General features: G+C 35.2%; 16 protein-coding genes and 2 long non-coding RNA genes across 32 annotated transcripts in view; 10 read left to right on the top strand and 8 right to left on the bottom strand.

The window, feature by feature from the left end:
- Positions 1-4,243: 4,243 nt before the first annotated feature.
- On the top strand, positions 4,244-12,699 carry LOC132286969 (protein EMSY-LIKE 3-like). Of its 2 annotated transcripts, none has more exons than XM_059789418.1 (11): positions 4,244-4,566; positions 4,651-4,751; positions 6,765-6,970; positions 7,065-7,174; positions 7,281-7,518; positions 7,644-7,829; positions 7,907-7,975; positions 11,185-11,427; positions 11,508-11,576; positions 11,656-11,719; positions 12,284-12,699. In XM_059789418.1, exons 2-11 carry the CDS (start codon positions 4,724-4,726, stop codon positions 12,463-12,465), a joined length of 1,395 nt encoding a protein of 464 aa, XP_059645401.1. In that variant the 5' UTR covers positions 4,244-4,566; positions 4,651-4,723; the 3' UTR covers positions 12,466-12,699. The 2 variants fall into 2 exon arrangements, with proteins under 2 accessions (XP_059645401.1, XP_059645402.1); XM_059789419.1 differs by having other exon boundaries at positions 4,245-4,566; positions 12,287-12,699.
- Positions 12,373-19,079, bottom strand: LOC132286970 (uncharacterized). 2 transcript variants are annotated; one of them, XR_009472906.1, is made up of 3 exons: positions 18,582-19,079; positions 15,698-15,888; positions 12,373-13,156 (listed from the first exon to the last, which is right to left on the bottom strand). It is a non-coding gene; the product is annotated as an uncharacterized LOC132286970 (long non-coding RNA). The 2 variants fall into 2 exon arrangements; XR_009472905.1 differs by lacking the exon at positions 15,698-15,888.
- A 5,549-nt stretch (positions 19,080-24,628) lies between these two features.
- LOC132285453 (uncharacterized) lies at positions 24,629-31,077 on the bottom strand. Its single transcript, XM_059787647.1, has 4 exons — positions 30,592-31,077; positions 28,013-28,209; positions 27,328-27,582; positions 24,629-25,818 (listed from the first exon to the last, which is right to left on the bottom strand). The coding sequence occupies exons 1-4, from the start codon at positions 30,771-30,773 to the stop codon at positions 24,866-24,868; spliced, it is 1,587 nt and encodes a 528-aa protein (XP_059643630.1). The 5' UTR covers positions 30,774-31,077; the 3' UTR covers positions 24,629-24,865.
- Positions 31,078-32,375: 1,298 nt separating this feature from the next.
- On the top strand, positions 32,376-45,614 carry LOC132284968 (L10-interacting MYB domain-containing protein-like). 2 transcript variants are annotated; one of them, XM_059787112.1, is made up of 7 exons: positions 32,376-32,657; positions 33,868-34,221; positions 34,418-34,572; positions 43,149-43,503; positions 43,584-43,796; positions 44,140-44,493; positions 44,973-45,614. In XM_059787112.1, the coding sequence occupies exons 2-7, from the start codon at positions 33,889-33,891 to the stop codon at positions 45,513-45,515; spliced, it is 1,953 nt and encodes a 650-aa protein (XP_059643095.1). In that variant the 5' UTR covers positions 32,376-32,657; positions 33,868-33,888; the 3' UTR covers positions 45,516-45,614. The 2 variants fall into 2 exon arrangements, with proteins under 2 accessions (XP_059643095.1, XP_059643096.1); XM_059787113.1 differs by lacking the exon at positions 32,376-32,657 and having other exon boundaries at positions 34,089-34,221; positions 34,418-34,567.
- Positions 45,615-54,099: 8,485 nt separating this feature from the next.
- LOC132285851 (DNA (cytosine-5)-methyltransferase CMT2-like) lies at positions 54,100-86,380 on the top strand. 6 transcript variants are annotated; one of them, XM_059788081.1, is made up of 21 exons: positions 54,104-56,134; positions 56,936-56,979; positions 57,114-57,216; positions 65,804-65,908; positions 66,001-66,120; positions 67,093-67,186; positions 70,207-70,412; positions 70,514-70,579; positions 70,678-70,926; positions 73,917-73,975; positions 74,074-74,140; positions 74,253-74,582; positions 75,034-75,102; positions 75,188-75,274; positions 75,355-75,442; positions 82,127-82,248; positions 82,324-82,428; positions 84,447-84,490; positions 84,565-84,634; positions 84,722-84,825; positions 85,846-86,380. In XM_059788081.1, exons 1-21 carry the CDS (start codon positions 54,521-54,523, stop codon positions 85,991-85,993), a joined length of 3,894 nt encoding a protein of 1,297 aa, XP_059644064.1. In that variant the 5' UTR covers positions 54,104-54,520; the 3' UTR covers positions 85,994-86,380. The 6 variants fall into 6 exon arrangements, 4 of the variants coding, with proteins under 4 accessions (XP_059644065.1, XP_059644066.1, XP_059644067.1 ...); XM_059788082.1 differs by lacking the exons at positions 82,324-82,428; positions 84,447-84,490; positions 84,565-84,634; positions 84,722-84,825; positions 85,846-86,380 and adding exons at positions 81,183-81,225; positions 81,331-81,381 and having other exon boundaries at positions 54,100-56,134; positions 82,127-82,234; XR_009472621.1 differs by lacking the exons at positions 84,447-84,490; positions 84,565-84,634; positions 84,722-84,825; positions 85,846-86,380 and adding an exon at positions 81,183-81,225 and having other exon boundaries at positions 54,101-56,134.
- A 1,492-nt stretch (positions 86,381-87,872) lies between these two features.
- Positions 87,873-100,935, top strand: LOC132285852 (myb family transcription factor PHL11-like). 3 transcript variants are annotated; one of them, XR_009472623.1, is made up of 8 exons: positions 87,875-88,531; positions 93,694-93,770; positions 93,850-93,913; positions 94,540-94,615; positions 95,450-95,519; positions 95,645-96,041; positions 97,324-97,393; positions 100,484-100,935. XR_009472623.1 is itself a non-coding variant. In XM_059788086.1 (7 exons), exons 1-6 carry the CDS (start codon positions 88,375-88,377, stop codon positions 96,023-96,025), a joined length of 819 nt encoding a protein of 272 aa, XP_059644069.1. In that variant the 5' UTR covers positions 87,873-88,374; the 3' UTR covers positions 96,026-96,041; positions 100,484-100,935. The 3 variants fall into 3 exon arrangements, 2 of the variants coding, with proteins under 2 accessions (XP_059644069.1, XP_059644068.1); XM_059788086.1 differs by lacking the exon at positions 97,324-97,393 and having other exon boundaries at positions 87,873-88,531; positions 95,651-96,041; XM_059788085.1 differs by lacking the exon at positions 97,324-97,393 and having other exon boundaries at positions 87,879-88,531.
- Positions 99,415-101,014, bottom strand: LOC132281439 (isoflavone reductase homolog). The gene is made up of 3 exons (XM_059783140.1): positions 100,798-101,014; positions 99,675-99,878; positions 99,415-99,578 (listed from the first exon to the last, which is right to left on the bottom strand). Exons 1-3 carry the CDS (start codon positions 101,012-101,014, stop codon positions 99,415-99,417), a joined length of 585 nt encoding a protein of 194 aa, XP_059639123.1.
- Positions 101,015-111,060: 10,046 nt separating this feature from the next.
- On the bottom strand, positions 111,061-111,414 carry LOC132281438 (isoflavone reductase homolog). Its single transcript, XM_059783139.1, has one exon. The coding sequence runs from the start codon at positions 111,400-111,402 to the stop codon at positions 111,061-111,063; it is 342 nt and encodes a 113-aa protein (XP_059639122.1). The 5' UTR covers positions 111,403-111,414.
- Positions 111,415-117,850: 6,436 nt separating this feature from the next.
- LOC132284310 (isoflavone reductase homolog) lies at positions 117,851-122,644 on the bottom strand. The gene is made up of 4 exons (XM_059786401.1): positions 122,075-122,644; positions 118,798-119,038; positions 118,368-118,571; positions 117,851-118,256 (listed from the first exon to the last, which is right to left on the bottom strand). The coding sequence occupies exons 1-4, from the start codon at positions 122,402-122,404 to the stop codon at positions 118,093-118,095; spliced, it is 939 nt and encodes a 312-aa protein (XP_059642384.1). The 5' UTR covers positions 122,405-122,644; the 3' UTR covers positions 117,851-118,092.
- Positions 122,645-132,413: 9,769 nt separating this feature from the next.
- Positions 132,414-136,212, top strand: LOC132284061 (bifunctional pinoresinol-lariciresinol reductase 2-like). The gene is made up of 4 exons (XM_059786121.1): positions 132,414-132,771; positions 134,758-134,998; positions 135,130-135,333; positions 135,871-136,212. Exons 1-4 carry the CDS (start codon positions 132,442-132,444, stop codon positions 136,032-136,034), a joined length of 939 nt encoding a protein of 312 aa, XP_059642104.1. The 5' UTR covers positions 132,414-132,441; the 3' UTR covers positions 136,035-136,212.
- A 6,655-nt stretch (positions 136,213-142,867) lies between these two features.
- LOC132281437 (uncharacterized) lies at positions 142,868-146,410 on the top strand. The gene is made up of 3 exons (XM_059783137.1): positions 142,868-143,126; positions 143,244-144,817; positions 144,962-146,410. Exons 1-3 carry the CDS (start codon positions 142,868-142,870, stop codon positions 146,408-146,410), a joined length of 3,282 nt encoding a protein of 1,093 aa, XP_059639120.1.
- Positions 146,411-148,466: 2,056 nt separating this feature from the next.
- LOC132281436 (uncharacterized) lies at positions 148,467-149,969 on the bottom strand. The gene has a single exon (XM_059783136.1). It carries the CDS (start codon positions 149,967-149,969, stop codon positions 148,467-148,469), a length of 1,503 nt encoding a protein of 500 aa, XP_059639119.1.
- A 35,400-nt stretch (positions 149,970-185,369) lies between these two features.
- LOC132285352 (uncharacterized) lies at positions 185,370-188,494 on the top strand. Its single transcript, XR_009472511.1, has 2 exons — positions 185,370-185,582; positions 187,959-188,494. It is a non-coding gene; the product is annotated as an uncharacterized LOC132285352 (long non-coding RNA).
- Positions 188,495-188,633: 139 nt separating this feature from the next.
- LOC132285351 (probable F-box protein At3g61730) lies at positions 188,634-193,535 on the bottom strand. The gene is made up of 8 exons (XM_059787535.1): positions 193,385-193,535; positions 192,211-192,410; positions 192,048-192,092; positions 191,043-191,207; positions 190,877-190,924; positions 190,289-190,459; positions 189,314-189,421; positions 188,634-189,021 (listed from the first exon to the last, which is right to left on the bottom strand). Exons 1-8 carry the CDS (start codon positions 193,471-193,473, stop codon positions 188,939-188,941), a joined length of 909 nt encoding a protein of 302 aa, XP_059643518.1. The 5' UTR covers positions 193,474-193,535; the 3' UTR covers positions 188,634-188,938.
- A 569-nt stretch (positions 193,536-194,104) lies between these two features.
- Positions 194,105-198,843, top strand: LOC132283307 (protein LPA3). 3 transcript variants are annotated; one of them, XM_059785247.1, is made up of 10 exons: positions 194,110-194,249; positions 194,610-194,789; positions 195,431-195,478; positions 195,579-195,618; positions 195,777-195,877; positions 196,917-197,109; positions 197,185-197,283; positions 197,740-197,857; positions 198,123-198,265; positions 198,642-198,843. In XM_059785247.1, the coding sequence occupies exons 1-9, from the start codon at positions 194,181-194,183 to the stop codon at positions 198,241-198,243; spliced, it is 969 nt and encodes a 322-aa protein (XP_059641230.1). In that variant the 5' UTR covers positions 194,110-194,180; the 3' UTR covers positions 198,244-198,265; positions 198,642-198,843. The 3 variants fall into 3 exon arrangements, with proteins under 3 accessions (XP_059641231.1, XP_059641230.1, XP_059641229.1); XM_059785246.1 differs by lacking the exon at positions 198,642-198,843 and having other exon boundaries at positions 198,123-198,453; XM_059785248.1 differs by lacking the exons at positions 194,610-194,789; positions 198,642-198,843 and having other exon boundaries at positions 194,105-194,249; positions 198,123-198,453.
- Positions 198,844-199,589: 746 nt separating this feature from the next.
- Positions 199,590-201,517, top strand: LOC132283305 (abscisate beta-glucosyltransferase-like). Its single transcript, XM_059785245.1, has one exon. It carries the CDS (start codon positions 199,636-199,638, stop codon positions 201,313-201,315), a length of 1,680 nt encoding a protein of 559 aa, XP_059641228.1. The 5' UTR covers positions 199,590-199,635; the 3' UTR covers positions 201,316-201,517.
- Positions 201,518-202,093: 576 nt separating this feature from the next.
- Positions 202,094-224,912, bottom strand: LOC132283304 (protein ENHANCED DISEASE RESISTANCE 2). Of its 2 annotated transcripts, none has more exons than XM_059785243.1 (23): positions 224,296-224,912; positions 224,047-224,196; positions 223,596-223,670; positions 221,242-221,295; positions 219,314-219,379; positions 218,896-218,996; positions 213,784-213,851; positions 213,586-213,702; positions 213,402-213,442; positions 213,211-213,311; positions 210,323-210,418; positions 207,395-207,459; positions 207,211-207,282; positions 206,934-207,089; positions 206,301-206,527; positions 206,192-206,231; positions 205,935-206,095; positions 205,729-205,830; positions 204,837-204,881; positions 204,613-204,753; positions 203,452-203,547; positions 203,249-203,350; positions 202,094-202,400 (listed from the first exon to the last, which is right to left on the bottom strand). In XM_059785243.1, the coding sequence occupies exons 2-23, from the start codon at positions 224,182-224,184 to the stop codon at positions 202,266-202,268; spliced, it is 2,199 nt and encodes a 732-aa protein (XP_059641226.1). In that variant the 5' UTR covers positions 224,185-224,196; positions 224,296-224,912; the 3' UTR covers positions 202,094-202,265. The 2 variants fall into 2 exon arrangements, with proteins under 2 accessions (XP_059641226.1, XP_059641227.1); XM_059785244.1 differs by having other exon boundaries at positions 224,047-224,193.
- A 7,328-nt stretch (positions 224,913-232,240) lies between these two features.
- LOC132284121 (uncharacterized) overlaps positions 232,241-235,884 on the top strand; it is a 4,391-nt gene continuing 747 nt past the window's right edge. The window contains exons 1-3 of one of the 2 annotated variants that reach the window (XM_059786191.1): positions 232,241-232,430; positions 232,797-233,454; positions 235,538-235,884. The exon at positions 235,538-235,884 is cut by the window's right edge and continues 747 nt beyond it. In XM_059786191.1, coding sequence (XP_059642174.1) covers positions 233,108-233,454; positions 235,538-235,884 — 694 coding nt within the window. In that variant the 5' untranslated portion in view covers positions 232,241-232,430; positions 232,797-233,107. Of the gene's footprint in view, positions 232,435-232,796; positions 233,455-235,537 lie in introns of both variants that reach the window. The other variant, XM_059786192.1, reaches the window with a different exon arrangement.

The following is a 235,884-nucleotide window of genomic DNA, read 5'->3' as shown; positions in this document are numbered from 1 at the left end:
TATTTTACGTATCAATACTTTACAGAGCAGTATAAAAATAGGTAATTTAAAATCAAAATATAAAATGCCTTTCAAAATAAAAACTCTCCAAAAATAAATTAATAAAAATAACTCTCTTTACTTGCTAAAAAAAGAAAAAAAAAAAAAACAAAACAAAAATCAAAGAAAGTAACAATTGAAAATTTAACAAAACAGTAACTATGATTTGAATAAAAAAATAAAAATAAAAAAAATAAAAAAAAACACAAATAAATTAATAAAATAAAAATTCAGATTCTTCAATCATGATATTCAAAACTAATTTCTTATAGAATTCATTCCAATACATTTCAGAGATGCAAACCCAGTTTGTGAAAATGAAAAAATTTATATGGAAAGAGTTTGTTTATGTATTATACTAATTACATTTAAAAAAAAAAATTAAAAAAGTGATGTAAAGAATTATGTAGGATAATAAGGTTATGGAAATAATTGTGTTTGAGTTTGAATGATTTTTAGGAAAGTCAAATTATGGAAAGAACTGTGCTTGGGTAATTAAATTATTTTTCTTTTAGAAATACACACACATATATATATATACACACACATATATATATCGAGAGAGTAATGTTATGGTATGAAAATTATTTCCTTTCCCATTTTTACTTACATTGCATCATGGTGAAAAACAAAGAAATTTTGATTGGAAAGGAAAGAGAATTTTAGTAAGACATTAGTTTGATTGCTCGTAAGTTGGAATGCAAGAATTTCAAAACGTAATTGGATTTGGGTTTTCTTAATTTTGTTTTGAAAATGCCAATAAATGAGGTTTTATTTGAATTTCTTTTTTCTTTTCTTTTTTTGAACGTAATTTTATTTGAAAAATGCATAAGATGAAAGACTGAAGTCGGAAAATAAATTTAGAAGAAGAAGAAAACTAAGCAAGTGAAAAAAGATTTGGGGCTTGTTATTATTGTACATATGATTTTTATTAAATATATGTATATATAAATGTGCTAAACAACTTATTGTTGGAAAATACATTTAAGACATATCTAACCTTATACTAATATGTCATGAGATAATTAATAATATATTAAAAAATAATTAATTAAATATCCAACTCGATATTTAATTAAACATACAAATTAAAGTAATAAAATAATAATAAATAAATGAATAGCTTGGACCCAGGCTAAAATAGGATACGATGTCCTTAAAACAATTTACACCCCGCATAATGCTGATGGACTTTGTGGCGCTTGTCTCCTTAAGATACAACGGTCTATATCCACTAGTATCAGCACTACAAACTCGTAAATACGGCAAACTTTTTTTTTGTGTAATACTCTCTCGGACTTAAAAATGCATCTATACTATATAAATGCTTAATTGGGTGTAATCCCAACCAAATGGTTCAAATCAATTTTAACATGACTTGGTAAAATTAGATTATGGTCTAAGTAGCTCGGACCACCTGACCTATGGCTTAAACCCACTTGGGTTGGGTTCAAGTCTAGAGAGGGAGAGAGAAGAAAATGAATTAAATGAATTGCAAATGGCAGCCCAAGGGGGTATTTATAGAAATAGAATTGTCTTTTCTAATTGGGTATGTCTCTTTAATCATTGGACACAACCATTTATATGTGTTTATTTATCACTGGACACAACCATTTATATGTGTTTCTTCGTTACTGAACACAACCACTCTAATTGATTATAATGGTTCACATGGTGTCTGTTCATCACTAGACACATCCACGCTAAAAGGTTGCAATGGTTCACATGGTAAATGTTCGCTACTAGACACATCCACTCCAATAAGTTATGTCTGTTCTTTTGTATTTTTTCAACCAACACACCCATCACGCATGTGTCGTAATCCAATGCATCCTTACAATTTATTAACTATTTCTAACCAATTCTTAATCATATTAAACATTAAGAATACAGTAAAGAATCAACAGAGGTTATGTTAAATAACGTGAATTTTGGACTTTGTATGCAATCTTTATATTAAGATATTCACATTGTAATCTAATGTGATACATATAAACACCTAATTATTAATTAGTTGCAGACAAATTTTGTTCACACTTAAAACACTAGTTTTCATAACTAGTTTCCGACACTTATTTGATGTCCAATGTTTTTCAATCCCTTTCCTTCCCCAAAAAGTCAAACTCAGCGTCGTTTTCTTCTCTCTTGTCCCCATTTTCTCACTCAACTTTCTCGATATCTTTCATCCCGCTCTTACTGAACCACAACAATAGATTATATCTTGAGTATGTTTTGCATGTCACGTCATTAGTACATTCATCTAAAGAAGATAATATATTATATTTAATTGGGTAAATATATAATGATATGAGACTCGTCCAATATTTACTCCCATTGATGATCCAAGCCACTAACTCCATCAATCTCTAAATTTTTATTTATTTATTTTTATTCTAACCAAATACATGACCGAAAATTAATGGACGGCCAATTTTTAACTTTGCTAAATCTGGTGCCAAATGTGGCACAACAAATAGTTACTGCTATTTAAAAAATAAAAAAGAACGGCTGTACACACGTGTGTGTGTGTATATATATATATAAGATCATAAAAAAATTTACCAAATAGGATTTAGTTTGCAGAACAAGAATTATAGACCTTGATTAGTTGATTTAGAAAAAAAATTAAAACAAAACTCGTGTAAAAATCAATAACAAAACCGTTATAACAATTCACTATAAGAAGTACGTGTAAAAATCATTTTCTTTTTATTTTTCCTTCTAATAAAACGGATGTTTAATCTTGTTTCTTAACATTTCAATAAGTTGTTTTCCTTCTAATAAATTGTAATATGAAAGAAAAACAATTTACATACACATCTATAAAATGTCAAAATGAAATGTAAAAGATTCCAAAATGAAAGGTCATCTATTTATTGTTTCTGAGAACGTTTTTTATTCAGCTTAGTTTTTCAATTTTAATTGAAGAACATTAATTTTCATATGTATTGTTAGTTTTCTTCAATGTATAAAGATGATTATATTTTTCATATATATTATAATATAATAGATATATGGGAAGCAATATTCATACTCCACTTTTTTCGAATTACACTACACTTATTTTTTTCTTTTAAAGAAAGTGACAAGAAGGTACTTCAATTCATTAATATACTATGCCTTATTTTATAATGTCATAACTACCCTTTTTACAACTTAATTTTTTTTTACTTTCCTTGGTTCCTTTACCATTTTTTTTTCCATGTGCTATACTTTGTTTTTGGAGATTCTCTCAAAGAAAATAATTTATATTATACTTATAATTTTATTTTTTGCAGTCAAAAGAGATAATATATTCGTGACTTTTTTTTGGTGCAATCAAAACAAATAATTTATTTAACAAAGTTGACCTTTTTTTTTCAATCCTATCAAAAGAGGTAACTTTTTTTTGTGATTTTTCACGGTCCCATCAAAAGAAATAATTTATTCAATAGAAATATATATATATTGAATAAATTATCTTTTTTATATATAAAATAATATATATATTTTTTAATCCTCTTTTTCCAGTACTTTTGTTTTTGATATTGATAAAAGAAATAATTTCTTCAATAAATATTTTTTTTTTTGGTTTTTTTATTTGGTCGGGTCAAAAGAAACAATTTAAATTTTATTGTCCTGGAAACAAAATATTATTCAATTTTTTTTTTTTTTATCTTACCAAAAGAAACTTAAAATATTAAAAATTAGAGATAAAGAGAGAAAATCTAAAAGGATAGTTGTGTCATTTAAAAAGTAATAATCATCTATTTGTAAAGTTAAAGTTATAATTCACGTAGAAAAGTAAAGTACGGATAGTGCCTCCCTAGATATATTATAGTATCAAATATTCTTTTACCATCCAGATATGGTAAAAGAATTCCTTTTCTTCATACTTCAATAGAAAAATGCCTTTTCTATTCTAAGTCATATATATATATTTCTTTTTCTTAATGGATTAGGAAGGAAAGAGAATTTTAGTAAAAATTAATTTTGATTGTGTAAGTTGGAATGCAGTAATTTCAAAACGTAATTGAATTAGTTTCCCTTAATTTTATTTTGAAATCACTAATAAATGATTTGGGTTTATTTGAATTTCATTCAGCTTATATTATTTTTATTAAAAGAAACATATTGCTGTAAAAATATTTATATTCTATAAGAACTATGTGCCAAACAGCTTATTTGATGTCAACTTCTTTCAATTCCTTTCCTTCTTGTAATTCCTTCCCCTTTCGAATTTGATTCCAAACAGTACTCAAAACACCGGCGTCGTTTCTTTCTCTCTCTTCCTCACACACTCTCTCTCCTCTTTTCCATTCTCCCTCCCTCATCCCTGTGCCTCTCTGCCGAACCACCACCGAACCACCGTGTCTTAGCTCCGTCAACGGCCCCAACCACCAGGAGCCACAAAATTCTATCGAACTAGTCTCGTTCTGTAATTTTCTTCGATACCCTAGGGCACCGAACCACTCTCTCTTTATCTGCGATCACTGATCTACCTCCTCTTCTTTTTCGTATCCCATCTTCAGGATATCGAAAATCCAGGTATGATAAAATCTTTAGCTTTCTCGTTGCTTAAATTTATGGAACCCTAATTTTAATTTTATTTTTTTGTTGATAAAATTGCAGATTTTGGTGTCTTTTTGTTCTGTTGGAAAATTAATTATGAATTTGACTCAGCATCTGGTTTGAATAGACCACCATGGCCTATGAGCTTTCTGATAGTAGTGGTGAGTATATCAAAGTTGGTATCCTTAACTGTATATGTATACAAATATCTGTTCTTTTTTAGGGTTTATAAGAGCTTTTTATGTGAATTATGTTATAATCGCCATGAGTTTGTCATTTATTTGATGAGCTTCTTTGTCAGACATTTTGCAACAGTGAAACTAGGGTTTAGGGCTTGATTTGATGATAATTGGTTTTATGGTTTACTTAGACCTTATTTTCATTTATAGTCGAACTCAAGATGAATTTAAACATATGTTTGCTCTTTCAGAAAATGATTTTTGTGGTCTCAAAAGTTAAGTTGCTTTGAAAATTGCTTGGAACTCATAATACAGTTGTGGATTATTAAAAAGGTTCCTTAGATGTATTAAAATTGCATTGCCTCCCAACATTTGCCTGTCTCCACTGTATCAATTGTCTCCGTTGTCAATCACGGTTTAGTATATGTCTCGATTTGATATCATAGCTCAATTCCCAGAGGTTGTATAATCCAATTAATGGTCGTGGATCTCTTTAGATTTGGAAACCAGGGGATTTGAAGGTTCTCATTTTGTTTATTTATTTATTATTATTTTTCTTCCCTTAGGATTATGCTTGACAATATTTAAGTTTATGGGCTGAAGCCAATTCCTCACACTCTCTCCGATTTGGAAGTTTTGCTGAATTCTGGATTCCAATGCAGACCCAGGCTTGGCATGGATAAGAAATTTATCATATGTTAGAAATAGACAGTTATGAACAATTGTATGTGTTTTGAAATGCACCAAGTTTTGCACCATCTATCATTAGGCTATTTTGCTTTGAAGCTATGGTTAAGTATATTGCTTCTTGTTGTTCCTTCAGGATGCGCTCCCCTCTTGAGCGCTTTTTTATACAATTCTTACTTATCAAAAAAAAAAAGAAGCTATGGTTAAGTATATTCATTTTAATCTCACCATGATACCTGCAATGAATGCCTACTTTAGTTTTGCATATTACTGCATAAAGCGTGTCTGTTTTTCCTTCTCGTCTTTTTATACACTTGGCGATATTTTTTAGACAATGCAAAGGACCAAAAGTTAACAGTACTCTTAATAGTCTTCTGAAATATATAATTTTTCAAGAGACAAATTTTATTGTCTACTTATTGTGAGGTATATAAACAATGAGCGACATGCTGAATAAACTTTCCAGTGAAGAAGTTGTTCTTGTTGATGCTACTTTTTTTTTTTTTTGTTTTCACTCTCTCTCCCTCTCTCTCCAGGGGCAGCTCAACTATAAGGCAATTAAGGCGGTCGCCTAAGGCCCCCAATAGGAGAAGAGGCCCCATATATCATTATATTAGTTTTATATTTCTTTTAATGAATTATTTATGCTTCATGTATTGTATTAATTACAAAATAAATACAACTGCTCTTTTTTTGGTCGATACAAGCTTCTTTTAGTTTTATCTTGTCATTACTTCATTTTTTATCTCAACAATTTCACACCTTTTGGACTTCTAATTTTTAAATTCTCTTGCCTATTAATACTTGTTCAAAATTATATTTCTTTTGTACTTAGTAATTTATGGACTCTCTTACACGTAATTTCCAGCACAATTAAATGACTATCTATTAAGTTAAAAATTGTAAATAGTGTTTTTATATTTCATTAAGTTATTGCAAGTTAAGTAGAGAGAATAAATTTAAAAATTATTAGTATTGTATTAGTATAATTAATGTTAGAAGCCCTGGTTTAGCGATTTCGCATTAGGCCTCAAACTGCATCAAGTCGGCCCTCTCTCTCTCTCTCTTTCACACACACACACACACACACACAATTGCAGATAGCAACTCTACTATTGCTGACCTACAAAAAAGGAAAATTATACTTGCTGCTTATATAAGTCATGTCCTTGCAATTGTTAATTGATGAACCATGTATGTCATTTCTATGCTATTGCAGATAAATCTTTTTCCCCTCCGCACATATCTCAAATTTCCCACCATATTCAAGGAATTTATTTGTTAAGGTTTTCCTTGATTTAATTGCAGGCACAGATGATGACCTTCCTCCTCCACATCGAAATAGATTTGCAAGTGGGGGCCATGCTGCTGGAAATGGAAGATCTGCAGTTGTAGGAACTGCTCCTTTCCCTCGGATGCATAGTGATATGGAGAGCCAGATCCACCACATAGAGCAAGAAGCATATAGCTCCGTCCTCCGGGCCTTTAAAGCTCAATCTGATGCCATTACTTGGGTATATGGTTACTCTTTTGCATGGTTTATCAAAATAAATTTTTATAAATTATTTTAATTTCGTTTCAAATCCTTTTGTGCCGTGTTTTCTTTAGGAGAAGGAAAGTTTAATAACTGAATTGAGAAAAGAGCTGAGGGTATCAGACGAGGAACACAGAGAACTTTTATCCAGGGTTAATGCCGATGACATCATTAGGAGGATAAGGTCTGATAATATCATGACATCCTTTTGCTGAGAATGATTTATAATGTATCTCAGTATATTTTTTGGGTGCTCATTTTGATGGGAGTTTTTTAAATATTGTCATTAGGGAGTGGAGGAAAGCAAGAGGCCTCCAACCCGGCATGCTCAGTAGTAGCCAACCTGTTCATGATCCCGTGCCTAGTCCTACTGTTTCTGCATCACTCAAGAAGCAGAAGACATCTCAATCAATAGCTTCCTTAACCCTAAGTGCACCATCTCCTGCGTTGCATCCATCTGTGCAGCCATCTTCATCGGCATTGAAACGAGGCCCTGCCTCAGGAGCAAGGGGCAAGAAGCCAAAATCAGTAAGTTGATTTTTTTTTCCCCTGCAAAGATGATAAATTGGTGTCCATTTAGCTTTCATCATCATCTCTCATTAGTTTAATTGAGTCAAACATTGCCTATTGCATCCTCAATTGGGTCCATGCAGTTCCCTTCTGCAGGTTTCACTGGAAGGGCCCAAGTTCCATACCATGGTTCTTCAGGTGCCTTTGCGGTAAACGAACCTGCTGAAGCAGCAAACTTTGATCCACTAATCGGAAGGAAAGTTTGGACAAGGTGGCCCGAAGACAATAACTTCTATGAGGCTGTTATAACTGACTATAATCCTGTTGAGGTATGTCTCACTGTTGACTACACAACATTCCAGTATATATTGGCGCTTGGCTTAACCTTTTTTGCAAACATTGCTAGGGCCGGCATGCTCTGGTTTATGATATTAATACGGCAGATGAAACATGGGAATGGGTCAATCTCAAAGAGGTAAAAATGGATCTATATTCTAGTAGGTCCTGTAATTATATATGGTCTACTTCCTTCTTGTTCTATCATGAACATATTTTAGTTCATCAAAAAACTTTTGATAGTATAGAAATGTTCGAAAGTCATAGAATATCGAAAATGGGTGTATCTTCAGCTTTTAGTTTGTGTTGACTTATTGTGGTCTCTTGTTTCGATAGCTTTTTTGGATGCTAGTTTACTGTTTGTTTGTTTTTTTTATTGTTTTTCTAGAATTGCTATTTTGTGCCTTATTAGTTGCTTTTATGTACTTTACCTAAATCATACATTATTTAGTTTAGGATGCAATGATGCATTGTCTGGTTGATAAAATCTACAAGATAATAAGGCTATTATTTAGCTTTTCATATGCAAGATAGCCATCTCTTCCTGTTGATTATGTTTCTTACAATTTTTTTTGTTAACGAAGGAATGCCACTAACTGTTTTATTGGTTTTAATTTGAGTTTTAAGTTATAATTTTCAACTGTGTTCTCATCAGATTTCCATGTCAAGTTGTCATTCTTACCATCTCGGTATTCACATATATTCATCATCATACAATTGGCATAGTTTTTGTCAATTCATCTTCATTGGCCTCACTATACCATTACATTACCATATTGTACTACACCATTTCATCCTAGTTGGTATGATTGTTACATCTTAACTATTATCTTAATAACCGTAGCCCTCATATTCCTTTAGTAGTCATCATGACAACTGTCTTGTTAGTATCATTACCTCATATAAAAAACTATTATTATTATTACCAATTTTTTTTTTTTTTCATTGTCTAGTTACGTCTTCAGTTTTCTTCCTTTAATTTATTTATTTTTTTAAATTTTATTTTGTGGAATGAATAGGTTGCTAATCTTTATATTGCATCATTCTTGAGTACTAAATAGTGGTTTCCAAGTTGCTTCAGATTTAGTTGCTATGAATGATTCCATTTGATAAACGAATATCAAATAACTTAAAAGAAAACTTTAGATGACTGTAGGTTAGTTATCTTATACGGAGTAGGATGTTGAGTGTTAAAAAACAAATGGGAGCAATGTGTAATTGTAATTGAAATGAGAGTGTTAAGATGGATGATAGGATTGACTAGAAGAGATAGGGTAAATGATCAACGATTTTTTGGTTCTACCCAGTTTACTCCTTTCAGCACCTAGTGCTTGTGGGACCAACACTAAATAATGGCTTTCTGGGGACATAGTTCAAAGTCATGTTCTTGATTGTTAACTTGGAAACCCCCGAGATGACTCAATGCTACAGGGCGTTACATAACTTTACACTAGATATGTGATCAGAAACCCCCTTGATGATATTATTGCTGGAGAAGAAAGGGTTATTTGTGACTTAGTATTTTTCCATACTAGATGAGTTATAGTTGTTGGGTTGGGGGTGTCATTTAATTTCTTACACCTCTTTTATTCATGTACCTGGAAAAAGACAGATTTTGAGCTATTTTTACCTTCATCGTCATCATCATCCTTGCCTTTAGCTGTACGAAGGGGTTCAGCCACATAAATTCTCTTTTTCCAATCTTTTCTATCATAAACCATGTGTCCTATTAGCTATTTTTGCCTTTTTCTAGTCTATAATTGTTGTTCAAATGTTAATGATGTTTTACATTTTTTACTCTTAGAAATTAAGCCAAACTCCTGACCTATGAGCTTTAAATGGTATTTGAATTCATACACAATTACAGAGAGCATTTGAGTTGTAGTATTATTCCACTATGTATTAAGCTGTGATGATACCTGTGATTTATCATTAATACCCTTTTTTCTCTTTTTTTGCATGTTTATTATCAAGTGATATTTGTTAGTATTAGTTTTTAGTGAAAAGTATAGATTTGCGCCTTTCATGAAGTGGCTGCCCTTTCAAACATTCATATCCACTGAATAATGACTAAAACCTATTGCAAGATTTTGGCATCCATACTTGAGCATTTACACTTTTCATCAAGCATATGCATTTGTTTTACAATTGTGCAAATTGTCATGAAAAAGTAAGTACGTCATAGTAGTTATTTACTTCAATATGTACATTTGATGTTTGGGATTTTTTTTACATGCTTACGTGCTATTCCTAGTTTAGTACTTAGTTTGTAATAATGACTAACTCTTATCACTGTTTTTTTCTGGAATAAGTAATGTGTGCCTCCCTTATATGATATATCGCTCCACCTTCAGTGGATTTCCTTAATGGAATAAATTCAGTATCTTACTTTCCAGAGGCACCCAAATAGCTAGCTGTCATTGATTACAAATATAATAGCATATTAACATGTGGTCAAATATTACAATTTTCTATGATGTACTCCCTGTCAACTTTGCTAAAGTGTAGGGTGCAGGAATGCTCTTTATAGCTAGTCTTTCTTGATTGCTTGTAGTGGCAAAACGTAAAAGCAATAGTTGTCTGATGGTGTGAATGATTTTTAAGATAAAACATTTGTTTTTTTTACTATTGTTGTTAGTGGTTACTCACATGATGAGACATTTTGTTTCCTTTCTTTTCTCGACGCTATAATTTTCAAACACAGTAAGAGGATTAGTGGGGGGCTTTCCTTTCCTCCTTTGCTTACCTAGTGATCCAAACCGGACACGGTAAAACTGTCCTTTCCTTACCTTTAAACAAACTCATTGCAAGACTTATCTCAGTTCAAGCTAGTTATGGCAGATTTCGGAGAGTTAATTCATCTCGTTTTTTCTTTTTCGTTTTTTTTCTTTACTCCCAAGTAGTTTGAGAAGGATTGTCAGTCGATGATCAAGACTGTACTCTGAACCTGGAATGTTATCCTGGGTTTGGCTGTGGTTGATGGTTCATTCTTCAGATGGATAATTTCCTCTCTCTAGAACTAGAGAGACACATGCAATGACATGTTACTCAGCTTCTTACAATTATCTTCAAAGGCCTTGCTTCCGAACAAATTCGATTGTGGCACACTGTTTTTATGTTGATTAAAAGGAAATAGATAAAAGCACAAAATTTAACAGAACCTCACAGCACTCCATAATTAGGCAAAACAATAATCTCTTTATCAAATAGTCTTACAAAAACCTCAAAACTCAACCAAGCAAGATCCAGTTGATTTTTTCCGTTCCTGTGGCTTTACAACTTATTTTCAAAGTGCATTTGAGTATCTAGAGTTTGCTTGTTACTGATTATCGTTTCTATATATGTTAGATATCTTCTGAAGATATTCGGTGGGAAAGTGGGGATCCTGGAGTTTCTCGTAGAAGTGGCCGTGGTGGACTAGGCCGTGGAGTTAAGAAGTCCATGGCCCGTGGTGGCGCTGTTGGTGTTGGAAGAGGTAGAGGGATATCTAAGGGCCCTTCCAAGAAGGATTTCCCAACATCAGAAAATGGCATTGGGAAGAAGGCTTTGGGTGATATTGAAATATTTCACACTGATACTCTAATCAAGGAGGTATGTTCCCAAGTCGACCTCCATGCAGCTTACAGCAAAAGTAGTAATATTTTTTAATCTACTATGATGAATTTAAATAGGTGGAGAAAGTTTTTAGTGCAAGCCAGCCGGATCCCTTGGAGATTGAGAAAGCAAAGAAATTGCTAAGAGTAAGAACACAAGTATCTTGTAATATATTTTCATCATATATTTTGTTATAGCAATTGTGATGTGTCTTTGCAAATGCAGGAGCATGAACGGTCCTTAGTTGATGCGATTGCGAGGCTTGAAGATGCATCTGATGGTGAAAGTGGTAATAACTGACTACATATAACCATATTATATGACAGTATAGTTAATCACACTGTCAAGTCTTGTATCTTGCATTTTTTTTGGGTCCCTTTGGATTTTTTAGATGTGACAGATAACAGCTCTGTAAAAACTGTAAATTCAATTATTTTAAGTTCTACACTGAAAGAGTGAGCTCAAAATGGTTCCCATCATCTTACTTTTTTATTTGGATGACCAGTAAGAATTGGACCTCATTGTCTCATCATGATAGGAGGATGTCATTGGCATTTGGAGTTTTCTATAATTTTAAAGAGTGGTCCCATTTATTGGTCAGTCAGTGGAATCATGCACGTATGTCACTTCACTTATATTCATGACAACTTGGTATGCCCAAGTCATACCCCAGTTAAATAACTTTGCCCTTTCTTTTTCAAAAGTTGTTAGAACACGTTATATTCATCTTTTAAGTTTTGATAGATGAATGTGTCATCCAATAATAGTTATATGGAAATCCTTCAAAAGGTTATCTGGTTTTATTGGTCACGAGTACCTATTCTCTTCCCTTTTTCCTTTATCCAATTTGAAGCAGATGGTGGAGAGCATCAACTCTCACAGGGGCAGTCACTGGACCGAGAACGAGGTGAGAGAAAACGGCAATATGATGAAATGGGTGGAGAAGGTACAGCTGAAGGTTCCGATGGCAATAAAATGGTTAGAGAAGGAAGAGCTGGATCTGATGCCCAGCAAGATGAGGGCGATGGCATGTGATTATTGTAGGTGTATAGGAGTGGGCAAACCCAAATTGTATCATGCCCTTTTCTAATTTTATTATGAGAAGCTAGATGGATATTTATTTTTGGTTGTAGTTGGGGGGAGATTTGCGTAAAATTTTACTTTACTGTAACATAGATGGGGACTAGAAATATGCTTTATGTAAAATTATGCAGTGATGAATAAACCGTGACCCTGTAAAGATTGTTTTATGATGCTTGCCTTCGATTAGCACCTCTCTCTCTCTCTCTCTCCACTGTTTATTTAGTGATTGCATTATATGGTTGACTACAACCAATTTCAATGTCACTAATTTCTAAGCATCCCCTTGACAGAATTTTATTCCTAAAATCATATTCACAATATGAAAATCATAACCAGACCCTCCCCTATTGGCAGTGGCTTACACTCCCAGAATGGTGTGTTTCAACACAAGCTACTGCAGAACTCGGATCGTTCTTCAGCTTTCCGCGCCCCCACCCTGGCAAGCTGTGTTTGGTGTGTCATTTAAAGAAAATTGAGGCAAGTATGCCAAAAAGTTGGCAAGAACTCACATAGCCTACTGTTTTTGACATGATCATCTGCAAAGCAATTGAGGCAAGTATTCCATAGAATCACCAAAAACTCACAAGCAAACCATTTTGACATGAACATCTGCAGAGTCTGGATTAGGTGCAAACCAAGCAATCTGTAACAAAGAAGTTCTGAACATAGTAAGATATCTCGAATTGAATGAGAAAATATTAGTATTTAAATAAATTTTATTGCTCCATCCTTGAAACGAAAAAATAATACTGGAACTGCTATACCAACGGCGCAATGCTACACAATTGATGGCGTGCAATTGTGTACTGTAGCTAAAAATTCCAAAGGGGGGCAAAATAGCAACATAAAAAAGTAATCAGTTTCTTCGTTTAGGAATGACAGAAGTTATCATCCAGGAAAAAGGAAAATAAAATGATTCTGTAGAAGTTATCCGCAGGAAGGAACAATTTATTTGAGATCCAACCAAGAACTAATGGCAGTTGCCTGAAAAAAACTGCACGACAATAATCTCATATGGAGATAAAAGAAAAGTGATTAAAAAAAGATGCAATCTACAACAGAAGGAATTGGTAAACATGAAATCAACTTAATGCACACTTAATTTTAATTACAAAAACATCAAAACACTCCTTCCATTTGTGTATCTACTAGTTCTTAAGTGAAGAATAACATAAAAAAATAAATAAATAAATAAAGGTTCTTCAGTGAGCAATTACCAAAAGAGTAATAATAAATAATAAAAAGGATATTTTTAGTGATAACATAAAAGGTCCTGAAAAATTATACATAAAGCAGTAAAGCACCACCTAACTAAACAAAATTAATAGGTTTGCCTTCTCCAATACCATGTGTAAAGAAGTCAACAAAACAAACTTACCTAAGAATGGTGGCAACCAAGAAAGCAGTAGGTTTGATGTGGAATTAAGAGGCAAGTATAACTACATAATCCAGATAAAATATTTATGTAAAACAACCCAGTTTTATATACTAAATTCTGGTATTTTTTTTATTGTTACCAATTTCTTCTTCTCCTTTGACCAAATCTTTCTGAATAATTCCAGAACTTAAAATTATCTCAAGTTCCAAAAGATAATAAAATTCCAATTTGTCTTCATGTCATGAGTTAAACGTCTACTGTTGAAAGCCAGTAGCCTGCTGTTGAGAAGCCTGGAATCTGGCCCTGGCGACTTTCCAGGCTTCTCATTCTGTAGTGAGAAATATTTTTATTATTGTTTCTCAATCTTTCAGTGGCAGTAAAACTATCTTTACATGCATCCAGAGTCCCTGGAGAGTGGTAGTCTGCCGGAGCTCCATTGAGCCATGATTACTTGCAGAAACGATTTAACTCCATATTTCATAGTACATTCTCAGCTTGTTTTCTGCCAAGTCCATGTAGAAACTAATCACGTCCCAATTTCTTGTGACTTTCTTATATCTATATCTATATCTATATATATATATATATTTTTTTTTTTTTTTGGGTGGGGGGTAAGTAACTTGTATCTAATATTTCAGGATATTGATGATAGAAACATTTATAGTGAGACCCCTGAAGTAAATATCTGACTACTTGACTAGTATGAATAATTTCTGTCAACACAGATATAAAACAATCAATGTCACCCATCTTCTGCATTCTACAAAACCTATCAGCAGAAGAGTATTGTAACCATTTTTTTTTGTGTTTGCTCGTCTGGTATAATGCCATATGCAATATGGTGGACAATAACATTGGATCCACACTCGAAGACTAAAATTTCATAAACCATCAAATTCTCCACATATCAAGTAAAACCTATGTAAAAAGAACAAAATTTCATAGTCTTTCAATTTTCTGCAGATTTCATAAAAGCTCAGCTCAAGACATTAAACCTACTACCATTTTTCCCAAAAATCATTGGTATTTCAATTAACTGAGAAATCTGGTATAAACCTGATAGATGACTCTTCAAACATAAGTGAAGTACAAAAGAGAACCAAGAATATGTATAAACATCAAAAGTGAGTGAAGAAATCAAATTTGCTTCAGCTCTGACAAATCATCCTAACGTCATGTATCAGATCATTTGACATGAAGCAAATTGGGTAGCTTTAGTACATCAAGAGAAGTAAATTCTGGAAGTAAATTACATGTTACTATGAAACACATGCACGTATAAAACATTAATGCTGGCATATGGCTGGAGAAGTAAATTCTGGACATAAATTACATGTTACTATGAAACACATGCACATATAAAACATTAATGCTGGCATATGGCTGGAAAAAAAGGAACCCGTGTGAAACAAAGGAACTAATATGAAGGGGTACATGATCCTCTCGGAATGTTAATTAAAATAATCCAAGCAATTTAATATGGGAGAAGTTCAGTGTCCAGAACATAAACTGATTTCTCAACCCAACCAACACAACATCTACAGAAAAATAAGCAATTCCATAAGTAGAATATATCAAGGAATTTTCAATAGAAATATGAAGATCAGTCTCCTTGACATCACTAGTGCAATTGAGACTAACATCAGATTCCCTTCATTAAGGTTAATTCGGTCCTATGAAATTGAGGCAATAATCAACATTCTAAAAGTCACTGCACACCCCTAGCCCAATATGATCATCCCAACTTCAATTTCTATCAAGCGTATTCATGTTATGTTTTTACAGTTTTAAAGTTTTTTTAAGTACCTTTCCCAGAAAAAGACAGTTGTAGGTTCTATTGATGTTTAGAGGAGTTCGAGAATGCAGATTCCTTGATTCCTTGCCAATCCATCCTGATTTCACAATTTGCTATGAAGTCCACTGTTGTTCCAAAAAGAACAAGAAACCCAAAATTTCTTTTCAAGTGTATCTTTATTTTTCCTTTATGCAAGCCATACCTAATAAAAAGGGGCAACTGTACTACATTAATACGCCAACAAAGATAGGAAATCAGTATTGTTTTATGCCCTTAAATTATAAATTCATATTAATTGTTTTTCTAAAAGAGCATAAATATTTTGCATCAGATAATTATTTAAATTACACCATGTAAAGTTCTCTTTCACTTTCAGTGTAAAGGAAAGTAAAATTACTAATGTCCGTGTTTAATCAATGGATAATCCAGTTGCAATAGCACTAATATAAATAAATTATCAAAAATGTTGGAACACATGATCCACTCCATATCATACTGGATTATTTATATGATACCATAATGATTAACCAATCCACCTGTGACGAATTTAATGAATTAGCAACATCAATTCCAACTAGCAATTTTTTTCTAGCCAAGCAACAATGCGATAAACTTTAGCAGTAGCTACCACTGCCTTTTGCTGAGTAATCTCAAGCTTTGACTCCTTTGAGTTTACAGCTAATGGTTTCATAAGTCATAAATGACCCCAAAACAATTTTCCTCAAGTCCACTAGCATTTTCACATTTATCATCAATTCCTAAAACAAATTATAAATTTGAAACATCTGAATAGAGGTCTGCTGGAGGTTTTCAGACACCGGGAAGAAAAGAAAAAAAGGAAAGGAACTAGGACAACTGCGCATTTATTTCAAGTTTAGAGCTTTGCTAGAAGAACATTGGCACCAGAAATTTACCCAAACTTGAAAGATCGAATCATTAGATCAAAACCTCAAACTTGGAATTCTTTTTCTTTCTTAAAACATTAGATTAAAAATAAGATGTTCATGCTATCCATTTTAATATCTTATGTATCAGATTCACATATGTATTAGGTAGTAACAGATAAAGATCTAGCTAACCAAACTGGTATTAATATTATGGGTAGTACACCAAAGACCTGGGATTCCGCCTTCATCCACATTGGATGGTTTATGTGTGGGACAAGGACTACCCATATTGTGTAGCCCAATTCCTAAGCTGAAACAAAAAAGAAAAAGGGAAAAATATATATATAGTAACATGTCATAAAGGTCATTACTGCATTGTACCCAAATATGGCTACGAATTAATCACACCCATACCAAGTAGTACATTCAAGAGATTACAAGGTAGAGCTGCAAAAGGTTAGCAGTTGACTTCTAAACCATGGTCACAGTTGGAACATTCAAGAGATTCTAATAGGTGCAGACTCCTGGCCTCTCCACAAGGCTCTTTAATATTCTAGAATCTTTTTTATTATTATTATTTCATATTCTAGATTCTGAGTCCCCTAACCGCTCTCGCGTCCCTGTGAGAGTGAAACCTCCCTCAAATTTGGCGGTGCGTGACACTTAGTCTCTTCCCATACAACTCATACACATTATTTACACTTCACTGTAAGTGTTAAATGTAGTTCCTATACATTACAAGTTTTTAGTTTGTTAGTCTTCAGAGGGCAAGAATATATTTGTACAGAGACATGACCCTATCAGTTAGTTATGTTGTCAATGCGGGAAATCAAGGATAATCTGGCTGCAATGACCATAGTACCGTACATGAAAATATATTATCATATTTGTAAGAGCACATGGTCCACACAAAGTTGTAATGTTTTTGAATTGTAGTTGACCTTAAAGAAAAGACAATCATATTCCAGAGAATTTAATATCCTCAGGAATATCAACCAAATCTTCCAACTCTGAACATGCATTTTCAATAGAGTTATGCTATTTAGGCCCAGAATTTCAGCCGAAATGCTGGGCCTAACACGTCCCATCCGTGGGATGCAAAATTTTCAAAAGTACCAAAACCCCCCTATTATGATGTCAATTTGAGAACCAATATGACTACTATTACCAGAATCCCCTTCTTCCCTTCAAAATCTCTAGGCTTAGGGTTTACAGTTTAGGACTTCATAGTACATCAAAGCCTCCAAGACAATTTACCCGAGAGTCAAGAACTGTAATATTCCCATATTTTCATCTAAGTCCTAAAGCAATTGCTAAACCACTCTCTGGAAACATCTTTATACGGATATCTTCTCAACTAGGATAATGGTATGTTAATTGCTACCTTAGAACTAGAGTTATGCGGTACACTAACACCACATACTTTAACAAACATCTAGTGATCATTTGATCAAGAAATTAAACTCAGCTCGGCATCTTAACTTTAATATAAGAGGTTCTTGTTCTCAATTTCACTATCATCAAATATGATAAAGCAGGCAGAACACGAGTCTATAATAAGAAAAAGGGAAACTTTGACCTGGTCAATGAAAACCAAAAGCTTCCCGAGCTTCATAATTTTTTTATTCATATCACCAAACCCCCCCCCAAAAAAAAAAAAAAAAAAAAAAAAAAAAAAAAAAAGCCATTTTGACAAACTCAAATCATAAAATAAGAGAGAACCATTATTGCAATTCGTGATAAAATTTCTCTAACAAATAAATACCACCTCCCAAAAATACAAACAAACAAAAAAGGAAAGGAAACACATTGACACACTCAATCAAACTTTATAACGTGATGCAAAACAACATTGCCTATTAGAAACCCCATAATCCTTCATTCAAATTCAATCAAACAATAAATTTAATTATTAACAGTTAACAGTTAGTTGATCATATCATCATGCTCTCACCAAATAACTCTGATCCATAAAAAAATATAGACAGAATATGCTAGAAAATGATACCTGAAGAAGAACCCAAAATCAAAAATCTTATCAATAGCAAGATTCAAAGAGACCCATTTGCAAAGAGCTATCACATCTTTGATTTATTGAACCCAGTAAGAGAAACCCTTTCTGTTGATCATCCAACCACTCTCATGTCAAAGGGTTAGTCATCTGACCCTTATTTGCCAAACCCAATTGCAATCCCATTCAACAGCCCTTTACAACCCACCTACAACAACAGATGCACTAACACAGCAATCAAATTGTCTTTATACTTTTCTTTAGGCTTAAAAATTGTCATGTGAAGTTGGACTCGGTCACTGGTTTCAACTGTGAACGACACAGAAAGAGGAGGAGGAGGAGGAGGAGGAGGAGGAAAATTAATGTTGGTTGGACAAAACAGATTAAAGTGATAAAGGAAGATGTGGGTCATGAAATTGAGAAATAGGGGAGAAGTAGTGTTTCCTTATTGGCCCTAAAACATAGACCATTTTGGAGGTTTCAATGATATTCACCATCATTATCGCCCACAAATATGTTTATAAAATTTATATGGAATAAAGTGGTAAGAGAGAACAAAAGGAATAAAAAGTTAAGGAATTAAAACCATTTAGTTATTTACCATAATATGAGTAATGATCATGGTAGATAAAAGAAGGATGGAGAAGAAAATTTATAATTTTAAAACGGAAATGGATTTGCCTTTCACCAAATAAATTGAGTCACAATTGTTTTACACAAAAAATAAATAAATAAATAAATAAAATTTGAATTAAGTAAAGTTTTTTTTTTTACAATTTTCTATTATCATTGTTCTGAGAGAGTAGATTAACGTAGCTTTTTTTTTTTAAAAAAAAAAAATATATGTTTTCCATAAAATTGAGTCAAGCAAACCCTTCATTTCTTTAAGCTCGAAAACAGAATTTCATTTAATTGAACCCAAGTACAAGGCTGAAAAAAATACATGTAATGTGCTAAAAATGGATTGTGTATTTGTGTGTGTGCTCAAGAGAGAAAAAGCTGAAAAAAATACATGTAATGTGCTAAAAATGAATTGTGTATTTGTGTGTGTGTTCAAGAGAGAAAAAGCCTTCCATCTTCCATTTATATTAATTTGGATTGGCAGTTGTTTTCTGCCCTAACCCTAGGTAATTATTTTCTGCCATAACCGATTGATAATCTTCTTCCATAACTTTAGGACTAACCCGGTAATTGTTAAAAAGATAGGTCATTCGTCACATGTTACTTATTCATTGGCCAACATTTTGATCAAAAAGACAATTTGAACGTGACCTAATATAGAAGAAAATGATATTCGCGTTCCAAGAAAAACGACACTAAACCTCTACTTTTTTACTTGAAATGACAAATATAACCCTAAAATTTTCATTTAACATAAAACTATGTCATTTTGAATAATTAAAATAGTTTTATGAATAATAAACTACTAAATATAATATTACAAGCCCTTTAATTTTCTATTAGCCTTTGTATCTCCCCGTGTTCTAATTGAGATGATGCTGATATTTTTTTGGTTTAATTCAATGTCAATTTTTGATGGGAGATAAAGGTGATCCAATGGAAGAGTGTATGAAAGTGGGTAGAAAGAAAGGAGCAGAAAAGGGAGGAGAGACAGTGTAGTTGAAGGCTATTTTTGTCATTTCATTTATTAATAAATATGAGCGAAGAGCTGGAGGTGCTTTTTGTAACGCAAATAATACCTTACATGGGAAGAATTTTGCTCAGTCTCTTATATGCAAACAATTCCTTGAGAGTGTGTGATGTATATAATAACTCTACGACTCACCAAATGGACCATTTGTTGTGACCCTATCATACATATACTAGGATAGACTGGACAGTGAATTGTTGGGAGGAAAAAAATGGAGTATCGTACATATATATATATATATATTTAATCCAAAGCTTTACCACTGCAACAATTAATAGCTCTCAAATTAGAAAAAAATAATATTAGCTATTTTATTTTCCAAACCTCAAGTGACCTCAATCTAAATTTATCAAATTTGTGTAGATAGAAAATAAATATATAAAAAGAGGAAATAAAGTGGTCAAGATGGGGGAACAAACTCCCAAAACAAAGCAACAGCCCTGCAAGGCCTAGAGGGCAAACAGGCCCAAAGGCCAAGCAACAAATACTAAGAACAAAAAGGCCCAAATAAGCCTTGCCACCAACCCAAAAAACAAATGAATTGAAAATTAAAAAAACTAGCCGTTAAGTCTAGGAAGAGCAAATCTATGAGAGTACAAACAAATGCAAGCTAAAGAACCCCAACAGCTAGACCAACTCTAGAATCAATCTACCAATTGGATCAGCAGAAGTGATCATAACATCCCAAGGTCTATGTCAAAAATCAATCTTTGGATCTCAGAAGTGAGCATCATCAAAGGTTCTTTTTTTCTTTTTTCTTTTTTCTTTTTTCTTTTTCTTTAATATCACGTTGTTAATTTTAGTATTTTTCATGGCTCTGGCTTGACATTGCTGCTGCATAATTCGTAGATTTCCATAGGGAATTAGGTGACATCAAATCTATATATCACCTAACTGAAAACTTGATTAAAGTAACAAAATAGATTGAAAAAAAATATATATTATCATTCAATATATATATGCATTTGAGTTTGCACGTCAAAATTCATTCCAAATACAGAGTACATAAAACATATACATAACAAGTAGAATGCATCCTAATCTCGAAGATGATAAGCCATGTCGGTCTTTATACTTTAATTCATTGCACCATCATGCTCAGTTGGGACCTTAACAAGCGCAAAGCAAAGTTCCGATTCCGGTGATCGGAATGACCAAACCTGCACAACTTCATCTTCAACAAAGTTATTCACTTTGACAATTACTTTCCAAGGCTTAACCAACGCAAACGTTGGTCTAGACATATCCCACCTCTTCAACCTTGTTCTATATAAATTCAATTCTGGATCAACCAATAAAGCATCTACTCCCAACCATTTCTTTCCTTGTTTCATCTCCAACCGTGCCTTCTCATCCTCAGTCAGAAATTCGCACCTCACATTGCTTACGGGTATCGACAAACGATTGTGAAGCTCGCTGAGATCAGTTGCAAACAAGCGTTTTTGTATCACCAGCTTGATATCAGAACCACCCATCTCACCGATCCTATTTCTCATCCATATAGGTATGTTTGGTTCCTGTGGTGGGTTCGGACCATTACCCATCAATTTCATGCCCTTCTTCTTCTGACCATTCTTCTTTCTCTTGGAGACGGGGACCAAGTTTTGACCACCGGCAAACCTTTCATTATTGGGTATATCAAGAAACTGATTAATGGGTTTTGATCTTTGTTTCTTCATCGGCCTCTGTTCTTGTGGTCGGAGCAGAGAAAGCCGGCGTTTCTTGATGGGTTTTTCTCGATCACTGATCAACCTTTGATTCTGGGTTATTTCAAGAAACGGATTAATGGGGTTCTTGTTGAGAGAAGACCTTGGTTTCTTCATCGGAGTATTGGGTATGTGAAGAAACAGATTAACGGGATTCGTGTTGAGAGACGGTCTCTGTTTCCTCATTGGAGTTTGCTGGGGTCGAAGGAGCAGAGAACGACGCTTCTTGAGGGGTTTTTGATTGTCGAGAAACTGATGATGATTCTTGATCCGCCATTGTTGTGGACGTCGAAGAGAGATGCGTTTCTTGAGGGGTCTTTCTGCGTCATATTTGTCGACCGCAACCCTCACTACTTCAGTCAAGTAGTCCATAGGAGTCAATCTCTTCTTCTTCGCCTTGCTATCGACCACATCTTCAAGGCATATGTCTCTCAACATGATTCGTTGTGTGCGGTGCAAAGGGAATTGATTAAACTAGTGAAGAACGATATATGAGTAATAATGGATAAAAGGGAACTAAACCAGTGAAGAACGAACAATCAGTAACAACAAATGGATCAGAGAAGAGAATTAAACTAGGGTTTTAGATGGTGTAAGTGGACTTATGTGTAATGTGTCTATATATATAGAGTCTTAGTTATCTTGATTGAGAAAGCAATTAAACAGGGGAAAGGGTGGGTCGGTTCCTAATTTACTTGTAAACCAAGTTTTCAGAAGAAGGAGGGGGTTAGTGTATGTTTGGATAAAGGGTCATGGTTTTGGTGGAAAAGCAAAAAAATAAAAAAATTCTCCAATATAAACTTGTTGAATTGGATAAAAAGTGATAACCTTGGCTAGATACAAAACAATAATACCCAATCACCTAATAGAAAATTATAACTTTAATAGAGGGACAATACAATGTAATATCCTTCAACTGAAATTTTTTCTCTCTTTCTGTAAACTGCAATTTGTTTGTGATGCTTTTGTTCTTATACTTTAATTCATTCATTCTCGTTAATGGTCTGTATTTATTATATCAATTAGGAATAAATAAATAAATAAATCCCTATAAAAAGAAAAAATTTCACCTTGAAAATGTAATTAGTTTTACCACTTCAAGCTTTTACCATAATATCAAAAAGTGGCTACCATGTAGAATGTCATTGCTTGATACTTAATTTGTAGAGAGACTTTTGACAAGATATAGGGATGTATAATTATGATCAGTGATTATTAGTATTTTCAAATGAGGGTTTAGATTTGGATAAAAAGTGTCTTGTGGCAGCTCTTTGCACTCTTTACATAATTGGAGCCGCAGGAAGTAAAACTGTAACTAGAAGTATCACAGAAGGTGGTATTAGTATTTCCAGGAGACTGCAAGCACATTCAGAGGGAGAGCAGTCAGACTTGAGTTGCATCTTAATATTGTTGCGGCAACTTGGAAATGCAATGAACAATGGGCCATTAGTCCAACGGTACAACCTCCCTGCGAATCCCGAAGTAGGCAATGTGTGTGTGAGTACTTGATAAAAATAAATAAATAATTTTTTTAAAAAAACTTGGAAATGCAATGCTAACGGCTGTTCAACAATTGATCAATGAAAGGAAACTCTGGAACTTAGTTTATCATGTCATACACGTATGCTAAATGCAGGAGCATTGAGATGACTGCACACTCCATATGGAATGCCAATTATGCCAGAGAGAGAACTGGTGTCTCTGGATGCAGTGTTCTTTGTTGGATATGCTTCTCGTGAGCATGCTGAGAAGGCCATCATTCCTTTTCGAGCAAAAAAAAAAAAAGAAGAAAAAAGAAAAAAGAAATTCAAGCCAATGATATCACATTTGTAACTGTGCTATCAGCTTGCAGTCATGGTGGATTAGTCATCTGAGGCGTGAAACATTTCAGAAACATGAAAAGTGCTTACGGGATGGAGCCAGAAGTGGAGGATTATGCCCGCATCATTTGTGAGAAGATAATCAACATTGCATATAGAACCAAAATGAGGCTGCTTGGATGCCCTCCTTAATAATGCTTGTAGGATGCATGAGAACGTTGAGCAGGGTAAGCTTGTCAGTGAAAAACTTCTGTACTTGGATCTAAAGGTAGTGGCAAACTTAATGTGCTCCTTGCAAGTATCTAGGTTAAAAAGAGATGGGTTGATCCAAAAACTTGTACTGAAGTGTTGAATTAAAATAATCTTGCTGTTAAAGTTGGATGACTATGCACCGGACCCTCCCAGTTGATTACAAATGAACACTTGGACTGAAGAAAAGGAGCACCTGATGCTTGGGGTTGAATCAGCCTTTCATCATATAAGATCAAAACCTCCAAAAAAAACTGAGATGGAAAACAAATCACACAACAACATCCATGCTAGCAGCGAACTGAGAAAGAATATATCTAGTTAAATAATGGACACACCATAAGACTCTTTTTTATAAATACCAAACAAATACTCTAAAAAGAGCCATCACATGAAATTCCTCCACTCCAAGATCCCTGTTTAATGGCAAATAAATGCTATCAGAAGATTTATTTAAGTGTCTATCCCCTACTACCTGCCTAATCTGCTGAAAGCAATTAGCAAAAAGCCATCAGCTTCATTTTCCATAATTGCAGATTGCAATTGACAATAAAACACATTAGATTTATATAGATTGACATGACTTGCATGAATATAACTTGCGTGACAATTCCCAAGCAGATGTTCCACTGAGAATGCACAATGGAAGGACTCACTTTAACAAAGCCCCAATAGTTGGGACTAGATTGCATTAGAATTCAAAGCCAGAACCCAGCATTGAAGCTGTTTTGTAGTTCACCAAGTTGGATTGTGGCAAAGTTACAAAAGTGATTTAATTACATGTAATGATTACATTGAAAACTATGTTGGGTATCTTTCTATATTTCAATGAGCTACAACTCCAGGATTTGTTGCTCAAGATTGTTGCCCAGCAATTGCCCCTAGTAACTTGCTGAGTATTAGTTTCACAGGGACTTCTGTTACAGTAGAAAGACTGTCTTTTGGTTTCAGTGGCCTGTCTGTCATGCAGATCTGCCTAGCAGATTGAGGACCGCCCCCTTTTCCACCAGGTATCTCTTCAGTGGCAAATGAAGCGCGTGTTTTCATTTTCTGGTTAGACATGCCAATCATCTTCATCGGCTTCCTTGGGAACTCCTGTGCTCGGGATAAACTTTTTTCCATTACTTTAGAACTTGAATGGCCGGAATCCAGACAAGCTTTTGCAAATTTATCATCCTCAAAAGTGGAAGGATGAGGATGTGGGGCATAACAGACAGGAGTCCTTTTAGAAGTTTTCCATACTTGTGGAAGCATTGTAGTCCTGTCATTGTCAAACTTGTGGCCAATATCATCATCTTTAGGTAGTAGAATCTCTGAAGCACCGTCTTCTGATGCTTCTATATTGATTGGGTGCCCTATTATTGCATTTCCATTTAATCTACTAACTAGAGAAACCAGAGGGGCATTCTCTCCTCCATAGCTTGGTTGGACTGTCAAATCCACATCTATCAATGTTGTATCCAAACTGTTATGATGACCAATATAGACTGGATCAGAGCATTTATTGCCATGGTCTTCCAAGTAACCAACTCTGGGAGCTGACTGAGACAGTGAATTGGCTGACCCAATCATGCTTTTCTCTGATTTGGTGTCAAATGCAGTTCCATTTCTGAACTCGACATAACTCTTTCCATCAACCACATCTCCAAGCCTTTTGGGTAGACTGCAGCTGTTTAATGTGTGTTTGAGCTTCCAATTCTGAATGCCAACATCAGCTATGTCCTGGTCGTTATGAGAAAAGTCAAACAAGTATTTGACTTCATAATGCTTGTTGCAGTTCATGTTTTTAGGTTGCCCATCATAATCATCTGAAATTTTCAGTTTAGTTGCTCTTAGTATAGCAGGATCAATATGATCAAACAGCATGTACAATTATAACTCCTGTGAAGGTCAAAACTATTCAAAAACTCCACATGATTATAAGAAAATTTGACAGCCAAAGAACGCAAAGAATTCATTGTCTAATTCTGTGATGTGTACTAATTGATGATAAAAGAATTGTTACATATCCAACAGAACAGAAAAGTTGGTGATATAAATTGTATAGAGACAATATGCGGCAATTACTATGGTTCAGTTTAGCATTGTGGCAGTACCAGTTAGGACTTCCCAACAGCAATTGCCAGATGTGCTTATGCACAGCTCCAAGTTTATTTTTTTCCTCTTTAATCTTTTTAGTCCAGTTCTGTAGCTGCCTTCCTGGATAAACAGCAGTCTGCCTGTGAAACAAGCAACTTGACTCTGAAGCTTCCACAGCAAGTTATTTTGGACTACAATCCTAGAAGAATATGTAATTGAAGTGCCCTTACCAATGCCAAAGCCCTTATTTGTGTCACAGACATGATATTACTCAAGGATATGATGTGAATTAACTGAGGTTATGGCTCTGCATAGAGCTGAAGGGTGAAATAAGATCTATGTAGCCTACCTCAAATAGTTGGAAAAAGGCTTTGTTTAGATGAATTGAGTAGAGGGATGATATTACTCAAAATTATACTTGAAAATGCAGACTTTGAACTGCAAAATGCAAACCATGTGCAAATATTCTAAATAGAGTTGAACTTGAGATCATCAGCACAACAGAACATAAGAATCTAAGATGTAACATGCAAAAATCAGCTGAAGTACACATGGTACTGAGTATTATTTTTTTGCAGTTGTATTCAAATATATATTAGGGACAACTACATAATTTCTATATAACAACTCCCTCTATCTAGAGCTATGGCTGTCTCCTGAAATAGAACAGAAGTTATTGACATTGTGGAACTTAAAAACTTCCATCCTTTTTCTACAAAATGTTCATAAAGAATCACAAAAAACAATGAGCAAAGAAGATAAGACGAGAAAACAACAAAAGGAAAAGGTGACCTTGCTTATTAGGCCATGCGCATCTGCACTCTATGAAAGTGGCATGTTTTTGCCCCAGGTACCTATTACTAATGCAGTATCTTCGCCAAGAAACAAGCGAAAGGCAAGTTACCTGCCCAGTGTTACTGTAAAATAGGCCATCAGTAATACATATAATTGTTCTTTTCTTTCCTGAAAATTAGGCCATCAATGATATGGCAACAGTTCGAGTTAAATCTTTTTTATGGATATAGAACTCATAAAACAAGTATACGACTAAATTGATTGCAATACTGTATAGAATTTTGGATGCACAACCTCATCTAGAATGATAGTAATGCCCCAACATGCAGCAGAAACCTAATTTTGAAATTCTACTATCAGCTAAGGTGCACAAACCTGGCTTCCTCAAGAAAATGGAAGTACTAGATTAATGTGATGTTAATACATAATACGAGATTGTTAACCTGAAAGTCGTGTCACCCCTTTGTTTCCCTCTGCATCTTGATAATCACTCCCAGAAGAATCAGACTCTGCTGAACTGGAAGAAGTGTTTTCTTCAGCTTGATCAGAATGAAGAGAAAAGCTGCCCATTTCATACTGGGAGGATGAAACCTGTAGAGGTTCAGGAACTATCTGCTTTACGTAATTTTTTGATTCAGCTGGCAAGTAAACACATCTGCTTCTCTTCGCTCGGAAAATAGTTTCAGCCCACTCCTCTCCTGATGTAAATATAGAAACATCAGTACCAAGAGACTTAAGAAACTGGTAAATGTTTGCTACTCCATAATACTTGAAAAGGAAAATGGCATTTTCAGATAGTAAGATCTCCAGAAACACTCAGAAGCAACAACAGATAACTTTGGTTCTTAAATAGCAATCCTGGGCCCATAATCTTGCAAACCCCCAATCTGAGGCTTGACTTTAGAATTATCATCCTTCTGGCTCAGTTGCTTTCCCTGTTTTGCTTTTGCCATATGTGAAGGGCAGCCTGCCCTTATCCTCGATGGAGAAATATAATGTTTGACAAAATATATAAATAATGCTTTGTCAAGCAAAAAATTTCCACTACCATTTCACAAACAAAGATATGGTCCATCTATTTTCTCAAACAACAAAGAAACTCATTGGCAGAACACTTAGAAGAAATACCTGGTTCTTTACGCTTCTTCCATGGTTCTTGCTTCTCAAGCTCAAGAGCATGAAGAATAGCATCTTCTAGAAGTGCATATTGCATAATTTTCTTTGAAGAGTTGGCCTGGGAGGATTCAGCCTTTTCAATACAAGCATCAAACTCACCACAACGAAATGCTTTTACACGCTTAGATTGCTCTAGATTGTACCAATCCCTAAAATGTTGATGATAACCATATTATTATTTTAAATTTTGAAAGAGAGAATTTATATAAAAAGGAAACAGAAAATGTGGGGTTTTATGGCAGGAAAGATTTGCTCAAGTGTAACAAGCCTAAAGGAAACAGAACCCCTTGATAATATTCTGAAGCAACTATATTACAAGAATATCAAGCACCTTTTAAATGGTATTTATCTCTGTAAACACATCTCATTAACAGAGAATTCTTAATGTGCCTCCTGATCCCGAAGCAAATTAATTACTTCCACAACATGAGGTCATGCATTGAGGTTTCCAATAACATTTCTAAAACCCAGTCCCTTTTTCAATCCCTACCTCAAATCAAGCTTGGGAAGAATAAAATTAAAGAGTTCCACAATAGCAGCAAGATTTGATACTGATTCAGCACATGGATTCACATTTGTGGCAACAGATGTATGTCTTTTCTTTTGCTTATGATTCTTATTGGGAGGCTGGCAGCAAGAGTGATCGGTGCATCATTTCAAATAACAAAAATGTCCACCTCTTGGTATCGGATACAAAGCATTCAATTCAATGATGATTTCATCTACATATCTTTCCAAATTCCTATGCTATGAGGATCCTTGGCCAATGACACAATGATATGTGCACATGAAATCACATACCCATCTTTCTTGTACGAAGAAAAAAGTCAAACATCCATTAGCCATGTGAGTTTCTATCAGGAAGGTGCCTAATCAAATCACGCAAGGAACAATTGTCAAACAATGAGGCTTTCATATTCCCTATCATTTTGTTGGGGAGGAAGTAGTTGCAACCTCTAAGGTGGGATTTCTAAAATTCCTGCCAGGTTCAGCTAAGTCTTTTTACCAATAAGATTAAAGAAGATTTATAATTCCTAATTGCACTGGAAAATGATTAAATGAATGGGAAATAAAAGACTGTAGAGGACTAAAGGAGCAAGGTCCAAACCTGTGACCATCTGATAAAATCATCCAAATAATTAACTGACAAACTCAAGGATTTTCACTTTATCTTCTCTGAACATGTTATAAGACACATGTGCACTCACTGGATAGCAGCACCAAGAATTGCTCCACTGATTCTAACATCAGAGTTGAAGGTTTTTGAGTTAAACAAACGGTTTGTCATTTTCTCGTTCACTTTCTCTTGCATGGGGAGTTCCTTATAACATTTTCAAGAACCATTATGATTCCGACAATAATTTATTAATTGAGATTTCAAAAGGAACTCCCAACCAAAACAAAAACTCAAAATTCATCGTTTTGGGCTCTCAATGGTGTTTCGATGTACCAACAGAGGTTTCAAAGAAAGGCAACTTTCAATGAGAGTGTGCTAGGTGAAACATGGGCTGAAAAGTTGCACAAAGATGGTGTTAAAGAAGTTGTTACCATGGACAATGACTCGTTTGTCTTACACTTTTAAGAATGACTTTTAGTTAGAGAATATTATCGATGATGGGTCATCTTATGTATCAAAAAAATGTTACCTAGGTGTCAAATTAATGATCACCATGAAACCTGCTAAACTATTATTTACATCACTTGAGATTGTCTGTTACATTATTAATTATTCCCAATGCCTAATAAGATGACAATTCTGTTTTCAGCTTTTGATATTGCCCTATTTGCCAACAACAACAAAAACAGTTTAAAAACTAAAGGAAATGTTAGTATACAAATTGACAAAAACCAAAAGAAACATTCACAGATCAGTAGACCAAAAACAAGGCATAATTTCATATGATATTACCACCGCTAAAACAATAACAAAATAATAATAATAAACGAGCATCTAATAAAATCATAAAAGCATGTGAATATATCAAGATAGATGCACATGCAAGCCAGCTAACTTCACAGCTCAATACAACAACACTATAAAAAATGACAGAAAAAAGGATAAAAAAACTAATAATATAAATACACAAAAGCCAGAAACTGTAATTCTCTGTTTGGTTGTGAAGAAAATATCACAAAACAATGAAAAAATCAATTTCAATCCCCCCGCCCCCCGAAGAAAAAAAAAAAAAAAAAAATCCCATTTTCTAAAGCCCAAAAACAATCCAGAACAAGATAAGGCTTATATCTCCATAACATACCCTTTCCAAAACATCAAACAAGATAAGGCTTATATCTCCATAACATACCCTTTCCAAAACATCAACCAGACAGAGATTTAACCAATACACGCATATAGACACATACCTCATACATATATATATATATATATATAATCCTACACACACATATATGTATACCATACATCTTTAGTTTATGCCTTTTCCACTGTTTTTTCAGCAACCAAATAGATATTTAACAAATACAAGCACATATACACATATCTTATATAAAGTAAATAGACAACAACTTACAAATTGGCATAGCCTCTCCCGAGAAGTCTGATTGGAGTTCCGACTCTGGAGTGAACAAAATGAAAAGATGAAAGCTCATTGGGACCCACAACTCTCCCTGGCCACCAGGACCCGTTCTTCCTCTGAACCCACACAATCGTCCCTACACTACAATCGACCTCCGATATCCCCATGAACCCCATATATATCTCACTCTCTCTCTAAAATGCAAATTGAAGGTGGCTGTTATGAGGAATCACTGGGAAAACTCAGCTTCAGACGAAACAGGGAGAGAAACCGCCATTAGGGTTTCGATTGCTAGGGTTTTAGCTGTTGGGGGGTTCGTGGTGTGCTCTGTGCTCTTTTTTTGATTTTTTTTTCCTTGTGTGCTCTGTACTGGGGTATATGCAGACAGAGCCATCCTGGCGCTTCATTATCTGATTTTTGAATGGTACGACCGTTTGCTTTTTGTTTTCTTCTGTGATATATATTGGGTCGTGTCAGATTCGAAATGTAAACCCAATCTTTATCGGCCTGCAAAGTGTTACATCGGCAACACTCTACTCAACACTTATATTAGGCCGCGTTACAGCAACTAGTTTGGGCTGATATGGGCTCCAATTCAGGCCCAATACCACCCAGCAACTTTTGAGCTCGAGCTAGACCCGTCTGGTATGAGCCTAAATCCCTATAACCCTATCAAGGGCCCAAGCTTTTTGGGGCATCCTTGGAATTTGATGATTGGTGGATTGGAGCACTCAATTTGACTGTAAATTCATTTCGACATATCCTATCTTCCTCAAATTTATTTATTTTTTTTTTTAAAAAAATTTCTTTGTTTTTTTTCCACTCACATTATCCGGCTAGCTCCTCAAAAGGGCCTCAAAGGGATTGTATTCACATCCGAATCCCCTCTCCCTAATTTGCTATTCCCTCTTTTTTTTTTCAAACCTTCCCAGATTTACATTTTACTATTAAAAATGCGTCTCAATATAACATGAGAAGCCGTTATTTATAGGGCTTCGGGGGAGCCTTGGATTCCTTTAGGATAAGGAAAGAGCAAGTTGCTGCTGAAAACCATGTGCAATGACTGAATTGAAGTGATTGAAAGATGGCTGTTGACATCCATATATTCTGAGAGTAGAACTGCAATTTGCCATGCGTATTTAAAGATATATATATATTAATTTAAAGTTTGCAAACAAAACACATAGCCTAACTAGCATTGAATTAATTTTTAAGATTTATTCCACAAAACTTTCCGAAATGATAAAAAATATGTATTACCCTCAAATAAGGGTGTACAGGTATTTGGTTCAAATCGTGATTCAATTCATCTATACAAATTCGTTCAGTTTTAAAGTCAAATCGATTAGAATTAATTTTGAATGAACCGGTTCAATTACTATTAGAAAAAACCCAAAAAAAAAAAAATCAACCAGAAACCGATTCTGCATAGTGCATGCATATATTTACTAGCCTTTGTATGATTGGTACGCTGCTGTATACTTACTATACTATATCTACTCTTCTTCTTTGAAAAAAATAAAAATAAAATCTTTAGTCTAATAAGTGAAGCCATTCTTCTCTTTATTTCCCTGATCTTAACAAGAAATAACCTAATTTAGATTCCAACCTTATTGTTTTGGATTTGTTATTTTACTGCACGGTTAGTTGGTAAAAAAAAGTTAACATACGGCTCGTATTTATGGTCGTATTTACTGATTCGTAGGAAAAAAATTTAATTACGACTCGTAATTAAATAGCTAAAACTATGTATGTTAAGCCAAAGCCAATATACTGTGTGTACGTGTGAAATTTATCGATTCCATTTCAACTGCAACCGATCCTCGTAATAAACCCTTTTACATTCCGTTTCCCCCTGGCAAGTCTTTCTCTCCCCTCGTTGTCTCCAAACGCTTTCTATGCATGTAATTTGTTTCTATTGCAACACTCTATTTTCTACGAAATCCCTCTGTTTTTTCTCAGCATAAAATTTCAGAGAATTCCTTTTCCTCCATCAACGGAAATTTAATTTCCACTTTGATTACTCCGGAAAACTAACAGATCAAACTTTCGTACACAAGGTAAGCAATCACATCTTCTCTGGATTGCGAATGATCTTTTTCCAGAAGAAAATCCGATTCTAGGTTGGAAAAATGTAGATACTTTGTTATTGTTCTTATTTTATTTCCGATTATATGACACAGGATCAAATTGGTTCATTCCGCTCTAGTCATGCAAATGTATACATATACATAAATATATGTATGTGTGATATGTTACAAATATTATAAAAACTGCTACATTTAATGGTTTTTTTGTATTCATTTCATACTTTTTTTTCTTTCTTTCTTTTTTTTCAGCTAGAAAATATATTATATAGCTATGCTTTAGCTGTTGATTCATGCTTGTGATTGCCCAATTAGAATTGGGTTTATGCTAATTTGCCTCGCCAATAGCATTGGTGGGTTTAAGTCTGTCTTTAGCATTTGAAAATGTATAAAATGCATCCAGTATATTTTTGATAAATGGTTGTAGAGTACTTATTCGGTAGGGAAATAGTAAGTCTGTACACATCATATCATGATTCATGGTAGCCCAGAAAATTTATGTTTATTTGCTCAGATTTTCCCTACCAATTTTACTAATTTTATAAAACTTTTGGTCTAAATTTATAACCAAATAACTAAAAAAATAGTAGGACATCCATCTCTTTGGAATTTTTTCCTGAAAGGGATAAAAAGCGTCGTAGAGTGGCTGATATTTTAGCCATTATGTATCATGGGTTTGATTATTGTCAATTGTGGATTAAATTGTTTGCTAGAACCATTGGTGGAATTGTTTTAAAGGTTCAATTAGCCAAAAAAAAGTTATAAAGGATATAACTTAGAAGAGGTGTATCTCTTATTGCACTTCAAGCTATTTTCAACGGAGTTTATTTCCTTTGCCCACAAAAAGTGAGAATATGTGATGATAAAAAGCTATAAAAACGGAAACTTGATGAACTATTTTGATTTGAGCATATTTGCACCACAAACTACACACACCCCCAAATAAGTTACTTAATTTTTCTCAGAACTCTTGAATCATCTAAATATTTTATGTGCTGTGATTGTTATTTACATAAAAATGAGAAGTAATTATTATCAGCTACTTTACCTTCCTTGCTTGAGCAAACACATGAATTTGTGTTACATATGTAGATTGATTCGATTGCTGCAGTTGATTAATAGCTGCGCATTTTCAACTTTCCCCGTGTTATATTCTTATAATTAATTTACAATTAAATGACAGGACTTTTCAACTGTTGAAGGCATGGATAACCAAGGCTATTCTAGTGGTGATCGTCCGAGGACTACTTGGACGGTAGCAATGGACAGTTACTTTGTTGACATTATGCTTGAACAAGTACATAAGGGGTTTAAACATCGCAGCTCATTTACCAGGAATGCTTGGGATGATATGGTCTCCTTGATAAATAAGAAATTTGGGTTACAACTTGAGAAGGAGATTTTGCAGAATCGATCAAAAAAATTTAAGCAGCAGTACAATACTAGTAAGGTTCTTCTTCAGCATGATGGGTTTAATTGGGATGAAACAAGACAAATGATAGTTGCTGATGATAATATATGGGATGATTATCTTAAGGTGAACTTAGGGGTTCCATTTCCCAGTACTATATTGTTTTCACTTAGTTTTATCTGTTATGTATTATATAAGCTTCATATGTACATTTTCTGAGTGTGATGTTAAAAGATGTGGACCTTAATCAATGGGTTTATTCTGGTTTTAAACATATTATATCAATCGATAAATGCCAACAGCTTACATATCTAATGTGTAGGCACACCCTGAAGCGAAATCAATCAGGACTAGAAGTATTCCACATTACAATAATTTCTGTGTGATATATGGAGAAGAACCTGTTGGTCAAGTTGTACAGTTTTCCAATGACACAACAGTCCTATCTCTTGATGACAAGGATCCATGTGGGGTAAGGTATAGCAAACTGAAATCCTTGTAAATTTCATAATGTAAGTAGATCATTTATAGAAGATGTCATTTTTCATGTTTCCTAGCATTTGAAATGAATCTATTTGTATTTCTGAGAAGGAAGAAAATTTCATGTGACTGCTTTATTTGAAAGCAGCTTTTAATGAGCTATCCCAAAGTTCAACAATTAAAGGTAGACGCCTCATTCAGTGCATTCTTTTTCCTTGAAGTGTAAACTCTCCATTCAATTTCAGATAAAGATTACGGTGCACACACTCCCATTTTGTTGAACATTTGGACTGCACACTGATCTCTTCTTCTCTTTACCACCATATTATAGATAACTTTACCATTATATCTAAGTAAGGTCCAACTATCTTGTCCTTTCCTGAAGCCATTTCTTCTTATTATAATTTTGTTGCTCCTGATGTTTTTGAGAGTTAGGATGGTTTTTATTGATGGAAAGAATCTGGAAATAGACAGAGATTAAATTTTATTCTCACTTAGGGGTTCTTGGATTCTTTTTTTAATTTATTTTTTGTTACTGATACTGTCACTCTAACTTACTTTCTTATTTTTTAATCCAAACTTTTAGCTATAAAATCTTTTTAATGTATTTCATCATCATCATCCTTGCCTTTATCCCACATGGATGGGATCGGCCACAAGAATTCTCTTTTTCCATTCTTTTTTGTTATACATCATGTCTTCTGTTTGATTTAATTTTTTAAAATTGTTTTCAATTACTTCATTCCACGTAAGCTTTGGTTGGCCTCTTTGTCCCTTACCATCTGTTAACAACCATCTACTCTAAATGCTTAAGTTTTTAGAGAGGGTGTAACTTTAATATTTAAATCCTTCAACACGCCCCCTCACATGTGTTGTCTTTTGGTTCAACACATGTTTTAATTTTAATTAACAAGGTGATGGTGAGGTTTAAACACTGGACATTTCCTGCTCTAATACCACGTTAATCACCATCTACTCTTAAAGCTTAAGCTGTAAGAGTGGATGTAACTTTAATATTTAAATCGTTAAACACCATTTAGGCAAACAACTCTTCCTCTTTTAATTGGCGTATCATCGGATTGAATATGGCCATACCACCTAATTTTACTTTATCTAAATTTTATCATTTATAGGCTCCATACCTAATGTTCCCCACGTTCATTATTTATCTTATCTCTTCTATTTACTCCCATCATCCAACATAGCTACCTCATTTTTATTACATGAGTGCATTATACTTGTGTCTTTTTCAACATGCAACACTTTGCGCCACACAATATTGTTGGCCTAATAACCATTCTAAAGAATTTTTCTTTTAATTTATTGTTATTTGTTTGTCACAAAGGATACCATTGGCTTGCCTCCATTTTGTCCACCCTGCTCCAATCCTACTTACTACATCACCATCTATTTCCCCATCTTTTTGTAACATTGATCCTAGGTAATGAAAATAGTTATTTGAGTAACTCTTTGGTCTTGACTTGTAACATTTTCATCATCATCGTTTGCTACTTTATCAAATTTATATTCAATATATTAGGTTTTAGCTTTACTAATTTTTAGGCTTCTTGTTTCTAATACCTTCCTCCATATTTCTAATTTCGATGCTAAGGCTTCCTTAGAAGTATCTATTAATGCTATGTCAACCTCAAATAACATACACTATGGAAAGAAATTGTTCATCCTTTTAGACATTCGGTAAGGGCCATAATCTCCCATGTCCTATTTCAGTGGTTCATCCTTTAGTGTACTCTACTATTAGGGATATTAACTCCCTCCAACCCACTCAATGGTTGGCTATTGTTGAGAGTTAAATCCCTCTGTCATCACACACAGTGGAAGCGTTATCACATCACATCACATCAACACGAACATATATAGAGATGACAATTATACACATCCACATACAACACAATATTTTACATAGTTCACCCAACTCTAAGGCTATGTCCATGGAGAGAAAGATTTCACTATTTTGTCTCAAGGAAGAAAATATACTACCAGATGTCAAAACCCCACTCACTAACTCATCATCTCTTTTGAGGCTCGAGAATTACATATACTCTCCCCTCTTCTCACAACACTAACCCTTAAACCCTTTACATCTTTACTCTCTTCTGTCTCTCAATCTCTACCTCTCAACCCATCTCTGTCTTCCAACCCGATTCCTTGTTGAACAAGAATTCCCCAACTTGCCTACAAGGAGTTACCATATCAATCTTCAACTCTAAAATAGCAGCCTAATATGCTGCAACTTTCTTCCCAAATCTTCAGCCTTGCTCCTCAACTCTTCGTGCTTCTAAAACGAAAAAGGAAACGGTCTCCCACACATGGCAAGTGCAACCGGATCCACTTCTTTGAATCATTGTTTTGACCATTCTGCCCAAGTGCAACCGGTTCCATTAAATGGTTCACCCAACTCTAGAGCTACTCCATAGAGAGAGAGATTTCACATTATGTATCAAGGAAGAGAATACACAGCCAAATGTCCCACTCACTTACTCATTGTTTCTTTTGAGGCTACATTTATGCACTCGGGAATTACATATGTTCTTCCCTCTCTTCACAACACTAACCCTTAAACCCTTTACATCTTTACTCTCTTCTCTCTCTCAATTTCTACCTCTCAACCCATCTCTATTTATAAAGTCTTCAAACCCAATTCCTTGTTGGACTCAATTTCCATAACTTGCCTATTAGGAGTCACCGTATAAATATTCAACTCTAAAATAGCATCCTAATATTCTGCAACTTCCTTCCCAAATCTTCAGCTTTGCTCCTCAAGTCTTCGGTCTTCTAAAACGGAAAAGGAAACGGTCTCGCACACATATCTGTGGAAAAATACGAGTTAGTATCCTTGATTAGTGGTAGGTTAGCACTAGAATTGTATAAATATTTGTTTCCTAGAGTTTAGGGATTTGTGTAAATATTTGTTTCCTAAAGTTTAGAGATTTGATTGATAGAGAATCAGGGATTCCTGATTATAGGGTTTTCAAAATTTAGTTAGTTACTGATTTTTCTCTCTGTAATTTCTTATATATAGCCCAACAGAGGCTCTTGTAAAAATTATCAGATTCAATATAATTGAATTCATTTCACGACATGGTATTAGAGCCGTAAGGCTTGGATTTCCTGGGAAAAAAAAAAATTCAGCGGTTCTTTTTTTTTTTTTTTTTGTTCAAGCCTTCATAGCCAATTTTCTCTGTGACTCGCCTTCATCGCAGCCATTTTCTGGCAATTTCTTTTGCCAATTTTCGCATAACTCTTTTGTCCGGCCTTCATAGCCGATTGTTGAAGAATGTCAGAAACTATGGTTCAACCTTCCCAATCACCCGAGGAAGAGCAGGTTCAGCGCTCCACAAGTGAACTGCAGAATATTCAACTGGCGTACCGACTTAATGGAAGAAACTACTTGAAATGGTCTCAATTGTTTCGAACTTTTCTGAAAGGAAAAGGGAAATTAAGTCACTTGCTGGGAATGGACCAAAGAAAGGTGATGCAGGTTTTGAAGCGTGGGACGAGGAGTACTCAATGGTTATGTCCTAGTTGTGGAATTCCATGACACCCGAAATCAGCGATAAATGCATGTTCCTACCAACTGCGAAGGCCATCTAGGACGCTCTCAACCAGACTTACTCCAAGGTTTGTGATGTGGCACAAGTATACGAGATCAAGACAAAGACAGCGTCTACAAAACAGGGGAACAAGTCCGTGACTGAGTATGCCAATTTTCTGCAAAACCAGTGGCAAGAACTAGATTACTACCGGGTGATTGATTTGAAGTGCAGCGAATGCGCTGTAATTATCAAAAATTTCATTGAAAAAGATGAGTTTATGATTTTCTCGCTGGCCTAAACTCTGAATTTGATCAAGTTAGAATTCAAATTTTGGGCAAGGAGGAAGTACCATCTCTTAATGAGGTGATTTCATTGATTCGGGCTGAAGAGAGTCGAAGAGGAATCATGCTTGAACCTCAGTTGATTGATAGCTCAGCACTCGTAGTCTCTGGTGACAACAAGCGGGGTTTCACTCTAGAACAACCGCAAAATGCTGAACATGGAAAGGTGGAATTATCAAAGGGGGCAAACCGAGATAATCTCTGGTATACATACTGTAAAAAGTCGCGACATACCAGGGATCGTTGCTGGAAATTACACGGGAGACCACCCACATCCAACCGAGAATGGGAAAACAAAGGAGGACAGCAGCAACGACAACAAGGAGAAGCCCATATGACCTCACAGGTGGGTCAAGACCAAGCAAAAGAATATGGAGGATTCGACGGTGAAGAAATAGAGAAGTTAAGAAACCTGCTGGGAACCCTTGAGAAACCATCTTCTGGTGCTTGTTCTTTAGCCCTCTCAGGTGAGTCTTTATTCTCCCTTGGATTAAATGTTTCTTATAAATTGTTTGTGGATTCGTGGATCATAGACTCGGGAGCCACAGACCACATGACACATGCCTCAAACCAGTTCAACACTTATACCCCATGTCCTAGCAATAGAGAAATCACTGTTGCTGATGGAAACACAACCACGGTTGCTGGTGTTAGAGATATCCATATCACCCCTAGTCTTGTTCTTAAAAAATGTTCTACATGTTCCTAAATTGTCCGCTAACCTTGTTTCCATTCAAAAGCTTACTAGAGACTTACATTGTCATGTTACGTTTTATCCCTCTTACTGTGAATTTCAGGACCAGGATTCGGGGAGGAGGATTGGACGTGCTAAGGAAAAGGAAGGACTCTACTACCTTGAGACACCGAGCCTTCCAAGTATGATCAGGACAAATTTATCCTCTTCGTTTCTCGCTTCTTCCAATAAAGATGTCATATGGTTGCATCATTTTCGTCTCGGACATCTTTCTTTTGCAATTCTAAAAATCATGTTTCCTTCTTTGTTTAAGGGATTAAATATTGGGACATTTCATTGTGATATTTGTGAGTATGCAAAACACACTCGTGCAGCTTTTCCCATTAGCAATAAAAGAAGTTCCTCCCCTTTCTATTTAATTCACAGTGATATATGGGGACCCTCCACAGTCCCAAATGTTTCTGGTTCACGGTGGTTTGTGTCCTTTATCGATGATTGCACTAGAGTCTTTTGGATATTTTTACTCAAAAACAAATCAGATGTGAGTAATATCTTTCTCAATTTCCATACAATGATCCGCAATCAGTTTGGTACCAAAATAAAGAGGTTTAGGTCTGATAATGCGAGGGATTACTTCAATCAAGTCTTGTCACCCTTCTTTCAAAAGGAAGGAATTATTCATGAGTCATCTTGCATTAATACTCCACAACAAAACGGAGTAGCCGAAAGGAAAAAACGGTCATCTTCTAAACACTACTAGAGCACTCTTATTTCATCAAAATGTACCAAAACACTATTGGGGGGAAGCAGTGCTTACATCTGCCTACATCATAAACAGACTTCCTTCACGGGTTTTAGGGTCAAGAAGTCCAATGGAAGCCCTTTCTAAATTCTACCCCGACCTTAGTGCCACAAACAACCTTACCCCTAGGATATTTGGGTGCACTTCGTTTGTTCATGTCCATAGCAACAACCGGGGCAAATTAGATCCTAGAGCCATTAAGTGTGTGTTTGTAGGATATTCGTCCACACAAAAAGGTTACAAATGTTTTCATCCTCCTACCAGGAAACTTTATATCTCAGCTGATGTCACATTTGCAGAAGGGAAACCGTATTTTATTGAACCTTATCTTCAGGGGGAGTCATCTATCATGGAAGATAAGGATTTTTTCCAGCTCGCTTTACCGTCTTTGCCTCGTTTACCATCTCTCTTACCTGTATCAAACACTCTAATCCAACTCAGTACCTGAGCCCGAATCTCCTGTTTTGTCACCTATGTCTCCTGTGAAGGATAATATGACTCTTGATCACGTATGGTATGGGAAAGGGAGGGTGTACTCGAGGAAGCAAGGTCCAACTCCTGATCTGGTGCAGGCCCAAACCTCCAACCTGACTCCTAAGAATGAGGTAACGGTATTTGAACCTACTCCACTTATAGAACACCAGCTTTCTGGACCTCAAATAACTGACCAAGATTTGCCCATAGCCGTGAGGAAAGGAACTCGAGAGTGTACCAAACAACCATTATGCCCTCTATCTCATTATGTATCCTTAAAGAAATTCTCACCAGCCTATAGGAGTTTTCTCACGAGTCTAAATGAAATCTCTATTCCAAACACTTTATCTTCTTTTTTTTTTATAAGTACTATTCCAAACACTTTATCTGAAGCATTATCCAATGAAGAATGGAGGAAAGCAATGAGAGTTGAGATGGACGCATTGGAAAAAAATGGGACGTGGAAGGTGGTTGATCTACCAAAAGAAAAGAAGGCAGTAGGGTGTAAGTGGGTTTTTACCTTGCAATATAAGGCTGATGGATCATTAGAGTGCTACAAAGCAAGGCTAGTTGCTAAGGGGTACACTCAGACATATGGAGTTGATTACCAAGAGACCTTTGCTCCAGTTGCAAAAATGAACACTGCGAGGATCTTGTTGTCATTAGCAGCCAATTTTAATTGGGAATTATAGCAATACAATGTGAAGAACGCCTTTCTACATGGTGACCTGGAAGACGAAATCTATATGAGCATCCCGCCAAGATTTGGAGGAGTTGAAGAGAACAAGGTATGCAAGTTAAGGAAGGCCTTATACGGTTTAAAACAATCGCCCCGTGCCTGGTTTGGGAGATTTACTTAGGTGATGTTAGCTACAGGATACAAGCAGAGTCAGGGAGATCACACTCTTTTCATCAAACACTCAGTTTCAAGGAAAGTCACGGCCTTAATAGTCTATGTGGACGACATAATTATGACTGGAATGATGAGAAGGAGAAGCAAGCCTTGAAACAATGTTTGATCAAAGAATTCGAGATAAAAGATTTGGGGAGATTGAAGTATTTTCTAGGGATAGAAGTGGCTCATTCTAGACAAGGTATCTTCATCTCGTAGCAAAAGTATGTCACCGATCTTCTTAAGGAAACAGGAATGCTCGCAAGCAAACCAGCTGCAACACCTATAGAGCCGAACCATAGAATTGGAGAAGCTATTGGAGATCAAGCAGTAGATAGAGAGATATACCAGAGATTAGTTGGAAAACTCATTTATCTTGCCCACACCCGGCCGGACATAGCATATTCTGTTAGCGTCATCAGCCAATTCATGCATGACCCCAAGGAGATTCATCTTCAAGCTGCCTACTGTATGCTTCATTATTTGAAAGCTAATCCTGGGAAGGGGATAATGTTCAAGAGAAACTCTACGCTTATCCTTGAAGCCTACACAGATGCAGATTACGCAGGGTCCCCTATGGATCGGAGGTCTACTTCAGGTTATTGTACATTCCTTGGAGGCAATTTGGTAACATGGCGAAGCAAGAAGCAAAATGTTGTAGCCCGGTCAAGTGCAAAATCCGAGTTTAGAGCAATGGCACAAGGTGTCTGTGAGTTGTTATGGCTGAAGATTATACTGGAAGTCTTGAAGATTAAATGGAGTGGGCCAATGAGACTCTACTGTGACAATAAATCAGCAATCAACATTGCGCATAATCCAGTGCAACACGACCGAACTAAGCACATCGAGATAGACAGGCATTTTATCAAGGAAAAACTAGAAAGCGGATTAATTTGCACACTATACGTTCCCACGGGAGGTCAAATGGCAGATGTTCTTACAAAGGGGCTCAACCATGTTATCTTCCAAGAAATTATTTCCAAGCTAGGAATGGTTGACACCTATTCACCAGCTTAAGGGGGAGTGTGGAAAAATACGAGTTAGTCTCCTTGATTAGTGGTAGGTTAGCACTAGAATTGTGTAAATATTTGTTTCCTAGAGTTTAGGGATTTGATTGATAGAGAATCAGGGATTCCTGATTATAGGGTTTTCAAAATTTAGTTAGTTGATGATTTTTCTCTCTGTAATTTCTTATATATAGCCCAACAGAGGCTCTTGTAAAAATTAACAGATTCAATATAATTGAATTCATTTCACCACAATATCATATAAGTGCAACCGGTTCCACTTCTTTGAATCATTGTTCCGACCATTCTGCCCAAGCGCAACCGGTTCCATTTAAGCGGAACCAGCTCCACTTTTCCAGAATGGGATTCTTCACCAGAATTTGAGCCACAACTCTAACATCTACCACGGAAAGCAAAATAGTGCGTAGAGTAAATAGCATTTCTCCAGCCTTAAACCTAAGCAGCTGTCAAAAAGGTGGCAGCTACATGTAATTCCATATGTTTCTCATAAAATGAGGCAGCATCGTAATTTTCCCTATTTAAATTAATGATACTTTACGGTATTGGTATATAACCTCTGTCCTGTCTTTGTTCTTATAATTTTTTCTAACATAAATCAGTTTTAACTATTTGTCTGGTTACTTATTTTACAGAATAAGCTTGTTCTTTCAAGTGCACTGAAAATAGAAATTAAAATATCCTTTTTTCTGAACATCAGGAAAAATCAATTATTTTCCATTTGTCTTCAGATTCCTCAGAAATACACATCAGGAACAAGTGCATAAATTATTTATTTGTTCCCACAGGCCGTCACAAGTTGTAGAATGGATGGAGAAACAAGGCCCAAATAGCAGTGATCGCTTGCGCACTACTTGGACACCAACAATGGATCGATATTTCATTGAGATTATGATAGAACAGGTCCAGAAAGGTCACAAGAATAATACTATATTTCGGAAAAAAGCATGGAAGAATATGGTTACTTTGTTCAATATGGAATTTGAATTAGGTGTGGAGAAGGATGTTCTGAAGAACCGCCTGAAGAAACTAAGGACGAGGTATTTTACTCTGAAGTCTCTTCTTGAACATGGTGAATTTTGCTGGGATGAGACCAGGCAAATGGTGACGGCAGATGATCAAGTCTGGGATGATTATATCAAGGTGAATTTACTCTAAAAAAATACTAATTATTAGTCTGTTGATTTTACACGTTGCCATTAGCTAACATCTATTATGTTAAGGCCCATCCTGAAGCACGAGCTTACAGAACCACAACTGTCCCTGATTTTGCAAATCTTTCCATTATATTTGGAAATGAAAATTCGAAAGGAAGAAATAATGGCTTAGATCACACTGTTGAATTTACTAATGGAATGCATGAAGGAAAGATTGGTGGAGAGTCTGGAGGTTCACAATCTGCAACCATATCTGCTGCTCATGGAGATCAATGTGGGGTAAGGTGATAAAACCCAATATTTTGTGTCATTATCAAAAAAAAATAAAAAAATAAAAAAAATCAGTGATTCCATTATAATGGCATTCAAAGTGCATTGCTTTCCGCACACTGAAATTCGTTCTCAGCTTCTCTGAATGATGTCCTTGATTCTTGAATTTTTTTAGTTCATTGTGAAGTTTGGCATCCTATCTTTTTACATGATATTATCTTAATTGAACCTTGGATTTTGAAATATTTATCACACCAAATTATTCTTGAAGCAATAAAGTGTTCATTATGAAGCCTATTAAGAGCAGTAAGATTTTTTGTGCTATTTAGTTACTGATTATATCCATTGGCAGTCTTCTCAACTTGTGGAGGGAGTGGATAACAGAGAAACCCCTACTACTGAACGTTCAAAGACTAACTGGAAACCTCCTATGGATCGCTATTTCATTGAGATCATGTTAGAGGAAATTCATCGAGGTAATACTAGTGGAACTTCATTTCGGAAAGAAGCATGGACACATATGCTTGACTTGTTAAATTCAAAATTCGGGTTACAATTGGACAAGGAAACTTTGAGAGTTCGGTTCAGAAAATTGAGGATGCAGTACAATGCTGTGAAGATTCTATTAGACCATGGTGGATTTCACTGGGATGAAACACGACAAATGGTGGTGGCAAGTGACATTGTATGGGATAACTATCTCAAGGTACTCTTTATAATCGTTTCATTTGTACTTCATACAGAAAATTATTTCGCCACCAAATGCCCCTCTAAGTGAAAGACAGTGTTGTCCCAGCTGAACCCTGTTATTTTTACTCAAGTTAAAGAGGTTTTTTCATCTTCTTTTTGGTGGGGGTTTCGGGGTTGGGGGATTTTGATTACTACAAGAGTATTATTTTTAGAACAATACTTAAGTCCTCACTAGTGAGGATCTACACCATCCTCACTAGTGATGTGGACTAATAATAAATCACCATCTATGTGATGTGGTAAGTGGGTATTTACCCATCATATTAAATTTAGAAATTAAAGATGATATGTATATTTATTATTGGTTCACATCATTAGTGAGGATGGTGTAGATCCTCACTAGTGAGGACCTAAGCATTGCTCTTATTTTTATCCAGAAAAGGTTCCCGAATTGTTAACCATTACTTTCCTGATCCTTTACAAACTTACTTGCAGGCACATCCTGAAGCACAGGCTTATAGAACTAAAACATTGCCATGCTATAATGATATGAGTGTGATATTTAGGAACTCTAGTGCTGATGGAGGACATAGCTTTTCAGGTCATAATTTGGACTTCAATGACACATCAGGAAAGAAAATTGTTGCATTTGGTGATCCTGTTGATATCCAAGAATCATCATCCCATTCAGGTGGAGGTGTAGATACTTCTAATCAACTTGGAAAACGGCCTTTTGTCGATCCATCAAATTCCCATGATTCTAGGAAAGCACGAAGGAGCACTGACGAGCGTATGGTGGATGCTCTTCGCCAGATGGCTTTTGCAGTCACGTCATTGGCAAATAATAAGAAAGAGAATCAGAGCTCTATTTCTTTTGAACAAGTCGTCAATGCGCTCAAAGCTGTACCAGATATAGATGAAGATCTATTTCTGGATGCTTGTGATCTTTTGGAGGATGAACAGAAGGCAAAGATGTTTTTGGCTTTGGATGTTACCATCCGAAAGAAATGGTTAATGAGAAAGCTTCGTCCACAATAGGATCAATGTGTAATCCCTCTCTATTAATGGTGGATCGGTATTCTCTTAGCCACCACAATCTGATACTTGAATATCTATACTAATGGAAGTTATTTGATCCTCAAGCTTTCTATATCATGCATGTTGCTACTTACTGAACTTTGTGTGATGCATTCTGGCGCGTTTTACCATCTATTTTATTTATTTATTTGTGGCACAAATTTTTACTGATCCAGAAAAGAACTCAGATTTATTGAAGCTGGAACTCAGATTTTTACTGATCTATTTTTTTACAATTTTAGAGGTTGAGATCCTTAACAAGAGAATACTCCTTATCAGCTTCTTACTCTCAACCAAGTTTGTGCTTGGAAATACACCCTTTTTTTTATTTTTTATCAAAACCCCAGATATAAACATTCCTGGTTCATATGGTTTTCAAAGAACCGTTTCTTTCAGGAAATTCCTGCATGGTTCCTTGATTGGTGGGCACAATTTGATCCTGAACCAGCAATTTTACCTTACCCTCTCAGAAGAGCTCACAAAGCTTACGAGCATCTTCTCGATAATAGCTGTTCTCAATATGATGATTCTTTTATGAAATTTATGGCAAAATTTGCTATTCTATGGATAATAGCTTGGCAATATGTGGTTGACGATTCAAATAATTATGCTCCAATTTTGTGTAGGCAAATGGCCTCAAAATGGTGGTCAAGATTTGACTTCTCCAATATATCTGTAGAAGAAATTCAGAAAATGGTTGATTTTCACATTCCTGCCAAGTCTGAATCAGAATCTGGATAAATTATCCTCTTTAAAGAAAAATATTTCAAAAGAACTGAAAAGGCAAATTGCTATTGAATTAATTGCTGTTCTTTCTTACTTAGAATCTGAGGATAATACCGAATCTGATAAAGTTAAGTCTATGAGTTATGGGATCTCACTATAACTTTTCTCAGCACATGAGTCCTAACCGACTTCATCCTTATCTTGGATACGATGACCCACATTGGAGACTTTCTATGCTAATAGCATGTGATGTTTGCTTTAATAAAGTGACTTGGATCAAAGTTGTAATATTGATTTCTTGCTATTTGTAAAGGAGATTCTTTCTTATCTATTTTATCTTTTATGCGTAATTTCAAGATCGGGCTCGAGACTCTTGATCTATATAAGGAACTAGTCTCTTTAGAATTAGGCATTGGGTGTTTTTTTTTCAAAAGTTTGTTTCTATATTGTAAGTTCGAGAGTGAAGTCTGCAGTGTGATAGTTTGGTGTTTAGAGAGCTTTCTATCAAGCTTTCTTTTGTAAGTTTTCTGTTCTGTCAAGCTTTCTTTTTAATTCTGTTTGTACGAGTATGTGTATAAGTTTGTTTAAATGATATGAAATGAGTTTGTTTAAAATGCAATAAATAAGTTTGTTTAAATGTATAAGTTTCTTTAAAATGATAAACCGAGTTTGTGAGTGTTCAATCAATTCACTCACTTTAAAGAACCAACGTACCTTGGATTGCTAATTTGGAACTTCCATATGGTATACGGACATGCCTGGTAGGGGGTGACGTACCATTATCAGACACTTATTTGATATGGACACATGTGTTTCGGCCTCGAACACGTGTCCAACACCCTTTTATCCGTGTCTTATTTTTTTATTTATTTTTTTAAGTCGGACACGCCATAAAATACGGCAGGGACACACCGGAGGACACTGCAGTTCAGATTCTTAATTAAAAGAAAGAGAGGATGAAGGGATATGTGTGTTTTTTTGTGTGGACCGAACGAATACAATAAACCAAAAGCAACTCTAAATAAAAAAATTGAGGGGATGACGGAGAAATTGGAAGAGAGAGGGGAAATCAACAAAGAAATGATGTGTGGATCAATCGAAGACAGAATGAAAGAAGAAAACGTGATAAGACCGAGGAGAAAGAAGATAGAAAGTTAAGACGACCTCTCTCTAGAGGAGAGAAAATATGATCAGTAAAATGTGGAAAAGCCGAGAAGATGAGATTGTTCAGTGTGTTTGATTACAGAGTTAAAATTATTCTAGTATTGATACAAATTCTAGTAATGGATATAAAGATATACTACATATTAATAGAATTTGGATTGGACTTTATTTAAATGGATCATGTCTATTAATGTAAATTAAAAATTAAGAGAAATTAAAATTTTATATATAATAAAAATATATATTATTATTTTATTGCCGTGCCCGTATTCTATTTTTTTGAAATTTACCGTATCGCCTTGTCCGTATCACATCGTACCCGTATCCTGTGTTGGTGTATGTATATATCTTTTGATAATGATGACATGAATTCACGTAATTTGTCTATTCTTGTCACCAGCACGTGAAATCACAAGTTATTGTAAAATACAAATCCAAATTAACTTGTGCGTATAAATTTTAAAAAATATATAAAAAGATTTATATGAATGTATTTTATTAGTATGTTTAATTAATGCGTGATATCAAATTATCATTACAATCAGGATAGCTAAAAAAATTTCTCTATCAAGTGTATTGTTATATTTGACACTAATAAATTCTCCCGACAACTCATAAAATGTGATCTTTATAATATATCGAGGTTTATACATGCTCATGTAAGTGGTTAGCGTCTTGCTCCTATGGGCTTCACAATACAGCGAGGTTTACTCGCGTTTATTTTTTCTATTAATCTCAATCAAGTAGCAGTGAATTGTTAAATAAAATATTTTTAATTGATTATTCAATAAAAGTCCAATAAAAACAGTGCCAGCCGTTTGATTTCGTGCCATACGCATGTCCCAAAACAGTGCATGGAATTGTCGGCCTGTTTTGGGTGCGAGTTGGAAGCTGGTTGTTTCACTTTTTAAAGCATTTTCCTTATATTATGGAGAAAAAAACAGTTAGAAACATAATTATGACGGGACTGTTTTCAAAACAGATTGTTCAAATTTGTGTGTTACTCACACAAGCCGAAAGAGTAAACAAACTCAACTTGAGATTTAAATTTCTTTAATAACAGTGATAGAGAAACCGGAGCTTTCTATTGAAAAAACACCAAACTTATCACGTCAAACTCATTAGAGGTGAAATAATTCCTTATCATTTATTTTACGTTTTTCTCCCCATGTTCCCTTTCTCTCTCTATCTCTTTGTTTCTCTCTCCTCTCTCTATCTGGATCATCTGATTGTTAGTCTGTTTCATTAATTCTTCTCACAATTCATCTCTCTCAAAATCTAGTGGTCATGCACAAGAGTTTTCATTACAAGAGATATTTATTCTCTTACAGAATGAAAATATACTTGGAAAGAAAACCAATTTGTTTTATATTTTTAAAAAAAACTACCCAAAATAAGAGAAACGGATGAATTTTCTTAAAATTTTCCTTTGATTTGTTTGGATACAAAATCCAAAAGAAAGAAACAACAGTTGCAGCCAAAAAAATTTTCCCTTTTGTTCTATTTTTTTCTTCTTCTTTTCTTTTCTCTTCTTTTCTTTCTGTCTTCTTCCTTTTTTTTTCTTCTTTTTTTTTTTGCAGGTTGTTTTGGAAGAAATTTTGATGGTTTTATTTTTTTACCTTCAATTTTGAGAAATTTCTCTTCTGAAGCAGTCTCTTCTTCGCCAGGAAGCAATTGAATAAGGAGGAGAGATCCCCCTGGCCTACGCCATTATAATGCTCGTCGTTGGTCCTTCCCTTTGATGCTTCTTCTTGCGGACGTGTTATTGACGAATATGAAACCAAACCACAAATTGTGTATGTATAGGGCTTATTTGGAATCAATTCTAACATTTTCCTTATCTGCGGTTAGACTAGCTCTTCAAGGTGAACCAGAAGAGAGGGAAGAGCCAAGAAGGGGAACAAGAAAAGAGGAGAGAGAAAGGAAGAGTAATAGAGGAGATAGAAACAAAGAGGTATCATCTCACGTGCGGTACAATATTAGAAAATATAACCTGACGTGGATAAGCCTCATTAGATTCGGTCTATAATTCGGGTGTGTGGTTCGGTTCTTTTATCATTTTCCTTTCTTTAATCCCGAGCTCCAATATGACAATTTGTGTGGACAATTGTACCTTGAACTTATCATTCTAACCTAGGGATGGCAATAAGGTGGGGTGAGGCGAGGATTCCATTTCTCATTCCCATTCTCGATGCATTTTTCATTCCACCTTCCCGTCCCCATCCCCGCTTAAAATTTTGCCAGAATCCCCATATCCACCCCCGCCCTCGACACCTTATTCCCGCCCCTACCCCCGACCTCATAATTTTTTTTATTAAAAAAAAAAAACACATTTTTTTTCTTATTGTCATATATATAATAAATCTAATTTAGTAATAAATTATTATATGTAAAGGTATATTAGTAACTCCATGCTTAATCGGGACGGGGCGAGGCAGGGCGAGTTTACCTCATCTCCGCCCCTGCCCTCGGCCCCAGTCCCAGCGGGGATTCATAATTTGTCTCCATCCCCATCCCCGTTTAGCTAAAAGGATCACCATCCTTGATATAAATGGGGCGGGGTCCCGGCGGGAATGGGGAATTTGTCATCCCTATTCTGACCACAGTTTACACTTGTGTAAGATCAAGGTTGGTCAAGTTCGGTTTGAATTAATCAAGTTTATGATTATGAGACGATGACCATTATAAAATACAGTACTAAGCTTGACCATTTTTTGACCCAAAAAAAAAACCTCTTTTATTGAAAATGTTATGCATAAATTGAGTAATTATTAACTCCTACTATTGCCCTGAATTTGAGTAAAATGAGTAATAAGCAACCTATGTACAGAAATTAACAATAACAATCCAAATTAATCTAAAAATATTTCAAGCAAATGAAAAAAAAAAAAAAAAATTAGAAAAGAAAAAAAGTGTCTTGTTTCTTTTTTATCAACACAAATAAACAAACAGGGACAATCATAATGTGTTTGGATGGGATGATTTGAAGAGACAAGGAGAGGAAAAAAAAAACGAAAAAAAATGATAGAGGTCAAATATATTTGGGTGAGTTAAATGGAGAGAAAAGAGAAAAGAGGGAGAGAAAGTAGTATGGTTTAGTGGTATTTTGATAATATCAAAATTATCTTTCATATATTCATAAAATGATCAGACAGTAATTTGGTTATTATCATTTCTTTTTTCTTCTCTTTTCTATTTTATTCAAATAAGAATGATTTGTTTTCTTTTCTCTTTTTTATCTTATCTAAATAAAAATGACTATTATTTATTTAATTTTATTTTCTCCCATATTTATTCAAACATAAATAAAAATTATTACTATTTTTTCTCTTTCTTTTTTTTTTCTTAACTAATACTATTATTTTTTTTTTCTTTTCTACCTGTGTCTAAACCACACTTAGATATTTTACCCAAAATTTAAAAAAGAATAAAAAAAAATAAAAAATTTGAAGGCGTTTGATCTCACGGTCAGGGTGGAAGTGGGGTATCGATAAACGTAACTCCGCTGGAAAAAGCTGTTTTTGAAGTGTGACCACACCCTGCTTCTTTGTTTCTTATATAAAGAACCACAACAAGACAAAACATGACCATCAATACCTTTCAAATAATGTACTGTAGTAAATCTATAATTGTACTGCATTGCTACTCCTACATACATCACGAAAATAGACACACGTGTGCCAGCAAGGATGTGATTGGGAAATATATATATATAAAAAAAAATTTCAAAAGTGAAATGCAAAATTGAAGAGTAACCCATGTCATTTTATTTTTTAAAATAAAAATATACAAATCAAATTGTGAATGTCATTTTACATAAATTTTAAAACATTCCGTGTAGTATTTGTCTTTTGCAACTTATGTTTTAACTAAATTTCATTATAAATTACTCTTTATGTATTTATTTACTCGTATTAAATTTTTTTTTTTTGACACCTTTATGTATTTATAAGTTAGAATGAATTCTCATATTTTCTTCACAACTTTAAGAAAACATTATTTACGGTTGCATTTAAGAGTGATATTTTAAAAGAGCCTGGACGGATAACATGTGAACTTCTTGCTTTGAACTGCTTCTCCACTTTTACGGGTATTCCAAGACTTGTTCTCTTTCTCATGTGATTAACTAATAAGGTGATATTTATTTGTACGTTTTGACAATTATAATCGTTCGGGAAAGGATGCTCTCCAAAGAAAATTTTCTCCAACTATTTCTAAGTATTTAATCTTAAAGTTGTTATATCATATCACTAACTTATCATTTCATCATTAATTTATTAAATTTAATTAATTAACTAATAAATATACTATCTTTTGAACTAAAATTTCCAAAGATAATAATTAAGGCGATTTTCCATCGTGCTAAAACTTTCATTTTATTTTTTGACAAATTCAATTTTAAAAGGAAAAGAAATTTTTATTTTTTTATTTTTTTGTCATAGTTGTCTGATGCAGCGAAATCTATATTCTTATTCACAAATTCTAAAATAAAAAAAAATTATACCCAAATTTTTCAAATTTTTACTCACACCCTTAATTAAATTATTTTCAACTGTAAATTTCGGAACTAATCCAATTGTAGCAAGTAACTAATTGAATGAGTAAGAACAATGACATTTTTAGTCCAAACAATACCATATTTATTAATCAAGAAAAAATTGAGAAATCTTTGTTGCACTATAAAACTCTGAAAGGTAGAAGAAATCCAGATGAGCTTTGAGTTATCTGATGTACCAAGATCTTAAAATACTTTATTAACCCAGAAAAAACTGTTAAATCTTCCAAACCCTAAATTGTAACGAATAAAGATTGATGATAGTAGAGGGAAATCGAAAGAAGGAAGTTTAATTGTAATTGTTATCTTGGAAATTTTAAAAACAAAAAGTAAACTGAAAGTTTTAGCGAAATTGTAATTGTTATATTGGAAATTTTAGTCCAAAATATACTATATTTATAAGTTAATTAATTAAGTTTGGTAAATTAATGATAGAATGGTAAGTTGATGATGTGGCGCTATAACATCCGTAAGATTAAATACTTGAAAATGATAGGAAATAAATTTTCTTAAAGAGAATCCGTTCCCCTAATCCTTCGTATCACAATTCTTTAAATTTTTACCATCCCACTAATCACAAATTAAAAATATGTAAGTATTATAACTCTATTAGGGTAGTTTAAATGATACAAACTCTCATCATTTGTGAAGAAATTAAGTATTGAAATTTGGTAAGGATAAAAAATATACAATGAGTGTCTATTTCCTTCAACTTTCAAAGTAAAAAAAAAAAAAATGGTTAAGTGCAAAAAAAACCACTGATATATATAGAGTTTGTGCAAAACTAGTCTCAGTTTTTTAAAAATGTGCATGTTAGTCTATAAAATTAAAAAAAGAGGCAAATAAGCCCATCTAACTATTTTTTTTTGACAAAAACTAAATATGAGAACCCTATTTTACCCTTTTGATTCCTATTTTGCCCCTCACCCATATGTGCATATAACCCCTTATATGGCTCGGCTTGTTGGTACTGGTTGAATGGCTCGGCTCGGCTCGTTGGTACTGGTTGAATGGCTCGGCTCGCCAGAGATGTGATCGGATTATCGCCAGAAAATTCGTTGGAATCGGATTTTTGTCTGAGAAGACGCGTGGGGCGCGTGACAGTGCGCGAGATCTACGCGCAGAACTTCAGGTGGCACGTGTAGGCGCGTGTAACATCTGTCTGTGGCTTTTATTTGCAGCGTTGTGTTCATTGACCAGAACCGAATATTTTGTTGTGGATTCGATCTCTCCGACTTCTTCGACCATGAATCTTCATTATTTCAAGGTACAGACTCTTATATTCTCTCTCTACAAACAATCAATCAATGGAAAATCGGTTGGGTCTTCTTCGAATTTGTTTAGAAAAAGCCTAGAAATTGCACCCGTAGGACGAAAGCTGAGATGGGTTAAGTTATGGAGCGACGCTGCCGTGGAGCGACGACAGAGAAACTCAAACTCCTCGTTTTCTTCATGTTCGTGGCCGGAACGGTTCTTTGACATACCCAGGTTTGAAATGCCAAATTGGGTTGAAGAATAAATGCAACATATAGGGTCAGTTCTCAGAGATGGCGAACGGGAAGAATCGGACATTGTTGAGATCGTACACGTATCAGCATCCGGGTTCTTCGAAGACGAGATGGTTTTGTTAGATAATGATGAAAGAGATGGTTATGGGTAGTCGGCGGCAGCTATAGTGGGGAGGAGGGGGCGGCCATGATGGGGAGGAGGTGGCATGGGCAGTGGGAAGAGGCAACGAGCATGGTTAAGAGGAAGTGGGGGAAAACGGCACATGGGGAGGAATAGTACTACAGTGTGTGTGTTTGGTTTATGTTTTTATTATATCTTATTTTAGGTTTCTTTGGTTTAATTTATCCCAATTTTATATAAATTGAGATTTATCTTATTCTTATCCCAAACAAACACAATTTTATATAAATTTAGACAAAATCATCATTTTACATAGCTAGTATTTATAATAATTAATTTATTTAACTGAAGTGCGGGTATTATTATCATTTTACACAACACAGAAATTTATTTACACCAAATTAATAGTATAAAAAAATTATTTATGACGTAGGAATCGATATAAACTATGTCGATAGTAGGTGATGAAATTTTTACGCTTAACCCAAAAAAAAAAACAAAAATCACCAAATACATTTTTATTTTATTTTATGTACTTTGTAGTCAACTTATTTTCCTGTTGATAAAAAATACTGCTCTAAGTATTAATTTGTACTGAATAGTCCATGCATCACACACATAAACCGTCAGTAAATATTCAATCACACTCGTCACTCGTGACCTCGTCTCCTTCACCATGTGTCAGTAACAGTCGATCTCTCTCCTTGTCATCCACACCCATCACCTAGTGCTCTGAGATCCACTACACTAATTTCTTCCACAGTCCTCTAACTTCAAGAAAATTACATGTTTAACTCCACTAACAACTCTAAACCCTACTCCAATTCACAGTCAAAGATTCAGGGGTTCATTGTCCATCCTCTATTCCTCTGAAGCTCTAGCTTCAACCACAATGGCAGGAAAAACTCAAAAGTTCTCCGCCAAAACCCACTCAACAACCAAGTCTCCGACCGAGAAGAATGTGAGAAGATCTCCAAGACGGTCATCAAGTCCGTCCAAGATAGAAGACTCTGCCGTCAAACCTTGTGGGAAGAATCGGAAGTCGAAATCGGAAGAACTAGCTCTGTCGTTGTACGTGATAGAAGACGAAGATGGCGAGGTGTTTGTGCCGTTGAAAATCTTCGATCCGAATCTCTCCGGAGAGAAATTCCGGCGAAGATCGCCTAGATTTACAGGAAATGAGTGTACGAGTGTTGGTAAGCAAAATGCTGATTCAATTGACTTAATTCCAGCTTTATATGAGCAGAAATGCCTACGAAGATCGCCGAGATTTACAGGAAATGAGTGTACGAGTGTTAAGCAAATTGCTGACTCGGCTTCAGCCGAGCACAAGTGCATGCGAAGATCGCCGAGATTTACAGGAAATGAGTGTACGAGTGTTAAGCAAATTGCTGATTCGGCTTCAGCCGAGCACAAGTGCAAGCGAAGATCGCCGAGATTTACAAAAAATGAGTCAATTGACGTACATTCATCTTCAGCTAAGCACGAGTGCTTGCCCAGATTTACTAAAAATGAGTGTAGAAGCGTTAGTAAGCAAATTGTTGATTCAGTTGACCTAAAATCGCCTCTCACAGCTGAGCACAATTGCGTGCGAAGATCGCCGAGACTATCGTCGGCTTTGGTAGTGAGCCAAAGTGATGCTAGAGATGTCAAATTGGTCAAATCTGAGTTGGCTTTGATAGAGTGGTCGGATTTGTCAGATAAAAGGCAGAGCTCGAAAAAGAAGAGTCCGAGCTCTATGGGGGAAACTGGTGCGACGGTGGTCGGCGAGAAGCGTTTGAGATCACGGATGATACCGGGGAGTGTTATTGGGGCTGCATGGTGTGATTCGGAGGATGAGCGGTCTTCGAAGAAGGTGAAGACGACACCGGGTAAGTCTGATGTAGAAAGGAAGCATGAGAAGTGTTTGAGGAAGTCGCCAAGACATTCATCGTCTTCAGTTGGGGCTAAAAATGCAACTATGAAGTCCGATTTGTTGGCATTGTCTGAGCCAAAATCGGAGAAAATCAATAGGAATACATTTGGTGAAAGAAGCTTGAGATCTCGGAAAGTACCTTTTTGTTTAGTTGGGACGAAAAATGAGGAAGTGAAGTCTGCTTTGAAAGAATTGCCTGAAGCTTTAGTGGATAATGGGGCACCAGAAATTATTAAAAATGATTCGGAAAGCTGTGATTTTGATGTGTTGGGTGAGAAGTGCTTAAAATTTCAAACACCACCGTCGCCCTCTGAGACCAAAAAAGAAGTTGTTTCAATGGATGATGAGGCGCCTGAGAAGATTAATACCACATTTGGAAGCCGTGATTTGGATACGTCTGGTGAAAAGTGCTTGAGATCTCGAAAAATACCATTTCGCCTGGTTGGGACTGAAAATGTAGAAGGAAAGTTGGAATTGATTGCATCGCCTGAGGAAAAACAGAAAGAACAGAAAAATAAAGCTTCCTTCATTGGAGAGCCGGTGCCTAAGGAGGAAGCTCGAGAAAGGTGGCGTTGGCGTTATGAATTGAAGGTGCATGTCTAACTCTTGCATTTTATTTACTTGAACTGCATTTTGCATATTCATAGATTTCTTTTTTCTTTTTTCTTTTTTTATTCTTGATGAACGCAATTATGGTTTGCTTTTTTGGTTTTTGCTCAATTGATGGGCTCTATCTATTTATGTTATGGGAATGACACTCAACTTATGGAATTATATTTGAGTGTAATTCAATTCGCCATTCCATTAGTTGTCAAAACATAACAATTTTTGGACCAGTGGTAAGCTCTCAGCCTTTCAGGCATATGAGTTTGCTTCCGTGTTCTTTGTTCTGTTATTGATCAAATCAGATGTGCATGACAAAGTTCAATAAGTGTAGAAAATTTATTAAGAGAGATTTTGTAGCTGTATGTCAATTATTAGTATTATTATTTTTTAATTATTTTCCCAAGCCAAGAAGGCAGGTTAAATGGCCAATGGAGTAGTAGATGGTCTTCTACCTGCATAAGCTATGCACAAAAACTGGGAGAGACTGGATATTCAGCTTCCTATGAGTCTTATCAAAAGGGAGAGAGCTCTTTTCATTTCATGTAGGAAATTGAAATGATCCTCTAACCAGTCATTGCATGCCTTCGTGGTCACCTAATTACTTGCCAGAGAGACTTGGCTAATTGACTTGTATTTTACTGTACAGTTCTTCTTCTTCTTTTCTTTTGCCACTACATTGCTCATTTGCTATTATATTTGTTACATACTTACATGTTATTACATCTTCAGTTTTGTTCACTACTTATTTGCAATTCAATATCTCAATTCTGAGCACGAACTTGTTAGGGTTTGCAAAGCCAACAATCTAAGGGTCAAAGCTGGAAATTGAAGTGAGTGATAGTCTACGAACTTGTCTCTTTGGTAGTTACCCTTGTGGCCTCTTTCCAATTCCTAGTTTAGAAGTGTGTTACATTTTTTTAATCTCTCTTTTACCCTTTAATGTTGTGAATTCTTGTTGTTTTAGTGCTGATGAAGAGGATGAAATAATTTTGAATGTGGAATGCCATTTTACTCAAGCTAAAGTTGATGGCTGCATTTACAATCTTGGAGATTGTGCATATATAAAGGTAATCCCACCTTTTCGTTGATTATTTATTGAAATTGTTGCCTTGCTTCCTCTCTCTCTCTCTCTCTCTCTCTATATATATATATATATATATATATACCTAGCTATCTACCTTTTGTTGTTAAATTTTGACTTTATATCTTCCAAAGTCTTGTCTTTTGAAAAACATTTAGGTAGTTCTGGGTGATGCTATCCCACAGTTAAGATGCTTGCATGATTGATCCATTTATTCTATTTTAAATATTTTGATCAACTGTGGAATCCTATAATTTCTCATTAGATTTTTATTTATTTATTTATTTATTATTATTATTTTTTGGGGGTGGGGAGGTTCTATTTCTCCTAACACTGGCTTTCATGTTTATGTAACTGTCACATTGAAGCTTCATCTTTATCAAAACATATTTTGAGGAGAAAATGAAGGATACGGGATAAATTGTTAGCATTTCTTTGGTTATCAAAATACCGGAATGATCAAGACGAATGGGACTAAGCTCATCAGCCATTCATTTTATTCACACACACACACACACACACACACATATTTGGTAGGCAGTTAAGCATTTGTCAAATTCAGTTTTGCTTAAATTTAGTAGATCGCATGCTTTTCATGAGTGGAGATGTACAGTAACCATTTGTACTTTTTTAGCCCAGAGATTTAAAACCAAATTGCCATAGTCTGGTTGAGTAAAGGTGGTATATTTCATGCTCTGGGACCTGAAGTGCGTGGGATTTGAGTTTGATACTTTTGTGCCATTACCAATGAGTTAATACTTGAAAATATGTCTACCAGGATAAGGCAATTGTGACTTGTTATACATTGCTCCACCAATTCCAATATTATAGAATCAAACCTATTGAGGTGGGAATTTCATCAAGAAAAATCTCAATTTGGATAGATTTTCACTCTTTTTAGTGAAGAATGGAGAGAAGGCCAACATCCTTACCAAGGGATCCATTTCTTCTCATGTTGGGTGAGTTGAGCATCCGTGACATGCATGCTCTACTGCCATGAGTTTATTTTACCTTTGTGGATAATCATCTTATTTTCTTATAATTCCACAAATCACAACCTCCCCCAAGTGACGTGTCAAGACAACTATTGTGAGAGTGTCTGTATGGCTCGCATGTGGCTTAAGGTGGGGCCGTATGCCTACATTATCAGACTTTTGCTGTTGTTTCAGCTCTTGGCATTGAAAATAATGTCAAGATTGTTGTCTATGATGGAAAGGGAATTTCCACTGCAGCTTGTTTTGGGTGGTGAGTTGTGGGCATGATGTTTACATATGATGTGCTTTGGATATGTTGCATGTATTGGTTAACTAATTCATTTGTTGAATGAGCAGGATGCTATTAGTTTTTGGGTGTGATAAAGTTGGGGTGCCGATTGAGAAGGACATGGTCATATTGTAAATTATGTTCTTTTGTTTGGAAAAAAATTTATGGCACAAATGTTGGGCAACTAGTTGAAGGAAAGTTCTATTGAACTGCAATTAGACCAGCCATGCTTAATGGTACAAAATGTTGGGCAACTAGGAAACAACATATGCACAAAGTGAATGTGGCGGAAATGTGAATGTGAGATGGATATGTGGTAAGACTAGAAAGGATAGAATTGGAATTGTTTAGATTCATGAGAGATAGGGAGAGAAAGAGAGAGAGAGAGAGAGAGAGAGAGATAGAGAGAAAAATGTATCCTTGTGTATCTTGTCTATCTGCAGGCCTCTAAATAAGGCTTATATAAGAACAAGGGTTAGACACCCTAATTACATAATTACACAATAACCCTAACTACTATGGGTAATTACATAATGACCCAACATTATAAAGAATATACATTCTAACACTCCCCCTCAAGCTGGAGAATATATATCAAATAATCCCAGCTTGGAATAGATAGTCCTTAACCGATTATGACCCAGTGCTTTGGTAAACATATCAGCTAGTTGATCTTCAGACTTCACAAATGGAGTAGAGATACTACCACTTAATATTTTTTCCCGAGTAAAATGACAATCAACCTCAATATGTTTGGTTCTCTCGTGAAACACAGGATTCGATGCAATGTGAACTACTGCTTGGTTATCACAGAACAATGGAGTAGGAGTTTCAACTGTCAACTCAAGTTCTTTTAGAAGATTTTGTATCCATGTCAACTCACTAGTGGTATGTGCCATTGTCCTGTACTCAGCTTCAGCACTAGATCGAGCTACCACCGTTTGCTTTTTACTTTTCCACGTAACAAGATTTCCTCCTACAAATGTACAGTAGCCTGTAGTAGATCTCCTATTTGAATAAGAACCAGCCCAGTCAGCATCTGTAAAACCTTCCACCCTGAGATGACCATTTGAATGGTATAGTAACCCAAAACCTGGAGCTTGCTTGAGATATCGGATAATCCGAAGAACAGCAATCCAATGTGGCATTCTAGGAGCTCCCATAAACTGACTTACAACGCTAACTGCATATGAAATATCAGGTCGAGTGATAGTGAGGTAAATTAATTTCCCAACAAGGCGACGAAATCTGCCTGGGTCATTAAATAGATCACCCTTATCAGACACAAGTTTTGTATTTGAATCCATAGGAGCATCAACTGGACGACCACCTAACATACCCGTTTCTTCTAGCAAATCCAACACATATTTTCGTTGAAATAAACTTATACCTTCCTTGGATCTAGCAACTTCAATACCCAAGAAGTATCTAAGTTTACCCAAGTCTTTAGTGTGGAACCGATTTTGCAGAAACAACTTCAACTTAGCAATGCCTGCAGAATCATCACCTGTGATCACAATATCATCTACATACACCACAAGAAAGATGAAGCCAGCTTTAGTGCGCAGGTGAAATACCGAATGATCGGTCTGGCATCTGTTAAGACCAAATTCTAATGCCGCCTCAGAGAATTTCCCAAACCAAGCCCGTGGAGATTGTTTCAATCCATACAAGGCCTTTTTAAGGCGACAAATAGTGTGACGATACTCTCCCTGAGCAACAAACCCAGGTAGTTGCTCCATATAAACTTCTTCAACCAAGTCACCATGTAAGAAGGCATTTTTGACATCCAATTGGAACAACGGCCAGTTACAATTGGCAGCAACGGAAATAAGAATCTGAATAGAAGAAATCTTAGCAACAAGAGAAAAAGTCTCATCATAGTCAACACCATAAGTCTGAGTGTACCCCTTTGCCACTAGACGAGCCTTCAACCGCTCAATAGATCCATCTTGAAGGTATTTAACTGTGTAGACCCACTTACAACCAACCGGTTTGGAGCCCGGAGGTAAGGGAACAAGATCCCATGTTCCATTACGATGAAGGGCATCCATTTCATCTACCATGGCTTGCCGCCAACCCAAATCAGAGAGAGCATCCTGCAATGTCTTTGGAACAAAAGTAGCAGATACTTTGGATAACAAACAAGATAAAGAGGATGAAATATGACGATAGGAGACAAAGTTAGAAATGGGATGTGCAGTAACACACGACCGAATACCTTTATGAAGGGCAATAGGCAAATCATCAGGTAAAGGCGTCGGATCCGAAGACTCTGAAAGAGATGGAGGGAGCGAAGTAGGCGGTCGAGGTCGTCGAGTATAAACCTACAATGGAACAGCAGACTGAGGAGGTGCAGAAACAGGAAACTGAGAAGGAACCGATGGCAGAGGTGGCTCAGAAGTAATATCGAGAGGACTAGTAGAATCAGAAAAATATGGGATAGACTCAGAAAATGTTACATCAGCACTAGTGAAATAGCGTTGGAAATGAGGACTGTAACAACGATAGCCCTTCTGAGTGCGTGAATACCCAAGAAAAACACATTTAGTTGCACGAGGGTCGAGTTTATCAAGACCAGGTCCAAGGTTATGGACAAAACACACACAGCCAAAGACCCGAGGAGTTAGATTAAACGATACGGAGTCGGGAAATAGAACAGAGTGAGGAGATTTACCATGTAGCACTGACGAGGGCATCCTATTAATAAGATGACATGCCGTAAGAACAGCATCACTCCAAAAACGTTTGGGAACATGCATATAAAATAAAAGGGCATGACAGACTTCTAGAAGATGACGATTTTTACGCTCAGCTACTCCGTTTTGTTGCGAAGTATAAGTACAAGAGGATTGATGAATGATACCTTTAGCATGAAAATAAGTCTCAAAAGGGTCCGAGAAATATTCTTTGGCATTGTCAGAACGTAAAACTTTAATGGAACACCCAAATTGAGTTTTGATTTATTTGTGAAATATTTGAAAAATAGAAAACAACTCAAAACTATTTTTCATTAAAAACAACCAAGTCATCCGAGAATGATCATCCACAAACGTCACAAAATAACGAAATCCATTAATAGAAATATGTTTTATTGGTCCCCATACATCTGAATGAACTAATTGGAAAGGACTAGCCACACAATTATTAGCTCTTGGCTTAAAAGATACACAACAGTGCTTACTAAGTTGACATGTTTCACAAGACAGAGACTTAACATGACTAAAACCGGGAACTTGACGCTGCAGAACTGATAGTGAGGGATGGCCGAGACGACAGTGCCACTGGAAAGAAGACAAAGATGATTGAAGAGCCGTGGGAGATGGTGCAAGATCGAAGTAATACAAGCCACCTACTTCATGTCCCATACCAACCCTCTTCTTCGTCTTGAGATCCTGAAAAAGACAACATGTGGGATAAAATGTTACAGAACAGTTAAGAGATTTAGTAATTTTGCTAATGGACAACAAATTGAAAGGGAATTGAGGAACATATAATACAAAGGAAAGGGACATAGAAGGGGTAAGATGAACAGTTCCCAAACCCAAGACTTTAGTTGACGATCCATTAGCAAGAGTAACACTTTGAGAGGAAGGAACAGACTGAAAATCAGATAGGAGATGAGAACTACCAGTCATGTGATCGGATGCGCCAGAGTCAAGAATCCAGGGACTCTGACTAGAGGACAAAAGACATGCAGGGGCATTACCTGATTGAGCCAAGGACCCCATGGAAGATGAGGTGGAAGTCCGTTGTTGAGACAAAAATTGAGCATACTCATCACGGGGAATCGTGACCATAGCAGTCTCAACAGCCACATGTGGAGCAGTGGATGTGGCAAAGAGAAGAATCCCCATCACTCGCAGTCACTTGATGTGCATAGAAAGAAGATGGCGGTTTCCCGTGAAGATCCCAACAGTAATTGACCGTGTGATTAGTAAGACTGTAGTGAGTGCAAATTTTTGAGTCTCTGCCTTTGCATCGACCACGGCCACGGCCACGGCCGAAACGACCACCACCACCACCTCCACGAGAAGACTGAAAGCCACCCTGGTTCACAACTAAGGCAGAACGTTCACTGTTAGAAGGAGCAGTGACACCACTGGAAGTACTGCCTGAAGAGCCATTAGATAAAGTGGCACGCTAGAGTCTGGATAACATATCAGGTAGAGAGGGAAGTGTAGGGCTACCCAAAATCTGTGCATGAACAAGTTCATACTCTTGTGACAATCCTGTGAGAACCCGAACAACATTAAAATCCTCACGTTGCTGCTGCATGCTTTTCACATCAGAGGTGATGGGTTGATACATATTCATTTCTTCACACAGTCCCATTGCCCGTGAGAGGTATTCTTCTAAACTGTGAGTCCCTTGCTGGAGATCAAAAAATTGTCTACACACCTCATAAACTCTGGTTATATTACCAGCACCAGAATATAACTGTTGGAGTCGGGTCCATATCTCCTTGGTAGTGTCCAGATATAACAGGTTGGAGCTAATATGAGGTTCAATACAATTCAGCATTAAGGAGATGATATGAGCATCCCTTTGTTCCCATGAACAATTAGCATCACTGCTTTTGGGTTTATCTTGAACCAAATGATCGCCAAAGCCTTTGGCTTTCAGGAAAATGGCCACTGACTTGGCCCATAAAATGTAATTTTTTCCATTAAGCTTGACTGAAGTCATGGGAGGATTAAGGGATGCAGGAGATAGGAGATCTGAACTGGAAGCCATGGAGAAGATTTAAAAAAAATGAACCTGGGGAAAATGCAGAATTGGAACCGGGTCGGATCTGGAACCGGGCCGGATCTGGTTCGGATCCGGAGCGGGGTCGGATCTAGAACCGGATCGGATCTGGGTAACTGGATTGGATCAAAACAAGTCTTTGTTATCCCGGTTTTAGTAAACCAGGATTGGAATAGTGTAGCTGCGCAACCAAACAGGGCTATTCTTCTTCACAACCCCACCAACAGACTCCGGCGAGCACACAGCGGTGACACCACACAACCTCCGCAACTTCCGACTAAGAAAAAAAAGGGCGAATCGATGAAGCTTCACCTTTGCCAACAACGACGATGGGTGTCGGCGAGCCTGCTGACGATCGATGCGGCAACAACACAAGCGGCCAAGGGGCTTCAGATCTGACGGCAACGAAGGAGGCTGCAGATCTGACGACGACGACTACGGGCTTCAGATCTGACGGCGACTAAGGACGATGGCGATTATAGGTGATGTTCTCAACCTACCGGCGACACGAACTTCCGACAAAGACATTGACGACATACTCACGATTCCAGTCACTCTCATACAAGGGCAACACACTTGTTGTTTCCCACACCCATGAATTTATACCGCTCTGATACCATGTTCAGATTCATGAGAGAGAGAGAGAGAGAGAGAGAGAGAGATAGAGAGAAAAATGTATCCTCGTGTATCTTGTCTATCTGCAGCCCTCTAAATAAGGCTTATATAAGAACAAGGGTTAGACACCCTAATTACATAATTACACAATAACCCTAACTATTATGGGTAATTACATAATGACCCAACACTATAAAGAATATACATTCTAATAGAAATGACCACATTCGGGAGATGGTTGGAGTAGCACAAATTAGAGATAAAATGTGACATCCCACATCACCTGGGGGAGAGGTTTGATGAAACTTATATGCGTGGACATCCTTTAACCGTGTAGATGCATTTTGAGGAAAATCGTGAGCATGGAGAATGTGGAAAGCAAACATTATGTACACAGTGCGAGGCAAGTAGTGACAAATGGTATTAGAGCCATTACAAGCTGAAAATGGGGGAGCGTGCACTCAGGCGAGCGAGGATGCTGGTTCCAAGGGGGTGATTGTGATTTTCTGACTTCCACTTCCATATCACCCCGGGGGGTGGGGGGGAGTTTTGATGACACTTATATGTGTGGATATCCCTTAACTGTGTAGACGTGTTTTGAGGAGCACGAAGAGTTTGAAAAGCACACAATATCTAAACGGTGTGGGGCGGGTTGCGATGTAAAATGAGAGAAAAAGGGTTAAGGTTGTTTGGGCATGTGCAAACAAGACCTTTAAATGCGTCGGTTAGGAAGAGTGACATAGTCCACAGTGAGGGTAATACCAGGGAAAGAGGAATACCAAAGTTAATGTGGGTGGAGTTAGTAAAGTAGGATATGATAGCATGTGATTTGACTGAGGCTATGGCCTTAGATAGAGCGGAATGGAAACATAGTATTCATGTAGCCGACCCCAAGTAGTTGGGAAAAAGGCTTGTTGTTGTTGTTGTTGTTTGGAAAAGATTTGGTCGAACTACGTTATGCATGGACTCTTTTAGATACATATAACTACCCATGTTAGTCATAGGACACTAGCATACAGGTGGGATGTGTGTCACTCATGTTTGGTTGGAATTAAATTAAGGTATAACTGAAAAGTCAAATGTATTATTGAACATGAATACTCTCGTGTCGTGTTCCCTTTGTTGCATTATTGTTTCAAAACAAGTTGAAGTGCGGATTTTGAACACTACATAAAACACCATTTTACCCTAGAAAAATAAAATAAGCGTATTAAGAATATGAATATATAGCTGTGTTATTGCATCTGATGTTTAAACTTATATCCGCATCCAATGTACCTAAGCCTGCATAACACAGGTTGTTGTCAATATACAGTTGAATCTGTAGTCTATACTTCCCTTTTTTAATGGGTTTCTATTCTTACCATTTTAAGGTGGTTAAATAAATAATTATATGATGTCTGGGATTCAGTTATTCCTTATCAGCTGTTGTTTAAGGGGTTCTCTATTTATTGTAAGGTTGGTTGGCCTCCAGGGGGTTAAAACGCCCCTCCACCTTCCAATCAACATATTCTCCTATTAATACAGAATTTTCTTCTTATGTAAAGAATATAAAATCTGAAAGTTTATATATTAAATGCTAATTTGGATGAATCCAGTCAATTTGACTGAGATTTCAGATGATGTCCAAAACATATAACTTGCAACCATTCCTCCCTATTATTTTATAAGTTCTTTAATTCTGGCATTTTCAAATTGTAATTATTTTTTTTTTTGTTTTACATGCTGTATAATATTGTAAAAGGATGCTAGTTGTATTTGCAGATGAAAAATGGAATAGATTTTAAATTATTTGAATCAACTCTTAACTCTTTAATAGGGCTTCTCTTATTTAGACTGGTGCATTGTATTCGAATTTCTATATCAGCTATTTCAATTGTAAGAATCAATCATCTGACTATGTCCTTATGACAAGGTAAAATTTACAATTTAAGCAATTCCTTCAGGGTGATGGACGACAAAAATATGTGGGCAGGATCATAGAGTTTTTCAAAACAGTAGAAGGAGATGATTATTTTAGGGTCCAGTGGTTTTATAGAGCTCAGGATACGGTATGTAGATTCTCAAATCTTCTAATATTCTTTAATGACATATTATTTTACCAAGTATTTGGTGCTTCCTTTTTTTTTCTCCTTCCTTTCAGGTTATGAAAGAAGCAGCTGCTTTCCATGACAAGAGGCGTTTATTTTATTCCACTGTAATGAATGATAATTTATTAGATTGCATTATTTCAAAAGTTGGCGTCAAACAAATTAGACCCACGGTATGCTTCAGTCTTAAATTCTAACTCTTAAATAAATTATTATTATTATCATCATTATAATTATTTTGCTTTTTTCCATTTTATCATACCCCAAATTCCATTTGGCGCAACTTATAAGTGCACATACTGATTGCAAAGCACACTCTCATTGTCCATATGAGCTTTATAGCAATTTATGGTACAATAGATGTCTTCCGAATAAAATTCCATATCATTGGAACACCAACAAACAACTATACATAAACGAAGTGTGTGAAAACTTCCCTGAAACCCATGTAACAACTACTATCTCACTGTAAAATAAGTTGGAGATCTCATGGATACATAAAAATGTTGTGCATTAAATAGTACAAATTCCCACAATACAAATCCAGAAATTTCGATGCTATTTCAATTCTTTCTTCCCTCAGCTTGAAATGTTAGAAATAGAATGGAATGAGCTCAACAACTTAGTAAGCAGATATACTTACCCTTAACCTAGGATGTTATTCAGCTAATTCATCCCAATATGATAATCAATTGAAAGTTTATTTAGTTTACTCTTAACCTAGAATAGAAATATTGTTTCACAAAATTAAATCCTAGGGTAAAAGGAAGTATATCTACTCACCTTGTTGTTCCCAAAAATCAGTGGCCTTCTCTGACCTCCTCTATTCTTTGATTCTCTCTTTTACCCTCCCTTTTATTTTATTTATTTTATCTACCATTAGGCTTGTCTTAAACCTAAAAGGGAATATGTGTACTATGATTTTTATGATTTTATGTGTTGGGTTGCACTTTTTGGTGTATTCACCAATGAAAAATAAGTATATAAATTAAGCATATTAAATTTTGGGTTATTACATTTCTCTTTGCTGGTTTCCTGTTTTCAAATTCTGTAGAAGGCTTGCAGAGCATTCACTTTATCTTTTTCCTGTTTTGTTAATGTTGCATCTGATATTGTTGAGTTGATTGTTTTCGTAATTGTTGCAGCTAGGTTTAAACTTAAACTCTATTCCACCATCTGACTTTTATTATGATATGGAGTATTGCGTGGAATATTCTACATTCCGCACCTTGCTAAACGGTAAGAATGTTGATATTGGTCATGGTTTTAGGTTGTTAGTTCCTAGTAGCACTGAAAAAAGAAAAAAGAAAAAAAGAAAAAGGAACATGACCTTAGTGCCATCAAAAATATTGGGATAACTCCTGGCATTATTTATTTATTTTTTAGTGTTATGCATTTAGTAGAGCCGCTCACAAGATAATTAATCCTATTTATGCCATTTATCCAAATTTGCATGTCAAATAATCACAACAACTTATAGTCAGTTAAAACATTACAGAAATTTAAATACCAACAACACATATATGCATAAATAAGAAGTACTTGGACTACTTATACAACATGCTATTTATGCGATGCATGTGTTTTTATAACACATCAACCTACGCCAATAAATTTGTGATATGATTACTATATGGTTGCACTCAGTATTTAATAATACACACTTCTATAAAGCTATGGCATGGGATTTTTAGATTTCCTATTATACGTTAAAGTTTCTGTATAAAATTAAAATTCATAATTTGGATCATACCGGTGGTTCATTTTATTGAGTATTTTGCATGCCTTAGTCGGCTGGCCCTCCTTTTGAATATAGGCTACATTATATGATGCAACTTGGTATGTATTACACTTGAAAGTTCATTACCAAACAGCAATTGATAGTGGTCAAACAAGATAGTGGAGGCAGTGCTTTTGCAGTCAACATAAATAGGATGACAGACTGTAGACATGCTGAGACAGAGAAAAAGAATTAGGAGGCAGCTGCATATGAACTTTCTCATGAATTCTTCGGGAGAATTTGCATTTTTTGTATCAAGCCGATATGGCAACTATGAATGTACACTACAAGTTCAAGGTCAGGCAATCAATATTATACAACTGGGGACACCATGGCTGCAATTGACCTTTATAATTCTTCAGAACCATTTGTTCGAGACTTCAAAATAATAAGAATTCCATATTCGGAACAAAATTCTGGGCATGAGTGCTAATTAAGACATACTAAATTCCATATGATTATTGTTTAACTCTTAGGGCTAAATGGCTGCAAGGAAACACCAATATAATAAAACTAGTATTACACATAGTACTTTTGAGTAACATGACAACATAATTTTGAATCCCAGTACCGGTTTATATTTGTGGGAGTAGTGGTTGAACTCTAATCCAGATTGGTTATCAATGCCATGTTTTTTTTTAAAAATCACTACCATTCCACTAACGAGTCAATTATATGTTTATTTATTTATTTATTATTATTATTATTTTAAAATTTAACTTCTTGGATTTGTGTGTTGTTCCTTGTCAATTATATGACACTTAAGATGAAGTGTTTCTTGTTACATTGGACTTAATATTTGTTTGAAGTAAAACTAAAAACGAATTATCATCTATTGTGAAGAACATTGCACTGGCTAACAGGTTATATCTGCAGCTACAAATCATATACTTTTTTTTTGCGGGGAAAAAAATGCAAAATATTTTATACCTCATTAATTCATGACTCAGCCACCAAAAAGAATTAAGGTTTTTAATAATCTTTATTATTGCCGCATCGTTATCATTATATGAAGCCTTATGTGGTCCTTGTTCGAAATCATTGGAAGATCTTGTCTCCACAGTATTACCACTGCTCACTTTTGCTTCTACTAAATTCTTCTTGTTCTTGCTCATGATAACCACAAGGCACAAACATTTGAACATTACCATATCCATAGATCTTCGGAGGAAGTGAAAGTTCGCTGTCACTACCCATAATGTGGTCAAAAGAATGAGGTTGAGAGAGTGCTACATGAGGTGGTAGATAGTGGAATTATTGTGGTTGGTTATCGTACAAGAGCTACGTGGGTTGTGAGTAATTAGGAGGACCCCCATGGTGCCCTTGTCCCAACCCGGCTCTCCAATATAGTGCACTGTATAATATTCATCGCTACTATTGTTTGATGAGTGACATTTAAATTTTCTTGACCCACCCATATTATGGAGCTGTGGTGCTATGGTGGAATTTCTTCAATTTCATCATCATTATAAAAACCATGAAGTCCATGCTCCACTAGGCAAGGTGAAGCATTAGGATCAACTTGTCCAGATATCCAGCTTTGTACTATCCGATTTGGCCTTGCTCCTCGGCCATGCCTGCCCCTGCCCTGCCAGAATGTCCTCCAGTGGCAGAATCTTCAATAGTGTTTGGGATTTTATCACTCCCACTCCTACCCACAACCACTAGGTAGATTTATTCCTTACTAACTCTACTCATGTTAAATTTGTCCTTCCTCTTCCCTTAACCAATTTTCTTTCATTTTATCTCCAATTAATGTTACTCCAACCATCTCACGAATGTGATCATTTCTAATTCTATCCTTTCTACTCTTATTGCACATTCATCTCGACATTCACATTTCCACCATGCTCACTTTATGCATTTGTTAGTGAACTTATTTCCTAGTTGCTCAACATTCTGTCCCATAAAATACGGCTGGTGTAATTACTGTTCTATAGAACTTCTCTTTCAATCTTAACAGGATACACCGATCACTTATACTAGGAGCACTTCTTCATTTATGCCATTTTGCCTTGGTTTTATGATTAACATCATCTCCAATTACTCCTTCATTATGAATAATTGAGCCTATTTGAGATACTGGACTAATTGTATTGTTTTGACAATCATCAAGTAATATATGGAGATTATTCATTATAAATTTCCCTTGGTTGGTAAAGAATTTTTTAAACTCAAATCCTTTTGTTTTCCTCATGAATCATTTGTACTTATTATATTTTCTGTGTTTTTACTAGGGTCTATCTATTCATCCAGTTATGTATATATATATATACACTTTTTTTTTGTTAGTATCAAGAGAATAATTATTTCCAATAAATAATAAACTTGATTTGTCTTCTTTTTCCTTAATATTTTCATTATTTCCTATGCTTTGAATTTCCACAAAATATGAATACTTCTTCAAATGACTGAAGTTCATATAAATACCTATTTTAAATCCTTGACTTGACTTTATAAGATTTCTACATTGCTTCAGATAATTCTGTAGAGAGCCATGATTCAGCCTCACCAAATTATGTTGAAACTTCCCATACAACGATCAATACGACCTCTTTGGAGGATACACCCAGTTGTGAACTTTATAAAGCGGAGCTGGGGTTATTAGATCTTTATTCTGGTTGTGGTGGAATGTCAACTGGATTGTGTCTCGGTGCCAAACTTTCCCATGTTAATCTTGTAACGGTAATTTTTCAATTCACTAAATTTCATTTTTGTGAAGATGATTTATCTTTAAGTTGTTTGATTTGTCCTTATATTGTTCAATTTTATTCCCTTTACTTTAGCGATGGGCAGTTGACTATGATAGCTTTGCATGTGACAGTTTGAAACTGAATCATCCAGAAACACAGGTGAGTGCTCCTTGTCTTCTATAATTCTACACCCAATCTCATGGTGTCCACAAATCTTTGGAGGTGATATGAAATGCTTTTATGCTTCATTTCTTTAGGTTAGGAATGAAAGCGCCGAGGATTTTCTAGAACTGTTGAAGGGATGGAAAAAGCTGTGCAACCAGTATGTGTTCAATGATTTAGAAAGAGCACTCCAGTCTGGGGCAACTGACACGAGAGAGGCCAAAGATGAGACAAATCGTCCATCAGATCTTAAGATTCCTGCAGGAGAATATGAAGTTTCATGCGTAGTTGATATTTGTTATGGTGATCCCAGCAATTCAGGAAAGCGTGGGTTAAAATTTAAGGTACTCAATAAATATACTCGTGTTTACCTGTGTTAGTTTATTTTTGAAGAGCTTATTGAATTATATCATTCTTTTAGTGAATGAACTTATTGAATAGCTAAGATGCATGATATGGGATGGGATACAGATGTGATACAAGGATATGTTCATGCAATAAATTTCTAAAATGCTGGAAATGGGCATGTAAATAAAATATATATATTAAAAAAATTATATTATGTACGGTAAATAAACATTTTGTGGCAGTACCATGAAATATGTAATCTATAATTTATACATTTGTAATATTCTGTCTCATAGAGAAAGACATAACGACAATAAATTGGGGTAGGTCGCTAGTAAAAGTTCACTATCAACAAGTCACGACATGTGTGTGTGCACATGCATTTCTGTATATATATATATATATATATATATAGATATGTATATAGATGCACATAATTATTTGATGACTTCTCCTACTACTACGTGTCTATGTCCACTACTTCAATCTTTATATTAACTTTGTCAAAACCTTCAATTTTGTTTCTCTTACAATTATAGTTTGTTTTCATGTTAAAAAGAAAATCTTATTTGATGTTCAAGCTTCATTTATCACATATTACCCTATATTTATTAATTGTCAGATAAGTGACTGAAATTAAGAGTTCTACTCTAGATTATGGACGTGTACAAGATGTGTTGATCACTGGATCATGTGTACGAGTGTCCGGGAAGTGTTGGTACTCGACACGGATATGGTTCCTTCTGCTTCTTAGTTGAACAGTGACATAGTCATATATAAACTGATTGGTTTTGTAATTTGAAGTCTTTTTGTTATTAGCATCTGCAGATTGAGCTTAAATTAAGTAGATAGTAGATGCAAGGCAAAATATGGATTCTTCTTCAATAAGGCAGACGAATGATCTTTAATATCATACATGAAATTTTAAGGGTAAAGTACACTCACATCCCTTGAGGTTTTGTCAAATTACACGTGGGTGGAGTGTTTGTAGTTTATTGTTTGACCTCCCCTGAGACTGTTAATTGGCTGAAGGATGTTAAATGTTTGGTTGAAAAGTCAATTATATTTGTAATATTATTATAATGTAAAATATTCATTTTCCTCTCTCCTCTCTCTTCTTCCCCTTTCCACCTCCAGTCCTCATCCCACCACAGCCACCTTGTCCAACACTGTTAAACCACCTCTCTATCAACAACAAATCATATATACACACACACATAATATATATGGTTCTTGATATAAGTTATATATTCAAAATACACATAATCTCTCACTTTAGAAAAACCCATTTTGGGTTTGTTCAAAAGCATCTACTGTGGAGGTGTCAACCACCACATCCTGCTGCCTCCACCAATGGTGGGGCTTGGGCTTACCAGTAGTGGGTTTCAACCATTGATTGGCTCTCTCTCTAAATATATATATATATTCTCTCTCTATATATGCACACAAATTACATAAATATATATATATATGGGTCTCTCATGGATCGACCACACTCACCATAAAGCATTAGGTAATAGAGCGGGGAATGGGTCGCCCGACCGGAAACGATAGCAATGGTTTTGGATCTGGGTCTATGCAGAGTGCCAAACATATGTGTGTGTGTGTGTGTGTATATATATATATATATATAATGATGTATTTTGATCCAATTGCTGCCAGAAAACAGCGGTTATTACGTGATTCTCTCAAACATTCTCTCGAACATATATTCTCGTGCTAATCAGTGGGAAAATGCAACAATAATGAGGCAAATGATGAAAGAAAAAGGAGTTAAGAAACCGCCTAGTTACAACCTGATTGAGATAAATGGAAAAATCCATAATTTTATGGCTGGTGGACTTGAATCGACTCTCAATAGTCCGGTTCGAATAGTTTAATCTTTTTCTTGAATATATAAGCATATGCGTAATATACATATATATATACACGTGTATGTATATAAAATGATGCAATATGGTCTAATGAGGAACTGAAGATATGACTTGGAAGAATTAATTGATTTGTTCTGGTTTAGTAATTGATAGAAAACCGAGAAGATTTGGCAACAATTGAGAATGTTCGAGAGAAGCACATGGCTTAGGCCTTCATTTTCGGTCATACGGGCAAAGTAATAGGACTATTTCTGTCTTTTCAGACAAAACAAGGGTAATTTAGTCATTTTTGAATTTTTGCTAATGTTTGTGACAGACGGATAATGGGAGGGAGGTCGTTGAGCACTTGCGTCAAACCTCAGGGGAGGTCAAAATATTAAACCCTCAACACTCTATCGATCTGTAATTTGACAAAACCTTAAGGATGTACTTTACCCAAATTTTAACTACATTTAAGGGATGGATATGAAATTAATATCATAAATTGCAGGTCAAAATTAAAGAAGAGCTTATAATTTAAAGGTTTACCTATTGTAATGATAAACTTTTTTGGTGTCTGATAATCCTTGCTAAGTATTACCATATGATTTCTTATGATTTATGTGAATTACTTCTTGTGGCAATACTATGTCCCACATGCTATCATTGTATCAGTCCTTCAAGATCTCATGCTTTCTATCTGCCATTAGTGCAGCATATTATATTCTTAAAAGCAAATGAGTACAAGGCTGTCAACTAGCTATTTTTATTTTATTGTATGCTGATCCCATTAACTTCCCAAGTACCATCAACTGTTCGGTATCATAACCTTTGTGGATTATTTGCCTATAATTGAAGTAATTAGGCTACTATTACATGTACAGTAAGTCTGCTCTGTCAGAAATGAGCATCCAGGTTGAACTAACTTCAAAGATATGTAATTATTCTTTGCCAAATGTGGCATTTAGCAAAGTCTTGCCAGACACAGTAAAGTATTGTGATTCATCCTCCTTAAGTAAATTTTAGTGTCCTATTTAATTTTTCATGTAGTATGTTGATTTCTATTCATGTTCATCAAATCCCGTTTGCAAATTCTCTGTGAACATATCCGTTACTTATTACTATTTTATTAGGTACGTTGGAAGGGATATAGTTCGAGTGAAGATACGTGGGAACCAGTTCAATCATTGAGGTTGTAATTTCTGTCTATTATAAAATAATTACGCCTTCTATATTTATATATTTTTTGGGATTTTGTGCATATTACTTGTCCTTGTGTATTTTCCTCAGCAATTGTGAAGAACGAGTACGAGATTTTGTAAGAAGTGGATTCCAATCTAAACTCTTACCACTTCCAGTAAGTTGCTTTTACTAATTTGTACGATCTATATGCTTCGTACAATTGAAGTATTTACTTTACTGTTATTCTTTTATTTAATTTCCCAAACTCTACAATTTTTATATTACAGGGTGGTGTTGATGTTATATGTGGTGGTCCTCCATGTCAAGGGATTAGTGGATATAATCGCTTTAGAAATGTTGATGCCCCATTGGATGATGAAAGAAATCGTCAAATAATTGTCTTCATGGACATAGTAAAATTCTTAAAGCCCAAGTATGTATTGATGGAAAATGTGTCCGACATCTTAAGGTTCAATAAAGCCTCTCTTGGAAGATATGCATTAAGTCGTTTAGTGCATATGAAATACCAAGCAAGGCTTGGAACTATTGCTGCTGGCTGTTATGGTCTTCCACAATTTCGGTTGCGCGTTTTCCTCTGGGGTGCTCTTCCCAGTGAGGTGAATGTCTTCTTATTGTGTTGATCAGAAATTATTTTTCAAGATAAATTTTAAAATAAATAATAATTTCAAGATATACTTAATGGTCACATAAAGTTAGTGAAGGTGGAGGTTATTGTGCTTAAAATAAAATTTTAACTTATCAAAAAAAAAAAATAAATAAATGAAGTATTTGTTGGGGCTGTTTGAGATTGTCATCACTAGAACTGTTGATGATTAAAATATGTTTTCCTCATTGGATGAGTGATAGTTATAACAAACTTGTTTTAATTGGGATGAAAAATAACAGCGTTTTAAATGCTTGAAGTGTAGCATTGGATGATTGCAATTCCAAACGGTGTCCATTCAAAAGGCTACAAAAAAATTAGACTTAACTTAAAATTCTGTATAAGGCAGATTGTTTCCATGTGGTGTCCAAGCAATCATGCTATGAATGTTCTTTTGCTTGCAGAAACTACCCCAATTTCCACTTCCAACACATGATGTTGTTGTTAGATATTGGCCTCCACCTGAGTTTGAGGTACTACTTCAATTGTCTGTGAGTTCAATTGGTAAGTGAAATTCCCTAGTCACTGTATTTCTTATTATCTTCCTTAATGTTGTAGCGAAATACTGTTGCTTATGATGAAGACCAACCTCGACAACTTGAAGAAGCCGTCATTCTTCGTGATGCTATATCTGATCTTCCAGCTGTATTCTTATCATATTTATTTTGGTTGGTTTGCTGCTTTAATACAATTTGTCTGTATTCTCATAGAAATTATTACTATAGGTGACGAGCCATGAAACCCGTGAGGAGATGACATACCAAATGCCTCCGGAAACCGAATTTCAAAAATATATAAGGTTAACTAAATATGGTAATGATATTATCTTTGGTAGCATAACGTGGAAGTAATGTCTATATCATACCTATTATTTATCTATCTTGCTTCTGCTGCAGATATTCTTGAATCTGGACATTTACTTTTCCCTTGCTAGTTACTTTGTTTCCTAACTAATAACAATATCAATTATGTAACCCGTCTCATTAGATAATTAGTTGGTCTCATTGAGTTTTTGCATTGCAATAGTTCTGCTTTCCATTGATGTTATGTACTGTGTAATTCAATTATGAGGCTCTCTATGCACTTCTTTGTTTGAATTGATTGTTGCAGGTTTGAGTTGTTACAAGTTTTCAGGTATAGATTGGAGCCTTTGTTTTCTTGATTCTGTTTTGCTTTTGAACCATCTTATGCAGAACAGTTTTTTGTATGTAATGACTGCATGCACGATACAGTTGGGCTTAAAAGCTATGTAAATTATTACCGGTTTAACTGAAAAATTACAAGTATCAATTGAAAGAAACCATTATTGGTTATATATCAGAGTAAGATAACAGGAAAGTAGTGCAACTAGTCCCAAACTATGTAGTCACATTGGCGCAATGTTCTGAAAAATGCCAGCAAGGAGCAACTGCTGTCTTAGTGCCGTCTCTACCTAAACTGGGTCATGGAAGCAGTCCTAGTGGCCTACAGCTGTCTCTATCTAAACTGGGTCATGGAAGCTTACTCGTGTAATGATCAAATAATGGCAATAATTGAGAATAAATAATCAAGCACTCTTCAAACAATATTTAACTTAGTTCAGAAAACCTATACCTTCTTCCATGGTTGAGAAGACTCTTCTATTTTTTTTGGCAAGTAAGAGAGTATTTTTTTCTTTTTTTTCTTTTTTTTTTTTTTTTGGTATATATCAACAAACCGGAGGCATGTACAAAGGGGCATACCCCAGGGTTGTACAAGGGCTGATAAAAAAATCCCCAGTTCCACCAATCAACTGACTAGTTGTCCGAGAAGTAATACAGAAAAAGGCAGCCCAAAGCATTTACATGATATCGTTTTTAGTGCATCCTCGGTCCATAGAGACAAAATGTCGGACTGGTGCCAATTCATCATGGAAGGAAGGACTCTCTAAGCCGGGATCACTAACTAATACTAATCTAACACTAATATAATAAATGATGCAACTCTATACATGAATTTATGGACAGCAGTTAATTATTTAGTCAGTCATAAAAATAGAGTGTTGAAGCACGAAGAAAATTGAGGGTGGTTCAGCTCCAAATCTTGCAACCACTGACCTTTGTTCTGGAGTGAAGAAACAGACTAGAGGAGAAGAACTGCCAACGCAGGGCTGTGGGGTGCTCATTTGGATACCTGAAGATAAAATCAGAGTAGGAAGGGAGTAGACATCATTCAAAGGTGGAATCAGGCAAATTCCATTTTCTCGATATTAGAATCTGGGAATATCTGACAATATAGCTTCAATCCGATGCCTTCTAGATGTTCTTGGGGTTGTGACTCTCATCATGGTAGCTGTGTTCATGGACTCTAGCATTCGTTGCTCTCCAGAGGCCATAAACTGTAGCAGCCACGGCAATTCTGTTGTTTGTTTAGCAAAGCTCTTGCCTGAAATATGAGTACAAGCCCATTGTAGTGTTTGGTCTCAACTCCCAGTAGACCGGGCTATAGCCTGGTTTTGATGCTGTCCCAGATTTGCATGCTGAAGCTACATTCGAAAAATAGATGGCTGTGGGTTTCAACTGCTCTTTTGCAAAACAGGCAAGTGTCATGCTGCAATTCTCCACACCTTGAACTTTTCCAATGTTCAAAGTTTTTCCTTAACATCATTGGCCATAGGATGAATGAGGGTTTGGGCACAACAGAAAGCCACACAATTCCAGGCCAGGTCAAAGAGCATCTCTGGGGTCATTAGCTCAATCCGAACTTGTTTGATGAGAAGTTGATTCAAGGACTTCTATAGAACTTGGTCAGGTTTGTGAGGCCTTCATAGTTGATTCATTAGGGTCGCCAACTTCTACCCAACTAGTGGAAGTATCCGCAATTTTCACTGAGGATGGGCAGAAATAGAAATTTCTCTTCTAACTTTAGCTGCCCAATTGATTTGGAGGACTCTCTCAAAGCCCAGGACCATTCACCATAAGCTATAATATCAGAAACTCTTGCCGTATTACCAAGTCCTGAGATTAGAAGATTCTACTTCCTGTAGAGAGAATGATGTGGCCCTTGGGGAGACAATTGTCATGCCACAGTGACGTGTCTCTGCCATCCCAATCCTTTGGACAAAGAACCTCCTAACATTACCCCCTACCTTCAAGATGTTCCTCCAACTCCAACTCCAACTAGAGTCTACAAGGGTTGAAATACTCCACAATTTTCTGTGCTTGGTGAGAAAGTCTTTGACCAATTGAACCACATAGAATGTGGAGTAGAATATATATATATATATATATATATATATATATATATATATATATATATATATATATATCTGACAATAGTAGCTCTGCTCCAAACTGGATGCTTTGATTCCCAGACTACATTCTATAGTAGGGAAAAAGACTACTCCATTGGACTTTAGCTGCACCTTTATTATGAGAGGTTCATTTCCAAAGAAACAGATGCTATTTTACTATTATCATGGCCAAATTACCGAGGTGGAGAAGAGGCATACACGATACTCAGAAGTTACCCGCTGGTGTTGAGGCCACGCTCACTCTTGTGTTCCCTCGCTCTTAACATACACCTCTTGACAAAATTATGTGAGGAGAATCCTCACTGACATTTCTCCTGTACATGCCAACCAATAACCTAAGCATACATTTATAGGAGGAATACAAATTCCTTTTGGCCTGTAAAACCCAAATAGATCTTTCTGACCTAGAATAATTTTATGGAAAGAAATCTAGTTAGGGAGTTTAAAAACACTTCCTGGCAAACTCCACAGGCAAAATCTTGTGATAAAGAAATGTGAAAGTATTTCGGAGAAAATAATTCTTAAGCGCTGCTCCTGGCTTCAGTGTTTTACCCTCTAATTGCTAAAGACAACTTGTAAAACCATTTTTCAGCACATGAATGTGTCTGTCCAATTCACGCAGTTCTTAATTTCAGGCCGTAAAACCATTTTTCAGCACATGAATGGTATCTGTCAAATTCACGCAGTTCTTGATTTCAGGCCACTTTATCTGAATCTTTCAATTGTTCGGCTAAATATTTCCAGAGTGTAGGACATTGACCATTTTGTGACTTTTGCAATGCAATCAAACACAAGCTGGCTGATTGACTCTATCTGCAACCAAATTTTAATTTAACTCTTGAAGCTTTACTTGCATATGGATCTTAAGAATGTTTCCTGATAAACGAGCCACTACCGATATTCCATAAACTCCTTTCATCATCATCGTTGCCTTAATCCTATGCGAAATTATGAATGGGGTCAACCACATGAATTCTCTCTCCAGTCTTTTCTATAACATGCCATTTCACCTACATTGTTTAACTTTTAAAAGTCATTTTTAATAACCTCATCCCATGTTATTTTTGGTTGACCTCTTTGTCTTTTACCTCCCATTACAACTAGTCTTCCTCATTTGACTGACTCATCACTAGATCTCCAATGGAAGTGTCCAAACCATCTAGGTCTACTTTCTCTAATTTTCTCACTAATTGGTGCCACCCCTAATTTCTCTCTCACACTTTCATTAGTGATCCCATCTCTTCTAGTAACTCTACTCATCCACCTTAACATTCTCATTCCCGCTATATGAAGGTGTTGTTCTTGTTTCCATTTTAGGGCCCAACACTCCTCTCCATACAATATATAGTTGGTCTAATAACGGTCCTATGAACTCCTCAACATTCCATGAACTCCTTTGGCTTTTACAATTGCACAAGCAACCAAGGACGAAATCTAAACTTCGCCAAATGTCACAAAATGATGAACAACCTTGTGATACAAAACAAAATCATGAACAACTGGAGGACCTAATCCTCGGTTTTGATAATCAATAAGGTTAGTACCTGTCCTATAAGAACAATCATTTGAGTACCTGTAACTGCCTTCTAGTGCCAACAAGTTTGTTCATCTTCTTATGTAAATATTATAGATTTTGAAATTCATATGTATGAATGGAGACTCTGCTATTTTCAAGGGAATCTTTTGAAGATCACCCTCTCACGTTGCTTACCGAATGTGATTTATAGGAGAGCAAACTGCAAAGAAGATGAATGTTGGCATTCCAGCATGTGGGAATTTTCATGTTCTCAAGAATAGAACACTTGTTTTTTCTTGTTCGAAGCATTGTGAAAGGATGATAACTGCTAGCAAAGATTAGATGCCATTTGAATTATGTTACATGGACTCTTCAAAAGGAGTGAAGTACCCATGTCGGACACATTCTGCTCGGACATGCGTATGGGATATGTGTCCGAATCTTTTGGGTGGACTTGTAGTTAAAAACCATATTCAATCATTCAATTATACTATATTATTAATATAAAATGAGTTAAATGCCTATATTGAACACTATATTAGATTAAAACATTGCTTTACTGTAGAAAGCGAAATAAAATGAATATTTAGCAGTGTCCATGTGTCCTTCTGTTTAGAGATACATACCCGTGCCCGACACACATACCCGAGTCCAGGTAACATAGACTTTAAAGTGCCTGTTTGGGAAGGGCACTTGTATCAAGTAGAAATCATAAGCACGGATTTAGACTTGCTAATGCAACCTCACTATGTTTCTAGACAAAATACATTAAAATTTTCTGAGAATTAATTTTGTTCTATTACTCATAAAAACAGAAATATATGGATATATATGTACATATCTAGATACTACTGAATTGTGAGTAATATAACAGTCTTTTAACAATTGATGAAGAATTGGTTGCACTAAGGAGACAAAGTTAAGTTGAAAGACATCGAGTATAACAAAAAGTACAAGTGATGATAACAGCAAAGGTTTTGTTGACTGCAAGACATATACATAATTTGTACATTTGAGGATGATGCTGTCGCAAATTATGACTTGTTCGTCGATGAAGGCTGTTAGAGAAATTAAGATAAAATGAATATAACAGAGTCCTCATTTGATTTATAAACATTTGGAGTTTTTTGGTATCTCAGATCAAATACATATTATTCTGTGAGAAGCTTAGAATTATGCTTGTAACTACAAATGAGATTTACCTACCAAAAAAAAAAAAAAAATTGCACATAAGATCTCGTTGGTTACAAAATTGTATATTGGCTAAGAAGATTTTTATTTAGGGAAGTTGAAGAGAATTTTTTTAATGTTAATAACGGCATTAATAAAAAAAATTTAATCATTGGTGCATATGAAATCTTGTTGATTACACATGGAGATTTTATTTAGGGAAGTTGAAGAGAATTTTTTTAATGTTAATAATGACATTAATCAATATATATATATATATATATATATATATATATATATTTAATTCATGCATGTCAACTGTACCAAAAATATGTATTCAACCATTTGCATTACAGAATTGACTCTTAGCCATCCAAACAGTTTTTATATGCTTGAACAAATTCCCTAATGCACAGTAGGGTTCTCCATTATACTTGTGAACGACTATTTTTAAACTAACTAGTCGTTAAATATGGTGTGATGGAGGCATGCCCTTGTTGTTGTAATAAAAGACTAAACGAAGAAAAGTAGTGTTTATCTGAAGAACTATTATGCTCTCTTCAGTTACTTATCATTCTTCTTATGTGTTGTTTCAGCAACGTTTACAAAAGTAGATAAAGATATTGCTACAAGGATGAGGTCAGTGATTCCATCTGTTGGGTTAATATGGAAATTAGAGATTGGCCGCATTTGTGCTAATTTATAATTACTCTATCTTAACATCCAACTGCTGGTTCTATGAAGGTGGAATTCATGAACTTAATAATTGGCTTATTCTCAAAATTGTAAGAAGTGGTAACATCTCTAATACCTAATTTGCTACTTAACCAATTGAATATGTTTTGCAACTTCAATCATAATGCTCCTCCAGTATTTGTGATACAATATTTTTCCATTTGACCGAATGCATAGTATTTCTTTAATTAAACCTCATTTGATTTGTTTTATATCTGACTTGACAACCTTATACAAATTATCATAACTGCAACACTCAGATCTGCATACCACTTGACCGATGCATCTCTGTCTTTAGGTGTTGTAGGATACAATTCAAATTTCCATTTGACTGAACGCATAGTATTTCTTCAATTAAACCTCATTTGATTTGTTTTATATCTGACTTGACAACTTTATACATTTAATCATAACTACAACACTCTGATCTACATATCACTTGACCCATGCAACTGAGTCTTTAGCATTGTAGGATAGAATTCAAACTAATAGCTGGTGGACCTTGTGTTAAAGCCTTCTACATGTTAGGAACGTTGATATGTGAAATTTGTTTGTATTATTTGTACATTAGTTTTTAACCTATGTCAATTCTACCTCCATTTGGTGATTGCTTGTTGGAAGCTTTAACTACAATAGTAACATCTTTTTCTATAGTTCCAGATGACTGGTCTTCTGTGACGTGTATGACTGTATAGTGACTTTTAGCTTGTACCCTGAAATGTGTATCTATAAGAAAAGAGTTCATGGTTGTAGGTCTTGATTGACAATCTATTTTCTTGTTTTTGTTTTTTCTTCATTTTGCTAGAGATGATGGGTTTAGCACCGAGTGGAGTTGCACAAATGAAAATGCCTATATTATATGACCACAGGCCATATCAATTGTCTGAGGATGATTATTTACGAGTTTGTCAAATTCCACGCAAAAAGGTTTGATAGATATGAGATTTACGTTGATATTTGAGCTTCTAATATTGTTGTGGTTCTAATTTATTAGCTTCACAGGGAGCAAATTTCAGGGACCTCCCTGGCATAGTTGTGGGAACTGACAACGTGGTTCATCGGGATCCAACAAAGGAGCAGATGAAGTTGCCATCTGGAAAGTCTATGGTAAACAGTTTGTGGCCTTGTGTTCTGAAGGAAGCTTTTCATTATTTTATTTTTAGTTTCTCTTCCTGGAAAAATACATGTGAATTCTGCTCTCTATCCCCTCCTCTCTCTCCTAGTGTAGTTATTTCCTTATTTTATTTCTAAGCTACAATTTCTTTTAGATGAGCACTGAAAAAATATGTTGCCTAGATAATTTCAATAGAGTTTAGAGTTGATTGAAAATTAATTTGAAATGCTTAGATGTTAAGTGGAAATTTAGCTACTAATCATCATTGATTTCATTGAATTTCATAAACAAATGCTGACAGAAGTAGGAAACATTAAACGGAAATGAGCCAAATAACTATTTTTGGTTCATTCAGCTAGGTGAAGAAATTAATATGCACGAAGTGACTGTTTTCATTATTCTAACTTACTTTGGCACGTTTGAGAGCTTTAGCATTTTACAGGTGCATCAAGTAATGGACCGTAAAATCTTAGTATTTAACTAGAGATACAAAATCTTACAAGTTTTATAGACTCTTCAAATTTTGTTAAGTTATTTTTGAAATTTATTTATAAAATATTAAGTTGATTAATAGTAGTAACAAATGAATGCATTAAAATAGTAGTAGTGACTGAATGCATTAATTGATTTGATGAAAAGAGTGAGAGTGGCAATATGTAACAGCTTGCCTCTTAGTGTGGCTCATAGCTGGGTTTAAACGGAGAGGAAGAGAGAGAAATGGAGTATAGGGGTTCAAATGTGCTAGAAATATAAGACGAGAGAGACGTAAAAATGGGGAGAGGATGGGAGAGGGTCTCAAATAGTGGAACCCGGAGAGTAACATAGGTGAGTACTTTAAAGAAGCTGTTGATGCAGAGAAAGGAGGTCATTAGAATGAATTCTTACATCATTGATTATAAAAGTATTTCAGCTAAAGCAATTCCAATCGTATGTAGAAAGGGGAATGTTAATACTCGTTTCTAAGGCATTGCACGATGGATATCTTATGTATGTTGAAACAAAACAAAAAAAATGATGTTGAATATTTCTCTTTGAATCAAACATAATGAAAAGTAAAGTAAAGAAACTTAACCAATAAAAAAATGAAATTCTTCTAATTCAAATCCAACTATAACAGCTAAATGAGAGAAATTGGAGATGTTAGATAAAAGGTTGAAATGAAATTCTTCTAATTCAAATCCAACTATGCGTTTTAAGTGGAAGGACTTTTTACAATTTGATGAAGGGCAACACCATTTTATTTGGGAGTTACAAACTAAAGTCATGCTCATATAGCTATTATTTTGTTATTTAGTATATTAAGATTACATATTGGGAGTTAGATATTAGAGTTTGTTATGACAAACGTAACGAACCCAAGTTGAACCAAGAATCACGAAAGAAAAGTAAACACGTCGCACAAAGAACACAAAGATTTATATGTGGTTCGGCAACAGTCTACGTCCACGGTTGGGATCCGGCGAAAGTTTTCATTATGTGTAAAATCGGAGATTACAAGTTTTCGGCCCGTCACTCTGTTTATGTACGAATATCAGAGTCTCTCTTATCCACCACTCCAAACCCTAAGCGCCCTTATATATCGGGCTACAAGAGACTAATTAGGGTCCACGATCCATGAGCAAAAACTGGTAAAAAATTGTCATCGGGTCATAACCCGGCACCAAATTCGGGCCACAATATCACAGAGTTATATACGTATAATATAACAAATATTAGATTTGATTACGTGTGTGTGTGTAGATATGTATCTGTGTGTGTGTATAGATAAATAATTTGAGAACGCGAGAAATTAATTACTGCTTTACATGGCATTTTAGAATAATAAGGAAACTGGAAAAAACCATATGAACGCTATGTAGGAGAGAGTAATAAGTTTGATCTGTATATTAGATTTTACAAAACCAGAGCATCCATGTCCTGGTTTCCCATGGAAGACAAAATTTGACCAGAATAGGCCGGGTGTTGTGATTCGGACCAGCAGTAATCAAAATTTTGTTTTGTTTGCTTATAGGTACCAGATTATGTCTTCACTTTTGAACAGGGAAAGTCTAAAAGGTGTGATGCTTTACCTTTTACTTTTTGTTTTCCTTTTAAATGCCAATTTACTGAAGTTCCTGTTATATGGACAGACCATTTGCAAGGTTATGGTGGGATGAGACGGTGGCAACTGTAGTGACTTTTCCAAATCTTCACAGTCAGGTATGTCCTTTCTCTAATAATATTATTCTAAAAAATTGAGTTAGACACCTATTTTTTATTTTATTGTAAGCCTCAAAACTTTTGTAGGCAGCATTACATCCAGAGCAAGATAGAGTGCTTACACTACGTGAGTATGCAAGGTTGCAAGGATTTCCTGATTTTTATAGATTCTGTGGGACAGTTAAAAAAAGGTATGAATATTATTTTCGAGAACAGATACTTAACGTGCTTATTGAAATTCAAGGTTGACCGAAGAGTATCACTTCTTTTAGTGATTACAAGTTTACAACATTGTATGCACATAGTGAACGTAGTGGTCAGAAAATAAGGAACACATTTTGAAGTGTTGTTTTTGACATTACCGTTTTGTAATATATTCCACAAGCCCTGACATATGCTTTGTATGAAGGGAAAAAATTCACATAATGAAAGATTGGAAGAGGGTCCAATTATGTAATTGATTGTTTGAGACCGAAGTGTGTTGAGGTTTGGCTCTTTCTAATGGATAACTAATGCTTCGTTTGGTAAGAAGGATGAAAAAATGGGTACAAGGGAAGGTGGAAGAATGGATGAGACAATATGTCCCATCTTTTTGTTTGGTCGAGTGAAATGGAGTAGGAGGTGACACCTTCTATTGTTTGGTAAGAGGGAAGGGAATAAAGTATGTTGTATTTTTTTTTTTTTTTTACCACTATACCCTTGTTGTATAGTTTTACAACACTTGATGAAGGGTAATAACATCACTTTACATAATATGCCATACTTATCCTTCTCTCCCCTCCTCTCTTCTATTCACTTGGAGGGATAAAAAATAGTGGTCCCGGAGGGTGCCTCATTCATCCATTTTTCCCTTCCCTCCTACTTTCCCTTGTACAAAACGATGAAAACTTCCTCGCATTTCCCTCCTACCGAATGTAGCATAAAGGAATGAAAATGAAAGAAAATCAAACTTGGTAGTCAGCCTCTCCCATATATAATTCGAGCAGTGTCGCTGAACTTTGGATTCCAAATATATGCCTAGTTTTCACGACTATATAATTTAGGTTCAGTTGCATGTACAGTAGAAAGGACATTTGCCTTCCACAAAAGACACTAAGAAATCAATTCTCAAAGTGTAATTTGTTATTGTTGTTATTTCTTTGCATTCCCTTTTACATAAATGATGTTGTAATATCTTCTTGAACATTGAAGTACCGTGTGTTTTGGTGCAGGTACCGTCAGGTTGGAAATGCAGTGGCAATCCCAGTCGCACGAGCCTTAGGATATACCCTTGGGATGGCCGTCCAGAAGCTGGGTGGGAATGAACCGCTCATGACCTTACCACCCAAATTCTCAGTCCAGCGACCTTCAATCGACTAAATCAGTCTCATGAAAACAGTTCAGTATTTCTTTTCGTGTTCTTTCATTGCTCTTAAGCAACATTGATAGCACCAACCGGTTGGTGCCGAGCTTACTTTTCATTTGTAAACCTTTTCATGGACATTATTAAATGCTCCAGTGTGTTGTAAACTCTTCAGTCATCTTCAGTAGCCGAAACTGAAAGATGTCAGAATGCCACCATGCTGAGACATTGTTGATTTTATAAGTATCATTTTTTCCCCATGAAAGCAAGTGAGTTTACATTTGCGAGCATTGCTAAATGTGGAGGTGCCAAAATCAGGATGGTTGAAGGCCATCACAGCTTATCATGTATGACAATCTCTATTAGTAATTATGTGGATATTATGAATCACATATGATTCCTTCTATTGTGGAAGGTGATTTGAATAACATAATTTGTAATGCCAGCACTGAATCAGTGGATTTGGAATTGGAGGAAACTTAACTAAAGTCCTTTTAATTCCAAATCCAAATCACGGATTCGGTGCTCCCAAACTTAACACGAGTGCAGGATGAAGTTTTTGTCGAGTAATTTTACAATCTGTATTACCAAGTGGTGCTTGAATGAGGTGACTCAAGAAGTGGCAACTATTTTGTACTGTGGGATTTCATATCACTACAAGATACATTATTCCAATGTTTGTGGAGGGCAGAAAATCATTTGCACATTATTTTAAAGGAAACATCAAGATCATATGGCTAAATTAAATTAATTAACTCGATTTTTTCTATTTATAATATGAACATTTAGTATCTGAACCCATAATTGGTGGCTTATTAGGTTTATAGGGTTCAGAACAGCAACCACCTGATATAGTAGAACAGAAGTTTAATGGAATGCAACTACATTGATACACACACAAATATACATCTAGTAGCTGTGGGTCCCTACCCATCCAGTTGGGTAGGATATTGAGTTCTAAAAACCCTTATAATTATCAAAGGGTTTTGGGTGAGTTTTTTCTTGTAATGCATTAATATTTTCCTGTTAGTCGGACGAACACACTAGAGCGTCCATTTAATCTGATGAATGTGTTTGAGTTCTTCTAGCGGTTTAATTGGTCAAGACTTGAATGAATGTGTCCGTTAATGACCGTGTCCGAGTTCGAGTCCTGGTTTGGCAACTGAAAAGACACTAAGCTGCATTTGTTTGGGTGTATAATAATTTTTAAAAAATATTAATTTATTTTCTTAATTTTTAAAAAATATTAATTTATTTTCTGGTCTGGTGGTCGTAAAATATTTATAAAAAAAAAAAAATATTAAAATCTAACAAAAATGATTTACTCATTAATTTTTAACAAATTATTTTACAGGTCCGACTCGATAACTCGACTTCAATTTAGAACTAGAATTTTGTCATCGAAAAGTAAAGTTAAAAAAAAAAATACCTGAAAAAGAAAAATATGTCGAAACTAAATTACAATTTGTGAGAAAGAGAAAAAAAAAATAAAAAAGAAAAATCTATAAAAAAAAATAGTCAAAGGTTATTTACCCCAAAAGAAAAAAGTTAGAAGGTGACAAACGAAAGGAAGTGAGGAAAAGACCCAACACCTTCCTTCGGTCCCAACGCTGTGGTGTGAGAATATTCTGCCAGTCACCTCGGTACCCCACGCCCCCAACGAAGACGTCGAAACGTGTCCCACCCCATCACTCCACTCTCTCTCTCTCTCTCTATATATATACACACATCTCTCTCTTTCTCTCTCTATCTTTTCGATATGAAGACCCCTCCGGATGCGAATCCGTCCCCATTTGAGGACGTGACATGTGAGGGCAAGAATATTCCCATCCCCTTAATTGCCGGCGAATATTCCACGCTGTCATCCCCCTGGCACTCCTTCCCTATCCTCCAACTCTCTCTCAATACCTCCATCCCACCGTCGAAATTCCATCTCTATCCATCGCACTCAATCCAACGGTATCCAACGGTAGAGGAAGGTGGAGTTCGCACTCTACAAGAATGCACTGTAATTGCTCCCTTTCTTAATCAATTTTTCGGCCAACATGTTTCTTCAGATTCCTCGCCGATCTTTTCTCTCCGTGTTTCTTCTACTAACTCCATTTATATATTTATATTATATATTATACATATAGTCATATATATACTATCTCTCATGAAAAGAAGAGTTGAAATGTAAGACGGAATTGTTCTAGGAATTTGAAATCACTCTAATTTCTCTCTCTAAGATTGAGTTTGATTCAAATTATTAAACTGTTTGAATTCGGATTTGTGTCTGTTGCAAGTCTGACTCCTACAAATTTCAATTCTAGTTTCCTCACATATATATCCAAGCTTCATACCAGAGCTGAAACAGAGTAGCTCTTGTACACAGTAGTTTTCTACTCGCAGAGAGAGAATGTACGACGGAGGTGGCGATAGTGGCCGAGGAGGAGGTTTTTATGGGTATAAGAGTGGGGTGGTGATGACACGTGACCAGAAACCAAGGCTGAGATGGACGGCTGATCTTCATGACAGATTTGTTGATGCAGTCACCAAGCTTGGTGGCCCAGAAAGTGAGTAGTCTTCTTTACTCTGGCAATATGCATGTACATATATATATATTGGAATTTAATGTTTAATTTTCAATTGTTTGTCAAGCATGACTTTGGTGCCAATTACCCAATTGATGTCCAACTATGGATGTTCGTTTTGCCTTATAATTGTTTGATAACTTTGATTGCTAGATGGAATTTGGTACAACATTTAATATAATCTTACTTAACAAAAAAAAATAATAATAAATAAATAAAAAGCATTTACTATAAGCTCTAAACTATGTGCTAAAAAGCTAAACCAAGATCATTAGAATGTTTAGAAAAGACTACAATGAAGTTTAAAGAAGAGGGCTCGATGAGTGTGTGATTTTTATGACTAACAATAGGACAGCCAGTAAGAAGGCCGATGCTGGCTGTTGATTGTGGTTTTTGTTCAGTTCATCAAAATAGTTTTCGGATGCATCAATTTGATAATAACGATCCCTTCACAACTAGTTGAAAAGATAGAGAGTAAAAGGAAATAATTGGCTTTTGTAGGGGCTACAAGTTTCCAATAGGCAATAGTTAGGGCAAATTGTGTAGTTATTAAATGCCACAATTTGAATTGTAAAATTTTCATCTGATTTTTTTAATGGGAAAATTTTGTCCTTTTTAACTGATCAATGATTTTTTAAATTTTTTTGATATTTTAGTGTGTTTTCTATGAAACTTTACTTAAAAAAAAAAAAAAAAAAAAAAGAAAAAAAAAGTGCAAAATTTTTGCCCATTATTTTAACTAGCAAAAAATTCCTTGATCAGACACTCCACTCATATTCCAACTGGTTATATTGATGTCAAATTTACTATCCGTTGAATGCAGGATGAAAAGTAGGGGGTTATACTTATAGACTCATACAATCATAAAACAAAAATAGAAGAATTAAATTGAAAATGACTTTGTGTTCTTGTAAATTACCTATCATTCTCCTATGTAAGTGTTTTTGTAAATTATCTGCAATGCCCCTATGTAATGAAACTAATTCTGCTTGTGTCGTAATAGAATTGTCAACCCAAACTAAACGTTAAAAAATTTCTGTTGGGGGTAGAGGAGAAGAGTTCAAGTTTCATCTTGTTTGTTGGGAGCAGGTTTGTAAGCCGATTCGAAATGGAGGTTTAGGTCTTCGTAGACTGGTGCCTTTCAATAAGGTCTTCCTTAGAAAATGGTTGTGGAGGTTTGGTGTGGAGAGACACTGGCTTTGGAGGCGGGTTGTGGCGAGCCGGTTTGGGGAGTTGAGAGGTGGCTGGAGCTCTCTGGGAGTGAGGGGGTCTCGGGGGGTGGGGGTTTGGAATTTTATTTGGAAGGGGTGGGATCTCTTTTCCAAACATGTTCGGTTTCGACTCAGGGATGGGAGAAGGATTAGTTTTTGGGAGAATGTTTAGTGTGGGGATGTTCCTCTTGCTCTTGCTTTTCCTCAACTTTTCAGAATTGCTTCGGATAGGCAAGCCTTGGTGGTCAACTGTTATCATCTTGATAGTGGAAGACTGGTTTGGGATGTTCGATTCAGGCGATTGTTTCAGGAATGGGAGATTGAAGAGGCCATTCGTTTCTTGGAGTTACTGTATCACCAGAGGATTATGGTTGAGGAGTCTGATAGTTGGGCTTGGGCTACCAACTCTCAGGGGCGGTTTGAGGTGAGATCTTTCTTTAGGTGTCTCTCGGATGATCCTAGAGTTTGCTTTTCTTGGAAGTCTGTTTGGCGCTCTAAGGCTCCTCTTAAGGTGGCTTTCTTTGCGTGGACCTCTGTTCTGGGAAGGATCTTAACTTAGGATAACTTGAGAAGGAGAAACCAGGTGGTGGTCAATCATTGCTATATGTGCCTTTGAGATGAGGAAACAGTGGATCACCTTCTTATTCATTGTACCATGGCTCGTGATTGCTGGGACTTGATGATTGGTTTGTTTGGGATTCTCTGGGTTATTATTGATGTAACGACCCGAACCTGTGGGTCCGAACCGTTAACCGGGTCCTTACCCGAATCCGAGGTCACTTAAGGACACCATTGTCAATCTACATGTCAAGACACCTTCAGTGTACCACCACAACTCATTACATGGGCTAAGGAACTACAAAATAAATAAGGGAATAACTCCAAAGATGGTGGAACAAGAGCAATGAAGGCCTGGCATTTCTGTTGGCCAAAATGGCATTTCGGTTGTTCGAAATGCCTATTCCGGTTGGCCAAAATAGACCAACCGGTTAACCAGTTGTGGCCAAAAATGAGATGAGGTTACTGGAATTTGGATGAAATGTGACCGGTCGGCCGAAGCAGTCATTTCGGTCGGCCGAAATGACCCTGCGAGCTGGGGTTTTGCTTCTGGATTACTACAAGTGAGAAAATGAGTAATGGCCTATGTAGGAGATTTGAAAACTGATCTAAACCTATCCCAACAAGCTGTAAAATGATAAACCACATCCTATGGTTATAAACATCAACGATTACTCAAAATATAATGTTATATCCCCATTCAACATACAATATTAACATAGTCTCAATTTACATCAAACTACTATGGAGAAGTCATAGTTACAGTTCACGGTTAAGCTCTACAAAACGAATACATTTTTTCTAAAGATTGAAACTTTACAAAAGAATGGGTCCAATATATAAAAGTTAATAAAATGAACTTCTAATCCCCTTTAAGCTTGTGATGGGTCGTCATTCGCCACTGCTTTCCTGTACCTGAAAAATGTTAAAATGATGGGGTGAGCACAATGGCTCAGTAGGAGGTGCTTAAGACACACCTCTTATGACCCCGTGAATCCATACAATGAATAGAAACTAAAGGAAACAGGATCATGCCATACTGGGCAGAATACAACCACAACATCAACATCAATAAATCCAAGTCGTGAATGAACTATGCCGTGCAATGGGATGCGATGTCATGCAATGTCGCTCCTTATTTCCAAAACCATTTCCGTCATCATTTCCAAACCGTTAGTGAAACTCGTCCCATGGCAACTCCATGGCGGCACGAGAGGAGGATTGGCTAACTGTCCCTGACCCATGGCAACTCAATGGCGTCATTTGGGGCCTAGGTAACTCAACCACGCTAGGGCAGTCTCCCTAGTCCCCTCTAGGTCGCACTAACGCTGCGGTCCCTACGCAACTCCTGGGCGACCGGTTTTCGCAAAACCTTTCATCAAAACTTTTCCCAAAATTATTTTCCTTTCTTTCCAAAAATAACTTACCCATTTTCTTACCTAATGCCGTGCATGAATGTCTCATATATTTAAATGTCGTGCAATTAGGGGAATTCATGCCTTTCAAGTCAACATTCCACGCTACACATGCTTTACAAAATTTTCTAAAGTATAACTCATGATTTCAACTACAAAATTCAGCACTAAGGCACAATAAGCATAGCTTTACCATCAAATAGGCATGCTTCAATATCATATACCATATAACACATAATCACACACTTAGCACAACGCATAAATAATCTTGCATTAAATATTCACAAATTGAGCATGGTAAATCACAATTTAGAGGAACTGACTCACAAAATCCCATGAGATTGTGAATTAGAGACCCTTACCTCAAAGAATGCAAAAAGCCCTAATTTATACCGAAAAATTCGAAAATCCAAGAGTTGGCTAAATGGTGCTTGGCTCCAATCAAAACGACGGCCTCGACGAGCTCTCCAACTTTGCCTAAGGCAGTACTATCAAATTCCCAAAGGACTAGGCTTGATCAAGCCTTGAATTTGTGGCAAAAGAAAAAGAAAAATGCAAGAAATGAGAGAGAGAGAGAGATTCTGCCGAGAGAGAGAGAGGAAGTGGTGATGGCGTGATGGCCTTATAGCCATTAAAAGCAATAACGGGGGGTCCCACTAAAAAAAATCTTTCAACTTTAATTCTCCACCATAAAATTCATATACATGCACTAATTATATTATAACCACAATTTAGCATTTAAACAAATAACTTATGCACAAAATAATTATGCATGAAATACAACGGGCCCAAGACGCAACCCCCGTACACAACAATTCCGATAGCAGGTCCCACGTGAGACCTCCTGGCCCGAAGAACAGAAAAATGCCAAAATAGAAACCAGTGCATTTCCAAGAGTTCTGAACTCAAGGAATGCCCCAACTAACTCTCGGACATATCCGGCACATCCCACGGTGTCCGGCACGCGAAACGAGAAAAGACAAAAATACTCTCAAAAATCGAAAAAATCCCAGAAAATGGTAAAAAAGGGAAAAATCTCAAACTTTACAATTGAGGCTTTGAGAGGTAGCCATGTGGGGGCCCATATTTAGAATGCTTGGAGGGCTACGCCTTTGTGTGTGTGGTGGTCCTTGTGGCTTGAGAGGAATAGGAGATATTTTGAGGGGAAGGAGATGTCGATTTCTATGCTTAAGTTCTCCATTCTTTCTACTTTTTTTTTTGTTGGGTTTTAGGGAGAGATCATAGATCTTTAGAGGAGATTGTCGATTTTCTAGCCTCTCTAAAGGCTTAGTGGCCCTTTGTGGGTTTTTGTTTTTCTTTTGGGTTCCGCTCCCCTTCTGAGCGCTTTTATAAAATTTTACTTATCAAATAATAAAAAAAAAAGCTAAATGTTAAAAAGAACTAATTGACACAAAAGAGAAATACAATAGTTTTGTCGAATCCATGACAAATTAAGGTTGGAAGTTGCTGTTTTTGTTGCTTCCAGGCTCTTCCTTGGAATTAACTCATCAGGTACTTTGAATGGCTAAGTCACTGCATAATAAATTTATGACTGTACATTATTATGTCTTACATAGATTAAGTAGGATTACTTTTCATTGAATTATGTGGTAGCTTCTTGCTTTCATCCATCTCCAAAGAACCTTAATTTGTTTCCTGTCTAATCCTGCCCATACATTGTCAGGAGAGAAATGTGAGATCTTACTTTTTGTAACATGCATTATGTGTACACGATATGTTTGACACATTTTTTTTTTTTTTTTTATATTTATTATTTTGGAATCTATCACATAAACAAATGAGAGTGTATAGTGTCAGAATTGAAATATCAGTCCTGTATTCAAGTAGATCACACAATATGATTGCTAACCCGGTGGGTACAGAAGTATTCTGATTTTGCAAATACATAATAATTACGAGTTCACAAAAAGCTCAATTTGGAGAGGGTTCTCATTTTCAGAAGCAACTCCAAAGTCGGTGTTGAGGGTTATGGGCTTGAAGGGCTTGACATTGTACCATCTAAAGAGCCACTTACAGGTAAATTTTTTTTGTCACACTTCTGCCTTCAGAGATTTTGATTTGAACCACTAATATAATTGAACCTTTCAATGTGCAGAAGTATAGACTTGGACAGCAAGCCAAAAACCAAAACACTGGAGAACAAAACAAAGAGGATAATGGTGAGCCAATTATTATTATTATTTTGAATTGATTTTGAATTTTCATGCAAAATATACAAGCATGGAATAATCCTGGAACGTTATGCCTCATCGATAGGTCAAACTTTTAATGTCTCGATCTTCCTTCAGCTTAACCTTATTTATATGAGTTCATCCTTAATTCTGTTCCTGATAAATAACACAGTATGATTCTAGGCAATATTTTTGTTATTATTCCCATCTGAATAAAATAAAAAGTAGTTAAAATCATGTTTTAAGCTTCTTACAAGACTTATTAACAATTCAGGTTTAGGAAGAAGTAATCTCATGAAATTTTTTTAGTGGCCAAAATTTCATGTGTTGCCTTGGGAGTAATGTCTGTTTTTATTTTTTGTTTTATATAAACCATTATTTTTTATTTCTTTCTCACAATAAATATTAGTTTTTAATCGTTTTTTGTGCTTTGGTACAAGTTCCTATTATATATTAAGGTTTGATAAGAAATAATCTCATGCAATTCTCTTGATGCCAAAGTTTTTGTATGTGCCCCTTTTAAAGTAATGTCTCTTTTCCCTTTTATTATCCAATTTTATTTTATTTTTTTTTTTTTTTGCTAAAATTATGCATTGTGTATTTATGTGTTCCAGGAGATCCCTATGGACACTACCATATGCAATCCTCGAGCACAATTACAAATTCATCGAGAGGGAATAGTGAACGAGGGTATGTGCCACCAAAAACCAAGTGTCTATAGTTATTTTGTTTCAATAAACATAAAGAATGAGGGTATGCTAAATTCCAGTAAAAATGATACAGTTGTCCTATTGGTGCCGCCCTGTTGGTTTTGAGGTGTCTATATTACTAAAAGTTGATGATAGCCCCAAATATGGTTTGACATTGGTCCTCATTTGTGTTTGATTAAGGGGAATTTCTCTCATTAGTTAAACATTCTTATCATGTTAGAAGCTTTCCCATTACCTTGAAATGTCTAGGCAATGTTCTTAATGGTTGCTATGGCAACTGTACACATCATATGTACTATATCTTGCATCAACTGTGCCAGCTATAAAGACAGTTACATGTTCCTATAGCCTTTATAGCCATCTAGTGTCAAGTAGCTGCCCCCTCTTTGGTGAGAATTTGACCTCTTCTATCTTAACGTTAAATGAGGTCTAGGCACAACCTATATAGCCTCATAGAACAAATCCGCCATAGTGTGATTTTGAAAGCATCATTCGGATTGTGTAATATTGAGTGAATCGTAATATTTAATGTTTTTTAGCCTTTCATTCAGGGTAAAAAAATGGTTCTTAGCCTTTTGATTAGATTATGATGTCCCTGTAATAAAAATATGGATTTCCATATTAGAAGGCAGCTTTAAATGTTTACGATATTATTTTGTGGTATTTACATAAATTTTATTTTAAATTTGAAAAAGTAAGAAAAGTTTCGTTATTGTGGATCTCAAAGCTTCCTTGATGCTAGTTTCATTTAGGTTTTTTGATACTTCTTGGTGGCCTTTTTATTTTGTTGCTAATGATATTGTAATTTTAACAGAGAAGTCCCAATTGCAGAGGCACTAAGGTGTCAGATTGAAGTGCAGAAAAGACTACAGGAGCAGCTTGAGGTTTATAATATATAAACAGCTATCAATTTTATTTTTCGTAGCCTTCTTCTAGTAGTATCTCACAGATTATTGCTTGTTCACACATTGCTTCTGGTTCATTAGTGGACTAAATTCTGTTATTGTAGGTACAGAAGAAATTACAGATGAGAATTGAGGCCCAAGGGAAGTACTTGCAAGAAATATTAGAGAAAGCTCAAAAGAGTCTATCACTTGATATGAACTGTCCTGTTGGTCTAGAAGCAACAAGATCACAACTAACCAACTTCAATTTGACTTTATCTAATCTTGTGGAGAATATGAATAGAGAAGAGAGGAATGAGCATGTTACAGAAAAGAGCATATTTAATCATACAAATGGGAAGGCAAATGAATCAGTTTACTTGGGAGAGGAACAAGAACAGAAAGATGTCAAGCTTAAGGTTAAAGGAGGTTCTATAAATTTTGATTTGAATACCAGAGGCAGTTATGACTTGTTAGCGCAAATGGAGCCAAAATGGAACCCATGACACCTGCATAGAGGAGGTAAGAGTTTGAAATACAGTATTTATCTTTTTACTCCAATAATTTTCATGCCATACTTGTTAGCATCTTATATTTGTTTATATTGCATTTCATCCGTAGTTTAATTTAGTGACTTAACCTTCAATGTTACTATTGTGGATATCAGCAATCAGCATAATATCTCAGCAGCAGGGCATTCCTGTCGTTGCTTTTGATAATCTTTACTAGGTATTTGGAGATCAATAACCTGAAGACATGTCATGAGAAATGTTTCTTTTGGGATTTCATGAATGTTGCATGTATTATTCACTTTAACCTCTAGAGCGTGATGGAATTCTGGCTAGCATCGGTTAGATCTGAAGAGTTGCCATGTGTTAATTGATCAAAGCTTTAAGTTTAAGAATTAGTGGGTATTATCACTACAACAAACTTCTCAAATTATTTGCATAGATCATTGATGTTTCTTGACCTTTTTATCGAGTGAACAGAACCTGAAAATCTATCATTCTTGAATGTTGCAAGTTGTAAGAAATTTTAACAGATTCCCAAATTTTTCTGCCTGCTGCTTGATTTGATGTTGTCGTTAAGAAATTGGGCAATTCCATTATGGGTGGTTAAGCAAAATATACTAGCCATAGATACAACTTGAGTTTTAGACATTTTGGTATTATTCACTTTTGACAGTTTGAATTAGAAATTTTTGGCCTCGTTTAATGAATCCCATGCATCATGCTGTCAACTCTGTCAATTACTGACTGACTTACACACACACACACAAAAAAAAAAATAAAAAATAAAATAAAATAAAATAACTCTGAATTAGTCATCGTAATATTATTTAATTTCACAATATTTTTTCTTGCAACTTTTTCCTTTTCTTTTCCTTTATTCAAAACATGAATTGCGTGTAAACTAATAAATTCCTTATCTGAATTAGTCTATATTATTTTTAATACTGTTCCAACTAACATTGAGCTACATAGCTTAGTAACTAACCAGGTCTGAAAGCATGAAGCTCAAAATAATATGATTAAAAACAAAGTCTTTATGAAACATTTCCAAATTAGGCAAGTGGAAATGTATCATATGTTCAACACAAAATGATCAGTCTCTGACAGTTAATGAAATTCATGAACTTATGGTTGATGGCTTGCATTAAAAGTGTCTAATGCTTGATTCTGGATTCTGAAAATTTATGATTATATAACATATACTACTTAGAACCTGTATGATCATAGTTTTTTATTTTTGTTTATTTGTAATGGTATTTTATTTTAGTTAATGTGTATGCCACAATGAACAGTTATATGGGACTTGAACCGAGGACCTCTCACTTTGGGAGGTGAGGAGATACCACTAGGCTACAGCCCTTGGTAACCTCCTTGTTGATATGCCAAAAAAACTGATCACATATTTTGATTAAATATGCTTTGTATTCTATATTTTGTATATTTTGATTAAACCTCCTTGTTGATATGCCAAACCTGCATATTTTGAATTGTTTCAATTCTGCATTGATTTAACTGAATTCATATGCACATTGATTTAGCCAATATAGTGAATTCATATTCTGGAAAGTCCTTTATTTTGATAGTAATTAGTTTGTTTTGTATATTTTAATTTTTTTCCTATCATAACTATACTTAATATGCATTTATATCACAAGCATGCCTTAATAATGTTTGTACCTTACATTCTGCCTTGTGCTTAGTCTAAATGAGATCATGGCGACTTAGCGTTCCTTGAGCCTTTAATAACTATTTTAATTATGAAAGTTGACATATCCTTTACTGTAATCCGATAAAAATTAGACTTGTAAGAGTTCATATGTCCATTTCAATAGTCAAAACATTCCCAGTGATAACTTTGAACAGTCAAACAGTCCTAGGATTATTTATTAAGGTTTAAATTACCCTCAACAGCTAGCCAAAGGTTCACATATACCATACAAATAAGTCAGTGAGGTCCAAACATATCCCATGCGCATTTCATGTGAACCAAACATATTGCGTGGCCACAATTCTGATGAATAATGCAATATGGATTTCAAAAAGTAGGATATGCCTTTGAGAATAAACAAATGAGTTTCTTTTCCTTTTATAAAATGTCTTTCCTTTTAAGAGTCATGTGGTCCAGGTGGACCAATTTCAGAACAAGAATCAGATCAGACAAACACGCTAAGAATAATAAACTTTATTCATTCAAACTCATATAACTTTTTTTTTTTCTTGGTTAAGTAAGCAACACACGCACACACCATACTGCTCATGCGGGGTTCAAACAACTCACCTTTCTTTTGGGGAGGAGAGCTCATACCTCCTAGGCTAATGGCCCGACAATAGAATCATATAAAATAGAACTAAATTGAGTAGAAATTGAGTTTGGGGAATATAGATATGCGTAGGAGGCTTTGGAATACGTTTGAACAATAATGGGTATATAATTTGAATGATTTTAACGTAATATATCTGAAGTCAAATCATTCATGTATATAATTTAAATGGTTTTAACATAATAGATCTTAAGTCAAGTCATTCACACACTTAAGCCTCTATTCCCACCCTCACATCTAATTTTGTTACACGAGTAGAGACTTTGAATCATATGGGGTCTAACAATTTAAATCACGCATAATGGGCTGCAATATCTTTAGGTGGCTGACTCAATAATTCTCAATAGAGAGAATATCTACCAATTGTTACTACCATATCATTGAGCAGTTTGCCATTTAGTTTGAGAGTTCAGTATCATCTGATATTGTATTAGCACTATGAGATATTCTAGGTGCAGTCTTGGACTTCATTGATGGAGAGATTGTAGAACAGAGTAAGGTTTCGGAACAATAAGAAAACATGGCTGACTATTTTATTAATTCATATTCTGTGTTTCGTGACTTCTACTTTAAAGCTTTAAACTGAGAGACATGAAAGCTAATTAATGTAAAATCTTGTGAATTATTTGGTTTTTCTTCATGCCTATACATTTCAACAGTTTATCACATATGTTGTGTTTGAAAGTATAGTATACAAAACTCGTGTGTACAGATAGAGAGTACGGTATACCAAATCTCAGGCATCCAATTTTCACCCACATATGTGGATTAATTTGATAAACTCCTATCTTCGAGAAGTTGTATAGAGAGGTTAAAAAAATATAAGGAGGGAAGTACAAGAATTTAGATATGTGATTGAATTTTATTCACGTTTGACAGAAACAGACACGTTATAGTTACTGAGTGTTACTAGATTGAGAGAAATCCTTTTACATAGTATGTCTTTCCATTGAAAGCTTACATAAAACCATGAAGGATTTACTCACCGACAAGTAAAATGAAAATAAAATTAGAATACCCATTGAAGTTCAGATATATACTGCAAACTCTAGGAGCAATATTTTATAGATAGCATTCCAAGTATGTATCCATGCGAGTGTATTGAACCTCAGGATAGAGCTCTGAAGCTTCTTCTCCATCTTCCCCTATTTCAAAGTTCATTAAACAGCCTTCATAGAAAATGTGATAGAAATGCGCCACTCCTACTTGGCCAGCAAAGTCCATATCTGCCTTATACAAAGACATCAAGTGAAGTAAGATTAGTAAAAAAGATGGTGGAACTTATAATATGGCTAAAAATTTGTAGGATGTTTTTCATTTACCTTTCATGGATGTTAGGAAGTCTTCTGCAAAGATGCTGAACTTCTCTAGTTCTTTGTTTGTAAGTTTTTCCCACTTCTCGACTAACTGCCTTTGAGTAAGGATGTTTTCTGGTGGTCGAAGGTACAATGTTTTGTTCAATGTACGAGGATCATCTATTGTTCTAATTGTGTATGTTGCTACATCATCTTCGTCTAAAAAAGCCACTGCAAAGTGTAGCACAGATTATTCAACAAATAGTGCATAAATGACCTTATATCTTACTTATCTAAAATAAGCATATCAGACATGTTAACACTAAAATAGGATAAATTAAACGAACACCCCCAAACTATTATCTACTTTAGACTCACTACACTGATCTATTTTACAATGAGTAAACCCTTTCTGGTATAGCTTTTTGGCACTTTAAACCTTCCATGTTACAAGACATGTAATACTTTAGGTCTTTTCTTCCGATGATCTTTGTCAACTAGGTTAAAATTTGTTCAAACACTGGGATGACCTCCATGCAAGATACAGGGTTCCTTATTGTACCGATTTTTCCCTCGTGGCAAACTTCACAAGTGTGACCGAATTTGGATAACAGCGTACACATTTATATGTATTGCTAATCTTACAGTCAGAATTGATCAGAGTTGTGTATGCTGGATCGAAGTCCAAATGCATATACAGGAAATGCGAGATTCATCTTTAATACCCACATATCTGCATACATGTATACATATCTTATTTAGAAATTAGTGAATAATTCAGATTTTATGGGGTTTATATTGTTTCTAATTATGTGACCTGTCCTGTGTATATTCAGTCATTGTGCGGCTATGTGGAATCAGTGGAATGGAAGAATAGAAGGGTCACACTTCTGGATCTGAAAATAGGAGGTGCAGTATGTGTATTATGTGTAAATTGGCTTTGGGTTAATTGGACTGATCTACAGATTGGCTTTGGAGCAACAAACACAGAACAAGAGTTCAAGGAAGAAGGAAAGTGATGAAGGAGAGAAAATGGAAGCAAAATGCCAAAGAATCCAAATAAGAATTATTTAACATCATGTTCATTATGTAGAAATGGATTTTATAATTGTAGAAAATGTACCATCATTTCAGTTTATCAAATTTGTACCTTTCACATTGCCATCTCCATATAGGCACACTTTGTGTTTAGGAGGAATGAGTGTGCCAAGTTGACAGAGGCTACCCACAAAGTAACCACCAAAGCAGTTGGCAGACACATAAGTGAAGGGGATTTTAGTTTCTTCAATTGCCTTCCTCACTCTCATCTTCTCTATCAATGAAACATTTCCTGGTTCAAGTGCATCTCTCATTCTTGATGGGTCCATTCCGAACTCCGAAGGCAAGAAACGGTTGAAAAAAAAAAGGAAAGAAAAAAAAAGATTAATTTAGATGCAAGTTTACATTTTAAAAACTATATATTATACTCAGGCAGATTCTTTTTCGTCGGTCACTAACAGATTCTGTTGATGTCTGAAATGATAATATAATTCACGAGCAAAACGGTTAAATAACACATTACCGTTATCAAGTTGGATGACCATTATTAACAATTAATAAGGGAATGTAGAGAGGGTCTATGTGCGATATTGACAAATCATAGAGGAGGTAAGTGAAATTTTTTCTAAATTAAATATCAAAATGTTACCCTTAGAATTTGTCTTAATTAGCTTGTCCTTACAAAACACATACCACTTCTCCAGCAGTATTGTGGTGGTGGTATCAGGCACATACAAGTACGGTTAGAAGTGTTTGGATATTTGAATATTTTATTTTTTATATACGGTTAGAAGTGTTTGGAAATCGGTTAGAAGTGTTCGAAAATTTGAATATTTTATTTTCTATATACGGTTAGAAGTATTTGAAAATTTGAAAATTTTATTTTCTATTTAGACAAAGGTGAGACATGCATGACATGGACAAGTTTTGGACATTTTCAAGACATGATCGGGTGATTTTGTAATTATTTTTTAAAAGAATGAGATTTAACGTAATTTAAAATATAGAGTTAATTTTACTGACATCCCCTTAGGTTTGGCCAAATATCACCCTAAAATATCTTTCAAAATTAACTATCACTCATATCCCAATTTCATTTTCTACTTTTTCGGCTAAAAATGTGCAAAATGATATTTTTATTCCTATTTTTTTAATCTATGTTAATCCAAAATATCACAATCATAAAATGACCAAATTGCCCTCATTTATTACTCTGTCACCCCCAAAACTCTTTATCTCACTCTTTTGCTGCCAATTTGTAGTATCTCTATACACACACACACACACACACACACACATATATAATGTAGACACTAAAATTTTAGTGGACTTTGGTTTTGACAAATTAACCCATTAAATATGGATCAATGTTTAATTAAGTTATTTAATTAGCCCAAGTTTGGTCCACTTAAATTATTTAATTAGCCCAGCCCAGATGGTTAAATAAAAAGATAATTATTCCTAATAAAATATATTTGGAATAATTGTTTTTAAGGAAAATTATCATAATATACTCGGCCCGGCCCAGTTATGATTTTATCCTTATTAGGCAATGACACGTGTCATCATCTTATGGATCCAAGAAGCCTATAAATAGGGCCTAGAGGAAGAAGGAAGGGATACACAAATTCAGAGTTCAGAAATCCAGAGACTCAAAAATCCAGAGGGCCAGAAATCCCAAGGGCAAACCTGAAGGTGAAGAACACCAAACACATCCAAAGTCGTGCTATTCTTCACCAAATTCAACAAATTCTTTCCTCTCTGAAGACGAAGAACAACAAGCACATCTAAAGACGTGCCATTCTTTCTTAAATTCAACAAATGACACAAATTCAGAATTCAGAAGTCTAGAAATTTAGACACAAATTCAGAATTCAGAAGTTAGAAATTTGTACACAAATTCAGAGTCCAGAATTCCAGAGACTCAGAAATCCAAAGGGCCAGAAATCCCGAGGGCAAACCTGAAGGTGAAGAACACCAAGCACATCCAAAGTCGTGCCATTCTTCACTAAATTCAACAAATTCTCTCATCTCTGAAGACGAAGAACAACAAGCACATCCAAAGACGTGCCGTTCTTCCTTAAATTCAACAAATGACTCAAATTTAGAATTCAGAGTCCAGAAATTTAGACACAAATTCAGAATCCAGAAGTCTAGAAATTCGGACACAAATTCAGAGTCCAGAAATCTAGAGACTCAGAAATCCAGAAGGTCCAAAAATTGAGGGAATCAGAAATCCAGAGGGCCAGAAATCCAGAGGGCAAACCTGAAGGCGAAGAACACCAAGCACATCCAAAGTCGTGCCGTTCTTAACCAAATTCAACAAATCCTCTCTGAAGACGAAGAACAACAAGCACATCAAATCATGCCATTTTTTACCCAAATTCCACAGTACAAGCACATCAAATCGTGTCGTTCTTCATCCAAATTCCAAGGTGATTAACAATAAGCGCATCAAATCGTGCCGCTCTTTATCCACATTCCACGGTGATTCAAGATCAAGCTCGTGCAGCCCTTAAATCCAACCAACCAAAAAGGAGATCGAATCATATGACCTTATTCTTTGGAATATTATTACAAAGGATTGTTGTGATACCCCTCGACTCCGAGACATGGGTTGATTAGGCCCAAGCCCAAACCTAAGGGAATATCAAACAATTAATATATAAACAAACAGGAATACAAAAAGATTTAAGAAATAAATAACAAAGCTGAAGGAATTACTAATATAAAATCCTCAAAATGATAATGAATAATAATAATCCAACTCTCTAAAACCTCCAAGAGTATAACTCGGGAATCCATCTAGTGGACCCCTACATAAAATCCCAACTGAAACTGAACAACTGAAAATAAAATCCCAAATTAAAACATAGAGAGAAGTCCGACGTAAACAGATGAATGAGTGACTGTCTTCGATAAGCACGATCAAGCTCTAAGGCTGAAACCGTCTGGTACCTAAAAAATAAGAGTGGGTCAGGCCCACAAACAAGTTCTATTCTAACTACAATCCAAACGGAGACCCGATAAGCAGATACATCCTAAATATCTCAACAATAGCTATCTAGTCCATACATATATATCCACACTAAGGGACATTCACTGGACTATATAGGAGGTTTCAACTTGAATAGAAGGCAACGTCCAAAACGCACCTGAGTGGGCATGAGTACCTAAGCCTAACAGGGTATACCATCAACCTATCATAACCAGCTACGCATCCACTGCATATACGCGTCCTAACCATCGACTCTGAGACTCAAGCTCATATCGTGGTACTATAATCATATATTTAAAGTCCGTCCAAACCAGAGTATGTCATCTAAATTGTTTATTAATCTGACATAAGAATTCTAATCCTGTTAGTCACTTAACTTATTCAGTTGATCTGACTTAACCACAAACAATAATTAATCCACGTGGTCACTCAGCTTACTCAGTTGATCTGACCTAAATATAAGTAGAATTCAATTTTTACAATCCATTCCCTTATTCCAATAGGGTAGGTCTCAGCGTTCTGAGATAAACCATCCCTAATATGTCACCGTCCCATCCATGTAAATTACAGAACCTAAATAATAGTTCAACAATTAAAGTCCAAAACCATGTAAATTACATAACATAAATAACAGTTTATCAATTAAAGTTTAAAACCATAATCCAAGTAATTGCAGAATAATGTATAATATTTCAGCAATTAAAATCCAAACCTTAATCCATGTAATTGTAAAAAAAGTTTAATATTTCAGCAATTAAAATCCAGGGTATGTATATATCAAATCTGATAAATAAACGACCCTAGTATGCATCCAAAACAAGATTTATAATCATGCTATAATCCGTTAAATTGCCAAATTAAAATTAAGCAATTAATTTCCTTCCAACCGTTAATAGTATGTAAAGTTGTCTACTTTCATACTGTTCATCCTATTAGTAATACAGAATACATTATGCAATTAGAGGGTTTAATATCCCTTGAAATTATGTTTAGAACCCTTAGTACAATCCTTAAAACAATCCAGAATACCAAACACGTCCAAAACAGTGCCCAAAACCATTCTAGAAGGCGTCAAAACAAGGAAGCCTGCTCTCAAAACTTGAGAGCAGGCTCTGTCCATGCATGGAGCCGGCTCTAAACCCCCCAGAGCTGGCTCTGCACTTGAAGGAGTCGGCTCCCTCTTCCATGGAGCCGGCTTTCTCCCTCTTTGAGAGCCCTGATCTGTTTATGATCCGTTTCTGACCGTCTGCTTCGTCTCCGGCCACTTTCAACCCTTATGTTCTTCCTTAATACTGAACCTAAGAGTCTAATCTATACCCAGTAGCATCCTACACATTTGTTTACAACAGTAGGAACTAATAACAACCATTAGAAAAACCACCGATTCATTATACTATAAAATAGACAACGAACTCCAACTTGCAAGAACAGTTACAGATTAAATTAAAACACATACAGTTGATTAATTTAACATAAACTAAGCATGCAAGATTGAGTTAACGTTTAATTAAAACCCTAGAGATCATCTAGGTATGCACAGAACACAAGCCCAGGGGAGAGAGACAAAATAGAACTTGCCTGTGTGGTTTTGGAATCAAAACCTTGTCGCCGTCTTCCTAAGTTTTCCGACAACGTCCGTTTACTGTCAACTCAACCTCCTACTGCGCAGCCTTCCCTCTTCCTAGGTCCGACGTTTAAGCCACAGTCGAAACCCTCACCGAGCTTGCTCTGTTTTCTCACAAGTCTCTGTTATGTTGCTCTGCCTTCATTGTGCCGTGAATAGGGTTCTAAAACCCTAGGCAAACGTATGACATATATATTTATAGGCAATTACAAAACCTAAGTCCAATTAAAACCCTAAACTGAACCCCAGTCCGCCCATACGTGATTTCTAAAAGAATAAAACCTAATTTTAACATTATAACTTATAACCCTAATTGAATCCAATTAACTAAATTAATAAACCATTTAACCAATTAAAACAATTAATTCCAATAAAGAAAATAAAAATACAATTCATTCAATTAAACAACCACCAAATAATGTAATTAAATACACAATTAAATAATTTAATTAAATAAATAATAAAATAATTAAACAAATAAGTAATTAAACAATTAATCAAACAAATTAAACAATTAATCAAGCAAAATGCAATAAAACCATAATTAAAATGTCGAGACTATCCTTTTAAAATTAGGGGTATTACAATTATACTCCATCTTTCTAAATTAATAAAATATTATGTTTTGCTCCCTATTTTGTTTTTATTTGCAGACAACAAAATTTGTGTGTACATATAACAAACACAATAATCGTCTGAGATCGCGAATTTTGATCTCGGACGATGCAAGCTCTATCATAAATCCCTTTATTTTTTTCTAATTATCATCTTTCCAGAACCCCCAATTGACCAAACTTAAACATGAAAGGTTAACTATCCACCCAACCCTACAAGTATCGTTCACTATACTATTAGCGAACAAGATCACTCTCGCGTGATCCTTGATTTCCAAGATTCAATACACTCTTTCTTGGGTATGTTGAAATTTCCTCCATTAGAATCCTCTTTGGACTCCTATTTCTCGGTTGTCTCCTTTATGAGAATAACTGAAATCGTGTTGGTTCCTTTATACAGTGACCTAAAACACACTCCTAAATTCTTCCTTGGCTTATACTTTTAAAAATAGCGCCAACCGAAACTAAACTTTCGATCCCAAGTTCTGCTTTTGATAGAGAACTCGATAATATACTCCTCTACTCATTCGGGTCTGATCCACTGTCGCCTTGGACCCCATCCTCCTTCTAGTGTCAACCATTCCATAATTATGGAATATAATTGACATCAGCTGCTCCTCTTAACGAACCGTAAAAGAGTACAACGAATCCTAATATGGCTTTAAGTATTTAAGAGACGCAACGCGGAAGACTTCTAACGAAAGACACTCTTAAGGACACTGGAACCTAGAGTGCTCTGATACCAACTGAGATACTCCTCGATTCTAGAGCCACGGGTGATCAAGTCCGAGCACAGATCCGAGGACACCAGACAATCAATATGTAAACAAGTAGGAATAAAAACTGAATTAAAAATAAATTAACAATACGCTGAAAGAAAACTAAAATAAAAATCCTCACACTTTAAATAATAAATTTTAATATCATTTAAATCTTTTAAATTCGTACAATTCGGGAATCCATCTAGTAGACCCTTAATAATTACAACCGGTAAAACGTTTACAAACTTAAAATCCAAACTAAAATAAGAAAGAAAATCCTATGTAGTCAGAAGAGTGAGTGTCTGTATTTGCATCAACATGAACAAGCTCTAAGCCTGGTATCAACGAACACCTGAAAAAAATAAGAATGAGTCACGCCCACATGTAAGTTCCATTCTACCATAATCCGTACATAAACCCGATACGCAGATACATCCTAGATAGTTAGGCAATATCTAAAATAATCCATATATATATATATACACACTATAGGATGCTCCCTAGCCTATAACTTAGTTTAGCCTGGGTAGAAGGTGACATAAAACACTTTTTCCAGCGGCCAAGTACCTAGACCTATAAGGGAACATCAGCTATATCTAGCTACCCAACCTTTGCGATATACGCACCCTAACCGTGATCAGGAGACTCAAGCTTGTATCACGGTACCATAAGTATATATATAAATTCCTTCCTAGTGCAGAATGATAAAACAAATATCCATTATGTCGTTCAACTGTTTTAGTTGATAGAACATGCATCCATGTAGGACTTAACTGTTTTAGTTAATCCATTCCTTATGTATGAAGGGGTAGGACTTAGCTTGTTGATCTAATCCATCCCTGATATGTCACCGTCCCATATCGGTACATATAATGCAAATGATCATTTCCTTCTAATTGGGTCTCAGTTGGATCAGAACGTAACTTTGGTTTCGGTTGGACATCTATGTACCTAGCAAGGAGTTTTGGTTTTGTCTGTCTCACCGATTTGGGTTTGTTGAAGTTTACAGATTTTGGTTTATTGAAGCTCACTGATTTGGATCTATTGAAGTCACCGATTTGGGTATGTTGAAGCTCACCGATTTTCAGTCTATTAAAGCTCGCCAATTTTCGGTCTAACTAAGGCTCTTTTCTTGTCGGCGTAATGCTCCCTCCTCGCTTTCACCACCGCCACAACAGAGGTCTCATCAGCGGTGGCGACTACCTCCTCACTGACCTTGGTCGCTGCTAGTTATTGCAGCTTCTTTGTTGACATTAATGAAGAAGAAGAAGATAAAATAAATAAAATGCAAAAGGAAAAAGAAAAAAGCAGTACGTGACCGGCAGTTGCAGCTTCTTTGCCGGCAATAATGAAGAAGAAGAAAATAAAATAAAATAAAATAAAAAGAAAAGAAAAGGAAAAAGAAAAAGAAAAGAAAAAGATACACACACACACACACATATAAAGATGAAAAGGAGGAGTGGTTGGTATACATGATAAAATATATATATATAATAATTAAAAATTTATAATTATAAATTGGTTGGTGTAAATAATGAGAAATATAGACCTTCATTATATATATATATATATATATATATATAGAATAATTTTAAATTTATATTAGGCAAAAGTGCAAACAACCCCCCCGAACTATCACAAATCGACATTTTACCCCCTTGGACTACAAAAATGAATAAGTTAGTACCACAACTATTCAAATTGTACAAATTAACTCCTGAAACGCAATTCCAGCCACTTTCTGACCGACTTAATAGTATATTTACAAAACTACCCATTGTAATTAAGAAAAAAAATACTAAAATAAATAATCAACGTGAAATACCCTCCATGCCCCCAAACGTTGCCTAAGTGTTGTAACCTTCTCTATTTGTCGGCAAATCTGGTCGGCTTCAGAGGATGGTTTCCATTGTATCGGAGGCTGCGAAACAGAGCTTGTTGATTGTTGAGAATTCGGTGAAGAACGATGATGGCGACGGCGAGATTGAATCGGCAGCAAGGACTAAATCGAGATGTGCAATTTCAGGCAAGGATTCCTGGTTCGGCCGGCTGGTACAACGAGACAAATTAATTAATATTGACATATATATAGATATGGGGAGATAATTTAGACCAGATGATTGAGATAGTTGAAATGGACGAGATCGTGAGTGGATCAAAGTTATGTCTGATGATGAATATCTCAAGACCCAGATTGAGCAGAAGAGGCCAAAAGAATCAGAAGAAGCTCAATCAATTATTTAGTCGAAGCCGAATGTGAATGTGAAGGAAGAACCTGATATGATTATTGAGAAGGTGCCTGAAAACGGAGAAGTAGTGGGTTCAGATAGTCTTCAATCAACTAAGACTAAAGTTGTCTCCAATGATGAATGTGCAAAGATCCAGATTGAACAGGACAGGCCAAACGAATCAGAAAAAGCTTAATCCAATCATGGGTCGAAGTAAACATAGTTCATAGTGGGTGAGTGCAAAGGCTGCTACTGCAACATCGAGGATTGTTCGCTATTCAACCAAACGATCCGGCGAGGTAATCTCTATTTTTAATTTTCTTTTATTTTGCCCTTTGTTGTAGTATGCTAATGTTTTCTAAAATGTTCATTTTGTATGTGTGTGTGTGGTAGTATTAAAAATGCGAGATAGGTACTAATTTGTTAATTCACACTATCTGTGCATTTCATAATTCAGATTGGTTGTCTTCCTATGGAGTGGGCAAAATGCCTCATCCCACTGGTAAATTCTTCCAAGGTTAAATTCTTCCAGATTCATGTGCTTTCATTGAATTTGCTGGAGGCGGCGAGTTTACTGAATCACTCGATCGCCGAAGCCGACCATCGTAATCACGACCAGACTACGCCGCTTCACGTGGCGGCGACTCTTCTGGCATTGCTTCCCCCGACAAACTTGTATTCAATCCCATCCCAATTCTTCGCCCAAACCACTACCTCCGCCGTGGAACCCCCAATGTCCAATGCTTTAATGGCGGCGCTGAAGCGACGAGGTTGCCTGAGCTTGTTATATATATATATATATATATATATATATATATATATATATATATTATATTTACATATAGGCAAAGGGCTACAATGGTAATATTCCAGGGCAGTTTCGGAATTAAAAGAAAAAGACAGTCACGTGCCCACCTTGTAGGCCGGAAAATGGCCGGAATTGCGTTTCAGGGGTTAATTTGCACGATTTGGATAGTTGTAGTACTGATTTGTTTATTTTTGTAGTCCAGGGGGGTAAATTGCCGATTTGTGATAGTTCAGGGAGGTTGTTTGCACTTTTGCCTTTATATAATGAAAAGGCTATTCAAGTCATTTCAACTCTTTTTAAAGTCGACATATAGTTAGAAGGGTAGCAATACCATTTTACATACAAAAAGATATATGACACATTTGAAAAGTAACTTTTGGAGTGTAAGTGAAAAACGGGCCAAATATTTATAATGTGAGTGACCAAATCTAAGGATGGTGTCAGTGAAATTAATCCCAGAATATATTATGTGTTACATAGACAAAATAATAAAATATTTTATAAAACAAAAATAAAAAATATTTGACTCTAAGCTAGTAAGCTCCAAATTAGTGTTCTCCGTGGTTCATGATTAAATGGATAAAATGATAAAAAATGATTAATTATATATATAATAATATATTATATTATTATTTTTTGATATATCAATGCTCTAATTTTTAGAGATTTGTCATAGGATCGTGTCCTGTCCCGTATCCATGCTTTCTAGTCCTGCCCTGATTACCCAAAGAGATCAAACAAGGTAGGTTCTCTTTAATTTCCTCAAGCATGCAGTATATATATATAATGAAAGAAAAAATTCCACTCCAGCAGCTAAAGAAAAACAAAAAGATCGAGGCGTGGGTGGACCGTGCTTGTGTTTCATCCATATATATGAGTTCTGTTCAACTGTGCTAATATATATGTGCGCGCGCGCGCATGAATGAAACAAGATAGCAAGCAGATACGCAAACCGTTTGACATTTGAATTTATGTCAGCTTAGAGATCTGTACTTTGATATTCGAAAGGCTTCCCAATTTTTCTATTACAGTGGTAGATTAATTTCCTATAGGCTATTCCAATACTTTAATGCATGGTAATTGTAATTTGCTTTATGAATAAGAGCTATATATGACAATGAAACAAAAAGTGAATAGATTTATATTATTGAATTGCTAGAGATAGATTTATCTTTTGTGTAAACATCAACAATTACTAGGAAAACAGTTTTAAGATAATTATAAAAACTGTTATATGAAATTAATTATTATTAATATTATTTTAACTCGGTTTTCATAAAATAATTTTTAGATACCTTCTTGAGAATAGAAAATGATTTTCAAAAACCGTAGAAAAACAAACCTACTGATGTACCTTGACATTTTCAGCTTCTTTGATGGCATCAACAAGCTTGAGCTGCATCAAAAGGTTGTGACTCCGAAAATGCACCCCGGAGATGGCGCAAATGACCACATCAACTTGTTTCACGGCGTTCACAAGGCTCCGGTGATCGGAAAATGAGCCCTCAATAAGGTGAGTTCCTTGCTTCTTGAAGGACAATAAAATCTGTAACTTGTCCATGTCGAGGCCGATCTCGGGCCGTTGGAGGACATAGGTTTCATGTCCCTGTGCTAAGCTTGCCTTAACAATCCTGCGCCCAATGTACCCTGTGCCTCCCACAACCAGAACCTTGCTCTTTGCCATACTACTACTAGCTTTTCTAATGTGTGGCTTCAGAGGTCAGAGAAAAAATAACTTATATATATATATATATACAATTTTGGTCATGGGTTGAGCTTGAATTATGTGTGTGTATATATATCTGTCCAACTTTACGTAATAAAAATAATTACTTGAATAAACTTTTAAATCCCGGTAAAAATGAGGTACAATATTCTTTGAATTTTTTTGAAAGACTTGAACCCTTTGTTTTCTGTTGAATAAATTATTCCTTTAAAATGAATGTATTAGAGAAAGTAAAAAAAAAAAAAAAAAAGAGTTATAGTATAAAGAGTAATTATGATATTATAAAATAAGGATTGATGAGCTTATATATCTATCTATCATTTAGTTGAAAAGAATTAAAAAAGTAGAATTTAATTGTAGAAAAGGAAAGTTTTTAAAGAGATGAAGATAATTAAAGGAAAGAAAATTGGAGCCACAAGGTATGTCAATGAATTGGTACGATGTTTCTATCCTATTGGATAAATTAATTTCCTAAAAAGAAAAGGAGAACTACTCTCTTGCTTCTAAATATACAATGTACTTTTAATATTTCATCATGCTTGAATGTATTGTCAAGTTATGACCCTGATAGACATAACAGCGTTGGTGGAGATTCAGGAAGTAAGTTATTGAGATATCATTTTTGAACTACACTCTTAACTTAAATGGTGCATGTATTGTGGGACCGATACACATGCTTTAAGGAAGAAAAAAAAAAAAAACTTATTGTCAAGTTTATTAAATTGAAACTCAAATCAATAATTATTATTATTTTTTATTGATAAAAAACACACATCATTCATATACCTATTTTGTTCCTTTGAGAACTCAAACTTTCCCATTCACTTTAAAATAATAGGAGATATATCACTTGCCACAAACTCATGGTAATAAGTAAAAAATTAAGAGGCATTATTTTAGATTCAAATTTGATATAAATGCAATTGGAAGGATTTGACGCAATTATTACAAGAGGATGACGTCGAATATATATCGAGAACAACTTATCGAAAAATAAAAAATCATATATATATATATATATATATAGAACACATGTATATCACATGTATGTGGAGGATCCAATATGCGTTCAGAGGCATAATAGCGATGGTAGAGATCCAAGAAGTAAATTTTTAAGGTCTCGCTTTAAACCGTATTTTTAACTTAAATAATTTGTGTATTGAAGGGCCTATACATGTTTGTCAAAATAATAATAATAATAATAATAATAATAAATATGGTGGATGATGCAACGCATTTTATAAAATACGGAGTAAATGATACGGTGATGATGAGCATCAACTTTATGACTTTAATTGATGTTGAATGGTTAATTGCATATATGTAATACTACGAATTAGGCAATGATGGTGATAATCACGATTAAAATATATATATATATATATATATATATATATTGTTTATATTTTACATAAAATAATTTTTGATAAACCGCTGAAAATGTTCTAAAGATGGTGCTAAATTTTTAAAAAATGATAAAAAAACGCCTACTCATTTTTAAAGCCTACCGAAGAGAAATATTCTATTTTATTGATGCTTACGTAAGAATTTTTGTTGAACACTCTTTATTAGAATCACATCAAAAAAATCCCCAACTTATTCATGGTTAGAAAAATGGAGAGGGTGAGGTATGATAGTCAATTGGGTTTTTGACTTATCTCACATAATGTCTATTTAATTTCCTAAATTTGCTTTAAACCGTTGAATATCATCAAATAATTAATCCATTCAAATTGCTTGCAATGTACGGTTTACAACATCATCATTAAATCAGATTCTCACATACTCCATTTGAACTTCAAATTTCATGATAAATTTCATTAGTATTTATGAATCTTTCTAATGATGATGGTTTGTGATGCAAGTTCATCATAATCATCTCAAATGCTACAATTTAATTAATTTAACACCTTTTTGAACTCTCCTTTTTATCTTTTTGATACGCAGATATTAAAAATATTTAGGCGAATTGCATGAAAAAAAAAACTCCTATTTTACTTATTTATTTATTTTGGCAAAAAAAAATTCCCTAAAAAAAAAATGTCAAGGAATTTTATGCAATTTGATAAAAAAAATTCTCCTTGGTCAAATTGCATAAAACCCCTCGACTAGGTGGGGGTATTTTAATAAAACTAACACCCCCTCTCCCTCCGCCCGTTTTATTTGGAGAGGGTTTTTGAAAAAAAAAAAAAACTTAAAATGAGGATTATTGCGAAAGACTATAAGTCAGGGGGATTTTATGTAATTCACCAAAAAATATTATATAAGCTTTTATTATTGAAAAACAGAACGTTTACACACAATTGAGACCTTCAATGATAAAAACTAAGACAAAAAAATAACAAGATAATTAATAATCTTCCATAATTTGCAACCTCTAACACCTTTTTGTTTGTTTTGGATAGAAATTCATCTTTTTGGATAAATAAGATTTTCATAACTTTGTCTGAATTAATTTAAGAGATTTCATGTAAAGCGTCTCCTCTATACAGGTCGGGTAAAGTTTAGACTTTTATTATCGAATATGGCCTCAAAAAATTATTTACATTCAAAAAGGTCAAAACTTAAATCTAAAAACCTAGTAATAATTTATGAGACACTAGCCGTAACTGAATAAAAATCTTAGTCTTAATTACTCCATAAATTTGCAATTTTTATTTAACATCATTACATTTCCAATGTTATCATCAAGTCATTGTTCTAGTACTTTATGTATGCAAGTAGTCAAAAGAAGGCAGGTAAGGGTACTGACCTAACACCAAGACCAACTAGGCAAGGTAATAGTGGTTAGTGTGACAAGTAATTTGTGATTCACGAAATGTGCTTATTGTTTTGGTAATTTAAGTTTATGAAAACATGAAGGTTCTTGATTAATTGTTGACATATTGAATACTAATGATGACAAAGAAGGTAAGTCTTTAGAAAAAAGGTTGTATGCATGGAAGATTGAAGAATGAAAAGATGGGTTATTGATTGGGAGGGAGGGAGGGAGAGAGAGAGAGCTAATAATGCCAAGAATTATTGAGAGAGAGAGAAGATGGTGGAAAATTATTGAGAGAAAAAAAGTGGTTTTCATTTTGATGTGAAGAAAAGGAATGCTTATAGATAAGATAGAGAGAGAGAGAGAGAGAGAGACATGAGAGATAGAGATAGCCTGACGAAGGAAAATTATTGAGAGAGAAAAAGTTATTTTTTGATGTGCGGGAAAGGAGTGGTTAGAGGTAACTTTAATAATAGTTTTTAGAAAATTAAAAATATAAAATTGTAAAAAAAAGGTTTGTTTGGTTTAATTTTTTAAAAATTATTTTTTAAAAATTCAGTTATAAAAGAATATATTTTTAGATAATTATTTTTTATTGTTTTCTGTTCTCTGAATTCTTGAAAATCGTTTTTCGAGTTAGAAACCAAGTAAGCCTTTTTTTCTTTAATTACATTAACTCGTTTGTTTTTTTAATAATTAATTTTTGAATACTCTTAAGTCCACTTATTTTTAAATTTTATTGATATTATTTTTATTTGATTTTATAGTAGATCATATCATTACTATATAACTTATTAAATAGTGTTATACAGTAATGATATGACCTATTATAAAATAAAATATGTTTTCTTACAAGACTAGATATTATTAATTAATGACACGAATAATATATTATCATTTAGTAAAAAAAATAAAATTCATGGGCTTGAGTTCATTTTTATTTTTAAATTATTAAAAATAAAAATAAAAGTTTGACTTGCAAAACATGATTAGTATCACATATCAATGTAACATAACAAAACTGATCGTCGCAATCGTGAATTTTATTTTTTAAATATAAGGCGTAAACAATGAAACTCATGGAAATGGTGTGCATGGAACACAAGTAAATAACCCAGTTCAAAAAAGCAAGAGAAAGAAAAATTGGTTGAAGGTTTAAATATATGGGCGATGCCCAACATAATTTTATATTTTAATTTAGACATTTGTTGAAATTGTGAGGCCACGTCATTGAGGGGATGAAGTTCATCCTCCCTGAACAGACTCGAGCATTGTCCTTGCAACATATATTTAGATGTTTTAGATATTCATGACTTCTCTCTCTTAGATATTAATACGGTCGTTGTTAGGTGTCCTTGTTGTCCACTTGCGTACCTGTGCGTCGACCTTTGTAGGGTTCAGTCTACACGACTATTACATCAAGGCTTTGTGCTAATTGGTTTCGGCCTACGTGCCTTGATCCTTGTAAGGGCTAGTGGTACGGTGCTAGCAATACAGGGCTAGCAAAAGTTTGTTAGATCGCTAATCACATCAACAATTGTGTTGATGTGATTAGCAACAATATATTGCTATTTTTTAGTCACGGTATGAGATAATTGATATCTATTATTTTATTATTTTTTATTGGTACTTTTTTAATACATTTAATATTTTGACTAAAAAAAATTAAAAGCATATTTATTTTTTTTGTTTGTTTGTATTTTTTAAAACGATTACTTTCTCACAATTACATAAATAAAATAAAAAAAGACATTACATATTTTTTCATAATTAAATAAATAAAATAAAAAGACATTGCATATTTTCTCACAAATATAAATAAAATATTGTATTTCTTCATATTGTATGTTTGTCATGAATAAAATATTACTTTACAATTTTTTTTTCTTATATATTTGTTGACAAATTTTTTAAAAAAAAAAATTCAAAATCATAAAATAAAAAAAATTTACAATAAAATTAAATTACATATAAAAGGAAATAGTAAAGAAAAAAAAAAAAAAAAAAAAAAAAAAAGCCATTTCTAACAATATGATTTTTTGTTTTAAAAAATTCATATATATTTGTTGACAAATTTTGAAATCACAAATATTTATTTCAAAATAAAAAATAAAATAAAATAATCAAAATCATAAATTTATTTTTACAATAAAAATAAATTACATATAAAAAGAAATAGTAAAGAAAAAAACCAAAAAAAAAAAAACAAAAAAAGGGAAAACAGCCAAGCAGTTGTGGGCGAAAGAAAAAAAAAAAAACAAAACAAAACAAAAAAAAAAAAAGAAAGAAAAAAGGGAAAAGAGCCGTTGCTGAGGTGGGGCCTTGTTTGGCTCGCAATGTTATTATTAGCAGTTGTGATGTACTTTGCTAGTCAGCATCTTGATCCCATAAATTGTTAGTCTCATACCAATTCAAACACTACCAATTAATACACCCGAGCTAGCAATAAAGCTCTTGTACCGGTTGCTCTAAGAAAAACACTCCAATTCTCGATCAATTTGATTAATTTGTGCAGGTGATGGCCACGTACCATCATGTATGACTTGTACGTCCTTTTCTTATAACCATTTAAATCAAGTGCTTTCAATTATCAATAAGTATAAGTGTCGTCCTTGCACTCAGCGTACCTGTAACACTAGGCTTACAGAGTAGGGACTCTTAAAAGTTTAAGATCTTTAATATTTAAAATTGATAGTTCTCCACCGATCCTCATTAATTAGTCCAGTAAGATTATCTTAATGTAGTAAATTAAGAATAATTAGGTATTAAGTCTATGCAAGTCGTACGTTTTGTGGCAAATAGGTGTTGCATTTCCATGGCGGCCACCGGTGCCAATCATGATTTGACTGCACTTCAGCGGCAATATTTTATTGTTGTCGGTGACATGTAGAATGGAACTAGAACACAAATTACAGTAAATTCTCACAAAATATTAATTTTTGAGAGACCAGCCCCCTTAACTATTATTTTACCGATAATCACCCTCATATATCATGATAATTACTGTCATTTGTAACAGATTCATCAGTACAAATGACAAAGTGGATGGCTCCGCTGCAACTCAAGCGGGATCAACCCAAAATATCTGGAGTTCAGTTCGAAATTTTGTAAGCTTGGATAATGTTTTTCTAATTTTGATTTGGGCCTGGACTATATATGTTGAGCCCGAATTCAATTCAACCTGGGCTTGGGTTGCTATGGATGAAACCCGAAGCCCGATTAGAGTCCGAAAATATTATATATATTTATAATTATACTTAAGTTACAAAAGTGTATTAGCCAAGTTGATAGTGTGCATGGAATTTATATTTAAAGTCTTAAGTGTAGCATTAAATGATTTATTTTTAACACAAATTCTTTTGAGGTATTAAATGATTTATTTTTAACACAAATTCTTTTGAGGTGGGCTTAGTGCAGGCTTGGGCTGGACAAATTATGTATAGGCTTAAGGCGGGCTTGGGCTGAAGATTTTTTATATGGGCTTAACCCGAGATGAGTGCCAAGTCCGGCCGAATTGCATCCCTAGCTCCATGAGGGCTAGAACACCGGACTTTCCCTTTGGAGAGGAGATGTATATATTTGTTATTTAATCAAATTTGGTTTTTGGCATCAAAAAAAAAAAAAAAAATGAGGGAAGTACAAGAATTTAGATATGTGATTGAATTTTATTCACTGACAGAAGCAGACACAACGTATATAGTACGTTACTGATTGAGAGAAATCCTTTTACATCAATTGAGTATGTCTTTCTCTTGAAAGTTTATAAAAAACCATTAAGGTTTTACCCACCAAAAAAAATATAAAAAAAGTAAAATAAAATTAAAATCAGAACACGAATTGAAGTTCAGATGATGTGAAGTATAATAAACTCTAGGAGCAATAGTAATTTATTGATAGAGTTTCAAGTATGTGTCCATGCGAGTGTATTGAACCTCAGGATAGAGCTCTGAAGCTTCTTCTCCATCTTTCCCTATTTCGAAGTTTGTTAGACAGCCATCGTAGAAGACGTGATAGAAATGCCCCACTCCTACTTGGCCAGCAAAGTCCATACCTGCATTATACAACAAAGACACAAAGTGAAGTTAGATTAATACGTACAATCCATATATATATATATATATATATATATATATATATATATTTGTTTATTTTCATGTACTACCTTTCATGGATGCTAGGAAGTCTTGTGCAGAGATGGTGAACTTCTGTAGTTCTTTGTTTGTAAGTTTTTCCCACTTCTCGACTATCTGCCTTTGAGTAAGGATGTTCTCCGGTGGTCGAAGGTACAGTGTTTTGTTCAACATACGAGGATCGTCTATTGTTTTGATTGTGTATGTTGCTATATCATCTTCATCTAAAAAAGCCACTGCAAAGTGTAACACATATTAATATTCAACAAGAGTAGTGCAATTATGACCTTATATTTTGCTTATCCAAAATACGAATTATTAGACACATTAACACTAAGGTAGGATAAATTAACCAAACAGCCCTTAACTTATGTTATGAAAGGTAAAATTATATGTTCATTATACAGAAATGGAATTTGAAAATTTAAAAACTGTACCATCATTTGAGTTTTCTATTTGTACCTTTCACATTGCCATCTCCATACAGGTACACTTTGTCTTTGGGAGGAATGAGTGTGCCAAGTTGAGAGAGGTTACCCACAAAGTAACCAGCAAAGCAGTTAGCAGACACATAAGTGAAGGGTATTTTGGCTTCTTCAATTGCCTTCCTCACTCTCATCTTCTCCACAAATGTCACATTTCCTGGTTCTAGTGCATCTCTCATTCTTGATGGATCGATACCGAACTCCGAAGGCAAGAAACGCTTTTGAAAAAAAGAAAAAAAAACGAAAAAAAGAAAAAAAAAGCGAGAGATTAATTTAGATGAAAGTTTACAGTGAAAATATACATATACATATATATATATATATATATATATATATATATAATCTTGGAAACAAAGACATGATTCTTTACAAGCTTATGCAAATATTCACAAAACAAAAGTAAGCAATTAGTGTGTGCACTTTCTTATTTTAGGTTTGGTCGTGTGCTCTATGCTGCTTCATCATGCTACATTTTCTTCTCTGTTTGGAGAAGAATTACGTTAGTCCTCTGATCTAACTGGTGATAGTATATAGCTACATTAGTGGACAATGAGAGTTCAGATGTATCTAAAATGAAGGGTTTGCTTAGTTTGCAATTCTGAAAATAACTTTAAAAAATTTAAAACAGTTTTCAGAGAACAATAAAAGACAGTTTATCTGAAAATAGACTTTTTTATAGCTGAGTCTTCAGAAAACTGAACCAAATAGATTTTTTTTGTACAGTTTTCACTTTTCTGAAAACTAAAAATTGTTTTTAAAATTACAAACCAAGCAGACCCTAAGTTTCCAAAAACACGAGAGAGTTCGAAATCCCTTTGGGAGAATTTTTTTTTGTAATTATCAAGTGTATGTGAGACAGGAAGACTACATGTGTCTGGAATATTATAGGGTAATCTAAGAGAGCGGACATCACCATCATCGACCAAAACTATATATATACTGATATAAATGTTGACTATATATACATTTTTTTTTTGTTTTACCTTTTTTTGGGGTTGTCTTCTAGCTAGTTCTAGGAATGGGTTTGGTGTTCTTTCGTTCTGTTTGTTGATCCCTTGGACTTGCCAAGCATTATGAATACTATAAGCAATATATATAGTTGCACCAGCTTGAAAAGGCAAATTGGTTGTTGTTGTTTCTTTGTGGGGCCCTCTGTACAGTTTTTCCTTTGTTTTAATAAAATCTAGCTTACCAGAAAAGAAAAAAAAATATTTGTGGGTGTACCGAGTTTGTTGGCAATATATTATAGATTTATATATATAATAATAATAATAATAATAATAATAATAAGAGTGATGCTTTTAAAATCAAAAATTTAATTGGATATGAGAGACAAAACGGTCCCCAAATATGTAAAAGCAACGTTGCTGAATTAACTGTTTCGATTTTGAAAGCAACATTCATTTAATTATTATTTATTTACATTAAAGTGTCTTTTCTTTTTTTCTTGGGATGATCATGAAAGTGTCTTTCCACTTAAAGATTTGGTACAAAAGTAGAGGATGGGGATGTTATAATAATCCAGTAAAAATACGAATTACTCACACGGTCGGCTAGGGTTAGACGACAAAGAGGTCGCCTAGGGTCCTCAATTAAAATAAATAAAGGTTAGCCTCACCCGAATTCTTATTTATTATTTTAATATATATTCCCTCTTTCAAGACCCTCTTTTAAAATAAATAAGTTTAACATTAAGTAAGCTTCGTAATGTCATATTTTCTTCTTTACTACCACCCCATATATATATATATATATTTTATTATTTTATTTTATTTAGCTCGACAAAAAAATATAAACTAAGTTATTTGTGAAATTAAATAAAAAATACAAGAAAGAGATCAAACGCGCGCGCACAAATTTTATTTGATTCACCAAAACCAAGGCTACAATCAAAGATTGTAAGAATTTTCACTACGATGATAAAAAATAACAACGGATACAGAAAATTTAAAATAAATAAATACCCTCACACTAGGGACAACCTAACATATGCGAAAATTATCAAAATATCAAGTGTTACTACAAGTCATTTCACCGTATTCCACATTTTTTTAATTTGTCTACTAAAAAAATGTGGATTTGGAAGTAGAGAGATTAAATAGATTAGATATATTAATTTATTAAAAAAATAGTAAAAATACCAATACAAAATTATAATTAACATTTTTACATCTCAAAATTAAGAAGAATTATTATTAAATAAAAATTATTAATATAATTTTATGTTAATAAATTAAACATCATAAGGTCCTGGTCACTCCCAGAGATAAAACCTGGTGGGTTCTCTTTCTAATCAAGCGTGCACCATATGAAAAGAATGATAAAACTCCACTCCACCATATATATATATATATATATATTAGACATTTGAATTTGTGTTCGCTTAGAGATGTGTGCTTTGATATTCTCAAGGCTTCCTCAATTCTCTATGGCATTGGCAGAACCCGTCTCACACAGTCTTGGAGAAAGGTTGTCAGTATTTATACAATGCAGATATTTTTTAATTGTGTATATGTACTTAAAAAATTGAGCGTGCAAACTACAGTAATATTTACATTACTTGTGACAATTACTAATGAAAAGAATGTGTAAAATAGATAATATCTACATAATAGAGGTAAATCATAACAAATAGTATCGAATTCAATTTTTAACCGAAAATGAAAGAATATACACGTAAAGTACGAAATTTAGGCCACTGAAAATACTGGATCCCAAAAGATGGTGATTGTAATATCTCACCGTTTGTCGCTTTATTAAAAAGTTGTTATCATTTATATGTTAATGTCTATTATGTATGTTGGGAGGTAACTATTGAGAATATACTTTCATTATAATTGTATGTACTAATTCTTTACTAACTTCTGTTCCAAAAAAAGTGTCGTTTTTAGAGAATCGTGACAGTTCAATTTATGAGAGTCATGGTTCTCCAAAAGTGACACTTTTTATAGAACGGAGGGAATAATAAATAATGCACGGTAAATTGGCTTTATTTATAAAAGTTATATATATATATATATATATGACAATGAAACAAAAAGTGTTACATATATAAATGACAATGAAACAAAAAGTGAAGAGATTATTGAATTGCTAGAGAAGAAAAACACAAACTGTTATGTCACATTATTATTATTATTATTATTTTCAACTCAGTTTTTATAAAAACAATTTTAACATAAACAAATTTTCAAAAACTGAAGTAAACGTACATGCCTATAGATGCTTTACCACTAAAACTCATTGATAAGTACCTTGACATTTCCAGCTTCTTTAATGGCATCAACAAGCTTGAGCTGCAACAAAATGTTGTGACTCCGGAAATGCACCCCAGACATGGTGCAAATGACCACGTCGACCTTTTTCACCGCGTCCACAAGGCTCCGGTGATCGGAAAACGAGCCCTCGATAAGGTGAGCCCCGTGCTTCTTGAAGGACAATAAGATCTGTAACTTGTCCATGTCGAGGCCGATCTCGGGCCGTTGGAGGACATAGGTTTCATGTCCCTGTGCTAAGCTAGCCTTAACAATCCTACTGCCAATGTACCCGGTGCCTCCCACAACCAGAACCTTGCTCTTTGCCATAGTAATGTTATTTTTTCTAATGTGGCTGCTTCAAAGGTCAGAGAAACAGTAACTTATATAGAATTTTCGTATGCATATTTGTCCAATTTTTATTTTATTTTTTTCCATATTTGTCCAATTTTTATTTTATTTTTTTCAATATTTGTCCAACTTTATGTAGTATAAGTTACTCTGTGGTTGGTGTTTCTTGATTCTGAACAATAATATAATGAAATTTATTGAGTTGAATATATAAGGGAGTGGTTGATGTGTCATATATACATACATACATATATATATATATATATATATATATATATATATATATATATATATATCTCCACTATATGCAGTGCAAGTTACTCTATATATAGTTGGTGCTCTCTTTACAACAATAATGTCTAAAATCTAGGTTGGCCGGCCATGCTTAAATCTTCCTTCAAAAGTGTCGAGCCCTAATAGCCGCCGGGTCCTTTTTGAAAAACTCCAACCTCCTATCATTCACTTTAAAAACCAAAGAAAATACGGAGTACCTTGTTTTTTTTTCAAAGTGGATTAATTAATTAATTGGTATTAAATTGATTAGATTTACCTTATTTGATAAATTATTTTCTTAAATTGTTTCAAGACTAATAATATATTTTCTTCAATTTATAGATTTTGCAAATACAAGTCCGAATTATTTAATGAAATTCATAGTACCCTTCAATAGACTAGCCACAATTCTTATGAAATTTTGTAAAATTGACAATATTTTTGTCCGAAATTTGTTTTGCACTTTAGCATATTTTATGTTGAGATAGAACTCTCATACCTATTAGAAAAAGTTCTTTTTCCCATGTATATATATCTATAAAAGGAAAGTTGTAAAAGAAAGGAAAGAAATTTTGACCCAGACGTTGAAAAATCGCCAACATCACAAAACATCCAAAATAAAATTTAATTTGTGACATTTAACATTTTACCTACCTGTCCATAGAGGACTAGCTCCAAAAAAATGCAAATGACTGAGACATTTCTCATCTCAATATGTTTCTATATACTTCATATTTACCATATATAGATACGTATGCAAGTAAACAACCTTCTCAAAAACTATGCATAAGGTCAAAAATAGGGTAGGTGATAGAACTTTAGAAAAAACTTAGCAACTGGTCTTAAAAGTACTGATATCTGGTTCTATATATATATATATATATATATATATCACGGATGATGATTGTTAAATATGATTTAAGTGTAAAAAATATAATTGCTAAGAAGAACATAACAATCATATCTAATTGTCATTATTCTTCAAGTGCTACCAGTGAGTTAGAAAATTTCTCTACACCACGCATGATGATGATTAAATATAATTTAAGTGTAAAAAAGATAATTACAAAAAAATTATAATAATCAAATTTAACAGTCATCATATTTCATGTGAATAAATAGATTTCTTACTCTTGCTCAACAGTGTGCAAGAGATCGATCATTGCTGTTAGTGCTAAAGTTAAATTAGAGCTTGATTACGTTAACATAAATAAGGTAATACTAACCTTGAGATGTTTAGATTCTAAAAATGACATTCTAATCTGTAAGAACTTTGACACGCTAGATTGAACAACACTAAGCTCAGCTCAATTGAGCTCATCAATGACTTGATGGGGTGTACGATTGTTGGGACAAAATAGTTTCGGAATGGATTAACTAAAACAGTTAACTCCTACATGGATGCATGTCCTGTCAACTAAAACAGTTGAACAACATGACGGATGGTTGCTTTACTTTTCTGTATTATGAAGGATTTAAATATATACTTATGATGTCGTGATACGAGCTTGAGTATCCTGATCACGGTTAGGGTGCGTACATCGCCTAGGATTGATAACCAGGCCTGATGAAGTTTCCCTGGTTGTTCTACTCGGGTTGAGACGGATTATGTGGGCTGGTGAACGTTCTATAGTGTGTACTTATATCTATATGAACTACTTTAGCTATTGTTGAGCTATCTAGGATATATCTGCGTATCGAGTTTATGTATGGATTACACAAAAGGGCTGTTAATCTTAGCGTACATGATTAAAAAAAAAAAATTCATAATTTTGTTAGGTTAATATATATATTTATTTTTGATTAAAAAAAAACTCAATTTCATTGATTGACAAATTTGGAACAAATTACAAATTTTGATTCTAAAATCTTTTTTTTTTGGTGTAAATTTTTCCAAAATTTATGTTCTAGATATAATTCATAGGTACATACCAAAAAAATATCATTACTTAGCGAATATATAAATATTACGGTTAGGATAAAAAATTTCGAATTTCATGTTCTAGATATAATTCATATGTACATACCAAAAAAATATCATTACTTAGCGAATATAAAAATATTACGGTTAGGAAAATTTTTTGTGCTTTTACCCAATAAAAGAACTTTTGTCTTATAAGTAAAATATACAAGTGGGATATGTAGTACCACTGAGAAATTAAAGACACAATGCAAAAATATTTTGAATAACCTACTTGGAATAATGGTTTTTGTCAATTTAATTTCTTTCATCTTGTGTTTACTTTGAATTTAGAATTGGAGAAAGTATTAGTTTAATAAGAGTATTATTTTGTTTTCAAATAATAAAAAATCAGAAGACAGTTGAAATATATTCGTTGATATAAAAATATAATAAAATAAAAATAAAAAAGAAAGAGAGAGAGAGACGCACACATTTTAGGAAACCAAATTTTCAACATTCCTCTAAAAATGGTTTCTCTTTGTTGAAATTATCTTTATGAGAATAAGAGACACTATTGCTAATTAGGTAAGTTCTTCTTCACTCCTTACGTCTGTTTTTGCTCTTTTGTTTTGATTTTGTATATGCATATTGATTAAAATAGTCCAGCCAATTTTTCTGACTTATGTTAGAAAATAAATGCAAAGCTAGAAAATGAATTCTGACCTTAAAAAGTCAATTTTTAAGACTTCAGCAATCCAATCAGTTGAATCTGGGTAAGATCAGAAAATATTACAGTAGGTAGTATTTCCCAAGTACCCATAATCTAGCGTTAAAATTTTTGGGTCGGCTTCGGGTTGATCTGCCCAAATTATAACCCTATTCCTGATAGCTATTCAATAAAATAAATGAATATGAATGTAATTTGTGGACACTTATGAAGCACGGATACTCCTCCCAGAGGCCCCATATCAGTGTCGGATACTTTTCGGACACGACATCCGTGTCCGAGGCTCAGACACGTGTCCGATACTTTTGTAAAGTGTCCAAATATTATTTTTTATTGGACACACGTGTCCGAGGCTCGGACACACGGTCCGACACTTCCGTGAGACAAAATTTATTTTCTCTCACTTCTCTCTCAGTCTCTCCTCTTCTTCACTTATCTATCTTCATGAACAAGATATATATATATATATATATATATATATTTAAGTACATGAACAAAACTTTGTGAAAGACTGAAAGTATATATGTTTATTCATATACATATTTAGTTCATTATAGTTATGTCTCTTCTGCACATCTTTGTTTGGAATTTGGATCAACTTTATTTTTCATTTATTTTCTGTTTTGTCTTGTCTATATTTTTCTTATAATAGAGATGAAATTATTGAAATTGATTCTATTATTTGTTATTGTTTTATTTATCTATACAAGATTCTAATAATTATATTTTGAATATACAATTATATATATATATATATATATATATATATATATATATATAAATAATTTTATAGGCGTATCCCCGCCGTGTCCGTGTCCTATTTTTTTGAAATTTGTCGTGTCGCCGTATCCGTGTCGTGTCGTACCCGTATCCCGTATCCGTGTCCATGCTTCATAGATGGGCACGTATCGAGTCTCTAGTATATTATAAATTACATAATTCTTTTAAATGAAAATCACTCTCATGCTTTACTTTACGTATATTATTGCTTTTACGCTTTGCATATGTTTTTGCTCTCAATCTCATTATGTGTAACTTAGATTTTGTCATGTTCATATTTCAACTTTTGCATTCAGTCCCGCTCTCACACTCACTCTAAGTGGCAGACACAGAGGGGGGTTTGGGTGGGCTTGAGCCCCCCCCAAAAAAAAAAAATAGTATATTATGTTCAGCCCAAATTTTTTTTTTTTTTTTTTTAAAATTTAATAGTAGTTTTAATCCCTCCTTTTAACCCATTCAAAAAAAAAATTGCTTATGAAATTGTGTAATTAAATTTATGTTCAATACTAGTCCCTCCATTTGACAATGCCTGAATTCGCCCTTGCTCACTCTACATGACTGAATTCTATACTATATTAGTTATACTGTCCAAGAAAGTAACCAATTTTATTTTATTTTTTTATTTTCTATTTTTTTTTCCTTATTTTGGAGTGTTACTTTCTACATCTTCTAATTTAACTTTTAACCCTTCTTGCCTTATAAAAAAAATACAAAGTATTAACCATCGACTAAATATTCAATATTTTTTATATACTTCTCGGAATACTCAATATATATATTTAATATTTTTTATGTACTTCTCGTAATACTCAATATATATATAATGTCATCAAATCATTTGATTTTGTTATCAAGTTTAGCCAAATTAAAGACTCCAATACCGTGTTTGGTGGAAAGTAAGGGTTGAGAATGAATGAAAAAGAACAGATAGAACTTAGAAGAAACTTCACAAATAAAAGAGAGAGAGGATATTTTTTGTTTTTGAAAAGTTATTTATCACTTCAAAATCGAGCCGAGGAAAAGAAGGTAAAGTTGTCATGCAAATATGTAATACTAATTTTAATATTTAATTACTTACAAAATCAATTATTAAGTCTTAAAAAAATTCTCTCAACTCAACCGTGTAAAAACATAATATAATTAACATAAAAAAATGAGAAAAATACATTGTCTTTCTTATAAATGTTTCATTCATTATTTCTTGGCCTCTTCTGTTTATCAATTTTTCTTTTCGATAATCGAGGTATTCAGAACTTTTGACATGACTAATCCACATAATCCATGAAAAACACTTCCTTAAGAGATCGGGTAATGCTAGAACTATATTTACAATCATAACTTTTAAGAAATTATTTACACCTAAAAAAAATATATTTTAAAACTTGATGTTTTATGGCATAGGATTACTAACACCAAGTCTTCCCCAACTATCCCTCTACCCAAACAAAAAATCGAAATAAATGCTAACTGAAGGATTTGACGCAATTATTACAAGACCATGATGTCCAGTACATGTATAGGTAAGGTGTTGACTTGATTCCTAATTAGAATTGTTTATAGAATTTAATAAAACGAGATATACACCATTGCAGATTTAGCATGATCCTCCACCACATTCAATAAATAACAGTATATGGTGATGATGAGTCGATGACCGTCAACATTTTGACTATAAGGTTGATAAGGTTGATTTTCCTTATATTATTTGACGTTTCCAACAAAAGTTGAAATATATATGATAGGGTAAAGTGTAAAAAAATTTCTTCAATTATGTTTAAATTTATAAATAATCCTTTGAATTATATTTTATACATAAAATTTCCTAAATTATCACATTTAGTTACAAAATGCTCCATTATCTTACCTATTTTTCATTAAATGACCATAATACCCTTTCTTATTGAATTACACTTAATATATTTTTCTTGTTAAAATAAATTATGAAAAAAATTCTTACTAATTTAATGAAATTTTCTCAATTAAATTTGTATAAATTTGTCTTTAATTTTTTAAATTAATAATTTAAATAAAAAACTTAAATAGAAAATTTTGAAACAATTTAAGTAATTTCTTAATTTTCATGAATATATTGCATTAAAAAAAAGGTATTTTTTATTTACTTAATTTATTAATTTTTCATGAATATTGATTGAAAAAGAAGATATTTTTTTATACTAATTTTTTTAAAAGTGAGTATAATAAATTTTATTATAATAAGTTAATCATTTTAGAAAATGATAGCTACAAATTTATTTATTTATTTTTTATTTTTATAATCAATTGATACTAATTATAAAATCAAGATAAATGACTAAATGGTATAATTAATATTTAAATAAAAGAAAATATAATAAAAAATAATTTAATAAGAAATGACAAATTTAATAACAAAGGGTACACAAAATAGTCTTTTGTAATGGATTTATCCTTAATTGCAACAAACTAATAATTTAGGGGGGCAATCTTTAGTTCAGGGGAATTAGTTGCAAAAAAGTCAATAATTTAGGAGGGTTTTTTGTACTTTACCCTATATGATATGATATGATATGATATGATAGTCAAGTCATATTAGATTTTTTTTTTTTTTTTTTTTTTTTTTTTTTTTTTTTTTTTTTTTTGTGTGACCAATCTCACCTAATCTCCATCTAATTTCCTTTGACCATAGCTAGCTTTTTTCATCGAGTCATAATCGAATAATTAATTCCATTGAAATTGCTTACCAAACAAAAATGTGTTACAACATTGTGATGTCAAATTTTGACAAACCTCAAATTTTGGTAAGCAATTTGAATTGAATTAATTATTGATTACTTATTTGATTATGAATCTTCTAATTATGAAATGCAAGTTTGTCATTATGATCATTTCAAATGCTACAAATTAACTTTTTTTTTTGAACCAAATAAAAAGTGAAAGTAAAATAAAGTAGTAAATAAAAAATAAAAAAACAAATTTTTTTCATTGTGTAACTGATTAGCACGAAAATTTGTCATGAAAAATTGTCATTTTATGTTTAAATAGCTTGAAACTTAATATAGAAGAAATGACGTACGCTATTATAAGTTCATAAAACTTTCTCAATGAATCAAAATTTTGGTGTGTTTTTTGTAGTAAAATTTTATAGATAAATTAGGAGGTTATGAAAAATAATTTTTCCTAAAAATTTTCTTTTCATTCTAACTAGAATTTTTAAGTGCTCAAGAAATTTTCATTTTCTTTCATTTCCTGCTATTTTCATCTAATCAAACAAAACATTTATATTTTTGTCTAATCGAACAAAACATTTATATTTTTGATAGGCACATGTAAAAAACTATAATGTAAATTTTATTACTGAAAAACAGAGTGTGCGTATACATTATACAACAAGCCTTAATACACACAATTAAGACTATCAATGATTAAAAAAAAAAAAGGCAACAATTAATCAATAATCTTCCATAATTTGCAACCTCCAGTTAACCCTTTTTTGTTTTCTTGGGATCGAAATTCTTAGTCTTACTTTCTTTGGGCTTGTATTCTCACGGGCTAGTCTTGTTTGTTGGTTAGCCTGGCCGGGCTAGCTTGTTATGTACATTGTTCTATAAAAAAATAATAAATAATTTTGTTTAAATTTAAATTTTCAATCATTTCCAACATTAACTGTTTTGTTTCTTAGCTGATAAGTGTCATCTTTTGGCTTCTCTCAAAAATAAGAGAAAATTGAAGGAAAGAAAATAAAAGACTAACATTTTTAACGATAAAATTTATCCTTGTTTTATAAAAAATAAAACCTATAGAAAATAGTATGTTAATAAATTCATTAAAATAATTTATTTTTCTTATTTTTCTTTCTCCAACCATGATTAATAGTCTCTTTTTTTTCATTAATCAACCATATCTGGTACAGTGGTACTCCTTTCTTTTATTAACCAACATACATACATACATATATATATATAGCCACTCATCTTTTGATTAAAAAAAAAAAAAACACACACACACACACACATGTATATAGCCTAATTAATAGTCTTTTTCACAAGTCATTTCTAGGTGGTTGTAATTATTCAAATAACCTTCTTCAGTTGGAGACACGTGTCTCAATATGTCTCTTTCAAATAAAAGCAATCATATATTTTCAACAAAAAAATGTCTTGACAGTTTTATTTCTTTTCAAGAATTTATCTTCCACCCACCTGTCTTCTACCAATACTTCTCTTTCGTCCAGCTGCAATAATCTGCATGCTATTTCTTCAAGATTGGGCCACATCTCCTCCATCCATCTATTCATTTTATTTTAAAGCTTCATCATTCGTAATCTTATGTTTATATGTATATATTGTGTGTGTAACGTCAACAAGTTCATGCAACAAGTTATCTTTCAAAAAAAAAAAAGTTCATGCAACAAGTCAGATATTTAATTATTAATAATTCTCAGCTGACGAGTAAATATTAATCTATGGTGTAAACAATTGAACTCGCGCGTGGTAACGGTGTTCATGTAACTATAAAAAATTTTGTGCAATTTAAACAAGTTCATGACACGTTTCAGATATTTATTGATAATATTCAGATGACAAGTAATGTTAATTTATGGTTGAAACAAATCCTGGCAAAGGTGCTAATTAGTTAAACAATTAAAAACAATATACAAAAAGCACGCCCTTTTCCAGAATGAAATTATATTGTTAATATAGTGCGAAATTTTATGTCTGTGCAATGAAATGACACTGTTCAAATGATTATTATAGAAAAAAAAAAAATTAAAAAAAAAATGAAAATGAATTTATGATAATTGTAAATGATATATATCACGGTTTCTTAATTTTTTGTAATATTATTAATCTTATATATATATATATATATATATATATCCCGATAAGTAATTCATATGACTATTTTTGTTTGTACGACCTGAATTTTCAATTATTTATCCTAGAAGATTGATAAGATATTACTAGACCATAGTCTTTGATGATGAATTTACTTATTTATTAATTGTCTCTCAAAACATTGCTTTCTATAGTATATATTTAAAGATATATAATAATTACTCTCTATATTGACAAATGTGATTAATTTTTATATAAAATATTACTAATTAATTCAAGTTCATAAATTGTTAAACCATAAATGGATCGCCTCACCAAGTACAGCCAGCACAACATATATATATATATTATGGTCTTTGTTAGGTGTGTTTGTTCACTTAATTACACTTTGTAAAGAAAATTCCAGAAACATAAAATATGGATGTAAAGTTTATTAAATTACATAAATTTTAAGATCCAGAAGAAAAATAATAAATAAATAAAATTAGTCTACCTTGATATGCGCGTGGGACAAACCACACCACATATATAGACATTTCATTTCTTTTTGTAAATTCCTGTTTGTTAAGTTTGAATATATGGTTATTTTACCAATATTGCACGGATTTGTCAACTCACATACCAGCATTGGACAATATCGGTACAAAGATATTGTCGCTGGGCGAAGGACAATTACCCTATTGGTTGGTCCATGGTAAGATTGATTTTTTTTTTTTAGAGCAAGAATGTTAAGAATTAATAGTTAGAGAAGAAGAAGAGAGTGTAAGGTTCGAACCCGAATTCCCGAATACACAGAAAGCAACACAACCACTAGAGTAATAGGACACTTGCTCTTGGTATGATTGATGCACCACCACTTACTGATTGTCTTAATTTTAATGTATAATTAAATAGATCTCTTCGTAGCAGGCCATTGTTGACAGAAAAATTTACAATTAATGACATTGCAACATCGGCTAAGATATAGAGGTGTGAGGGGGTGGACTCCACACACTGACCTCACACATCCCTCTTATCTCTTAGTCCTGGATTGTGACAATATTGCTAATTGTACCATTAATGCTCCGTTGTGGACTTACCATGTATTAATTTGTTTAGCCTTGTCCCAGCCTGGCTGTTGTTTGGCTTTTGACTTTTGCTTGTAAATTTTCTTATGCATCAATATACTCCTCAATGCACAATTCCATTTTGATTGCAGTCACTTACTTACCGGAAAAATAATAAAAATATATAGAAAAATTGTCCAACTATATATAATGAATATATAGACTGCCTTAATTTTGAAGATAAGCAATCAATGTATTCATATCTTTACCAACAGCTAATTTATAGAAAAAGGTTGGCTGATAAGCAACTTCACACTGGTTAAAAGTAAACCAATGTGTAAAATTAAGAAAACAAGAGCATTTAAGTGTAAACACACGCGCACACAATCTCTATATATAAAGGGGTGGGAGATACATCTTTCTCCCATTCAAGAGACAAATCTTGAGAGAGAGAGAGAGAGAGAGAGAGAGAGATGGAAAAGAGCAAAGTACTGATTGTTGGGGGGACTGGGTACTTGGGGAAGAGGTTGGTGAATGCAAGTTTAGGGCAAGGACATGAAACATATGTTCTTCATCGAGCAGAGATTGGTGTGGACATTGAGAAGGTTCAAATGCTGTTGTCATTCAAGGCAAGAGGAGCGCGGCTCGTGGCCGGTTCCTTCAGTGACCATGGCAGCCTAGTTGATGCAGTGAAAAAGGTTGATGTTGTTATATGTGCAATTTCTGGCGTCCATATTCGCAGCCACCATATCCTACTGCAGCTTAAGCTCGTTGATGCAATCAAGGAGGCTGGAAATATTAAGGTAAATATATACATACACAAGGTAGCTATATATATATATATATACACACACACACACACACACACACATATATATACATGTGAGGGCCTGACATGCTTTTCAAATGCACTTCCTATATTTGTACTTCAACTTTGGGGGATTGCTTTGAACATCAAAAGAGCGCATTTTTATGAATTTTTTTTATTTTATTTATTTATTTTTTTTTTCAATATATAGCAATATGTTTACAATAAAGAATAGTAGTGACAGTGACACTGAAACTCAACTCCAACAAATTGAGTGTCAATTGCAGTGGAGTTTATTCGTGGTGGTCATGGCGCACATTGATTTTTTCAGTTGCATCAATCTGGCTCATCCAAATTGCATCCCTAAATTAATAAATAAGTAGTACTCAAATTGATATATATATAAATTAAGTATTTTAAATCGCAGAGGATAGTCTATTGGTACAGTCCTCATCTTAGGTTGGGAGTTTGAATCCCCTTATAACCATCTCAAAAAATATATATATATATATATATATATATGTGTGTGTATGTGATTGGTGGTGGATTATGGGGTGCTTCAAGAGACCCAATATAAGGATTTTTGACAAAAATAAAATATAACAATATAATATTTCTACCCCTAGGAAAAAAATCTATCAACAAAATTAACTAGGAGCAACTTCCAAAGATGCCTAGCTAGTTTGAATTGCTCCAGCCTCTTTGCAAAACTCTTGTTTTATGAATTCAAGAGAACCCTACTAGAAATCGGTGTACTAGTTAAATTCATTCTCTGAAAAACCAAAAATAAAAATAATCACTTTCCCCTTATCATCCTTTTGAAAAAAAAATAGAAAAAATAAAAAATAAATAAAACACAAAAATTAAAGAACATAATAATTCCTTATACACAGTTGTCAATGGATTTATTCTCATCTGGGGACATAAATAGCAGAATCTTTATCTGTATTTACTTATTTTTCTTTTTTAATGTTTATTTAGCATTTTTTTGGCTGACAACTAATCTCTCAGTTAATATGCATTTGGATCTTTAATATCTATAATTTCTATCCCTTATCACCCCTTTAATATATATATATATATATATATATAGAAAAAGAAAAAGCAAATGAAACACAAAAATGAAACAAAAAAATAATTCCGTCTACGCATGGTTGTCAATGGATTTATTCTCATCTGGGAATAAATAGCAGAATCTGTATTTATTTATTTTTCCTTTTTTTATATATTTATTTAGCATTTTTTTGGTTGACAACTAATCTCTCAGTTAATGCATGTGGATCCTTAATACGGAGTAACTATTGTTGATGGGTCTCCACTGATACTCATTAGTCCAATAAGATTATTTGAATGTAATTAAGTATAATTTGGTATTAATTAAGTCAATACATATAATAGGTTTTGTCGGCCGATGAGAGTTGCACAATTTTCATGGTGTCCGCTGTGCCAAGCATGATTTGATTGCACTGCAGAGGCAATGAATTTGTAAATATTACTCGTAATTTTTAAGAGATTACTGAATCAGAATCCCTTTATTTATTTTTGTTCAATAATTTTACATCGTTGAAAATAATTTTATATTGCACTGCAGAGACAATGAATTTGTAAATATTACTCGTAATTTTAAAGAGAATACTGAATCAGAATCCCTCTTATTTATTTTTGTTCAATAATTTTACTTCGTTGAAAATAATTTTATATCGTTAATACAACAATTACATAAATATATTAAATTTTTAATTTAAAATAAAATTATAATATTAGAACACGATGTACCAATATGTTACATGAAAATTATATCTTTGATAAAAATGTATGTGTTCCTGTTATACTGTATTTTGTGATGTAGTTAATTATATATGATGTAATCTGTCACACAAAATCCCTTACCGGAGCATGTGGAATATCTTTAATATCTAAAGTTGATATATATATATATATACACACACACACACACATAATATCTGTTGCATGCATGCAGAGGTTTTTGCCTTCTGAATTTGGCACTGATCCTGCACAAATGGAGGATGCGATGGAACCTGGAAGAGTGACATTCGACGACAAAATGGTGGTGAGGAAAGCGATTGAGGAAGCCGGCATCCCTTTCACCTATGTGTCGGCCAACTGCTTCGCCGGATACTTCCTCGGCGGCCTCTGTCAACCTGGTCACATCCTTCCTTCAAGAGACTCTGTGCTCTTGCTCGGAGATGGCAATCAAAAAGGTGCATGCCCACTTTCATATTTTTATTACGGATGGACTCCAACCCCTCACCTCCCTTTTGTTACTGAATGTTGAAGTTTCATGATTTCTGCTTCTAATTAATAAGTAATGTGTATTTTGTGAATATGACAGCAATTTATGTTGATGAAGACGACATAGCCAACTACACTATCAAAACCATAAATGATCCACGGACTCTGAACAAGACATTGTATCTTAGGCCACCTGCAAACATCCTTTCACAAAGAGAGGTAGTTCAGATTTGGGAGAAACTAATTGGGAAAGAATTGAACAAGTCATCAATCTCCAAGGAAGACTTTTTAGCTACCATGAAAGGTGTGATGATCAGCTTGCACTTTTCAATCACTACTACCATCACCACCAACAAATTTCACTTTCAGTTGAAGCTAGTTAATTTTTTAATTTAAACCAATATAATGGATTTTATTTTATTACTAAATTTCATTCAAGTTGAACTACAGTAAATGCACTAATTGATCCAAAACTACCATATATCTTTCCTTTTAAATGGGTTGATGAAATGGTAAAATGTTTTGACGTACTCGTAATCATGATTTGATAGCAACTTTAAAATAATGTCAAAGATTAAGTGACTGTTTTGGTTTGTCACTCAAAAACAATTATGGAGATCGAATCCAAAAAATAAAAACTATTTTCAGAGAATTATAGTAGATAATTATCTGAAAATAAATATTTTTTTAATTGAGTTTTTAAAAAACCGTTTTAAAAAGGTATCAACCAAATAATTTTTGTACAATTTTCTGATTTAAGAAAAAACTAAATAAACCATTATTTTGAATGTCTGCCCAAATGCTAATTCATTTATTTTATTTTTTTGGTGTTTTTAAATAGGATTGGATTATGCAGAGCAAGTTGGACTGACACATTACTATCATGTGTGCTACCAAGGGTGTCTAACAAATTTTAAAATCGGAGATGATGGAGAGGAAGCTTCTGTTCTCTATCCAGAAATCAAGTATACCACAGTGCATGAATATCTTAAACGATATGTCTAACTTTAAAGTTACTTTATTTATTGTGGGGGAATTAATGAATGTTATTTGGCTTGTATTGATTGTTATTGCTCATTGCTTCTAATTATCAAATATTGGGATTTTCTTTTATTATGTTTGGTGTAAGTTGAAACTAAAATGTTTATTTTGGTGAATTGTTTTTCAAATATGAGAAATATATATAGTAAGAACTATACAAATTGTGACTCAATAATTTTTGAAGTTTGCATATGTATCATTTGCACATTAGATAATGGCAGTTTACATTACCCTATATATTCACATACATACAGATGTTGTTTACATTACCATAACATAGCTCGTTGAAAATTAATGAGTAAGCTATTTTGTTAGGTTTTAATATTTTTTTTTCGTAAATATATTACGACAACTAAACATTAAAAAATATAAAAAAATATTTTTTAAAAAATATTTTATGATCAAACAAATGAAGCCTTAATTGTAGACTAACAATTTGGCTAACCTAACTCAATTTTTGTATCATTTCTCATTTACTATAACTTTCACATTCATGACATTTTGAGTGACACAATTATTTCATTAAGCATAAAAGGCTCTTATTTTTAATTCATTACGAACTCTCAAAATGGTCCTCCTTTTTTACATTACGAGGAGGGTAACATCGTCATTCTATTGCAAGTATCCACAAAAAACAAAGGTCCGAAGATCGAAATCCAACTCGCATTCCTGGCCGCTTTCCAAGAAAAAGGGTAGAGTTTGGGCCTAGGTCCTGGGGCCCTGTAAGGCTCGCTTTCAAAAGAGCAGTGTATAAATATTTTTTTGATACAAATTTACGGTGTGAGTTTCTTTCAAGGGCAATTATGTTATTTTATTTGGGAAAAAAAAACGTTGAGAAAAGGTTGTTACATCTTTTGCATGTACAATATACAAATGTGCATAGAATTTTTTTTCCTCTAGATTTTTTTTTAAAAAATCTATAATTCTACTTATTGATGATAAAAATATAAAAAGAATTATCCATTCTAAAGCTCTATCACTCTATGTGTCTTTAATAAGAAAATGACCAGAAAAAGAAAAAGAAAGAAAGAAAGTGATTTTTTTTTTTCCAAAAAGAAAGAAAAATTTGAGCAGGCTACATTTGATTAGATGAAAATATAAAAAATTTTGAAATGTGATTGACTATTTTAGTTGTATGATATAATTATTTGGTTTATGTTTTATATTATTTTAAAATTATAATATTCTAAATTCATTCAAATGATCATCAAATTAGTATTTGTTTGAAAAGTTGATTTAATTTCCAATCAAATAATTTACAAGGAAAAAGAATAAAGGACAATTCTTGCCTTGGCAGGAAGTTCTCCCCCCAATTTGACCTGAATTTTATTTTTGGAAATGAACAATATATATATATATTTCGGAAATTAACATAATTATATAAGATGACTTATTTATGCTGGGAAACGTGCAAGTTTTAAAAACTTTTCGAGGGATTTTGATTCATAGATCTTGATTCATCACATAGAGACAAGTTTTACGCAAAAATAAAAATATGATGTATCATTCAATTAACAGATTGAATACTTACATCAAAGGTCTGAGTAAACCTTTAAAACTTTCCTCTAAAGTGAATGTTCTCACTTATTGTAGATCCCTTAGTAAGATGCCTTCTCCTTGGATCTCCATTTTCTTGGTAATTGTTTTGCCTTTAGGAATCACTCATAAGCCTCCATGAATGACCTTGGAAAATTAGGCTTGTGGGAGCCTCCATTAGGTGATAACATAAACCCTAATTTTCTAGAGAGAGAAAATTTATTCCTTTTTCCTTCTCATAAAAATCACCCCCTAAAATATACATAGACCATGTATATTTATAGGCAACATAAAAATAAAGAAAAGGAAACAACAAATCCTTCTCCATCTCTAATTCATATGTCTCTGTTGGCACCAAAACTTGACAGCCACTTCAGCAGCGACGTGGACCAATGGGAAGCCGATAAGGGTTGAGCATGTCCAAGAATGGTCGGCCAATGGAGAAATAGTAGGAGAAGATTTAGGAGGATATCTATATATTCAGCCACCTCACCAAAAGGGTTGCTACTAAACAACCGAGATTTGTGTTAATTTCAAAAGGAAATTTCATCAGAAATAGAACATTGGGAGAGGTTGGCTGAGGTGACATAATTAAGTTCCTAAAAAATAGGGATTTAATTATGAGACAGGAAATTGAATCCTTATGGAAATGAAATTCAAAAAGGAAGGGGCAGCCACGTGAGTGTATGGGTCAAGGCTATAAATGGTTTTCCAGCCATTTAAGGGAATATTTCAGTCAAAGCTTGAAGAAAGAAGTTGCTAAAAATCAGCAACTTACTAGCAATCTTCCAGCAGCTTTCTACCGACTTTTTAGCAATCAATATTTTCTTCAACAAAGGTATTTTATTTGAAGCAAGACGAAACAAGAGGAGAAGAGACGTGAAAGACTACTGGAATACGACCTATTTTCAGCAACAAAGTGAAGTAAATCAAGGAAAAGAGAGATTTCAGTAAAGACTTTCCCATTGAAACTGGAGCATCGATATTGAAGGCGAGGAATGTTGGGCCGTAGCTCAGTTTGAATTTCAAAAGAAAATGATTGAAACAAAAGAGATTTTCTAGCAATTAATTAGGAGAATAAGTTGAGATAGAACTTCTATAAATAGAAGTATTGTATTCCATTTCCAATTCGTCCAGCACCACCACAAAACATGCATTTCAACTAAAATGTTTTCAATTGACTCTACGTCATTTTCCTATCAATTTCTTTATTGCAATTTAATGGCAATTGATTAGATCATTGTCAACTATTTCGATTCAGCCATTTACTTTCTTTCAATTTCAATTATGCCAATTTTAATTACACAATTTTAGTTAGGCTTTCTATTCAATGGCAATTGATTAAATTTTTGCCATTGAATCGTAGTGACAATTGATTAAATTCTTGTCATTACTTGGCTGATGGCAATTGATTAAATTCTTGCCATTGTGTTTGGCTGATGGCGATTGATTAAGTTCTCGCCATCACGTTCGGCCGGCGATCGATTAAGTTCTTGCCGTCTGTCTTCACTCGGCCATTCCATCCATTCAAGCATTCATCAGCCGTTGCATTTCTTTAGACACTCTAAAAAGTCCTTGCTACAAACAAGGCATAAAAGAACCTTGCTGGGAGTTCTTACTAGTCTCTCCCCCACACAATCGCCTGAGAGTCAGCCATCGAAAAAAGGGATAGGCTGGTGTTCAATTACATATTTTGGGTATTTTGTACAAATACTCTGGCACGCCCGCGAAGAGTCCATCGACCGGCGTAGGGAACAAAAACCACGCGAACACGTTTTGGCACGCCCGGTGGGACCACTACTAGAGTGTTATAAAAGAGGCAAATATGCCGCGGCCCACAAAAAATTCTAAGGCCGTGGCTACTGATGAAGATTTGGAGGAAGGCGATCAGCTAGCACAGGCTGAGAACTCTGCAGCAGGTCCTACTGATGAGTTAGCCGTACTTCAGGCACAGGTTAGCTCCTTGGTAGATGCAATGGGAAGGATGGGAGCACGCTACAACGACTTGCATGAAAATATGTCCCAACTCTCAGCCTTTATTTTGAACAAGCCGACTCAAGCTAGCAGCTCCAACAATCAGGAATCGGCTTCTCAGCCGAATCTATCACAAGCTGCTCGGCCAGAGAGGGCCATTGAAACATCACAGCCATGGCCGCCAGTAGTGACACTCCAACCAGGTGCAACATCAAGTCAGCCGGTTCATACGTTACTCACCTGGGCAGAAAGCTATCCTCAGCCTACGTTGGCAGGTTCTAATCAGCCACCAGTAGTAGGTTCGCAGCCACAGGTAATTCTACCAAACCCTCCTCGGATGCCTTTGAACTCGGGGGGCAATCAGATCAGGTGGAGGCCACCGAACCCACTGTATACTCATGTGCCGCCACAGGTAGGGCTCGGGGGGCAGAATATGGCTAATCAGCCACATGATTGGCTGAATTGTTATCAACCAGCGGCTAATCAGCCGCCAGTTTTTAATCAGGTACTACCAATATTAAATCAGCCACCTCAAGTCATGTTAGATAGAAGACAATTAGTTGATTTACTCACAGAAGAATATGGCCTGGAACTTAGAGGTGCCGGCCGACCAATTTATAGAACTCCTTATCCAGAAGTGGTAGACCAAGTTGAGTTCCCTAGAGGATATAAAGTCCCTGACTTTGTAACCTTTAGTGGAAAGGGGAATCAATCGACCGTGGAACACATTGGCCGATTCTCGGTTCAATGTGGAGAGGCCAGTGTTAGCCCGTGGTTGAAATTGAGACTTTTTCCTAACTCTTTGACAGGGGCAGCTTTTTCATGGTATATTCGTCTACCTCCTAACTCTGTTTTTAATTGGCCACAGATGGAGGAATTATTCCACAATCTTAATTGGCCACAGATGGAGGAATTATTCCACAATCAGTTCTACCGTACGGAGACAGAACCTACTCTGGCCGATTTATCCAGGTTAAGTCAATTGCCCAGTGAATCGGTCGAGACATTCATTGCAAGATTTAGGAGAGCAAGATTAAGATGTCGTGTACCTCTTCCAGAACAGGAGTACATTCGTTTGGCTTTGAACGGCCTTGATTTTGAACTTCGGAAGAGGTTTGAAGGAGTTCCATTTTGTGACATGTATGACCTGGCCGAGAAAGCTACCAGGTATGAGTTGGTTCTCAAAGAGGAGAAAGAACGAAAAAATTCCTCTAAAGGTACGTACTATAGGGACCCCAACTATGAAGTTTATTTAATTGATGTGGTTGAAGAGGAAGATTTTGAAGCTAATTTAGCCGAAGTCATTCTAAAGAAGCCTTATGTATGTGACGCTTTAACAAAACCAAATGTATCCACCAGTGGTACTCAGCCATCGACTTCATCGGCCAGGAAGGGTACGGTTGATACTGGTAAGGTTTATACGTTTGATCTGGCCAAAACAGAACAAATTTTTGATCATTTGTTGGCCGACAAACAAATCGTTTTGCTAAAAGGACACAATATACCATCGACCAATGATTTAAAAGGAAGAGAGTCCTGCAAATTTCATAATTCATGGAATCATACTACTAACAATTGTTATGTATTTAGAAATGTATTGCAGAAATCTATCGATGAAGGTGTATTAAAATTCCCTGAAAAGAAGCCAGATGTAATGGGGGTCGATGGCGATCCATTTCCTAATATTGTCAGTACCAATGTAATCAGCCTGGCAACTGAAAAAGCCGTTGATAATGGTAGACAGGAAAGATTACCAAAAGTTCTTGGTAGTTCATTGGCCAGTAATGATGAGCAGAAAGTTAAGGACTTGGAAATTCAGTTAAGAGAAGCTCAAATTGCCCTCATCAACCATGGTTGTTGTCCAAATTGCAAAGGCCGAAGGAATGACTCAGACAAGAGAGGCTATTTCTAATCAACCAGAAAGCGCAGTGTCCATGAAAGGTTAGGCCATCAGCCTAGACAGAATCACGAAGAAATCAATCGATCAATATTTAGAGAAAATGGGCCGAGGGCAGTGAGAATCATTCGGTCATCGGTGACCGATAGAGTCTTGCCAGAACAACATTTTTATCCTAGTTTTAAAAGGAAACCAACAATTCAGTCAGAAATATGGGTTCAAAAAGGAGAAGAATCTAGCCGTGTAAGAACGGTTAGACCTCCTTTGGTTGACCATGGCAGATGGACTCGAGTAAGTCACCCAAAGTTTCCTAAGCAGCCTCCTACACGTACCCAAAAAAGGAGGATGCAAAGGAAAAATGCAGAACTCAAAAGGAAAGAAGACAAAATTGACCATGATCAACTAGAAAGGAAAAATGAACCAGTGGTGGCTGAAGACATGGAGGTCGCTACATCCTTTGAGAATAAGGCATGCTTTTATGAAGAAAAAGATGATCAGCCCGACCAGGATCCAAAGCATGCGGCCAAGTACAGAATTCGTTTTGGTTCTCTCCCGGATAAGGTAAATTGTAACATGGTATTTGTTTTGCCTTCTGTGTTTGAAGCAAGGATAGAACCAACGATGAACAGGGATGTTGAGTCAGCCAAGCAGGAAGAAAAGGCTGAATCTTCAGAAATTAAGAACGATTCGACAAGTTCATCGGCCGGGATAGGATTGATCTCTCAGGATCAGCCATCTAAGGCCGATAAAATCATTTTCGAAAAACCACCTTTGTCCATGACACAGCAGTTGAGGCCGTTGTATGTTAAAGTATGGGTTGAGGGTCAGCCAATCAATAGGGTTTTGGTTGACAATGGTTCGGTGGTGAATGTCATTCCAGAAACTACTTTGAAGAAATTGGGTAAAACCATGGACGATGTAGTTCCAACCGACGTGGCCATCAGTGGTTTTAATGGAGGATCTAGTAACACCAAAGGTATTCTACTTTTGGAAATTAGTATTGGCGGTAAGACATCCTTTACGGCTTTCTTTATCATTGATTCAACCGCGGCTTATAATCTCCTTTTAGGCCGAGATTGGATTCATCCTAACATGTGCATCCCATCAACCTTGCATCAAATGTTGATTTTTTAGGATGGAAATGAGGTAAAAATTGTTGAGGCCGATAACAAACCCTTTATAGCTAGGGTGTATTCGGCTGAGGCTGCACTTTATGATGAAACTGTTGTACCTATCAAATTTGTTGGCATTAACAGGATGGGACGACCAGCAGCGGCAACAATGAAGAAGAATTTAATTAATGCTGATATTAAAGAATTATTGTCAGAAGCAGCTCGGCCGAAAATTGATATTTTCAGGTCGACCATCAAGGACATTGAAGATGTTACTGATGGATCACAAAACCAATGAAGAAAAGAAGCGGCAAGCTTTCAGGGCCGCTTGCATAAGACTGAAAGCATATCTGGCTGAGAAGAGATTGGCCAGAGAAGAACAGCTATATGAAGAGGTATCGGCCAGCACGGCCGATATAATTGAAGAAGGTTTCGAAAAGCTGGATGCAATCCAACTTGAAGATTTGGAGTCAGCCCCTTCCAGGATGGAAGATAATAAAGCAGAGGTGCAAGATCCTTTATTGGAAATAAATGTTGGTACTAAAAAAGATAATCGGCCATTATTTGTTAGTGCTTTGCTTGAGCCTAAATTCCAGGCCGATTTGATTAAATTATTAAATGAATATAAGGATTGCTTTGCTTGGAGTTATGAAGAGATGCCTGGCCTGTCTAGAAAATTGGTAGAACATAGATTACCGATCAAGAAAGATTTTCAGCCATATAAACAACCACCAAGAAGGATGTTTTCGGAAGTAATGCTCAAAATTAAAGAAGAAATTGAGAGACTTCTTAAGGCAGGATTTATTCGAACAGTTAGGTATGTTGAATGGTTGTCTAATGTTGTTCCTGTAATGAAGAAGAATGGCAAACTTAGAGTTTGTGTGGATTTTCGCAATTTAAATAATGCCACTCCAAAAGATGAATATCCAATGCCTATGGCCGATCAACTTATTGATTCGGCCGCTAAGCATGAAATATTGTCTTTTATGGACGGCCATTCAGGTTATAATCAAATCTATTTAGCCGAGGAGGATGTTCATAAAACGGCTTTTAGATGTCCTGGGTCAATTGGTACTTTTGAGTGGATTGTGATGCCATTTGGCCTAAAAAATGCCGGGGCTACTTATCAAAGGGTAATGAATTCTATCTTTCATGATATGATTGGCCGATTCATGGAAATTTATATAGATGATGTAGTTGTGAAATCATCGGCCAAGAGACAGCATTTGGAACACTTGAAAAGGGTCTTTGAAAGGATGAAGATTCACAAATTGAAAATGAACCCATTGAAGTGTACATTTGGAGTTTCAGCCGGGAATTTCTTGGGGTTCTTGGTACACAAACGAGGTATTGAAGTTGATCAGAACAAGGTCAAAGCTATTATAAATGCTAGGGCCCCAGCCAACAAAAAACAAGTGCCAAGGTTCCTCGGCCAGGTAGGTTTTCTTAGAAGATTTATTTCTAACCATGCTGGCCGAGTGCATATCTTTTCGACTTTAGTAAAATTAAAGTCACATGAGAAATTTCATTGGGACGAATCCCATCAGAAGGCCTTTGACAAAATAAAAGAATATTTGGCAAACCCCCCGGTTGTAATGCCTCCAAGAAAGAAGTGGCCGTTAAAGCTTTATTTATCGGCCGCAGAAGAATCAATTGGTAATATGCTCGCACAAGACAATGAACATGGAAAGGAGCAGGCTGTCTACTACCTGAGTAGAGTACTAACTGATGTAGAATGCAGATATTCCTCAATTGAGAAGCTTTGTTTATCTTTGTACTATTCGGCCATGAAGTTGAGAGTATACATGCGGCCTGTTGATGTTTACATTCTTTGTCAGACTAACGTGATCAAGTATATGCTATCAAGGCCATTGATCACTGGCCGAATAGGTAAGTGGGCTTTGGCTTTGATGGAATTCAATTTTATTTACGTCTCACAAAAATCAGTAAAAGGAAGGGTTTTAGCTGATTTTTTGGCCGATCATCCTTCAACTGATATTGATCCATGGGTTTATGATGAATTGGAGTCATCAGCTATATTCTTAACTCCTTGGATCTTGATGTTTGATGGATCAAGCACGGCTGATGGAGCAGGAGCAGGTATTGTTATTATTTCGCCAGCTGGCAGAAAGGCTTCATTCTCTTTCTTTTTAGATTTTAAATGTTCAAATAACCAGGCCGAATATGAAGCGCTTATAATCGGCCTGGAGATTTTAATTGAAATGGCTGTTAGAGATGTAAAGATTTTGGGAGATTCAAACTTAGTCCTTAGCCAAATTTCTGAAGATTTTAAGTGCCTAAGTTGGCAATTAAGGCCGTTTCATTCTCTGGCCACTTCATTAATCAATCAATTTGATAATGTTCAACTTAAGTTTTGGCCGAGAGGGCAGAATAAGGAGGCCAACAGCATGGCCCAAGCAGCCTCAGGAATAAGAGTACCAGTCGGAATAGAAGATCAGTTGATAAAGATAACACGAAGATCTTTGCCATCGGCCGAATTGAGAAATACTATGTTTGATACTTGGACAATTGATGTAGAAGATTTGGCCGACGATGACTGGAGGATACCATTTATAATGTTCCTTCGAAATCCAAACATCAAGGCTGATAGAAGTATTAAAAGAAAAGCGATCAACTTTGTGCTTCTAGATGGGGATCTATACAGAAAAGGGTTAGAAGATGGGCTCTTACTACAATGCATAAGTAAGGAGGAATCACTTCAGGTTATGGCCGAGGTACATGAGGGTAGCTGTGGGGCTCACCAAGCTGGGATTAAAATGAGATGGCTGATTCGCAGGTATGGATATTATTGGCTGAGAATGAGGAAAGATTGCATAGATTACTCAAAAGGTTGTCAAGCTTGTCAAAGACACGGGCCGATTCAAAATGTACCAGCAAAAGAATTACAGCCAATAATCAAACTTTGGCCATTCAGAGGTTGGGGCCTTGACCTTATTGGTAAAATTAATCCACCATCAAGCGAAGGCCATCACTGGGTGATTGTTGCCACAGACTATTTTACTAAATGGGTTGAGGCCAAGGCTTGCAAAGCGGTTGATCAGCAAACAGTGATTAATTTCATAGAACAAAACATCATCCACAGATTTGGGATTCCAGAAACACTTGTTTCAGACAATGCAACAGTGTTTAGGGCAACTGATGTACTACAATTCGGCCACAACATGAATATTCATATGTCAGCCTCTACGCCATACTATGCTCAAGCAAATGGCCAGGCCGAATCTTCAAATAAGATTTTAATTGAGATCATTGAAAAAATGATCAAAGATAAGCCAAGAAGGTGGCATGAGACTTTGTCTGAAGCTTTATGGGCCTATAGGAACTCAAAAAGAATAGGCACAGGAGTTACACCATACATGTTAACTTATGGTCATGATGTTGTTCTGCCTATGGAGATGAAGGTTAAATCAGCCAGAGTTGCTTTTCAAAATAATCTAACTCCAGCTAATTATATTCAAGCAATGTTTGTAGAATTGAAAGATTTGGATGAATTTAGAAGGGATGCCTTGGATCATATCATAGCTCACAAGAAGAAGGTGATGAGGATCTACAACAAGAGGGTAAAACCTAAGTCTTTTGCTGAAGAAGATTTGGTTTGGAAAGTTATTTTGCCAGTGGGTAAAGTCGATAGGAAATATGGGAAGTGGTCCCAAAAATGGGAAGGGCCATACTTAGTCCATCAAGTCTTAAGTGGAGGAGCATATAGGCTGAAGTATTTCAGTGGCCGATTGCATGACTATCCCATTAATGGCAAGTACCTCAAGAGGTACGTACCGGCAATCTTTGAAAGGGAAAATTAGTGTTAGCCAGTACTTACGGCTGACCATGTGTACCTTTATGTAATAAAAATCGGCCTATTTTTCTAGGCTAATTTGGCTATTTTAATAAATTTTTTCTCGCTAAAATGTTGATGCTTGTTTGGAGTAACAAAAGAGGCCATTTATTCATTGAAGTGTAAAAGATTACATCATTTAAAGATCATACACTAAGATGGCCACAAAAGGAAGCTAATATAAAAAATTCATATGTTTGCAAATTTTTCCTTGAAATCGGCCCAAATAACTAAGGACCGATTGAAGGCCACCATGGCCTGCCTCTTTGACTCTTCCAATTGAGGTAATTCTCCACGAAGATTTACATGCTCGTGAGCAAGGTCTTGAGCTTCAAACTGCAATGTGGCAGCTTCAGCAAACAAGATGGCCTTACGAGCATGGATCTGGTCGATCTCTTTCTGAAGGACATGTTCTCTTTCCTCAAGGCCGATGAACTCTGTATTCACTCTTTCAAAGGAGGAAGCTTGAATTAACAATTGGTTAGCAAGGGTATCCTTCCTGTTTTTACTCTTGTTGAATTGGTTGATTGCTTCATTGGCTTGGAAAATATCATCGGTCAGAGTTGGTAGCTGGCCTTTAAAGGTAGCAATAGTGGCTTGAAGATCAACCGGAAAGTCTGGGTACTGGCTGAGTGTAAAAAGCACTGCTGTGAGCTCACTTTCAAAATTAGGAAGATCAGCAGCATCTCTTTTCAAGATCTCAAGTAAAGATTTTTTGGTCTCTTCTAAGGATTGTATAGGGATATTGGTTGAAGTGACTGAGGTGGCTCCAGAAGATTCACTTTCTTTCTCTTCGGTCACTGAAGCCACCACATCCTTAAAGAAATTGCTCAAGGCTAGTAGAGATGAAGCATGAGCTTTTTGTGGAGGAAATAAAGGAATAATTTGAGTTTTCTCATACACAACCTGACAAAATGAGGAAAGATTAGATCTTAAATTTTTGTTTTTTTTGGATATGAGATAGTCAATACCTTAGATGATTCGGCTATGTCTGTCACTAAGAGTGGCTGATGACTAATTTCTGGAGGAGGAAATTCTGGCTGAACCGCTGTGCTATCTCCCTGGGATGAAGTTTTAGCAGGAGTGACTTGAACATTGAAGGGAACCTCAATGGGATCATGAAAATCCTTCAGAGGGCTGAAATTTCTAACTGGGCTATAGACCAAGTCAAGAAGAGGAGATTGCTGCAAAAGAGAAGAAATTAAGGACCATATTAATTGAAAAGTTTGGAAATTTCAAGTACAGTTATCTTTACCTCTTTTTCATCTGAGGAATGATCAGAAGGAGTGTCAGCCACATTAATTACGGGATCATCGGCCGCGTCTTCTGTAGGATGAAGGCTTTCTAGATTTTCTTCCACTTCATGTTTCTTACGTTTGCTCAATCTTGTTTTTTTTAAAGTGCCATGAGCAGTTGATTTCTTTCTTTTTCCCTGGAGATGGAAGCTTTATTAAAGTTTGTCTCGGCCAATAATAGTTGTGGCCGAGAATTAGAAATCAATATTGGCTAAGTATTTTAACAATTGGGCCGATATGATTATCTTTGTATGTTAATAGATAAAAAACTTTTACCTTTGGAGGAATTGGAGGAACATCAGGGATGATGGCTGATTCAGTTATTGAAGGCTGAGGAGGTTGGCTGGAGGAAATTTCATCATCTTGGAGCTCAACGTTTTCTGGATTAGGCGAGGCTGATAAAGTTCCACTGTCTGAATCTGCGAAAAAAAAAGGGGGGGTAAGAGAAATTCAATTAAAAGTTTTTTTAATATATATATATAAGTAAAGGAAGATCGTACCTTTGAGGAGGCTGGCAGTGGCTTTGGCCTTAGCTTTTCTCTCTTTATTGGTCCTTGTTGGTGCATTTGCTGGCTGAGAGAAAGGGAGTTTCTTGGCCGTTTGTTTTTTACCTTTGGGAGGATCTTTTTGAGGCATCTTCTTTGGGGTAACGGCCCGGGAAATTACGAATGCCCCTTCAAAGGCCACAGATATGAACTTGAAAGATTCCAATATTTTAACAACAAGGGACTAGCTATCAGCCGTCCTTGTAGAAGTAATGTAAGAAGACCACCATTGATCAAAACTAGAATCTGAGGCTGGGTTTTTTATGAAGGGTTGGAATTGGAATCCAGCCTGCAGATTTGAGAACCGGGAGGACACGTTCTTTACATAGGAGTCATCTGGAAATACCACACGCCTATGGAAGTTTTTGTTGAAAGAGAAATAAGGGGGCATGGGGATCATTTGAGTCAGACCAAATTGCCTAGCAAGTTGGTTTGGATTGTAGAACTCAACTCCAACTTTTGAGTTTACTGTGCCTAGAGGGCCAGTGTTGAAGTGAAGGTCTCTTGAAAGTAAGAAACTAGCCCACATGGCCGAATGCTTATCAGCTAATTTTTTGGTAGACACTCCTTGAGGAGGAGTCAGACATCGAGGTGCTTGTGAGCAATGAGAAAATGGAAGGAATTGGCTGATAGTCCTCTGTTCACAACCGGAGTAAAAGAAATTGACGCAATCTCCAAACGAATGGGATTTAGGTACGGCCGATGCGTAACTTACAGAAAGTAATGGGTCATTGGCCGAAGGCCTTACCACAAGTCCGAGCTCAGGAAAGTACACTTGAAGCCAAATTTGAAATAACCAGAGGGGACCACTATAGCGTCCGAAGTTGGAGGTAAACAAGTCATAAATCCCTTTATATAAATGAGAAAGCACCAAGGGGGCAAGAGCAAGGTGTTTACCTCTTGAAAGGGCAACGGCCACATGAATGAAATCCTTTGTGACTTGAAAGGCCGGTATGCATAGAAGAAACTTGTTCAGCCAGGCCAACAAGAAGGCAATATGTTCAGCATCATTCACAGGGACGCGAGGATCCATGGTGGAAGTTAAGTATTTGCCATAAGAGGATTCAGATGACTTGGTTCCAGTTTGCTTTGAAGGGAAGATGAAAGGAGAATCCTCTTCGACCAATAAGGTACTTACATCAATCCCAAAGGGTTTGAGGCCGGTTAGATAGCACACGTCTTGAATGGTTGGAGCCATCATACCACACTTCAAGTGTAAGGAGTTGGTGGTGGTCGACCAATTAAACATGGCTGCTATCATCAAGGCTCTGTCTTGGGCGATGTTAGTTTTACTTAGCTGAATGGCATCATATATGCCACAATCCTTCCATATTTCTCCCTTCACAGCTCCAACTCGGTCGACCCAATTGATCCAAGCATCATTTGGGCTATACCATGTTCTAAAATGAAAGTGTGGCAAACTGCCATTTTCATTAGGAGGGAAGGTTTGAAGGAATGGAAGAACGTCAGCCGAAGGATAGAAAGGTGAGATTGATGAAGGAGCTTCATCAAGGAAAGCAGGACCTAAGCCTTTGAAGTCAGTACGAAGATCGATAAGGGTATTGAGACAGTATTTGTAAGGAGATAGAGTTTTTAGGGATTTTTCTATGATGTTGCCATGAGTTGAAGGATCGGAAGGTTGAGGGATAGAGGTGGAATCAGTTGATTTAGTTTTCTTAGGAGCCATAGAGGACGTCAGGAACGATTTCGCCGAGAAAGAATTTCAGAGATAAAAAGTTTAAGGGAAGAAGAATGATTTTAGGGATTAGAGGGCATCAAACTAAATACTTGTTGGATGTAATAGCGGATTAGTGTAGTCACCGCTTTAATTGGGAAAGATAACCATTAAAGCAGGTGGTTGGGAAAAGGATTTATTACTAAAATTTGAATTACAATTTTAGGCCGATTCAAATTCCAAACGCTTCGTATCATAAGTGATAAAAGCCTTTGAAATTCAGGGGACATTTGTTGGCACCAAAACTTGGCAGCCACTTCAACAGCAACGTGGACCAATGGGAAGCCGATAAGGGTTAAGCATGTCCAAGAATGGTCGGCCAATGGAGAAATAGTAGGAGAAGATTTAGGAGGATATCTATATATTCAGCCACCTCACCAAAAGGGTTGTTACTAAACAACCGAGATTTGGGTTAATTTCAAAAGGAAATTTCATCAGAAATAGAACATTGGGAGAGGTTGGCTGAGGTGACATAATTAAGTTCCTAAAAAATAGGGATTTAGTTATGAGACGGGAAATTGAATCCTTATGGAAATGAAATTCAAAAAGGAAGGGGCAGCCACGTGAGTGTATGGGTCAAGGCTATAAATGGTTTTCCAGCCATTTAAGGGAATATTACAGTCAAAGCTTGAAGAAAGAAGTTGCTAAAAATCAGCAACTTACTAGCAATCTTCCAGCAGCTTTCTACCGACTTCTTAGCAATCAATATTTTCTTCAACAAAGGTATTTTATTTGAAGCAAGACGAAACAAGAGGAGAAGAGACGTGAAAGACTACTGGAATACGACCTATTTTCAGCAACAAAGTGAAGTAAATCAAGGAAAAGAGAGATTTCAGTAAAGACTTTCCCATTGAAACTGGAGCATCGATATTGAAGGCGAGGAATGTTGGGCCGTAGCTCAGTTTGAATTTCAAAAGAAAATGATTGAAGCAAAAGAGATTTTCTAGCAATTAATTAGGAGAATAAGTTGAGATAGAACTTCTATAAATAGAAGTATTGTATTCCATTTCCAATTCGTCCAGCACCACCACAAAACATGCATTTCAACTAAAATGTTTTCAATTGACTCTACGTCATTTTCCTATCAATTTCTTTATTGCAATTTAATGGCAATTGATTAGATCATTGTCAACTATTTCGATTCAGCCATTTACTTTCTTTCAATTTCAATTATGCCAATTTTAATTACGCAATTTTAGTTAGGCTTTCAATTCAATGGCAATTGATTAAATTCTTGCCATTGAATCGTAGTGACAATTGATTAAATTCTTGTCATTACTTGGCTGATGGCAATTGATTAAATTCTTGCTATCACGTATCGATTAAATTCTTGCCATTATGTTTGGCTGATGGCGATTGATTAAGTTCTCGCCATCACGTTCGGCCGGCGATCGATTAAGTTCTTGCCGCCTGTCTTCACTCGGCCATTCCATCCATTCAAACATTCATCAGCCGTTGCATTTCTTTAGACACTCTAAAAAGTTCTTGCTACAAACAAGGCATAAAAGAACATTGCTGGGAGTTCTTACTAGTCTCTCTCCCACACATTCGCCTGAGAGTCAGCCATCGGAAAAAGGGATAGGCTGGTGTTCAATTACATATTTTGGGTATTTTGTACAAATACTCTGGCACGCCCGCGAAGAGTCCATCAACCGGCGTAGGGAACAAAAACCACGCGAACAGTCTCAAATCTAATATGATTCCAATATCAAGTTGGGCTATGAGTGAGAATCCATTGGGCCTATTATTTTATTAGCTACAATGAATTAATAATTGGCCCGGTCAATGGACCCAATTCAATTAATTCATAAATTAATTTCTACTCCACTAAAAGAAATTAATTGAACTCCAATTAAATAATAAATAACCTCTAAGTCAATATTGCACTTTGACCCCTCTATGCATAATTAGTTATCGGATAAATATAGCCATCAATCCGACTACTTAATTAATATATTTATTTTGGTACCTTTGATTATTTCTGGCTCGATCACAATAAAACATTTGTTTGACAAAAATAATAATTTAAATAAATAAATATATAGTAAATCATTTTGTCTAAAAACACACGAAGGCCTTCGAATTTACTTTGTGATCAACCATAATCAATAAAAAATAAATACAAGTAGCAATGATGCAAATATTGAAAATATAACCCTCTAATTATTAATTACATAACTATCCAAAGTGTCGGTCTAAGGAACCCTAAGAATCCGCCGAACAAATCAAAGTAATTATTAATTAATAAAAGAGTTTATAATTTTCTCATGCTTAAGAGTCAAATGCCATGACGGTGACAGGGAGCAATTGCATACGACGGCTCTCGCAATATATCTCAACCTAACGCGGATCCAGTTCAAATCTTAATTAATTATGAGTCCATCCATAATTACCGACTATGAACCATTTATGATTACTATTTATCTATCATACATTGATTGCCATCACATACATATATATAAATATCTCTTGTAATCAAATGGACACTATCAATTCTATAATGAATCGAAATATAATACATTGAATTCACCAATTGTATAAAACATAAATATTTCAGAAACGTCAGGAATATATGTCACTTTAATCCAAACAGGAATTTGCTATACCAGGGCATATAAATCCCAACAGCTCCCACTTGCCCTCATAGCTAATTCAAATTGCACCTAACTCCAATGTTATCCAGATGATGATCAAAATTATTGATCAATGACACCTTTGATAATGGATCAACAAAGTTGTGTTCCAATGCAATGTTCTAGCTACAAGTACATTTTCTTGCCAGACAATATCATGTTGAACATGATACTTCCTCTTAGTGTATCTTGTTCCTCTATAGAACCTTGGGTCATTGGTTTGGACTACTTCTACACTATTGTCGCAATATAGCTCGATAGGTAGGCTAGCATGCTCCACAACCTCTAAATCAGTGAGATCAAACCAATAGGCTTCCTTTGCCGCCTTTAAGGCTGCAATATATTCTACCTGCAGGTTTGAGTCAGCAGTTGAAATCTGCTTAACAATCTACCAACTGATTTCCCTTTCATTAAGTGAACATACACTAAGTCATGAATCTCATAATATCTACTTCTGATTTAAAATCAGAATTAGCATACCTGACTAGGACCATATCATCACATCCATAAATGAGTATGATATCATTGGTTCTCCTTAGGTACTTAATGATATTTTTCACAATAGACCAGTTGTCAAGTCCAGTATTGGACTGATCTCTACTGACTATCCCTACTATGTAGCGGATGTCCTGTTTGGTATAGACCATGGCATATATGAGACTCTCATATGCCGAAACATATTGTTCCAGTCTCATTTGCTCAATCTCCTTTGATAGTCTTGGAAAACTACTTACTAGAGAGAGCCATCCATATCAATAAAGCAAGAACTCATTCTTTGAGTTATGCATGCCAAACCTGGTCAAAACTTTATCAATGTAGGATTATTAAAATAAGCCTATTTTCCTTTTAACCTGATCTTGCAAAAGCTTGATCCTAGGAATCTAGCTTACATCCTGAAAATCCTTCATTTAAAAGTAATTGAACAACTACCTCTTTATTGATGACAAAACTTCCACATCATTCTAAATGAGTAGGATGTCATCAATATATATAGAATTAGAAAAATAATGACATTCCCTTGTACACTCTTGATTTATTCACTAAGAAATCTTCTGGTATCTTTTTGTAGATTAACTTGCCTTCCATAGGAATTACCCTACTAGAAAGTTCTACAAGATCCCAGAATTTATTAGAATACATAGATTCCAACTCGGATTTCATAGTAACTCACCAAAACGATCTGTATCCACATCGGTTCACACTTCCGTGTAGCTTACTGGGTCCAACTTATGTTTAACAGGGATGTCCATAATGGTCTCACCTAAAAACATGATTCTGTCGAATTGGATGATAATCCTCCCACTACATCAATGTACCGATGCAAGAATTTGTGTAGTAGATGATGCTAACGCATCAATAGGGAATTCATATATTATTCTCAATCTCTATAATAAGTGTGTTCACATGTGGTACATCTGGTACTCATACCATATTCTCTAACACTATGCTACTAGGTATATGATTCATAATATGATTCTCCTATAGATAAACAGTGAGTGAAAACAATCAACTTTTATCATTGAGATCATAAAATAATCCGTCCTAGTGACCTTTAGAGTAACTATCAAATCTATCATGCGTATGATCTGTTTCCAACTTACTTGTCCATATCAAGCGCACATGTGCAAGACTACCCCATATGTGCATGTGATTCAAACTAAGAAAAAAAACACAGCTCAACGGTATCCTTGAGACAGACTAAGATGGAATGCAGTTCATAATGCTCATCGATGTCATTAACGCTAAACTCTTAAATGAAAGAGATAATGTGGCATAACTGATCATAGATCTAACCATGTTAAGTGAAATTTTGTTATTCCTTTTTGACACCTAAATGCATTTAGCGTCAATTGCGGAAAACTGGTACACAATACCCTCATTGACCATATTGTCTTTGCACTAGCCCAAGAAATACTCATATCCTCGATCAGATCGAAGTGTCTTGATAAGTTTACCTAATCTGTGCTCCACATCAGTCTTAACCTTCTCAGAATATACCAAGAGTTTAAGAGTTGTGTTGCAACAGATAAACTTATCCAAAACGTGAGTAATCTTGCTTGGATGTTCATAAGACCACACGTGTCAGTGTGTACCGACTCCAATTGTCCTTTATGTCTATTTCATCTGGCTGATTAAGCCCTAAGAGTTATCTATCCTTCAAAATAGGGTTCACAATTTTGGTTTAGGCTCCCCTGCCTCACTAGGTAATTAACCTTCTTTGACCAATCTTTGAATCTCATTTTGATTGATAACAACCCAAAAATAGACATTAAAAATACAATGAGTCAGGAATAACAATTTTTCTCTTAACATTCAATCTAGAAGATGCAACATTAGTTTCTACATCCTGCAAATCTTAAGAGTTTGTGATTATAGTATATTAATCATCTTTCAATGCACCAGAAGCAATCGCATATCTATTAAATTTTATAAAATCAGTTTTACAAAATAACAACACAGTTTTTATAAACCACAAGTGAAACAAAAATTAGATTGCGTCTAACTTCTGTACATAAAGATAGTTCTCTAATACTAATATCCTCATATTCTCTAATTTCAGATGCAATACTCCCACTGACCTAACTACAACCTTGGCATCAGGTCAAAAGATAAATATATATCCATATCATCAAGGCTTCTGGATTCCTGAAATCCTTACGATGAATTGCAAACATGTTTAGTGGCTCCAGAATCTATCCATCAGGAATTAATAGATGCAACCACATAACATGGCTCAATAATTAAATATATATTTTCCTATGCCACGTCATTGCTTAGACAGTTCATCCTATAGTGTTTTAGTTAGCGGCAAAAGAAACAGTTTCATTCGCCCTCAATATACACTGCCTTATTCCCTTTAACCTTTTAGAATACCCATGTTTTGTGCTAGCCTAGTCCTATTATCATCCTTCTCTTTGCTTTGCCCGTCCACTTGGGCCTAGAAGAAGATGGTATAGACTAGGTTAGATTGATAGGAACGCTCATACTCTTAATTATCCCTTCATCTGTTACCAATTCTATAAGAATATCAGCGAGTGTGAACTCAAACTGATTCCTTATTTAGTTCACTCTAACAGAGTCGAACGAGTTTGGTAACAAGGCAATAATCATGTCAACTTGAAACTTACCACCTAAGTCAGCCTTATTGATCTCCAGCTAATTTTTAAATAATAAACAATCATTTTTCAAAATTCGATTTCATACTAGAGTTCCTTAGGCTATCTTGATGCTATTCAAGTCTGACATAGTACTTTGGCATACTCTCTATCTAATCTCACCAAAACATCTTATTAAATTTTAACATGATGCTTGAAGAAAATAAAATAATGTAAATGTTAGCTTTGGAACGTATTCGAGGTAAACTCTAGAATATTGCACCAAGTCATCTTATTTGCCTTATTTCACTTATTCAAAGTATTAATGTTCTCTTGGGTATCTTAAAGTAAAAGGATTAGGTTTAGAAGTAGTAAATACATTTGTACCCTTACATTGTGAATAAAATATCTAAGTTCCTTTCTCAGTCAATATTAATGAGATCCAGTTACATTGAATATGTAAGCAAGCAGATAAATTGGATTAGACATAATTAATCTGAATATAAATGCATTCATACAATATGCAAGGTGAATTATTAATACTGTCATGCATATTTAAAATTAAAATGAGCTTGTTAACCACATAATACAATAAATCTCAATCGAACAAGAGATCATTATCATTATTGGTGAACAATCCCTTTTAATTAATGCGGGTCCCTCAACTCTGTAGCATAATAAATCAACCAATCAATATGTCAATAACTTATCCTGTTGGAGGAGTTCATTATTACTATTATTGAGATTCATTTGCTATTAGGCGAGCACTTCCATTAAAATAATAATATGGGGGTCCCTTAACCACTGCATGAAAAATTGAATAACCAATACGCCAATAACTTATTCGGTTGGTGAAGTTCATTATTGCTATTGGCAGGCAAATCCCATCATTTCCATATCTCTTAAGACAATGCCTTGTCTATCTATATGAAATGATTTCCGATTATGTTTAGCCTTTCTAAAATCACCTAGTATAGACCACTCCATTGGGGAGCTAACACTATTGATTTTAGATTGAGTGTATAACGTTATTAATGCTCTAATGAAAAATAAAACATTAAATATCTTGTCATTATAATCTAGACTCTTTAAATCATGCGTAGAGCCTTATTTTTAAATTTCTAATTACAATGAACATTTAATATTATTATTTTTATGAGATAACCATTCTTGTAATATTAAGACTCTTCAAATCATGCGTGGGGCCTTATTTTTGAAGACCTAATTACAATGGTGTTAATAACGAAGGCCATGGGACAATGTATAAAAATCCCCGCTCCCACTCAATTTTTAATCATTCATAATTAGGGTTTTCATTTTATTCATTTACATGATATAATGCATGCAAAACGTCTTGATTTTAATCCAATTAAATTTAGAAAATATTTGGACTTTAAACGATTCACTAATATTTAATTTGAAGCACACTTTAAAAATAATTTACAAAAAATAATTTTGCGTTTCCCAATAAATGCCCTCAAATTAATTAGTAATTAGATCCAATTAATTTTCATAACTTAATTAATATAAATCAAGCCATTTAAATAAATATCATGGATCCAATGTATGAATAATAATTAATTAACAATTATATATTTCATGCATTTCATACATCGCATAAATAAATAAATGACAGATAAAGCAAATAAAATGGCCAATGGAATCAGCTTTTAACATTTAACTACTCTAAGTATTGCGGGAAGATCATCCATCGGCTTGCAAACACCCACATAAGGCTGGAACGCACCGGGAGAAGCAAAACACCGCTTGGAACGCGCCTGGAGGGCCCCACACGCGCCTGGGGCATGCTGCAGATGAAGGCACGCGCCCCCACGCGCTGGCACGCGCCTGGGGCGCATGGAACGCGCCCTCATGCACTGGCACGCGCGTGGGGCCCGTGGGACGCGCCTGCACGAGCGTGGAGGTCATACAACCTTGGCTGGCGCGTGCAATGCACGCGCCAGCATATGTCACCTCCTGGCGCGTGTTCCTCACGCGCCAGGCTCACCCTCTATGCACCATATCTGATTCCAGCCTCCTCCGACGCCTCTTCTCGCCGCCGGCGATGCTCCGGCCACCGGAAAAACGCCGAAAAATTCCAGAAAAATTCCCAGAAAATTAAATTAAGCCTCAAAAAATTCCAGAAAAATTCAGAAAAATTTCAGAAAATTACTGAAGCATAATTTAACCCTTTTGGACCTTCTTGAAGCTTCATAGCATCCTTTGATGAATATTACATGGCTTTAAAAATATTTACAACTTGAAATACAGTGGGAAAAATAAATTACATCATTGAACTTTCAAACGGCTAAATCAAAGCCTTAATTACATTCATCCAAAGATAAAATTACATTAATTTAACCTATAAGCTTCATCCATGGCCCAACCATACATCATTATTCATTCACAATTATTCATACATCATCATGTATCAATATATATCAACATATTAAATCATACATCAACATACATCAATAAATAAATATATATGCATATCAAAATTGGATTCATGAATGATGAATTTTGATAAAAACATGATCTCTAGTAATAAATCAAACCATGCTCTGATACCACTGTTGGGAAACGTGCAAGTTTTAAAAACTTTTCGAGGGATTTTGATTCATAGATCTTGATTCATCACATAGAGACAAGTTTTATGCAAAAATAAAAATATGATGTATCATTCAATTAACAGATTGAATACTTACATCAAAGGTCTGAGTAAACCTTTAAAACTTTCCTCTAAAGTGAATGTTCTCACTTATTGTAGATCCCTTAGCAAGATGCCTTCTCCTTGGATCTCCATCTTCTTGATAATTGTTTTGCCTTTAGGAATCACTCATAAGCCTCCATGAATGACCTTGGAAAATTAGGCTTGTGGGAGCCTCCATTAGATGAGAACATAAACCCTAATTTTCTAGAGAGAGAAAATTTATTCCTTTTTCCTTCTCATAAAAATCACCCCCTAAAATATACATAGACCATGTATATTTATAGGCAACATAAAAATAAAGAAAAGGAAACAACAAATCCTTCTCCATCTCTAATTCATATGTCTCTGTTGGCACCAAAACTTGACAGCCACTTCAGCAGCGACGTGGACCAATGGGAAGCCGATAAGGGTTGAGCATGTCCAAGAATGGTCGGCCAATGGAGAAATAGTAGGAGAAGATTTAGGAGGATATCTATATGTTTCTTTGCATTAAAAAACAGTGGTTTCAAAATGCCGTTATCCAGTACCCCAACCACTTCTAGGGTTCCAATTGCAATTCCTTCTTTCTCAAATCCAAAGGCAAGAGTCTCCTCATCTCTGATTTCAATTTTGATCGTCAACATTTTCCCTATGCTCTGATTGGTTGCTGAGAAAATGTAATACAAGAAAAGAAAGCAAACTATTGAATGAACCTTAGCTTTTCCAAATTTAGGGTCGTAGACAGATTAAAACCCTTCACTCAGCTCTGAGAAGTAAACTAATTGACTTAATTGAAATTATTTTCTGCACCTTTCTGACCAACCAAGCAGTTTACAACTTTACATATATCCAGAGATGGCCATTTTATTGTTTGAATTATATTCCCTTGTTCTGAACTTAACTGGATTACTGGTTCCGCACAGGAAATTGATCAAGTTCCTGAGAAACTTTTATATGGCAGAGCAGAGAGTGCACCTTGCTTTGCATGTTCAAATGGTTTGACAACTACAGATGAACCTACTGCAACCATAAGTGTGCCCTCATGAGCTTCTGCACAGCATAGAACCTCATCTGTAAGGTATTTTGCATATATATATATAGTGCATGTTTTAGGTTTTTCATTATCACTGTATTGAGGAGTTTTATATAATTGATTTGGAAGTCATTTTGCATAACGAGAGGGGGTAATTCGGACCCAAATGTATAGATATTTGTCAAATACAAAATTAATTGTGTAAAGTTGTCATATTTATAATATATTTTGCCTTCCACCACCGCCATCGCCTCCCACCTATATTGCCTTCCACCACCACCCACCCCCACCATCCTAACTATCATCGCTGCCATTGTAGTCACCTTCCACCTCCACCACCACACTGCGAGTCCGCAACCATCATTACCACCACCGCCATCTCCACCATTGCCACCACCGCCACCCCTACTACCTTCAACCACCGTTCATTGCCACCACTATTGTCACTGTTACCACCTCCACTGTCGCTACCTTTTGTTCCACCATTGCCACTTACACCACTCTCACCCACCGCCACCTAGTTACCTACTGTTAGCCCCTTGACGGTTGTCCAAGGGAAGATATGGGCATTTCAAGGCCATGCCATGTCTTGGGAATACTTTGACTTTGGTTAGATAGCCATGAGGATGCTCAGTGGGTTGTCAGCGTGCACAAGATGCTCAGCGTGCACACAGGATGCTTGAAAGGATGCTCGGCGTGCACTGGGGGTGCCCAGTGGCATTTTCGTAAATATGGCGAAAAGTGAAACTTGGAGTTTTGACTCGGGATCTTTATGGGAGGTACCTTGAGTCCATAGAAGCTGGTTAGCGCAGACGGCACTCGATTTGGATGTCGAGAAGGGTCTGAAAGGCCTTTATGACTCCGCAAGCATGGGTGATGTTTACTCCTATCAGAGTGCTGATTTTCCTTAAGACTATACTGGGAGGGGTCTGTTGAGCACATCAGTTGGGCTATGGCATGGCTTGCTTAGAGGGCTTAGCCAACGTGCATGGGCACGTGTTGCACCACTCCAAGATGGTTGCACAAAAAGGGAGCATCTAAACTAATGATGGGCAAACAAGTGTGTACCCGCGCGCACGGACGTGCAGCCCGGTGTGCGCACGGGTGTCCAGACGGGCGTGTAGCCATGGGCACACGAGGGTTCGAGTACGGCGCACATGGATGGGCACCAGTGTACGCACCGACTTGCAGCAGCGCGCTTATGGGCATGCATGGCTTGGCATCAACGTACACACCGACGTGCACTAGGATTTACACTTGGGCGTGCATGGCATGGCACACCGTGCACTCAGAGACATGTGGGTGCAGAATGGTGGACTTGGCAAGGACTAGGTTCACAAGGTTAGCTCAGATGTTGCTAAAGCATGGACCACACAAGTCATGGCTTGCGGTTACAAGAGATGGCTAAATGGGCTCAGTTGGTTGGGGAAAGTTACTAACACTTCCCCACTCATTATAGGAAGTAAGGGTGTGCTAATTAACTTCTTATGCAGGTGGCACAAATTTGAGATGACAACATGCAAGCGGTTGGAGGTGGTTTCTTCCACTATGCAGAGTGCAACTTCTTGTGGGATATGTGGCATGAGCAGAGCATGCCAACTACATAGCAGTTAGGCTTGTCAACTGCATCGTAGTGCTGGCATACTTAGAGGGTGCAAGCACGACCCTAAGTGGATGGGGGTGTCATCCATCATCTTAGTGGGCAGTTATGGGCGGTTTTGAGAGTAGCCTATATAATGCTAAGGTGGGCTTTGTAGAGGGGATAGATAGGAGGGTGTGAGCCTTGGTTCCTCGTACGAACTCATGTTTCTTTGTAATATGTTTAATATGAGCAAAGGTTGGAGCTTGTCCTTGTAAACTGTGTGTGCCTTCTTTACATTTCTATATTGTGTGTATTGTGTTGTGTGTTGGCTGAGACTTGGTGGCCCCAAGTGCCATTACAGAGGCAAAAATTTTTGGTGTGATTTAGCCCTGTAACAATTGGTATCAGAGCCCCGTTCTACGATGGTTGGAGGTAATACTCGTGAGAGAGTTTCCCGTTTGGAAGAGTTTGTGGGTTTTCCTATAGAAACAGAGGTACAAGATGGTGCAGAGAGCCTTGTTATTCAAATCGAAAACTTGGCTTCTGAAGTGGAGATCTTGAAGACTGATCCTGATGGGTTTGGTGACTTTATGCAGGCCACCAAAGAGCAATTGACCCGTATCTCTGAAGATGTTGAGTCGCTGACTGACGTCTTTAAGAAGAACCTGAAAGACCTTGAAGATTAAGTGTCCTTGGTGAAGAGGGCCATTCATGGGAGTTCCAGAGGCGGTGGTGATCCTCTTTCACAGAAGATCGAGGTGTCGGATCCCAAGTCTTTCAATGGTACCCGAAATGCCAAAAAGTTGGAGAATTTCCTATGGGACATGGAGCAGTACTTCAAGGCCGCTCGGATCCCCGATGGCGAGAAGGTGACCATTACAAGCATGTATCTGTCTGGTGATGTAAAACTATGGTGGCGCACACGGACAGAGGACGATGCTTCTACGGGTAGGCCTCGAATTGAAGTTTGGGAGACCCTTAAGAAGGAATTGAAGGACCAGTTCTTACCTCATAACACTGCATGGATTGCAAGGGAATCTCTGAAGAAATTGAAGCACATAGGCACCGTTTGTGACTATGTGAAGCACTTTAGTTCCTTGATGCTAGACATTCGAAATATGTCAGAAGAGAACAAGCTGTTCAATTTCATGTCCGAATTGCAACCATGGGCTCAGGCAGAACTCCGTAGGCAAGGTATGAGGGACCTTCCTACTACCATGACAATGGTAGATTGTCTTGTAGATTTCAAAATGACTGGGTCTACTACACAAAACAAGAAGAAGTCTAAGGAGGGGAAGAAAGACAAAGGCCAAACCTTCAGGTTGAAGGACAAAAATCAAAAGAAGGATAAAGGCGGTGGCTTTGTCAAGGCAAAGGCAGATTATAATAACAAAGGGAGTAGTAGTGGGACTAAGCCTAACTACGGTTGTTTCATCTACAATGGTCCCCATCGTGTTAGGGACTGCCCGAAGAGGGAGAAGCTGAGTGCTATTGTCGCTAATTCAAAAGGAGACTCAGACTCGGAATGTGGTCCAACCCGAGTCAATCCTCTGCAAATGCTGAATGCTCTTACTGAAGAATAGTCCATAGAGTTGAAAGGGCTCATGTTCATTCAGGTGACACTGAACGGCAAGGAAGTTTTGGCAATGGTGGACACGGGGGCCACTCATAACTTCATTGCGCAGAGGGAAGTAAGTAACTTTAATTTAAAGTTAATTCCACATACTAATAAGATGAAAACTGTGAATTCTAAAGCCAAGCCTGTCTTAAGCATGGCCACCACTTCTATGAAAGTTGGTTGTTCGGAAGGCGTAGTTAGTCTTATGGCTGTACCCTTAGATGATTTTGATCTAATTCTTGGAATTGAGTTCCTTACGAAAGCCAAAGTGGTAGTTGTGCCATATTTGGGAGAAATTTTTATTTGGGACAGGGATTGTCCATGTTTTATTCCATCAGTGGCTCTTTATGGGCACCAAAAGAAGGAAGATCGTAAATATGGCTGCATCGAAATAATCTCTGCATTGCAAGTGAAAACAGATTTGAAGAGAGGAGACTTTACCTTTCTTGCAGCTATGATAGAGATCAAACCGGACCAATTTGTTGAAGTTCCGGATTCTATTGCTAAAATTCTAGAGGAATTTGCAGAAATGATGCCACCAAAACTACCCAAACAATTGCCCCCTCGACGTGCTGTTGATCACAAGATCGAGTTGGAACCAGGTGCTAGGGCTCCTGCTCAAGCCCCATACTGGATGACGCCTTCAGAACTGGCTGAACTGCGTAGACAGTTGGATGAGTTGCTGGAATCTGGCTATATTCAACCATCCAAGGCACCGTATGGTACACCAGTGTTGTTCGAGAAGAAGCAGGATGGCTCAATGCGGATGTGTGTGGACTATAGGGCTCTGAATAAGGTGACTATGAAGAACAAGTACCCAGTGCCCAATGTCACAGATTTATTTGACAGATTGTCAAGGGCATCCTACTTTACTAAGCTGGATTTACGTGCAGGCTACTAGCAGGTGCGTATAGCAGAAGGAGATGAACCCAAAACTGCATGTGTAACTCGTTATGGGTCTTATGAATTTCTTGTAATGCCGTTTGGGATAACTAATGCCCTGGCAACCTTCTGCAACTTAATGAATAATGTGTTTTATGACTACATCGATCGCTTTGTTGTTGTTTATTTGGATGACATTGTAGTCTATAGCGAGTCATTGAAAGATCACTTAAAACACTTGGATTGGTTTTCTCAAAACTGAAGGAGTTTCACTTATATGTCAAAAATGAGAAGTGTGAGTTTTGTCACCAAGAAGTGATGTTTTTGGGGCATTGGATCAGTAAAGGCTATATCAGAATGGATGAGAGAAAGGTGAAATCCATCCTTGATTGGTCTACACCTACCAAAGTTATGACGGCCTAAGTTTTGTAAACCTGGTGCGTCAGTGATGACTAAAAGATGACCCGATAACGGATCCAAAATGCGGAAGCGACAAGTGAAACAACAGTCTCTAGAGATACAATGCGTCTCTAAGACACCAATGTGACCCTCAATGAGGTCATGGAACCCAAAGGAAAACAAATGCGGAAGTGTCGTTTCAAAAACGGACAAAAAGGAACCTAAGGGCAAAATGGTCATTTTGTAAAAAAGGGGATTCAAGTGCTATCAAGCACACCACTGGGAAGACAATGAAAAACTAATCATGATGGACTCAAGAATTTCATTATTCGGATTCCGGACGAAGGAGAAACGACAAAACAAAGAAAAACGAGCAATAAAGGTAAAAGGGGTAAACTAGTAATTATCCAAAAATATCTGGGTGCAACCGAGTACACCGTTGGATGGACAATGAAAAATTAATCAATTTCAAAAATAAAATTCACTTGATTTGGAGTCCGGATGAGGGAGAAAGGTCAAAAACAAAATCGACGTCGCGGCGGCCCGACGAAGGCCGTGACAGCTACAGTGCCGTCAACCCACTACTGCTGCAACTGAGAGTAAAACGGGCATCTAAACGGACTTTTCTGGAAAAAAAATCAAAGAAGAAACCCCTCCTAAAATCAAGTTTCCTACCCCGATAGCAGACGGAAACAAAAAAAAAAAATGCATTGTAAAATGCCCAGAATGCCCCCAAGAAAATCTGGTCAAGGGGGTAAAAATTTCTCCAAGCTGCTGCCCAAAGAAAGGAAATAGGGCTTCGGGAAGTTTTTAAATTGCCTAAATTGAAAAAGCAATCTTAAAATACACCCACAAGACCCCCGGAAGTTTCGGATCGGTCGTCACACTTTTAAAAAAAAAGTCGATGAATAGTACCAAGTACATTTGCACTAAAAATCTGCAAAACCTGGCAGTAAGGATTTTTCGGACAAATATGGATTTTTGAGGGCCAAGATGGTATTTTCTAAAAAAAAACAAAGAAAAAACCCCCTTCAAAATTCAGTTTTCTACGTGACTCGTGAGGAAAAATGAAAAAAAAAAAAGCATTGTGAAATACCCTAAATTCCCCTGAAACAGAATAGGGTAAAACTCCCTAAAAATGCTACTTAGAGTTTTTGTTTCATCAAGGATGATGTTGTTTGCCAAAGTGAGTATGCAAGTGCATGCAATATGATAAAATAAGTGTACCAACATGGCCTAAAGCCTCTTTACATTCCATTAACAAGTTTTAGCATACAAAGCCTCAATTTCTCACAAATAAGCTACAATGGCAATACTTGAGTTTTAGAGGAAACATACTTGTAACCTTTCAAGTTAATGGCCCTTGGCCTCATGTCATACATGTAAAATGCATTAAAAGGAGTGTACTTATGTACACTTTACATACGTAGAATCAATGAATACAAGTTTGATACATAAAGCTACCAAACGATCCAAGGCAATGAAATCTTCAAGCCTTGAGTCCTGTACCTGAAATATGCCCCAGTATCGTAGGGGTGAGTAACATAAAGCTACTCGTAGGAGATGAGCATGCATCGACCTAGCATTTTACAATTTTATCACCTTAAGGTGAAACATATCAAAGGGGTTCATGCCACCTAACGTCTATGTCAAAATGAGACTCAAGTAACATCCTAAGCTACCTTAAAACATTTCTAGCATAATCACATTGTTCATGCAATTCAAACAACATGGAAACATGTTATACAAAGTAACAAGATATAGATTCTCAAAGTCTTCAACTTGAAATCCAAGATACAAAAACAACAAGAGTGGGTCATGCCACCTAACGTCTATGTTCAAAGTGAATCTATAGGATCATTCCTAAACTACATTTAAACATCAAAACACAAATTATGATATCGATGCAATTTAACCAACATTGGAACTTCCAATACAACGCTTAAAGCATGATTTCTCAAAGTTAACATTTTGCAACTTAAAATGGGAAATCAAACAAAGAACAACAAGTTACGATATCATCTAGTTATTAACTTAATATGAAATACGAAATCAAACAAAATAGATACTCGGACGTCACGCCAGATCAGACCGACAACATAGTTACTTTAGGGTTACTAGCTCATGGGTAACCTCCCTATGTGCGCACTAGACTATATAGAGGGACAATCCCCCGTACTAGAACCAAATCCTAGCCGTTGCCAAACAACGACATCCCCAAGTTTCCAAAATCAACAAATTGTGCAACAACGTATATATATATCAACATGTATATACAAGATATCAACTATTTACCAAGCACAATCCAATTTTGGAAACTTATACAATACATGCTCAAAGTCTACAACTACTATGGCATGAAAGATGTCAAATACAAAGTGTACAATTTCTTACACATAGCAACAATATATTCAATAAGGAAAAACATATTCTCATGAATATAAAATTAACAACTGTGTTATCCAATGCTCAAAAGTAATCAAGTGAACATACACCAAATCCAAATCCATGATTTAAATTTAAAAACAACTTCCAAAATGTAATTAAATCCATAGAGTAATAAAATAGAATTTAATTATACATAAATAGTTAAATTCTCTAAATTCCAAGTTAATCCTAAATAATCTCAATTTAATATATATTGAAGGACATGTCATGGTCATCACATATATAACATCAAATGACAATTTAAGTGATTAAAGCACTTAAAACAAAATTAATCAAGCTAATTAATTAATTTCCTCTAAATTTTTAAACAACTCCAAATGCCCTCAATTTAATCTATGTTAGAGAATATGCCAAGGCCTATTTAAATACCACATTACAACTTGATTTCATGCTTGATACAACCATGTAAATTAAACTTTCACTAAAGATAAATATTAAATAAAAGTTGTAATTCTTAATCAAATGAGCCAAATTTAATATATGTTAACGAACATATCCAAGTATAATTTCCTAACATGTTACAATTCAATTCCAAGTCATACATATCCTTGAGCATTAAATCATTTACAAAGAAATTAATTAAAATTAAATTCCAAGATTTATACAAAACATGCATACAAGTTGTAGAAGCATATATAATCATCAATACAACACAAATATAATCCTAAAACACCCCCTACCTCAATTTGAGATGAAAATCTCAAAAGCCATCAAAACGAAACGGCTCCGAATCCGACGAAACTCCTAAGTTTTGTCAGGGACAACACGATTTATATGAATCTCCAAGAAGCCCCATGAAAATCCAAACTTGGCCTAAATCCTAAACTCAAAATTTGGTCAGAAATGGTTTCTAATAAGGGGTAATGGTAGAGCACGACGAGGCGAGCAACAAATTCAAAGGCCGAAGGATTTTCACTAAGGAAAAGTAGGTTAAAGGAGGAAAGAGAAGATGGCAGCTCCATGGGCATCCATGGCTGCCTTTGGTCGTGCAAGGAGAGGACGAAGAAGAAGAAAATCTGATTTTTCTTCTTTCAGGCACCTATTTATAGTAAATCACAAAAAGTGCCCCGCCGGGTTTGGAAAAGTGGATTTTGAGCAACTGCGCTCAAATGGCAAAACTCCATGAATGAAAAAGATTCAAAATGAGAAAATATGAATAATAGAAGAAACGGCGTCGAAAACTAAGTCCCGAGCAGAAAGTTATGCTCCGAACAAGTTCGGCAGCAACCAGGTCCAGAACTCCGAAACTGGAGAAAAATGACCAGAACGGAATTCTATGAATTTACGAGTAAACAAAAAGTGAAAATGAATCTCGTACGAGGATCCAGGCTCCAGACGAGACATTTTGCAATAACTTTCGTTAATTGTACAATGGCCTCTACAAAAAGGGTTAATTGCGAAACTACCCCAAAATGAAAATATCTTCCAAAAGATATTTTCTTAGATGCCCCTGAAATAAAATATCTTCAAAAGATATTTATGAAAAACATCTCAAGAAATGAAATTAATTCCAAAGATTTATGCATCCATGCCCTATGGGCACCGGGAGCAACTAGAGTACTTTCTTGCAAAAGTAAAGATACGTATTTCGTAGAAACCACTCATGATAAGGATACGTGAAGTCAAAAACCAACTCCGAGCACAAGAAGTGAGGTTGTGCCAAAAACTGACAAACGGAGATAAGACGAAATAGGGAAAATGACAGAACAGGGAAAAGACGAAATAGCGTATAGTGTCCAAAAATGAAAAATGCGAAAATGACTCGATCCTCAAAGGAAGTTGTCAATTCACATGAAAGAGTTTCATAAACCAATTCTGAGCACTCGAGATGACACTAAGCGACAAAAAACCATCCATAAAAAAGAAAAGACAACAGAAAAAATTTATCCGCAAAATTTTAAGGAAAAAGGGAAAAGGAAGAAAATGACCTGGTCATTATAACTTTCCCACCTTAAAGGGATTTCGTCCCCGAAATCCAGCCCCAACAAAACAAAAGGCAAAACTATGATAACTATGGAGTACATCTCCGAGTACCCCAAACAACATGCAACGAAAATAACCCCAATGCTAAAAGACAATGCTCAAGCCAACGACATTTACACCCACGTGCTTACGACTGGATAACCTTTCAAAAGAAAAATGACCGCACGGCCACATGACAAGTCAAAGGTCACTCACAGAACCCAACGCCAGACAAAGGAACGGAAGACAACAACCGTAAGCATTTCTCCTGATGAACCATTATACCGATCCACAAACAACCCAAAAAGAACTCCAAGATCATCACAGATCAAATCAAAGTACAAAATAAGGACAACGTTGCAGTACGAATAGCTACCAGAACCCACCCACACTTACTCGTCAGTAAGGTAGCATGACAGTATAAGGCACTAATTCATAACCTGCCCCCCACTAGGTCTACCCATGAAACCTCTCGATACAAATGACATTAATGTCGTGAATCATCATTACCAAAAGCACTACGGGAACCTGGCATCTTGTGAGAGTTGGGGTAGCTAATCCCAAAACTCTGACAACAATGTCATAGGCACCGCTAAGCTTAAGGTCCTAAGTTCTCAATACAACAAAACCAATAACTCCAACGCCTCAAAATACTCCTATTAACAACCTAAATCACGAATCCAAAGCCTAACAAACAAAACATCATCTCCGAAATCCCAGATATCATCCTGAAATAGATCAACTACGAAACCACACCGAATCAAACATCGGATCAAAATCCCTACTACGGGTGACCAAATCCTCGAAATACAAGTCTACTAAGTGGTACACACATCAAGTCCTGACAACCAAAGTCACAAAACGAATCTCTCAAAACCGTGTTTGGCATCACCAAGCTAAATCAAAATTCTTTAATTTCAATTCACAATCAATCACTGGAACTAAAATTCCTCAAAACTATGCCTAGCCATAACTAGGACGAGAAAACTCCATAAACAAGCCAAATCCAACGACGATCTTTCAAAACGTCTCCTAAGGGTCAACCATATCCAAGTCTCCAAAAACCAATGCAAGTCTCCAAAAGACATTCTCAAAAGAGCATCGAGCTTACCTCATAAATTAAACAAATCCTCAATGATATGGACACAAGTCCCCATAAAATGATCTCACACTAATCAACTCACTCTGAGTATCACAACTCCTTCAACAACCATGGCAAAACTCCCCCAAGGAAGGACACAAAGGAAAGGAAACCACCAGTCCTAAGAAGGATAACACCACGACTCCACCTCTAAAACGACTGACAACAAGGTCAAAGACTTCACCCCCTTCATGGAAGTAAGTCGACCAAATCCATCAAATCCTCGCTAAAGACTCAAAACAACAACGATGATCCTCACGAACCAACCAACCCCAAACTACGCACAAGGCGACGAAGAGAAAAGACTCACTCCTTGTGAAGTCCCAACCACGAACCAAGAAAGAAGAAAAATCCCATTCTCCCACAAAGGTCAACACGACGAACACGAAAAGGAAGCATTCTTCCCACCTTAAAGAAATGGACAGCTTAAGACCAAACAAATGTGACAACTCCTCTACAAGGAATCTCACAACAAAATCGTACACACTACGTACGACTGAGGGAAACAAAAATGAGAATTAAACACAGAAGTCATGCATATGACAAGGAATCTCACAACAAAATCATACACACTACGTACGACTGAGGGAAACAAAAAGGAGAATTAAACACAGAAGTCATGCATATGACAAGGAATGCAACTACCAAATAAATAAATCTACTCTCATAGATAAAATCAAAGGTACATGCGGCACGCCTCCATGTAAACACAAAAGCTTGTCATTAAAGCACAATAACAACATGACATCTCTAAGCATATATGCAGGGCATGCTAATGTCACACAACAAGAAGACAAATGTGGATAGACCTCCACCTACTCATGCATCGCAATAACATAAATCATACTACTAACATGGTAGTAAATGAAATTACAGAAGATAAAATGATGCAACAATGAACCCTATGGACATCGTGTCCTAAAGTATCTAGATAAAAAAATAAAAAAAAATAAAAAAAAGAAAAAAAAAAAGGACCAATCCTAGCCACAATCTGACTCCAAAACCAATGTGACAACTACCTGTCTCAAAACAAACATGAGCCCTTACCACGATGGTAAGACTCTAACAATTCATTTCCAGTCTAAAGGTGATACTACAAGTGACACTAACAGTGCAATGCTCTTACCAACCCTAAACATCAATCAATCAACTTGATCCCAAAAGTGTTATCACGTAAGGAGAACTTAAATGAAATGGCCACTCTAGCCATACAATAGAAACAATCAAAACGATTTCCAAAATCATCCTTAAAATGGCCATCAATCACTGACCAAAAGGACTACACCTGTCGGAACAAAACCCAACGCTGATTCCATCCGAACTGCACTCGTAGCTTGCCAGTACGGTAGCATGACAGTGCTATGCACCCGCCCACAACGTACCCGCCCACGAAAATTGCAATCTCAGAGGAACCTTCCAAAACAACCAAGGATCCCAAAAGGTCCAAAACCTAACCATGGCCTAAAATCAACAAATCCAGTACTACAGTTATGCCTAATGGCTCACCCCACGAGAGCCTAAACAAAAGTTGTCTCTCCACCTACCTCAAAACCAACTCTAGGTCAACAACAACCTAAACTACAACACAACCATGACTACAATCATCACCAACCTCAACTCGTGCCTCAATGACCAATCCCGTGTCATGCCAAATATGCAACACAGTTATGTATATGCGAATCTAATCTAGCATACATCATATGCCATGCTCTTTATATTGGAATCAAAACAAGTTAAACAGATAGCATACCACGTATAGCACATAAGAACCTAAACATGTTATCAAACCAAAATATGTTATCATGAAGCATATAAGTACGTAAAACAAAGCAACAGAAATGTGATATGCACCCAAAACCCGTCGTCCCAAGGTATTCAAACCTGGGAGCTCTGATACCACCTGTGACGGCCTAAGTTTTGTAAACCCAGTGCGTCAGTGATGACCAAAAGAAGAACCGATAACGGATCCAAAATGCGAAAGCGACAGGTGAAACAACGGTCTCTAGAGATACAATGCGTCTCTAAGATACCAATGTGACCCTCAATGAGGTCATGGAACCCAAAAGAAAACAAATGCGGAAGTGTCGTTTCAAAAACGGACAAAAAAAAACCTAGGGGCAAAATGGTCATTTTGTAAAAAAGTGGATTCAAGTGCTATCGAGCACACCACTGGGAAGACAATGAAAAACTAATCATAATGGACTCAAGAATTTCATTATTCGGATTCTGGACGAAGGAGAAACGACAAAATAAAGAAAAACGAGCAATAAAGCTAAAAGGGGTAAACTGGTAATTATATAGAAATATCTGGGTACAACCGAGCACACCGTTGGATAGACAATGAAAAATTAATCAATTTCAAAAAAAAATCACTTGATTTGGAGTCTGGATGAGGGAGAAAGGTCAAAAACAAAATCGACGTCGCGGCGGCCCGACGAAGGCTGTGACAGCTACAGTGCCTTCAACCCACTACTGCTGCAACTTAGAGTAAAAACAGGCATCTAAACGGACTTTTCTGGAAAAACTCAAAGAAGAAACCCCCCCTAAAATCAAGTTTCATACCCCGTTAGCGGACGGAAACAAAAAAAAATGTATTGTAAAATGCCCAGAATGCCCCCAAGAAAATCTGGTCAAGGGGGTAAAAATTTCTCCGAGTTGCTGCCCAAAGAAAGGAAATAGGGCTTCGGAAGGTTTTAAAATTGCTTAAATTGAAAATGCAATCTTAAAATACACCCATAAGACCCCCGAAAGTTTCGGATCGGTCGGTACCAAGTACATTTGCACTAAAAATCTGCAAAACCTGGCAGCAAGGATTTTTTGGACAAATATAAATTTTTGAGGGTTAAGATGGAATTTTCTGGAAAAACACAAAGAAGAAACCCCCCTCAAAATTCAGTTTTCTACGTGACTCGTGAGGAAAAATGAAAAAAAATGTATTGTGAAATACCCTAAATGCCCCTGGAACAGAATAGGGTAAAACTTCCTAAAAATGCTACTTAGAGTTTTTATTTCATCAAGGATGGTGTTGTTTGCCAAAGTGAGTATGCAAGTGCATGCAATATGATAAAATAAGTGTACCAACATGGCCTAAAGCCTTTTTACATTCCATTAACAAGTTTTAGCATACAAAGTCTCAATTCCTCACAAATAAGCTACAATGGCAATACTTGTGTAATTTTGCATTTGTAGATTGTCCAGAGAATCAAATTGTAAGGAAAATTATATTATACAATCATTGCGAGTAGAAGAGAAGTTTGATCTGGACTAATGAATTTGGCATCTAAAGTTGTGATACAGGTCATACTCTTTCTTTAATCATGATAACAAGGACTATTGAACAGAAATGGTTGATACATGAATGTACTGTTGGATTGACCACTTGCTGCACTATGTAATTCAAAAGCAGTTGGTGAGATGCAAAAATATCCCCCAATAATGATTATATGTAAACCATTCAAGAATTCCTGCAACTAAAGGCAATTGATCTGGAGGTTTGATTTACAGGTTATCCTGGTTTTCATAATCAGTTGTCTATTGGACAGAATTGGTTGATTCGTACGAATTCAGTTTGATTTAGAACCAGCTGGGCTATATTTATAATTTGGAAACTGTTGAGTGGAATACAAATCTTCTCCTGAATATAATGTTCAGAATATCATACCTTCACACTTTTCTCAACCTATAGAGCTTTTGGTTTGCCCAATTGCAATAAATTGTTTTGGGTGCACACCTGTATTATATTATGCTAGATGTCATTTTAAATAGTACCGTGTTAAATTTTATTTCTTGAAGGTTAGGGCTAAATGTACCTCATTTCTCTGAATTTCACATTAAAAGGATATTATTTTCTAAATACATGGGTAGAGTATATGAGCTGAATGTTAGATGTATCTGTCACTTTTCTAGTTACTTGCTGCATTTGAATGAATTAATTTTCAAAAATAAATAGATGTATTTTTAAATTTTCACATGAACTATTGTATTATGGTTGTAAACTTGTAATATTTATATACTCTGATAATTTCTTATTCTGGATTGTCAGTAGTCCTTCTAGTTATACTCTAGCAGTTTCACATTTTAACTTATACAATGAAGTAATTCATAATGATTTGTCCACTTGTTTGTGACGTGCAATATGGCCAACCATCCGACTTTATGGACTTTAAGATCCATAGGTGTGTGTGTGGTGCATGCCTTCAATTGTGTTTGCCATTGTGATTTATATGTTTGACACTTTTATTGATTCTATACATCAAGTTCTTTGTGACAGTAAACCCAACTTCACATTTTTTTCTGTTCACCGCCAATAGCAAGGTCCATGTTAGTTGTTACGTGGACTTATGCTGGGTGCAAGTTTGTGAACGCTTGTCAAATGTGGCTGAGGCCTCTAGTTCATATAGATGCAACTGAATCATATTATAGTCAAAGATTTCCTGAACTATATACAAGGGCAAAATGAAGTGTATATGTATCATTAGGTGTTTGACATTGGCTTTTAATCTTTCTTTTGAAGCAAATCCATGCAACAAGAAGTTTTATTAAGAAGTTTTGGTGAACTTATAGTGAACTCGGAATATATATCCCAAGTCCTGCCTCCTAGCATATTTTTTTGGTTGGTTCTCACGCTCTTGCCCTTGTCATGTTATATCTGTGGTGTTACATGACATGTTAAAGTGCTCAAGTGACATAAAGAGGACATGCTCACTTCCTATTGTATGGATTGTCATTTGGAAATCCTAATTTATTACCTAAAATATCCTAGAATTACTGTTTGGTCAAATGTGTTTTCCTTGGTGTCTTGTTATTATTACTGTCATTATTTTGGTTTTGTTATGATTTTCTTAAATTACTGTTGCCCTATTGTTGTAATAAATTGTTGGTTAAAATATTTATTGTTGAACTTCATTAAACATTAATTTTCCCCCCCGCAAATTTACTGTATTAGAAATAAATACATGCATATAGCTTGTGCTTCTGGCTGGAATGGCTCGTAGCTCTGTGACTTTTCCTCCATATTTTGCGTCAATTTCCCATGGTTTGGTACTTCGAAGTCTACTTGGCTCAGTTCGAAATGCAAATTGCTTCGAGGGATCACGTGTTCTCTCCGACAATGTCGGGTGACTTTTCACGAAATCGCTTTTTTCGCAACACTTTTCCGAAGGGCTCTTTTCATTTTTGCTTTAACAATGTCGGGCGGTTGTCGGGCTCGAAAGTGCCTCTTTTTCACCCTAAATTTAGCTTGTAAAAAGCTTCTCTCCCAAGGTAAATTCTTTTTCTTTCTCTCGCACGCACCTCAGCCCTGGAGAGCAATCAATTTATATGTATAGATAATATTTCCCTTGCTTTTCTTCCGTTTCTTACTCGTATGTCTGGGGGTACTTTCTTGTTTTGTGTCAAGTTTTTCTGCCCTTAACTGCTGGTTCTGTTGCAGTTCATCTTGCTTTTGTTCCCGAACAAGTAAGTTCCTCTTTCATTGCTTCTTTCTTGCAGGCTAATGCCCTCTGATGCATGAGTTTACTATACTAACTGCTATACTTATTTGTTTTCTTGCAGTATGTGTGGAATATTTATTTTTTTGTTGTAATTTCTAACCATTTTGCTCTCTTTTTAAATTTTACATAGGAATTGTTCCCGAATTTTTTTTCTTAGTTGGTACTTACGCGCACATGCCTCCAGCTCGAACCCCTGACGTCCCTGACAGGGTAATGCCCTCTGATGCATTTGATTTGATTGAATGATCTTATTATTGATTTGTATTTTGTTTTTATGATATTGTCTTCTTCCTTGTATGAACTGTATTCAGTGGGCTAGGTCCTTGGTGTGCTGTGATTTCTTATGATGCATGCGTTCGGCTATGTCTTCACTCATGGGCCAGTGGTTGCATGGAAGCTCCCATCTTCTTAGATAACGAATGTGCACCGTTGCGTAATGCATTTGGGTGAGTTAGTTGTCAATTTGTTTATCTCTCCCCCCCTTCTCTTCCTTTTCTGGTCAGGTTTGTTGCTTTCTGATCAATATGTTATAATATTACTTTAACAGTTGAGATCAGTCTATGAAAATAAGAGGTAGATTATATTGTTTGTAACAGTTAATATGTTATATAGATTTTTTCGTTTCGGAGTCTCCTGTTCTGGGCCTTTGGCTTGTACAGCATCATATTATTTCCTAGAGAATATGATGTGCTTTAATCACTTAAGTAATAAATTATTAAAAAGAAAAGTATTTCTGCATAAGGGATCTGTTTCCGTAGAATTTCAGGAGCAATCGATCAGCTATAGATTATCCATGAAACTTAACAAATAAAGAGTAGCATAAGTTGTGTGGTATTGCATTTCACTTTAGTAGCAAGCGGTATGTAAAAATGATAACGGGATTAGTAGTTTCTGGGATTCAATGTTTTCTCTAAAATTATATTTATCTGTTTATACAAGAAAATAGTTTGTGTTTAGATCTTATTCCATTTTATGGCATATGTTTCGGAATTGAAGTTTGTTATTTGTTCCTTTTATGCAAAGTGTCTACATAGTCATTTTTCTTCCTTAAATTATAGATTGCAACAAGTACTGTTACAACCGGAAGAAGAACTATTAAGGAAAATATCTCCAGATTTAGTCAGTGAGGAAGCCACTCTAAAACCTAAGAAAACCTTTGGCAAAATGAAAGTGCAAGGTAATTTTGTGTTTTTCCTACCACAAATTTAATTGTTTTTGCACTAAGTTAGTATGTGGAGGTTTGGCTTCTATCAAAATTGCGGTTGTACTTGTACTGCAGTGCGAAAAGTGAAAATGGAGATAGATGCGCCCATAGGCCGCATTTTCGCATCTTTAAAACCGGAATCACTTCAGATTCAGATTTCCAAAATAAAATCAACTTGCTCTTCTGGTTGGGGAGCGTTAAAGAAAGTTCGTGTTGCCACTCGTATTCCTGGAAATTGCTCTTCTTCGCGTCGAAGTCTGGCATATGTGCATGCTGGCAGTCAGTATATCAAAGAGGTGTCTGGGATCCTAAAAGTTGGCGTGACTAGTTTGCGCAACAGTTCATCATCGTACGAAGTAGTGCAAGGTACATGCTTTATATTTTAATGAGTTTTGTTATGAATAAATCTAAGCTCATACCCAGAACATCAATTATTAATTTGTACACTGTCACAAACAATAGAATCCATTGAATTCATGCCAGTTCATCTGGATTTTCTGGTGGCTCTTTTTGTCTCTGATGGACCAAACTGTCTTATAGGCTTCAGCAAACACAGGATTAGAAATTATTTATGAAAATACTGTGAAAAAATCACTAGTCCTACACCTCGTTAGCTTTTTTAGATGGTGGCAAAGGTTCTAATCGCCGGGCATAGCCATTTATTATTCAGTAGGCCATCAGTTGGGTGAACCATCTTTTGCATAAGAAACACAAGAAAACTATGGAAATGTTCTGGATCTCTCACCATATTCTCAACTTTGGTGCTATCTTGCTTAATTGGTATTCATACTCTATAGTCTGGTCACTTAGGCCTACGGTGGAGCTCAATCAATTAAAATTCATTGTCTAAGTTAATGCATATGGACCAGATGATTAGTTTTTTACGAATGTTTTCTTGATGCCATCAGTTTTTTCTTTTCTTCTAAATGATTTGTGGTTGTTGTTCCCAGAGAAATATTCTTGTTTGTTGAGATTGAAAAGTTCGGCTGAAGAGGAGGCAATTCGAATGCAGCCTGGACCTGAAACCCATATATTGTACGTTCATGTTTGCTTTCATTCTTAAGTGTTACTTCTTTCCCATCAGCCAGAGTGGATGGTTTCATTTATGGGCTGCTGCCATACAGCCTGCCAGATGGGATTGGAGATGATCTGATTATTGAAGTCCATGATTCTAAGGGGAAGTACTGTGGTCATGTCGTAGCTCAGGTGGCTGCCATTGCTGATGACCTGGTATGTTTTCTTCAGTTCTCAGTTATTGACTGCTAGGCATAGGAAGACAGACATCTATGCCAGAAGGGTCATGTATTAGTTGAATGCAGGGTGACAAGCTTCGTTGGTGGTCCATATATCATGAGCCAGAGCATGAACTTGTTGGAAGAATGCAATTGTACATAATCTATTCAACTAGTCCAGATGAGAATGGTCATCTCAAAGTACGTATGAGAGTTTTTTTCTTTTGAAAGGAATAATCAGATTACATGTTATATTTATTTACTTTTCTATAAGGAGTTTCTCATGTTTGGGTATATATCCAATAATATTCATGTTGATGATAGTGAAACTCTGAGTATTGTAAGCTCTACTTTTTAGTTATTAAAGGAGAATTTGATAAAATTACAAGTGAAATTGACTACCATTAACACTGCAATTGGCATCATGTTGACAATATCTCTTTGTTTGTGGAATATTAGAAACATTATTATCCTGCCTTTAGAAGTGGGCTATATGATACTCACATAGTTCCCTTTTTCCTTCACTAGTGTGGTTCCGTTACAGAAACTCTAGCTTATGACATGGTTTTGGAGGTTGCAATGAAGGTACAGAATTTTCAGCAAAGAAATCTGTTGCTGCACAGTCCGTGGAAGTGGTTGGTGGATGAATTCGCAACCTATTATGGAGTTTCAGATGCATACACCAGGCTAAGGTATTGTGATGTGGTAGAGTGGGTTCCTCATTTTTGACTTTCAGAATCCTTGCGATCCATCCTCTACAATTTTCTTCCTTCCTTCCTTTATTTTTATTTTTATTTTTTAGCTTTAATGTTAAGTCATTTACATTATCTTTCAGATATCTTTCATATGTTATGGATGTGGCGACACCAACCGCAGATTGTCTGTTCTTGGTTCATGAGTTGCTATTACCTGTAGTTATGAAAGGTGATTTTAAGCGCGCATTGAGTCATCAAGAGGTGGGAGTTCATTTTGATATTAGTTTCTGCTGTTAGGTGCTTATTTAGTGGTTCAGTAGTTATGGTATGGGTTTGTGCAGTTTAGGGGGGACTATTATTTATGGAAGAACAGTCACTGGGCCTCTTTTAATGTGGTTTGATGATTGAATGGACTCAATTTTATTTAACAAAGCTCCGAAAGTGAGTTGGCTTAAAACAGTAAACTTCTCAGGTTTCAAATCCATGCAGCTATGCATCACAAACATGTCAGCTTACCAATAGTTTAATGTTTATATTATTTCTTTTGGAATGTAAGATAGGCACCCACCTAGTTTATGCATAACAAACTTATTTTTGTTCACCCCTTGTTTGATGTTTTTGTTGTTGTTATTTATCTATGCAAGATTGCACACACCAACTCACCCAAACACCTACTGCTTTTGTGTCTATATTACTTTTTTTATGTCTCCTCACCCCTGGTTTTATGTCTATATTACTACTAATAAGCCTCATTTTCTTGTGGATAGCTTAAAGCTTTAGTTGTCGCCTTTGGCGTTTTAAATAATTATACATACAAAAATGAAATTTTATAAAAGTTAGAGGGGGCACAATTCAATAAAAAAATAAAAATAATAAAAATAAATAAAAATAAAAATTAAGATAGGGCAAATTTAAAATTTTACAGGGATTTCCAATCGTGATTGGCCATTAGCCCGAAACAGTGGGCCACATTTGACAGTTGGCCTATTTTTTTCGGAAGTGACAGTGAGTGTCTCAACCTCCAAAAAAACCCTAGTACACAATTACTAAAAAAATAAATTTTCGAAATTACCCAAAAATTAAAAAAAAATAAAAAATCAATTTGAGGATATGTATTTAGTTTCCTAATTGATGTCCAATATGGACACACTATTACCATTATGAAAAGGGAAACGTGGGAATACTAAGACAATCCCTACTCTAATTCTTATAAGGAAAGTGTTAGGATTGTTTTATAGGTGTGCGCGCGGCGCCCTACTCACGAAAACACATACTCACACTATAACGACCCAACTCCTCATGGATCCGGATCATTAAACGGTTTCTTACCCAACCCAAAAACGTCCGAAGGTAATACGGTTATTTCACGCTAAATTTAAATATCAAAGTCCAAAAAGGGCAAGATAGTAATTTGCCATAATTCAATAAATTGAGACTCAAAGGGTAAAACAGTCATTTACTTGCATCACATCATAGATAAAAAAAGGCTCGAGGCAACATAGTCCTTTCGGTGGTCAAAACATAATTATTGCATTTATTTGGGTCATAAAATAATTACGTGTAACCTCACTTGGGTACCAAAGTGTAATTTAAGAAGTTAAAATAGCAATTACATATGAAACAGAAACCAATCCACGTATATGCTTCATACGTCGACTGGTTTGGGACGTGAACACTAGTGATACCCACTACCGAGATACTGCTCGACGTATGGGAAGCCATACGTCGACTGGTTTCGAACATGAGTTACAATGGATACCGGTCAATGTATGGGAAGCCATACGTCGATTGGTTTGCAACGTGAGCCACAATGACCCACTGTGAAGATGCTGGTCGACCTATGGGAAGCCACACGTCGACCGGTTCTGGGAAACTCTCACTTCTTTTCCCACTCTCCAGTGATAACCCAAATACACCAACATTTGGTGATTCAACCACCCACACCATTAAACTCCCGTGTAATTTTAATACGTTTCAGCATTTAATCCAAAAACAACAACCTTTGTTAACGTAAATTGTAACACGTCACTTAAAACCACTAAAGGATTTAGTGTAAATAAATTTTAATTACATTACTCCAAGGACCATATACAAAATGAATCCAATCATTTTACATGTTGCAAAAATAATACATATTGATAACAAAATTTTTGGAGGATACATAACAAGTTCCAATGCATCATTTAAAGACCAAATTACATAAGTCTCATTTTATACAATTTCCAAGGATTAAATACAAGGTTGGGGACTCCATAGCCAATATTCACAAAACTTTAATATACACAAGATGGAAGTGAATTTCCTAACTACATCAATGTCCATGGATGCACATCAACTACCGACTCATCTCCAAGTCCCTGAAAAATGTTAATGTTAATGGGTCAACTGCTCAGTAAAGTAAACCCTAAATCACATTCCTAAAAATCCTGTGAGCCACAACCAAAGAATGGGATTCAAGAAAAAAGGATCATAGGATTAAATCATTTCAACATTTATGAAATTCACAATTTCACAGATTGTACCATCAAGTATGAAATGCAATGTCTCCTTCTTTCTTCCCAACCCAACCTCACTACCACCTTCCTAACCATCACCTTGGCTTACCACACAAACCCCCTTCTCACTCTCTAACCCTCTTTTCCACATTAACCTTCATCTTCTCAACTCACCCTCATGGCATGAATATGCATGTCATACAACCAATCATCATTATACAAGTTATATTTTACCTTTAAGTTATGATATCAAACATCCAAACATAGAAATTGATAACATAGATCATACTTTTACATTTTCTCATAGAAAAGTAGCATGCTTGGCACAAATACAAGAAACCATCATTTTCTCATTCTTCAACAATTAAGCCATCACAATTTATGCTCAACATCACAACCAAAATTTTAACAAACTTAGCATACTTCATAACCTTAAAATTTTCATACAATGAGGCATATAGAAACTCACTAAAACCATAGGAATTTGTAAATTAGACTTCCCCTACCTCAAGATAGCAACCAATCAAGTCCTTAGTAAGCTCTAGCTCCAAGGTCCAAACTCAAATCCCACCAAAAGCTTACAATACCGGTACCAAGACGTAGTCCTTACAATGTTCTACAATTTGCCAACTATAGCCTAAACCAAATCATCTGTAGCATGAACAAATTTTAGAGAGAAGGAAGAAAGAGAAAGAAGAAAATGGAGGAAGAGAGCTTGTAGGGTGGGTGTGGTCCAGAAATTAAAAGAAGAAAAGAATAGGTCAAAAATAAATAAAGCCACACTCATGTCTTTAGAATTCTTTAGGCTATTCCATGGAGCTAAAATGACGAAAATGCCCTTTGAACTTCTTTTTATCATCAACCTTGCCATTAAATACCACCCTCCATATAATACCATTAATACAAATACATACATGTATATAAATACACATACACATGTGAAATGTCGATAGCGCCCCTTGGGGCCCTCGTGGCAAGCAAAACGAAGCAAGGATTAAAAAATCCAGAAAAATCAAATAAATTCAGAAATTAGAAAATAGGAAAAATCAGTAATGTTACACACACATACGCATTCTCTATCACAAGACTCTGCCAGAGGAAAGGAAAGAAAAAAGATGGAGATGGCAGTGATAGAGGCCAAGCCGTTTCGACTGTTCGGAAGGGATATCCATACTGTACCCCCTTCACATCCAACCCAAATATTTCTGCCACCGTTTCGACTGTTCGAAAAGGACATCCATATTAAAGTACCTCTGTCACTGCCAACCCCAACATCCCTACCTCCATCACTGTCAACCCTAACATTCCGACCACCATCACTGCCAACCCCAACATTAATCCTACCACCATCACTGCCAAACCCAATCTGGCAGGCCATTCAATCTGCTAGTGGCACCGACCTAGTTTTCTGGGTCAATAAGAAACTCGCCCAATCTGATGTCAAGAAGGAGCTTAACCGGCTTTTTAACACGGAGGGCAAAACTAAATTGGATTTGTGATGTTTCTGATTTTTGCCATTTCCCATTTTTTGGAATTTTCTATTTTTGTAAGGGCATTTTCGTCTTTTTTTGTTTTGCGTGCCGAACACCGCAGGGTGTGCCGGGTGTATCCAAGAGTTGGTTGAAGCATTCCAAGAGTTTAGGACTCTTGGAAATGCAACGGTTGCTATTTCGGCATTTTTTCGTTTTTCGGACCGAAAAGTCCCAGGTGGAACCCACCATCGGTTTATCTGTATACGGGAATTTTATTTTGGGTCCATTGTGTGATACCCCCTTAATTCTAAAGTCACAGGTGATCAAGTCCGAGCACAGAATACAAGGGATATCAAACAATTAATATTTAAACAAGCATTTGAATACAAAAAGAATATTAAAGAATAAATAAATAATAAGTCGAAGGAAACTAAATAATAAATCCCTATTTTAAAATCCTCAAATAAATAATAATTAAAAAATCCAATAATAAAATCCTCCAATCTTCAGATACTAGTAATTAATTAAACTACAACTCGGGAATCCATACTGTGGACCCCTAATAATATCCTAACTGAAATAACTGAACCGAAATAAAAATAATAAGTAACTAATGAAGACGAGTCCTACGTAGAGTCGGAAGAGTGAATGGCTGTCTCTGCTCGGCACGAACAATCTCTAAGACTGGAACTGACGAACACCTGAAAAATAATGGTGGGTCAGGCCCACAAACAAGTTCTAATCTACTACATCCCAAACAGAGACCCGATACACGTACACATCATAATTAATTCAACAATAACTAAATAGTCCATATATAGATATATACACACTAAAGGAACCTCACTAGACTATAGAGTTGTCTCAACCTGAATAGTAGGCAACATGCAAAACGCACATATAGTGGGCATGAGTACCTAAACCTACCAGGGTACACAACTACGCTATATCTAGCTACACATCCCTGGCAATATACGCACCCTAATCACTGATCCTGAGACTCAAGCTCATATCATGGCGTATAATTATATATGTAAAATCTGTCCTATCCAATCATCAAAATAAACTATCCAATTATTATTTTAATTATATGTCATCCAACTATTCCGTTGACTTGACACGAATAAGTAGAACTTAACACTATGGTTAATCCGTTCCCTTATTAAAAATAGCTAGGACTTAACTCTTAAGTTAATCCGTCCCTAATATGCCTCCATCCCATAATGGTGCATTAATCCATATCATAATCCAATAAAAATTTTCAATCCAAAGATAATGTAAATAATATTTACATATACTAATCCAAATAAACATGATATAGATCATAAACACATCATTTGCATTTATTTGAGCAAAATATCAATTCTAAGTAGCATGTATATAATTTACATCATAAGAAATTAAGATGCATATCAACTAAGTTGTACATCTCCATGTTCTGATTAAATTAATTTAAATCTAGCAATTGATTAAAATAATTTAATCCAATAATATTTAATTAATTTATCCTTTTAAATTAATTAAATTCCATACTTAGCATGTAAACTTAAATCATGTATTCTAATTCTTAATGAGTCTAATTAAATTAAATAAATATTTAATTCAGATCCATCACTCAAAAAATAATAAATATTAATTTAATATTCTTATCTTAATCAGATTCACACACAATTTATTTAATGCAAAATCAATACTGTTATATCAAACTGACTTATACTTTATGCCAATTTCGTTCTACCTGTACACTTCATGAATAAAACAAATTCCAATTATAGTTATATTATAAACTAATTTATTTTAAAGTCATTATCTTGCTCTTCCTCATTCGGCGTGCACCAACCATGAAAAAAATAACCCAAACTGATTGTTGCTACAATTCAATTCATAGAAATTCTAGAATACAAGAACTACCAAACTGATGGTTGCTTCCTCGTTCGACGTGTCAAATTTAAGAAACAAACAAATTTGATTTCAAACCTTTTTACAGAAAACTGCTTTTGAGGTCCAACTTTGACTTCACATACACGAATCAATTTGTGCTTTAATTTAGTACACTTAACCCCTCGTTTCGTGTGCATGCTTTATACATAAATAAATGTTGATTTCATATTTATACAGGATACTGACTTACGCTAACATTAATTCAAGTGAAAATAAAACAAAATAAATTAAAAATCATACCCACCAACAACGCCCAGTTCAGTATAAAAGAAAAAATATTAAAACTCATTATTAAAGCACGAAGTGAAATTTCTATATTAGTCCACGTAGTTTGATCCAATTAATTTATTTAAAGAATCTAGAATTAATATAGCATGCATAAGGTACGAATCAAAGGAGAAGAGAAGAATTAAAACTTGCCTTTAGGGATTTGATAAAAACCCTAACCTCTTTCTTCCTTTTTCTCTTCCTTCCTCTTCCTTCTCTCTCTCTAAAATATAGTACGTGATATATTTTCTAACCTCTTTTACAACTCTATAGTTATATATTTATAGGCAACTAAAATAACCCTAATCCTTTTCCCATTCCAAGACAAACTAAAATAAAATAAAATAAAATTTAAGTACTAAAAAAGTAACTTAAATATATGTTATATATAATCTATGTGTACCCCTTTTTATATATAATATATAAATATATATCAGATTATTATTAAAGGGACTTTCCTTATATATATATATATATATATATATATATATATATATATATATATATATATATTTATTTATTTATTTATTTATTTATTTATTTATTTATTTATTAAATATACATATACATGGGTAATTATCCGTACCCATTAAACCCCTTATCCAAGTAGTCCATGGAGCCCAATTGATTGGTCAATTACTATTATCCATATCCAATTCCTTAAAAACATAAAAAATAAAATAAAAAAATAAAAATAAAACAATTAAATTCCTAAACAAATACACATCATCACATACAATTCAATTTAAACAAATAATTAAATCAATTAAACAAGTAAACAATTAGCCAAGAAAAACAACTAAATAATTAAATGCAATTAAAACTATTAAAATAATACCGAGACTATCCTTTTTAAATTAGGGGTGTTACACATTGCATTTTATTTATTATTATTTAATGCATTTTATGTGGTGACATGCTTAATTGTGGTTGTTATTAGTTAATATATATAGGTGTTAGTGGAAAAAGATTTTTTATAGCTTGTGGGACCCGCCACTATGCCTTAAGAATTTTAATGACCACGAGGTTGTTACATGACCTCAATTCTTCTCTTCCGCAGCAGGTTCTCTCTCCCTTTTCTCTTTCTTTTTTTTTTTCTTTTTTTCTTTTACAATCTTTAAACTTTGATTACTTCTCAACCGGTGAGAATTTTTAGGTGTTGTTTGCAGCAAATCAAAGAGCACGGCGAGATCTACAAGTGGGTGTAAGCAATTTCAGCTTTGGTGCACCCTAGGATTTTCGAAATCTATGGTTCAAATTGGGGGTTTTCATCATTTTGGAGGTAGGAGTGTTTAACTAGCATTTTCTCTTGCTATATAAGTGATTTATGTGACTTCTGTGAATTAAGCATGCTTGTGTAAGTCAATTTTGTTTCAATTGCATATAATTATACTTATATATGACGATGCCTTAGCTAAAACTTTAGAAAAAGGTTATGAATGATGGATTAAGTATTCTTGAAGTTGAAATTGAACCATAGCAAGTATGAATGTAGTAAATGGGGTTGTTTGAATGAAATTTTAAAAGGGCTGTTTCGTTGATTTTAAGGGATTGTTTCGCTGATTTTAAGGGGCTGTTTAACTGAATTTTTAAAGGGATGTTTTGGCTTATCTAGAGGGTTGTTTGGTTGATTTAAGGGACTATATTGCTTATTGTTATAGGACTGTTTTTGTTGATGTTAAGACAGTTGTAGCATGTGTAAATAAGGTAAAGGGACTGTTTGAATGAATTTTATAAGGAGTTGTATTGATCCAATTGCTACGAAAATTTTAGCACAGGTTCTTATACCTGTCTAGTACCTCTCAAACAAATTTTACAATTTTTGTACAGGTAGTTATTTTTATTAAAATTCGGGAATAGTTGTTGTCCAGCTATCCCAGTGTGAAAACTAATTTTTTTTTTAGAAAGTTTACGAATTTTATTTTAGAGGTTGTGTTGCTTCAAATACAACAAAATGTTTACTGTAACTTCTAATGTGAGTTTTCTACTCCTCATAAAAATTTAATGATTTTTGGCAATGTAATTATTTTTTTAAAAATCCGACATTTCCTGCTGTTTGTCTTTTTATTGCTGCTGGAAAATAGATTTTGGATAATTTATTTGACCAACACATTGATACCGGATCATGGAAAAACTTAATAGTTTTATACTCCCATATGTCTACCTTCAAAATAAATTTAGTTTGCCCGATTTGGATGTCAAACAAATTTTCTACAAATTTTGAAGTATCCGCTGCCAGAGTTTCTTCGAACTAAGGACCACTGTTTTACTTTGGAAACTGATTTAAATGGGGAACATTTGGCTTTCATGAGTGGTTCGGCGATGTTTCATTCTGAGTCTAGTTTCTAAATCATTTTTATTTTCTCCGTTTCGATCTAAAATGAATTTTCTACGAATTTTTCAATAACTGCTGCGTAGAATTCTTTTAATAAGAAGATGACTTGAAATTTGCTATGTAAATTGTCATATGAATTGAATTGCTTATGGTGATTAATTTGAGTATAAGGTCTTGAAAATTGTGAGGTATTGTATTTAAAATGCCAAATGATTGAATTCAAGCCTATGTGACTTTATTTTTATTATTGTGTTAAATGCCTATTTTGGATGAATTCTTGCAATAATTGTTTAAATGATATATATGCAAATGTGAGAGTATGTGTTGATGGATGTGTTATGAGAAAGCATACTTATATGAAATCAATGTGTGTATGATATGCTTGTTTTGCTTATATTGTTGTTATATGAGAGCATAATATCTTGAAATTTCATGTGTCGTATGCTACGTAGTTTTGAATGGAATTAAATGTGTAGTCATGAGTATTAACGTGACATGATGCATTTATGCACCTCATTGGAAAGAAATGGGGAATGATGTTTTAAGAAAAGAAAAAAAAAAAAAATGAAATAGGGTTTTCGGGAAGAAGTTTTTGAATACGGTTTTATGAAAAACCCGGTCGCCTGAGGGTTACCGAAGGGCCGTGGTGTTAGTGAGGCCTAGAAGGGACTAGGGAAATTCTCCTTAATGTGATTGAGCTATCTGAGCCCCAAATGACACCATGGGATTACCATGGGTCAGGGACAGTAGCCAATCCTCCTCTCGTGTCGCCAGGGGGTCACCATGGGATAGGTTTCACTAACAGTTTGGAAATGATGACGGATATGGTTTTGAAAAATGGGGAGAGACATAGCACGACATGACATTTCATTTCATAGCATTTCTTTCATGAGTTGGGTTATTGGTGTGATTGTGTGGTTATTTTCCCAACATAGCATGATCCCGGTTCTTTTATTGCTATTCAACATAACTTGTATGGCTTTAGGAGGTGTTGGTTGGTTATCATCTACTGAGCAATGTAAGGTCACCCCATTGTCATAAACATTTCAGAAAATGGACTTTCTATGAAAGATATGCCTCAACCTCAACCTTAAATATCTTATCGAAGTTTGCTTGGAAGTATATTGGTGTCGCTAGCATGTTGATATAGAAGTTTTGTTAAACTTGATGACCATGTAGACAATGAGATTTATGATGTAATTGAGATTATCAATATAATTGGAGTGGTTGAATTTCCGGGGCATTGTGGAAATTTTTTGATGTACTTAAGGAATTTTTTTTTTTACGTAATCTTTTGTAGTTAAAATTTATGGGTCGTTACAGGATTTGAAATTCTTAAGTGAAGAGGAGAAAGGGATGACATAGATGAAGGGAAAAGATGGTGATGTTAAGGTCACTGTGGTTGATCCAAAGGGTAAACATTATAACATGACATTGAAGAGGTGGGCACATTCTCCTCTCGTTCTTATTAATGAGTGGAAAGATTTGGTTCGGAATAACCAACTTGAAGTAGAACGTGATTGCATTGAATTATGGAGCTTTCGAGTTAATTCTCAGTTGCGTTTTGCTGTTAATATCAAGTGATCGATCATCATCATGCTCATGCCAGTGTATATATATATACAAGTACACGTAGTCTCCAATTATTGTGTTTCTTGTTTTCTTCTAGTTTTTCTTTTCCTTTCTTTATGATTTTACTACGCAGGAACTTAGGGTATGTATTTCTCCATTGACTATTGAATACCGGCCAGTCATGACCATCACTGTTCTCAAAATAACTATCTATCAATGGAAGTCCATGTACAAATTAAGTGGTACTAGGTTTATATATAATATGCCTGTGGAATTCCTTTTCTTTTTTCTTCTGATCTTTAATTTCCTTTCCTTTTAGGTTTTTTTTTTTTTTTTTAATTGAATTTTTTATTTTCCTTTTTACTGTTTAATGGTTTAATCCATCCATACATCATAAACATATTTGTTCATGTATGTATATTAGTCTGTGCACATATAATGATGCATTTAGTACTAACTAATATAAGCGTGGATGGATATGTTCCAGTTTTTTATCATACTGCAGAGGATGCAGTGTAGGCACAGGGAATACAGAGCTATGCAGGGTATGAACTGTATGGATGTGTGAATTTTATTTTTATGAGGCTAATGAAAAAAGTTACTGACTGCTTGAAAGTACACCAAATTGATTTGTATGGTAAGGTATACCTGCATCTGAAAATTTTGAATTCAGAAAACAGAAATTTGACACAGAGTTCTTGCTTGCTATATTTTGTGGGAATTGAGCAGAATCACAAGAGCTGCTGAGATATTCGAATCGAAACAACATCTCCATCAGCTCCAGCTCTCATGGCCTGGTACTTTACATGAAGGCCTGCATTCGAAATAAATAAAAAAAGAAAAAAAAATAGAAATAGTTGTTAAAACTGTAGTCGTTCACAATTGCACTTCAATTTGAACTTGCAATAACTGATTAAAATATGTTCATACAAAACCGTGGATTGCCATCAACAGAAATGTTCAATATAATTAACTACAGTTGTGCAATGCCTTACTTACCAAAATAAATAAATAAATAAAATTATACCATTGATGGGCAGGGGAATAGAACTGCAATTACTTATGCAAACTTATTTTGGAGATTCAGACTATGGAAAGTTTTTTACCTTCATTTTTCTGTAAATTGGAGTTGATCGCTACTGCATGAAGAGTAATAATATTCTTTGGCTGCCAGACATTGGGTTTCCCTATCCATGACTTGAGATTAAAGACCTCTGCCAAATACATTTGGAAATTAGTAGATTATTTTTCATGTCAAATGTCAGGAAGTAGCTAATTTTTTCACTAGTATTACATGATATGGTTCAAGGCAATTGGGTGGTTTTAGTTCTTCTTCTATATTTTCTAGTTTCATCAAGCCAAATGTGTAACTTTATATATATGTATACATACTATTATAAAAACAATTGAACCCATTTGACATGACAATCCCTATTTCTTTCTAATTGGATAATTCTGAGTAGTAAGAGGAAAAAAAAAAACTAATTCTAAACAAGTTCAAATGTAAAAGATAAACAAGTTCTCATGAAAATCTAAATCTAACAAATTATTGCAAAGAAATTTCTAATGGTCCATTTATTTCTGAGAGATCATTCTATTGGAGATGGTAATAGGAACCTCAACTTGCCTACCGACAAAAAAAAAATAGGAAACAGCCACCCCAACCACAACCTTACAAGTTCTCATTTCGCCGCAAGTTAATTCAACAGTGTCATGGAGCATAAATATTTGCTTGGCATTCAAATATCTTCTAATATCAAGCACCAATTACTAGAGAAATTATTGGGTAATCCCAGGGTACTGACAATTTCCTATTTACAAGGCAAATGGTGAGTGTTTATTGGATGGGAGTACTGCATTATCAGTACCTCTGGGGTTCCCAATAATTTTTCCATTACAGCTCTTCTAAGTGTCTTAGGTCGCTTTTTTAAGTATGAATTTTGAGTTTTACAAGATACACCCAAGAACAAGGTATTCCTCATTCCTACAGGCATTTCAGATGTGATCACAGTGTAAACTTTTTTAAAATGACAACAAAATGCCATAGTCGGCTGAATCAGTCATGGAGCAATAAGAGTTACCAATGGTTGAGGGATCTTTGAGGTGTTTAAAGTCGAAAATGCCACCGGAAGCTCCATCTGAATGCTTTTTGATATCATGGGATCCTATCATCTCGTACTCCCAGCCCCCATTCTTGTATCCGTCACTCAGGAACAGTTCTATATGCCTTGCATCTAGTGTCTGCAGTGTTCCTACATAGAATCAAGAGTGCAGGTTTGATTTCTGAGTCTTTCAAGCTTCATAAATGACTCTTTTTGAGTATTTTGTTTTCTCTCTCTCACAAGGTTGTGACATACTGCCGGTAATCAGCAGCTGTTTATGTGAATACCTTGTTTACTGAACTAAATCAAGTGACATTCATCAGGAATATACATATAGTATGCATTCAACCAAAAGAGGAAGCAACCCACCTTTTCATGATAACAAGGTAAGCTGTCATGCCCCTTTACTTTCTATGATATTAGTAAGTGCTGTAGAACCCTTTGTGTATGAAATTAAGGTCACACAAGCCTCGAAAACATACACCACAAACAGCAATAATATTTGTTGATACAAGTTAAGTTCTCATTCATGTAAAATTATGGACAAAAGGCACTTCTGCTACTCACCATCACATGTGTTGAGGTCACAAACAGGGCAACGAACAAGCTGCAAATCTGAAATTTAATCCAAATTAGAAAGAAATAAACACAGCTAGTTAGAGTGATAGTAATTGATCTCAGCATGTTGAATCCTTTCAAAGAAATTGCCATGATAGTAGAGTCAACTTAGTACCAGCTATCCAAATTCCAGTTTTGATGTTTTTTAACACACAAGAGCCACAAGATTGCAACATTTTCTCTACAGTCTCGTTCACTGGAATTTTCAGTGGAGTGGTCAGCTTATCTGTCAGGAGTGCAACTGGTGAATCAAATAAAAATGCCCCAATTCGCATCCAATCTGGTTTGTCCATTGAAAGAAAACAAAGAAATTACAAGTCCAGCATTGACACATTAAATGAAATGCGCTTATTTTTCTCATGTTATTTTGTTGAAAAGAAAATTAGATGAGAAAAATTATCTATGGTGTCTTCCCCGTAAGTGCAATGCAGAAATTCATGCAACTTAACAACTCTGTATGACTAAAAACTGATGGAAAGTTGGTGGCAATGGTGTCTAATGTACGGTAGATAGAACTCTTTCATTAATTTTCCACTCAATATCCAACTCGTTCTTCACATTGAAAAGACACTGATAACACTGAACTAGCTACCATTCACTCAAAAATAATATAGATCTCATTTCAGCTAATAAATTTGTTGCCTTCCTCTCTACTGAAGCACAGTTTATACAGCATTGTGGTAGAAACCACCACTAAGTAATTGAAGAATTTTAGGGGCAAATTCAGTGTAGATACATTTGTGGTGAGAGTGCACAGTCATTCAGCCAAAAAGACGAAATTAATATTTATAATAGTGTTTATAAAGACATCTTTAGCTAAATTTAGTCCCTTCACCCTATGTGATGCATTGTGATATGGTATACTGGTAACAGAGGGAAGGGAATGAGCTATGAAACCAATGTGGAAAATCCTTTTGATCATTGTCTACATTTAGGTAGTCCAGATACCACCAATGGCAAGTAATTAAGTCTTAGAAAGTATTGGGAATTAGAAGTAGAAACATTGCAGACTTAGCTTGATTATGGACCAACTATGTTATAGTCAGGACCAATGGACTTTTCTCACTATCAACAACCACAGTTGGACAGAGACAACAAATAAACGATAAAGAGATTATACCAATATGTTTCTCCTGCTGACGAAACATGTAAGAATGACTTCCATCTGCAAAAAGTAATCCAACAAAATTTATCAAATGGTAAGAATTAGAGGTAAAATAATCTAACTTTAATTTGTTCCACACTAGAGACATATAAAGTCCCCTAAAGGCTCTGATCCTTACCAAAAACTGAAGCGTAAAGCTTGATCCATTTGAATGCCACCTGACGAGGATCAAAGACCTGAAGATCACGCAAACAGGCAAACTTCCATATGGTCTCCTCCATGACGATGTGTTGAAACCACTTGTTCGTTGCTCCAAGCATCACCAAGGATTTTCCATCCAAATACTTGGCAATTTCCATCCATATATCCTCTTCATACCTTTTTGCATTACAAAACATATAAATTGAACTCATTGAGCTATAACAAACCGGCACATACCTCAACTAACTTTCTAATTGAAACATAAATTTGAGCAGTGTAACTTTAGAAATTATTTTGCATGCAACGAAACAGAGTGTGAACTTTGATCTACCTACAGAAAGAGCTTTTCAATATGCAAACTTTCCACAACACTAAACTTGTTTTTGAAATTGTAGATTCAGTCAGGTAGGTCAATATATGACACTAAATATACAATGAAACGAAGCAGAACTAGATTTGTTTTCCAGGAACAATTATTTGAAATTTATCTATGCATCTAACAATATGAACTAATTTGAAAAAAACATACAATCGATTAAATTTTAGGCAATGAAATCAAGCATCAGTTGCATCGAATCAAATTTCAGAATATCATTTTGACAATCAATAAGCATTTGTTTGATAAAACTGCAATAAATCAAACCACAAGATCAAATGGAGTCGTAAGAGACCATAAAACGATCAGAAACAACTGAGTCTACAATAATCGTCTTCGGAACCTATCCACAGATAGAAAGTAGAACTCGTTTTTTGAAATCTAGATTCCCAATCGGTAGATGAACACATGATACAGCTACATATATGATGAAACGAAGTAGTTGTAAACAATTCATCTATGCATCTAACGATCAGAGCTAATTCGAAATTTTCATAAAATAGACAAAAATTTAGTTAAGGATATCAAGCGTCATTGCGTCAATCAGTAAGTATTCGTTGATAAAATTGCGTTTCTAATCTCACAAGATCAAATGGAAATGATGTAAAAAAATTCAAATTCATTTTGAATTCTCACTGAAATTTGTTCAAAACATAGAGAATTTAAGTTGAACTTCAAAGCTTTTCACATTCTGTTAGAAGTTTTCTATTATGCAATTTCGTGTATACCTGTATCTATATATTCATATGCATATAGAGAGAGAGAAAGAACGAACCAGTTGAAAATGGAGTGAGGAGTGAGAAAGTTGAGTGTAGGAGAGACGCAACAGCAGATTGATTTCTCTCTTCGCAGGCGTTTCCCCATTTGCTTTCGTTCCAGCGCCAAACAGACAAAAAATTCAAATATATCTAAAAAAGCTCAAACAGACTAAACACATTGCTTGTTATCTTCCATTTACCGGCTCTTTCTTTCATCCAGTCCGAAGGATCAAGAGCCCACCGGATTCCACTTATTGGGCCCTAGGCTTGGCATTCAGCTCGTGATTGGGCCCCAGACTACGAACAATTGAAGAGCTGACCGGGTTCACTTACGAAGCCCTAAACTAGGGATTTCGGCTCGTAATTGACCCATTAGCCCGAGAAGGTGGGCGTTTTTTTAATAGATGCATTTTGTTTTTATAATGGTGGGCCGTACTTGTTAGAGCACCTTCATAATTAATTACGGGCTAATTTGAAATTTTATTAAGTTTTTTTTATTTTTAATATTATCATTCCTCTTATGCTTTGGTTGGAGAGATAAAAAAACAGATGGAATGGAAAGGGGAGGGATGAATGTGACTTTTGACATGAGTTTTTTATAAAAAAGAAATTTGGAAATGAACATAATATTTTTTTTATTTTTTCGGAAATTAACATAATTGTATAAGATTTTTTTTTTTTTTTTTTTTTTTTTTATTTTCCGATGTACATAAATTGTTGTATAAGATGACTTATTTATGCTTTGGCAAAGTGTAGTGCCTCTCTCTCTCTCTCTCTCTCTCTCTCTGTGCATTGAAAGACAGTGGTTTCAAAATGCCGTTATCCAGTACCCCAACCGCTTCTAGGGTTCCAATTGCTATTCCTTCTTTCTCAAATCCAAAGGTAAGAGTGTCTTCATCACTGATTTCAATTTTGATCGTCAGCATTTTCCCTATGCTCTGATTGGTTGCTGAGAAAATGTAGGAAAAGAAAAGAAAGCAAACTATTGAATCTTAGCTTTTTCAAATTAGGGTCGCAGACAGATTAAAACCCTTCACTCAGCTCTGAGAAGTAAACTAATTGGCTTAATTGACGTTATTTTCTGCACCTTTCTGACCAACCAAGCAGTTTACAACTTTACATATATCTGTCTCTGTGTGTGTGTGTGTGTGTGTGTTTTTAATCTTCATAGGTCGTTAGAAATTCCCAATTCTTTCTCTACCCTCACTTGTTTGTTGACTAGTTATCTGCACAAATTTGTAGGGTTTAAACTTTAGAAGCTTTCAGATGAAAAAGGACGTAAATTTCCATGGGCGAAGAATCGTCACATACAAGATGCTTAGAAATCTGAATTTTGTGACCAATTCGGTTTCTGGGGGTAGTGGTGCATCGGTTGGGTTTGATATGCCATTTCCTAGTGATTATGATGAACTTCTTGGACAAGTAAGCCTTTACATATTTTATAGCATTAAATTTCAAAAAAAAAAATTCAATTTTAACCTTTGAAAAGACAACATCTTGGAAAGAATTGTGGATCAGATGTGACATATTGATATGGGTTCTTGTTAAGGTTAACCCAAATGTATGTAGTAGTTTAAGCAAAGACTCGAAGAGTGAAGTCCTATAAGAAACCAAAATCCTTTTTCTGTTGAAGTATCATGTTGAGTTAATTTCCGCAAGTGCTAGAGTGGGAGTATTTAAAGTTCTTCAATCTTTATGACGCCCCACATCGCCTATGGGGAGAAGTTGTTGGCACTTATATGTGTGGGCATCTCCTAATTGTGTAGACATGTTTTGAAAACCGTGGGCACTGAGAGTCCAAAGTGGACAATATCTACACAACGGGGCGGGTCATGACAATCTCCCTGGCCAAATTCTTCGTAATACATGATCTTCCATAGCACATAACAAACGAAAAACGTATATGGCCTCAATTGGAAACTCATGGAAAGTCTGATTTCTCTTTCTCTCGAGTGAAATTTCACTGTTTCGTGCCACGTTTTACTTTTTCCTTCTTTTATCACTTGTTCCGTTTGCAGTTATTGCTTGATATTTGTTAATTTTAGGCCTATAACAAATAACAGGCGAAAGAAGCAACTGAATTGGCTCTGAAGGATGGAAAACAGTTGATGGTGAGTTACTACAATGTAGTGTTTTTGATGATGGAAGAGATAGAAGTACACATCATATTTAAAATTCCACAGAGTTTGTGAGAACAAGTTTCTGTCACAGGAGATTGAATTTCCAACTGCTGGACTTGAATCTGTACCAGGTTCTCTCTATTTATGCTATATACATTTTTGTAAAAACAATTTTCTATTATCCTTTTTTCCTTTTCTTGCATTTTGTATTAATTCTCGGTGTTCCTTAACTTATATGGTTACTTATCAAAAAAAAACTTATATATTCTCACTGTAATACGTGTATCAGGTGATGGTGAAGGTGGTATAGAAATGACTGGAAGTATGCAACTGATTCGTGAGTTCTGTGACCTCTTCATAAGTCCAGAAAAAGCTACAAGAACAAGAATAGTATGTCTTCATGTTTTGGAACAGTTCTCATAGTCTGTTTCTACGAAGATCAAATATATTTATTAATATGTGCGGTTCGTCATTATTTTTGCTTCTCTTAAAATCAGGCTAGGGGGTTCAAAAGAATGAAGACAATTAATTACTACTATATTCAAACATATTTTAGGTAAAATGGAGAATATTATCTGCAAATGTTTTTTGTTATTGAACATGTAGGCATATCCGGACTGACATTGAGATAAAAGCATTAACTGGTCGCGACAGAGAACTCTGTAAGATGGTAATTCAACTGGCTATTCTTTATGCTCCTACAGGCTGCCAGACGAGTAACTATACATGGAATCCGCGTAGATGGTGTTTTGCAATGTGTTATTGATTTTTATTTTTTTCTGCGGTCCTAAATGTCAAATTAGAGAAAACGAACTATGCAATAATCTATTCACAGTTTGGATTTAAAGCAGTGGGGTGATTATATTTAATGATGCCCTGATGTTAACGAATGACACTGAGGACATCATTGCTTATCGACAACTGTAGATTAGATATAGGTGCAGAAATTAGCAGACTACGGGTTGGCATATTAGACATGTGGTAGCTTTTTCAATTAGTGACAGTATCTAGGGAGTCTTGCATATGAGACGTGGTAGCTTTGTCAATTAGTGACGATATCTAGGGGGTCTTGTTACATATATACCCTAACTTAGCTCCACGAGTTTTAGACTATTATCCTAACCATCATAAGCCTACTTCCATGTTGAAAATTGCTTGCATTGTTGTCCATAATAAGTGACATGCATCATTAGGCTAGGGTTTCACAGGGGTAGTATGAAATTTAAATAGGGCCAAGAGATTTATGTGTAAGGTGTTTCCTCATTGTTTCATGTCTTTGTAACTATCCAGTGTGCAATGCTCCCGCTTTATTGTTTTAGATTCGATTTTGTTTATTTTCTGATATCCATGATTCATTGGCTATCTCATTAGACTTCATCAATTCTACCTTGTAAATTTGTGTTTATAAACCTTCTCTTCAACGTTTCAGTTTTTCCCAGAAGCAAATGAAGTTGAATTTGCAAGAAAATCAATTTTTGGAGGAGCTTCATTCAAATTGGACTATCTAACAAAGCCATCATTATTTGAAGATTTTGGTTTTGTCACGAAAGTTAAAATGGTTGACCGAGTGAAGCCCGAAGATGAACTATTCCTTGTCGGCTATCCATATTTTAATGTCAACGGTAAGACCCTGACTACCTGTCTTCCATGCATACTGTAAATTTAATCTTGTTTGTCGATTCTCTTTTTCAATACAGAAATGTTAGTGGTGGAAGAGCTTTACAAAGAGGCTGTAGTGAACACTAGCCGAAAACTTATTATATTCAATGGAGAACTCGACCGTATCAGATCTGGGTGTATCCTTCATCTTTTTTATGCAGTTTTTATGAGTTTGATGTTGGATTGTTTGTACTTGGTTACGTGCAATTTTTTGGAGTTCGATGAAAGCATTTAGAAGCTCACCTATTATTTTAAATATAGTTTCTTTCTTCCACTTTTCACTTTTGAAATTAGAAAGAAAATACCTTTCTCGTTTTTCCGTTTTAAAATACACCATTGATTGTACAATAAGAACAATTGAGAGGATGATATAATATTATATGCTGTCTTCTGCTGAAACTATCTCAAGTAAAAAAATAAAACATATAAAAAAAAAAAAAACGTTTTTGTTGTATGCTATAGGTTTTGAAAGAAAATGAATGAGCAAACAAATGCATTTTCAGCCATAGAATTTATGTTGTTCGTTCAAATATCGAAATGCCTGCTCCCTTTTTTGGTCACTGAGATCGTTTTTCTCCTTGAGATTAATTAAGATTATCCACCATTCTTCTATCCAAAGCTAGCTGCACTTTCAACGACGCTCTTGCCCAAGATGGAGACCGTATATTACATTCATAATTTTAAAGGACGCAACGGAGGAGCCCTTTTCAGGTTTTTTTATTTACATACCTGCTTTAAGTCCCAAGGAAGCTAAACTAAGAAAAGACCATATATTGCTTCTGAAAATTTAATCACGCAATTGATAAGAATATCATTGCTCAGATTCTCCGGAAAAATAAAATAAAAGAATATCATTGTTCAATTCTTCTTCATAGACAATAATTTATTTGCTGTATAGGGAGTAAATTAGTCATTGCTATTTTCTCAACTTTTGAGTCCAAAGGATTCATTTAACTGTGACTACTAATCTTTTTAGGTGCTACCCTGGACCCTGGAAGGTGCTTAGAAGGCTTGGAAATAAGTACTTTTGCTTGCATCAACAGGAAGTTATGCCATCCCTCAAGGAAGTTGCCTTGGACATTCTTCCATCAGCTTGATTTTCAGTAAATAAATCATATGGTAGGATATTTTCATTTCCTTATTTTCTTTTTTGTTTCTGAAAATTTGTTAGAAATTCTCTCTTTTTCTTTTTTGGTGTGTGTGTCTGTGTGAATGTGTGTGTATTGTTGTAAGAACAGAGCGTGTGATGGTCTTTGTTATGATCATGGCTAGCATATAATGAGAAACTCTTTTACTTTTTTTTTTTTTTTTTGCTTTTTTTAGTAAAGGAAAATTGTGAGCCAGGAGCATGGAAGACACTTCCAAATATGAATCCATTTATTTGTATTAAAAGCATGTTTATGAATTAAGGGTAAAATGCAAAAAACCTCGGGAACTATTAGGGTTTTGCAACTAACTTCGTGAACTATGATTTTGTTGTAATTTACTCAATCAGGTCATCAGAAAAGATAAAAGACAGTTTTGCCCAACTCCTCTCCTCCTCCGGCGCAACCACCAATGTTCCTTTTCATGCCAGATAGAGTCTTGGTCGAGGAAGATAATGCTCTTGTTGGGTTTGGGGCGAAGGCTAGGTAGTATTTGGGTGTAAGGATAGATAGGCACAGACCCGATGTGGGACCAGTGGAGGCAGCTCACTGGATTTTTTATATTTATATTTTATGCCTTAATTTTTTTAAAATTTATGAAGATGTTCCCACTAAAATTACAATTTGCCCCCATTGAATTCTTTTTTTTTTTTTTTTTTTTACATTTTATACTTCAAATTTTTTAGAATTTATGAAAATTTTTCCACTAAAATTACAATTTGGCCCCACTGAATTTTTATTTTTTTTTACTTTACATTTTTAAAAATTTATGAAAAAAACCCAATTGAAATTATAAAAATGAACCCACTATATAAGTTTTTTCTCACAAATTAAAAGTTTGCCCCCTTTTACAAAAAAATTTTCGTTGTGAGGATAGAGTTATTAAGTTGTTTAGGTATGAGGTTAAAAATAAGGACATTGTTGTCTTTTAATGTTCATAAGGGCATTATGATCTTTTAATTTTAAATTATTAGTCATGAACAATAATATTTAACACGCAGTCGGATGTCGGATGGGTGATCTGCAACAAATTTGTATAGTTTAGAATATTTTTACAATTTTAATAGTTTAGGGAGTTTTTTGCAAGTTTACTTTCAGTGATTTTTATTTTTTTTTTTTTTTTTTTTTTTTTTTTTTTGCATTTTACCCATTAATTAATTATATACTTCAGTTGACCCTTTTCAAGAAACATACTTTCTTCCACCAGACAGTCGGCTTCCTACTAGTCAACCTCTTCCTTCACACCTAGCATTCTTCTTTCTTTCTTCTTCTCTTTCATTCTCTCTTATATATATAGCATCTATAGATACCGTGTATATCCGAGGATATCATTAGAAACCAAAAATGGCAGCTGTTGGTGAAATTCTGATTGTACCGTTCTTTGGGCAGGGCCACCTCTTTCCTTGCATGGAGCTCTGCAAGCACCTTGCTTCCCGCAATTACAAGATCACCCTCCTCATTTCCTCCAACCTCTCCTCCTCTGTCCCCTCCTCCCTCAGCCACCATCCCTTCATTGAAGTTGTTGAAATGGACACCTCATCTCCGCCTCCTCCACCGCCGTCTATGGCAGAGAGAGCATCCGGACCCGGACCCGGACCCGGACCCGGACCCCACCCCTTCCATCTTCGTCACCAGCAAATGAGCCAGAGTCTGAAATCCCTTCTATCATCCAGATACGGGTTAGATTCTGCCAGACCCGTATGTGCCGTGATCGATGTCATGATGAGTTGGAGCAAAGAAATCTTCATCAAACTCAACATTCCGGCAGTTTCTTTCTTCTCCTCCGGCGCGTGTGCTGCTGCCATAGAGTATGCAGCGTGGAAGGCCGATGTAGGCAATACGAAACCGGGTGAGATCCGAATCCTTCCTGGGTTACCCGAAGATATGGCACTGACTTATTTGGATACTAAGCGGCGGCCTGGTGGACCTCCACCCCCACATATTGCTGGCAACGATGGCCCAACTGGACCAGGTGGTCGGAGTGGACTGGGATTCGATTCACCTGGACTAGGTGGCCCAAAGGGTTCAGGACCGCCTTTACTGGGTGGCCCGAGTGGACCAGAATTCAGTTTACCTGGACCGCCTAGACCGGGTGGCTCGAGTGGACCGCCGGGTGGGATGAAATTTGGGATGCCTAAACCGGGTGAGCAACCTCCATGGATGAATGAGGTGGAGGGTTCGATCGCGTTGTTGATTAATACGTGTGATGATTTGGAGCGTCCTTTCATCAATTATGTGGCTAATCAAATCGAAAAACCGGTCTGGGGTGTTGGCCCACTCTTGCCTGAACAGTATTGGCAATCCACCAGTTCAATTTTGCACGATCGTGAGATGAGGCCAAAACGCCAATCCAATTACACCGAAGACGAAGTGATCCAATGGCTAGATTCAAAGCCACATGGGTCTGTTATCTACGTGTCGTTTGGCAGTGAAGTTGGGCCCACATTAGAAGAATATGCTCAACTGGCGGATGCACTGGAAGAGTCAACCTGGCCTTTCATTTGGGTGATTCAACCCCGTTCAGGAAGAACCGGTCCACCCCCTGAACTGTTGGGTGCTAAACCCGGCTCAGAAGCTGTTGAAGAAGGTTATTACCCTCATGGCTTGGATAGCAAAGTTGGTGATAGGGGTTTGATAATACGCGGATGGGCACCACAATTGATGATACTGAGCCACCCATCAACAGGTGGATTCCTATCACATTGTGGATGGAACTCCACTGTGGAAGCGATCGGACGTGGGGTCCCATTTTTAGCTTGGCCCATTAGGGGTGACCAATTCTATGATGCCAAGTTGGTGGTTTGCCATCTAAAGGTAGCGTACATGGTATCTAACGATGGTCTATCAGGAATGGCGAAAAAGGAGGATATTTTGCAAGGAATTGAGAAGCTAATGAGTGATGAAGAGATTCACAACCGGGCCACGGAGTTGCGCGGCAAATTCGAGTCCGGTTTTCCAGCGAGTTCAGAGGCTTCTTTGGATGCTTTTTGTGATTTTCTAAGCCAACAAGTGACCCCTAAATGATAAATGCAAGGGGACCTTCTGGCGTGGGGTTGTGAAGATGTTTTATTGATGGTTTACAATGGCGACTTACCATATGAAATAATGAGGCTTACAATGTTTTAGTACATGTGTTTGATTTCCGGATGAGGTTGCATATGCTATGAAGCATGGATTTAAAAGAAAGCACTCTTATAATATCAAAATATTAACCCTTATCACCGTATTTGTTTCTCGTGTCCGTAACTCATGCTTCATAGGTTTTATGTAACAGTACCAGGACTCAAATTTTAGTGTCAGATCCACCACTTGTTAGGGCAGGAACAAAAGCTAGATTCTGCATCTCATTTCCAATACCGTTAGCTCCTGCACATGGTTTGTATTTTCTTAGCAAAGAAATGAACCCCGATCAGAATCAATCGGATATCCCAGTGGTAGGACAGCTGCAGTTTGGGGCCTTTCGCCCAAGTCCGAATCCCAGCCCCATCTTCCTCCTTCCCTACTTACACATACTAACAAAGTAAATAAAAAAAAGATCAGAATCAATCAACACCAAATCATGGATACCTTAAGCTCCAGGACAAGATCTATAATTCTAATTCCCATTCCCGGCAGAATTGCAATCCAACCCAGTTCCTAGGAAAACGAAAAAGGGCCTCCCGAGAAAAGAAAAATGGTTACTTTTTTTTCTTTTCCTTTTCTCGTGTGTGTGTGAGTTGTCCAGGCAAAAGAAGGAAAAAAAAAAAAAATGCCAAACATGAAAGATGGGGAAAAAATATGAACCACCATGATTATTCAACAATTATAGAACTGCAAAGAACCTACACCTGCGCGCCTTTTACTACTTTTATCTTTATGCAAAAACCCCAATCAGAGGGAATCGTTAACAATTTCATATAAGGAAAAATAAAAGGGGATGACAAAAATTGGGAATTGAACATATGCATATTTAAACAAATAATTCAATTATAAAATCAGCAGTAAGTCATGGTTTTGACTTGGTCTGATGGATCCGGTTCCAACTTTGGGACTATAGCAGACGACAGCTCTATATGAGAAACACGGACAGCACCCATTAGTCTCTCTGGCAACTCATCCATGCTGTTTCCCTGTGAGGAACAACAACAAACAATGCAAACCACTCCATTAACTCAAGGTAAAGACCATAAAATTTCTACTCAATGTGGATATATATTGTAACATAGGAAAGTTCGGGAGTGATTGCGGAAAAAAAAAAAATACATGCTATGATTCACTAATCCTATTCGCCTGGCTAGTATTCATCTAACACCTCCTGCGTGATTTCATGTCATTTTCTTTTCTTTTTAGTATTTCTTTCCACACTTCTTCTAAGCACCCTGTATGAAGCCGTTTATTTTCTCTTTTTCCCCAATAGAGATATCTTCAGTGTCCCTAGTGAACTTTGAAACTATCTTCTAACAAAATTCATTACAACATGAGATGGGACGAACGATAAAGAGAGACAAAATTGAGCTTCAGAAGCTCTCATTATGCAGACATTTACTTGCAAATTGCAATTAATGTATTCCATTGTTAGGTTGTTGGCTTCCTGAAGTTCAACTAAGGAATGGATGCAAAATAGAAACTGTTAACAAGGACATGCGAGGTTTTATTTATTTGTTTGTTCTTCGATATCATCAACGAAGATTTAGAACAACGGTGAAAACAATACTTTGTAGTTCTCCTAAGCAAAGATTTATGACTTTTGCTTTTCAAATGGTTGCAGATTTTTTTAGACATAACAAGGCTTAAGAAGCGTGAGGCTGTTACAAGCTTATCTAATTAGACAGCTATTGCAAGGTTTAACTCCACCATAAGTTCATAACCCCTTCCCACTGAATTGTGTGGAGCATAATAATCCTATGGCAACTGTAGGCAAAAAATCCCAGCAAAGAGGAAGACGAAGTGATCCCATTAGTCTTTGAAATGTAAATACCTGTACAAGGAAAGCCATGTCAACTACCAGCGTTGTAATTACACCAACTACAAGCCCCAAAACTCCATTGGCAACAGTAGAAGAACCAATGTCAACATCAATCTACATAAAGAATAGCAACATTAAACTAAAAACTAATGCTATCAAATCAAGCATTTTTATGGGTAACTTCAAGTATAAAAAAAGGGAATAAGGATATTCACTTCTAGGTATGTGGGACCACGGATATAGTTGCAATCAACAGCTTTTCCTAATAAACAAGGAGTGCTTCCAACACTTTGGCGCACAATCCATGAACCCTGCATGATTGACAACTGAAAGTCAGAAACAAATAAAAAGGGGAAAAACCAAAAGTAGAACAACTAGGAACATCCTTAAAATGAGGGCAATAGGCGTTTTCATATCAGAAAAACTATGGGAAAGTTGTCCTCATTAGAGATGAACCATTGAAATATTGAATCTGTAAATACATGCATTTTTAAATATGTCCATTCCCCATGGGTAAATTAAGCCATGGCATGTCCTGACTTATGCATGATATTGAATTAACACCGTCTAAAGCATCAAGACCATTTTCTGATGCAAGGCATGGCATATTTTCAGAGTGGCTGGAAAAATATCCAGGAGCGCATCTGCTAGATCCTGAGGCTGCACGTCAGGTTCAGTCAACCTGACTCCAACCTGCCCAGGCCAAACAATAGGCCCACAGCCTCAATAATTTACTGGATTGAGCTGCACGCTCAATGTTTAAGATATGATATCAAGTTTGGATGGGTTTGGATTTATGATGGCGCAGATCCCAGAACAGAGCCCAACATGATTACTATTCACTTCTAGTAGTAAATAAAGGGTCATAGCTTGGTGCACTGGTAAAATAGCGATCATTCAAGCATGAGAGCATGGGTTTAAATTCTGAGAGCAGTCACTATGTGCAAACACTGTCAAGAGTTAGGTATGCAAAAGTCTACCCCCTCCCAACACCCTCAATTAAGGGTGACCATAATGGATACTGACCCTTTTTTCTAGTAGTAAATTCCACTAGACCATATTGTTAGTTATCTGGATATATATTGCCAACAACTAGAGCAATTCTTTCCACTAAAAGGGAGAAATATGAAATGAACCAATCGAACCTATTAAGTTCAACAATGGCAAGGATGACTGTATATCAAATTATCAATGGTGTGCCAACTTAACATCTCTATATATGAACGAGATTCGAGAAAGTATTGTTACATTATTTGTTTGGTTATCTTACAATAATGTTGGGACGAAATTGCCTTGCCTTCTTTCTCATAAATATTATTTTTGGGACAAGTCTTCAAGCATTCTAACAATAATTTTCTAATATCTGAGATAAATACCTTGGGAACTGAGGGGATGAGCTTCAATCTACTGTTACGGAACTCATCATCACCATCAACAAACCGTTGCAAGAGAGATCCAGGTACTAAATCCTTTGTCACAAGATAGAAAACCATACTGTAGTGTGTCGAACCAGGTACCTTCAAATATTCAAAATTAATTTTCCCTTCCAGCCTCTGGAAGCATCAAGTTTAAATTCAAATCAGCTGTCCAAACAACTTACTTGCAAATTTACAACCACGGAGAAAAGTCCTTTCTCAGAGGCAACCTACACAAAAAATTTATATGAAGGCTCATAAAACTGGCCAAGACACAGAATATAGATGGGGCAATAGTTTGGTACAATAGTAAAAGCTAGGGTTGACAAGCATGAGGACTCATTCAAGTCAGAGAGCAGCCAACTTGTGCAAAAATAATGCAAAAGTTTAGATCTATCTCCAATTTCCACACCCTACTCCCGCAGTACCCTGCATAGATGGGAACATGGCAATGGCCTTTTTTACACAGAATCTAAAGGATTCACTAACAAATCAATTACATATATAGATTCCAAATAGTTCTACAATATCGAAACTCATTAATGAAGTTTCCAGTTTCAGAAAAAGTAAGCAGACGTGTTAAAACTCTGCCAAGGATTTACTGGTTCAACAACAAACCAGCATATTCAACTTATACAAGTTATGACAAACCCCAATGAGTAACCAGAGCTTCCTAAAGGAGCTACAACCAGGTTCAAATAATTTATTGTCTTTTCTTTCTTTTTCTATTTTATCTTATTATTTAAAGATTTGTTACTATTATTTGTTTAAGGGGTGGCAGGCCCCAGCAAGATCATAAGGAGTGGTAACCTCAACAAAATCAACCAAGAGAAGCGTCTCCAGATAGGCAGAGGCATAATATATTATTATTAATCCCAATCCATGGCAGAAACTAAAAGAGGCAAGCCAATAGACACACAAGTTGCCTGATCTATACATGACACGTGTTGGAAAAAAATATATCCACCCCCCATTCAAAAGTTTTCCGCATGAATCAGTAAGTGTTAAATTGGGGTGAAATTCAGAAAAAGAATGAAAGGAGAGACCACGCGAGAGACAAAGTGTAGCGTATAATACTTGTGCAGCACAACCATGGCGCCTGGCAACATGATCCATTCGTTTTGTGTCTTTGAACCAATCTACAGCAACGAGATCCATTTGATGTTTACCTGCAGGTATCTTCAAATACAGATGGCAACAACAAGACTAATAAGGTCACAAAATTTTGCACCAAAATACTCGAGAAGCACCTACACAAAAAAGCAAGCAAAGGACTAAGGGACCTTTGATTTGTCATAGCAAAACCGCTTGCTACGAACTCTGAAGTTGTTACCATCGGATATTCTCCAGCAGTCACGACCATTATCACGGTCATCACGTCGTAGGTTACCCGAGAAACAAGACAAATCAATTTTATCTGTAGGTTCTTCTTCAATTGTTTCACCTAATGAAGATAATTGAGAATAATTCCTCATTATTTCAATATAAATAATCAATGCTAGATGAATAAATAATAAAAAAAATCCTTAGTCATCATTACCGGTTCTCTTGATTTCATTCTCCATACTGGTTGAGCATGCCTGAAAAAATTTCAACAAATACATTATAAAAGATACAGAAAATTATGAGTGGGCATGTATAAAGCAAACCTCTTGGTCCGCTATTTGGAATTCTTCATCCTCATCAGAGTATTCATCCAACATCATGCCATTTCTGTTTGCAGCATTCATTTGATCAGGAAAACTAGAATTCGCAGAAGACTCCTGGGGCTTTTGAATCTTCCTTGAAGAACCAGAAGCTGATGCCATATTAACCATAACTGGGATTCTTGGAGGAGCAGTTCTTTCATCTGTTTGAGAAAACAATTCACGCAGTCCTACAAGAAAGAAGAAGCAAAAATAAGGATTCAATACAATAGAAAAGAGAAATGGTTCGTATTGAAAGAGTTAGTTTAGACAAGAGATGTGAAAATTAAAGAAAGAAAAATGATAGAATCACCAAAAAGATGACAAGATTAATGTACCCACCTTTCTAATTGTTGCTCATCATCTCAGCTTAATTATAGTTTTATTAATCAGAATGAAATTTATAATGCAAAAAAGAAAAGAAATCCCAGAAAATGAAAATTAAAGTTTATCAATCAGGACAGAAGCAAAGCAAAATTTGAGTACTGCTCAACAGAACAGAAGGAACATGTAGTGAGGGGTAAACACGATTAATAAAAGACAATCTGCAAGGACAATCCAAATTCTTACAAATATGAATTAAACACAACAACTCACCAGCAACACTATTTAACATCTGAAGGAGACAATGTTGCTGAAATGATGAAACATAACCCACCCCCCACCCTTTCAGATCAATTTGCATAAGATGCTGCACCTGTGTTCTAGGCCTCCCATTCCGAGGTTTCAGAGGGGAAATATTGAACCCTCCACCTAAGAACATCAAAATACATAAGAATGGTGCATCACTTGTTAGAATACAATAATGAAGCTGAAGATCTATAACACAATTTTTTCATTCACGACGAAGCAAAGAAAAAGCAACTGTATTTACTCTCTATATGGGCCCGAACAAATCCTGGTTGTGGACCACAGTTCTCATGCTCCCTAGAACAAAATAACACAACTGCACAGCAACAAAAATCAATCAAAACTCTATGGTGAAAAAGAAGTGGGAAAAGAAGAAGAAGAAGAAGAGTTAAAAGAATGAACTAGAAATGGTCACTGAATGCACATACCATAACTCCCGTCGTCATTTCGGCGCCAATAACGCACATAGCAAAGGTCACGGGGCCATACAAACCTGCAATAACAAGCATTGGTAAATATAAAGAGAAGAAAAGAAAATTTTCCAATCACACTTTCCCCCAAATTTTTCTCAAAATTCTATTTATGGTTACTAATGGCAAGTTTGCATATGAAAATTATATGTCCCCCCATTTCAATTATTATTGATATTTAAATTATTTGTTCTATATGAGTTCAAGAAAGAAGGAAAGGAATGCTCAACACTTGGACAACCTCATTTATCGGATGTCAACATGTTCTTCTCTCCATTCTTCTCATATCATTTATAGTCATGCTCTTAAAAATATACATTAAGAATTGCATTCAGTGATCTCTCTTTAAAATTTTAATTTCATATTACTAATTTGGCTCCTGCAAAAGAATTTTTCTGCCTCCGCCCCTGAAAAGCACATAGAGTGAGCAAGAATCCTAATGGGGGCCTCGATTTTAAGATCACCTGGACCTGTCAATGGAGTGGATCCAGATCCGGATCCGAATCCGATTAGTTGGATATGGATTGAACAAAAAAATCTGATGACCCAATTACGATCCGAATCAGATAATCCGTTAGCTTAACAAATCGGATATAGATTATGCTGATCCGATCCGATTAAAATTATTATAATAATTATTTATCAATAATTTTACATATATATATCTATATATATATCAATACTCCTATTAGAATTGTATTAGAGGTAACCCAAAAATCCAAAAAAAAAAAAAAAATCATAACGTTATATATACAATAGTGTGGTGTTCTCATCCACATGCTAATAAATCTTTTAATATACATACTAATAATATCATACTCTTTATAATTATATATGTTAGTAAATATGATTTTAATCCAAATTCGAATCCAATTCGATCAAAGTCCGAGCTAAATAGGATATGGATTAGAACATTTAGTCCAAGAACCCGTTAGTGATCCGAATCCAATAATCCGTTTGCTTAACAAATCAGATATGGATTTGATCGATCCGATCCAAATCTGATCCATTGACAGGCCTACCTGGAGTCCATGGGGCATCCACAGTGGATGGGCATGTGTTTGTGTTAAGAAGTGCAAAGAGTGTGATCGCTATATTATGGTAAGGGAGCATTATCATTTTAGTTTGTTCAAGATTACCAAATACAGGAATCCACCCCAATTAGGGCACCCTCCAATCTCTTCTATTTCTTCTGTCCTCTCTCCTTTTTCCCCAATCACTCTTGTCACAATATCCAAATGACATCATACAATCATTTCCTCCTACCCTCTTCTTACTCTATTCCTCTCTATTTACTCTGTTTATTCTTTATTTTTCCTCAGCTTTTTTCAATCCAAGCATCTAGGATTAATTAGAGAAGTGATCAGAGGATTTAGAGAGACAAAAGGCACCCAACCGCTAAAATCATTAGCAGACGATGCCACCGTAAATAAAAATTAACTCTAATTCCCCACCATGCTCATGCATAGCATAACCTATGTCTTCCATACCACGACACCTTTCATCAGCAAATCACTAGAAATGAAGTACACATTTTTTGCATTTCAAACTTTGGAATGCATAAGAAAGGGATCAGTACAAATTACATATATCATCCTGATGTTAATTTTTAGCATAAAATCATATAAATCTTGTCCCAGTGCCATCCCCAGATGGGCACAGCCGCACAAGACCTGGCACAATTAATTATTATAGAAGTTGCTAAATCAAACCAGCAAATGACATGCCAAAGGAGGACAGAAGGATTTGAAAGTTCTGAAATATTGAGTTTAAGCAACAAACAAGGAATTCCAAGCAATCAAATTTCTTTTAGGTGTTCTACCAAGAAAACTGGTGCAGTTTTAAGCTGCACATGCAAATTGCACCACTTTCCTTTCTTCTTTTTATCCCCCATTTCCAGTAGAAGCCAAATCACCTACCAAGTAAACTTTCACTCCAGCAGTCAAACTTCAGCTTGATCACGAAAGCATGCAACTAAAAAAATGAATAAAATTACCAATGCAAGTAGGTATCATTGCTTGGTGCAGTTGTGAAAGGTCGGACTATGATATGTGAGAACAGAAGTTCAAGTCTAAACGCAGCTACTTTGTAGGAATAGTGGCCTAGGTAAGGCTTGTAACCAATCCCTACCTCCTAACACCCTCGATAGAAGGGTACCCACACTGGGTAATGGCTTTTTTTTATGCAGATTATGACTCCACTCAATAGAACAACAACAACAACAAAAAATTAATTTTCAGAAAATGGAGTTAAATCTGATACCATGATCTCATGCAGAACATATATTTGGAATACAGCTGCCAAAGTAAGATATAAACAGGAATTCGATAATATAAAATTTCTCAAAAAGTAATTTGTTGTAAACACCAGCAGCACCCAAAATTGTCTCCCTCTTACCCTTTTCTCTTGAGAAAGCAACCAAAAAAATTTATTCTAACAACCTAAAACATAGTAGGGTCCTTTTTTTTTCCCTTCCTTTTTCTGCAATAGGTAAAGATGTACAAACCCACTTTGTCCCAACTGAAACTGAACCCTCAACCTCTTTTTTTGATAGGTGGAGGACATACCACTCAAGCTAACCCACCAGTGGAGCAGATTGCAAAAATCATATTGTAGGCAGACATCACATTACAACCGTTTAGTCTTAAAATATCATATTATGACTCACACAAGGCACCAGTTAAATAATTAAAATATCAAATTATCACAGAAAAGCCCACTTGAATAGAAAATTTAAGTTAGAGAAAGTTGTAAGCTACTATGCATGTGCAACTTGTTCTAACAAAATGATACCCACCACAATGGAAAGTTGAACTTACGAATAATGTAGTGTACGTACTATTGTAAGCATAAAAAGCAAGTTCCATGAGTGGGAGAGAATATTACATAGAGAACCAATCCAGCTGAAGCCGATGATAGAGTATTGCCGTATGTCCATCTACCTCCTCAACTAAGCTACCATACTGGAAACTGCAGTCCCACCTATACACAACATAGAAAATCAATTTGTCATAAACACCTAGACTACAATAACAATATAAAATCAAAATTCTGTAGAGCTAATTGTGGACATCTCAGGTCTTCTCTAGTCAAGCATTTTCAAGGTACAAGGAGCAATTTTGGACCATGGGCATCAGAGTGGCACACATGTCAAGATATTATATCATCACCACCTCACAAGATAGCATAAAAATTCGTCAATGTGCAACTTAAGTAACAGAAAATTATACCAAAAAGACCAAGTGTTACTGGTTTGCTTTGGGAATTTTATCACTTCAATAATGAAAAAAAAATGAGATTAATTGAACTGATGATGATATATAAATCAAATTATATGCGAAAGTAAAGTAGTAACTAGAGAATAACCAGGAAACAATCAATAATAACTTACCTGACATGGGATCAACCACACATAAGGAAAACAAAGCAACATCTAAACTGTGATTTAGTAGGACAGACGATAAATTAAAAACATGCAAAATTAAGGAGGGCATACAGAAAGCAAATTTTGAAATAAATAGAAAAAATGCATAAACAGTATAAAAATAAATGCATTCGTGAGAAGCTAGAGATAGACCCAATACATATAAGATGAGGCAATATAGATAGAGTGATTAATGAAACTTCACTCAAGGTAGTAAGAATAGGCATGATAGGTCAATGATCTAATAGAAGACAACACTAGATCAAGCATTGTAGCATGAAGTTCAAACATAGATTCATCTGCTGTTCTGGCAAAAAAATCACCACACTACGGACTTCATTTTGGATATTTCTTACGTCAAACATCAGCGTGATCAAAAAATATCATTAACTTGTAATTGACTTTTTTCTTATTGGGAGAGGGGGAACAAGAAAATAAATGAGAGAGAATTTTGACAGGTAGAACAATCAACCAACCAAATCACCAACAATTTTACTCTAGTAGCATTAGCTCGTTCAGTAAGCATATTTTTTTAATAGAAGTTGATATCTTTTGTCTCAGTCTTTCCAAAAAGCTCACAATTCAAAATATGAGAACAGACACGATCCCAATCATTTCATTATCCAGACTTGTTAACTATACAGTAGTTGAGGTAAGTAGACCTTACTAAATCAAAGCTGTCTACCACCTCCTATAAGTATGAAAAACAAGTTAATTTCTTACATTCTTATGAACTTGCAAGTCATGCTATGTATAAATTTAAAATTGCACATAAAAACTATAATGGCCCTCAGCAATACCAGATCAATGCTTTAAAGGTAAAATATTTCCCATGCATATGACTAAAAGAGAGAGATAGGTAATGTGCAATCGAGATATCTTTACTTGGGGGCGGAATAGTCTAAAAATGCTTCTATCATGTCAGTAAGAGAAAGAAGTTCGCAATAACTCAATATATTCTTACAAACTTCAATTTTCTTTTATTATTATCGGTTTTCTTTTTATTTTTCTTTTTTCTTGGGGAAGGGAGGCACCAATGGTAGTTTCACAGATCACAAGAAGACCATTGTGATTCAACCTTATATACTTGTAGTCTTCACAGTGCCTTCTGTATATATTTACATTCTGCAAGTTAACGACTGTATATCAATGATCTAGCTGTCGAAGTATTTACATTATGCACATAAAATAGATTTTTTTCTGTGACAGATTAATTATAATCTCACACATACTAGTATTAGAAATGTAAAAGTACAGGCAAGGAGATCTTAATGTGTAGCTATATGTAGCAAATAATTCTAAATTTTCACAAACTGGCCCAATTTCGGAGATCTGAATAATTTAGTTGTTTAAGTATGAAACACGGATAAGAGCATGGATTTCAAGATATGATGTAAGGAGCTTCAGATCATTACAACATAGCCCTCATTATATCACTAAAGGAGGAGGAACAAATCATTTGAAAATTCATTCACAAAAGATTAGGGGCAAAAGGACTCTTTTTAAAAATATATAAAATTGAGATCTGAATAATTTAGTTGTTTAAGTATGAAACACGGATAAGAGCATGGATTTCAAGATATGATGTAAGGAGCTTCAGATCATTACAACATAGCCCTCATTATATCACCAAAGGAGGAGGAACAAATCATTTGAAAATTCATTCACAAAAGATTAGGGGCAAAAGGACTCTTTTTAAAAATATATAAAATAAGATAAAATAAAATAAACCTTCTGTCATGTTAAGGACATAATTTAGCAATGAATATTGTAGTGGAAAATTCAACTAGAGTCTATCACTGATATAATACAAGTTTTGGATAATTCACCAATGGACGTCAATAAGTTTGCCCCTCAGAGTATCAGAAGAAAGTATTCCCACAATGCAATAAGCAGCACTATTTAGAGACGTGCTATACTGCTGCACACTTGTATCTATGAAAGTGCCACTTAAACATTTCCTGACATGACATTAATGAATACCTTCATAAGTTGTCCAGAAAAGTAAAAAGTGCTATGGCAGATGGAAACATTAAATCGAAGTGATTTCCCTTCCTAAGAGGTGCAGAATTGATGCACGATCAAAAATGTATGGATTTGATAAACTCAGTAATGACAGTGTGAGTATACTATATGGAAGCATATTAGCTCTAAAAGAGATGGAAAGTCAAAAAAATAAAAAAAGTGTGCCCTGTCTCTCCAGTCAAAAGTTATAAAGCGAACAAGCAATGAAAGCGAGCCTACCGAATAAAATTATCTAAAAGAATGTTCCTCTTACACTGAGAAGCACAATGAACATTTAGAATAACTAATCCACAAAAATTTTAACCCAAAAATAAAGAGCACTTACTCAAACCGTGTTGCATCCATGCTCATTACAAGCTCAAATATTTCTTCACAGGTAGCCTCCACAACCCCAACAGCCTTCATTGCTCTACTACAGCTCTTCGGCTGCATAAAAAAACTATACATAAGGATGTGGTCTGGAAACAGCCCAAAATCATGCCAGCAACGCAAGCTAAACAGAAAAATTATCCATACAAGGAAATCAACTTCAATAAGCTCTTCAAAAATGCGAAGTCCTGCAATAAATCATATAAATATATCACTAATTGTGAGGGATGTCATTATAACATTGCAAGTAACTAAATTATCCCATGACCCTCATGAATAACTTATTGTGATTGTCATCCAATTGGAATTAAAATAAAGAAGTATAACTAACCATTTTGGCATTGAAGAAGGCGCCAATGCTTTCTAGAGAATGCTTGATTGTTGATATTTTGGTTTGACAAGTCTGCGTCTAATTCCCGTGTCCAGTCAAATACAGATTCAGGAGGACCTTTCAAATGAACATTGATGGTGAGGTATAGATAATACACCTATTTATTCAGAACTAATAAAAGATGGAAGAGGGAACTACCATTTCCAATTGTTGTTCTCCGCAACAAATTAGGATGAGAATCATCTTCATCCTCTGGGGCACTAAACCTACACATATTTAATAAAGTGTGCAAGGTTGAAGCAAACTTTAAGTAGGAGCAGTAATATTCCAAGTCAGGTTTTCTATAAAAGTATATATCAAAGTAAAAGGTAAAAATAAAAGTGATTCTCAGCAATACAATCAGAAATGCTTTGAAAAAGTAGCATACATTTAATAGAAGGAACAGTTACAAGACAACACAATAATTTACATCTGCGAGTGTGAAGGCTTGAAAATCAAATTCAGCAAATAATGTCATAAAAAATTAAATATTTGGCATTGAAAAGAAACTGAAACACCAGTAACCCTAAAAGCCCACTTTTGACTATTCACAGCCACAGCACAGTCACTGACTTCTTTCCATTTTAAAAGCATAAATTTGAAATCCAAAAACCCTTTCCCTGCCCATACAAGCCTTCTCCCTATTACTCAGTGCCCTCAAAAAGGTTGCTGTCCAGCAATTCCAGTAGTCCTTTCCCTAAATTTTCAATAACAAAGACCTCCAGAACTTGCCAATTTCAATCTCTTGCCATCCATTAACGCCTAGGAGCTGTTCCCCATATTAAACTGCACACCTATAAGCTTCCCATAGTCAAAGCCACGAAATATTCAGTAGTATGAAGCACCATTTTTAGTTTAAAAGTGTTGTTCTGTAACAATTTTGATAAAATAACTTAGAGGGGAGATGTTTCATTTGTCCTACATCACCATATAGCAAGCTTGAGCCTCTATGAGCACCTCTACCTAGTACATAAATTTGTGCACTCCTTCCCATGCCCAAACACAGCAAGTCCTCCACCAATAAGAGGCTTCAATTTAAACAGCCTATCTTTTTCACTGAAATGGTGCTTTTACCTGGAACTGATGTTGCTGCAAGTGCGCCATCTGGAGCGTGCACCCCCAATCCCCCATCTCCCCAACTCCGGTCAGTGAATTGATGAGCACACTGCACACACATAATTTTCAGCTGGCAACTTTCATTCACTCTTCGCACTTGCTAGGCAGACCTTTTAATCGCCTTCCTTGAACAAAGAATTGCAACGGAAAAATGAATAATTCCTTCAATTTCTCCCAAGATACCTATCTTCAGAAGGCCAAGCACGGGCACAACTAACTCAACCAGTGAACCCACAAAACCAAAAATATCACCAACCTAAGAACCACCAGAAGTTTACTTTCACACATTCCAAAGATTCATCAAACCTACTGTAACGACCCACTCCACCACATGATAATCATACCAATTCCCACACCCATTTCACAAATCCCATACATATATATATAGGTAAAACATGGAACTGACCATTATATATACATAATCATCACATTTAAATCAAGTAGAATTTACAATCTCAAAGAGAGACCAAGTTAAACACCCCTACCTCTTAAAAGAGCAAAACCCCCAATTTCACCAAGGATGAAAATGCTCCAAACATGAAACCAAAACCGGAGAAATATTCCCCTCGTAGAGCCCGTAGTTTTTCTCTTCTACGACGTTGCTGGAATCAAAGCCGAAGAGAGTCAAAAGAAGGGTTGAAGGTGTAGATCTAAGAGTGGGGAGAGAGAAAGGGAGATGGAGAGAAGAGTTGTGGGTGGTTGGCCAAACAATGGCCCTCTCTTTCCTCCTTTTTATACCACCTAACCCCCTTGACTTAAAACTAAACCTCTACCTTACACTTGTGCGCTATATATATACATATATATCGCATAACATCCCACAATCGCCAAGTGTATCCTTAAATGAATTTTAAAGTGTCACAACAACTCCCAAACACTAGGCTCGGTCAGTGCCCACTTGCCTAATTTAAGAGAAATGGCTCAAATAGCGATTTCATGAGTCCGGAAACTCCCGGAAAAGCCATTTTTCTCTATCAATCCAACCCCAGCAGTCATGCCATTCTAGTTCCCAGGTCCTAAACTCTAATTATCAATCCCATATAACCATAATAGAAGGTCACATACCATATACAGGAGGGTATTTCTAAAGATTCAATCACAACACCTTAAACATAAGATCCTCAACACAAGTCTGCACACATATCAATCACATGCTCCACATACTACGTGTGTAATCACCCATTGAACAACAACAACGACTTTAGTTCCCTTAAGATCATTCCTAGCAAAAGAAGAAGGTGCTCTGGGGTGTCCGGGATTTTTCTAGCTTTTCCGGGAGTTTCCAGACTCATGAAATCGCTATTTGAGTTGTTTCTCTTAAGTCAGGCAAGTGGGCCCGGACCGAGCCTAGTGTTCGGGAGTTGTTGTGACAATTTAAAATTCATTTAAGGACACACTTGGCAATTGTGGGATGTTGTGGGATATAGATGTATATATAGCACACAAGGGTAAGGTGGAGGTTTAGGTTAGTCAAGGGGCAATGTGGTCGTTTGAGGAGAGGGTTAGGTAGTATAAAAGGAGAAGAGAGAGAAGGCCGCCATTTGGCCGGCCACCCACAACTCTCTCCATCTCCATTTCTCTCTCCTCACTCTTAGATCTACTCCTTCAACCCCTATTTTGACCCTCTTCGGCTTTGATTATAGTGACGTTGTAGAAGAGAAAAACGATGGGTTCGACGAAGGAAATATTTCTACAATTTTGGTTTCTTGTTTGGAGCATTTTCATCCTTAGTGAAATTGGTTTTGCTCTTTTAAGAGGTAGGGGTGTTTAACTTAGCCTCTCTTTGAGATTGTAAGTGCTACTTGATTTAAATGTGTTGATTATGTGTATATAATGGTCAATTCCATGTTTTACCTATATATATGCATGTATATGTATGGGAGTTGTGACATGGGTATGGGAATTGGTATGATTACCATGTGGTGGAGTAGGTCGTTACAAATGATATCAGAGCCTAACCCAGCCAGAAGTGTGGGCAACGAGGACGTTGGGCCCCTAAGAGGGGGTAATTGTGGCGACCTTGTGAGCGGGTGTGAGAGAGGCACTGGCAGGCTATGGGCGCACAATCCCTTGGATGTGGAAAAGGAAAGTACTATATATGTAGGATAGATACACTCCAGATGGTATGAGGCCTTTTACGGTAAAACCCAAGAGCAAAATCGTGCGGGCTCGGACCCAAAGAGAACAATATCATACTATGTGGTGAAGTGGGCTGTTACACCTACTATCCCCAACAACACAGAAACCTTGAGAATATCATAGCAATAGCCAAATAGCCAATGCCTCAGAAAATTGCCCAATTCCATAAAGAAAGCACAAGGCCAATTACTCAAACCTAATGCAGTCTGTTGGATCTTGGGAATACCAAAACATCAAGCCTTAAAAGGCCGGATACTTGATCTCAGGTCTCAACTCCATGGCTCCTCTTCTCCTCTCACCTAATAATAACACGCAAAATTTTCTTCTCATGGAATCTGAACAAACAATAAATTGTTAATTGATACCTTAAGTGGGAATTTTAGCATGCTTTCATAAACACCCAAGAGCTTCCAGTAGAACTGCAGCATAAGCTGAGAAACAGCCCATTAAACACAGTTAATGAAATATCAATTACAAACCACAGAAATGTCTGGAGGCATCATAAAAACAATCCAAATCCTGCAATCATACATCACACTCTCCATCCTAAGAGACAGCACAGACTCTGCAGCTCAGAAAATCTTCTGCAGCACGACGTTAGAAATTCCAGGCCCTCGAATCCCACATAAACTTAGGCAACTTCAGAAAATTATGATGTCATTCCTGCTATCTTTGTATTCTAGTGCTTGTCTCCCACTTGACATACCTCCACTATATCCAGGAAAACCACCTTATCTACCTATCCCTCGTTAACTACTACACTACCGTTACATCCTCCATGCCTATTCCTTCTTTTCTACCGGATCGATCATAGTGATCCTGCTACAGTGAAAAATATGCTAGATGTGCTCAATTAGGTGAAATTTTTTACTCCGGTTGGTATTTGGTAAGCACTAAGTAGAGGAATGTAGCAGGTAACTCAGACCATTCCAATAGCAAGTAGATATATAATTAGAATCAATAAACTATCACTTCCTCTTGCTCTCGCTTTCTCACGGCTTTACAGGATTGCTTCTAATAGACAGGCCATGGTGGTTAACTGTTATCATCTTGATAATGAGAGACTATCCTAAGATGTTCAGTTCAGGAGGCCCTTTCAGGACTTGGAGATTGAGGAGGTCACTCGTTTTTTTGAGTTGTTATACCGTCAGGTAATTGTGGTTGGGGATTCTGATTGTTGGCATTGGGACCCTAACTCTTAGGGCCGCTTTGAGGTTTGGTCCTTCTTTAGGTGTCTCACGGCTGGTTCTGGAGGCCATTTCCCTTAGAAGTCTGTTTGGCGCTCCAAGACTCCTCTCAAGGTGGCTTTCTTTGCCTAGACTTTTGTCTTGGGTAGGATTTTAACCCAGGATAATTTGAGGAAGAGGAATCAGGTGGTGGTTAATCGCTGTTACTTGTGCCTGTGTGATGAGAAGACAGTGGATCACCTTCTTTTACATTGTAGTATGGCTAGGGACTGCTGGGATTTGATGCTTGGGTTATTTGGGATTCCCTGGGTCATGCCTCGATCCTTTAAAGGGTTGATTGAGGCTTGGAGAGGTTTTTCAGTTGGGGCTCTCGTTCGGGATGCTTGGAGGGCTACGCCTCTTTGTATTTGGTGGTGCATTTGGCTTAAGAGAAATAGGAGATATTTCAATGGAAAGGAGAAGCCAATTTTTATGCTTAAGTTCTCTATTATTTCCACTCTTTTTTGTTGGGTTTCAGGGAGAGATTATAGATCTGTAGAGGAGATTGTTGTTTTTTTGGCTTCTTTGAAGACTTGAGGCATTTTTTGGCCTTGTGTATTTCTTTGGGATTCGCTCCCCTTTTGAGCGCTCTTTTATAAAAGTTTACTTATCAAAAAATAAATAAACTATCACTGAGCGATATTAAAAGAAAAATTACAGAAGTCAATTTTCAATTAGTACTTGAACGTTGCAACGAGAAGAAAAGGCGAAGAAAGTTTAATAACAATATTATCACTAGCACCATCAAAATCCCCATGCGCACAGCAAATAAATTGAATCAGATACTTACTGACTTTCATGATCTGATGAGGAAGCATTTCTCCCACTATCCATCCCAGATTTATATTCAAAAGAAATGTATTTGTTGCCGTTAGCTAGTGACCCCTGATGCTGCACATCATTAACATGCCATCAGTTCCACTTTCATCCACACAAGAATATTACAAAACTACATGGTACGATTGAAATGAACCATCATCTATCATGTAGATAAACATTTATAAGAAAATCATTTAAAAAAACACACACACACACACACAAAAGATTAAATTAAACATTGTGGACCTGGTTCACCAAAAATGTTTTGTTGTGACTAATAAAACTTAAAGAATACAACAATTTGAAAAGGCAATCCTGAACAGAGATGCTAGGAGCAGAAAACATGAAATGGGGGCAGGGTAATGTTACGTAGTTTTGAGAAAATAAACCTGATCTATCACGGACTCAATTTTCTCTTTCCAGATAAGTGCCTCCTGGATGTTGAATGCTGCCATCTGGAAAAAGAGTGCAACCAATACATGTAATTTTTCTCCACCAGGCAGCCATTAAGTTAAAGCAGTCAGAACAAAAATATTATGAAACATAAAGGAAAACACAATGACCGAGGAAGCACAGAAAGCTAGCCTTAAAACAACACAATCTCATTCTAACATTCACAAAGCCAGAGAAGCAAAGCAAGAACTAAACATGCTTGTTGCAGTACCAAAAAATCGTGTAATACTTCACAGTTGTATCACTTTTTTCGGCAATTATACAAGTATAATTGAAACTGGAGAACCAAAAATTATTTGCAAGTGCGAAAGAATGACAAGACTTGTTAGGACAAACAAGGCCCAAAATTGATATGGAAAACTATTACCTGCATGCCAACCACTAGAAAAATTACAAGAAATCTATGGATACCTAGGCTTAGGTGAACACGCGGCAACGAGAGCATATGGACACATCAGCATCCAAATGATCTTACGTGGTTCCCAAAGATCTATATCACACCTCATCCTCTAGAGTCGCTTGAAGACCTCAAGGAACCCCTATTCTAATGATAAACCTCGAGCAGACTATCGCGGGCTATCCTAGGTTTCCGCCTAATATAATTGCATACAACCACTTTATTAGACTTTGAGCTATGGTCTTTGATAATACCAACGTCATTACCCAACGGTTATTCACTCCTCTGCCATTATACAAAGGACACCAGGCCCACATCTAAAAGGGAGAAAAAACCACCTCTCTCTCTCTCTCTCTCTCTCTCTCTCTCTCTCTCTCTCTCTCCCCCCACAGAGCTACCCTAGGGGTCAGCCACCTTGGACCCTTTTGTAGTACATCTGCCATGTTGCTGGTAATGCCTCCATCCTATTCATTGAACTCGATATCTACATTTTGACGACCCCACTGGGGAGGTATTCTTGTGACGTAGAAGACAAACCACAACACAACGTAAAAGAATTAAAGGACGCAAAAAAAGATTATAAAAGATTCAGTACAGCTTGTTTAGTAAATATCAAATAACCATCATAACTTCCCTAAAATGACTTCCAGTCTGTACACTTCACTATGCCCCCAATTCTTGGGTAAGGAAAGATAAGCAGCATTGTGCATGACTACTAAGATCAGTACAGGGAATGGTGTACCATGTCATCCCTGATTTTAATTTATATGATTGAGTGGCACTCTGCATAATAATGCAGCGCTGACATAACTCGAAGGTCATACAACTCTTAAAAGCAACTTTTTTTGGTGTCAGTTCAAAAAAGTTCAATTCAAACATAATGAATTTATGCAGTTCAGATAAGTTAAACCTTGGAATCATTGCATAACAATGAGACCAACTCATAATAGGGAAAATAATAAAGGCAAAATTGAAATGAAAATATCAGCTACAGAACAACAGCAATCATCAGCTAAATGGAAGTCCAGCTTATATATATATATATATATATATATATATATATATATATATTATATACAATACATTAGACAAATCAGTGCCTAAATCCTTCAAATGTAGGCCATTAACCAATCTCAGTGCCATCAGTCATGCTGCTAACAGTGGTGGACTAAGCACATACCTAACTTTGGATTAATTGCAGAGTAACTGCCCTTATATGGAGCCCATGTTCTCACCCCTAAGAGCTCGAGCTTTCACAATTGCAAAAAACAACGGCCCCATGAATTTTTATTTTTTTATTTTTTTAAAAGTATGACATGAATAATTAAATTAAACTACCAAAATGAAAAGAAAGGTAATAGCAAAGGAAAATTACCAATCACTTGAACACATTAAAAATAAAAAAGCATACTTCAAGCACAATATCTTCATCAGCAAATACAGAAAAGGAAAGCAAAGGTCACGCACCGTAATTCGATGGTACTTCTCCTTTTTGTTGTAAACAGACAAAACATAAACCATCTGCTCAAGACAACAGAATAGGTAAGACGTAATGCCAAGAAAAATTCATTAAAATACATTCATTTATAGTGCACCACAAAACCACTGGTATGGAAAGAATACAACTGTTGTTTCAATACCACAAGAGAACCGAACCCAAGAAAAAATCTCAGGAGATTTCTCATCAAAGAAAATTAATTCTTCATTAATTGTAAAGTTAGAATTCCAAACAAAATTCAAAATGTAATGGGAAAAAAATTTGCCTATGGAGGCATTCTTATTATTCCATATAAATGCACTAGAACCCAAATAACACCATTATAAATAATCATTCAAATTATCAAACATAAATGTAGCAGAATTTTAACTTTTGAAAAATTTTAAAAATATTTATACGGCGAAAAACAATTGTCACGATCTGCAACATAAAGTTGAAATATCTAGCGAAAATGGCAATAACAAGAGTCATAATATGCAAGATAAACTTAATATATCTAGATAAAAAATACATTTGACAAGTAATTGAACTACCTAACTTGAAATTATGACTTGATGAAAGCATTACTGCTTCAGTGAGAGAGCTGGAAATTTATTCTAGGGAGGCGAATTCAGATTCGCTGGAAGTTAAATTGCATGGTTGCAAACATAAATCACACTTAATACTTCCATTATTTAGGAGTTACTTTTGGATTTGGTTCATGATTAGTTGATTATAAACTGAAATAGATTTGAGGTTTTTAATATATTTTGGCTTGAAGGTGCAAAGACCATAACCATGATAAAGACTACGAGATTTTGGGAATTCTGTGAAGGGCAACTTTGAAATTATTGGAAAATATAAATGAAAAATTAGAATTAAAAGAAATTGAGTAGCAGTTGCTGCCCCCATTGAGCCCAACTTTGCTCCGTCCTAGACAAGCTTCATGCCTTTCAAATTGGCAGTAGCTTATGGCAACAATTCTAATATCTTTAACATCCTAGTTTTAGAAGATGTATTTCTAACGGCAAGTGATATTCAATGGATGTCAACGCTTGCCGTATATATTTTATAAGGTAAAGATACAACTCAACTTAATAAATCATGAAATAATAAATTGTTGTTTGATGAAATTAGTTCCTTGCAGTAGAAGAAAGACAAATTATGGCATGTGCTTGGGGATACAGTACCAACAAGTCAGGGTAAAGTGTAGGAGCCAGAGGTTGTTTGTAGAAATGAGCCATGGAATTGGTACAATGAGATGCATGGATTTTTTTTCTTCTTTTTTTGGTTGACGATGGTGGTGTAGGGCCTCTTAGAGCACCCCATAGCAAAACATTCAGAATATCAAAACACGGGCTAGTTGTGGCAATCACAACCAACTAACAGCTGGAATGCAATCCAAGAAAAGACCTCAAACCAGAGTTGTTAATCTCTTAATGATAAGCAATACTGTCCTATGATATGAGACAGATATGCACCAGCTTGATATGCATCCTCCTTGTGCATCAAAGGTATATTGTATCTTACAAGAAATAGTATCTCCTATAAATTTCTTCAACAATTATTAGAGAGGGATGAGGAGGAGGAGGAGAACATCTCACTAAAGGAAAGAAGCAAACTGTAACAGGAGAATGGTAACCCCTGGTCATGCTGCATTTTATTCACTTAACAAAGAGGAATGGGGGAGGATAAACTAAATGAAACTTTAACTTCTTCCAGCCTCACTTTTCTGCAGATATCTTTCATCCTTTAACCTAACTACTTGACAATTCTTTTTGTAACCAAATTTTAGGTAATAATGCTGACAACTGTTTAGGTACACACATCCACTTTTAGGTCTTTCTTATTGATTTCTTTTTCAGTCACCACCATGGATGACACACATCCGTCTCACGTGATAACGTTGATTCAATGAACTCTTTGGCATATTATATCCCACGTCAAGAAGGCAAAACATAGTATTGGCACACTAATGCAAAGCATTAAACTAGAAGGAAATAGCCCAAACAAAAATGTCAAGGATCGTCCTAATACTGAATCCTTCCCTCTTTTTTAGCAAGCATTTCCTTGGCATATAAACACTAAATTTTAGGCCGTTCTGTTCTTAGGAGCAAGGGAAACTTAAATGGATTTTACCAAGATGTATGGATTTAATCAATATCTTAACTGTTCATCAAATTTGGAGATCATGCCAAAGGCCGTCCTGTTCTTAGGAGCAAGGGAAACTTAAATGGATTTTACCAAGATGTATGGATTTAATCAATATCTTCACTGTTCATCAAATTTGGAGATCATGCCAAAAAGTGTTCCATTCATCTATTTTCAAATCATATATACTCACATGTCCATGATGGGTCTTCAAGCCTCGATCCTCCACCCTACAATTGCCATCAATAAGAAGGGTCTTGATTGGAACCTAATGAAACACAAAAGTAAATCTACAAATCAATTAAGAAATCAAAAGGAAAAAAATCCTATATTATATAGTGTACAAATGTCATAAAAGTTATTGCATCAAAGCAACCATGTAGTCTTATATGCTTTCAGATAAGATTCTTATGTTATTTTCTCCAGTTCAATTTTAGTACGAGACACAGAAAGCTAAGTTACTACTACTACAGAACAAGTGCTTTTTCAAAGAATATGCTCCTACTTTGCTGAAAAGCATATTTGCAGAAGAAATTCAGACCTGTAATGATAATTTCCGAGAAGGAAATATAATTCACATCCCACCAAATATCAAAAAGCTGTAAACAGAAACCTAACTAGGAAATTCAAAATCGAGGCATTACCACATTATCCTGAGGCTTCCTCTTGTAATATGCGAGTAATCGAGACTCAAGCACGAAATACCGCATATGAATAAAGGATCGTCCAATCCTCCTCCGCCCATACCGAACCATCCAACCTTCATAAACTACCTTGGACATGGCGGACTACTTCTGAAACAAACAGAATCCACCAATTGAATTACTCACTCTCTCAAAGAGTCCAAAACGAACGAACCAATCAAAATGAAAAACTACGAGAAAAATTCTCACAAATCCACAAGCAAACACAAATCCAGAAAATTTCTCGCGAACCAATTCAAACGCGACCTAACTAACTCGATCAATCATCAGCACAACAAGAATCCTTCGATTCCGCGAAATTAAACCTCTCTTCAAAGCAATCCTATCAATACCAGCAGAAATTCAAAATTCAAAACTACGATCGCGAGACTCGTCCACTCCAAAACGATCGAAATCACAAGGGCAAATCAGAGCCTCCGCATTGCGGTGATTCCGAGAACTCCAAAGAATCCTCCGCCCAGTTCTTCGTTCGAAGATCATCAACCGATTACGCACGATCTGCTTCGCCTGAATTGTGCCTGTATTCCGCAGAGAGAGAGTGTGCGTCTCTCCGCTGTATATATATACACATTTACATGAGCATGAGTGTATATATATATAGAAAGAGAGAGATACAAACGTTTTTGTATATATATATATAACACTGAAGATTCAGGAGAGAGAGAGATATAGCTTCTCTCGATCTATGCCGCCTGAATTACACTGAAGATTCAGGGAGAGAGAGAAATAGAGAGAGAATTTTTTTTAAGAGCAATTGAATTAGTTAGAGAGAGAGGAACTATGGGATTATCAAAAAAAATTGAATTAAATAGGCCAAGTACAAAACGTTGTGTTTAGTATTTTTTTTAAAACTCCTTTTTCTGTATTTTTGACAAATGAGTCGTGAGTCAAAGTGCCGGCGAACTGCCGGAACGGCGAGTCGGAGGCGAACGGAGACTCCGAGGGGTGATCGAACGACAGGTGAAGTGCTCTAAGATTCTGACTGACTAAATGAGGAGGTTCCAAGTAAGCAAACGAGGACAATGACTTGGATATAATGCCACTTGGCAGGTTACAATTGGAGGATGATGTTAAATCTTCCTTTCGTTCGTGACGCTTTCCAGATTTTGAAAAATGATGGTGCGAGGGTACTTTTTGATTGGATCTTGTATCTCAAATTGAGAAAACATTTTACCGTAAACGAAATTACGATATGCTTGTGAAATGACGTAAAGGGCCTTACTATTTGCAGGCTTGCAGCTGACATGATTACACGTTTCGATGCACAGCTAAGCTGCTCCATTACCTTACATGTGAGTACAAAACTCTTCATTCAAATGACGAATAGGTCCTTCATGAGTCGTGACCTTCAAGGCTTCACCATACTTGGGTTGCTAATAAATTTGGACGTTTTTCTTATGTTATGTTTGGAGTATTGGCATTATTAATTTGGAATTGAATAAAATTCTAGTTTGGTGGTTATTTTATTTTATTTTTTTTATTTTTAACTTAGATTCTGTTTGTTTCGAGGTAAAATATTTTTTTTCAAACAAGATATTCTTTTATTTTTATTTTTTCAATGTTTAGCAAAAGTCTACATCGAAGTTGAGGTTAGGGAAAGCAACGGGGTAGGTTTAGAGTGGGTTTCCCTAAATTCCGCCCTATCCTATTTAATTTTTGTTAAGTCCATGCCTACCCCGCTAACAAAATTTTTTCTCCCACTTTTTTGGACTGAACTGCTATTTAAATGTGGAAAGACCGGGAATGGCACGACATAAAAGAAATTATGAATCCTAACAAAATAAAAATAAAAAACATGCACATAACATAATTCAGATAACATAATCAACAAAAATAATGGTTTAATACAATCAAATCACAAAAAGTTTTATACTCCAACTTTCACCATAACCAAAACAAAAGTAAATTTAATATCAAGTTTACATTCAAAAAAAGTTTTATATATATATATATATATATATATATATAGTTATACGCTTAGCGAGGCGGGTGGGAAGGCGGGGCAGGGCAGGGCAGGGCCCCGGTGGATATGTATGCTGAAACTCTTACCCGCCCCATGACCCGCAATAGGTACAAAATTTGTATTCATGTCCGCCTCAACGATATAAAAGGTGTTTCTATATCTGTTATTAACGAGGCGGGACGGGCCGAGGCGGCAAAAAATGGCACCCCTAGTTGAAGTCGAATCCATCGGACGAAGCATATAAAGAAACTTGCTGAAAATTTATAAATAAATTATTTTTGTTAGATTTTAATATCTTTTTTTTGTAAATATTTCACAACAACCAAACACAAAAAAAATAAAAATAAAAAATATTTTTTAAAATATATTTTACATCAAAACAAACGGAGTCTAAATTACAATGCTTCTGAACGTAACATATGTTTAATTTGGTTGAAGGAATGAAAAACTAAACGAAATAAAATGGGAGGAATGAATGAGGCATCCTAGACAATGAAATGTGTCTCATCACTTTCTATTTAGTTAGATGAAAGAGATAGGGAGAAAAATGGATGGGGCGACATAATTTTTTTTTTTCTTTTTTCGTTTGAACGAAGGGAATGATATTTTTTATATATTTTTATCAATATATCCTCTTTGTATAAAATTATAAAAAAAGACACATTTTTAAAAAAATTGATATTATATATATTTAGGTAGTTATTTCCTTTTTTTCTCATCTCTTTCGTCTAATTTTAAAAGGATAAAAAAATTAAAGCAAAGATGGATATTTTATCCCTCCTTACTTCTTCCATCTCTTTCCTTCCTTTTAACCAAACATGAGAAAGTCCATCCATCCCTCCTTTCTTTCATCCTTTCTCAATCCGTCCCCTAACCAAACATAACATTAAGAGTCTTGTGGTTGTATCGTACACATGTCTTAGGCTAATATGAGTTAGGAATGCATACGGTCCGATTCGGTATGGTTTTTTGAATAAACCAAAACCGAACCGATTTATTCGGTTCCTAAAAAATTATAAACTAGAATCTAAACTGTTGAGACTTAGAACCAAACCGACCTAAATCATGAAAGAAAGTTCAGTTCAGCTCCAAACCATAGTTTTTTTTTTATTATTCTCTCTAAAAAACAAAAAATTCAATAACTCATTACCAACAATATGGATTTCGCTTATCAAATCAAATACAAGTTTATATAACAAATGGAGAATAATAAACCTCTCAACAAAAAAATAAAATATATTTATAATTTTGAAGCAAACGAGCTATTATGTATTGTTTTTGCAAAATATGAAATTTAGAAGTAAAAAAAATATTCGAGAGTAGCCTTATCTTTGTGTGTGGTTTAAAAAATATATCATTACAGACTTGTGCGTAGTTTTATAATTGTAACATATGTTATATTGTTGTTTATTAATATTGTAATATATATAAAAAATATATATTTAGTTTTCGATTCGATTCGATTTTGATTAACACTTCAAGAATTGAACAGTAAAATAACAGAACGAAAAGGTTCCTCACACACCCTTACATAGATATTAAGAAAACGTGTTTGTCTGTCATAATTTAGAAGTATTTTGAAATTTATCTATATATATATATTTAACTGGTTATAGTAAGGATATGATAGAAAATGGACTTGCTATATACAATATATAGACACGTACTAAAATTTAATGTTAGTCTTATGGTGATTTATGCCTGTAGTTAATAGTATGGAAGGTGTGCAAGTGAGAGTTCTATGTCCAACAGCTCGTGGGACAATCTCACATGAAAACATTCTCTTTATGCTCTTTTTCACGTTTAAATGTCACTTTAGTGGATGATGATACGATGATTTGCATGTGAAAATTATGAATACAACTTAAAAATAAAAATAAAAAATGGACATGTTTGGGTCTATCTCTAAGTATATAAAACAAAAAATAGTTAGAACTTATTTATGTTGACAATTTTCATAAAACTATTTTCTAAAAACAAGTTTTTAAAGCGTCCAATTTAAAAAACAATCTCTTTTAGTTATTTAAATGTTTAATTTTTTATGTTTTAAAATTGCTTTCAACAAATTAAACCTAGGGATGGTAATTTGTATCGTCCCGCCGGAGCCCCGTTTCGTCCCGCCTTTAATGGTACAGGTATGTAAACCGTTTATGTACCATAGGTACGGGCATGAATTTAAATTTTAAACCCATCACGGGTTAGGGGGCAGGTACGGGTTTTGAGAAACATCCGTCTTGCCCCGCCCCACTCTTTATATTTTATTTTTTTAAATAAAAAATTTATATATATAGATGTACATATCTGTTATAGATGTATACACATTATAAAGTTCATGTATATAAAAGTATATCATTATTTACAATATATATATATATATATATATAAATAAATAAATAAATAAATTGATAAAATCTATAAACTTTATACAATGTAAACAATGATATATATATAAATAAATTGATAAAATCTATAAACTTTATACAATGTAAACAATGATATATATGTGTATATATATATATATATATATATATATATATATGTGTGTGTAAACGGGCCGGGGCGGGTACACTCATTTCTTAACGGGTGAATAAGAATTGTGAAATTAAAACCGGTCACGGATATGGAATAAATATGAATTTATCCATAGTTAAATGGGACGAGTACGGATTTAGACAAACTAGCTCCATAACCGCCTTATTGACATTCCTAACTTTAACCAAGTAAGTACAAAATGTTCCACAACAATTTTTGAGATTAAGGAACTTTCATTTAACTTCTCATGAATATGACAAATTTTTTTATTTTTTTTTCCTAATACATAAATGAATAGGACAAATTGGCTTCTTATATTTTAATATATATTTTATGGTAAGCTAATAAATGAAATTTATAGACGCAGGCTTATTTAGGCTTTAATTCCCAATAATTACCACTAAACACTGGAGTCTATGAAAAGAAAGAAAATTTTATTTACTCAATGGTGGAAAAGAGTTCTCCTCCATATCATTTCAATTTATTGTTTGCTTTTGATATGTTGTGTCTTTAGGAAGCATAAATACCTTTTAGGAGCACAATTTGGGATTCTCTTACAAGCTTTTCTCTATTTAAGTAGTTGACAAATACAATCACCAATATTACCCATTATTACTAATAATGATTTGAGAAAAGTTGATTGATTGACTGACTGGTTCCATTTTGTTGGGTTCTTATAGCTTCTCAAGGAAATCATTTAATTCGAATGCATCAAAATAGTAAAACTATAACAAGAAAGAAAATATATAGGTGGTATGAAAGTGAATCTAAGGCTTTTCTCTCTTTTCATTTAATCTTTTGGAGGGGTATAGGATTTTGTCAACACAAACAAATTATTGTTGGCTTGTTGCTATGCCGATAATAATTGCTAATCTAGACACCAAACATTGCACTTACAATAGCCTAAAGTAGATTTATTCTTGAAATAAATAAATAAAAAGGGATTTGTTCTATCATATAAAGCTGATTTTAAATATGAAATCTAAAATGTGTCATTAATAAGTATTTTATACCTAATTCTATCCAAAATGCCGTGTTAATAACATTACAATATTACACTTCAAGAATCATTCTGAAGTGATAAATGTCATATGTATGAATCGTATCATAATGTATAACATTTATTTCACTTAATTAAATAATAATTAATAGAAGAAAGGAAAATATATATATATATATTAGAACAAAGGATTATGCTACCTACTCGAGGTATTAATGACGATGATTCTCAAATATCGCAAAACATAATGTGATACAATGAGATAGAATGCAATAGAAACAAAAACAAGTTCAACTCATATGTTACATAAAGGTTGCAGGCTTCTAAAAAATATGTATTTCATCTATTCAAGAAAATTAAGAGATTGAAGGATGATAATAAATTTCTACCATTAATATGGGGTTAATTTAAATCTTTTAAAGGTAGGTAAGAAAGTTCAAATCTATCACTTATATATATATATTGTACAAAGACACCTGCAAAGCGTCTCTCCACGTCAGTCATATGAAGTTCGAAATTTTCACCTGTGAACGTATGAATGTAGTTCTAAATAATTATCTCTGCTCAAAGAAAATTGATTTAAGATGTTTGCACTAGTCCCAAGTAATTTAACTTATCACTTGAGCCCATTCCTTATGATTTTGTACTATATTTTATTCTACATGTGAAATATTATTATATTAAAAATGCAATAACATTTGGTTAAAGATGCAATACTATTTTATAAAAAATACTACGGTTAAAAATAAAGGAATATGACAAAAATAAAAAAAATAAAGGAACTATATATTAAATGAAGACTACATAAGATTCTATATAAGAAATTTTGGGTTGGGTGAATAATGATAGTTAGGCAGGAACTATTAACAAGTACCAAAAAAAAATGAAGAGTGAAGAAAGTAATATACTCTATTATTTTATCTATTTTTATGTATATATTTATAAAATTACACTATTACCTTCACTTAAATTACTATAATATTAAACTATTGCTACCGGATCTCACACAATATTTTGTTACGTACATAAATTGAGTAGTTATAAGGGTAAATTTGTAATCTAACAACTATGAGTGTTCATGATTGAAATAAATGGATTATTGCGCCAAGTGTTGTATTGGTGCAGCATTATCGTTGGATCTCAATGTGATAGTATTATATAATTTTTACATGCACTTGAAGACACTGCAGAAGTGCTGGTTCCTTCTCAATCCCAAATGCCGTGTCTTGGCGGTTGGATTTGAATTTTGCCGACAAAAAAGACAAAAATTAATAATAATAAACTAGTTCCATGGCCCATCCTAAGTGCCAACCATGATGGTTGTTGAAGAAGAATGTGTTTTATACTCCCATTTAAATATTGGGATATTTTCCTATAAATATCTATTTATTTATTTTAAATAAAATAAAATGACATAATTACTCTTCCAAAACACAATCGCATTGTACCATTATCAAAGAAAAGTACACAACAACACATGCACTCCAACTTTGAAGAATAATTTTAACACTTTAATTACTTAAAAAATAAGGTGTTATACAAATGGTGAAAGCATTATTTTTCCTTTCTATAGGCATATATATATATATATCCTCATTTACCATGGACTTAGTTACTCAGCATCTTTCGCATGGTAATCATTTTTATTTTGTATTTTTATTGGTGTTTAAGTAAAAAGTAGATAATCATGTTTGGTAATATTTGTTGCATTTTTGCGTAATATTACATCTATTTCAAGTTAAGTTTTGTAAAAAAATATGCTTAAGAGTAATGTAAGATGATATGAACTCAGTTTTCAATATCAGTAAGGCTTCGTTTGTTTTGACGTAAATTATTTTTCTCGAAAAAGATTTTACTTTTTTAGTTAATTTTTTTTTTAATTATTTTTACTTTTTCAGTGTTCGGCAAAGATCTAAGTCAAGATTGAGGTCGAATTCATCGAGTGAAACGTGCAAAAAAACTTACAAAAAATTGATGAGTAAGTTATTTTGATTAAGACTTTATTTGTTTTGACGTAAAATATTCTTTTTGAAAAATATTTTTCTTTTTCAGGTAAAATATTTTTTATTTTTATTTTTTAGGTGTTTGGCAAAGGTCTACGTCGAGGTTGAGTCCATCGGATAGAGCATGTAAAATAACTTGCCAAAAATTAATGAATAAGTTATTTTTATTAAATTTTTAATATTTTTTTTTTTCGTAAATATTTTACGACAACCAAACACCAAAAAATAAAAAAAATATATTTTCTGAAAAATATTTTACATTCAAACAAATAGAGCTTAAATCTTAATATTTTTTTGTTTGTAAATATTTTACGATAACTAAATATAAATATATATATATATATATATATATATATATTTTACTTCCAAACAAAATAGCTGTGTAAAATAATACAAATTCTTTACTCAAAATAAAACTAAAAATAATAGAAGATCAATTAAATTTAACATATTCTAACTCGAATTTAACCCGAACTTAAACAACATAGCTTATAGCACGGGTTGAACTAGAATTGACCCGGAAACCAACCCAAGTTTGAACCCCAATCAAAATGTACCTTTGTTTTTTACTTTAGCAACAGAAAAGAGTATGGACACGCTTATGAAAATGATGTGTATACAATTATCAGCGCTCCTTTACCCTTTTCCTTTTGACGTACCCAAAAATTGTCATCTGATCCACACTTCCTTAATCAAACTCACACTTCACAGCTTTCTCTTTCTAAACTTTTTTCTTTCTTTTTCCTTCTTTTTTCAAATTCATTCTCTGGTATACTTTTCTGATCGTCCCCATACAAGGATCAAAACGAAAATCAACCATTTCAAAGTAGGTACCTCAATCTCTACCCTCCCTCTCCCTCTCTCTCTCTCTCTCTATATGTATATGTATATGTACTGTTTATAGCTTCAATGATCTCAAGTCTCAATTACTATATTTCAACAAAGTGGAACAAACTATAGATCTGTGTTTGTTTAATTCTGCAATATTGCCACTGAAAGGTCCTTTTCAAGCTTCCATTATTGACTTTGTTGGTGTTTACTCAGTCTAAAGCAAAACAATTAGCAATAGGAAAGAGACACTAAAGATTCTTTTAGAAAGTACCCAAAATTTCACACCAATTTCATCAATTCTAAAGTGCTAAAGTGTTTTGAAAAAGTAATTTGATTGAAGGTACAAATTTCTTTGGAACAGGAACTCAATTGGTTGATTGCAAGGAAGATAAGAGATTCTAATGCTTCCGCATTCTGTTTTATAGATTATTATTGTCCACAATTGGTTCAGAGAGAGAGAGAGAGTAGAAATAGAATAGTGGTTGCCAACATATCAATTATTTTGTAGTTTTAGTTAAATCAATCCTAATAGAAGAGTAGTTATGAAAGAAGTCAAAGAACCCTTAAATTGGTTAGGGTTGATTGCTTATAGATAGATAGATTAGAGAGAGAGAGATCATTCATGGGTTTAAATGTTTGATTAGAAATAAAGGGAGTCTTAGAGAAAAAAATATGGGGTCGTTCATGGGGCATGTTCTTCCGGGGACATTGTTTCTTTTAGTTGGGGTATGGCACACATGGAGCTCTATGATGCGGTATGTATCGAACCCCAAGTCATTTCAGTTTAGGATTTGGAATCCTGTGCCGGGTTTTGATGGTAGGCTCAAGTACTTGGAGCTTTACGTTGTAGCAATTGGGGCTTTCATTGATATGTGCATAGAGCTTCTGTATTCAACCCACCTCAAGTTTTTTGTTAATGGTGTCTTGAACCCCACTTACATGAACATTTTCGAGCATGGCGGGATGCTTCTCATGTTCTTCATCTTCGGTGTCATTTCTCTGCTTTCGGAGAAAACCAGGTCAGCCTTTCTCTGCTTTAATTTTCTTAAACTTTTTCTGATTTAAATTTTTATAAAAGAATCTGTTCAGTTTCTGCAAAAATGAAATAACAAATAATTTGGACCCTTAATTTTTTTTTTATTGGGGCCTATAAACTAGATTTTCACTCACCTTCGGACAACACAAATTTAGCTTACTAAAGTTAAGATTTTCATCTTTGAGAGGCCAGTGAAACAGAATTTATTATTTGTCAAAGAATTTATAACTATTAGAGATGTGAAATATGTGATTATAGTAGGAAATAAGGACTGTTGTGTGCTGCAGCGACGACGATTGCCCTTAGAAATGTCAATGACTCCTAATACATTAGTATTTATTTTACATTTTTGTTATGTGGTAAAAGGGAAAATAATAATAGTTACAAAAGGAATGCCTAGGCTTTAAAAAAGTTATACGCCCGTCGAGGCTTAACCAGAGCCTCTCATTCTATCACGGGTCAAACCCTTTAGCCAAGGCTTGCGCTTTTTAACAAGACTCTAGGCTACAAAAAAATGCCTCTTATTTCTTAATCATTTGTTCATATTGTTTTCTTTGTCTTTTCAAATGAATATGAATTTACATGCTCTACTTCACATCATTGTCATATTCAATGCATCTCATTGTTTAATCTTATGTATGTTTTAAAAAATTTAAGAGCTTATGGTGAAAACTTACATCAAGTCCTATGCTTGATTTTTTTTTTTTTTTTTCCATCCTAATATAATACATGTTTAAATTACATGGTTACTGCTTTTATTGCACACTTTAATGGTATTTAATCTTGTCAATGCATATCCAGATCAAAAGGACTTTTGTGCTTTTTTTTATTTTTTTTTATTTTTACCTTACACACGCGCCTTCAATTATGCTTGTGGCTCATGTTGCACCTTGCACTCAGATTCCAAGAGACCTGGTGCCTTAGTAACTGTTAGCGTTGTGTTGGCTGAGACTTGGTGGCCCCAAGTGCCATTACAGAGGCAAAAATTCGTGGTGTAATTTAGCCCTGTAACAGTAACTATGATAATCTAACCTATGTCGAAAAAATTGCCTCTTGTTGTACCATAGATTTGAATGTTAATGTAGTTAGTAACACTCCATGCATGGAAAAATATTTATAATTTCATGTGCAATTTGAATGTAAACCACTGACAGAAGGTCAGTGTAGCAATGAATTTCAGAAACCTAATGGGGGATTTTTTATATGCATTCATTTAAACCATATAAAATTCAATAAAGTTACCCTTAAAACCAACAAAATTGAAGAAATATTCTGAAAATACATTGCATGTCGATTGTTTCAGTACATTTTATAGGTTTAAATAAAAGTAACTTGCTTAGATATGTCTGCAGGTTAACCTTCCCTGCCAAACGTTTTTTCCCCTCTTTTTGCAAATTAAAGGACTATAGGCACAAGAATAACTCTTCAATTTATTTACAAATAGATTCTTTTATTTATTAAGGAGGACAAGGAAAAATAAAATTATAGGCAACTGTCTATTTGATCTTTAGTCAAATGAATCCCTTAGAGGATTTTTATGCACAGTCCAGGAATGAAATCTATTTACATCTCAATTTTGGTAAATCTAAATAACATGTGAATATTTGATTCCAAATATTTTGTAACTTTAGAGGGGCGAGGCAGTTGACTTGTGTATTATCCCACTTCAGGAATTGGGCATCAAATATTGGAGTCTCTAGAGTTGGCGTCTAAGGAGGTTTTCATGAACATCGCTTTGTCAAGGCATTGTTTGTAGTTGTAATCATTTTAGAAACGAAGGTTGAGCGCACATAACAATAGTCATGCTCAAAAAGGGAAGTGAAACAAAGTTTATAGCTGAAAGTTAAGCATGCATTTTTACAAGTCTAGTGCATCAATATCGTCACTTACACCACTACTTGTTAAATAAATGATTCACTGCAATGTATTAACATCATATCCTTGTAATGTAATTTGTTTTTGTTTTTTTTTTTTTTTTGGCTTTTATTTCTTTACTAATCACAATCACCTTTTATTGAGTTTTTGGCTTTGGTATTAAGTCTAACACCCTTTTACCCTTTGTTCAGCTTTCTTCCATTGCCACAAGGAGCTTTGTGCTTGATTGCTGCCACAGCATTCTGTGTTGAGTATATTCTATTCTACTTTCACTCAACTACCCACAAAGGCCTCGAAGGATACTACCACCTCCTCCTTGTCCTCCTAATAGCCCTCTGCATTTTGTCCACCGTCACTGCAGCCCTCATCTCAACGAGCTTCCCAGTTGATTTGTGTTGTGGAATTGCTATGACACTTCAAGGCCTCTGGTTCTATCAAACTGCATTCAGTCTATATGGCCCCATGATGCCAGCTGGTTGTCGGCTCAACGGAGACCAGATCTCATGTCATTCAATGGACCACCAGGTCCGAGGGGAGT

The sequence above is a fragment of the Cornus florida genome, unplaced genomic scaffold (genome assembly GCF_030987335.1).
Source record: "Cornus florida cultivar Cherokee Brave unplaced genomic scaffold, ASM3098733v1 CherokeeBrave_3.0.0_Hap2_Chr11, whole genome shotgun sequence".
In the NCBI taxonomy this organism is placed as follows: Eukaryota; Viridiplantae; Streptophyta; class Magnoliopsida; order Cornales; family Cornaceae; genus Cornus; species Cornus florida.
Note: the sequence above shows the minus strand (reverse complement) of the source record. Positions and strands in the feature narration are given on the sequence as shown.

Excerpts from the sequence above, each read along its gene's own strand:
- LOC132281438 (XM_059783139.1), bottom strand. The coding sequence starts at position 111,402 with ATGGCAAAGAGCAAGGTTCTGGTTGTGGGAGGCACAGGGTACATTGGG.
- LOC132284061 (XM_059786121.1), top strand. The coding sequence starts at position 132,442 with ATGGAAAAGAGCAAAGTACTGATTGTTGGGGGGACTGGGTACTTGGGG. Across the intron at positions 134,999-135,129 it reads CGGAGATGGCAATCAAAAAG|CAATTTATGTTGATGAAGAC; the intron begins GTGCATGCCCAC and ends TGAATATGACAG. Across the intron at positions 135,334-135,870 it reads CTTTTTAGCTACCATGAAAG|GATTGGATTATGCAGAGCAA; the intron begins GTGTGATGATCA and ends GTTTTTAAATAG.
- LOC132281437 (XM_059783137.1), top strand. The coding sequence starts at position 142,868 with ATGGATCACAAAACCAATGAAGAAAAGAAGCGGCAAGCTTTCAGGGCC. Across the intron at positions 143,127-143,243 it reads TTTATTGGAAATAAATGTTG|AGATGCCTGGCCTGTCTAGA; the intron begins GTACTAAAAAAG and ends GGAGTTATGAAG. Across the intron at positions 144,818-144,961 it reads AGATTTTAATTGAAATGGCT|TTTTGGCCGAGAGGGCAGAA; the intron begins GTTAGAGATGTA and ends GTTCAACTTAAG.
- LOC132283307 (XM_059785247.1), top strand. The coding sequence starts at position 194,181 with ATGCCGTTATCCAGTACCCCAACCGCTTCTAGGGTTCCAATTGCTATT. Across the intron at positions 195,878-196,916 it reads AAGCTACAAGAACAAGAATA|TTTTTCCCAGAAGCAAATGA; the intron begins GTATGTCTTCAT and ends TCAACGTTTCAG. Across the intron at positions 197,110-197,184 it reads TCCATATTTTAATGTCAACG|AAATGTTAGTGGTGGAAGAG; the intron begins GTAAGACCCTGA and ends TTTTCAATACAG.
- LOC132285851 (XM_059788081.1), top strand. The coding sequence starts at position 54,521 with ATGGCAGGAAAAACTCAAAAGTTCTCCGCCAAAACCCACTCAACAACC. Across the intron at positions 57,217-65,803 it reads GAGATTGTGCATATATAAAG|GGTGATGGACGACAAAAATA; the intron begins GTAATCCCACCT and ends CAATTCCTTCAG. Across the intron at positions 70,413-70,513 it reads CCCATGTTAATCTTGTAACG|CGATGGGCAGTTGACTATGA; the intron begins GTAATTTTTCAA and ends CCTTTACTTTAG.
- LOC132284310 (XM_059786401.1), bottom strand. The coding sequence starts at position 122,404 with ATGGCAAAGAGCAAGGTTCTGGTTGTGGGAGGCACCGGGTACATTGGC. Across the intron at positions 119,039-122,074 it reads AAGAAGCTGGAAATGTCAAG|CGTTTCTTGCCTTCGGAGTT; the intron begins GTACTTATCAAT and ends TTTTTTCAAAAG. Across the intron at positions 118,572-118,797 it reads TGGAGATGGCAATGTGAAAG|TGGCTTTTTTAGATGAAGAT; the intron begins GTACAAATAGAA and ends TACACTTTGCAG.
- LOC132283304 (XM_059785243.1), bottom strand. The coding sequence starts at position 224,184 with ATGTCCAAGGTAGTTTATGAAGGTTGGATGGTTCGGTATGGGCGGAGG. Across the intron at positions 213,703-213,783 it reads GAGAACAACAATTGGAAATG|GTCCTCCTGAATCTGTATTT; the intron begins GTAGTTCCCTCT and ends TTCATTTGAAAG. Across the intron at positions 203,548-204,612 it reads TCATCCCCTCAGTTCCCAAG|GGTTCATGGATTGTGCGCCA; the intron begins GTATTTATCTCA and ends TCAATCATGCAG.
- LOC132286969 (XM_059789418.1), top strand. The coding sequence starts at position 4,724 with ATGGCCTATGAGCTTTCTGATAGTAGTG. Across the intron at positions 7,830-7,906 it reads CTGACTATAATCCTGTTGAG|GGCCGGCATGCTCTGGTTTA; the intron begins GTATGTCTCACT and ends AAACATTGCTAG. Across the intron at positions 7,976-11,184 it reads AATGGGTCAATCTCAAAGAG|ATATCTTCTGAAGATATTCG; the intron begins GTAAAAATGGAT and ends TATATATGTTAG.
- LOC132281439 (XM_059783140.1), bottom strand. The coding sequence starts at position 101,014 with ATGGACCCATCAAGAATGAGAGATGCACTTGAACCAGGAAATGTTTCA. Across the intron at positions 99,879-100,797 it reads TGGAGATGGCAATGTGAAAG|TGGCTTTTTTAGACGAAGAT; the intron begins GTACAAATTTGA and ends TACACTTTGCAG. Across the intron at positions 99,579-99,674 it reads CTTCCTAACATCCATGAAAG|ATATGGACTTTGCTGGCCAA; the intron begins GTAAATGAAAAA and ends TGTATAAGGCAG.
- LOC132285453 (XM_059787647.1), bottom strand. The coding sequence starts at position 30,773 with ATGGGGTTCATGGGGATATCGGAGGTCGATTGTAGTGTAGGGACGATT. Across the intron at positions 28,210-30,591 it reads GGGAGAGGCTATGCCAATTT|GGATTGGTACAATCTAGAGC; the intron begins GTAAGTTGTTGT and ends TCAACATTTTAG. Across the intron at positions 27,583-28,012 it reads GAAGAAGCGTAAAGAACCAG|GAGAGGAGTGGGCTGAAACT; the intron begins GTATTTCTTCTA and ends TATTTACATCAG.
- LOC132281436 (XM_059783136.1), bottom strand. The coding sequence starts at position 149,969 with ATGGCTCCTAAGAAAACTAAATCAACTGATTCCACCTCTATCCCTCAA.
- LOC132285351 (XM_059787535.1), bottom strand. The coding sequence starts at position 193,473 with ATGGGGAAACGCCTGCGAAGAGAGAAATCAATCTGCTGTTGCGTCTCT. Across the intron at positions 189,422-190,288 it reads CAAAGATCCCTCAACCATTG|AGGTCTTTAATCTCAAGTCA; the intron begins GTAACTCTTATT and ends TGTATTTGGCAG. Across the intron at positions 189,022-189,313 it reads CAATTTACAGAAAAATGAAG|GCCTTCATGTAAAGTACCAG; the intron begins GTAAAAAACTTT and ends TTTCGAATGCAG.
- LOC132284968 (XM_059787112.1), top strand. The coding sequence starts at position 33,889 with ATGGATAACCAAGGCTATTCTAGTGGTGATCGTCCGAGGACTACTTGG. Across the intron at positions 34,222-34,417 it reads TATGGGATGATTATCTTAAG|GCACACCCTGAAGCGAAATC; the intron begins GTGAACTTAGGG and ends TCTAATGTGTAG. Across the intron at positions 43,797-44,139 it reads CTCATGGAGATCAATGTGGG|TCTTCTCAACTTGTGGAGGG; the intron begins GTAAGGTGATAA and ends ATCCATTGGCAG.
- LOC132283305 (XM_059785245.1), top strand. The coding sequence starts at position 199,636 with ATGGCAGCTGTTGGTGAAATTCTGATTGTACCGTTCTTTGGGCAGGGC.
- LOC132285852 (XM_059788085.1), top strand. The coding sequence starts at position 88,375 with ATGTACGACGGAGGTGGCGATAGTGGCCGAGGAGGAGGTTTTTATGGG. Across the intron at positions 93,914-94,539 it reads ACAAAACAAAGAGGATAATG|GAGATCCCTATGGACACTAC; the intron begins GTGAGCCAATTA and ends TATGTGTTCCAG. Across the intron at positions 95,520-95,644 it reads GACTACAGGAGCAGCTTGAG|GTACAGAAGAAATTACAGAT; the intron begins GTTTATAATATA and ends CTGTTATTGTAG.